At 37.4% G+C, this 272,881-nt stretch overlaps 4 protein-coding genes and 1 pseudogene across 6 annotated transcripts; 4 read left to right on the top strand and 1 right to left on the bottom strand.

Annotated features, from left to right (window-relative positions):
- Nucleotides 1–8,326: 8,326 nt before the first annotated feature.
- Nucleotides 8,327–10,746, top strand: LOC114312253 (uncharacterized). The gene is made up of 3 exons (XM_082897680.1): nt 8,327–9,189; nt 9,328–9,885; nt 10,250–10,746. Exons 1-3 carry the CDS (start codon nt 8,386–8,388, stop codon nt 10,346–10,348), a joined length of 1,461 nt encoding a protein of 486 aa, XP_082753806.1. The 5' UTR covers nt 8,327–8,385; the 3' UTR covers nt 10,349–10,746.
- A 53,534-nt stretch (nt 10,747–64,280) lies between these two features.
- On the top strand, nt 64,281–217,675 carry LOC114311362 (IQ domain-containing protein IQM3-like; annotated as a pseudogene). Its single transcript, XR_014345578.1, has 13 exons — nt 64,281–64,400; nt 64,486–64,577; nt 64,712–64,826; nt 65,272–65,337; nt 65,511–65,599; nt 66,975–67,062; nt 67,221–67,367; nt 67,474–67,496; nt 78,071–78,084; nt 88,684–88,711; nt 98,903–98,919; nt 123,328–123,338; nt 217,183–217,675. The product of XR_014345578.1 is annotated as an IQ domain-containing protein IQM3-like (transcript).
- Nucleotides 208,464–211,647, top strand: LOC114312254 (uncharacterized). Its single transcript, XM_028258463.2, has 3 exons — nt 208,464–209,499; nt 210,269–210,811; nt 211,437–211,647. Exons 1-3 carry the CDS (start codon nt 208,660–208,662, stop codon nt 211,533–211,535), a joined length of 1,482 nt encoding a protein of 493 aa, XP_028114264.2. The 5' UTR covers nt 208,464–208,659; the 3' UTR covers nt 211,536–211,647.
- Nucleotides 211,777–214,674, top strand: LOC114312255 (uncharacterized). The gene is made up of 3 exons (XM_082898038.1): nt 211,777–212,907; nt 213,476–214,003; nt 214,576–214,674. Exons 1-3 carry the CDS (start codon nt 212,098–212,100, stop codon nt 214,672–214,674), a joined length of 1,437 nt encoding a protein of 478 aa, XP_082754164.1. The 5' UTR covers nt 211,777–212,097.
- Nucleotides 217,676–221,237: 3,562 nt separating the features above from the next.
- On the bottom strand, nt 221,238–239,411 carry LOC114312256 (protein RETICULATA-RELATED 4, chloroplastic). 2 transcript variants are annotated; one of them, XM_028258465.2, is made up of 8 exons: nt 238,583–239,411; nt 228,827–228,895; nt 228,132–228,263; nt 227,968–228,021; nt 227,842–227,886; nt 225,630–225,769; nt 221,821–221,946; nt 221,238–221,724 (listed from the first exon to the last, which is right to left on the bottom strand). In XM_028258465.2, the coding sequence occupies exons 1-8, from the start codon at nt 239,135–239,137 to the stop codon at nt 221,667–221,669; spliced, it is 1,179 nt and encodes a 392-aa protein (XP_028114266.2). In that variant the 5' UTR covers nt 239,138–239,411; the 3' UTR covers nt 221,238–221,666. The 2 variants fall into 2 exon arrangements, with proteins under 2 accessions (XP_028114266.2, XP_028114267.2); XM_028258466.2 differs by lacking the exon at nt 228,827–228,895 and having other exon boundaries at nt 238,583–239,378.
- Nucleotides 239,412–272,881: the final 33,470 nt, after the last annotated feature.

Genomic DNA, 272,881 nt, shown 5'->3' with positions numbered 1-272,881 from the left:
ATCGACTGAAATACTGAACTGATCGATTGAATGTACTAGTTTAAATGCATATCTATCTGTTGATTGTTAAATTATCTGTTTATGTTTTATGCTTTAAACTGCAAAGTGAAGGCCTTATCGGCGGCCGAATCTGAAATTGATTGATGATTTATGATTATTAGAATTTATGTGATTTTATGGCATATCTAATTAAAATGTGATTTGGTATGTTTAAATTAGATTAATTATTGATAAATTACAAACTTAGACTTAATCACAACATTGCCATTCCTAGTGACCCACTAACTAAACACTTTGAGCCTCATACACACTTGACCAAAACATTTTCTTCAGCCATTTCCTTGTTCTAGCCGACTAGAGTAAAGGAGTGAGAGAAATTGAGTTGAACTTGGAGAATTGGCTAGAGAACTTGAAGAATTGAAGTATAGATTGCAAATTGGGCTTCCCTATCTTGCATTGGAGACCTAAGGTAGTATAATCACCCTCTTGTCTATGAATTGAGCTTGTTCTTGCATGATTCATGTCAAAATTAGAGAATTGAGTCTAGAATTGGCTTAATTTGTTGAATTGTAGCATAGATCATGCATGCATGCTTCCATTGTTGAAATTTAAGTTGATTTCATGGAAAATTGTTACTTGCATGTCCAAGTTCTAGTTAAGGTTCATGAATTCATCTTGTTTTCGGAACAATTGGCTCATTAGAGCAATTATTTAAAGCTTGAAAGTTGTTTAAAGTCTTGCATGTTCAATTAAAGTTATGTTCTTGAAATTTAGTTTGAAATTGAGTTGAATTGATCTTCCTTTGGGGCTTTAGTTTTACAATTGACCTTTGAAACATGTTGTTCTATGAGTTTACAAATGTTTTCCAGCAAATTAGCCCAAGAGGATCAAAATTCATGTTTTAAAACTTGATTTTGAGCTTGAGGTTCAAATCTGGAAATTCCAGAATTTGAACTCACGCTCGAGCGGGGTGACTGGCGCTCGAGCGTGAAATTCGTGCTCCCAGTACTTTGCACTGTTTTGAGGTCCGCTCGAGCGAGGTAATTTACGTTCGAGTGGGACCTTGTGTCTTACGCTCGAGTGGGTGTTGAGCGCCCAATCGAGCGTAAATCTCACTGATTTAGCACTTTTGACTGTTTTGCAGTACGCTCGAGCGGGTAACGTCTGCGTTCGAGCGAAAACCTTTGTCTGCATGTCTGTTCGAGCAGAGTAATCGACGCTCGAGCGGGACCCCTGTTTTCTAAAAATCCTAAAAATGCTTTTAAAGTACATCTTTGCATCCTCATCCCATCCTAGACATTCTTAGGTCTAGTTTAAGGCATCTTAATGAGGATATTGATGTAGAACCACACCGAGTCAAGATAGGGATTAAGTTATATTTTCCTAACTGTATAGCTTAGTGTGTGTTCACTCTGTAACTGTGTAGGGTTGGCATCCAGAGACGCGCTCTAGCTTATCTGTAGTCCAGAACTCTGTGAGTAACAACTGTGTAAAGATATGTTTAAATATGATTATCTTCTGAACAATTGAACTGTACTGTTTTCTGAAATGATACTGTTACTGAATGAATGATATCCTAATTGTGAACTGTATTATGGCATCCTTAGCAACCTACTGTTATTGTGTTGTACTGCTACTGTCACAGAGATCTCTGTCGGTTCCCATGTTAGAACCACTACTGTTTACTGATACGATAGCCATCAACTGACTGTTCGGCCTGATAAGACCTATTGTACTGTTTTGCTACTGGATGCACCACATATAACTGTAATGACTGAATAACTGATATACTGATTGAAATGATTGTTTTCAATACTGTAAGGACATTCATTCTTAACCTCTTTACGCATTATGTTATTCACTGGGCTTTAGCTCACTGTTTCTATATATATATGTAGGTGTTCAGGCACAAGACCGGAGCTAGGAGCGTGGGTTAGACTCCATTTTTTGTGAAGCCAACCACTGTGCCTCACTGCGAGGTTCCGAGCATGCCAAGCTATGGCTTAGGGGTGTTTTAATTTCCTCCGTCTGTCTCTGTATTTGTTTTGTAATGTTGTATAGACTGATAGCACTGTACCGTACTGTTTCAATATGGATTAAGTCCCTGTCCTAAATGATTGTAAATGTTGTACATACTGTTTTGCACTGATGGTATATATGTATGAAAAGTCTTTTTGCATACAGACTGTCACAACTCATTGGACATTGTTCATTTACTGTTTTGGCTTCCGTCATGCCCCTGTACTCTGTATTATTGTTTGACCGTTAAGCAGGCCTTCGATAATCACGGATTACTGGCCGGTTACGGTGCTAAACCCATAGGGGCGGGTTTGGGTCGTGACAAATCCCTCATATGGGGGATAAGGAGTCTGGTCGGACTCCATGTGTGACGGACTAAAAAAAAAACAAACGCCGAATTGGATACTTCCAATGGATTACAATCCGCACAGTAAATAGTCCCCTCCTTAGGGTATGTTTGATTGGACGGACTGGATAAGGGGGAATTAGAATCCATTAGATTTGAATATTGAGACTGTGAATCACCCGGACTATTTGGTTAGATTGGATATGTATCCCGTGTTTATTTTCTCATGAGATTAGATGTCTGTAAATAACTATTTTTAGTGAATTCATTATTTGGTTGGATGGACTGGATATGATAAATAAGCAAAAAACTATTTTATCATTTTTCAATTGTTTATTAAATAATAGAAATATTAAATATATCTTTAATATTTTAATTATTTTTAGCTAGATTAAATAAAAATTTAGTTTATTTTATTTTTTACACAATTAAATAAATTTATTTTTAACAAATTAAATAAATAAAATATCAATAAAAATATATGTTATTTTTTTAATTAAAATTTTAAATATATATTTTAAAAAATAATAATAATTAAATAATGAAATTAAATAAAACATCTCTTAAAATTTAAATAATGAAATTAAATAAAATACAAACAAAATTTTAAAATAAAACATTAATAAAACATCTATAAAAAAATTAAATAAATAAAACATCAATAAAAAGTTAAATAAAATTATTTAATTTTTAAATTGAGACATTTAAATTTTATTGAATTTTACTAAATATAAAATATAATTAAATAGTAGAGGGTCAAAATAGTCATTTCGCCACCTAATTGCAAAATATTCAAAATAATAGAGGGTCAAAATAGTCATTTCAAAATACTCAAAATTATCCCATGGAAATAATCCCGCCCCCCCAGGATATAATAGTCCCTCATATGAGGGATATGGAGTCCGGCTGGATTCCATGTCCGGCGAACTAAAAAAAAAACAAACGCCGGATAAAAGCTTCCATCGGATTACAATCCAAACAGTGTCCAGTCCCCTCCTAATCTGTGTTTGATTAGACGAACTGGATAAGGGGGGATTAGAATCCATCGGACTTGAATCCTGAGATTGTGAATCTCCCGGACTATTTGGTTGGATTGGATGTGTATTCCGTGTTTGTTTTCTCATGAGATTAGATGTTTGGAAAAGACTATTTTTAGTGAATTCAATATTTGGTTGGACGGACAAGATAAAGATAAATGTTCAAAAGACTATTTTACCCTTGTAATTTAATTTATAAGGCCATGATTTTTAATTTATTATTTTTAATCAAATTAAATTTATAATTTATAGTTTATATTTTTTATTTAATACATAATTTTAAATTAACAACACTACAAAAATTTAATTTATAAAGCCATAATTTATAATTTATTATTTTTAATTAAATTAAATTTATATTTTTTATTTTTTAGTTAATATATACTTTTAAATTATCAACACTAAAAAAATAATTTATAAATGTTCAAAAGACTTTTTTACCCCTTTTCAATTGTTTACTAAATAATAGTATGAGGGTAAAATGGACACTTCATATATTAATCCCATGAGATACCAATCCCATGGAAATAATCTCATCCCCTCTAGGATTGTTTAATCCCACATATGGGGGATAAGGAGTCTGACCGAACTTCACATTCAGCAGACTAAATAAAAAACAAACGTCAAATTATCCACTTCCAATAGATTATAATCCAATCTCACCCCCTAATCCCCCAATCAAACACATAGGGTACAAGCAAAAGGCAAAATATTTGTGGATCACAATACACATTTACTGAAATCAATATATATATTTTTAATCATTTTTACATATTTTAAAGAGATTTTTTTACACATTTCTCAACGTTAAAACAATGCCCATGGAATGCTTTTTAGCATTTTTATTTTAGTTATTCAAAATACCTGCCCCATTAGCGAGGGAAATTCAATTTGAATCCCAAAAATGTCTCAGTACACTCAATTCAAAGTTATAAATTTTAATTTATATTATATCTTAATGTGAATTTACTAATAAGGACAACATATATTAAATCTTAAAATAAAATATATTTTTTTCTTATGGTACGCCCTAACCAATTATTCCTATTCCAATTTTTGCATCTTCTTTCCCAAGAGATGAAAGTTATTTTCTTTTCTTTTCTTCTTCTTCTTCCTCACTCTAAAATTTTAATCCACTCTACAAAAACTCACTATTATCATCAACATCATTGTTTTTTTTAATTATTTTGAAACCCTAAACCTTAAAAAAAAGTTTGAACAAAATCAAACAATAAATGAGAGTGATAATCAAAATAATGTGTAACTTCTCCAAATTTGAAACAATTAACGTATTCAATTGAATATGAAATAATTTAAAGTTGAGCCATACAACCTCAATATATTTTTAAACTGTTTTTGAAAATTAATACTGTAACGCCCCAATACTTCACATGTCATCGATATTGTTCGTTTTGGGCCACGCCCGCACGGATTTATTTTTCCCAGTGGGTCACCCATTCCATAACTACTCCAACACAAGCATGCTTAACTGGGGAGTTTTACTAGAGATTTCACCACTCGGAAAAAGGCATCGATACTATATAAAGGTCTAGGTTTTTACTTTTATAGCCTAGGAATTTCCCCTTCATTCCCGATGTGGGACACCGGGACCTTACAATCCACCCCCCTTAAGGCTGCACGTCCCCGTGCAGTAGCTTGCCAGCTCACAAGCCCACCCATATGCACCGAGAGACGCTACGAGCCTACACTTGGTACTCCAAAGAGTCGGCTCTGATACCATTTGTAACGCCCAAACCCTTCACATGTCATCGATATTATCCGCTTTGGGCCACGTTCGCATAGATTTGTTCTTCCCAGTGAGTCACTCATCCCAGAACTACTCCAGCATAAGCACGCTTAACTGGGGAGTTTTGTTAGGGATTTCACCACTCAAGAAAAGGCCTCGATGCTATATAAAGGTCCAGGTTTTTACTTTTATAGCCTAGAAACTCTCCCTCCATTCCCGATGTGAGATACTGGGACCTTACAAATACACTCTAAGATGATCACATAATTTGGCTATTCTCAATTCAAACTCAGCTTCAAGCTCTGATGTAGAAGTTTTGATAGAATTAAACAACATAAAAAAAAAAAGATTCTATCACAAGTTAGTAACAACAATCCCCATATGTTGCCCACTAAATTGTGTTTGGATTTACGATTTGTTTTCACTTTTCTATTTGTATAAATCCAAAATCCAAACAATTGAATAAGCAACAATTTATAGACTGTTTTTCAATATTAAAACCTAGATGATCACCGTAGGGGCCCTAATAATCTATGTTCACTTTTTCTTCAAAATAATAATAATAATAAAAAGAAACAAATAATTAATTAATGAAAATAAAAAGATTGCCTAGTTAGATTGTCTTTGCAAACAGTAATCCCCTGGATTGATCACATTATTGTCTCCCCATTGAAGATATGCTTTGATGGCCAGTTTGACATTTTTTTTAATTTGTTTATTATTTATTATTTGGGTTTACTCAAGGGTAATTTGGGAAATATTATAAGGTGTACTGATAGTAATATAAAATTTTAAATAATTAAACAAAATGTATAGAAATTGAAAGTACTTAATCATTTTTTGAACGTAAATAGAAAGCCCACATTAGCAATTGCCAATCAACTAAATCATTTGGAATTTAATTCTAAAATGTATAATTTATGGGCCTGGGCACAATCCTATCATAAGCCCCATAGTTAGGTTTTAGTTCTCTAATAAAAGTTCAAGATAACTTATTACTTTTTTAGCTACCCTTATTCTAGCCTTGAAATGGGTCGGGCTTAGTTTTTTAAATAAGATCCAAGACTTCAAGAATGGCTCAATATTGGAATTAGTCCAACTTTTAGCCCAAGTCATTTTACCCAACCCAACCCACAAATTGTTCAGCAATCAATGGTTAAAGATTCAATACAACAAATGGGACCGTCAAATCCCTAAAATGGATGAGCATCACAACACAACTTCGGCCCTAAACAAGCCATGTTGAGGGAGAAGTTATTTGGTAGTCAGGCATGTGGTGTTTTAATTTCGTAGAAGTTACTGAAAAATCTTTTCGAAATCAGACTACATAACCGCAAAAAACAATTTTTTTTTTTTAAAAAAAAAAAAATCCATAATTTGAATTCAACAAATAAAATTTAGGCCTCGTTTGGGAACATGTTTTTTTAGTAACATTTTGACTTTTTAGCTAAAATGTGACGTAAAAAAAATTAGTATGTTTGTGATGACTTTTTGACTTTTTACGAAAAAATGTGTAAAAAGTAGAGAGAAAATGGAATCTTTGACTTTTTGGTATGAATTGTTAATTTTTTGATTTTTTTAGTGACTTTTTAACTTTTTGACTAAAAAAGTCACTTGCCAAACGAGGCCTAAAGTTGTGTTCAGTTGGGAGATTTTGAGAGAAATTTAAAAGGAGAAAGGAAAATAATATTTGAAGTTTGTTGAAATGTAGGTATATTTTATTCACATTCACATTCACATTGACTTCCCTTTTTTTTTTTTCCAAATTATTTTCTAAATTCTGCAATCAAACATAGCCTAAAGATTTGACCCACAACAAAATGTTTAACACAGACCAAACTTTTTTTTGACATTTTACACCTTGTAGGCTTAAATGCATTTACCTATGGCGAGCCAAGTTTTGGGTCTAGGCTAGATTCTCTCACAAAATTGAATTTATTATGGGTGCAATTTTCATTAATAGATTTCAAAATTTGTAAAAATTTTTTAGCCACCACATTCAATATTAAAATTAAGGGTAAATTACTAATAGATTCTAATAGTTGGATTTAATTCCCATTAAATCATATTGAAAATTAATTAGTCCTAGTAAAATTATCGTTAAAAATAATTTTTTGTGACAATTTTTTACATACGTCGTTAAAAATTGATAAATAATGACTTTTTTGTTATGATTTTTATAAATTGTCGCTAAAACTTACAATTAGTAATTTTTCTGTGACTTTTTTTAAACTGTCATTGAAAGTTAAAAATTAGTGACATTTTTTAATAGTTTAATGAAAAATGCCTTTAATTATCACAAAACCTATTAGACAATAAGTTTACCTATTAAGACCTATGCATAAATGCCCCTAAAATTAATCTTACCCCATCCTAGCTACCGCCTACCACCACAATCCTCTTTAAATTTAATACGTATATTATTTATCAATAAGTCCTCTTGCCCAGAAAATATGGTTCGATTCTTATCCAAAAAATAAATTTGTAGTAAAAATTGAATTAATGTGCTGTGGGGTCTATACTTGAATAAATTTGAACCACGTATTAATGTTTTGAATAAAATTTGGAGTAAAAATTTTGAGTGTTTAACATTATTGATTATTTACATACTCAAAATGTATGTAAACAAAATCAAACTCTTGCATTGATGCTTAGCCAGCTAGTTGAGTAAGATTTTTTCATGGGAGTATAGTTCATATTAGGGTAGGTGTTTAAAGAAAAAAAACAAAGAAAGAAAAAGGTGGGGGACTAAAAGTAAAAAATTAGGGAAGGGGAATGTATAGTGGTGGGGGGTGGAGTTCAAAAAAAAGAAAAGAGAAATAAAGAAAGATTTAGATGGATCGGGTTTAAAGAAAATGATTTTTTTTTGTTTAATTTCAGTGTAAATTTTAAAAAATAATTACAAATAAGTGATAAATTTCATAAATTTTAATAACTATAATTATAATCTTTTTTATGAATCTGTAATAACTTGACAAAAATACCATGGAATGTGGTAATTTTTCTAGAAAAAAAATGTGAAGTTATATATTTAGCAGCACTTTTTTCTATGCTAGACAGAAAGGTGGTAGGTTTGCATTAATGAATTTAAGTGAAACCTATTATTTTGTGTTTATTGAAAAGAAAATTATTTAAAAAACTCCCCCTAATTATTTATAAATATGTGTACAAAACAAAGTCAGGACATACAAATCACCCACCTTGTGCTTCAACATATTGTTTCCGCCATCCTAACAATGCAGTCTTCAACAACTTCCATAAAATTGAGCAGATTTTCATTAGATAATTTTGCTGTTAACCTATGCAAAATTCTTGGTATTTCAGGACTAGTCCTCTACTTAGCATACCTGTTCTTTTTCAGCCAATCCAGCTGCCCATCTTCCCAATTCTTCACCCCCTTCCAACACATACGGCCTCATACCAATCATTCCTCTCCCACCAACCTTAACCACCTTGTTTTTGGCATTGTAGGATCTGTCAATGCATGGAGACATCGAAAGGCCTACACCGAGTCATGGTGGCGCCCCAACGCAACACGTGGATACCTTTTCCTCGACACACACCCCACCGATGACCTCCTCCCCTGGCCGCCCTCTTCTCCGCCTCTTCGCGTGTCCAATGACATATCCAAAATTGTGGAAGAGTCAAAGCATGTCGCTCCAATCATGGTTCGCATGGTGCATGCGATTTTGGAGGTGTTTAGGGAGGGTGATGAGGGGGTGAGGTGGTATGTGATGGGGGATGACGATTCTCTCTTTTTTGTGGACAATTGGGTTGATGTTTTGGAAAAATATGATCACACTAAGTATGTTTACATTGGGGGACATTCAGAGTTTTTTATGTCAAATATTTGGTTCTCATTTGATCAAGGATTTGGTGGAGCTGGATTTGCTTTGAGTTATCCTCTTGTTGCAGCAATGGTGAAAGATTTAGAAGGGTGTCTAAGAAGATATCCGTATTTGAACTCAGCAGATTTGATTACTCAGTACTGTGTAGATGAGTTGGGCGTTCCTCTATCTGCTGAGAGAGGGATTCATCAGGTAAATCTTAATTTTTTACATTCACTAGCTAAGGTCTCATTTGAAAACATAATTTTAAAGTTAAAAATATAAAAACAAAATTAGAAAAAAAATTTTAGAAGTTAAAAAGTCACTAAGGTGCGGAGTAATACAATGCAGATTGATCTACACGGTGACATATCAGGTTTTTTGTCATCCCATCCACAATCTCCAATGCTCTCCCTCCACCATTTTGACCAGATAGAGCCTATCTTTCCCACCATGAACCGTTCCCAATCTGTTAACCACCTCATGAAAGCTGCGAAAACCGACCAGTCCCGTATGCTGCAACAAACCATCTGCTACCAAAAACAAACCAACTGGTCTTTTTCCATTTCATGGGGCTACTCTGCCCATATTTATGAGAAAGTGTTGCCAAGAAGTGTTTTGAAGAGACCACTTGAGACATTTTTGCCATGGTTAGATCTCAAACACCGACCATACTACATGTTCAACACACGGTGGCCACCTTTTGTTGATTCGTGTGAAGCTCCTCATGTATTCTTCTTCGAATCCATTGATAGTTCCATTGATAGTTTTGAAGGGCACAACCAAATTGTTTTGACTTATGTTCGATCCAAGCCACGGGGTTTACCAACTTGTTCATTGAGTGGGAGTCGTTCTGCTGATTCTATCTCCAAAGTTCGGGTCTTCTCGCTGGCGACAAAGCTCCCTAAGGTGAGTTTGAAACATGTTTCATATATATGCGGTTTGTTATACTTTAGTTCTCAATTTTTAATTTTTATTTATTTATTTTCATTATTGAAATATACGATCTATCACACTTTAGTTATTGACTTGAATGCCATTCAAAACCAATAGCAGAAGGGAGTATTTTTGGAATTTTAGAAATAATTATATTTGGGAAACAAATTAATTTACCCTCATTGAGTAATATTATTGAAAATAAAGATAGTATTTTTTTTTTTAAAATAAAACAATTTAATCTATCATATGAAAAAGACATTGTTACTTATCTATCCAATCTCTCTATCATGAATGGGTCATAATTATTTACTCTTTCTTTTTGTCTATCTTGTAGATTGGAAGAAGTGAATGTTGTGACGTTGTAAAAGTGGGTGAGAACAACATAACCGAGATCAAAATCAGAACTTGCAGGGATGATGAGATAATTGCTTAATTAGATGTTGTGATCTTAATTTCTCATTTTTTTTTTCCACGCAAAGATACATCCTGCAAATCTTATTAATGGTGTGTTTTGTTAGGAGATTTGGGAAAGGATTTGGAAAGAGAAAGGGAAAAAGTGTGTGAAACTATGTGAAATATAGGCATGATATATTCACATTTCACCTACCTTTTCCATTTCCCTTTCCAAATCCTTCTCCAAATCCCCCAACCAAACACAACATAAGAGTTAGCAAATTCTTTGCTTGGTTAGGATCAAGATCAGCTATATTTCTTTAATTTGTTAGACTAGGCCCAAATGCTATGTTTGGTTTATGAATTTGAATAGAAATTTAGAAAAGAAAATATAAATAATAGGTAAAATATGAATAAAATATAACTATCTTTCACACATTTTTTCCCTTCTTGTTTTTTTTTTTTTAAAATTTAAATTCTTATATGAATTTATGAACTAAACACAATTTAAATGTTTCGTTGAATGATATGTGTTGTGTAAATAAATTGAGATACAAAATCATAGAAGATGGGAAAGTTGGAAATCGTGATTAAACTCATGAGATCTTCGTCTTCAGATTTACCTCATATCTCTCTCAACCCCCTCTCGCCATCAACACCATCACCACTCTCCGATCACACTTGGTACTTCGAGATTTGTCAACGTAAAATCTAAGAAACACTGCACGAGGCCAGAGTAGAGGAGATGGAAGAACCATTACAGGGCAAGGGAAGGGTTTGAGAATGGAATTAGGGTTGATCTGTTAAAAATGATTTTTATTTTGAGCAGATTTGAAAATTGGTTACTTTAGTTGATTTTTGTAAATTAATTTTTTATAAAAAGACAGGTAAAAAAATAAAAATAGTGATATGATTGGCAGTTTCTACTTTTTAACAATTTTAGCTAAAAAGTCTCATTTCGGACGGGTCCCTTTATCAAGGACAGATCTAGGAGGTGTGGATGATAGCAATCGCAACTCCAAAAATTTTAAAAAATATTATATATTATATTAAAAAATTTAAAATAATCAAAAAAGTTTGAGAATTTGCATTCTCAAACCTATAGTGATAAGTGGATCTGTCTTTAGCTTTTATATAACAAATAAGATAATGATACATGTTAAAAAAAATTCAAAAGATATTTGGGAAGCAAATATTTTAATTTTAAAAAATAAAAATTATTAAATTATTATTTACTTATCTTTTACGGTTTATTTTTATTTTTATTTTTTTTAAATTATTTAAAAAAGTCAGTTTTCCAACAAATCTTCAACCTTTACTCTCTTTAGGTGGAGATGAGCTGAAACAATATTTAGAATGGCTGCATCTACATAATTTTGTTTCCCAAATTCTCTTTAAATTTGAAGGGATTTGGAAGTAAAAATTATGTGAATGAATCATTAATCTATTTAGAATTAGAATTATTATTGAGTTGAAAATTTGAAATTTAAATTAATAAAATTAAAATATCAAAAATTTAACTTGTTAGAGTAGGCCCAAGGCCCAAACCATATTGGACTAATTTTTAGCCCAAATCATTTGACCCAATCCATATTTGTGCGAGTGTAGACCCTAAGGCCATGCTTGTATTGGATATGATTTTTAATCTCTTTTCAAAATGCAATACCAATTTAAATATGTGATATGATACACAATTTAACGGGGTTTGGTAATTAATCTCATATAATTCAGTTTGTCCAAACAAATACGATCTAAATTGATTGACATCATGCCTTCACCCTAAATTAATTAAGCTTAACCAAGCAGGTTTAGGGCCATTTTGATGCCAACACTCGCAAAAATAATTTCCAACCCAATTTGATATGTAAAAATCAAAAGTTTTTTTATTAGTTGATCCCAATAATTGAATCTATTACCCATTAAGTCCTAAGTTTCTATTTCATGCACTAGGAAGTCTTGTTATATTTTTTTATCCCGATTTTGCCCTTGCTGTTATATTGCTAGAGTCGTTGATGAATTAGTGGTGTTAGTGAACATGAGAATTGCTAGAGCCATTGATATATTCGTTGGTTTTGGTGAACATGAGAACCGCCTTTGTGGCCCTTGGATTTAAGAGAGATGGTGTTAGATCTGAGAGAGATCAAGAAAATCGACATGAATGGAGATGAGGTGTGTTGACACTGATGAGTTCCAGAGCGATTGATGAATTCGTTGGTGTTGGAAAACATGAGAACTGTCTTTGTGGCCCTTGGATTTAAGAGAGATGATGTTAGATCTGAGAGAGATCAAGAAAATCGACATGAATGGAGATGGGTGTATTGTTTAAACCAGTGATAAATTTATCACTGATGAATTTGTTAAAAAAATTACAAATAGCTATACTTGATTTGAGAGAGAGAGAGAGGGGGTATCACAATAAATTTATCACTGAATTAAGTAACAAATTTATCATTCATAAATTAAGTAACAAATTTATCACTAAATTAATAACAAATTTATTAGATCAGTTACAGGTCTATAGAAAATCAACAACACCTTTCAATGCACTAATTGGACATTTGGCATCCCAAACTGGTGATGGAGGAAAATGGTGGCAACGATGATGTCGAAAATGGTAGATTGGTGATGGAGGAAGATGGTGGCAACGACGATGTCGAAGATGGTAGATTGGTAATGAAGAAGATGGTGGCAACAATGATGTCAGAGATGGTAGATCGATGATGAAAGATTACGGTGTTGAAGCTAGTAGATGAATGATGAGGGAGGAGCAACGGTGATGGCCACGAAGGAAAATGAGATGATGGTTGGTGATGGAGGAAAAGGAAATGGTGTGCTAGTGACAGAAATAGAAGGAGAAGAGAGAGAGAGAGAGAGAGAGAGAGAGAGAGAGAGAGAGAGAGAGAGAGAGAGAGAGAGAGAGAGATATGTATGTTTGGATTTAAGGTAAAATCACTCAACTGAATGTAAGGGGTAAAAATAGAAGATGTGTTTAATTATTTTGGGTTAGGACTTTGTAGGAATTAAGTTCGGTCCAAAGAACCGGCCCGTAACTCCCCCCAAAATCAATTGATATGTATGTATATTTTTTTCACCAATATATCAAGGTGTAGATGGTATATGCCAAACGATCAAATGTTGTTTCTATCTTACGCTCTTTTCGTCTCAAATTGTTTTTCTGACATGAAAAATGATATGTTAAAAATAATGTATTATAATATCAAAATTTATAATTTTTTTCACCAATTAAAAGATTTTATGATTTTTTTTTTAAAAATTTTGATACAAAAATACATAATTTTTAAATTATCTTTTTATGTGTTTCTTCTCATACAACATTATATAAAATAAGAAAATAAAATAGGGAATTCGCCGGAATGAGTTTCACAGTTTTTGGGGTTTGATAATGTGACGATGGAAAGAAGGATCTAGAAAAGGTGTGTTGTGGTGTAGGTGGATTTAGCATGCACCTAACTTTTTAGAATAATTTACACCAAACCTTTGACATTCTACTCTCATAGATGGTTTTCTAGACTCGAATGCATTTATCATGTATAGTACTAACTTTTATTTTCATAAAAGTATATCAATAGAAATTAAAATTGTATTTAGATTATGAATTTAGTTAAGAATTTAAAAAATAAAAATATAAGTGAAATATGAATAAATTGTGTTATATTTCATATATATCATTTTCATTTTTCTTAGTCTTAATTTTTTATTTTTTTATATTCGAGAATCAACTTATTGTTAGATAATGTCTCAATGGGACCACATAATTAAATGTGGTGTTATCATTTATAAGAAGCCTACAATTTAAGTGATTCAATTTAGTTAATAGGCTTAAGGGTATATGTGTTATGGACCTAATGTGTAGATACTAGTTGTATAATTTTTATTTCTATGAGGGACAGAAATAGAAATTAAAACATATTGGTTAAAGTTGGTTTTCATTCATTTTGAACTTCTACAACCTTTCAGTTTTGAAAACCAATTACAACCTTTAAAAGGTTATGGTCCCTATTCCTTCCCAAGTGGGAAAAATAAGAACACTGCCATTTTTCTTTTTAAATCCTCTCAAGGAGAGACATAAGGCACCAAAGGGGAAAGGATTAGAAGGCAATAACATAATCAATAACAAAGAGTTCATTGATAATCACGCTTTCGTTTAACCGTTCATCAATGGATTCAGGTATGTCATTTTGTCTTGATTTCGTGATAATACACATGGTAAATGATCCAAAGTGTAAGGTTTATGTTGACAATTGGTATCGGAGCATGCATATCATGTGTCTTATCAGAATTGATATGCTTTATTCATTCTATTTAGTTTCCTGGAATCAGATTCTGAATTTTCTTACGGATGTTAATTCTGTTTTTTCCTGTTTTGTTCTGTGAAAATGGCAATCTGTTTTCTGGAATTGTAAAATGATTCGGTGGGCAGTTTTTTTTTTTTTTTCTCTCAAATGGATGAACATCATGTATTTATATATATAGATATATCTTGCGATTTGATCGTTTAATTGTGAACATCGTAAAAAAAAAAAACTATTTGTTTTTGGACCCGTCAATTCTATTTATATATGTATATATATAATTAGAATTGTTGCAGATTATATAACATATACGGGGTCACAAATTTAGAAATCTTTAAATTTAATGTAATTTCATACAATGTCTACAGAAATTTAATTTTCTAACACTCTCAATATAAGTCAATTCAAACAAGATGTCACAAAAGTGATCTCTCTTGTCTAGATTGTTTTATATGGAATGTTTTGAAGTTCATGTCTGTGTATCTCAGGCGGGTATTTATCGGTCCAAAGACATGATTAAGACTTGGCAGAATTACACACACATTTTGTGGTGATAAACATGTGTCAATTGTCAAGAAAACCTAATGTGAATAATAAATCAATCAAAAGATAGATTTGTTATTTGACATAACTTATTGTCAATGTTTGATCATTACAACAAGAATACCACTTACAGTTAATATCACTACCCAAAGGCTTGGTATTAATGTTGTACTAGGTATCTTGAGATGTTGTCATTAAATTAATTTATTTAGAGATTATCTGTTTGGTAACTTAATGTGAACATATATGGTATATCTCCAGGAACATGAGGTAGAAAATGGAATGTCGAAAGATGATCCAATCAACTTTCGTCAGGCCATGGAAAGTTCCAACTCTCATAAGTGGCTAGAAGCCATGAATGAAGAATATAAGTCTATGCAAGACAATAAAGTTTGGGAACTTGTCTCATTACCAGTTGGTGCGAAGCCCGTAGGTTGTAAATGGATATTTAAAACCAAAAGGGATTCAAATGGTAATGTGGAGAGGTATAAGGCACGTCTTGTAGCCAAAGGCTTTACTCAAAAAGAAGGAATTGACTTTAAAGAAACTTTCTATCCAGTTTCTTCGAAAGATTCTTTTAGGACAATTATGGCGCTTGTTGCATATTTTGATCTTGAGTTGCATCAGATGGATGTCAAAACAGCTTTTCTTAATGGTGACATTAAAGAAACAATTTATATGGTGAAGCCAGAAAACTTTGTGTCAGGAGACCTAAAGAATATGATTTGCAAATTGACTAAATCCATCTATGGACTCAAATAAGCTTCTCGTCTGTGGTACTTCAAATTTCATCAAATTCTCACTTCGTATGGTTTTGAAACTAATGTTGTTGATGAATGTGTGTATCACAAGTTCAGTGGGAGTAAACACATATTTTTGGTTTTATATGTTGACGGCATATTGCTTGCCACAAACGATATAAACTTATTGCATGACACCAAGAGATTTCTATTTAAGAATTTTGAAATGAAAGATCTTGGTGATGCTTCCTTTGTATTAGGAATCGAAATACTCCGAGATCGTTCTCGGGGTATTCTGGGATTATCACAAAGGAGCTATATCGAAAAAGTACTCAATAGATTTGGCACTGTAAGACCACTTAAGTTATATTGTGACAATAAGTCTGCAGTTTTATATTCCAATAACAACAGGAGCTCGACAAAATCAAAGCATATTGATATCAAGTTCCTAGTTGTAAAAGAAAGAGTGCAGAGTGGACAGATTTCCATAGAGCACATTGGGACAAACTCCATGATAGCGGATCTACTTACGAAGGGACTACCACCCAAGGTCTTTCATGAGCACACTGCTCAGATGGGTGTTGTTCTATTTGAGAACATTCTGGTTTAGTGGGAGTTTGTATTTATATTACTGCTTTATGTCAGCCTTGAGTTTTATCTATGTAATTAGATTAATTTCTGCAGAAATGAAATATTCAGTTTATTACGCTCTGTTACGTATTGTGAAGTATTGATCTCAATAAAGTTAAGTAGGACCAGTTGGAAATAGGCATGTATGGATCACATCACATGTAATTTCCATGCTACACATCCATGATTGATCTATGTCATTTAGCTGTATTAGTATACGTGATCATTGGTGGGTCGAGTTACGATTGATGTAACGAAGACCGCTTTGATCCTATATTAATATAGTTAATGGACAAGATTGTTTGGATACCCTCAAGTTATGATAACAAATTTCTGAGCTCACTAAAGTTAAGCACATTTTTCAGGATACATATGTGGTCCAGTGGGAGATTGTTAGATAATGTCTCAATGGGACCACATAATTAAATGTGGTGTTATCATTTATAAGAAGTCTACAATTTAAGTGATTCAATTTAGTTAATAGGCTTAAGGGTATATGTGTTATGGACCTAATGTGTAGATACTAGTTGTATAATTTCTATTTCTATGAGGGGCAGAAATAGAAATTAAAACATATTGGTTAAAGTTGGTTTTCATTCCTTTTGAACTTCTACAACCTTTCAATTTTGAAAACCAATTACAACCTTTAAAAGGTTATGGTCCCTATTCCTTCCCAAGTGGAAAAAATAAGAACACTGCCATATTTCTTTTTAAATCCTCTCAAGGAGAAACATAAGACACCAAAGGGGAAAGGATTAGAAGGCAATAACATAATCAATAACAAAGAGTTCATTGATAATCACGCTTCCGTTTAACCGTTCATCAATGGATTCAGGTATGTCATTTTGTCTTGATTTCTTGATAATACACATGGTAAATGATCTAAAGTGTAAGGTTTATGTTAACACTGATATCCCTAATTACACATAATCTAGACAAACTGGAGAAGCCAACAAAAATCAAACTCTCACCAAACTCCTCTCCCTTAACAACACACATGGATATATGGAGTATCACTGCAACCAAACTTTAGAACATAACATAATATGAGTTATTTAATCCCTTAAACAACACACATGCATGAGTGTCTCTTTACAATCAAACCTAGGAAGAACATAACATAATATGACTTGGAAAGTAAATTTGCATGTACAACAAATATATATAGCTCCATAAAAGGTGTTTTTTCCAAGGTCTTTTTGCATGTTCTTTTTCCTTGTGATTTGATCCAGACTTTAACGTTGTATTTGACTGGAGAATTTGAAGAGGGATTTAGAAAGAAAAATAAAAAATATAGGTAAAATATGAATAAAATATACCTATATTTCATCTAATTTCACATATCTTTTTCTTTTTCCTTCCCAAATCACTTAACCAAACACCACGTAAGATGGTAATCTAGGCAGATAAAAGCCAAATATTGGGTACTCTCAAAATTTTGATTAAAATATGATAAATTAAGATTAAAAGAGTCAAAAAAATGTATAAAATTGAGTTTTAGATGGATTGCTGATGATTTTTGAAATTTCACAGCCGCGACGCCCAATACCCGATACGTACCGGTTGATACTACCGATACCGATACTCCGCGATCGATACCGTTACATTACCCGATACCGCGATTTAGAACTATGATCCCAACCCGCCCTTTTCCAGCCATACCAGAGTGTCAAACTTCATGCAATTGGTTGAATCCCTCAAAGTCATATTTGTTAGCATTCAATTCATAAATATTGAATGATGTGTGTTGTGTAAATAAATTGAGATACAAAATCATAGAAGAGGGGAAAGTTGGAAATCGTGATTAGACTCATGAGATCTTCGTCTTCAGATTTACCTCATATCTCTCTCAACCCCCTCTCGCCATCACCACCATCACCACTCTCCGATCACACTTGGTACTTCGAGATTTGTCAACGTAAAATCTAAGAAACACTGCACGAGGCCAGAGTAGAGGAGATGGAAGAACCATTACAGGGCAAGGGAAGGGTTTGAGAATGGAATTAGGGTTGATCTGTTAAAAATGATTTTTATTTTGAGCAGATTTGAAAATTGGTTACTTTAGATGATTTTTTAAAATTAATTTTTTATAAAAATACATGTAAAAAAATAAAAATAGTGATATGATTGGCAGTTTCTACTTTTTAACCATTTTAGCTAAAAAAATCTCATTTCGGACGGTCCCTTTATCAAGGACAGATCTAGGAGGTGCGGATGATAGCAATCGCAACTCCAAAAATTTTAAATAATATTATATATTATATTAAAAAAATTAAAATAATCAAAAAAGTTTGAGAATTTGCATTCTCAAACATTCGTATCCTATAGTGATAAGTCGATCTGTCTTTAGCTTTTATATAACAAATAAGATAATGATACATGTTAAAAAAAATTCAAAAGATATTTGGGAAGCAAATATTTTAATTTTAAAAAATAAAAATTATTAAATTATTATTTACTTATCTTTTACGGTTTTTTATTTTTTTTTATTTTTTTTATTTTTAAATTATTTAAAAAAGTCAGTTTTCCAACAAATCTTCAACCTTTACTCTCTTTAGGTGGAGATGAGCTGAAACGATATTTAGAACATAATTTTGTTTCCCAAATTCTCTTTAAATTTGAAGGGATTTGGAAGTAAAAATTATGTGAATGAATCATTAATCTATTTAGAATTAGAATTAGAATTATTATTGAGTTGAAAATTTGAAATTTAAATTAGTAAAATTAAAATATCAAAAATTTAACTTGTTAGAGTAGGCCCAAGGCCCAAACCATATTGGACTAATTTTTAGCCCAAACCATTCGACCCAATCCATATTTGTGCGAGTGTAGACCCTAAGGCCATGTTTGTATTGGATATGATTTTTAATCTCTTTTCAAAATGCAATACCAATTTAAATATGTGATATGGTACACAATTTAACGGGGTTTGGTAATTAATCTCATATAATTCAGTTTGTCCAAACAAATACGATCTAAATTGATTGACATCATACCTTCACCCTAAATTATTTAAGCTTAACCAAGCAGGTTTAGGGCCATTTTGATGCCAACGCTCGCAAAAATAATTTCCAACCCAATTTGATATGTAAAAATCAAAGGTTTTTTTTATTAGCTGATCTCAATAATTGAATCTATTACCCATTAAGTCCTAAGTTTCTATTTTATGCACCAGGAAGTCTTGTTATATTTTTTTATCTCGATTTTACCCTTGCTGTTATATTGCTAAAGTCGTTGATGAATTAGTGGTGTTAGTGAACATGAGAACTGCTAGAGCCATTGATAAATTCGTTGGTTTTGGTGAATATGAGAACCGCCTTTGTGGCCCTTGGATTTAAGAGAGATGGTGTTAGATCTGAGAGAGATCAAGAAAATCGACATGAATGGAGATGAGGTGTGTTGACATTGATGAGTTCCAGAGCGATTGATGAATTCGTTGGTGTTGGAAAACATGAGAACTGTCTTTGTGGCCCTTAGATTTGAGAGAGATGATGTTAGATCTGAGAGAGATCAAGAAAATCGACATGAATGAAGATGGGTGTATTGTTTAAACCAGTGATAAATTTATCACTGATGAATTTGTTAAAAAAATTACAAATAGTATACTTGATTTGAGAGAGAGAGAGGGGGTATCACAACAAATTTATCACTGAATTAAGTAACAAATTTATCACTAAATTAAGTAACAAGTTTATTAGATCAGTTACAGGTCTATAGAAGATCAACAACACCTTTCAATGCACTAATTGGACATTTGGCATCCCAAACTGGTGATGGAGGAAAATGGTGGCAACGACGATGTCGAAAATGGTAGATTGGTGATGGAGGAAGATGGTGGCAACGACAATGTCGAAGATGGTAGATTGGTAATGAAAGAAGATGGTGGCAACGATGATGTCAGAGATGGTAGATCGATGATGGAAGATTACGGTGTTGAAGCTAGTGGATGAATGATGAGGGAGGAGCAACGGTGATGGCCACGAAGGAAAATGAGATGATGGTTGGTGATGGAGGAGGAGGAAATGGTGTGCTAGTGACAGAAATAGAAGGAAGAGAGAGAGAGAGAGAGAGTGAGAGAGATGTATGTTTGGATTTAAGGTAAAATCACTCAACTGAATGCAAGGGGTAAAAATAGAAGATGTGTTTAATTATTTTGGGTTAGGACTTTGTAGGAATTAAGTTCGGTCCAAAGGATCGGCCCGTTACTCCCCCCAAAATGAATTAATATGTATGTATATTTTTTTCACCAATATATCAAGGTGTAGATGGTATATGTCAAACGATCAAATGTTGTTTCTATCTTACGCTCTTTTCGTCTCAAATTGTTTTTCTGACATGAAAAATGATATGTTAAAAATAATGTATTATAGTATCAAAATTTATAATTTTTTTCACCAATTAAAAGATTTTATGATTTTTTTAATAAAAATTTTGATACAAAAATACATAATTTTTAAATTATCTTTTTTTGTGTTTCTTCTCATACAACATTATATAAAATAAGAAAATAAAATAGGGAATTTGCCGGAATGAGTTTCACTGTTTCTGGGGTTTGATAATGTGACGATGGAAAGAAGGCTCTAGAAGAGGTGTGTTGTGGTGTAGGTGGATTTAGCATACACCGAACTTTTTAGAATAATTTACACCAAACCTTGGACATTATACTCTCATAGATGGTTTTCTAGACTTGAATGCATTTATCATGTATAGTACTAACTTTTATTTTCATAAAAGTATATAAATAGAAATTAAAATTGTATTTAGATTATGAATTTAGATAAGAATTTTAAAAATGAAAATATAAATGAAATATGAATAAATTGTGTTATATTTCATATATATCATTTTCATTTTTCTTTTCAAATTCTATCCAAATTTATAATCTAAATATAGTCTTAATTTTTTATTTTTTTATATTCGAGAATCAACTGATATCCCTAATTACACAAAATCTAGACAAACAGGAGAAGCCAACAAAAATCAAACTCTCACCAAACTCCTCTCCCTTAACAACACACATGGATATATGGAGTATCACTGCAACCAAACTTTAGAACATAACATAATATGAGTTATTTAATCCCTTAAACAACACACATGCACGAGTGTCTCTTTACAATCAAACCTAGGAAGAACATAACATAATATGACTTGGAAAGTAAATTTGCATGTACAACAAATATATATAGCTCCATAAAAGGTGTTTTTTCCAAGGTCTTTTTGCATGTTCTTTTTCCTTATGATTTGATCCAGACTTTAACGTTGTATTTGACTGGAGAATTTGAGGAGGGATTTGGAAAAGAAAATAAAAAATATAAGTAAAATATGAATAAAATATACCTATATTTCATCTAATTTCACACATCATTTTCTTTTTCTTTTCCAAATCACTTAACCAAACACAACGTAAGGGACATTGCATGTTCTTGTGATACTGCACAATGAGAGAGAGAGAGAGACATGTGCTTCTATGCAATGGAGTTGGTGTATTAATTAGTAGGAAATTGTACATAAAAATCACATGCATATTGGATTGGATTAGATTATGACATACAGACAAGGCAGCCCTGAGGTGAAGCGCCTTAAAATTGCTCCAAAAAATACAGCCTGTTATGCTAGTCCAAACAAAAAAACCCACCTATATGAAAGGGCCCAAATAGAAGGGAATAGTCATTAATGTCGCTTAAGAGGCCCAAATTTGAAGGCCCAATTTATATTTGAAAACATTTGGGGTTTGAATTAAAATTATACCAAATCTAATCTACAATTGGGTTTCTAAGCAGACCAGTTTTTTTTTTTTTTTGAATTTCTTTTTGGATTTAGCCTCATATGTATGTATAATTGTAAAAAAATAGATACATAATGTGGTTTTATTTAGGTTTGAAAAATAGAGACATAATGTGGTTTGAATTTCTTTTTTTTTAGGGCTTTGTTGTTTTATTTAAAAAAAAAAAATTTGGTTGTTGTGATGTTTTGAGTCACTTTGTTTGGTTTTGGACTTTTTAAACGATGTTTTTGAGTTTTCAACATGTATTTTTAAAATTTTAGTGACTTTTTTAATCAAATTTTTTTATTTTACTTAAAAAATATATAATTTGTAATTTTTTTTCTAAATACAAAAAATATAAAAATTCAATATATTTTCATATATATATTTTTTAATATTTATTGAATACTTTTTAGATTTCTTCACAAATATTTTATTTTTTAAATACATTTTAGAGTACAACATCTACAAAAAAAAAAAGACTAAAATATTAAAAACAAGTTTACTAAAAAAAATAAATAAAATTCAATTACTTAATTATCAATGGGTGCAAATGCAATACATTTATAATTGTAGATTAATTATTTTTTTGGGTGAATTTGAATAATTTAATAGATGGAATAGATGTGTTGAATTTAAGAGCAATTTTAAAACAGTTACTTAACGTGAAATTTGTAGTTAAAAATATCAGAACAATTGTTAAAAATAAAAAAACATGACAAAATTATTGTTTTTGAGTTGTGTGATTATAATAATACAATAAAAATGTCCAAATTTGATTTTTTTTAATAATGGTTAAGCTAGGCAATGGATTTCAAGGGGCATAATAGACCAATTGAAAGGTCTGACCGAAATGGTTGTTAATAGGGCTAATTAAAGAGAAAATCCGTAATTAACGATCAATTTTATTCTGAAATTGGCTTTTAATTATTTAAAGCAAATGCTAACAAGTGTTTCTTAAGTATTGTTTAATGTTGGAAAGTGTGTAAAAAATATCTTGAAAATATGTATAAATATTAAAAAGTATATTCATTTTAATAAAAATATATTGAATTTAATAAAAGTGTCTTATATTCATCAATTTTTTATCTTTTAATTATGCCACAAAGACACTTGTGAGAAAGACACTTATTCAAAATGAGTAATGCTAGAGACCCCAAATATTCTACCAAAAGTTTTATCAAATGTCTCATATGGGTGTGGGACCCACACAATGTGGGTCCCATGTGGGTCCCACACCCATGTGAGACATTTAGTAAAATTTTGGTAGAATTTTTGGGACCTCTAGCATTTTTGATTCAAAATACCTACCCATTAATTGCCCATTAATTTAAAGATGTATGGGGAAGATATATGTTAAGTGAGAAAAAGCACATCATGGATGATGTGGAAAGGCATACACAAGCATATATATGTCAACATTTTGTACCTATATTAAACCATATATTTAACGTATATGTATGTCAACATATATGTTAAATGTTAAAAGGCACATTAGGGTACCATTAATGGGTTATCTCAAATTGATTGAGCGTTAGAAGGATGGGTTCGAGTCAGGAATGCGTAGTGCCTGCAGGTTGGAAGCCGTGACAAGGCGAGTTTTAGATGCTTAGACTTTATCTATTGATCTCCATAAAGCATCTTCGGCCGACAAGTGCTCATTCCTTTTCAGTCATGGGAAGAAGAAATTGCATGCATAGGTGGGATCGAATTTGTATCTAGCCAAGAAAAACATTTTTGTTTCTTATTTCCAACCGAACTCGACCTAACTTCGGGGGATCGATAGAGATATGTTTCTATTGTAAGAATTTATTCTTAATTAGATTGTCATTGGCAATATTTTATTTGATTTGTAAAAAACGGATTGAAAGTGATTCAAACAGATTGATTAGTATGAGTCTAAAATTATTATTGTGATCCATAAAGTTTTGAGCCATGGTCCATCTTAGTGTATATATTATTTTATATGTGGGGATATGTGATATGGAGGTGTAAGGCCTGTTTAAGTTACTTGGATTCCTTAATGGAAGGGTTCAGTAATTATTTTATTTAGGCCTAGTCCTCTCTCTTATCCTTATTAGAGTTTACATATATCTATATATATGTAAATCAAAGGGTTGTCAGTCCCATTGAAAAGACAACATTATGATTAGGAGAAGGAGGGGAAGAGCTGGTGCTAAGGTTTTCCAATTGTGAATGCCATATTCTTTCAAGAAAGCAAAACTCAAGACAATAACGGAATTAAACAGTATGTATCTAAGTTTATATTTTAGTAGTTACTTATATTCGTAGTGTTTTGATTTCTAATACATAGATCCTATAATCTTACATGTGGTATCAGAGCAAGTTTATACTAGAATCAAAATCATGGTAAATTATTTCAGTAAAATTATTTTATATAATGATAAAAAATAAATTAATATTTTCTTTTACTACAACGATGTGCCTGGTGATCATAAATACTGTGCAAACCTTTTCAATGTACTTGGTGTCCAAACCTTTTTCAATGTTCCTCCATCATATACTGTTCATTGTTTGCTTCGGAATCATAATGTTTTTTTTTCCGTTAATATATTAATTTGAAACATACTGGTGCAAATGACTATTATATATTAAAATAATAAATAGTGATATTTTCAATGGGAGAATATTTATTTTAAAATTGTTCCAATTAGAGAACTCTTAAATCAATATGGGTAGTGCATATTTTGTCAGTGGTATATTGTTTATAAGTCTAAACAAATTGATGGGGTAATATTTATTTAATTGGACATATGTTTATTGCTTGATAGAATTAAACAGTTGTTTAAATGTGGGTAGTCATATTTTAATTTACATGATAATGTAATGCAATAATTCAATTTTATGTTAATTCTCATTTGTCATTATACGGCAATTAATGCCTAATTAAAGTCGTGATTTGCTAGTATGCAACAACAAAACTGGACAATCATATATAATCTTATATTTGTTAAATAAAGTTTTAAAGGTGGATAAATAATTATTTTTTGTAGTCCCAGTTGGAGAATTTTTTTTTTTGTTAATGTGGGTGATACTGCCGAAGTGGTTAACTCATTGAGATTTAAAGTGATTTTTCAATAAGGATTCTGGGAAGCTCTTCTAATATTATATCACTCAATTTCCTACCCAAAAGGGGTTGATTGAGTGTATTAATTTTAGAGATAGTGTGAGCCGCTATAATAAGGGAAATTTTATTGATTTCGAAAGAATTTATCTACCCAAAGGAGATAATGTCTTGATAAATCATTCATGCTAGTTGATTTGTTTATAGGTGTTAGAATGTGCTTTATATATTTAGCCCAAAGGTGTTTATATGATGATACATTCTGAAACAATATTATTAAAGTTTATTTGCAGCCCATTGTTGTGAGAATATAATTATTGCCCATATATAATTAATTAAGATTATATTGAAATTTAAAGATGTTGATTGTATTCTATATATTCAACCTAAAAGTGTTTATATAGTGATACATTTTGACACATCTGAGAATATTACTAAAGTTTATTCGCAGGATATTCTTATGAGATTATACTAATTACCTATGTATAATTGAAAGTTGGAGTTGTGAAAATGCTTTATGAGAGGGTAATTTGTGAACAAATCGGGCCGAGTTAGGACGAGTCTTCTTTAGAAGTTGGGCTGCGCAATGGGCCAAAGAGATATTTTGTATTTCGGCTTTGGACCGAGGTAGGTACCAGGACGGTTGGATGTATTGCTAGAATTAGGACCGATTTACCTTTCTGACCGAGATGATGGCAGGGCGATGGGCTGAGCTGGGTGTAGCTCGACAGGATGCCAACCTGTAGTAGGGTCATCACGGTTCACCCATGTTGAGCACGGAGCCGAAGTAACTTGGTTGACCGCAGTGTCAACCGAGGTATAGGTGGATGAGAACCGAGCTAGGCGTTGCCCGTGGAAGCACCGAGCTGGGTATGTTAGAAGGCCAGTGTTAGCTCGATTGTGCTGTTGTTCTACCATGGTTTAGCCATCTCACTTGGCTTGCAGTGATGAGGGTGTTTTAAGGATAAGCATTATCCTTGGGCTTGAGACTCCTAGGAGGACTTTGCTAAGGAGAGTAGAGTCCTACTAGGATTGTGCAAACTATCTCACTTGGTTGGTAGTGAATAGGGTATGTGATTCCTAGGAGGACTCTTATAAGGAGAGTTGGAATCCTACTAAGATTGTGCCAGGCAAAATCTATAAAAGCTCATAACCAGACCTATGTACAGGTATCATAATTCTTACTCTAGAATACACAGAGCTTTTGTGTCTATTGTCTAGTTGCTGACTTAGGTATCGGAGGGGTTTCCGGCACACACCCACCGGCTAGCTCACGTTTGTGTTTTCAGGAAGTAAAGCGACGACGTTTGGAGGAGTGCAAACTTGATCAACAGGATTATACGAGAAGATTATTTCATCCTCGTACAATTGGCGCCATCTGTGGGAAGTTACGAAGAACAAAACCTTTTGATTGAGTTTTTCTTTAACTGATTTCAATGGCGCACGATGAAGACTTGCCTCAATCTATTATCGATGGGCAAACTCCAGAAGGGGACATGAGGCGCGAGGATTTGCCTTTTGTCCCACCTATGGCAGACTGGGACCCTCAGCGACGAAACCCACGGAGGGGCACACGAGAGAAACGGGGCTCAGGTCCTCGTCGCTCTCACAGCCCAGATGGACAAAGATAGAGGATGAATCCTCAGGTTTTGGAGGATCGCGTGAAAGAGCGAGACGAGTTGATAAAAAGAATGGCGGCCGACATGGAGATGATGAAGCACCAGATTAAAGGCAAAGACGTGGTAGGGGAAGAGATCTGCGAAGGAAAAATGTGTTCTCGCCACTCAAGAGATCGCGACAGGTGAGTCACACCATTACAATCCGAAAGCAGAAGCCTTAGAATAGGCGACACTCAATCAAAAACTTCCAGGACTCGTTACTCCAAGTCTGAACGAATGAGGACACGTAGGAGGAAAGATGCCCAGGCCCATGACCCTCAAAGGATCTCGGCTCTATAACAAACGACACCTAGAACGCATAGGAGCGTCGAGGTTAGAAAGTTAGGACCTCGTCTTGCCTACGAGCCAACCGATAAGGCATTGGCAAGGTTACAAAGCTCACCGTTTGTTCCGACAATAAAGAATGCACCACTACCCTTGGGCTTCAACCAGCCTAAGTTCACTACTTATGAGGGGAAGTCAGACCCCTACATGCATTTTCGTCACTTTCGCCAGGTTATGGCCGTGTATTGACGAAACGAGGCCTTAATGTGTCTCCTATTTCCGTCTAGCCTTGACGACATGGGTTTAACATGGTTTGAAAGGTTACCAGAAGGTAGTATAGCTTCATGGGCGCAACTAGCGGAGGCATTTGTAACCAGATTCAGAACAAACACCAAGACGCCAGTGGAGATTGACTAGCATCTCTGCATCGACATGGGTGAGAAGGAAACGTTGAAGTCTTACAACAATAGGTATTGGGAGACCTTCAACCAAGTAACAGATTGCCCTACCAACCTAGCTATTGCACAGTACAAGCAAGGTCTGCTAGTGGGTCATAAGTTGAGAGATTCAATGACAATGACGCCGCTTCTTACTATGGAAGCCCTGATGGAGAGAGTGCGCCAACACATCTTGGTAGAGGAAGATGAGATGCACACCAAGGCAGAGTCTGATACAAACAACGATGTCGAACAGAACACCTTGAACAGAAGTTAGCACGGTCGACAAGGAGGATTGACCGTGCAAAAATCTTTGCCCAACTAGGGACAAAGTGGGTTGGTAGGTTTGACCAACTCTAAAAAAAAAAATAAAAAAATAAAAAAAGTCTTTGCCCGACTGGGGGGCAATAAAAAAGGTCGGCAGGATTGGCCATCAATTTTTTCATTCTTCAGCTGAGATAAGGATCTAGGCTGAAGAAGGTTGGCGGAAATAACCAACATTTAGCTCTCTTCAGCCGAGATAAGGATCTAGGCTGAAAAAGGTTGGCAGGAATAACCAACATTTAGCTCTCCTAAGCCGAGATAAGGATCTAGGCTGCAAGAAGTTGGCAGGAATAACCAATATTTAGCTCTCTTCAGCCGAGATAAGGATCTAGGCTGAAGAAGGTTGGCAGGTATGACCAACATTTTTCTTCCTCTAGCCGAGATAAGGATCTTGGCTCAGGAAGGTTGGCAGGTATGACCAATACTTTTTTTATTCTTCAGCCGAGATAAGGATCTAGGCTCAAGAAGGTTGGTAGGTATGACCAATATTTTTCTTCCTCTAGCCGAGATAAGGATCTTGGCTTAGGAAGGTTGGCAGGTATGACCAACACTTTTCTTCTTCTCGCCGAGATAAGGATCTTGGCTTAGGAAGGTTGACAGGTTCGACCAACACTTTTTTCATTCTTCAACCGAGATAAGGATCATGGCTTAAGAAGGTTGGTAGGTTTGACCAACAAAATTTTTGCACTCTTTGGCCGTGATGACAGTTAAATTGACCAAAGTAGGTTGGCAGGTTTGACTAACAAAATATTTTGAACTCTTGGACCGAGATGCTTATCTCGGCCAATGAAGGTTGGCAGGTTTAACTAACAAATTTTTGGCACTCTTTGACCGGGATGATAGTTACCTCGGCCAAAGCATGTTGGCAAGTTTGACCAACAAATTATTTGGATTCTTCAGCTGAGATACGTATCTTGGCCAAAGAAGGTTGGCAGGATTAGGTAAGGCCAAGCTTTGGCTAGGCATGTGGTCGGAATGATGCAAAAACATTGAAAAAGAAACACAGTAATCGAGCAAAGAGATCAAAATTTTTCATTAATTGGAAGATGATTACAAAAGGTGGGACATATAGCCTGGTTACACTGAAAGAACGCCTTCTCATATGATTGCGAACTCGAAGGATATAAATGTTGAAGGCAAAAAGGCGGGGTTGTTCAAATTTTTGAAGGTACATAACGGTTGTAACAAGAGAACGAGGATAATGGGGGAACGCCACGTATCTTGGGAATAACGTCGTGCTACATTAGTGGAAGAACATATTGAGCAACTGACAAGACTTATTGGGGTCGAACGAGTTGTGAAACCAAACAATTTTTCAAGCTTTGCAGAGTGGGGCGTTCTTAGCTCGACTGGAGGAAAATAATCCTAATCATTCTACGTAGATGGAATTAAGGGGCAATTGAGAGGGTAATTTGTGAACAAATCGGGCTGAGCTAAGATGAGTCTTCTTTGGAAGTTGGGCTGCGCAATGGGCCCAAGAGATATTTTGTATTTCAGCTTTGGACCGAGGTAGGTACCAGGACGGTTGGATGTGTTGCTAGAATTGAGACCGATCTACCTTTCTGACCGAGATGATGGCAGGGCGATGGGCCGAGCTGGATGTAGCTCGGCAGGATGCCAACCTGTAGTAGGGTCATCATGGCTCACCCATGTTGAGCATGGAGTCAAAGTAACTTGATTGACCGCAGTGTCAACCGAGGTATAGGTGGATGAGAACCGAGCTAGGTGTTGCTCGTGGGAGCACCGAGCTGGGTATGTCAGAAGGCCAGTGTTAGCTCGGTTGTGCTGTTATTCTACCGTGGTTTAGCTATTTCACTTGGCTTGCAGTGATGAGGGTGTTTTAAGGATAAGCATTATCCTTGGGCTTGAGACTCCTAGGAGGACTCTGCTAAGGAGAGTAGAGTCCTACTAGGATTGTGCAAACCATCTCACTTGGTTGGTAGTGAGTAGGGTGTGTGATTCCTAGGAGGACTCTTATAAGGAGAGTTGGAATCCTACTAAGATTGTGCCAGGTAAAATCTATAAAAGCTCATGACTAGACCTATGTACAGGTATCACAATTCTTACTCTAGAATACACAGAGCTTTTGTGTCTATTGTCTAGTTGCTGACTTAGACATCAGAGGGGTTTCTGGTACACACCCACCGGCTAGCTCACGTTTGTGTTTTCAGGAAGTAAAGCGACGATGTTTGGAGGAGTGCAAACTTGATCAACAGAATTGTACGAGAAGATTATTTCGTCCTTGTACACTTTCTATATATTCAGTTTAAGAGTGATACATTTTAAATATTTGAGAATATTAGCTGTGATTATGAGATTATTATTGTCCATATATAATTGAATGATATTATATTGAATTGAAAGTAATGAAGGGAGATCTTTTTATGAAAATCAAATTTACTCCATTAAAGTTTTGATTGTGAATCCATAAATGGATATTGACTTAGTTTTAAATCTAGCTAATTTAGATGTTCACATACTCGAAAATGCACTTTCTTAACCATTTATATTAACACCTCAATATAGTGTGAAAGATTGAAATTATATTCAATGTTAACTATTTAAGAAAGTATTAAAATATCCGCTAGGTGATTCTTATAAGAAAATCTAAATTATACTGTACAATGTTTTATATAATACCTTCGACTTTTATAAATCGTTATCTCTCTTCAGTGTTTTATGTTTTCCTTTTTAGAATATTCCGCAAATCTCTTTATATATTATTAACTCAAGTAAGAAAAATTCTTTTGAATTTTTTGTGAGCTATGATGCTCTTCCCACCTTTTGAATCTCCTTATTTATTTTTAAACTGCTTAAAAAAATGCTTGTGTTAATCAAAATTTTATTTTTTGGTCAAGTTATTTAAGTTATAATTTAGTACTGATTTTATTTTAAAGAATGTTATTTTTATATTATCCATGAGATAAAATTCAATTTTAATGTCAACAAAATAAGCATTGTTATTATTTTTAATTTTGGTAATAAATAAAATAAAAATAATAATAATTGAAATAGATTTTCATTTATTATAAGGTGTGTGAGAGAAATTATTTTATTAATTTCATAAATGAGTATTGATGTTATGCATTTGTCTAATCTTATTTATGTTGAAAAACACACTGATAAAGATTTTAAAATTATTAATTGAAGATGAATATTATAGTGAACATGATAATTTTGGTTAATGTGCATAACCTCTTATTAATTTTTTTATAAAATTGTGGAATCAATTTAATATATTATGCTTGTAACTTCGGAAGAAAGTTGAGTACTTGAGCGTCGTAATTGGACTCCAATAAAATGATGAGGTGTATGTTAACATTTTTAAATTTTTAGAAATGGTTTGAAAATTCTGGGTAAAAAGAGTTTTTTTCCTAACTTTGGTCTATTATTTAGGTGGGATCCGTACGCCAAAGTTGGCAAGTCGAAGTAGTAATGCGTTCTATGCCCCGTTGTGATTCATGTGGTATATTTGGTTATTCAAAACCATTATCGAGTGAATGGGAAATTGAAGCCAAAGTGTACTCCATGGAAATGGAGTTTTGGTGGAAAATCCTTAATGCTGTGTTTGGTTGGGGGACTTGGGGAGGGATTTGGAAAGGGAAATGGAAAATGTAGGTGAAATGTGAATAAAAAATTCCTATATTTCACCTAGTTTCACACACCTTTTCCCTTTCCCTTTCCGAATCCCTCCCCGAATCCCTCCCCGAATCCCTCAACCAAACACAGCATAAAGGTTTGAAAAATGGCTTGTCCCACATTGATTTGGTGGAAAGTTTTGAGTGAGTTTATATGGCATGGGATTGGAGCTTGGGGTGTGCCCCAAGGGGTACCTAAGTTTTGTAGAGAGGGAGGTTATGAGCTAGACCCATTGGACCCAAAAATCACCATACGCGCGCCGCCGTCCGTTCGGTCGGTCGGGCAGACTGGGCTTGGCTTAGGCGCAAGTACGTGGTGTGAGGTTGGGTTGGGCTTGTCCGGCCCAATACTAATCTTTTTGGGCAAAAAACATTTGGATTTAATTTTATTTTTTGAAATAAAATCTGTCCAATTGTCCAGAATTCAAATTAATTCTGAAAATATTCTGTTCCGATTTTTCCCTATACCCAAACAGGTCCCTACGGTTTTTTATCTGTTCAAATTTGAACCCAAATGATTTGTATCTGTTTATTCAAATTGAATAGGTATCATACCTGTTCAAACAAGTTTTGCACCTGTTTAATTCAAACCCAACAGCCATAAATTCTTCTATAAATAGACAAGTCCCTCATTTGGTTTTTTACAATAATTTTCGTACTTTTCCCCTGCTAAAATTCTCTACATTTTGTTGCATATAATTTCTGTGAGAAAGAGTGTAAACACTTAGTGTGTTCGTTGGGCAAACAATTAGTAGTGCTATTATTGTTTGCTGTCGATCATTTCATCATAGGAGATAGACGTCCACATTCTGAAAGCACCGTGGAGAGGACGAATCTGTCTTAAGGACATAGTGTCGAATACTGGACTTGATCAGAATATTATTCAACAAATTAATCAAGTAAGTTGGTTATTTATTTTCTGTTTTTATTTATTTATTTAAATCAGATTTTTGATTTTGTTTTGGTAACAAATAAAAATATGTTTTTATTTATTTTATTTTATGTTTCTGGTTTGATTTTTGTAATCAAACGAATTCTCTCATTTACTTTATTTCTTTTGTATTCTAGTTGTTGTTAAGTACACAACATAATTTAATTTATTCAAATACAGTAAAGTTTGTCCAACAATCTTAAGACAACATTTATTTTTTGTATCTTTATTGTATTTAATTTTTTGTATTTTCACAAAGTGATATTCTAGTTGGAAAATACAAATAGTATTTATAAACTGTTTGATATATAGTAGTAATATACTATCTATTTTGTTTGACAACTAGTACTAATATACTGGTGTCATTAACAATTGCAGAATATTATTTGGTGTTATAGAAAGCTATTGTGGTATTTTATTTTTCTGGTTTTAGTAACAAAGAAAATAAAATTATTTTTGTGTTATAATTTATTTTCTGGTTTTAGTAAGTAGAAAATTAATTTTTGGTTTGTTTTTCTGATTTTTGTATTCAGATAACTGCAACTGAAACTGCAACTGGAAGTGGTACTCCAATTGTTACACCAACACTGGTCCCTATCCAGAACCCTGTTCAAGTACCAATAAATCATGGAGAAAAATTGGAAAAATTTAACGGTACTGAGTTTAAGAGATGGCAGCAGAAGATGCTGTTCTATTTTACAACTCTAAATTTGGCCCGGTTTCTCCATGAAGAGTCTCCAGCACTTAAAGAGGGTGAAAGTGATCGGCAAGTTGTTGCCGCTGTAGATGCTTGGAAACATTTAGATTTCCTATGCAGAAATTACATCCTCAATGGCCTTGACAACATGCTGTATAATGTTTACAGCCCTCTGAAGTCAGCAAAAGAATTGTGAGATTCTTTGGAGAAAAAATACAAGGCAGAGGATGCCGGCACAAAGAAATTTGTTGTCGGTAGATTTCTGGACTTTGTTATGGTAGACTCCCAAACGGTAATTTCTCAAGTTCAAAATTTTCAAATAATTTTGCATGATATTCATTTAGAAGGTATGTCTCTTAGCGAGTCTTTCCAAGTTGTTGCTCTAGTGGAAAAGTTACCATCGGCTTGGAAAGATTTCAAAAATTATTTAAAACATAAACGTAAGGAGATGACCATGGATGAATTGATTGAAAAATTGAGAATTGAGGAAGATAATCGAAAGGCTGAAAAAAGGAATGGGAAAAATCCCATTGAGTCCAAGGCTAATGTGGTTGAATAAGTTCTCAAACCACATAACAAAAAGAGGAAGTTTACTGGAGATGGTCCTAAACAAGGCGACAACAATGGCAACAAGAAGTTCAAAGGAAAATGCTATAACAGTGGCAAGACTGAACATCGAGCTTCTGACTGCCGCCGTCCTAAGAAGGATCCCGGAAGTACAAGCAAGAAGACTACCAATCAGGCCAATGTAACTGAACTAGATTACATCTCTGACGGGGTGAATGACATCAAAGCACAAGCTTGCCACAAACCTCAAAGCACAAGCTAGGAATGGTTTAATAGGACTAGGGCCACAAAACCATAAGCACCCTAGAACTAGCTTGAATACAACTGGAACCACAAAGCTATAAGCATGCCAGAGGGAACTTAAATAAGACAAAAACCACAAAGTTCTAAGCATTTTGAATGTGGTTGAATAAACCACAAAGCAGAAATCAAGGTCTTACCCAGGCTAGGGAGGGTCCCTTCTATCCACACGCATGCAATGGCCTTTTTTTGCTGTATTGCAACAGCATAGTTTAACAAAAACAAGAAGCACTCACAAGTGTACATGGTTCAAGAAAATGAAAAACTAACTCCCAGCACCTAACAAAAGGCACCAGAGGTATGGCATAAAGTTGCCACTTCAGAATCCCCCAGGTAATAAAACCCAGCGTAGTTTATACCCTTCAGGCTACTGACCAAAAACAACAATTAACAAATACAACATTTTTTTTAATATATATCTATATTTACAAAATATTAAAGAAAAGAACATAAAAACCAAGTACAGCCCAAAGTATACTTAATCATTTCTACCTTCAATTGACATCCGAAATAAATATAGCACATAAGAAAATAACGGAATGCCCACTAAAGGTATAATCTTCACGCGAATACCACGGGTACTACTTTTCTCTCTAACTTTGTTTGTAACTTTTTCTATTCTTCAGCAGGGTGACAGACTAGGTTGATTCGGTATCCAGAATCGAGACGCATAAAGCTACCTCAACCTATGGGTCTGCCATACAGAGTTCAAGCCGAGGTAGTTTTGAAACAATCTCTACACCCCCTTGGGTATTTAAACCAGACTCTAGTCTCGGAAATCCTAAACCTTTGTGTTCTAGGCTTTGCCATTTGAACTCTAGTTTCTACCGTCTCAATTGGTCTCCTAGAAACTCACTACAAACACGGTTAAGTGGCTATACCAGATCGTCAGATGCCGTTTGCGCACGGCTAACACCAAAGGAATTACACCTTTAGAGGATTTAAAGTCTCCTAGACGCAAATAAAGCATAACGAGAACAAAGAAAGACAGAATAGCATTGAAGGGAAAGAAAAGAGAACAAGAAATCAATCTATCAATCATAGTAAAATGGGTCCATCAAAGCAATGGACTCAATCATATCCCCATTCCCAATCCCCTCTATATATGGTTTTAATCTTTGGCCATTCACTTTGAAAATGTGGCCAGTCTTTGGATCTCACACCTCAACGGTGCCATGAATAAATGCCTCAACAACCACAAATGGGCCATCCCATCTAGATCTTAGCTTACCCGAAAAGAGTCTCAATTTTGAATTAAAAAGCCACACTTTTTGGCCGGGTTCAATGGATTTTCTATTAATGTGCTTGTCATGGAATTCTTTAGTCCGAGCTTTAAAAACTCTCGAACTCTCATATGCATCATTTCGGATTTCCTCTAGCTCATTGAGTTGCAATTTTTGGTTGAGCCCAGCCGCGGCCATATCGAAGTTAAACTTCTTTATGGCCCACAATGCTCGGTGCTCAAGTTTAACCGGGAGATGATAAGCTTTGCCAAACACCGCTCTATATGGTGACATCCCAATGGGTGTCTTATAAGCAGTGCGGTAAGCCCATAAAGCATCAATTAACCGTTGTGACCAATCTTTCCTATCTGGCCTCACCGTTTTCTCTATTATGTGCTTTACCTCCCTATTTGAGACTTCTACTTGGCCACTAGTTTGAGGGTGGTATGGAGTGCCAACTTTATGAGTGATAGAGTATTTCTTGACTACCAACTCAAAGAACCGGTTACAAAAATGCGTACCCTGATCACTTATTATGGCTCTAGGAAACCCAAAACGACTAAAGATGTTTTCATGCAAGAATTTGATTACAACTCTATGATCGTTTGTTCGGGTAGCTATTGCCTCCACCCACTTAGACACATAATCTACTGCCAAGAGAATGTACTCAAACCCGAATGATGACGGGAAAGGGCCCACAAAATCAATCCCCCAACCATCAAATATTTCTACCACAAGAATAGGGGACATTGGCATCATGTCACGTCGAGACATCGTACTCATTTGCTGACAGCGCAAATAAGTTCTCCAAAATTGATGGGCATCTTTAAAAATTGTGGGCCAATAAAACCCACTCTGTAAAATCTTAGCGGCCATTTTATGCCCACTAAAATGACCACCACATGCAGAAGAATGACAAAATGTAAGAATGTTGTGCACTTCACTCTCCGGCACACACCGTCGAATCACTTGGTCGGAGCAATATTTAAACAACTTCGAATCCTCCAAAAAATAATACCTAACCTGCAAAAAGAATCGGTCTTTGTCTTGCTTAGACCAATTTTGCGCATTTGCCCAATGGCCAAATAATTCACAATATCTGCAAACCACGGGGGGCTCACTCGTGATAGCTCAAAAAGTTGTTCGTCCGAAAACGAATCATGCAAAATAAGAGGGTCACTAGTATACTCGACGAGGATTCGAGAGAGGTGATCCGCCACAACATTCTCAGATCCCTTCTTATCTCTGATCTCTAGGTCAAATTCCTGGAGCAACAAAATCTATCTAATTAACCTAGGTTTGGTCTCTTTCTTTGATAGTAAATACCGCAAAGCGGCATGATCAGTAAAGACTATAACCTTGGAACCTAGGAGATAAGACCGGAATTTGTCTAAGGCAAAGACCACAGTTAGCAACTCTTTCTTGGTAGTAGTATAGTTCAATTGAGCATCCGAGAGAGTGCGACTAGCATGGTATATAGCAAATGGTGCCTTATTGACCCTTTGGCCCAACACAGCCCCGACAGCATAAACGGAGGCATCACACATGATTTCAAAGGGAAGCGACCAATCTGGTGATTTCATGATTGGGGCGGTGGTCAGGGCCATTCTCAGTGTTTCAAATGCCTTCAAGCATGCCTCATCAAAGATAAAAGGCGCGTCCTTAACAAGTAAACTACACAAAGGACGTGATATTTTACTAAAGTCTTTGATGAACCTACGGTAAAAACCTGCATGCCCTATGTCACGACCCCATTCCGCCCCTAGTAGAATGGTGTCGTGATGGCTAGTAATCCGAGATTACCGAAGGCCAACTTTCAAAATTCACACACAATCAGAGTATTACATATGGGGCTAACATGTGCGGAAACAATATATACAAATCTAATTAGTCCATAAGAGTTGTGCATAAGTCAAATGAAATGGCATACATCTTTACATAGCTTTACAACTTGGATACAATAATAAGAAATACAAAATACATCTTGGCCAAAAGGCTTCTCAAGCCGACATACACAAACACAATGAAATATAAGCTAAGAAGCATGATCTTCAAGATGCTACAAAAATGCGAATCCAAGACACGTCGGCAAACACATCCAAAACATATCGGCAACACATCTAGGCCTCATTGCCTTCTTGGTCATCACCTAATATATATAGAGAGGGTGAGCTTGGATACTCAGTGAATGATATTAGAAATAAAGGTTTTGCATGATTGATATCAGAGATCTTTTCCAAAACAATACATATCATAATTTTACAAGTCAAGGGATGAATCAAGTTCATCTGTCAAACCTTTCAAGTTCCTTGGATGTTAATAACATCTACGTAATACCAAATGATGACATTCCGGACAAACAAACCCACGCGGAAAACCGTCGGTGGCAAAACAAGGGTGCAGTTGCATTATAGTTCCCTGGCACTAAGGACTTTCAAGACAAGGGTGTAGTTGCATTATAGTCCCCTAGCACTAAGGACTTTTCCAAGAATGTCATCAAAACAAGATAATACTTGATATACAAAATAGGGATAATCATTCATGCTTGATCAAATACTTTTCAAAACAAGGCAAAACAAAGCTTTATCAAAACTTTATAACATAGCTTTATTAAAAATACCACTCACATAGTTCTTCGGGTGTGGGGGTTTCAAGCGAGGATCCAAAGCCTACAAACACATGGCAAAGTCTACTGAATGCACTTCTCAAAACAAGTCCTACATGCATGCAGATGATCTCGGGAAAACATACTGGGTACTAACCAGGTCTTTGCCGAGGTCCCACACCTCATTGCCGAGGTGTGGTCCCGATGGCCACATACAGGGAAATAAAGTCGGAAAATCTGGGTTTCCCTCTTGAAGAACATGAAGAATGTGACCATGAAGAAGATGAATGTAAAAAAAATCATAACTTGTTATTACAAAATCTGAGATTTCATGCTATGAGTTTCAAAACATGGACCTGGGTACTCACATTCGGAGACTTCAAGGAAAACAAACACAAGGACATGAAACTTGTTATAAACTTTCAGATCAAAACATGGTTTTCTTCCAAGAACTCAAGAACACCATTTTCTCTTTCTAAAACCAAGCTTTAAATCAATGCATGGCTCATGAGTCATGCTAGATCATGCGATGCAGCTAGATGAACACAAGGAACAACAAGAGTAAGTCAAGAATCTAACCTCAATACACGAATCTAACGGTTTGATCTCTAGGAATCAAGCTCGAAGATCTACTCTCTCACTCTAAAACTTCTTCTTCCTCCTAGAGCTTCTCTCTCTAAAAGGCAAAGATATGATACAAAATGATAGGTTCTCTCATCTGGTTTTAGGCTTAACCTTCTACTGGGGCACGTGGCAACGACCGGTTGGGTTCCCTCAAAAGTGGTTGACAGACTAGACAAAAGCATGGCGAAAGGGTGTTCAACAAGTAAAGCGACATGGGCATTCTGGCAAGATAATGACATCGGTGACATCATCGGCTCTGACAGGTAAGGTATCAACGATCCCAGCTAGGAAGGACAACACTTGGCCTAGCTATGCCACACCTCGGCCTAGATGTGCCACACCTCGGTCTAGGTCGTACCAATCCAGGAACAAGATCATTTGGGTTCAAGGATAACATCTCGGCCTAGATGATACACATCTTAGCCTTGGTGATACACACCTCGGCCTAGATAATGACATCTCAGCCAATATGCCAGGACGAAGGTAGAGGTCAACCAAAGTGGTTCCAAGGTGGTTCTAGGCTCAAGGTGACCTCGGCTAGACTTACTAGGAAAGGAACAAGACTAACAGGAAAATTCACATAAGTACAAACCAAGACAAGAATCTCATTCTAGGTAAAACAAGTCAGAATTCACTGATGCAAGCTTAGCAAAACAAGATTATACAGATGCTCATGCACAAGGTTAAGGCGGGGAATGAGGGTCACTACAGTCTACCCTCCTTAGAGAAGTTTGGTCCCCAAACTTAAGTTACCTTGCGTTACAAATAACTCTGGATAACGGATTTTCATTTCCTCTTCCTTTTCCCATGTAGCCTCCTTGCCATAATGCTCCTCCCATTCAATCTTTACCATCGGTATCGACTTGTTTCTCAATTGTCTCATTTGTCTGTCAATTACTCTCATCGGCTTCTCATCGTAGCCTAGATCTCCATTAACTACAACCTCGGAATAATCAATTACGTGTAGTGGGTCTCGGATATACTTCTTCAACATCGAAACATGAAACATGTTGTGGACTTGGCTTAATTCTGGCGGCAAAACAAGTCTGTAGGCAACGGGGTTGACTCTCTCGAGAATTTCAAACGGCCCAATATATCGGGGTGCTAATTTACCCTTCTTACCAAATCTTGAAACTCCTGTCATCGGCGAGATCTTCAAAAATACATGGTCCCCAACTTCAAATTCTAAGTCCCTATCCTCTGGTCGGCATAACTCTTCTGTCGACTCTATGCGGTCTTAATCCTCTGCTGAATAAGCTTAATCTTTTCAGTTGTTATTTGAATTAACTCGGGGCCAATCCAAGCTTTGTCTCCTACCTCGGTCCAACATATCGGCGATCTGCACTCCCTTCCATAAAAGCTTCATACGGCGCCATGCCAATGCTGGCTTGGTAACTGTTGTTGTATGCGAATTCCACTAATGGCAAATGCAATTCCCAACTTCCCTTGAAATCCAATACACACAATTTGAGCATATCTTCGAGTGTCTGAATCGTTCTTTCTGTTTGCCCGTCAGTCTGGGGGTGAAAAGCTGTGCTAAACCTCAACTCGGTCCCTAAGGCTCTTTGCAGACTCTGCCAAAATCTAGAAACGAACTTCGGATCTCGGTCTGACACAATGGACATCGGCACACCATGAAGCCTAACGATCTTATTCATATACAATTCAGCAAGTCGGTCGGCATTGAATGTAGTCTTGACAGGCAAAAAGTGTGCTGACTTAGTTAATTTGTCAACTATTACCCAAATTGAGTTCATACTTTTTTGCGTCCTCGGCAAACCAACCACAAAATCCATAGAGATGTGTTCCCATTTCCACTCAGGAATTGACAAGGGTTGAAGTAGTCCTGCTGGTCTCTGGTGTTCTGCTTTCACTTGCTGACAACATAGACACTGGAATACAAACTCGGCTATTTCTCTTTTCATATTTGGCCACCAAAAGGTCCGCTTCACATCTTGATACATCTTGGTACTTCTTGGATGAACGGAAAATTTGAAGTTATGGGCTTCCTGCAAAATCTTCCTTTTTAACTCTGGGACGTCGGCTACGCACAATCTTCCTCCAAACTTAAGCACCTGATTTTCAATGGTGTATCCTGGCCTCGGCTTGGCGACGAACTCATCAATTACTTTCTTGAGGAATTTATCCTTCATCTGTCCGGTCTTCACTTCCTCAATAATGGTCGGCTCCACTGAAATCATTGCCAGGCATGCCAAACCTCCAACTAACTTCCTGCTCAACGCGTCGGCTACGGAATTTGCCTTACCTGGATGATACTGGATTTGCATGTCATAGTCCTTCAGTAGTTCAAGCCATCTTCTCTGCCTCATATTCAATTCCTTTTGAGTGAACAAGTACTTCAAACTCTTGTGGTCGGTGAAAACTTGGCAAGAAGTTCCATACAAGTAATGACGCCATATCTTTAAAGCAAAAACCACGGTTGCCAGTTCCAAATCATGGGTAGGATAATTCTTTTCGTTGGGCTTCAACTGACGAGATGCGTATGCTATGACTTTACCTCCTTGCATTAACAAACAGCCCAATCCCTTATGTGAAGCATCACTATAAATCTAAAATTCTTCCTTGTCTGACGGTAGAACAAGTATCGGTGCTGTAACCAACCTCGTCTTTAACTCTTGAAAAGCAGACTCCCTATCTTCGGTCTATTCATACGCCACTCCTTTCTACGTTAGTTGCGTCAACGACACGACAATTCTTGAGAAGTCCCTCACAAATTTCCTGTAATAGCCGGCTAAACCCAGAAAACTACGAATCTTGGACACGTTGGTTGGCGTCGGCCAATTCACAATAGCTTCAATTTTACTCAGATCAACAGAGATTCCTTCTTCGTTAATCACATGGCCCAAAAATGAGATGCTGGAAAGCCAAAACTCACACTTACTATACTTGGCGTACAACTTCCTGTCTCTTAAAACCTGTAAGGCTAGTCTCAAGTGCTTCTCATGCTCGTCACTATTCTTGGAATAGATCAGTATGTCGTCGATGAAGACAATCACAAACTCATCTAGATACGGCTGAAAGACTCTGTTCATCAAGTCCATGAATGCTGCAGGGGCGTTGGTCACCCCGAAAGGCATTACTAAAAATTCGTAGTGGCCATACCTTGTCCGAAAAGCAGTCTTCTCAACATCCTCGGCTTTAACCTTTAACTGATGGTAGCCCGACCTGAGGTCAATCTCAGAAAAGACTCATGCCCCTTGTAGTTGATCAAGCAAATCATCGATCCTCGACAATGGATACTTGTTCTTAATGGTTACCTTGTTCAGTTCCCGGTAGTTGATACAAAGACAAAGTGTACCATCCTTTTTCTTGACAAACAGAACTGGTGCTCCCCATGGTGAAGTACTCGGCCTAATAAATCCCTTATCCAACAATTCCTGTAATTGAAGTTTCAATTCTTTTAGTTCGGCTGGGGCCATTCTATAGGGTGTTTTAGAGATTGGCTGGGTTCCCGGCATAACGTCAACAGTAAACTCTATTCCTCTATCGACTAAGTGGCCAGGCAAGTCATTCGGAAAGACGTCGGGGAATTCCTTAACAACCGATATGTCGGCTAGCTCAACACTTCCATTCAATTCACTTAGTATACTACACAGATAACCTTGACACTCCTTTTGGATCAGTTTAAAGGCTTTCATGGATGAGATCAAGTAAGGTGGGGATATTACTCCCTTACCCTGAAACGTAATCTCAGCTTGGTTTGGGGGTTTCAATGTGACACTCTTGGAGACACAATTAATGGATGCACGATTTGCTACTAACCAATCTATTCCCAAAATGACATCAAAGTGAGTTATGCTCAACGGCATCAAATCAACTAATACTTCTACATCCTCAATCACAACAATACACGCCCTATAAATGGATGCAACAGTCATATTTCTCCCAGATGGAGTAGACACAGATAATACATAATCAAGGGGTTCTAGTTCCCTATTCAACTTCTCGGCGAATATAACAGATACAAATGAATGCGTAGAACCCGAATCAATCAATATGTATGCATCTTGAGAACAAATTGGAAGGGTACCTGATACTACTGCCTCGGCACTCTAGGTGTCTCCTAGCACTAATGCAAAAACTCTGCCCTGCCTCGTCTATATCCTTCCGACGTTGTTTTTCTGTACAGAGCCCGAGGTGCTTCCATTCCTCTTTTCATCGTCAGCCTTTGTCTTCGGGCAGTCCTTCACACGATGACCTATCTTGCCACACTCGTAGCAAGCCCTTGTTGCCCAATGACAGACCCCAAAATGTGGCTTTCCACAACTCACACACATCGGCTTAACATTACCTTCCTGATTTGAGTTGCTGGAACTGTCCACGTTTGCCTTCTTCCTGGTGTTGAACGGAACTCAGCGATTATCATAATTCTGCCTCTTCCTCTGACTCTCTCCTGGATTCTGGTATCGGTTTAAGTTAGCTTCCGCCAGGATGGCCTTGTCTAGTACTCCGGTGTATGTCGGTATATTAAGCATGTTAACCCAATCTTGTATCGGTCCACGCAACCCACTTTTGAACTTCCTCGCCTTTTGGTATTCGTCATCGACCATGTGAGGCGCATATCTCGCCAATTCGGTAAAGGCACGGTCGTATTTTGCCACTGTCTTGTTCCCTTGTGTCAGATTCTGGAACTCCGTGGTCTTTCGATCTCGAACACTAAGGGGGAAATGTTTGTTGTAGAACAACTCCAAAAATGTGGCCCAAGTCAAACCCGGATTACTTTCTCGGACCATCATCCACCATCTACGAGCGTCGTCGTCTAATGTGAACGCAGCCATAGATACCTTTTGAGCGTCTGTACTGGGAAAGATTTCAAACAACTTCTCCATTTCCAAAACCCATGCCTCGGCTTTCATCGGCTCTATACCTCCTTGGAATCTCGACGGTTTCATTTTCTTGAACTCTCTGATCAGGGTTATTGTGTCGTTCCCATATAAAGCTTGCTGTGGAGGTACTTGCGGCACTGGAGGAGGTGGAGGTGGAGGTGGAGCTATATTTCGGCCATTCGTCTGCTCGGCCTGGGTAAAAGTAGTACCAGTATCTTGTGGCCTGGGTTGTCTCAGCTCACGAACCAAACCTTTGACCAACCTTTCCAGTCTTTCCAATCTATCTTCGGAATGATCTCGGCCAACCGGAGGTCTACCTCTTCTCATGATGCTAGGAGGATGTAAAATGTGACTTTAAAACAAACTGAACAGGTAATATGTATGCAAGTAACAAATGGTCATACCGGGATGATGCACACATTGTCAAGTAGTAAGTAGTATGATGCAAACCTAAAATCATTCGAAAGGGAAATCATATGCTCTTCAGGACTCAAAGTTTGTGAACACGTACTACGAATAACTCGTGCTCTGATACCAATCTGTCACGACCCCATTCCGCCCCTAGTAGAATGGTGCCGTGATGGCTAGTAATCCAAGATTACCGAAGGCTAACTTTCAAAATTCACACACAATCAGAGTATTACATATGGGGCTAATATGTGCGGAAGCAATATATAGAAATCTAATTAGTCCATAAGAGTTGTGGATAAGTCAAATAAAATGGCATACATCTTTACATAGCTTTACAACTTGGATACAATAATAAGAAATACAAAATACATCTTGACCAAAAGGCTTCTCAAGCCGACACATACAAACACAATGAAATATAAGCTAAGAAGCATGATCTTCAAGATGCTACAAAAATACGAATCCAAGACACGTCGGCAAACACATCCAAAACATATCGGCAACACATCTAGGCCTCATCGCCTTCTTGTTCATCACCTACATATATATAGAGAGGGTGAGCTTGGATACTCAGTGAATGATATTAGAAATAAAGGTTTTGCATGATTGATATCCGAGATCTTTTCCAAAACAATACATATCATAACTTTACAAGTCAAGAGATGAATCAAGTTCATCCGTCAAACCTTTCAAGTTCCTTAGATGTTAATAACATCTACGTAATACCAAATGATGACATTCCGGACAAACAAACCCACGCGAAAAACCGTCGGTGGCAAAACAAGGGTGCAGTTGCATTATAGTCCCCTGGCACTAAGGACTTTCAAGACAAGGGTGTAGTTGCATTATAGTCCCCTGGCACTAAGGACTTTCAAGAGAAGGGTGCAGTTGCGTTATAGTCCCCTGGCACTAAGGACTTTTCCAAGAATGTCATCAAAACAAGATAATACTTAATATACAAAATAGGGATAACCATTCATGCTTGATCAAATACTTTTGAAAACAAGGCAAAGCAAAGCTTTATCAAAACTTTATAACATAGCTTTATTAAAAATACTACTCACATAGTTCTTCGGGTGTGGGGGTTTCAAGCGAGGATCCAAGGCCTACAAACACATGGCAAAGTCTACTGAATGCACTTCTCAAAACAAGTCCTACATGTATGCAGATGATCTCGGGAAAACATACTGGGTACTAACCAGGTCTTTGCCGAGGTCCCACACCTCATTGCCGAGGTGTGGTCCCGATAGCCACATACAGGGAAATGAAGTCGGGAAAATCTGGGTTTCCCTCTTGAAGAACATGAAGAATGTGATCATGAAGAAGATGAATGTAAAAAAAATCATAACTTGTTATTACAAAATCTAAGATTTCATGCTATGAGTTTCAAAACATGGACCTGGGTACTCACATTCGGAGACTTCAAGGAAAACAAATACAAGGACATGAAACTTGTTATAAACTTTCGGATCAGAACATGGTTTTCTTCCAAGAACTCAAGAACACCATTTTCTCTTTCTAAAACCAAGCTTTAAATCAATGCATGGCTTATGAGTCATGCTAGATCATGCGATGCAGCTAGATGAACACAAGGAACAACAAGAGTAAGTCAAGAATCTAACCTCAATACACGAATCTAACGGTTTGATCTTTAGGAATCAAGCTCGAAGATCTATTCTCTCACTCTTAGCCTTGTCTACCTCTATACCTCGAGGGGACACAATGTGTCCCAACACTATACTCTCACGAACCATAAAATGGCTCTTTTCCCAACTCAAGATTAGGTTTGCCTCAGTACATCGTTCTAACACTCTAGTCAAGTTCCTAAGGCATTCCTCAAAAGACGGTCCAAACACTGAAAAGTCATCCATAAAAACCTCTAAGAATTTCTCCACCATATTAGAAAAAATGGCCATCATACACCGTTGAAAAGTCGCCGGTGCATTACATAGCCTAAAGGGCATGCACCTGTAAGCAAAAGTGCCAAAAGGGCATGTGAATGTGGTCTTTTCCTGGTCAGCAGAGTATACCGGGACTTGATTATATCCCGAATAGCCATCAATAAAACAATACAAACCCTGCCCCGCTAACCGCTCTAGGATTTGGTCAATAAAAGGTAAGGGAAAATGATCCTTCCTAGTCGAGAAATTTAGTCTCCTATAATCAATGCACACTCGCCACCCAGTAGTGGTTTGTGTGGGGACTAACTCTTCTCTCTCATTCTCAACAATGGTGATGCCTGATTTCTTGGGCACCACTTGTGTAGGACTCACCCACTTGCTATCTGAGATAGGGTATATAATACTCGCATCCAACAATTTCAATACCTCATTTTTCACCACCTCTTTCATATTAGGATTAAGTCTCCGTTGCATTTTGCGAGAAGGTTTGGTGTCCTCCTCTAGGTGTATATAATGCATGCACACGGAGGGATCTATCTCTTTCAAATCAGCCACTGACTACCCTGTAGCACTCCGATGTGCCACGAGAACACTCATTAACTGACTCTCCTGCTCCACAGTCAAGTCAAATGCAATGATGACTGTTAAAGTATCTTGGGGCCCTAAAAATGCATACTTGAGTGTGGCCGGGAGTGGCTTCAACTCAAGTGTATGTGGTGTGACCAAAGATGGTATGGCAGGCTTTCTTGACAGAGAAGGAAATGACTCAAACTGGGCTTTCCAAGGAGGAAAATCCGGTGTAGAAGAAGCATTAAGCAAGACATTCACCTCCTCAACTGACCTATCAATATCAAAATTTTCAAACCCAAAATAAGCTAGACAAGCCTTTAAAGGGTCCTCTACAAGAATGGAGGGTAAAGCTTCCTTCACAATCTCATCCACAACATCCACTAATAAGCATTCCTCTCTCTCATGAGGTTGTTGGGATGCTTGGAAAACATTAAGTTTCACTTGCATGTTACCAAATGAAACTTCCATAACCCCGGTCCGACAATTAATGCAAGCATTGGCCGTAGCCAAGAAAGGTCGACCTAAGATCACCGGGATTTGTTTCCTAGAACTGGCTACCGGTTCCATATCTAAAATTAAAAAGTCAACAGGAAAGTAAAACCTATCGACCTTCACTAGCACATCTTCAATCATGCCACGTGGCACTTTGAGGGACCGGTCAGCCAATTGAAGAGTGACAGTAGTGGGTTTCAACTCACCAAGCCCAAATTCCTCGTACACAGAGTATGGCAACAAATTAACACTAGCTCCTAAATCTAACAAGGCCCTTCAATGAAATGGTCCCCTATAATGCATGCAATGGTTGGGGCACCCGGGTCCTTAAACTTAGGAGGTGTGTTATTCAACAAGATGGAGCTTACTTACTTCGTGAGTAGGACTTTTTGGGACACATGTGTCCTAGATTTACGCTTTTGCGTACAAAGGTCCTTCAGAAATTTGGCATAGGATGATACTTGCTTAATCGCCTCCAACAAGGGAAGGTTGATTTTTATCTATTTAAAGACCTCCATCATTGCCTCCATAGATGCCGCTTTCTTATTAAAAGGGGATGGTGTATCAAGGCATTGGGGAAAGGGTGCCTTAGGACCATAGGGTGCCTTAGGCACATATAGTGCCTTGGGCTCATGTGAAGTGCTAGGGACTAAGTCATCCCTCTTAAGAGTTTCCCCCTCACCCTTGCTCTCATTAGGTGAACCATCGTGGTCACCCTTCTTAGCTCTAGTTGCATCAGACGCAACTAACTGAGGCTCTAACTCCCTACCACTTCTCAAACTAATCACTGCTTGCACCTGCTCATGGTGCTTTCCATTCCCATCCAAACTCTCTGCCCCGTATTGTCCCTTAGGGTTGGCCACAGTTTGACTTGGTAATTTTCCCTCCTCTCTTCGATTTATTTTGTTAGCCATTTGACCTAATTGGGTCTCTAGCTTGGCAATAGAGTGAGTGTGGGAGTGAACTACTGGTGCTAACCCCTTAAGTTCTGAGAGAACTTCCAACACCTGAGTCTCAAAAGCAGAGTTGCCATGAAGAACAGGCGGGGGTTGTGGTTGCTTGTAAGGTTGTGGAGGTCGATAAGGTTGCGGTGGTCGGTAGGGTGATTGGTTGGCAAAATTAAAATTCTGCCTTGGTGGTGGAGGATTGTAAGAAGTGCCTTGTGAAGGGGATCTTCATGAAAAATTAGGGTGATTTCTCCATCCCGGATTGTATGTGTTGGAGTATGGATCATTACCCAGGTTGGAGAATCCTTGAGCCGCATTCACGTGCTCTTGGACTAACTCCGGAACTTGTGATGCCGAAGGGCACTTGCTCAAGTCATGAGCAGGGCTCGCACATATAACACATGCCTCACAGAATTAAGGCTGATCTTGCTGGGTAGGGCATGTCCCGCAGCTAATAATTGGTCCATTTTGTGGGACAGTGTCTCTACTTGTTGGGCTAACTTTAGGTTTTGCCCGACCTCATAAATGCTCCCTCTTTTCGGGGCTCCAACTACTGGTTGCCAGACTTGCCGGGCTGCGGAAGCATGGTGAAAGGAATTATCACTTAGGTTCTCAAACAATTGCCATGCCTCGGTGTCATTTTTAGATATGAATGTCCCACCACAGGACGAATCCACCATTTGGCAGTGCAGCTCAGTTAAGCCATAATAAAATGTTTGAACAAGTTGCCAATCAGGCACTTGGTGGTGGAGACATTGTTGGAGAAGGTCTCGAAATCTTTCCCACGTCTCATGGAATTGCTCGCCATCCATTTGAGCAAAGTTTGTGATGGCTCGCCTAAGTTGGTTGGTTTTACCTATGGGAAAGTACTTCTCCAAGAACTGTTGCTGTAATTGGTCCCTAGTTGTGATTGAATTAGCAGGGAAAGAATTTAGCCAGTGTTTGGCTTTATCCTTTAATGAGAATGGAAACAATCGCAACATTAAGGCCTCATTTGTGAAATTCTGGATCCTCACTGTCGAGCAAATTTTCAAAAATTCAGTCAAATGCTTATAAGGATCATCATGAGTTAGTCCATGGAATGATGGGAGCATTTGTATGGTGCTGGACTTAATCTCATAATGAGCAGCAGTGGTGTTGGGTAATTGGATGCATGATGGTGATGTATATGCAGTGGGTGTGAAATAATCCTTAAGGGTCTGGTTAGGCACATTCGGGACATCAGGATCTGCCATCTCTAATGGCTCAATGTATGAATATGGATACTCAAGCCTAGGAACACGGGCAGAGGCCCTAAGTCTCCTAAGAGTCCTTTCTAGTTCAAGGTCCAAACTCCACAATTCAGGGCGACAAGAACGGCGCCCATGCATACACTACCCACACACACACAAAAAGTTCGACTCTGTGCACTAAGTTACGAAAGCAGAATGCCAAAGGAGAAATACTCACAGCGGTTCAACGAAAACGCTTTACTCATCTTGCGGATGCTTGACGTGTAGACGTTGTCTCCAACCTCTATTTGAGCTTTGACTTTCGTTTTAGCACTTGGGTGTTTTGCTTGCGAGTGTTTGCTTCTGTTTATGCACTTTAGTGCTGCGTTTTTTTTTTTATTTTTATTTTTAATGCTCGGCTGCGCTCCGCTTGCACTTCGGTGATAGCTCCAATTTCAAATGCTCTGCACACTTAGCAACACAAAAGCATAAAATCCTAAACTAAAAATTAAAATAAGAATGTAACTTTAAATTAACTAATTTCTCCAGAAGTCCCCGGCAACGGCATCAAAATTTGATGGGTCGTTGAACACACCAAAAATAAATCACTAAACTATACCAAATTCTTTTAGAATAATGGTAAGTCCAGGTATCGATCCACAGGGACAAATGTGAAATTAGATTAATTCATTCGCAAAATTTCTAAATTAATTTTGATTAAAAAGATAAGATTGATTTTATAACTAAACAACAATTAAATAAAATTGAAGAATTATATTGACAATTAAAGTTAGGGTTGGAGATATTAATTTTTGAAAAAAATCATAGGGTAGAGAATTCACCACTAACCACATGAATGAGACTTAATATCAACCACCAATCGCAATTCGATTTGAACTACCCAATATTTCACAACTACAAGTTTGAAGTATTAATCAAGAGGGTTGCTGCATTTAATGTACAGGCACAAATCATCCCGAGTAGTACGAGTCGTTTGCTCTAAACTATGTTAGCAAAACGACCCGTCTCTCATAGCATGACTCGTCTCGTACTTTGAATACAAACACAAAGAATACTAATGTATGGAAAGTATTAAACAATCACAGAGAGTAAAATGCTTGAAGAGATGAACGAAACAATTATTAAAAACTTCTAAATCATCCATACATTCGTTCAAACCAATTTACAATTAAAGCTCATGAAAAATTCCATTACATGGCTAGGGTTTCATCAAACCCTAGAAAAGACGACTAGCTACTCATGGAGGAGTGGAAAGAGGACGAAGATGAGGAAGAAATCCCTATGGAAGTGTCCTTCAAGCTTAGGTAGAATATCACCTCTTCGGAACCCTAGCCTCCCTCTATTCTGAATTAAATTTTCGAACCCTAGGTTTGGCTATTTTTCTGTCTTTTATTCGCAGCAAAACAGACCAAAAATTCTGTGTATGCGTCCCTAGGTGGGCCGCTCGTGTGCCCAAGTTGGCAGCTCGAGCGGTGGTGGGCCGCACGTGCGGTAGTTTGACTGGCTCGGATTTTTCACTTCTCGCACGGAGGATCTACTTTCGCGCCACTTTTTGATTGAATTTTCATATTTTCTGCCAAATCTGTACAAGTGCACGAAACACATCATCTCCACCAAATAAACAAAATTAAAAGACTAAAAATATAACTTAAGTGGCCTCAATGTGGTACATTTCGGCCTACATCAATGACATCAACTTCTCTACTATGGTGTCTGAGGCTGATTTGGTTGGAAATCCCAAGGAGTGGTGGATTGACACTGGAGCAACTCGTCACATATGTGCGGACAAGAAGATGTTCACTACCTACAATGAGGCTACAAATGGTAAATAACTTTTCATGAGAAATTCTTCTACTTCTACTGTGGCTGGACAAGGAAAAGTGATCTTGAAGATGACATCAGGGAAAGAACTGACCCTCAACATCGTACTGCATGTACCTGACATCCGGAAGAATTTAGTTTCTGGCTCTTTGTTAAGTAAAAATGGTTTTAGGCTTGTTTTTGAGTCTCATAAATTTGTATTATCAAAGAGTGATATGTATGCTGGTAAGAGATACATGAGTGATGGTCTCTTCAAATTAAATGTAATAACAGTTGTACCAAAACTTGCTATGAATAAGAACAACACATCTTTTGCTTATATTCTTGAGTCAAATTTATGGCATGGTAGATTAGGACATGTAAATTTTGATGCTTTGCATAGATTAATTGGTTTGGATTATATACCAAAGTTTGAAATTGATCATAATCACAAAAGTGAAATTTGTGTAGAAGCAAAACTAACTAAGGCTCCATTTAAATCAGTTGAAAGAAAAACCGAACCTCTAGAATTAATTCATACTGATGTATGTGATCTTAAATTTGTTCAAACTAGAGAAGGCAAAAAGTATTTCATAACATTTATCGATGATTGCACAAGATATTGTTATGCTTATTTACTTAGAAGTAAATATGAAGCCTTAGAAATGTTTAAACTCTACAAAACAGAAGTTGAAAATCAACTTGGTAAAACCATTAAAATGATTAGAAGTGATAGGGGTGGTGAATATGATGCACCATTAAATGAATTTTGTGCACAACATGGCATTATTCACCAAACTACATCACCCTATTCTCCTGAGCAAAATGGAATTGCTGAAAGGAAGAATAGAACCCTAAAAGAAATGATGAGTGCCATGTTACTAAGTTCAGGCTTACCACAGAACTTGTGGGGGGAAGCAATATTGTCTGCTAATTATGTTCTTAATAGAATACCCCACAAGAAAACCAACAGCACTCCTTATGAATTGTAGAAAGGTCGACCACCTTCCTACAAATACTTAAAAGTGTGGGGGTGTTTGGCAAAAGTTGAAGTTCCTGTTCCTAAAAAGACTATGATTGGACCAAAAACAGTAGATTGTGTGTTTATTGGTTATGCTCAGAATAGTAGTGCATATCGGTTTCTGACTTATAAATCAGAAATACCTGATATAAATGTGAACATTATTATAGAGTCAAGGAATGCTGTGTTTTTTGAACATGTCTTTCCTTACAAGAAAGGACAGGAATTAAGTTCACAGAAAAGAACTTATGATTGTACACAAAGTCAAGAGACGAATGACAATCAAACACAAGAGACTAGTAATGGTCTCGACCAACAGGATTTAACTAATGATGAACCAAGACGAAGTAAGAGAGCGAGAACATCAAAATCCTTTGGTCTAGATTTTCTGACATACCTGTTAGAAAATGAACCTGAAAGCTTTAAGGAAACAATGACAGGTCCTGAAGCACCTTTTTGGAAAGAGGCTATTAATAATGAAATTGAATCCATTATGCAAAATCATACTTGGAAATTGGTAGATCTTCTACCTGGTTCTAAACCTCTTGGATATAAATGGATATTCAAGAGAAAAATGAAAGCAGATGGTTCAATAGACAAGTATAAAGCAAGACTTGTAGTAAAAGGTTACAGACAAAAGGAAGGTCTGGACTATTTTGACACATATTCCCCTGCGACAAGAATAACATCCATTCGCTTGCTTATTGCTATAGCAACGTTGTTTAATTTAGAAATACATCAAATGGATGTTAAGACAGCTTTCTTAAATGGTGATCTAAATGAAGAGATCTATATGGAGAAACCTGAAGGGTTTGTAGTGTCGGAACAAGAAAAGAAAGTTTGTCGGCTTGTAAAATCTTTTTATGGATTAAAACAAGCACCTAAGCAATGACATGAAAAATTTGATCATACAATGCTTACTAATGGGTTTAAGATAAATGAATGTGACAAATGCGTCTATGTTAAAAACACTGACCAAGGATATGTCATAGTTTGTCTTTATGTGGATGACATGCTTATCATTGGAAGCAGTCAAAATATTATCAAATCAACTAAGCAAATGTTTAACAAAAGATTTGATATGAAAGATATGAGGGTCACAGATGTTATATTAGGAATGAAAATTACTAAAACATCTGACGGATATGCATTATCTCAATCTCATTATATTGAGAAAATTCTTGATAAATTTATCAAGGATGTTTTGAATATAGCTAGAACACCTGTAAACATCAGTCCTTATTTATCGAAAAATAAAGGTGATGCAGTGTCTCAGTTAAAATACTCCCAAATCATTGGAAGCCTAATGTACCTAATGAATTGTATTCGTCTTGACATAGCTTATGCAGTCAGTAAATTGAGTAGGTACACTAGTAACCCCGGAGAAGACCACTGGAAGGCGATCATTCGAGTTCTTAGATATCTAAGATTTGCCCGTGATCATGGTTTGAACTTTACTCAATATCCAGCAGTACTCGAAGGTTATTGTGATGCAAATTGGATATCAGATACTAAAGATTTAAAATCCACTAGTGGATATGTCTTTACTCTGGGAGGCGCTGCTGTTTTTTGGAAATCCACGAAACAAACATGCATTGCATGATCCACAATGGAATTCGAGTTCATTGCTTTAGACAAAGCAAGAGAAGTAGCGGAATGACTTCGTCACTTCTTAGAAGACATTCCAATGTGACCTAAACCTGTGCCAACTATTCACATTCATCTGCAATAGGCAAGGCACATAATCATATGTATAATGGTAAGTCACGACACATTTGTCGTCGACATAATACCGTAAGGCAATTGCTCTCAAATGGAATAATCTCAATAGATTATATAAAATCTAAAGAGAATATTGCGGATCCGTTAACAAAAGGTTTGACAAAAGTGCAAGTGTATAGTTCATCGAAGGGGATGAGATTAAAGCCTATTACATAAGAGTCATCATAATGGTAACCCTACTTATATGATTGGAGATCCTAAGAACTAAGTTCAAACGGACAACTAAGTTATGTGTGGCTCGCCAGAAATCACCAAGGGATTAAAATTTCCCTACCCATTCCTATGGTGTGAGTGATATTTGCAACATGTGTTGTTTGCAGGGGTCTAAGGATAAGCTTAGCTTTTAATGATTACTTATATCTTGATTTAGGCAAAAAAATCAAGATGAGTATAAGGAGATACTCACAATAAGAATCATCTATATGAGTGTCGAACTGGGACCGATTCTATGAGAATGAAGAGGCTACATTCTCTAGAAGCATTCATGAAATCAGGAGCATTCAAGGCCAAAATGAATACAACACTGAGAACCACGATGTGTTAGAAGATATTTTGTGTGAAATATATTGTCTTGGCTTACACAAACGGCTGAACAATTCAAGGCATCGCGTCCATTGGTTAGCTAGTAAGTCTGATAGGTTATCACTAGGGAAGGTTCAAGGCTGAATATCCTGATGCAAGATATTTTTGATGTATGCTCTTTCGACAAATTCTGCATATTGTTGATTTCTGTTATCATCAAATTCCATTCATGTGGGGAATTGTTAGAAATGGTTGGAAAATTCTGGGTAAAAGCAGAGTTTTTTCCTAACTGTGGTCTATTATTTAGGTGAGACCCATACGCCAAAGTTGGCGGGTCGAAGTGGTACCCGTTCTATGCCACGTTGTGATATTCTGTGTTTATTGTATCTTTATTGTATTTAATTTTCTGTGTTTTCACAAAGTGATATTCTGGTTGGAAAATACAAATAGTAATTATGAACTATTTGACAGATAGTAGTAATATACTATCTATTTTCTTTGACAACTAGTAGTAATATACTGGTGTCATTAACAATTGCAGAATATTATTTGGTGTTACAGAAAATTATTGTGGTATTTTATTTTTTTGGTTTTAGTAACAAGAAAAATAAAATTATTTTGTGTTATAATTTATTTTTTGGTTTTAGTAACTAGAAAATTAATTTTGATTTTCAGAATAATTTTTGAGTTTCCTTTAATTAAAATTCTTGTCTCTTTTATTTTTACAAAATTAAATTCTGTATTTGTGGCTTATTTTTTTGTATAGTTATGTAATTTCGTGTCTCGATCACCATCTGTCTTAATATTGTTGGACAATTTTCATTGTATTTGAAAAATAAATTCTGTTGTGTACTTAACAACAAACAGAATATATAAGAGATAAAAGAAAAGGAGAGAATTGTTTGATTACAAAAATCAAACCAGAAAAATAAAATAAAATAAAATAAAATAGATTTTTATTTTGTTACAAAAACAAAATCAAAAATCTGATTTAAATAAATAAATAAAACAGAAAAATAAATAATCAACTTACTTGATTAATTTCTTAAATAATATTTTAATCAAGTCCAGTGTTCGACACTGTATCCTTAAGACAGATTCGTCATTTTCACGGTACTTTCAGAATGTGGACGTCTATCTCCCAAGATGAAATGATCAATAACGAATAAATGCAGAACTACAATTTATTCGTACAACGAATACACTAAGTGTTTACACTCTTTCTCACAAAAATTAAATGTAGCAAAATGCATAATATATTAGTAGAAAGGAAGTACGAATTTTCTGAATGAAAATATCAAATGAGGGCTGCCTATTTATAGATGCAGTGGTGGCTTGAATGAACAGATTTAAATCTGTTGGGTTCAAAATTCAAACAAATAAAAACTGTAGGGACCTGTTTGGGTGTAGAGAAAACCCGGAACAGATTAATTCTGGAATTAATTTCAACTCTGGACAGTTGGACAGATTTTATTTTAAAAAATAAAATAAAATCCGCCCAAAAAGATTAGTATTAGGCCGAACAAGCCCAACCCAACCACACACCACGCACCTGCGCCCAAGCCCAGGCCCAGCCTAGCTCGCCCGACCGTTGGAAAATTCTAGGTAAAAACAGATTTTTTTCCTAACTTTGGTCTATTATTTAGGTGAGACCCGTACGCCAAAGTTAGTGAGTCGATGTGGTAACGCGTTCTATGCCGCGTTGTCATTCATGTGATATATTTGGTTGTTCAAAATCGTTATCTAGTGAATGGGAAATTGACGCCAAAGTGTGCTCCATGGAAATGGAGTTTTGGTAGAAAATCTTTAAAGGTTTGAAAAATGGCTTGTCCCATATTGATTTGGTGGGAAGTTTTGAGTGGGTTTATAAGGCATGGGATTGGAATTTGGGGTGTGCCCCAAGGGGTACCCAAGTTTTGTAGAGAGGGAGGTTATGGGCAAAATGGGCTAGACCCATTGGACCCAAAAATCACCACGCCCCGCCGGCCGTCTGTCTGTCCGGTCAGTCGGGCAGGCTGGGCTGGGCTTGGGTGCGGGTGCATGGTGTGAGGTTGGGTTGGGTTTGTCCGGACCAATACTAATATTTTTGGGCAAAAAACATTTGGATTTAATTTTATTTTTTGAAATAAAATCTGCCCAACTGTCCAGAATTCAAATTAATTCCGAAAATATTATGTTCCGATTTTTCCTTACACCCAAACAGGTCCCTACGGTTTTTTATCTATTCAAATTTGAACCCAACAAATTTGTATATGTTTATTCAAACTGAACAGGTATCATACCTGTTCAAACAGGTTTTGCACTTATTTAATTTAAACCCAACAGCCATAAATTCTCCTATAAATAGACATGTCCCTTATTTGGTTTTTTACAATAATTTTCGTACTTCTCCTCTGCTAAGATTTTTGCATTTTGCTGCATATAATTTCTGTGAGAAAGAGTGTAAACACTTAGTGTGTTCGTTGGACAAACAATTTGTAGTGCTGCTATTGTTTGCTATAGATCATTTCATCCTGAGAGATAGACGTCCACATTCTGAAAGCACTGTGGAGAGGACGAATCTGCCTTAAGGACATAGTATCGAACACTAGACTTGATCAGAATATTATTCAACAAATTAATCAAGTAAGTTGGTTATTTATTTTCTGTTTTTATTTATTTATTTAAATTAGATTTTTGATTTTGTTTTGGTAACAAAATAAAAATCTGTTTTTATTTATTTTATTTTATGTTTCTGGTTTGATTTTTGTAATCAAACAAATTCTCTCATTTCCTTTATTTCTTTTGTATTCTAGTTATTGTTAAGTACACAACAGAATTTAATTTATTCAAATACAGTAAAGTTTGTCTAACATAAATTATACAAGTTTTTGTAATAAAATATTTTTAATTGCTATGTATACTTGTGTGTACTTTATATATGGTACTAAGTTAAAAATATTTTTAAAATACTTTTGAATTGTAAACTAATATAAAATTTAGTTAGAATAACTTTTGAGTTTGTGATTGTATAGAAGTAAAAAATTTGTTGTGCTTTTGAAATTAAAATGGAACTTATTGCTATTTGTTGTTACTTTTGTAAGTTGTCAATGGTTCTATTAATTATCTTGGTTCTGACATAAGAATCTTTTAAGTTTTTAAATGTGAAGTTATTAGATTGGTGAACAGTTTAAATATATAAATCTTCTTGTATACTTGTGCCTATTCTAATAAATTGGTCCGTTCATTCTCACATAGAGAAATTGAGAGTGCAAGTAGAATCTGAAGTGTCTATTAAATCTGTTAATATAACTTGAACATGCATAACACGTACAACTCTTAAACATTCTCATACAGTTCAAGATCCCTGTGATTATATTATTTTTTTAAATGAGCACTATCAAGAGATTGAATAGATGATTGTTATGTATGATGAAGATATTGACGATTTGTAATATGGTAAATGAATTGGTACAAATTATTAATTAAATATGAGATCATGTTATACTTTTTTAAAAGTTTGAAATCTAATGAGTATTTTTTTTAAGATAAATAAATAAATACAAAGCTATTGTAAGAGGTTGCAATTTGAAAAGAGTATTGTTTTTACCAATGTCATAATTATAGGTTTATAATTATTATAGTGGTATTGTGACTTTTTTTTATCTATTGCTTCGCCAAACAAAATAAATTTGATTTGTAAGATAAACAAATTTATCTATGGTTTTAAACGAATTTCTTAGTAATGATATTTAAAGGTTCACCAAATATTATTACTTGGCTTTATGGATAATATTGTTAATTTATGCATATATCTCAAGGTTAGTGGAGCAATTTATTTTTCTTGATCCTTTATACCGATGGAATTTTACTTATTAGTAATAATTTCGAATTAATACTTGATGTGAAGATATTGCTGTTAATAAATTTTTGATATAAAATATCTTGATAAAGTATTTTATGTGTTTGGCATCGAGATACTTGAAAAATAACTTGGAAGATTATTTGTCTCATCTCAAAGAGCATACCTAGATCACATTTTTATTGAATTTAATATGTAGAATTGAAAGCTTTACGTTGTTCTTCTTAATGATCGAGATTAATTAAGTAACATTCAGTATTCATAAAATGATTTGAGAAAAAGTTCATGAGGAATGTCTTGTATGCTAGTGTTGTGAGAGTTTAATGAATTATGAAGTTTGAATTAAACTTGGTGCATATGCAATTAGTTTGTTAGACAATCATTATTTTAATTGAAGCCTTGACCATTGGGTTGAAAGACATAAAGTGTCATGATATTTATAGAGAATTAAAGATTATACAATTGGTTATAGAAGAATTAATCATGTTAATATTATTGGTTGTATAATGTTGACTTTGGAAGTTGCTCAGATGATATATAGTGTCTATTACTGGTTATATTTTTTTATGTTTGCATGAGGTCTTGTTTCATGAAAGAGTTTCATAAAATCTCTTATAATTTTTCACTATACAAACATGTTTTAGAGTTCAACTTGAGTTATGTAATTAAAGAATTTTATTTCAGAGCTTGGAATTGTTAATTTCATCTCCAAACCTATAAAGATGTATTATGATATATGGTTTTAATTTTCTCTATGAAGAATAACAAAAACTCTGATGGTGTTACATACATAATTTTAAAGTACTTAAGAATTAGAGAGTTATTAAAGATGATATTCTTTATGAGCACATGTTATAGAATACATACTAGTTGATCCTCTAAATATAGGGTTTAGGCCAAATTTTAGTTTGCTAAATATATTGAGCATATGGGTACTTTACAGTTTTTTATGTGCTTGGTTAAAGAATTTTTTTACCCATGAATATTATCTATGGTGTATTTCAGTTAATAAAGTTTAATGTGTTTGTTCACATTTTGTTTATAGTTATGTGTGTACACATAAATGGTAACTATTATGTATGTATTCGTCTTATATGAACTCTTACAGTTATATTTAAATTTTGAGATATAAAGATTGAAATTTTAATTTAGAAGTGTATAATGCTCCGGTTTAGAAGTGTATATGGATCCATAAAGTATGATGCTTGGTTTAAAGCATGAAAGACCTCGGTTTAGAGGAATAAAGGCTTCTTTTGGAAGTATAAAATGGAATAAAATTCCTTGCAGGGTCTTGTCAAGACCATACAGAGGACTGAATGCGGAATTAGCATGTTATATAATTTTTGGATCAATTATGCTGAAATTCCACACTGCACTTTATCACATATAGGAATCCATGTCGGTGAGATATTAGTGTTTGTAATTGTGGAAGGTGTTATGTTGTTCAATAGCATAATTACCGCAACAATTCGATATTAATATTTCTCATTGAACGAGATTCTGTGCTGAGATGTTTCTATTCTGAATCATGTTTATGTGGCCACTAAAGTTGTTTAACCCGAGAGTCATTTTTTCTTAAATAAAATATTTTCTTAAAGTAGTAGTCAATGTTGCCTAAGTGGAAGAATATAAGAATTTATTCTTAATTAGGCTGTCATTGACTATATTTTGTTTGGTTTGTGAAAAATGGGTTGAAAGTGATTCAGACAGATTGATTGGTATGAGCCCAAAATTATTATTGTGATCCATAAAGTTTTGGGCCATGGTCCATCTTAGTGTATATATTATTTTATATGTGGATATGTGATATGGAGGTGTAAGGCCTGTTTAAGTTACTTGGGTTCCTTAATGGGAGGACCTAATAATTGTTTTATTTAGGCTCAGTCCCCTCTCCTATCTATATTAGGGTTTACATATATCTATATATATGTAGATCAAAGGGTTGTCAGCCCCATTGAAAAGACAACATAAAGATTAGGATGAGGGAAAGAGCTGGTGTTAAGGTTTTCCAATTGTGAATGTCATATTCTTTCAAAAAAACAAAGCTCAAGATAATAACAAAATTAAATGGTATGTATCTAAGTTTATATTTTAATAATTACTTATATTCATAGCGTTTTGATTTCTAATATATACATCCTATAATCTTACACCTATGTCGTCAAGTACCACGACGGGAACCTACTAAGTCCAATCTTGGACAGCACCTTTTTGCTTGCTCCCCTTAGGAGAAAAATCCAAATGACAAGTGTATGTAGACCTCTTCATGTAAGTCCCCATATAAATCCCCATCATCAGCAAATATTTAACATATACGTTGACATATATATCATGATAGGTGTCAAAAGACACATCATGGGTACCACTAATCTAATATTTATCATATATAGACATATATATTGATGTGAAAAAGCACATCATGGATGATTAATGTCCGTTTATATACATATTGACATCTAACTTACCATTACAAAAATGTGTACAATGATTCTTCACAAAAAAGTCAAGACATACACAAGTCCCTACGGATTGATTCTATTCCATTCTCACCTACTTCTTCAACATTTTGTTTTCATCATCCTCACCATGAACTCTTCAACAACTTTCATCAAGTTCAACAAATTTTCATAAGATAAATTTTCTGTGAACATCTGCAAAATTCTGTGTATTTCAGGACTAGTCCTCTGCTTAACATACATATTCATTTTCATCCAATCCAGCCGCTTATCTTTTCAATTCTTCACCTCCTTAAAAGACATATGGCAAGTGACACCACCTTCCCAACAACCTAATAACCTCACTTATACCAATCATTCCTCTCCCACCAACCTTACCCATCCTGTTTTTGGCCTTGTAGGTGTTTAGGGAGGGTGACGAGGGGGTGAGGTGGTATGTGATGGGAGATGATGATTCTATCTTTTTTGTGGACAATTGGGTTGATGTTTTGGGAAAATATAATCATATCGACTATGTTTACATTGGGGGACATTCTGAGTTTATTATGTCGAATTTTAGGTCCTCATTTGATCAAGGGTTTGGTGGAGCTGGATTTGCTTTGAGTTATCCTTTAGTTGCAGCAATGGTTAAAGATTTAGAAGGGTGTTTGAGGAGATATCCATATTTGAAATCAGCAGATTTGATTACTCAGTACTGTGTAGATGAGTTGGGGGTTCCACTTTCTGCTGAGAGAGGGATTCATCAGGTAATTAATTTCTATACAGTTCTATGTGCATAAAATTAGATCATAGACATAATTTTCTCGTATGGGGTGAGAGTCACACATTTGAGAAAAATGTTTATAATTTATCACCCTCTAATGATGTGTCTCACAAATGTTAAATTTTAATTTGTCAAACATTTTATCATATGGGGTCTAACTTCAATGTCACATTATTAGAGGTGGTTTAGGGGTGGTAAATTTGGGGATGTAGCATTGTTGTGCATTTAATAGGTCCCTCCTCATGTGAAAAGATTGTGTCTAATTTTGTAATATGATTTTATATATTTAAAATTTTTTTTAGGAATTAAGAACTCTGAGACGTAAAAAGATCAAAAAAAAAAAAAAAAAAAGTTTGGAGGTAGTGGTTTTCTCTATCAATTTTTTATGTATATATTCGCTATAGTTTGGAGATAGTGTTGTGGGCTGATGTGCCTTTAAGATCACATATCTATGTTAAAATAAAAAATGTTATGAATTATGAAAATTTATCTTGAATCTTATTTTAAAAGTGAGTGTGTGATATAGATTTAGAGTTAGTGAGATGTTGGTCACTCACAATAAATGTAGATTATTGATTCTTGTTTCTAAATAATGTTTTTCTAAGTATGTTCAATTGCTGTTGAAATTGTAAAAGGAAAAAAAAGTAAGTGGTAGCTGTGGGCTGGGATGGAGCGTCAAGTTCACACATCTATGTTAAAATTGAAAAGAAAACAAAGATTGAGTTAGCCATTTGGGGATTCAAGTTCATCAGCAAGGACACATTGACACAGACACATGATAAAGATACATGCTGACAAAAATTTATAACACCACAAAACACACTATCTTTTTAGAAGTGTAATTGGTTTCCATCATCAATAAATTTACTTTTGTTAAATAAATTCGCACAAAAACAAAAGTTTATATGGAAATTAAAATTTATTTGTGAATGGATATATACAATGCAGATTGATTTACACGGTGACATATCAGGTTTTTTATTATCTCACCTGCAATCTTCATTACTCTCCCTCCACCATTTTGACAAGGTAGAGACAATCTTCCCCTCCATGAACCGTTTCCAATCTGCAAACCACCTCATGAAAGGTGTAAAAAAATCGATCAGTCTCGTATGTTGCAACAAACTATTTGCTACCAAAAACAAACCAATTGGTCTTCTTCCATATCATGGGGCTACGCTGCCCATATTTATGAGAAAGTGTTGCCAAGAAGTGTTTTGAAGAGACCACTCAAGACATTTTTGCTGTGGGTATATCTCAAAAACCGACCATACTACATGTTCAACACGCGGTGGCTGCCTTTTGTTGATCCATGTGAAGCTCCTCATGTTTTCTTCTTCAAATCCATTGATAGTTTTGGAGGGCACAACCAAATTGTTATGACTTATGTTCGATCCAAGCCGTATGTTGCAACAAACTATTTGCTACCAAAAACAAACCAATTGGTCTTCTTCCATATCATGGGGCTACGCTGCCCATATTTATGAGAAAGTGTTGCCAAGAAGTGTTTTGAAGAGACCACTCAAGACATTTTTGCTGTGGGTATATCTCAAAAACCGACCATACTACATGTTCAACACGCGGTGGCTGCCTTTTGTTGATCCATGTGAAGCTCCTCATGTTTTCTTCTTCAAATCCATTGATAGTTTTGGAGGGCACAACCAAATTGTTAAGACTTATGTTCGATCCAAGCCGTATGTTGCAACAAACTATTTGCTACCAAAAACAAACCAATTGGTCTTCTTCCATATCATGGGGCTACGCTGCCCATATTTATGAGAAAGTGTTGCCAAGAAGTGTTTTGAAGAGACCACTCAAGACATTTTTGCTGTGGGTATATCTCAAAAACCGACCATACTACATGTTCAACACGCGGTGGCTGCCTTTTGTTGATCCATGTGAAGCTCCTCATGTTTTCTTCTTCAAATCCATTGATAGTTTTGGAGGGCACAACCAAATTGTTATGACTTATGTTCGATCCAAGCCGCGAGGCTTACCAACTTGTTCATTGATTGGGAGTCATTTTGCTGATTCTATCTCCCAACTTCGGGTCTTCTCGCCGGCGACAAAGCTCCCTAAGGTGAGTTTGAAACATGTTTCATATGTATGCGGTTTGTTATACTTCAGTTCACAATTTTTACTTTTTTTTATTTTGATTATTGAAATATACGATTTATTACATTTTAGTTCATGACTTGAATGTCATTTAAAATCAATAACAAAAGAAGGGAGTATAATTAGAATTTTACATAAAAGAGAACTAATCATATTTGGGAAACAAATTAATTTACCCCCACTGAGTAATATAATATTATTGAAAATCAAGATAGTATTCACTACAACAAAATGAACCTTTGGCGACAAAAAAAAATTTAGTTGCCAAAAGTTATGGAATTGGCGACTAATATTTTTTTTAGTCGCCAAAAGTAAAATATTTAGCTACTAATTTTTTTTCAGTCAGGTATATTCATTATTCGTGACTAAAAAAAAAATTTAGTTGCTAAAAATGTCAAAAATTCCAGAATTGGCGACAAAAAAAAACTTAGTTGCTGTATATTGACTTTTGGCTACTAAAATATTTAGTCGCCGAATGGGAAATAAAAAAATTATTTTTTCTCTTTGGCGACTAAAGTTTTAGTCGCCAAAATCTTACTTTCAGCGACAAAAAAAAAAAAATAGTCGCCGTATATTGACTTTTGGTTACTAAAATATTTAGTCGCCGAATGAAAAATAAAAAAATTATTTTTCCTCCTTGGCGACTAAAGCTTTAGTCGCCAAAAACTTACTTTCAGCGACAAAAACTATGTTAGTCGCCAAATAATTTTTTTTTTAATCTTTGGTAACCTATCTTCAACGACTAAAATTTAGTCGCGGAAGTGTTCAAAAATTTTCTGGGAAATATTTCATATTGGCGCCTAAATTTTTGCCTAAATCTATTACTTCTTCACACGGTTCTTTCTCTCTTGCTGTCCCTCTATCTCTCTCTGCCACATAGAGAATTTGTAGGGTTTGTTTGAGTAATGGAGATCATTGATACTCAAAGCCTTTCGAATTTGGATCTCAATTCCAAACCACCATTCTCTGACAACTCCATCAAGATCTGCTCCCACGCTGCTTCCCAACAACTATCTCTGGCGATCGTCCTAAGCAGAGGTTTCGACTCTCCGGCGGCGGCGGCTGAAATGACAAACAATGGTGATGTGAGTGGTGAATAATTCCGAGTAGAGTGCCGCCGCCATGTGGGTGCAGAAGGTTTATTAGACCTACCGCACCAGGCGTATGTTAGCCGATTCCGCTGTTGTAGCCGAAGAGCTCTGGTTGTTACACCTCCTCTTCAATTCAACCCTCTCTGTTTTTCTTCATTAGACACACTAATTACACCATTTTTATTACCATACATACATACATACATAAATGCGAACGCTTTAATTTAGCGATGGTTATTATGAAGGTGGCAAGCAATCGACTATGCGAGATTGAATCGAAGTACGATTTCCTTCTTCAATTTTTCGAAACCAGAGACAGTAGCTTCGCGGTGGAATCGAATCATATTGAATGCTTCTAAGGTTTCAACTTCTTGTCTTGTGCTAAAAAATTAAAACAACAGAAATTATAAAGCCATCTCTAGTCCAATTTGAGTAAAAATATCATTTCATTATACACTAGTAATCCAATGGCCAAACTCATATTTGAGTAAAAATTTGATAAGTGGCACAATTTTAAATTTAGAAGCTATTATCATATAACTCAAAATTGTCTTTAAAAATTTGAGTAAAAAAAGTGTCTCCTTTGATTTGGGTTAAAATTTGAGCAAAATTCATTTTGATATGCGTTTTGAGTGGAGAGAGATTTTGAGCATTTTTACTCGAATTTAAATTTGATATGGGTGAAGGGTAAGGATTGGAGATGCCCTAATAGTGGAGTGCTTTTTTTTTTTGACTCAGTACCTGTTATAGATTTCACTGCTTTTTTTTCCCACACAAGCGAGTGATAATGACTTGTTATGGGCAGGTGGGTAAAGGTTTGTCTAAGGATGCCAAAGCTCAAAAATTGGCTTTCCAGCACTGGATTGAAGCTGTAAGTTTTCCTAATCCTTTGCCTTGTGCCCTTCTTTTATGTTGTTGCCCTTTTCCATTACCTTATACTAATTTATAGTATTGTTTTTTCTGATTCATATATCTGCCTAGAGAATAGCATGCCATCTTACAAAGTAGGCATTTAAAATGTTTGTTTTACTCTGTGAATTGTAGATTGATCCAAGGCACCGTTATGGGCATTGCTTGCATATGTATTATGAAGAGTGGTGTAGAACAGATGCTGGTCAGCCGTTCTTCCACTGGTAGGAGAATTTTTCTTTTAGTGATCAGTTTTATTCTAATTTTGCTTTTGAAATGTTTTTGTTTTTTTTTTATAAATTCCTAATTTCTTCAAGATATAATGGCTTTTTATTTTTTATTTTAAAAGAAAATCATTCATGGTCTGATTCTGACCCTCATGTGAGGCCTCATCAAGGACTAATTGGTGCTTTTACCTTTTCTTATAATCATAGAATAATGCTAGAAACTCTATCCCTAAATTTACCCACGCTGATGTGGCAGGGGGTTGAGTCTTAGATGGCTAATTCCTAAACAAATCAACAACTCACATGCAACACTCCACATCATTAGGGTCTAGTTAGGGATCTTAATCATTTTTAATAATGATAATGGCAAATGAGGGGCATGTGCAATAGTTAATCGCCTTTGCAGGAGTGCGAGCTGCAGTTGGCACTGGACGGTTACTGCTTCCCCACCGTTTTTTCCATTTTTGCCTAAGCCTCTAGGCTTTGACCCCAACAAATATTTTAGAGTAAAGAGATACATCTATACCCAAACAAAAAGTGATGTTTTTTTAAGTGTAAGATGGTAAAAGCTGAAGTGTAAGAAAATTAGGATGGTCCAAGTGTCCTAATCTTGAGCAGGATTTGAGATTCTATCATTGCACTTGCTTCACGATTATAATTGACTGCTTAATTTGTAATCATCAACAAAACTAGTTTATGTACTGTAGTGATAGCAGGGATGCCTAAACAAAGTCACCTATTAATTTGTGAGGCGATGTTGATAATCGTATGCCTTTAATTTAAAAAACATAAATCCAACTTTCCAACGGCTAGATTGACCCTACTATGAAACAAAATCAGGCAAACAAATTTGGTATATCAAGCATTTTGCTTAAGTGCAGTAGTGAATATGCAGCACAAATGTCATTGTCTCTATGTTGTCTATAACGCGCCAATGTCACAAAACATATTTTCTTTCTTAGGTAACAAACTCTTTCATCATTTTATTTTGCAAGTAATTCCTATAAGATATGATGAATTTAACTAAATCAAATAATTTATCTACTTTTTCCAGTTGATGCCATAACAAGCTCATTGAAGTAAGGTAGGACAATACGAAACAAGTTTGCTTGTATAAGATCCTTATGCCACGTTCAGGAAACATGTAGTGATAATAACAAAGTAAATAACTCTGGGGTTAATAAGAATGAAATGCAAAATGGAATCTCAAATGCGGTGACAAAACTGAAAAATAAAATAAAATAATATTGTTCAGTTGTATTAGTTATGTTTTTCTCTCCTTTAAAGCTCTGACGCTGCATAGATTGTAAAGCAAAATTGTACTGTCAAATAAATCAGATGCTGAAAACCTTCTTATTTCTACTTATTGCAGGCTAGATATTGGAGATGGCAAAGAAGTTGAACTTAAAGATTGCCCAAGATCAATGCTTCGGCGACTATGCATCAAATATCTTGGACCTGTATGTGCTCTCATTTTTCAGTTATTGCTGGAGCTCCATACGAAAATTGTATTTCTGATTGCATTATTTGAAACTGTATGGCTGTTAGTTCCAACTTATTTGATACTAATGTACTACTGCTTTTCTTTTAATGTGGTTGATTTTTTCTGAAAAATCAGTTAGAGAGAGAACAATATGAATATATTGTTGTGGAGGGAAAAATAGTGCACAAACTAAGTGGACATTTTCTAGATACAATCAAGGGAATGCCACGGGCAAAATGGATATTTGTGGTGAGCACCTCCAAGAGACTTTATGCTGGTCAGGTGAGACCTAAAATAAACAACATAATAATTGGTTTGCCAGTTTTCTTCTATTTTCTATGCTTTCATTGTGGTTTGAAGCCTAATTTTTTTATTTTTATACTTTCAGAAAAAGAAAGGTCTGTTTCAATCGTTAGTGCAGCTTTCACTGATGCCATTTGTACTGCTGCTACTCCCTCAGCCAAATTCGTTACCGAGGCTTTGATTTCTCACTGGTGTCCTAACTTCTGTGCCAAAGCATGACTTCAGCTGCCACTGGTTTGCTAAAATCTTCAAGCAGTACTGTTGTTGGGAGGTTTGAAGGGGAAGCCCAGGACTTACAGTCGACCAATCGTAGCCGGAGGTCGCAAGCCTTTGTAGTTGGATTGGAGGTCGCAAGTGCGCCTCTCGCCGGAGAACTGATAGATGAGAAAAGGAGCTGAGAGAGACATTATAGATACAGACGAGAATGGTTGGTTTGGCATAACCGATATAATTCATCTTTTTATTTTTTTTCATTATATCACCTCTCTATTTTTTTACATATTTTTTTTTTTTTTTTTATAGAAAGACAAAAAAATATATTTTTTTAAGACATGTCACGCTAATTCAATTTTTCTTTTATCTCTGTAAGAGAAGTTTTCAAATCTGAGATAAAGATTGTAAATAGAGGGTATGTTTGGTTTGTGTTTGAGAGATGTGTTTTAGAGATAAAAAGTACGAAAACATGTTTGGTTTGGTTTTTTTTAAAAGATGTTTTGGAAAATTATTTTGAGATAGAGTTTTAGAAAAAGTGATTGATTTGATGTGTGTGAGAGAGAGATTTGTTTGGAAAACTTGTTTGGTTTACAAGTTTTGGGAAATTTTTTTGAGAAAATTTGTTTGGTTTGGTTATTTTTGAAAACTTATTTGTAGAGAAAATTTCCCAAATTTTTTTCAGAAAATCAAACCAAACGAGCCCTCTTGAGATATGGTCCTGCTTCACATGGCTCGAGATAGTTGAACTTGGACAATGTGTATAAATTACAATTATAATAAGACGGAATAGATATATATAATATATATATATATACATATATATATGGAAAATATTTGAGGGCCATAAAATTAGTGGCTTAAATGGTTTAAAATTATCAAAATGACGTCGTTTTACATTGTTTTGTGCCTAAAATGATATCGTTTTGACAGTTTTAAGCCATTTGAACCATTGATTTTGTAGTCCTTTAGCATTGCTATATATATATATATAGGCTTATATTGGCAATATAGTTTTTAGCCACTTTTTTTGGTTAGTAGCAAAAGCTAAAAGTTGGCTTTTTTGGCTTTTTTTTTTTCATTTGGAAAGTTGGTTTTTAGCCAACGGTGAAATTACAATTTTATCTCTCATGGGTCAAAATGTGTTACATAGGTGAAGTTGTAAATATTTTAAATAAATGGGGGTAGTTTGGTCATTTTATTATGATTTGACATCATAAATAAATATTAATTAAAAAAGTCAAAAGTCACTTTTTACCAACTTCCCAAATCATTTATCTAAAAAAGCCAAAAGCTTGGTTAAAAGTCAAAAAATCACTTTTTACCATCTTTCCGAAACAACCCATATATATATGTTGGAAAATGTCTCGTAGCTCAAATTTTGTGGCTCAAAAGTGGCTCAAATGGCCAAAACGACGTCGTTTTAACCATTTTTATGTTGTTTTGTACTCAAAACGACGTCGTTTTGGCCATTTGAGCCACTTTTGAGCCACAAAATTTGAGCTACGTAGCATTGTCGATATATGTTATAGTTATCAACCGTGCTAAAAGTCTCGAAAAGAGAGGCTCGAATTTACATCGAAAGGTTGTTTTGTTTTGTTTTTTTTTTATTTTTTATTTCTATGTTGGTTTGGTTTTGATTTTTTTTTTTGGGAAGGATTTTTATGTGTATCCTAAAACCTAAATTCTAATAAATAAATAAAAACTAAAATAACATCGTCCAACAAATAAAATAAAATAAAATAAAAAAATAACATAGCTCAACAAATAGAAAAAAAAAAAAAAAGAAGTTAGGTTAGGCTGATTGGGTGATAAAATTGACTGATCAGTAAAATTGTTGGTTAAAATTTGTTAATTCTATATAATTTTGTATGAATTTTTATTTCAAATAAAAAAGACTCGGAAAAAATAGAAACTTAAACCTTAAATCCTAAACTTTAAACCCACCACTACACATAACCATCCTAAAAAAAAAAAATTTACAACAGCCCAACAAATAAATAAATAAATAAAAACAACCAAACTAACACAACCTAACAAATAAATAAATAAAAAATAATAATAACAACCAAACCAACACAGTTTCAAAAAAAAAAAAAAAAAAAAAATACCAATTCGAGCCACATTCGAGGCCTCAAATTCGAGGCCTCAATCTTTTTCTTATAACTATTCATATTTAAAAATTAGATAGAGTTATGTTAGAAAATTTAAATAATTTATTAAATTTCTTATTAAAATTCTTACATGAATATAGGATTTACACACGTGAATTTGTGTGGGTCTCACACTTATCTATGTGAGAGTTTTGATAAAAAATTTAATAAATTATCTAGAGTTTATAACATTTTTCAATTATATATTATATATATATATATATATATTTAGAAGATGATTAGTTAATAATTAAATATTTAATGATTGGTTAATAATTAAATATTTTTTAATTATTAACTAATCATCTTCCTCACATATATATAGTTATTCATATTTAAAAATTAGATAGAGTTATGTTATAAATTTTAAATAATTTATTAAATTTTTTTATTAAAATTCTTACATGAATATAGGATCTACACACGTGAATTTGTGTGGGTCTCACACTTATCTATGTGAGAGTTTTGGTAGAAAATTTAGGGTTGGTTTGGGAAGTGGGTTGATTTTTTGGCTTTTTTGACTATTTTAGCCTGGGCTAAAAAGTTTGGTTTGGGAAGGATTTTTTGGCTTTTTAGCATTTAATTTTTTTTTGAGAGAAGAGTGTAATAATTATGGGTTGGATGTGATGTTTTGTTTGTTGTGGCTAAAATAGTCTATTTTGTCTTTATGGCTAAAATAACCAAAAAAGCCCACAGCCTATCTTTCCAAATGGAGCCTTAATAAATTATCTAGAGTTTATAACATTTTTCAATTATATATATATTTTTATACATATTTAAAAGATGATTAGTTAATAATTAAATATTTTTTTAATTATTAACCAATCATCTTCCTCACCTATCACTAGATTTAGAAAATAAATCAATTTTTTTATTTTTTTATTAAATCTTTTATTTTTTTATTTCTATGATATTTTTGACCTACAAAATAAGATAATGTGAATAAAAAATAAAATATTAATTAAAAAATTCTATTCATGCATAAAATTATATATAAAAATTTTGTGCTAATATCATTATTATAAATAAATGCATCTTCAATAGGTTTTTAGGTTTTTATTTTGAAGTGAATGGGACACTTGTTAAGGAATAATAAGGATAAAAAATATGTTAATTTTGAAGAAATTATTATTAAATTTAATATATATTTTTAATTTAATACACTTTTTATATTTTTGAAAGGAATAATAAGGATAAAAAATATGTTAATTTTGAAGAAATTATTATTAAATTTAATATATATTTTTAATTTAATACACTTTTTATATTTTTGAAACTATATTTTTTTTTTACACTTTCTCAATATTAACAAGTGCCATGGGAACATTAATATTTATCTAATAAAATTATGCATAAAATTTTTATTTATAGCACTAATCTATTAATTATTTTTTAATATATTTTATTTTTTAATTTTATATTGTGATTTTTTTAAAAGAAAAAAAGAAAGATTTTATTTAAAAAGAGTTATGGTAGGGATCTCAAATATTCTACAAAACTTCTTATATGAGTGTAGGATTCACACACATGTGAATTTGTGTGAATCATAACCCATATAAAAAATTTAGTAAAATATTTAATAAAATATTTGAGATACATAACATTTCTCGTTTAAAAATAATGGTCTTATGAGCTCTGCACATGACTCGAGATAATTGGGAAGTGTGTATAATGGTAAACAGGTAATGTATGCACATTTTATTTTTTTGATATTATCTTTATTTTGTATCTTCTATAATATAATTCAATGTAAAATTATTATATTTATATAGAACATAAATACAAGAATATTTTTTATTTAGGGTTGATTTGAGAATATCAAAAATCAGTCAAAAAGTTATAAATAAAATCAAAATATTAAACTATAAAATTAACTAGTATTTCTTTTTTTCCCTATTTTTTTACATATTTTTTGATAAAAAATTAAAAAATTATTTCAAACATACAAATTTTGTTACCTTATATTTTAAATAAAAAATTTAAAAATTATTAAAATAATTTATTCTCAAGCCAATATTACTTTTTGCTTGTTTTTGGGAAAAAAAAAATTTAATATTGTCACCATTTTTAATTTATTCTTTAAAAAACTATCAATATTAAACAATATCCCAAGAACACTTAATATGTAATTTTTTGACCATTTATAAATAAATAAGATTAACATATTTTATATATTATAAAAATATATTTAAAAAAGTTCAAAAAATTTATACCATCTATGAAGGTAAATACAACAAAAATATATCATATTCTCAAATTTACTGACATTTTAACATTACTTTGGTAATGATAGTAAATAAAAATAATATGCAAATAATAAATTTATTCATAATATATGACATTACCTATTAAGCATAAATGTATAATTAATTTTGGTCTCTTATTCTTATTCTTTATTTTTTCAAAATTGTAATTGGGTATAATTTTTTTAAGAAAGAGAAATTATTTTTATCATATTTTCTTATGCTTATCTTTAGTTTTTCTATCCTTTCTATATTTGGCATAAAATTTTGTCCTCCATATCTAATTTGTATTAATACAAATTTTACTAATTATTTTAATATTATCCTATTTATTACAATTTTGACTTAAAAAACTCATTATCGTTGAGGCAGATACTCTATTGCAGAGGTATTGTCTAGTTTATATTAAATAGCTTGGCAATTCAAATTGGAAAAACTAAATCAGTAACCATTATAATTAATGAGTAATGTTATATAAGCAAATATATATATATATATAATCTTTATATAAAATAATATAGTTCATTGTGGACGTTTGATTTTAAAATAAAACACCATTAAAAATGAATTTATTTACAATACTAATAGTATTGTTATATCATTCTTATGAATAAATTTGTTTATAATTTTTTTTAAGATGATAATTTTTTTTTATTATTTAATAAAGATTTAATCACACCCAACGATTTCGTAAAGATATTGTATGATAGAAATAGACACCATACCATGCATCCTAAATTATTTATTTGTAGTAATTATATTATTTACGACTCATTTGGAAATATGTTATTTTAATAAATTTTAAAATTTTTATACAAATATATACACCTTTTTAAATGTGTAGAATAATAAAATTGAGTAAACAAGTTGGAAAATTAAATAAATAAATAAATAGAATTGGTTCCTCTAAATTGGAGATAATCAATTGAACTAATATATATGTATTGGACTAGCCAAAAAAAAGAAAGAAAAAAGAATACATACGTAGTAGAAAATTATAATTATCTACTGTAATTCGATATGATATTCTCTTTATATTTGTAAATAATTTTCATAGGTTAATAAAAAATATTGAGTTAATTAGGTTTATAAATTTAATTTTATGTAAGATATTTTTATGTAATAATGTAATTAAAACTTGTGCTCCCTTCATTTTAAATTGTTGGGATAATTATAAAAAATATATATATAAAAAAATCCATAATTTATGCCTTTCAACAAAATAAATCCTCACTTTTGAATTTTGTCAATTTAAACTATATTTTTCTTGATTTATTTTCAATATAAACCATTAGACTACTCACGTTTAAGTAAAATCGATGAAAAAAATAATATTTTTTTCATTAAAGTCAATGTAGGTACACACAAAATATTTAAAATATATATAAATTTTCATGATTTAATAACTAAACTACCTATTTTTCTATCGATTTCACTTAACAAAAATATGCAACCCATTACAAAGAAAACAATTACAAAATAATTAGTATTGAAAATGAATAAATTATATAATATATAATTATCTATGTGATGAAGATTAATTATTATTTTATAATTATTTGCTAAATAGGAAGATGTGATTTACTTGGTAAAAAAATTACTATGCCAAATATTGTTCAAATTACCTAGAGAAATTGTTAAGTATGGAAATTAAAATTACAAAATGTATTGAAAATACATTTCAAAAAAAAAAAATTAAAAACAAAAAAGAAAGATTTGTGTTCCATGAAAACCATTATGAAGAAAACAATTAGTTAAACAAAATTTGTTAGTTTGTTGTTAATCTCGCTTAGTAGTTACTAGCACCGATTTGTGTCCTCTTTTATGTTAATTATACTTACAAGTCTAATTTCTCACACTAGTTACTAACACCGATTTGTGTCATCCTTTATGTTAATTGCACTTTTTCACACAAGTTATTAATACCGATTTGTGTTCTCCTTTATGTTAATTCCACATACAAGTCTAATTTCTCACACTAGTTACTAACATCGATCTATGTCCTCATTTATGTTTTTTTTTTGATCAGCAAAAAAAGAAAACTTTATTGATGGAAAAATATACATAGTATGAGAACGCACATCAATAAAGAGGAGGGTGCAAAAAGCATCACAGTGAAACATCCAGATCCCAATTAGGTTTCCACCTAAATGGACACCAATCACCTGCTAGCACAAACTCTAAGCTCTATGTTGGTGAGTAACCAACATACAGAGCGAAATAGAAATAAGCAAACAGAAGCGAAGCGACCACAAAAATCAACATAGCACACCCCTTGAAAACAATTCATCAGAAAACCTCTCTGCTGGGGCATTAGATCAGCATATTAACAGTTCAGCATATCCTCACAGCTAACAGATCAATCCACTAAGGGACAGAACAACAAAGCAAGGCAGAGGATACCCCAACATATCAACAGCAGCAGATCAGTGGCAGTTAACCCAATTTTACTCTCTTCTCTGAAGTCTAATATCTCTCACAAGTTATTGTTAACAAGAGCTTGTTTATTTTGAGAGATGAGCGAGCTTTTGGATAATATCCTCACTAACAATGCATTAACAATCATACTCAACTTAACTCTAAAAACAATCTATATGTATGCTCTTTTTGTTAATCACACTTATAACATAATAATCATATGTGTAGCCTACTTTCCAGAAACATGCCAAATTAACTACCTGAACTATTTATTTGAATATCATAGTCTGTTGGATTGGAAGTCTAATCTCTCTCATTGTCTACAGAATGGCAGTTGGAAGTCTAATCTCTCTTATTGACTATAGGATCCGTTTGTTTTTGTTGTAGGAGATGAGATTGGATTATGATGGATGTGAGATTCACTAATATTGTATTTGTTTGCAAAATAGGAAAGAAAATTCATAATACCTTAGGACTATAATAGGCCTCCATGGATGGGATTAGTAGTCTCCCATGAGAGATGATATTAGAAAAACAACCCCTAGGGATTCGAGGGGGATTTACTGTTTTACCCTCTATTATCCTACTTAATTTACTTACTCTACTTGATTGGTATGATCTTTTCTAAGAAAGATTTTTTTATTTTATTTGTTCCACATTTTTTTACTACACCATTCTTTCTTTCAAAATAATTCAATATTTTAATAATTTTAAATATAAAAATATAATAGTATAACAATATTTATACTAAAAAAAATTATATTAAAAAAATAAAATAGTACCAAAAATATATATATATATATATATATATATGTATGAAATATAATTTTTACTATTAAAATATAATTTTTTAGAAATTTGAATAGGAAAATAAAGTATAACATATAAACAAATTTGTTTTTATTTATAAAATTATAAAAATAATTTCCATTTTAATCATAATTTTTTTTTTCATTTTTAATAATTTTTTTTTAAAAAAATTTGATAGGCATTACCTTATTGATTTGGAAAATATTATAGGTCTCAAATTTTCTACCAAAAAAAATAATCAAATGTCTCACATAAATGTGGAGTCCATAAAATATGAACCCCATACCTATGTGAGATATCTAATCATTTATTTAGTAAAATAATTGATATTTCTAACATTACCCTATTAATTTAGTAATTTACAAATCAACATGACAAACAATGATAAGAAATTGTCATCTCTATTTAATGCTCTAACCTGCTACAAACAAACTTTGCGTGCTTATACCAAAAAAGATGTGAAATGGTCATCTCCACACCATACTTTGCCGCCAGTTCCTCTATCTTCTTTTGGAAGCTAGCCTTCTTCTTTAAAACAAGTTTTTGGAGCTTTTGGTCTCTTTGTGAACCATTTTTCTTCCTTTCTTTTATTCTACCTCTACCTTTCTAAACCATTTTTCTTCCTTTCTTTTATTACACCTCTACTTCCCATTTCAGAGGAGTTAAAGCTGCAAATTCCATTTCAAAGAGAAGGATTTTAAAGCTTCTGCAACTACCTGCAAAAATTAAAAGGTATATTAGAAAAATCAAGCAAAGACATGTTTTAATTCTTTCTCTTACTTATTTCTTTCCCCTCAAGGTTAATAACACCAAGGAAGTACTGTTTCTTTGATTTCACATAACTTTCATATAATAATCATAAAGGCTCTATTTGTTTGAATTTTTGAAAAATTGTTTTTATTTTTCAGTTAATATCACAAAAAATTTAACACAAAAAAATTAATGTCACCCTGAAAAAATTAATTTCATATCATAATCATAAGGCTCTGTTACTCTATTTTTTTTGTACATACATATGCTTCTACAGGTATAAATAATGTCATCCTCAAAGTCTACTGGCAAGGAAAAGCAGAAGGGAAAAGGAAAATCTGTAGTACTACGTCTAGCGAAACCTCAAGGAATTGAGTTTGCTAATAAACCATTGTGGAATCATGTTAAGGTTCTTAGCATACCAGTAGGTGGGAGTGGAAATAGATGTTGGTCCTGCAACTATTGCAATAAGAAAGTAACAGGTTCATATTCAAAAGTCAAGGCTCATTTGTTGAAGTTTCCTAACTGTGGAGTGGAAGCCTGCAAAGCTATAAAGGATGATGTTTTTGAAACACTCAAAAAGGAGCATGAAGTGGCAGAAAAAAGAAGAGCTCAACAACAATCAGATGCAAGAAAAAAAACAGATTATGTATCTCTGCCTGAAGGATCAGACTTGCTTCAAAACAAAAAAAGAAAGCGTTCAATTTCAGGACGTTCGGCAGCTGCATTTAATGTGGCAGAAAGAGACATTGCTGATAAACAAGCTGCTCGTATGTTCTATGCCTCTGCTCTGTCATTCAATTTAGCAAGGTGTCCTTATTTTAGAAAATATTCACAGACCTTGGCAAACAACAAACTATCTGGTTATTCTCCCTCAACATATGATAGGTTGCGGACAACATTGTTTGCACAAGAAAAGGCACATGTAAATAGAAAGCTTCAGCCCATAAAAGACTCATGGAAAAAGAAAAGAGTATCCATATGTTCTCATGGATGGTTAGATAGACAGAAGAGGCCGCTTATAAACATAATGGCAGCATCTGTTGGTGGAGCAATGTTTGTGAAAGCAATTGATGCAAGTGGAAATATAAAAGATGCAGATTATGTTGCAAACATATTTCTATCAGTGATTGAAGAAATTGGGAAGGAGAATATTGTTCAAATTGTTACAGATAATGGATCTAATTTTAAGGCTGCTGGGTTGACAATTGAAAATAAGTATCCTCACATTTTCTGGACACCATATGTAGTGCATAGTCTGAATTTGGCATTAAAGAGTATGTGTGAACCCCCTCAAAGTTCATCTCAACATTCTGCATGTAAATGGATAGCCTACTTGGTCACTGATCTTCATAATATAAGAAATTTCATAGTGAATCATAGCTTGCCAAATGCCATTTTCAAAAGTTACTCAAATTTGGAATTACTAAGGGTTGCAGAAACAAGGTTTGCATCACACATTGTCATGGCTAAACGTTTGAAGGAAGTAAAGCCAGCATTAGAGAAGATGGTGATGGATGTAGGATGAAAGATTTATAGAGGAGATGGAAAGAATCCAGTGGATGCTAAAGCTCATGAGGTGAAGCAACTCATAGTAAATGATGTTTGGTGGGATGACTTGGATTACCTTTTGAGTTTTACAGAGCCTATTGTTGACATGCTAAGGGCTGCAGACACTGATGCTCCCGTGTTACACTGTATATATGATATGTGGGACACTATGATAGAAAATGTGAAAGCAATTATATTTAAGCATGAAGACAAAGATCATATCACAGGACAATCAAATTTTTTTGACACAATTCATGAAATTTTAGAAGCTAGATGGACCAAAGGCAACACACCTCTACATTGCATAGCTCATTCCTTAGTCCCTAAGTATGATCATGAGTCTTGGGTTCAAGGTGGAAGTAATGGTATTCGGCGATTGGCCCCGCATGAAGATGAAGAAGTATCTACTAATAGGAGCAAATGTTTTGAGCGACTGTTTCAAAAAAATACAACTCATTTGCGAAATGTTTATGTTGAATATGGTGTTTTTTCAAGTGGATCAGGCTATTTCAATCAGTCACATGTTATTGAAGCAAGAATGTATGAGGAGCCAATTTCTTGGTGGGCTAATCATGGTGCTTCAACACCATTGTTGCAAGGGTTAGCATTTAAGTTGCTGTCACAACCAGCTTCTTCATCATGTTGTGAGAGAAATTTGAGCACCTATGGTCATATTCATAGCATCAAAAGAAATAGGTTGGCAAGTAGTAGAGCTGAAGATTTGGTCTTTGTGCATTGCAGCATAAGGATGTTATCAAGAAAGAAAAAAGAGTACAAGGAAGGGCCTTCAAAGTATTGGGATTTATGTAAGTTTTCTAATTCATTAATCTTGTTCTATTTCTTCTACTAATTAAACTTAAACATTGTTTTTTTTTAATTTTTTTTTTTGGATTAGTTATTGATTTTTGCATGATTGCAGGTGGAGATAGGTTTGACATTGATGGATCTCCAATTGAGTTTGCAGAACTTTCCATCAATGAACCTGAGTTGGAGCTTGTGACTTTTGATGATGCAATCGAGGATGTTCAGCCTGATGATGTTGTCATGGTTAAGACTTAGATGCTTAACTTTTGGACTAGCTTCATTTGATCTTTTGCATTTTCATATATTGATGTTTATGTAAAAGACTAAAATCTGTTTGTTTTTTTTTTTAAAATTTTTTTTGACATTTGTGGTGTGGTGGAGTGTCACGACCCAAAACCGCCCCTGTAGGTTTAGCATCGTAACCGACCAGTAATTCGTGGATTACCGAAGGCCTTTTAACAGATAAGCACAAAATAAGAGGTTGCAGAAGCAATTATACAAAATAGACAAGGTCCAATGAGCTGTGATAACGTACATGGGACAGAAGATTTCAAAACTTATATATATACATAAGCATGCCAGTCGAAGGACACCAATATTTACAAATATCTACAGAAGTGTATTTCCCAAGACCTGACTTTACAAACAGTCACAGAGACTAGCATAAGTACAAAAACAGCCATGCAACTATACTGTGATCGGAACCTCCTCGGGAGGCACAACGGTTGGTTGACAAAAACAGAACTGGAGGCCGTCAACTCTGGCCCTGGTCACATGCTGGCTCACCTATATACATAATATAAACTGTGAGTGAAGGCCCAGTGAACAATAACAGAGTAAAGGGGTTGCAATGAATAAGTCTGTACAGATTCAGAAATCATAATTCAATTTTGTATCAAATTCATAGTTTGCCCAGATCATATACAGAAATCATGAGTCATGCTCACATTTACGTGATACATCCATTAGCATTAACAGAGCAGATACAGAACAGATACAGACACGTGAGGGTTACGAATAACCAGTTCTATAAAGGAACCTCCGGATCCGGGTAACAGAGAACAGATACGCTGAGCCCCGTTGAGGGAGCCTCCGGTACGGGTAACAGAGTACAGACAGATTAAGTTCCATAAAGGAACCTCCGATACCGGGTAACAGCCAACAGATATCACATGATGCTAAGGATGTCACGAATACATATCAGAAATTGGACAATCATTCATTGTACATAACATATCATTTCGGAAAACAGATATTATTTTATCAGACAGAAAACAAATACAGTTGAACATAACTTTACTAAGTTATTACTCACAGTTGGCCTTGAGACAGACAGACGAAGCAGATTAGTCAAACAGTACGCGGCACGTGACCTACATAACACATAACAGGCACACACTTAAAACACACAATCTAATCGTACATAATTTACTTCATTGGCTCTTAATGTGTTTCTAACCCTTAATCCTCACTATGGAGTCTTAAACATGGCCTAGGAATGCCCAGGATGAAATGAGGATGCAAAAATGCCTTGGAAAACATTTTTCAAAACTTACTGAAAACAGGGGTCTCACTCGAGCATGGCTTTCTTCGCTCGAGTGAGCTTACCAAAACAGAGGGGTCGTTCGAGCGTAAAATTTTTCGCTCGAGCAGTCTGTAAAAACACAAAAATACTGGTTGTTGAAAATCCCCGCTTGATGCTCGCTCGAGCATGAGACACAACTCTTCGCTCGAGCGTCGGTCTCTTCGCTCGAGCATGCGTTTGCGTGCACCAAAAACCTGAGAGCTTACAATCTACGCTCGAGCCAGCACTCCTTCACTCGAGCGGAGCTCTGAACAAAAGGTGGTCGCTCGAGCGTGGAATCCTTCGCTCGAGCGAGGAAGCCAAAATCTGGAATTTCCAGATTTGCCTTCAAAGCTCAAACCAAGAATTCAACACACCAAAACTCAACCTTTTAGGCTAATTTTCTGGAAAACACTTGAAAACTAACAATATAATATGTTTTGAAGATCATTTGTAAAATCAAGCCCAAAGGTGAGACAATTGAACACCAAATCCAAAGAAGCTTCAAGAATAATGCAAGAACTTAACATGCAAGTGTTTATTAGAAATCTAATGCTCTAAAACATGACCAAATGTAAGATTTGAGCTCAAAACATGGTGAATTCATGGACTATAACCCAAATATGGACATGCATGTTGGGAATTCATGAAAACATCTTCAAAACTCGATAATGTGCACATGCATGCATGAATTACTACTCAATTCAACATTTAAACCAATTCTTGACTTTAATCTTCAATTTTACCATGGACCATGCAAGGTATAACTTAAATTCACAATCAAAAAGATGATTTTCCTACCTTGGGTCTTCAATTCCAAGTGTGGAGGCTCAATTATGCAATTCTTCTACAATTCCTCCAATTTCCAAGCAAAATCTTGTTGAAACTAAGTTTTCCCTATCTCCTACTCTCTCCCACGGTTTGGTCTCTCAATGGAGGATGAAAAGATGCAACAAGTGTATGAATCAATCTCAAGGTTGCCTTAGGTAATGGGCCACTCAATGGCAATTTGGTAATAAACTTAACTAATGTAATTTAATGTTATTTAATCTAATTTAATCAAACCAAATCAAATTTTAATTAAACCTACCATAAAATCACATATATTCTTACTAGTATAAAACACAAATCAATTTTTGAATCGGTCGCCGATAAGGCTTTCAATTTGCAGTTAAAGTCAAAGACATGAACATGTCATTTTATCGCAAACAGATAGAATTAAAAAAATAATGCAATACACATGTAAATTAATCCCAAATCCTTCCTAAATTACCATTAGACATAATTAAGTACGGATTAAAGTTAATCAGAGGTTGGGGTTGTTACAGTTTACCCCCCTTAAAAGAGTTTGGTCCTCCAAACTCGAATTACCTTTATTCGGACTCATCATTGGGTCCAGTGGAAACAGATCCGGATATCTCTTCATCATGTGTTCCTCGGTTTCCCAAGTTGCATAGGTTCATCCGTGGTTTTGCCAATTAACCTTTACCAACGCTATTTCTTTATTTCTCAACCTTTTGATCCGGTGATTCACAATCTGGATAGGTTTTTCCTCATAAGTGTAGTCACCTTTCAAAAACACATGTGTCGGTGTAGCACGTCCCTGCGAGGGCCTCACTACAGTTCAGACTCGATTTATGTCACGGTTCTTAATCTGAACCAAAGAGTTCAAATCTGGCAAATCGTTTTGAGAAAACAGATTTTTAGAAAAAAGAGTGCCAAACATGGACTGCTTTGCCAGATACAGAGTTGCCACCTAAATATTTTTATGGGGGAATTTAGGAAACCCTGACTCGGTGCCAAAGGCCACGTGTCCGTCATCACCAAAGTTGCCTCGGCTCGGGAGCTTGGGTACGATTGGGGAAGGTCAGCTATGAGCACCCCCTCTTGCCCGGTCCGAAGACCGGCCTCTACTAACCATGATATTTTGTTTTGAAAACGTTATGTGCTCTTAAACCGGTTATTAACTTAGAATTACTATGTTATGCGCACAGCAAACAAGTATAGACTAGATTGCCTAATTTGGAAATAAGCATTGCATATCCGTTTGTCTTAAAAAAAAACACTTTGGAATTTGCTACTCGTAAGTAGGCTAAAATATGGATTTCAACGAGTTTTTCCAACTCAGACAACCCAACCTTCACCCACAGGCATTCAAGCAATTTATCACATAAGCATCTATCCACATGGTAAGCATGCTGTCATGGCAACACTCACACGCATGCAAGGATGCTAAAGCATAAATACTTACATTGTACTCCATGCCAAACAATAAACTAGTTAGTAATCACATGCATGATCCTAGTTCATATTTGAAATGACTAATGCAACACATGCAAAGATGCAATTTAAACAGGCTCGGCCATCCTATGAATGACATGTGAAAATGCATAAGTAGCATGTATTCAAGTTAGATTTGAAATACCAATGCAGTTAGCATGATGCGCCGAGCCCGGTGCATGCAATACTGATGAATAATGCACGCATGCATAGCATAAGGTATGCTAAATTAAACATGACCTATTACTAACCATCAAAGCAGGTAAGTAAAAGGGAGAAAGAAGTGGGGGTTGGGAGACATGCACACACTCACCCACACTTATTACAAGTTCGCCCTCGCTCGGAGGGACCAAAAGAATAATACAACGACCAAAAGAATAATACGAATTAACTAACTTGCAAGCTAATTAATTATTACAAATCACCTAATTAATTAACAAATTAACTAAGTATAAGAAAAGTAATAAAAAGGGCCTCAGGAAGAAGGTTCGATGCACGTGTGCTCGGGTCTTGCTTGGAAGTGCACTGCCATGCATAGGCTGCCTCTGTTTTCTCTGCACTGCCTCTTGGAAGACTAAAGTCTCAGAATTGCTTCCCTGGACATTGGGAGACACCACCGGTTGAGTAGAATCATCACCGGTTGTGGTGTGTAATCATCGGCTGTTTATGAAGCTATCGGCCCAGGAAGGATTGCCGGTCGGCACTAAACACTGCCGGTCGGCAAAAAGTTCCTGCAGAACTTGTAATTGACAGCAACAGAGGGCAAGGCAGAGCATGGCAATGCAATTCAAGCAATGTATGCACCAATCACACCCCTTTATCATGTTTATGACTCAAAGGGCCATGATCCTTGGTTCTTGGACCATCAATCGCGCATTTCAATGCGTGATGGGCCAAGAGACCAAGTTATGCATTTTCATGTCAAATGAAATGCAATGTGCACAATCAAACCAAGGGGCTTCTACCTCCATCATGACTTGGTCAAGAGGTAGAGCATGCATGCCAATGCAATGCAATCCTAATCATGTGAGCTAGCATTTAACATGAACATACAAGCAAATGATGTACACTAGGTACACAAACTAAGCAAACAAGCAAACAAGCATGCCATAACTATGCAAACTATTAAAGTATGCAAGATGCAATCTAATCATGCAACATGCTAGTAACTTGACCAAGGGAATGCATGCCAAATGTGAGTGATTTCAAACATGCAACACATGCAACCAAAGCAAGCAAACATGGGATAATGTAACAACACTTGAATGGCATACAAGGGATGGACTTACACTGATTGGATGGCTCTAAGTTAGGTCCAAAACAGTGGCCAAAACTTAAGAAGATGGAACCAAACACACATACACACATGCACATGTTAAGGCCTAAACACTTAAGCATCAAAGGGCATCTTTTAAGCACACTTAAAAGGGAATAATCATGGACATGGGACATGCATTAAGCTCTGAAAATCATGCAAGAACATGGTGCCAAACCAAGCAAACAAGATAGGCTAAACATGTAACAAATGGCCCAAGCATCCAAGGCAAGCTAATGAAGTATTGAACTACACTTGGTATGACCACATATGGCAAGACTTAAATGACCAAAAACAGAGTTTTAGCACATAAAACAAAGCCCAAAAGACCACTTAGATGGCATCTAAATGGCTTGAATTCGAAAGCATGCACAACGACCAAAACATGGAGCATGCAACACAAGCTTTCAAAGCATTAAAAAGGTGTCCAAGGCAAGCGTACAAGCATGCTAAGGGGATTGAAATGATGCTATAAATGGTGCCAAACCATTAAAATAAAGCAAGTAACGCATGCTATACCCTTGCATACTTAAGGCCAAGCAACCAAAAATGCAAAGGGGCTATACTAAGCATGCCTTGGTCGACCCAAACAACTAAGGACAGACCTTAAACATGGAAAGATAAGCACAAAAGCTTCACAAAGCTAAGCCTAAAACATGCTTGAACAATGGCTTACAACCTAAGGCATGTTAAGGCCTAAACATGGCATTACAAGGTAGGTATGCTAAGCATGCATGGTGTACCAAAACCAACAAACAACAATGCTATTTCATGGTAAAATAAGCATAAACAACAGCCAAGATATGGTCAACATGAGGCTTAGCTAGGTGCTCATTCAAGAGGCAAAAATGGCCCTTTTCAAGGACAACAAGGAGAGGGGGTGGCCCTCTCCTTCTTGGGACCTCAAGGCACCATTCTCACCTCTGAAATCCCTCAAGATTTCAGTGGTGAGGAGGCCCAAACACCAAGGTCTCGGAGCTTACACAAAATAGCACAAAATGGAGCCTCTCAAGGCTTAGGAGGGGTCAAACACCTCCAAACCACAAAACACTCTAAACAAACTATTTAAAGGGCCTAAAAACAGAACTTTTTTATATTATACACTAAGCTCAAAAATAGTTCTAAGATAGGCAAAAATAGTATGCAAAAATGAGGAATAAAGGGACAAACTTCTTACCCTTGAAGACCTTCTTCACAAATGGTGGACCAGCTGCTTCCTTGAGCTTAAACCAGCCCCAAAACTCCAAGAACAGACCTCTGGTCCTTCAAGAACCAAGAAAAGGTGTAACACTATGTGTTTGTGTGCAATAGTAAGACACAAACACACTTATATACACACAAGAGAGAGATATAGAGATAGGATATGTATGAAACCCTAACCCTAGAACTCAAACCCTAAAATGGCTGTCTAAAATGTCTAACCCTTAAGCTAAGAGAGAAGGGCTCCTCTTATAGAGAAGCCAATCTTGTAAAGCTTACTCAACAAGCTAACAAGGAAGTCATCCCTCCATACACGTGTATGGAGGGGAACAAAATGCAAGCTAGCTGTATTAAAATATCTGCAAAAGAAGATGAACAGTAGTCGGCTACTCAAAATTGCCATTTTGACAAAATGTACTGCCGACCGGCAACAAAAAATACCGACCGGCAATATACATTGTCGATGGAAACAAAACACCAGCCGGTGGCCTCTAGCCATGGCCGGTGATGTGTGGGGATGCCTCACAAGGCATTCCCTGCCCCTCCAAGGCAAAACACAAGTGTTTGGTGCAAAACCAGACACTAAACAGTCGAGTTCGGAGATCCTGAGGCAAGGCGCGTAGCCGAGACCTCCGGGAACTCCAAACGAACACAAACATGGATGATCACCGGGTGTTCAAACGGTGACGTCCAAGTCTTGAGGATGGTCAAAAATGGGGTGTCTACAGTCGGTTCAATGACGTGGAGCGGATCCCTCAAGTATTCTCGAAGCATCGATATATGAAAGACGTTATGCATATGCTCCATTACTGGAGGTAAGGCTATCCGATACGATACCGGATCGATCTTTTCAAGGACTTCATAAGGTCCAACGTACCTTGGCACTAATTTGCCCTTAACACCAAACCGAGTTTGACCCTTCATCGGGGTCACTTTAATGAACACATGATCCCCAACTTCGTATTCCCCATCTCTTCTTCGGACATCAGCATAGCTCTTCTGCCGACTCTGTGCTGTTTTTAGACGTTGCTGGATTAGTTTCACTTTCTCAGTTGTTTCTTGCACAAGTTTCAGTCCCAACAAAGGTCTATCACCTACTTCAGCCCAACATATCGGAGAACGACATGTTCTTCCATACAAAGCTGCGTAAGGAGCCATTTCAATGCTTGAATGGTAACTGTTGTTGTACACAAATTCAGTTAACGGCAAGTAGGTTTCCCAATTCCCCTAGAAGTCTAACATACACATTCTGAGCATATCTTCCAAAGTTTGGTTAGTCTGTTCAGTTTGTCCATCCGTCTGTGGGTGATAGGCACTACTCAATCTCAGTTCAGTCCCCAAAGCCTGTTGCAAACTCTGCCAAAATCTTGACACAAACTTTGAGTCCCTGTCAGACACAATAGATACTGGCACTCCATGCAGCCTCACAATTTCAGTCATATAAATATTGGCCAATTTGTCAGCATTATAAATAGTTTTGACAGGTAGAAAATGGGCAGACTTAGTTAAACGGTCAACTATAACCCAGATAGAGTCCATACCTTAAGAAGAACGAGGCAATCCCACAATGAAGTCCATGGTAATATGCTCCCATTTCCATTCCGGTATTGGGAGTGGTTGTAGCAAACTAGCGGGTCGTTGATGTTCAACTTTAACTTGTTGACAATGGAGACATCTAGCCATAAAATCTGCAATACTCCTTTTCATTCCAGGCCACCAAAAATTTTGTTTCAAATTGCGATACATTTTTGTGTTCCCCGGATGCATAGCAAACTTACTGCTATGAGCTTCGGTCATAACATGTTTCCTCAAACCACCACAATCGGGTACACAAAGACGGTTCTGAAATTTCAGTATATCATTCTCAAACACAATTCCTGGCCTTGGCTTTGAATCAAATTCCTCTATGATCTTTTTCAAGTATTCATTTTCGCATTGTTTTTGTTTGATCTCCTCAAGAATTTCAGGTTAAGCAAAAATAGTAGTTAACAGCCCATCTTGTTCTAGGTCATTCAACAATTCTTTTCGATTGGGCAACAAACATGACAAACTTGCACCGGATTTTCGGCTCAAGGCATCTGCTACGGTATTAGCCTTTCCTAGATGATACAGGATTTGCAAGTCATAATACTTGATTAGTTCTAACCATCGCCTTTGTCTCATGTTCAATTCCTTTTGGGTGAAGAAATATTTCAAGCTTTTATGATCGGTGTACACCTCACAAGTTACCCCATACAAGTAGTGACGCCGGATTTTCAAAGCAAACACTACAGCTACTAATTCAAGATCATGTGTTGGGCAATTCCTTTCATGAGGTCGGAGTTGTCGAGAAGCATAGGCAATCACCCTTCCGTTTTGCATTAACACACACCCCAAGCCTTTGTAGGAAGCATCACTGTAAACTTGAAATCCATCAGTACCATTAGGCAAAGTTAAGATTGGTGCAGTTACTAACCTGGTTTTCAACTCTTGGAAAGTTGCCTCTCTCTGTTCACTCCAGTCAAATGGCATATTTTTCTGAGTTAACTGGGTCAATGGCATGGCAAGCTTGGAAAAGTCTTTCACAAATCTCCGGTAGTAACTTGCAAGTCCTAGAAAACTTCAAATCTCTATCACATTTGTCGGTTTAGGCCAATCCATGATAGCTTCGATTTTCTGAGGGTCAACAGAAATACCATCCTTGTTGATTACATGGCCCAAAAATGTCACACTGTCAAGCCAGAACTCACATTTGGACAATTTAGCATACAATTTCTTTTCCTTCAAAATCTGCAAGGTAGTTCTCAGATGCTTCTCATGTTCTTCCCTGTCTTTAGAATAGATCAGAATGTCATCGATAAACACAACAATAAATTCATCCAGAAATGATTTAAACACTCTGTTCATAAAATCCATAAAAACAGCAGGTGCATTGGTCATCCCAAATGACATTACTAAAAATTCATAATGTCCATATCTAGTTTGGAATGCAGTTTTCTCTATGTCATTGGCTCTAACCTTTAGTTGATGATACCCAGATCTGAGGTCAATTTTAGAGAACACTTTGGCTCCTTGGAGTTGATCAAACAAATCATCTATTCGAGGTAATGGATATTTGTTCTTAATGGTCACTTTGTTCAGTTCTCGATAATCTATGCACAATCTCAAAGATCCATCATTCTTTTTGACAAACAAGACTGGAGTACCCCAAGGTGAAGTGCCCGGACGGATAAATTTCTTATTTAACAGTTCCTGAAGTTGAGTTTTCAATTCTTTCAATTCTGAGATAGACATTCTATAGGGAGTCTTGGAAATAGGTTGTGTCCCCGGAAGCAACTCAATAGTGAATTCAATTTCTCTCTCAACTAAGTCCCCAGTAAGTCATTCGGAAACACATCAGGGAACTCACAAGCAACAGGGATAGTTTCTACATTAGTTCCATCAGATGACACAATCAGTAAACAACACAAGTAACCCCTACATCCCTTCCTAAGCAGTTTTCTAGCTTTCAGAGCTGAAATCAAATATGGGAGAGAAGCTACCCCACTCCTAGTAAAAGTAAATTTAGGCATACCCGGTGGTCTAAACACAATAGATTTACTTGCACAGTTAATAGTAGCATAGTATTTAGTCAACCAATCAATTCCCAAAATACAATCAAAATGGTCAATGTTCAGGGGTAATAAGTCAACATATAACATCATATCGCCAATCATAATATCACATGCTGGATAAACATGAGCACACATCATAGAATCCCCAGACGACGTAGATACAGATAACACATATGTCATACGTTCTAAGGGTCTAGTAAATTTTCGAGAAAAAGCATGCGATACAAAGGAATGTGTAGAACCAGAATCTATTAGTACACATGCATCTTGAGAACATACAGAGAGTGTACCTGACACCATAGTATAGGTGTTCGGTACGTCACCAAGCACTAAGGCAAATACTCGACCTTGTCTCAGATGTTCTTTCCTAGTATTGGCTTTGGCATTTGTTTTGGTTGTAGAAGCGGATCCAGCTGAACTTGCCGGAGGACGGTTAGCATTCTCAGACCTGAGTGGGCAATCCTTCACTACATGACCTGACTGTCCACATCGGAAACAAGCACCGGATACTCGGTAGTACACACCTCTATGCCTTTTACCACAATCAGAACAGACCGGGATAGACCCACTACTCTGACTCGAGCTGTTTGTAGACCCCGTGTTTTGCTTCTTATTGACAAAAGACAGGCCTCCTTTAAAACCAAACCCAGACCTTTTTTCTCTCCAATCATTTGTTGTAGTTGCTAGGGCTTTACCTTGTTTCATGGTGGCTATGGTGGCTTCTGCCATTAAGGATTTGTCTAAGACTTCCACATAAGTCGGCAATTTCAATACGCCTACCTAATCAAACACCTCTAAATCCAGTCCATCTTCAAATTTTTGTGCTTTCTTGTAATTGGTATCCACCATATGTGGAGCAAACCGTGCCAGTTCTGTAAATTTAGCTTCATACTCCGCCACAGACATTCTTCCGTGTTTGAGTTCCTGAAATTCAGACGCTTTCCGATCCCTGAAACATTGGGGAAAATACTTATCATAAAAGATGGCATTAAACTGTGCCCACGTCATATTCCCAGTGCCACTTCGAATCAGTAACCACCACCTTCGGGCTTTATCTTTCAGAGTATAGGTGGCTAGGAGGACTTTTTGAACTTCAGAACAAGGAAACATTTCATACAGTTTCTCCATTTCAAGTAGCCACGTCTCTGCTTTCAACGGTTCAATTCCACCATAGAATGTTGGCGGTTTCATTTTCATGAATTTCTGTGTCAAGTTAATGATGTCATTATTATCTGCTTCGATCTGTGCCGGTGGAGGTGGAGGGGGTAAAGGTTGCTGCTTTTGCAGTTGTGTCAAGGTTTCAGTTAATGTTGCAAGCATTTGTTCCATTTAGCCCATGCGAGCCTCTGAAGATTCACTTACATCGCTTCCCCTTGCATTCTCCATGCTACTATACAAACATCAAATGATAATAAACACATGCATAATCTTATTTATTTCCTTCAATCTATTTGTTCGAATTTACATTCAGTTTTCATATTCATTTGAATTACCACACACTCACACATGTAGATGGAATGCCCCTAACTCTTATTAGGACATCTTAAGCTCATACGGACCTGTGTGTGCGGTAGAACACGTGCTCTGATACCACTCTGTCATGACCCAAACCCGTCCCTATAGGTTTAGCATCGTAACCGGCCAGTAATCCGTGGATTACTGAAGGCCTCTTAACAGATAAACCCAAAATAAGGGGCTGCGGAAGCAATTATACAAAATAGACAAGGTCCAATGAGCTGTGATAACGTACATAGGACAGAAGATTTCAAAACTTATATATATACATAAGCATGCCAGTCAAAGGACACAAATATTTACAAATATCTACAGAAGTGTACTTCCCAAGACCTGACTTTACAAACAGTCACAGAGACTAACATAAGTACAAAAATAGCCATGCAACTATACTGTGATCGGAACCTCCTCGGGAGGCACAATAGTTGTCTGACAAAAACAGAACTGGAGACCGTCAACTCTGGCCCTGGTCACATGCCGGCTCACCTAAATACATAATATAAATTGTGAGCGAAGGCCCAGTGAACAATAACAGAGTAACGGGGTTGCAATGAATGAGTCTGTACAGATTCAGAAATCATAATTCAGTTTTGTATCAAATTCATAGTTTGCCCAGATCATATACAAAAATCATGAGTCATGCTTACATTTACGTGATACATCCATTAGCATTAACAGAGCAGATACAGAACAGATACAGACACGTGAGGATTACGAATAACCAGCTCCATAAAGGAATCTCCTGATCCGGGTAACAGAGAACAGATACGCTGAGCCTCGGTGAGGGAGCCTCCGGTACGGGTAACAGAGTGCAAACAGATAAAGTTCCATAAAGGAACCTCCGATACCGGGTAACAACCAACAGATATCACATGATGCTAAGGATGTCACGAATACATATAAGAACTTGGACAATCATTCATTGTACATAACATATCATTTCAGAAAACAAATCTTATTTTATCAGACAGAAAATAGATACAGTTGAACATAACTTTACTAAGTTATTACTCACAGTTGGCCTTGAGACAGACAGACGGAGCAGATTAGTCAAACAGTACGCGGCACGTGACCTACATAACACATAACAGGCACACACTTGAAACACACAATCTAATCGTACATAATTTACTTCGTTGGCTCTTAATGTGTTTCTAACCCTTAATCCTCACTATGGATTTTTAAACATGGCCTAGGAATGCCCAGGATGGAATGAGGATGCAAAAATACCTTGGAAAACATTTTTCAAAACTTGCTGAAACAGGGGTCTTGCTCGAGCGTGGCCTTCTTCACTCGAGCGAGCTTACCAAAACAGAGGGGTCGCTCGAGCGTAAACTCCTTTGCTCGAGCGATCTGTAAAAATGCAAAAGTACTAGTTGTTGAAAATTCCCGCTCGATGCTCGCTCGAACGCGAGACACTGCTCTTCGCTCGAGCGTAAGTCTCTTCGCTCGAGCGTGCATCTGCGTGCACCAAAAACTTGAGAGCTTACAACCTACGCTCGAGCCAGCACTTCTTTGCTCGAGCGGAGCTCTGAACAAAAGGAGGTCGCTCGAGCGTGGAATCCTTCGCTCGAGCGAGGAAACCAAAATCTGGAATTTCCAGATTTGCCTTCAAAGCTCAAACCAAGAATTCAACACACCAAAACTCAACCTTTTGGGCTAATTTTCTGGAAAACACTTGAAAACCAACAATATAATATGTTTTGAAGATCATTTGTAAAATCAAGCCCAAAGGTGAGACAATTGAACACCAAATCCAAAGAAGCTTCAAGAATAATGCAAGAACATAACATGCAAGTGTTTATTAGAAATCTAATGCTCTAAAACATGACCAAATGTAAGATTTGAGCTCAAAACATGGTGAATTCATGGACTATAACCCAAATATGGACATGCATGTTGGGAATTCATGAAAACATCTTCAAAACTCGATAATGTGCACATGCATGCATGAATTACTACTCAATTCAACATTTAAACCAATTCTTGACTTTAATCTTCAATTTTACCATGGACCATGCAAGGTATAACTTAAATTCACAATCAAAAAGATGATTTTCCTACCTTGGGTCTTCAATTCCAAGTATGGAGGCTCAATTATGCAATTCTTCTACAATTCCTCAAATTTCCAAGCAAAATCTTGTTGAAACTAAGTTTTCCCTATCTCCTACTCTCTCCCACGGTTTGGTCTCTCAATGGAGGATGAAAAGATGCAACAAGTGTATGAATCAATCTCAAGGTTGCCTTAGGTAATGGGCCACTCAATGGCAATTTGGTAATAAACTTAGCTAATGTAATTTAATGTTATTTAATCTAATTTAATCAAACCAAATCAAATTTTAATTAAACCTACCATAAAATCACATATATTCTTACTAGTATAAAACACAAATCAATTTTTGAATCGGTCGCCGATAAGGCTTTCAATTTGCAGTTAAAGTCAAAGACATGAACAGGTCATTTTATCGCAAACAGATAGAAACACAAAAATAATGCAATACACATGTAAATTAATCCCAAATCCTTCCTAAATTACCATTAGACATAATTAAGTACGGATTAACGTTAATCGGAGGTTGGGGTTGTTACATGGAGATGATCAGTCAACTAGGAATAGTTGACTTGACATACAAAACTTATTATTTTTGTAAATCTAAATTTGATCATCTCAATCAACTTGAAGGTAGTTTTTTTTGTCATAATGTTTATATTTGCATGCAGAGGAGGTTTTATTTATGGGACACAATCAGAGATATTTGTGGGAATTATGTTGTGAATCAATGTGTTGGTATAGTTGCTGACAAGTTTAAGGCTAAAGCATTGAAGAGCTTAGAAGCTGAATATCATTGGATGATCAATCTTCCTTGTCTGTTTCAAGGATTCAATATCAATAGTTTGATTAAGGATTTTACTAAGGAGCTTTGACATCATTCACAATTTGAATTTATAATATGCTATGCTGCAATTATAATGATATAGAATATTATAGGTGTGGTCAAAGTCATACACATTTTAAACTTGATCAAGTAAGCATCCATATCCTTTCCTTGTCTTTTTTTGCTTAATTTATATTTTATACACAATGACTTATTTATTTATTGCCTACAAACTGATGGTGATAATTATGCAGCTAAAATGGTGAAAGAACATGTGAATTGTGGGAGGTTGGAAACACTAATCAATCAGGTATGTGCCTAGGTCTTACATTCATTTCATAATAAATTACTTTTTTTTTTTCTTCTATGTATTTTTTTAGACTTTAACAATCTGGTTATTGATCATCATGATGCATAGATTACGTAGTTAGTTAGTACAATATAAAAATTCTATTAATATTTTATATGCCATGTCCCTGTATCCGTATATACTTTTTGGACACTTTTTAGCCGAGTCCCCGTATCCTTATTTTCACGAATAGGCGAATCTGACACCTAGACACATACTCGTATCCGACACCCTCACCCGAGTCCGTGTAACTTAGCCTTGCCCTGTTTATTCTACAGTCAAATCTATCTTAATTGCAATGTCTACATGTGCTTACTGATGAGAATAAGTGTTTATACACACATTAATGCAGAATTCTGGTTGACAACTCAGCTTTGGTTGGTTGGTCCAACCCTTGTAATCTGACCTCTCTCGTCCAAGTTAAAATTACTCTTTGATGGTTGACGTATTGTTTTCTATGTTGTACTTGCAGACTAAGCCAACTGGATAATTCTCAATCTCTTTTTTGGATCAAGCTATCTGTAGACTCACTTGAATTGTCTGTTTTTCTTTTTCTTTTTTTCTTTAAAGGTCTAGAATTGTATATTCTTTTTTTGCATCTTTCATATCCTGCTTGGGTGGAAAGTAATGCTGTGAACTACTCTATATATGTGTGGTTAATTTATTTATTTTCTTAAAGAAAAGCCAAAAATCTTGATTTGTTTTTTGTTTTCATTGATTAGTTTGACAAATCTTAGAAACATGTGTCTTGTTTGTAAATTTTAAGAAACATATGAACCTTAGAAAATTCCCTTGACAAATAGGATAAGAAACATATGAACCTTAGTAAATTTTAAGAAACATATGGCCTGCACGGACAGCTTCCCCTTGACAAATAGGATAAGTCATGGAAAATTCCCTGTAAGGATAAGTCATAGAAAATTCCCTTAAAAAGGGCGTTTCAGGGTGAAAATTGAAAACAGCCCTTGAACGACCGTGTGGCTGACACAGACAGCTTCCCCGTGTCAAATAGGACTTGTTATAATTGACGGAATGTAATTCGGACCCGTAGGTAGACAGTTAGAGCTGAATACGTCCAAAACTTAGTCGGAAAAGGGTGTTTCGGGGGCAAAAATTCAAAACAGCCCCCAACTGACCATGTGGCTCATACGCACAGTTTGCCGATGACAAATAGGACTTGTGACAACTGACGGAATATCATTCGGACCCGTAGGTAGATAGTTAGAGCTGAATATGCCTTAAACTTACTCGAAAAAGAGTTTTCTGGGGGCAAAAATTCATAACAGCCCCTGAAGTTATGAATTGTGTGTTTAAGATTTGTGTGTTCATTGTCCAATAGTTATGTCTACCTCTACAAACTTATAGAAGAAATTTGAAATTTACTTTAGTTGTTTGGAAGCCATGTGAATTTGAAATTGTTTCCTAGTATTTGATATTCTTTCATGTTGAATGATTCTCTTTTTCTCTCTTTCTCCCCCCAAATTCTCCCTCAATGAGCACTGAGACATTCATGAGTGTGGATAATTTTAAATTGACTGAAAAGGGTCATACAATTCACCTTTATGTAGATCTCTTGATGTCTCTCTCTAATAGGTCATAACTTTCCAAAGTTTAGAACCTTCTGCAGAGTGATAAGGTACAAGGGGTTCCAACAATATTGTGGTGTGGTGTGATGATGTTGCATGTTTTAGGGTAGCTTACAACACTTATGATCATGGAAGAAAATAGTTCAACAAGTTCTATGAAAACAAAATAACATTCATGCACATATGTTATTAAGTTGAACTATAACACCATCAACCATTACACTATCTGTACTTATGAATTACAGCAGTGATTTTAGAATTTATACCAAACAAAACCAGAATTTATACACCATAACTTAGTCTGGACTCGTAAGTTAGGAGTTAGAGTCGAATACGTCCAAAACTTAGTCGAAAAAGGACGTTTCGAGGGTGAAAAATCTAAATAGCCCCCAAACAAGTATGTGGTTCACACGGATAGTTTCTCCATGACAAATAGGACTTGTGAGAATTGACAGAACGTAATTTGGATCCGTAGGTTGAGTGTTAGAGCCGAATACCCCCTAAACTTAGTCGAAAAAGGGCATTTCGGGGCAAAAAATCAAAACAACACCTGAACCACCATGTGGCTTACACGAACAGTTCCCCCATGAAAAATAGGACTTGTGAGAATTGACGGAACGTAATTCGGACCCGTAGATTGGGAGTTAGAGCCGAATATGTCCAAAACTTAGTCGAAAAAGGGCATTTCGGGGGTGAAAATTCAAAATAGTCCCCGAACGACCATGTGGCTCACACGGATAACTTCACCATGAAAAATAGGACTTGTGAGAATTGACAGAACGTAATTCCGACACGTAGGTTGGGAGTTTGAGCTGAATACCCCCTAAACTTAGTCGAAAAAGGGCGTTTCGGGGGCGAAAAGTCAAAACATCCCCCGAACGACCATGTGTCTCACACAGATAGCTTAGTTTGGATAAATAGGACTTGTGAGAATTGACGAAATGTAATTCGGACCCATAGGTTGGGAGTTAGAGCCGAATACGCCCTAAACTTAGTCGAAAAAGGGCGTTTCGAGGGCGAAAAATCAAAACAGCACCCGAACCACTGTGTGACTCACACGGAAAGTTCCTCCATGACAAATAGGACTTGTGAGAATTGACGAAACGTAATTCGGACCCGTAGGTTGGGAGTTAGAGCCGAATATGCCCTAAACTTAGTCGAAAAAGGGCGTTTCAGGGGCGAAAAATCAAAACAGCCCCCGAACCACCGTGTAGCTCACACGGATAGTTCCCCCATGACAAATAGGACTTATGAGAATTGACGAAACGTAATTCGGACCCGTAGGTTGGAAGTTAGAGCCGAATATCCCCTAAACTTAATCGGAAAAGGGCGTTTCGGGTGCGAAAAATCAAAATAGCCCCCGAACGACCATGTGGATCACACAGATAGTTTCGCCATGACAAATAGGACTTTTGAGAATTGACGGAACGTAATTCCGACCCGTAGGGAGAGAGTTAGAGCCGAATATCCCCTAAACTTAGTTGGAAAAGGCGTTTCAGGGGCGAAAAATCAAAATAGCCCCCGAACGACCGTGTGGCTCACACGGGTAGCTTTTTCATGACAAATAGGACTTCTGAGAATTGACGGAACGTAATTCCGACCCGTAGGTAGAGAGTTAGAGTCAAATACGTCCAAACTTAGTCGAAAAAGGGCGTTTTGGGGGCGAAAATTCAAAACAGCCCCCGAACGACCGTGTGGCTTACACGGATAGCTTTGCCATGACAAATAGGGCTGGTGAGATCTGACGGAACGTAATTCGGACTCGTAGGTTGGGAGTTAGAGCCGAAAACGCCCTAAACTTACTCGAAAAAGGGCTTTCCAGGGGCAAAAATTTATAACAGTCCCCGAATACGCCTTGCACTTAGTCGAAAAACTTGCAACACTTAGTTGAAAAAGCAACAACTTTATTAAAATAACATCTGCATATTCTAATAATTGCCTTTATATATTTCTATGACGAAGAAATTACATATTACATTGTTTGTGCAGTTGGTTGGAATAAATATTGCATGATACATATATATATATATACTTTCTTTTATTTCTAAGAAGACATTTCTCGATTGTTCTACCTTAAATGCATGTTAGAACATGTTCCATATGGCTGACTGAATTGATATTTTGTAACCAATTCTAACGTTTCATTTTTTGTTTTTCTTTGTAGATGGTTTTGTTGTGTGGACTTGTAGATAATCCATATTGTTGTATGGAGAAGAATTTTCACTTTTGTGTAGAACTAATATAATACTTTTGTCGTCCTCAACTTTTGTGTAGTTCATTATTACTGATACATAAAACTTTTGGCAATCAACAGATAATGACTGTCTTTGTACATAGATCACCTTCTGTCGTGGTACATATATACCATTTGTCGGCGTACATATAGGACGTTTTGTCATCATCTATCGAAAACTTTTGTCGTGGCACATATATCATCTTTTGTTGTGGTACAGATTACGATGGTAATTTGTACCATGCCAAATAGTAATTTCGCTTGGTAGTAAATGTATTTTTTTGTATACGGAGGGCTTTGATTTTTGTATGACATATTTTGTATGGAATTATTATTCTAGTTTGGACAATAGTTGATTTGTATGAATTTTGATATTTAATGTTATTTATTTTTGGTATATGGATGCAGATTGTGGAATGATTGATAGTATGTATCATTTTGTTTTTATTCGTATTGCAGGTTGCATTGTATATAGACAGGTTGTGGAGAAATTATAATTTCACAATAAAACATAATATCATGTTTTTGGCGACTAAACAATTAGTAGCTAAAAAGAAATTAGGAAAAGACATTTGGTGACTAAAAGTTTTGTAGCAAAAAAAAAAAAAGACATTTGGCGATTAAAAGTTTTGTAGAAAAAAAAAAAGACATTTAGTGACTAAAAGTTTAATAGCCAAAAAAAAAAAAAAAAGGCATTTGGCTAGGAATGGCAACGGGGCGGAGCGGGGCCGGGGACCACCGTCCCCGTCCTCGATCCCCGATGGCCAAAACTTCCCCGTCCCCGGCCCCGATCCCCGACGGGGAACCTGTCACAGTCCCCATCCCGTCCCCAACGGGGATCGGGTTTCCCCGACCCCGAAAAGTCCCCGATCCAACTCTGTTTTCAACATTCAACACCATCAACAGATAAAAATAAAAAATAAAAAAATAATAGATCATAAAAAAAAACAGATCTGTTTCAACATTCAACACCATCAACTCTGTTTCAACATTCAATATCATCAACATAGATCAACAAAAAAAAAATAACAGATCAAAAAAAAAAAAATTACAGATCATCAATAGATAAAAAAAAAATTACAGATCATCAGATCAAAAAATCAATAACAAATAAAAAAAAGAAGAACAGATCTTACAGATCTGAGTTGATGAGGGCGGCGGAGGAGGATATCGACGGAGGAGGACGGCGGTGGAGATCGGCGAAGGAGATCGGTAGTGGAGATCGACGATGTGCTACACTCCATTAGATCTGCCGTGGCGACGGAGGAGGAGGCTGTAGTGGCCTGGAGGAGGGGGAGGAGGAGGTGGTGGCTTGGAGGAGGCTCCTGCGCTGCGTCTGTGTCCGTGTGAAGAGAAGAGAAGAGAGAGAGTGAGAGAAGAGAAGAGAGTGTGCGTGAGATAGAGCTAGTAGCTCTGAGCTACTGCTGAGTTATTCAGCAAGGGTTCAAATATATATAATATAATATATAAATATAATATAATATATAAATAAAATAGAGAGTGTGAGATAGAGCGTGTAACATATATATATAAATCGGGGGCTAACCGGGGCGGGGGGCGGGGCCGGGGCCGGGGCGGGGCCGGGGCCGGGGCGGGCCGGGGATGAAATATATATCACCGTCTCCGGCCCGAATGTCACCGGGGATTTATTTTTTCATACCATCCCCGGCCCGTCGGGGGTATTTTTCGGGGAAAAACCATTCTTATCGGGGACGGGGGGTCGGGTCCCCGTCGGGCCGGGTTCAAATTGCCATCCCTACATTTGGCGTCTAAAACTTTAGTAGCCAAAAGAAAATTAAACATTTGGCGACCAAAATATTTCGTAGCTAAAAACAAAAAACTAAATTATAAACACACTTTTGCCGACTAAAATTTTACTAGCAAAAAATGTAGAACTTTAGGCGACCAAATATTTAGTAGCCAAAAGAGGAACTTTTTGCTGACTAAACATTTAGTAGCCAAAGATGGAGACTTTCGGCAACTAAATTTGTAGTAGCTAAAAAAGAACTCTTTGCCGACTAAAATTTTAATAGCTAAAAAGGTGGAACTTTAGGCGACTAAAAGTTTGGTCGCCGAAAAGGGTCTAATTTAATTTAATGTCCAACCTTTTGGCGACTAAATATTTAGTGGGCAAATGAATACATTTGGTGACTAAAATAATTTTAGTCGCCAATTAACTTTCCTGATTACTCTTCGGCTACTAATTTTGCGACCAATAAATTTAGTCGTTGAAGCCCTTCAGTGACTAAAAATTGACTTTTGACGATTAAAAATTTAATCACCAAAAGTGAAAATTTTTATAGTGATTTTTTTTTAAATAAAACAATTTAATCTATCAAATGAAAAAGACATTGTTACTTATCCGTCCAATATCGTTATAATGAACGAGTTATAATTATTTACTCTCTCTTTTTGTCTCCCTTGTAAGTTGGAAGAAGTAAATGTTGTGATGTCGAAATAGGTGAAAAGATTATAACTAAGTTCAAAATCAGGACTTGTACGGATGATGAGATAATTGCTTAAATTAGATGTTGTGATCTTAATTTCTCATTTTTTTTTTTTTTTTTTTTTTCACGCAAAGATACACCAAATCTTATTAAGAGTAAGCAAATTCTTTGCTTGGTTATTTGTTGGGTGGTCAAATATAAATAAATATATATATTTCTTTCAAGTTGTATAAATTAATAAATCAACTAAGAATGTGTTTGGTTTAGTTAATTTATTAATTTGAATAGGGATTTAGAAAAGAAAATAGAAATGATGGATGAAATATAAATAAAATATAATTACATTTCACACATTTTTTTTCTTCTTATTTTTTTTAAAAAAAAATTCTTATATGAATTTATGAACTAAATACAACTTAAATGTTTCGTTGAAAGGAAGAAATTTTTTGTGAAATTTGTAATAGAATGGCCACAATTGCTATGATGATTTAAATTAATTCGACTTAGTTTGGTAAGTAATGTTTTTAATTAAAAAATAGAAAACATATATTATAAATTGTCAAATTATTTTTTCTATTTTTATATAGGGTAAATTATACTGATACCCCTTGAGATTTATATTTATTACAGTTTCTCCCTCACATTTAAGAAATTACACTGACCCCTTGTTAATTTAATTTTATGTATGATGATCATTACGGTGAGGGGGAGAAACTGTTATGAAACATTAAACCTCAGAAGACAATCTGTAATGAAACTTTAAACCTCAGGGAAAAGATGTAATTTTTAAAAAGTGAGGGAAAATTGTAATAAATATAAATCTCAAGAAGTGTCAATGTAATTTACCCTTTTATATATAAAAAAAAAATCGCAAAAAAGAAAAAAGAGTCAAATCCCAAATCTGCCCGCCCTTTTTCCAGCCATACCAGCGTGTCAAACCTCATGCAATTTGTTGAATCCCTCAAAGTCATCTTTGTTCAATTATATTGACTGATATGTATTGTGCAAACAAATAGAGATACAAAATCATAGAAGAGGGGGAAGATGGAAATCGTAATCAGACTCGTGAAATCTCAGTCCCCTTTCGCCATCGCCATCGCCATCGCCATCGCCATCGCCATCCGATTATACTTGATACCTCAAGGTCTGTCAGCGTAAAACCTAAGAAACACAGCTCTAGGCCAGGGTAGAGGAGATGGAAGAGCCAATACAGGGACAAGGGAAGGGTTTGGGAATGGAATGAGGGTTGATCTGTTAAAAATGATTTTTATTTTGAGCTGATTTGGAAATTGATTACTTTAATTGATTTTTTAATTTTTTGTGAAAGGGCATGTAAAAAAAATAAAGACAGTGATATAATTAGGTGTTTCTATTTTTTTTTTTTGTCATTTTAGCAAAAGAATTTCACTCGGACGGGTTTTTATATCAATTTAAAATAACAAATACGATAATGATATGTTTTTAAAAAAATTCAAAAGATATTTCGGAAGCAAATATTTTAATTAAAAAAAAATTAAGAGTTATTATAAATTATTAAATTATTGTTTTTTATTTTTTATATTTTTTTAAAAATTATTAAAAAAATCAATTCTCAAACAAATCTTCAACCGTTACTCCCTTTAGGCGGAAATGAATCGAAATGATGTTTAGAATGTCACAGGTACATCTACACAATTTTTCTCTCCCTAATTCAGCGGGTCAAAATTATGTGGACGAATCATTAATCTATTTAGAATTAAATTTTAAATTTTCAACTCAATAATAATTTTAATTAAGTAAATATACTTACTAATTTATACTTAAATATATAAATTTTAATCATTAATTTGTTTACACTTAATAATTTTAAATAATTTTAAATTTTAAAAAATTATGTGGACGAATCATTAATCTATTTAGATTAATGACCAAATAATAATTTTAATTCTAAACAGATTAAATTTAAAATTTAAAATTATTAGAGGTGCAACGACCAACTATACTTATTCTAGGGGGGATTCTATTTACACTTAAAAAAATCATTAAGTAATTTTAATTTTTCAGTATACTCTATTCAATTATTTAGGATTTTATATTACTCTCTGTACATTCTATAATTTTTTTCTAAATTACCCTTCAAGGTGCACCAAAATAATAACAAAGTCTTCATGTAAAGCCGAACAATATTATTTGGTTCGGACTCTCAGATTTTGAATGGAGTGAATTTGTTCAGATCTAAAAGTTCGAACAACAATGACATTAACCAAGTTAATTTCGTGATTCCGATGATGAATTCGATGATGGTGATGATGATGATGATTTGAGCGCAAAGAATATTAGATATGTTATGATTCCTACCGTGAATGATCCTGTCCTTAGTTGCACGAAGTGGGAGCGAGGAAGCGTGGCCTTGTAAAGGAGTCGTAGTTTAGGAGCACTTATATATTATTTTTATTGAAATATTTTTAATTTATCTATATAAACATTTTTTTAATTAAAATATATATGTTATAATTTTTTTTTATTTTTATGTAATATTTAATTAATTAAATACAACATAAAAAATATTTTTTTTAAATGAATAACAAATAAAAGTAGTGGAGTGATATTTTTTTAGAACACTAGTCATTATCTTTGAATAAAATTTATTATATTTTATGTAATAAAACAACATTTATGTTTTATTTAAATATGCTTATTATTTTTTATCTTATATATTATTTTTATTGATAATATTTTTAATTTATTTATATATATATTTTATTTTTAATTGACATATATATTATAAATAAATATGATTTATAAATAGTTATTTTTTATTGATATATGACGTATATATTAATTAAATATCTTTTGAGAGAGAGAAAGAGTATAGCGATCCCGGTTGTTCCCCGTCATTTATTGTATTCTGGACTCGGGTTCCGTGGTTGTATATTGTTGTCAATACCTTATTTCCATTCTTTATTCTTTGTATTTGAGTTATGGGATGTGTTGGGTAAGTTTGGAACAGGTTGGTTGTGAGTTGGAATAAAAGGTTGCTGCCTAGGATTTGGCTTCTTCGCTCGAGCGAGGATTTTTGCACTCGAGCGAGCCTTGGGTATTTGCTTCTTCGATCGAGCGAGCATTCTTGCGCTTGAGCGAGAACTCTTGCGCTTGAGCGTGCGTCTGCGTCTCTGTAAGACCTGAAGGTTGGTATTCTTCGCTCGAGCGAGCTTTCTTGCGCTCGAGCATGCTTCTGCGTTGCAGACCTGAAGCTTTGCATTGTTCGCTTGAGCGACGCTTCTTGCGCTCGAGCGAGGGTCTTTTGTGTTTGGTCACTCGAGCAACAACTACTTTGCTCGAGCGAGCCTCGCATATATCAGTTCACAGCAGTGTGATTTTTATCACTTTTTCATCTCCTTTTTACTCCAAACCCTAAATCCAGCTGTCTCTTTCTCTCTAAACTCTCTCTTTCTCTCTCTCTCTCTCTACAAATACACTTAGATTTTGGGTCTCTCTACCTTAGTCCCTTTGTTAAAAAGGTAGAGCATTGTGCGGGCTTCATTTTGATTTAAAGGAATTCAAGTTTGGAGCATCTTCAATTTTCACTCTTCATCTCCTTTGAGATTCTTCATTTGAGGTAGGGATAAACTACTCATTACTATGAGCTTTAACATAAATATTGGTCATTTTGTATAAATGGTTGGTTTGTGTGAAGTTAGGGTTTTGAGTTTGAAATAGTAAAAGAGGGGTTTTCTATTTTTGGGTTCTATATGTATGTGGGGTCTTGAAAATAGGTTATTTGTGTATAATGTGGAAAAATTTGGCCTTGAGTGCAATATTTGAGAAAGAGGGGAAAAATGCTCTAATTTGAATTAAATTAATTATTGGTTTGAATTATGAAATCAATGTGGGAGTATGAAATTGATTTGAGCATCATGAAATTGGTGGAAAATGTGATTAAATGGTGTAGTTGGATTGATAAATCACTCACCAATGGAAAAGTCGATAAATTATCTGTTTTGATAGATTTATTTATCTGTTTAGAAATAACTATTTTGGGCTATCGGTGGAGGATAACCATGATTGTTGTAGAAACTGCATGATGATTAGGTAAATTGAAACTAATCAAATGGAACATGTCATTGAATATGACGGTTAGATGTAAACATTGCATATGTGACTGAATTGGTCATTGTATATGACAACGTGTTTAAATACATTGTATATGTATCTTTGTTTGTGAGGAAATAGGGGATGTACTCCATTGTTTGGAAGGAGATAAGGGATGGACTCCATTAATAATTAAGTTGGCTAGAGTGTCTAGGGTGAAAGTCCCGAAATCTTAAATACATCTGAATGATGTTGATGATTGAAGTGTTGAAAATATGAGTTGCAGTCTCATTTTGAATTGTTTGGATACAAATAAACCATGTTAATGAATTGTTTTGGATAAATAAATGGAAATGGATTGAAATACGATTGTAAATGTTGATTGGTTATGGAAATGATGTACGTTAGTTTACATGTGTTAAACATTTATCGGATGCTAATGTTTTAGTTAATTCTCATATACTGTTTAACATATCTTTACTGGGCATTGGCTCACCCTACTTGGGACACCATTTTTCAGGTACAGGTGATATGCCGCCTTTAAGGTCTTAGCTTGGGTGGTTTAGGAGTTGAAGGCTCCGTTTTGTTGTTTTTATTTTGTGTCACATGTAAATTCAAGCCGAGGGCTTTATATGCAAAGGAGTTAGAATTCTTCTTTTGTTGTAACTAAGTGTTGACTTGGAAAACTGTAAGCCCGTAGGACATTTATTTTGTTGCTAACATGTAATATCTTTTGTAAAGCAGACTCTGATGAATCAAAATATAACCTTTCTATTATGATTAAGGATCTTATGAATGATTGTTTCGTGTTATTTTTTGGGGGACATGACAAAGAGAGAACAAATTGTAAATCAGAGAGAAGAGAAGAGAAAAGAAAACAGAGAGGTGAGAAGAGAAGAGAAGAGAAAACAGAGAGAGAGAGAGAGAGAGATGATAGATTGAAGATCATCAAAGACGAAGCCAGTGAAAATAGATCGAAGCTCATCTATGGTAATGCTCATTGAAGACGAAGTCAAAGTCGAAGTAACCACACCACGCTCTTCGAATTCGAAGGAAAAGTTAAAGGGCGTGAGATCGAAGTCGTCGAACAAAAGATCGAAGCCAGCGATCAGGTTCTTTCTTTACCCTCTCAAGAGTGCTTCATTCTCGCATCAGATTCGTGTTTCCCTCTTCTCAGATTCGCAATTCTGCTAGGATTCTTCCTCAGAAGTGTAAAATCGTGCTTCTTCCTTAGAGTCATCACCATATGAAACGATTCCTACTACTAAGATCCTGTCAAAGCTCCTCTGGTGGCCAAGGAGGTTGTCTGAGGAAGGGAGATATTGTTTTGGTTTTTCGGATGTAAAGGAATTTGTTCTTGTAAGTTGGTTTATTAAACAAGTATTACTTTGTCTTCATTTATTAACCTCCCCTAAACATGCAGAATATTATGTTAAAAAAAAAAATTACAAAAATCAACAATTGTATTTTGATATTTATATGAATACTTACCTCATTTTTTTTTGAATTGTTTTAAAAAACGATTTTCATTAATATTCTCATCCATTATTTAATTTTGTTCAAACTTTCTTCTATTTGCAAGAATAAAAAGCAATGATGTTGATGATAATAGTGAGTTTTGGTGGGGTGGTTTGGAGTTGTAGTGAGGAGAAAGAAAAAAAGAAAACAATTGAAACTTGGAGAAGAAGATGGAGAATAGTATGTGATTAGGGTGTACCATGAGAAAAAAAAAATATTTTAGAGTTCAATATGTATTATCTTTATTAGTAAATTTATGTTAGGGTATAACAAAAATTAAAATTTTAAAATTCTGGTTAGGAACACTTAATGATTTTTTAGGGGTAAATAGAATGCCCCTTATTCTAACCATGAAATGGGCTGGGCTTAGCTTTTTAAATAAGAGATCCAATACCCAAAGAATGGCTTAATATAAGTTTTGGCCCAAACCATTTGACCGAACCCATAGATGTTCAGCAATCAAAGGTTAAATTTAAGGACAAATTACAAATAGGCCCCTTGAAGAGTGCAGATTCTATTTTGGCTTTGGTCCTCTCTGTAGTGCCTCCTCGATGTGCTTTGTTGTAGTTTTTCTATTTGTTGTCTCTACGCTGTCTTTGTTCTACCATCTAAAAAAAAGTTTCTTTAAATTATGAATTGCTCTCTACTGTTTAAAAATTACAAATATTCTCTCGTCAAATTTTTTTATTTAATATAATTAATTAAAAAATAAAATTTATAATTATTTTTTTTATACAATGATAAAATTATCTAAATTATTAATTGAAATAAATTTTTGGTATTATCAAAAATTGTTAATTGACTTAATGATTTATTAATAAAAAGTGGATCATTTGTTATGAAATTAGAAATTTCAATAGGTGAGATACAATTTCTAGAATCACAGGGGGCAAACCGTATTTTAAGCAAATCTCATGAGGTGTATTTGATATTTTAATTTACACCAAACCTTTGACATTTTAAACCTTAAAGACTTAAATGCATTTATCAACGTGAATTTTTTTATAAGGATGAAGTATTCGACGAATTCTATACATTAGACAATTCAAATTATCAAGATGAACTCGAAATAAGTCTTAAATTGATCGAACTAGATAGTCTAATTGAAATGCCCAACTGAAGGCAATCTTATCAAAATTACATTAATCTTCTTTACCATTATGGTACCATTAATTCAATATTTAATATATATAGTGGGTGTTTAGGAAGTGAGTTTTTTTATAGGTTTTTTTAGTTGTAAGATATTATTGGAGAAATTTTTTTTTGTGTTTGGAAAGAAGTTGAGTTTTTTTGTGGTTGGATGTGATGTTTGTGAGAGAAAAAGTGAAATGATTATGGGATTTGATGTGATATTTTGTTTGAATTTTTGTTTTGTAACTAATTTGTCTTTTAGTGAAAAAAATTAAAAAAAAACCCAAAAAAATCGTTCACAAACACTGATGTGAAAGGCACATCATGAATGATTAATGTCTGTTTATATATATTGACATCTAAAAGCATCAACAATGGTTGTTGCTGTCATTGTTATTGCTATAATTTGACAATGAATAGTGTTATTTTATCAAATTCTAGCAATGGTACTTCAATGGTTATTTGCTATTTTGGCAAATCTCAATCAACTTTCCCTCTAAATTTGTAGATGTTTGGATATAGGTTTTTTTGGAATTTTATTTTTGTTTATTTTTTGTTTTTTGAGACATTTTTTTAACTGTTTGTGAAAAAAAATTATATATTTATATTATTCCCGATTAGACAAATATAAAAAATGAAAAAAATAAAAAATTGGAAAAAAAATATTAAATATAATTCATCCCACCAAAAAACATATCACTACATATTTAATAATTTTTTTTAACTACATATAAAAAATAAACAATCACCAATTACCCACCAATAATCATCCATCATTCACCCAACATTCATCTTTTTATTGCCTTCAAAAAATATATTTATTTTTCCATAGGAGAATCGGCGGCTGAATTAGGAGAAAACGATGTATATATCCTTGACTTCACTGTGTTTGTAGGAGTTACATCTTGCCACATGATATTATTTTGTAAGATTGGCCAACAATGTTCAAAAGTAAAATGTTTGTTTTCATCTTGGTGATATAATAGTTTTGCTTGAAGCATCCGTATCAATAAATTATTACATCAATTAATTAGTTCATTTTTAAATAAGACAAAATAAAAAAAACTAACATAAATAAATGAATATGAAATCTTACCATTTGAATGTAGATTTTCGACTTGTGCCAAACACCCACGAAATTTGTTGCAACATTTCATGATTACATCCCATCGAGATGATATTGACACTTGTATTCTTGAATGATCATTTTGTAGCGAGCAATAATTTTAAAAAATTCTTCCCAAAAAATGAGCATGAGATTGTGAATTCCCAACAATTGGGTCTTCAGTAATGTGACACCAAACTCTACAAATTGCCACATCATCTTCAGTAGTGAAAGATTTTCATCTCTTTGTTTTTGATGAACCTTGCATAGTGATTATGTGAAAAAACTAAAAAGAATATAATTTCAGAAGTTTATTATGAAATCAAATTGAGATGAAAAGAGGAGAAAAGAAAAATAAAATATGCAATGGTTGTTGTGAAATAAAATTGAGTTGAAGAGAATTTATTTATAAAAATTCAAAATATTATCATTTCAATATAATAGTTGTTTGAAGAGATGTCCGTTTGACACAAGCTAGTGTTTGTTTTTATTTTTTTTAGTCAAATAGAGCATAATGGCTTTGTTTGGTTTCATCACCACCGTCCACGTGTTGGTCATCGACAGTTGAGATGATTTGTGTAGAATCATCCAACCTTTTATTCGTCTCATTCTCACTGTCTCTCTCACCAGTTCGTCCTCCCTCTCCCTCTCAATCTCTGTCTCTCTGTCTCTATCTCTCTCTCTCTCTCTCTCTTCTCTCTCCATTACAGAGTAGCAAGTGTTACCTCTATCTCCCTCACTCTTACTTTCTTTATCTCATCTCCAACCCTTTTTTGATGAATCTTCATCAGCTCCAACCCTCTTTTTCTTTATCCCTTAAACCATCTATCTCTATATATCTCTTTATGTCTTTATCGATGAAGCCAAAGCTTGGTTCCAATCACCGATCTATATCTCTTTCCATCTCTCTCTGTCAGTCTCCATCGATTAAATCGTCTCTCTCTCTCTCTCTATATATATATATATATGTCCCTTTCAATCACCGATCACCAATCAACTCTCGGTTTCAGTCACCGATCAAGACTCTCGGTTTCAGTCACCGATCAAGGTGTGATATATTTATTTATTTTATTTATTTTATATCAATCTATTAGAGTAAAAATCAAATCTTTCAAATCTTAATGAAGATACAAAAGAATCAATTTTTTGATGTTATTTTGAGAAAAATTTTGATTTTGATTTTGTTGAATGTTGTTGTTGTTGTTGTTTGAAAATTTTTGCTTGAATGTTCTTGTTGTTTTAGTGAAATTCTATTTAAAAAAAAGTTGTTGTAAAAAAAAAATTGTGAATTTCGCAAAATGAAAAAATTAATATGTTTTTGTTTGAGTTTTTCTACAAACAGATGAGAAAAGGAATGAGGAAAGGAAGAAAATCAGTAGGTTTTGGGTGAGCAGGCAGATTTTCCATTTGCCAAAGTTGTTGTCAAACTTGGCAACAACTTTGGCATTTGCCATTTTTAACAGCTGTTATATCTCACCATTGGAGAACCATTTTTCCTCAAAGCTACTATATTATAGCGTTGGCAGCTCTAATGACAAACCATTGGAGATGCTCTTAACTTACCATTATAAAGATGTGTACAATAATTCTCCACAACAAAGTCAAGACATACACAAGTCCCTATGGATTGATTCCATCCTATTCCCACCTAGTTCTTCAACATATTGTTTTCATCATCCTCACCATGAACTCTTCAACAAATTCCATCAAGTTCAACAGATTTTCATTAGATAAATTTGCTATGAACATCTGCAAAATTCTGTGTATTTCAGGACTAGTCCTCTACTTAGCATACATATTCATTTTCATCCAATCCAACTGCCTATCTTTTCAATTCTTTACCCCCTTAGAAGACATATGGCTAGTGACACCACCTTCCCAACAACTTAATAACCTCACTTATACCAATCATTCCTCTCCCATCAACCTTACCCATCTTGCTTTTGGCCTTGTAGGCTCCCTCAATGCATGGAGATACCGAAAAGCATACATCGAGTCATGGTGGTGCCCCAACGGAACACGTGGATATCTCTTCTTCAACACACATCCCACTGATGACCTCCTCTCCTAGCCGTCCTCTTCTCATCCTCTTCGCGTGTCCAATGACATATCCAAAATCGTAGAAGAGTCAAAACATGTTGTGCCAATCATGGCTTGTATGGTGCATGCGATTTTGGAGGTGTTTAGGGAAGGCGACGATGGGGTGAGGTGGTATGTGATGGGGGATGATGATTCTATCTTTTTTGTGGACAATTGGGTTGATGTTTTGGGACAATATGGTCATACTAAGTATGTTTACATTGGGGGACATTCAGAGTTTATTATGGCGAATTTTTGGTTCTCATTTTGATCAAGGGTTTGGTGGAGCTAGATTTGCTTTGAGTTATCCTTTAGTTGCAGCAATGGTTAAAGATTTAGAAGGGTGTTTGAGGAGATATCCATATTTGAAATCAGCATATTTGATTATTAAGTATTGTGTAGATGAGTTAGGGGTTCCATTTTCTGCTAAGAGAGGGATTCATCAGGTAATTAATTCTATACAGTTCTACGTGCAAAAAATTTGATCATAGATAATTTTCTCGTATGAGGTGAGAATCACACATTTATGAAAAATGCTTGAGACACCTAATTTATCATCCCTAATGATGTGTTTGATAAATGTCAAATTTTGATTTGTCATACATTTTATCATGTGGGGTTTAACCTCAATACCACTTTATTAGAAATGGTTTAAGAGTGGTAAATTAGGAGATGTAGCACTGTTGTGCATTTACTAGGCCCCATCTCATGTGAAAAGATTGTGTCTTATTTTGTGATATAATTTTATATATTTTAAATTTTTTTTTAGGAATTAAGAACTCCAACACATAAAAAGATTAATAAAAAAAAAAGTTTAGAGGTAGTGGTTTTCTTTGTCAATTTTTTTTGTACATATTCACTATAGTTTGGAGGTAGTTAGTTGTGGGCTGGGATCTGCCTTCAAGATTACATATCTATGTTAAAATAAAAAATGTTATGAATTATGAAAGTTTATCTTAAATCTTATTTTAAATGTGAGTGTGCGATGTAAATTTAGAATTAGTGAGACGTTGGTCACTCACAATAAATGTAGATAATTGATTTTAGTTGCTAAATAATGTTTTTCTAAGTATGTTCAATTACTCATGTTGAAATTATAAAATGAATACAAAGTAAGTGGCAGTTATGTGTTGGGATGGAGCATCAAGTTCACATATCTATGTTAAAATTGAAAAGAAAACAAAGATTGAGTTAGCCATTTGGGGCTTCAAGTTCATTAGCAAGGACATATTGACAGAGACATATGACAAAGATATATGTTGCCACAAAAATTCATAACACCACAAAACACACTATCTTTTTAGAAGTGTAATTGGTTCCCATGATCAATAAACTTATTTTTGTTAAATAAATTTGCACAAAAACAAAAGTTTATATGGAAATTAAAATTTACTTGTGAACGGATGTATACAATGCAGATTGATTTACGCATTGACATATCAGATTTTTTACCATCTCACCCACGATCTTTATTACTCTCACTCCACCATTTCGACAAGGTAGAGCCAATTCTCCCCTCTATGAACCGTTTTCGATCCGCAAATCACCTTGTGAAAGCTACAAAAACCGACCAGTCTCGTATGTTGCAACAAACTATTTGCTACCAAAAAAAAACCAATTGGTCTTTTTCCATATCATGGGGCTACTCTGCCCATATTTATGAAAACGTGTTGCCAAGAAGTATTTTGAAAAGGCCACTTGAGACATTTAGACCATGGCTCAAGGAAATGCCAGCACTCTACATGTTTAACACGCAATGGCCGCCATATTTTTTTCTTCAAATCTGTTAATGTATATATTTAGATTAGATTTATCCTTATCTCTCTCTATCTCTATCTCCTTTTATACTTATCTAGGTTTGTAGACAGCCTATAAATACAAGGTCTCCTATTGTATTCTATTCATTCAATATAATACAGATACACAATTCTCATATTTCTTTCAACTATTTTAACATGGTATCAGAGCTCTAGGTTCTACACTTATAGCCTTTTTTTTTTGTGCTAAGTCTTGTACACAGTGGCACTATAGCATTCATTCCATCACCCATACACTTTGTTGTCTTTGTTCTAGTACTGCTTCATCGTTATTTTCAGACGATTCCAGTGGCCGTAATCACAATCCTGCCACACCATAATCTTCGTCTCTTCCAGAAAATTCTATAGCCACCAATCACGCTCTAAAACACGCTCAGACGCGCTCTCACGCGCCACTTATTTCTCGGCGTGCCATTCACGATGCCACCAGGATATATATGCGCTACCATGCGTCGTTTGCCCGACGATCACACGCCACGCTCCTGTCATGCGCGGGTGCCTCCTTTCCGTCGTCGCTGACGTCAGCCCTAAGCGCATCAGCACTACAGTACGCTGTATGCCTGCTACTATCGTGAGCCGCGCATCTGTTGGTGCCTCTGCTGCTATCGTGCGCCACGCATCTCCTGCTAACATGAGTCGCGCCTCTGCTGACGTCAGCCTTACACCTTGTTTGGCCAAAATTCAATTTTTGGCTTGATTCACCTGTCTTTTGCACATTTTTTGATCATTTTGTCCTTGTTTCCAACTATTTTCAACGTTCCGAGTTCACTGGGGCCCTCTGTTTTATCTAGTTCTACTCCGCCACCACTGGTTCTCTTTTGTGATTCATTATTTAATCACCTCATGGCTCGTTCAGACAGTTATCCTCAGCACAGTCGCTATTTTGGACCCTTCACAATATACAGCTGAGATCAGTTTTCAGCACATCTTGCATCTACTACAGTTGCCTCTGGTTTATCATCCGTTGTCACCCCGTCACCACCCTACACTCTTCCCGATATTGAAGCTATTGTCAAAAAGGTTATTTCTACCTCTAATACACCCTCTACTGTCCTCTTAGTTACTCCAGGCACCTCTTCTTGGTATTTTGATTCCGCTTGTTGCAACCATATGACCTTTGATCCTACACTTTTCTCCACTATTACATCTTCTTCTACGTTACCTGTTATTCACACTGCTGATGGCTCTCCAATGCATGTTAGTCATATAGGTCATATTTCATTTCCACCTTTATTGTTTCCCTACCCCACACTTATGTGATCCTCGATCTTACACTTAATCTTATTTCAATTGGTCAACTCTGTGATCTTGGCCTCACTGTTCTCTTTTCTTCAACTGATTGTGTTGTGCAGGATCCGAAGACGGGACAAACTCTTGGGATCGGTCGTAGATATGGCTGTCTGTATGAGCTCATCCACCTTCGCATTCCCTTCTCCAGTCCTTTCCTTGTCCAGACTGCTGCTCCTACTACTCCTAGTTCTCCTCTTGCCTTATGGCATTCTCAGTTAGGTCATGTTTTTGGTCGTTTACGATCTCTAGTTTCTAGTGGTCAGTTAGGTCCTGTTCTAAATGATAAAGTAGATTACCTATCTTGTCAACTAGCAAAACAATCTGTTTTACCATTTCCATCCAGTACCTCTATGTCTCATGCACCTTTTGATCTCATATACTCTGATGTTTGGGGACCAGCACCTAATACCACTATAGGGGGATCTAAATACTTTGTCATTTTTGTAGATGATTTCACTCGTTTTACCTAGTTATTTCTTATGAAGTCTCGCTCAGAGTTACCATAAATATACTATGATTTCTCCCAAATGGTTAAAACTCAGTTTTCTTCCACCATCAAAGTTTTTTGTGCTAATAATGCCCAAGAATACAAAGAAACAAACTTTTTGAGATTCCTTCATCAAAATGGCACACTTTCTCACTATTCTTGTCCTAGTACCTCCCAACAAAATGGTCGTGCTGAGCGTAAACATCGTCACCTTTTAGATACTATTCGTGCTCTTTTAATTTCCTCTTCTTGTCCTGAGCGTTTTTTAGGGGAAGCTGCTCTCACAACTGCCTATACTATTAACCGTGTTCCTTCTCCCACCATCAACAATCATACCTCATATGAGCGCTTATATGGCCAACCTCCTATCTGTTCTCGTCTCCGTGTGTTTGGATATGCTTGTTTTGTCCTCTTTCCACCACATGAACGTTCCAAATTAGAACCTCGAGCCCGCATATGTTGCTTCTTGGGGTATGGGATTGAACATAAAGGCTATCATTGTTGGGATCCTATTTCTCAACGTTTTCGTGTCTCTTTTCATGTGGTATTTTAGGAAGACAAGATGTTTTCTTCTATATCTAAGTTTCATCTATCCACTCTTCCCACTACATCATTCTTCACAGATCCCTCTCTATTGTTTGATGAGCTTGATATAGACACTACTTCTACCCTGTTGCCTCTGGTCCATCCTGAGGATCCTGTTCTGTCTCTTGGTCCTGCTGATGCTCCACTCCCTAATCCTGCTCCTAGTCCTATCATGTTGCCTCCGGCCCATCCTGAGGCTCCTGCTTCACCTCCTCCTCTTGGTTCTGCTTCTGAGGTACCTCTTCGTCATTCTACTCGAGTAACATAACCTTCTGTCCTTTTTCGTGATTTCATTGTTGGTTCTACTACATTTTCCTTTCATGAACCTACTTCCTATCGAGAGGCTTGTTCTAACCCTCTTTGGCAGCAAGCTATGACTGATGAACTACAGGCTTTTGATAAAACTCATACTTGGGATGTGGTTAATCTTTCTCTTGGCAAAAGTATTGTTAGTTGCAAATGGGTTTACAAGCTCAAGACTCATTCTGATGGTTTTATTGAGCGTTACAAAGCACGTCTTGTTACCCGGGGGTTTACTCAAGAATATGGGATTGACTATGAAGAAACCTTTGCTCCTATTGCCTGTCTGACTTCTGTTCGTAGCTTACATAGTGTTGCTGTTGCTGCTGTTCGCCACTGGAAACTTTGTCAAATGGATATGAAGAATGCATTTCTCAATGGTGATCTCACTGAGGAAGTTTATATGCAACCTCCACCTGGTTCCTCTGTACTCCCCTCCAAAGTCTGTAAACTTCATCGTATTTTGTATGGTTTAAAACAAGCTCCTCGTGCCTGGTTTGCCAAGTTTAGCTCCACCATTCATGATTTTGGATTCTCCTCCAGTGCCTATGATTCTGCCCTTTTTATTAGTAAGACAGAATGTGGTACTATTCTTCTTCTTCTCTATGTGGATGATATGATCATCACTGGCGATGACACAGTGGGTATCTCTAGTCTCAAACTGTTTCTCAGTCGCTAGTTTCAGATGAAGGATTTGGGTCTTCTCAGCTATTTTCTCGGCTTGGAAATCTCTCATGATCCATTTGGTTACTTTCTCTCCCAAGCCAAGTATACTTTTACCGATTGCAAGACTGCCTCTACTCTCGTTGATTCTCAGACTCCTCTCACACCTCTTGATGGTCACTTGTTGTCTAATGCTATTTTAAATCGTCAACTAGTTGGTAGTCTTGTCTATCTCACGGTTACTCGTCCAGACATTGCTAATGTTGTTCACATTATTAGTCAGTTCATGGCTGCTCCTCGCTCTCCGCATTATGATGCTTTAGTTCGTATTTTACGATATCTCAAAGGCACTATGTTTCATGGTCTTCATTACTCCGCTCACTCTTCTCTGTAGTTACATGCATTTTCTGATGCTGATTGGGCAGGGGACTCTACTAATCGCCGTTCTACTATAGGATTCTGCTTCTTCTTGGGTGACTCTCTCATTGCCTGGCGTTGCAAGAAGCAAACGCTTGTTGCGTGTTTTAGTACTAAGGCTGAGTATCGTGCTCTTGCTGACACTACTCAGGAGCTTGTGTGGCTTCGCTGGCTTCTTTCTGATAGGGAGGTTTCTCATTCTACTGCGATTAACCTCTATTGTGATAGTCAAAACGCAATTCAGGTTGCTTATAATGATGTCTTCCATGATCGCACAAAGCATATTGAGATTCATTGTCACTGCATACGACAACATGTTATTAGTAGCACTGTTCGTCTTATCTTTGTTATCTCTGCCAATTAGACAACCGACATCTTCACCAAGGCTCATCTTTTTGGTCGTTTCAGTGATCTAGTTTCCAAACTCAAGTTGGTTGATGCCTACCTACCTTGAGTTTTGATGAGTATTACATATTAATTCTCTATTACTCACATACCATTTACATATCCATTTAAAATAAGTTAATCTACCCCCACAGTGTAATTAATTTTTTAAAAATAAAACAATTTAATCTATCTTATGAAAATGTCATTGTTAATTATATTCACCCCTTCTCTCTATATCATGAACGAGTCATTGATATTTGCTATTTGCTATCTCTCTCTTTGTCTCTCTTACAGATTAAAAGTAATGAATGTTGCGACGTTGTAGACGTGAGTAAGAACATAATTGAGGTCAAATTCAAAACTTACAAAGATGATGAGATAATTGCTGAAGTTAAATTTTGTGAGATCTTAATTTTTCACTGTAAATATATATATATATATATATATAGAAAAATGCTTAGTGCTCCCACTAATTAGGTGGGGTCCTGCCATTAATGATGTGATGTTTTGGTCTTGGAGTTGTATTTTTTTTTTTTTTACTTTTTTAATGTATTAGTGCTATTAGTGGTGATGCTTTTAGTGGGATGAATCATTGTTGATATATATATTAGATGACATATTATTTGCTTGGTTAGGTGAACAAGATCAACTAATTATATTTATTGAGTGAACAATTTTGTTTTATTTTATTCTTGCACGTCTTTCTAAATCTTTACACAAAAGCTACAATTATCATGAGATGCACGAAATTGCATCACTAGTCATCAATATTTTAGTGGAAGTTTTTATTTTTATTTTTATTTTTTTTAAGGACAAGTCAAACATGACATATATTAAAAGAGAAACAAAATAGAGTCATATCAAGCCCTAACTTACCGAGAGAAGAAATACTTTTTAAGGCTTTCAATGTTAAATTCCTGCAATTAATTATAGGGTAAAATTTCACCTCCTCGTGTTTGAGACAAAAACACTTATCCCCTATTATTCAAAAATAATAAGAAAGTCTTCGTTTGGTTTTGAATCAAAGTGTGTAACTGTAAACACCGTTAATTACATATATAAAAAGATTGTAATACCTTTAAATCTTATATTTTTTTTTTTGTTATTTTTTTCTCTCTCCTCTCTTATAGACATAATTTATAATGTCTAACATTAATTTAATTAAATCACAATACTTATAAAATTTTAATTATTTATTGTAATTTTTAACTTTTTATTCTAATTCTAATTTAATTATATTTTAGATCACAATTAATCTTAAATATTTAATTATTTAATGTAATTCCTTATTTTTTAATCTAATTTTAAATTAATTATATTTTGTATCAGAATTAATTGTAAATTGTTAATTATTTACTATTTTTTTCATGTTAATTTAATTTTAATTAATCATATTTTATATCAATTTTTAATTATTATTTATTTTATAGTATTTTTATTTAATTATATTTAAATAAATTCTTAATTATATTTTATATTTTAGATTAATCCTTAATTATATTTTATTTTAATTAACATATTAATTTAATTTTAGGTTTAGAGAAAATTCGGATAAAATTATCTTTTTGTTGTATTAATTTCAATTTATTTTTTTAGAAAATTAAACCCACTTTCAAAATTGGTAATTGGTGCGTGTGATACACTTTCTGCTAGTTTGGATAGAAAATCTAACAGTGACACTTTAGTTCAAAATCACATAAGTAGTTTGTGATTATATTTGAATCAGAAGGCATAAAGTACTCCAATCCCAAAACACAAAGAATAAAATGAATTTAATCCGTAATTATATCAATGGTTTATAACAACTTTATTACAAGTAGTAACAACTTCATTTAAACTCATTGAGCTCCTCAAGTTTTCTTCTTCGAATCCATTGATAGTTTTGCAGGGAACAACCAAATTGTTACAACTTATATGTTTGGTTTATCAACTTGTTCATTGACTAGGTGTCATTCTGCTGATTCTATCTCCAATGTTCAGGTTTTCTCTCCGGTGACAAAGTTTCTTGCGGTGAGTCTGAAACATGCTCCATATACATGTAGTGTGTTATACTTTTGTTGGCTATATATTTTGTACAAGCCAATTGCAATTCGACGCGTGGCAGAATAAGGGTAATACAGGAAGGCTAGTCAAGTCTTCAATCTTGATCGTACACGTGGCAGTTAGTATTGGTTATTACAAGATCTGAGTAGCAGTGGATCAACAAAGATAGGCAAGGTGATGTGGCTTCAACGGTTACTCACATTTAAATTCAAATTTAGGAGGGAAGTCTAACTGCAAGTGATGGCATAGTGGGCTAATTACAAGGCAACATGATCAGCGATCATGGAGGAGTAGTTCGACGGTTGGAAACGCAGTTCGATGGTCATCCTTGAGAAGTATAAATAGCAAAGAAGGCCCCAGAAAAAGCCTCCAGACTCAGATCCAAAAAACCAGTCTTATTATACTTATTTTCCTTTCCAGTTTTATATTTTAAGTCTTACATTTCCTGTTCTTTACATTCCTGTACTTTCAATTCCTGCATTGCACTTCGTTCATAAGAATAGTTTCAAGTAGTAGATTATTGCTGTAAACCTCTACGAGGCTGAGTTTGGATCATTGTAAGTTTTTCATTTTCAATGAAATGCTTCAATAGTTCTTCATTCAATTGTTATCTTGTTTAATTCTCCTAAATCAAGTGACCAGTAAAAGTCCTCTTCATTGAGGCAGAAAGAACTAAAAGACAATCGTCTGATAATTGGTTGGCAATTAATTCTCTGTAAAGACTGATTGATCCTTGCTGGCACGCTCGTAATTACAAAATAACCTTCGAAAGCCAAAAAAGCTAACATATATTTTTGGCACGCCCAGTGGGACAAATTGAAATGGCTAGACGTAGGAGACAAGGAGAAAATGAACGCTTGGAAGAAGGCGTGGAAGGAGAGGTGGAGATACCTAATCCAGAGGATAATGTGACAACACATCCTGTGGAAACTCCCATTTTATCAGAACCTATGGTCGAACAGACCAGTATTTCAGAACAAGTACCACATGTTCGTAATATTGGACGAGACCAAGGAATTGGACCATCCACTGTTCCATCTACTCAGCCAATAAATCCATGGGGTGGCCTAGTAGATGCTATGGGACAACAGTTAATAAACACGATGGAAAGGTGGGCAACATCCTTTTTGGATCGAATGAATAACCACCAAATGATAAACGCAAGACACATGGAGGAAGTTTTAAATGTCCCTCAGCAAAGATTGGCTAGAGATAAACAGCATATGCAAGTTAATAGACATTCTAATGGTCAAACTAGTAATCAGAACTATGAAAGACCATCACTTTAGTCTTGGTGCGAACCTATTCCGAGGCCTATAGCAGGTCAAAATGCCTCAGTATTTAACAATGAAACCATGCAATTTGGTGAATCTGGCCCAGTACAAGAAAATAGCATAAGAATGGTTCCAAATCCCATGTTCGAAGCCATACCTGGCATAAGAGGGTTCATTAATCCCTTATTCGAAGTTATACCCTAGGGGTTGGAAGGTTTTCCTACAAATGGAAGAGACACAACACCAGTCCCAGCACCTTTCGCAGGTCTTTTCTCAGGACAAGCTCAAAGGGGTTACCCACACCCCCAACGGCTACCTGCACCACAGGGACAACCAGTCCCAAATATACCACCTTATGGACCAAAAGGACCACAAGCACAGGTTTGCCCACCAAATCCTGTGTTTGTCCCTCCAGTAGTGGTTCGACAGACACAAAATATGGTCCCTAGGGACCAAATTGCTGACATTGTTAGAGAGATGTGTGGATCAATGGCTCGAGGGGTCCAAACTCCAGTGTACAGGAAACCATACCCAGAATGGGTGGACAGGGTACATGAATACCTAAGAGGTTTCAGGATACCAGATTTTACCCTTTTTTATGGGAACAGAAACCAATCAACAGTGGAGCATATTGCTAGGTTTGCTGCTCAATGCGGTGAATTTACTAATAATGATTATATGAAGTTAAGGTTATTCCCAAATTCCCTAACTGGGGGAGCATTTGTATGGTATATTAACCTTACACCTGGCTCTATCCAAACTTGGCAACAAATGGAAGAGGCATTTCATGTCCCATTCTTCCAATCGGAGCCAGAGGTTTCCATGGAAGACTTGGCAAGATTGAGTCAAAAGCCTGACGAGAAGGCTACTCAGTTTATTGCCAGATTTAAAAGGGCTCGAAATAAATGTAGAGTCATCCTGCCAGAGCCAGAATTCGTGAGATTGCCTCAAAATGGCTTAGAGTTTAGGCTTCGAAAGAAGTTTGACTCGACTGAGTTCAGAGACTTAGTGGAACTCACTTATAAGGTGTCTAGATACGAAGCATTACTAGAGGAGGAACAAGATCGAAATAATGCATCGTACAAGACATATTATAGAGATCCTAATTATGAAATTGATGCAATAGATATTGTGGGGAAAGAACCTGTGATTTGTGAAGCATTGATTCATAAGGATACAACAATTGACCAGCAGTTTAAAAAGAAAGACCTTCACAGGAAATACTCTTTTGCTTGCGGCCAACTTCCTTAAGTTACCAAAAGGGGTTAAAATTCCATCTCTTGATGAACTTAAAGGAAAAGTATATTGTAAATGGCATAATTCTTGGTCTCACTCAACTAAGAATTGTATTGTTTTTCGAGACAGGATCCAAGAATAAATTCGGAAAGGAAGTTTGAAATTCCCAACCAAAGCTGAAAAGGCCATGGTGATCGACAGTAATCCATTTCCAGAAATTGGAGAGGTGGCAGCCAATGTCATTATGCCGGAGTTTCAGAACTTGTCTTTGAAAGAATTGAAAGAAGTCAATGTGCAGATACATGTGGCCAACCAGACAACTATCAAGAAAGACACTGGAAATCTACCAGCTATTGGACAAGGTTTCTCACACTAGAGGGAAGACTCTGATGAAGAAGCACTGGATGATGATTCCTTAGAGGCAGCTGTAATGCAAAGGATGTGTCCTAGGTGCAGACTAAGCTACAAGTGGTTGAAAAGACTTCCAATTGATGGGAAGCAATATTACAAGGCTGTGCAGAGACGTCCTAAACCAACCAATGCTTATAATAAAAGGCCATATCCATCTGGTGTTAGGCAGCAGCCATTGAGGGTTGAACCAACAGCTGATAGAATGCATTCCAAAGGCAAGAGGCCTTTACATGAGTCCAGGCCACCTAATTATTACAGAATGGAGAGCAGTCATTCTGAGAAGAGACTGGAGAGAGGTTCAGTTTATGGGATCAAAGCCAGAGATTGGCCCCCTAGACTAGCCTCACGCAGGATAGAAAGTGGACACCTTCATCAAAGGCCTGAGTTAGGCCCAAAGCATGAAGTTAGGGCCAAACAGTGGCCTTCACAGCCAGCTTCGAGGGTGACTTTGAAGGAATAAAGAAGTAGTTCAACAGCTGGGTCAGTAAGTTCGTGGGTACCTGGAGTCCCAGATTGGTTTGTGATGCAGAACAAACCTAGGGAAGTGTTTACCCAAAGAGATGTAATTGGAAACCAAGGCAGGATGGTCAAGCCTCCTTTGGTGGCTCCAAACAATTGGGTGTTGCTTAAGCACCAAGGAACCAGATATAGTTCCCGTAATTTCTAGATCACAAAAGAGGAAAATTCAGCGTAGGTACACTCAGTACCAGCAAGACCTGAAAGAAAGTGGAGAGAGTTCTTCATTGGTCCAGACTGAAGGAAAGAAGAACCTGAAGTCAGACCATACTCTAAAACCAACTCTACAAGGCAAGATGGATTACAGCAGAGAACAGTTGGCCAAAGTTCACTCTGAACTAAAAGCCAGAGAGAAGTCCAGTCTAGCAGGATTGGAGAAGGCATTGATGGAGAGTGATAGCGAGGTAGAGAAAGAAGTTGGCCTGAGCCAAAAGAAAGAAATGGTTGAGGAAGAAATGTTTGAAGCCTTCATGGCTGAACAAACGTTTTTGGCTGAAAAGCCAGCTGAAAAAGACCATTCGAAGGAATCCGTTAGTAATGTTATACCAGAATGCAGCATGGAGGATGCTTCCGAAGTAATTGAACAAGGTAGCCAAGAGGAGAAGCGAACATAGCCAGCCATCCAATTTGGCTCGTTTCCTCCAGTATCGGTGAATATGGTACACATACTACCGCATGAATTCCAAGCTGGAGATGAGAACCAAGAGGGGCAAGAAATTGACCCAATTCCAGTCTCTAGTGAAGACTCACAAGTGAGTATGGTGCAGGATGAATCCGTAATGGTTACCCCAATGGAAACTGAATATGAGAGTGAAGAAGAGGTAAGCATTAACCTCTCATATCCTTTTGAGTATCCCTCGAATTCTATGACACAGCATGTCAAGCCTTTGTATATCAAGGCCTTTTTTGATGGAATACAATTGAACCGAGCCTTGGTAGATAATGGGGCAGCGGTGAACTTACTACCTAAATCTTCTTTGAAGAAACTAGGGAAAAGGAATCCTAGGTTAATCCCAACCAGTACAACCATTGCTGGTTTCGTTGGAGACAGACAGATGGCTCAGGGAATTCTACTTATCAACCTGAGTGTGGGAACCAGGGGCTGCATGACGGCATTCTTCGTGATCGACAGTAATGCTAAAAATAATGCTTTACTTGGTAGAGATTGGATCCACACTAACAAATGTGTGCCTTCCTCTTTGCATCAGAAAATAATGATGGCCTTGGACAATGGAGAGACAGAGGAAATTGATGCAGATCCTCAACCTTTCATAGCCTGCGCAGATTTCACAGAGGCCAAGTTGTATATTGAGGGAGTAACACCACTCAGTATACTGAGGAAACCTGAAAGTTCGGCCGAAGTGACGGCTGATGAGGAAGTGACACACTTGAAGCACTTAGTCCAGGAAAGTGCTGATGAAGAGGTTGTCGTTAAAGATGACAATGATGCCTGGTTGTAGGCAAAGAGGTGAAGCACAAAGAGCCAAATCTTTGGCTCTAATTAAGTTCCCAATATTGGATGTAAAGTCAATAGTCCAGAAAGTACAAGAGCAAGAGAAAGAGGCCATGATAATTGGCTACAAGCAGGAGCAGCAACAGGCCAGAGTTTTGGCCCTTGATAAATACTGTGCGTTGGACATTGAAATAAAAGTCCAGGAAATACAGGAAGAAGAAGCCTTGTGGACAGACTTTGTTTATGAGGAGGAGGGTAAAGATGTTGAATCAAAGAACCTGGGAACAGAACACAGCAAGGAGATTGCTTCGAAGCCAGAAGGAATCAAAGAAGGATCTTCAGTAAGTTCTCAGATACAAGACCCCTTAGAAGAAATAAATTTAGGGAAATGTTCTGTACAACGGCCCATTTATATAAGTACTTGGTTGACTGCTCTTAACAGGAACCAGTTGTTGGTTATTCTGAGGAGATATACAGATTGTTTTGCATGGTCTTATAATGAACTACCAAGATTGGATAGGTCATTAGTGGAACATAGGCTCCCTATGAAGCATAACTTCAAGCCGTACAAGCAAAAACCAAGAAGAATGGGTCTAGAAGTGATTCAGAAAGTTAAGGAGAAAATTCTTAGACTACTCAAGGCAGGCTTTATTAGGACAGCCAGGTATGTTGAATGGTTATCTAATATTGTGCCTGTAGTTAAGAAAAATGGTAAAATGAGGGTATGCATTGATTTTAAAAACTTAAATTTAGCAACTCCAAAAGATGAGTATCCTATGCCTATAGTAGATTTGCTGGTAGACAGTTCAGCAGGGCATCAAATTTTATCAATGATGGATGGGCACTCTAGTTATAACCAAATCTGCATTACAGAGGAGGATGTTCACAAAACAACATTCAGATGTCCTGGGAATATTGGTACCTTCGAATGGGTTAAAATGCCATTTGGTCTGAAGAATGCTGTGGCTACATATCAGAGGGCTATGAACACTATCTTTCACGACCTCATTGGAGGGTATTTAGAGTGTTATATTGATGATATTTTAGTTAAATCCCAATCCATGGAGGAGCATCTTTTTTACTTAGAAGCAGCTTTCGAAAGAATGAGAAAGTTCAAGTTGAAACTCAATCCTCTTAAGTGTGCTTTTGATGTATCATTTGAAAATTTCTTAGGCTATGTAGTACACAAGAAAAGAATACAGATTGACCAGAATAAAGCCAAAGCCATCATTGAAGCCAGACCCCCATCAAATAAGAAGGAATTACAAAAGTTCCTTGGACAGGTTAATTTTCTTCGAAGATTCATTTCTAACACTGCAGGGAAAACTAAAGTATTTTCTTCCTTGTTAAGGTTAAGAGATGAAGAGGAATTTGTGTGGACAGCAGAGCATCAAATTGCTTTCGAAGGAATCAAAGCCTACTTGGCCAACCCTCCAGTGCTAATGCCACTAAAGGGTAATAAGCCCTTGAAGTTGTACATAACTGCAACAGAAGATTCATTGGGAGCTTTCTTAGCCCAAGACAATGAAGAAGGCAAGGAACAAGCTGTTTATTACCTTAGTGGGTTTTTAAATTCTTGTGAATGTAAATATTCAGCTCTAGAAAAGTTGTGCCTTGCATTGTATTTTGCTGCAATGAAATTAAGATACTATCTTTTGCTTGCAACTGTCTTGGTAATTGCAACCACAGATTTGGTTAAGATATGTTATCTAGACCGATGTTGAGGGGAAGAATTGACAAATGGGTATTAGCCTTATTAGAATTTCATTTAGAATATGTTCCCCAAAGGGCAGTGAAAGGACAAGTTTTAGCCAATTTTTTGGCAGACCATCCATCTCAAACAGAAAGCCAAGAGATTATGGAACTTGGTATAGTTAGTGTTGAGCCATGGAAAATGTGGTTCGATGGATCGAAAGCCAATGGCCTAGCTGGAATTGGTATAGTGATTAAGTCACCACAAAGAATAGAAACCACACATGGTTTTAGAGTGGATGAAATACTTGTTCTAATAATCAAACTGAGTATGAAGCCTTAATAGTGGGATTGGAAATTCTTATTGGATTACAAGTTCATGCAGTTGACATATTTGGAGATTCTCAATTGGTGGTTAACCAAGTGAAAGGGATTTTCAAATGTCAAAGTATAAGCATGTTGTCATACTATGTTGTTGCATTACATCTGCTTTCTCAATTTCAAATAGCAAATGTAACTCATGTCCCAAGATTCTTGAATAATAGAGCTAATGATGTGGCTCAGAAAGCTTCAAATTTCAAGAGGAGGGATAATACTTAAAGGGACATAAGCCAAACAACATATCAAAAATCTATACCACCCTTAAATAAAAGGAATGTGGTCTTGGAAGTCAATCATAATGACTTGCAGGAACAAGATTGGAGGCATCCAATAATGCAGTACTTGGCTGGCCCATCCTCGAAGGCCAGCAGAAAAATTAAATTGCAGTCTATGCAATACATCGTATATAGCAATGCTCTCTACAAAAGGGAGGGGGGAGATGGTCTATTGTTGGAATGTTTAGGCCCAAAAGAAGCATTAACAGCTATGGCTGAGGTTCATGAAGGCATCTGTGGTGCTCATCAGCATGGTGTGAAAATGAGATGGTTGCTTCGAAGGCATTCCTACTATTGGCCAACTATCCTGTAACAACCCTCATACTGCTCACCGATTAATGACTGATTGATTACCGATAACCATCGATTACCGTTAAATTGAATTGATTATGACTGATAATTGGACTGATTAAAGTACTGAACTGACTGACTGGAATTAATTGACTGAGTCTATCTGTTTAATTGTGCATCTATCTGTTTGGTAAGATTATTTGATCTATTCGTGTTTTAAAACTGCTAATTGAAGGCCTTATCGGCGGCCGAACCGGGAATTGATTGATGTTTTATGATCGTCATAATTTATGTGATTTTATGATATATTTATCTGAAACTGATTAGGTATGATTAAATTAGATTAAAATGAGTTAAATTGCACCAGTTGCCGTAATTACCATTTTGCCACACTTAGTGGCCACTATCTCACACACATGTGAGCCTTGTACACACTTGAACAACATTTCATTAGCCCCTTCTTCTTGTTCAACCGACCATGAGAGGGAGAGAGTGAGAGAATTTGGTTTTCATCTTGAATTGCTTGGAACTTGGAGAATTGCTTGCTAATTAAAGAGTAGATTGCTTAATTGAACCTCTAGACTTGCATTCAAGGAACCTAGGTAAGAATTTCATCCTTTTGGTTTGTCTTTAAGTTGATTCATGCATGGTCCATGTTAAATTGTAGAGCTAAGCCTTGTTTTAGTTCATACATGTTGATATAGAGCTCATTCCATGCTTGCATGTTTGAATTAATGAGTTTTTGAGTTGAATTCATGGTGAAATGGTGCATGCATGTTCATGATTTTGTAATGGTCCATGTTTTCAACTTGTTTTTGGATCAATTGGCTTCTTAGAGCATCAATTTGGAACTTCAAAGTGATTTGAATTCATGCATGTTTGCATGTTCATATTGGTCTTGAAAAATGGTTTGAAATTGGGTTTTGATTAAACACCCTTGGGCTTTGATTTCTCAAAATTGAGTTTTGAACTATGATATTCTATGTGTTTATAAATGTTTTCCAGAAAATGGGCCCAAGAGGATTGGTTTTGATGCATTTGAAGGTGAGTTTGAGCTTGGAGGTGCAATCTGGACTTCCCAGATTCTGCACTTCCGCTCGAGCGGGGGAAGTGCCGCTCGAGCGTGGAATCCGAGCATCCAGTATCTCTGCACTGTTTTACAGTACGCTCGAGCGGAGGATTGGGCGCTCGAGCGGAGTCATGTCTCAAGCTCGAGCGGGCGTCGAGCGGAGATTTCACCCATCCAGTACTTTTACTGTACGCTCGAGCGGGAAAGTTGACGCTCGAGCGTGTGCCTTTGTTGCATGACCGCTCGAGCGGGGAAACCTGCGCTCGAGCGAGATTCTGTTTTTCTGAAAATCCTGAAACAGTCTTCTGATTACATCTTTGCATCCTCATTCCATTCTAGGCATTCTTAGGCCTAGTTTAAGACATCTTGTTGAGGATAGATGTAGAACACACCGAGGCATTGGGGATTAAGTTATTATCTTTCCCAGCTGTGAAACTTAGAGTGTGTTCAATCTGTTAACTGTGTAGGGTTGGCGACTAGGGAGACGCGCTCTAGCATACTGTAACCCAAACTCTGTGAGTAACGATTGTGTAAAGATATGTTCACAAATGATTATTTTATGAACTGTACTGTTTTCTGAACTGATTACTGTTAACTGAATGAATGTATGTCCTATATTCTGAACTGTATTGTGGCATCATTAGCACCTACTGTTTACTGTTACTGTTACAGAGATCTCTGTCGGTTCCCTCGTTGGAACCACTACTGTTTACTGACTGATGGCCATCATTACTGTTCGGTCTTTTAAGACCTACTGTTTACTGTACTGTTATGCTAATGGGTGTACCACATATGACTGTACTGACTGAATGACTGAATACTGTTTAAATGAACTGTTTTCATACTGTAAGGACATTCATTCTTAACCTCTTTACGCATTATGTTATTCACTGGGCTTTAGCTCACTGCTCATATATATATGTAGGTGTGCAGGCACCAGACCGCGGCTAGAGGCGTCAGGGTAACTCCAGTTTTGTCAAGCCAGCCTATGTGCCTCACTGCGAGGTTCCGAGCCTATCGTGTTAAGGCTTAGGGGTGTTTTACAATTCCCCTTCTGCACCGTCTTACTGTTCTGTACAGACTGACTGTTTACTGTACTGCTTTATAGGGTTGAGTCCCTAGTCTGAATGATTGTAAATATTGTGCATACTGTTCTGTACCGTTTATGTATGAATGTATGAAAAGTCTTTTTCATATAGACTATCACAGCTCAGTGGACATTATTTATTTACTGTTTTGGCTTCCGCCAGGCCCTGTACTCTGTTTTACTGTATTACTGTTAAGCAGGCCTTTGGTAATCTCGGATTATTGGCCGGTTACGGTGCTAAACCCATAGGGCCAGGTTTGGGTCGTGACATATCCTTAAAGACTGCATAGAATATGCAAAGGGTTGTTAGGCATGCCAAAAGCATGGCACAATAAGGCATGTGCCCATAACTTACCTGCATGCAGTAGTAAAGCCTTGGCCATTCAGAGGATGAGCCATAGATATGATGGGGAAAATACACCCACCCTCTTCAAAGCATCATTGTTTCATTTTAGTGGCTACTGATTACTTCACTAAGTGGGTCGAAGCTAAGCTATACAAGGCTGTAGACCAGACTGAGGTCATTGGATTTATCAAGGATTTAATCCATAGGTTTGGCATCCCACAAACTATAACTATTGATAATGGGACTATGTTCGATGGGAAAATGGTGAAGTCTTTTGTAGCAGAGTTTGGAATTAGCCTTGTTAATTCCACCCCCTATTATGCATAAGCCAACGGTCAAGCTGAATCATCCAATAAGTCCTTGAAGAAAGGAATACAAAAGGTTGTGGAAGATAATCCTAGAGATTGGCATAACTTATTGTTGGATGTATTGTGGGCTTATAGAACTTCCCCAAGGTCAAGCACAGGAGTTACTCCTTATGCCTTGGTATATGGGCATGATGCAGTGTTGCTTGTGGAAATTAATGTTAAGTCTTTGAGGGTAAGATGCCAAGACCAGCTAGATCCTGAGCAATATCATCAGAGTATGTGCTTGGAATTAAAAGGCATAGATGAAGCCAGAATTCTGGTATTAAATAGCATTCTCTTTCAAAAGAAGAAAGCAGTCAAAAATTACAATAAGAAAGTCAAACACATTGGCTTCGATGAAGGTGATTTGGAATGGAAGACAATACTCCCAATAGGAATTAAAAGCCATAAGTTTGGTAAATGGTCACCTAATTGGGAAGGACCATATCAAATTCATAGAGTCGTGCCTTTTGGAGCATACCATTTGAGAAATTTGAATGGATACATGCATCCCAAAAAGATTAATAGCAGATATTTGAAACCTTATTTTCCAACTATTTGGGAAACACAAGGAATAGAATAAATGTCAAGCAAAAGAACACAAGAGTACTCAAATGATAAACTAGAATTTGTTATTTTTCATAAAGAGTTAAATACATTTTGCCATAAATTAGCCCAAAAATCATTACAATGCCTTAATTGTTCTTTTACAACAGACTTCTTATTCTTAAATGAAGAAAACAATTGGATGGCTATGGTCATTTCCTGCTTTCGATCGGCTAGTCCTTGGTTGGTGATCTGCAGTTTAGTGTCAGTTCGGATTAAGGCCTGGTTCACTACAGATAGCTCCTCCTCAAGTTGAGCTTTCCTCTCCAGCAGTTGGGTTCAAAAATGGGAGACAGAGGAATGTTGTTCCTTTAGCCCGGAGACTTCAGCATGTACTGTGGAAACAAAGCTCTGGTCTCTCACTAATTTCTCCTCTGCAGCCTTGGCAGCATGACAAATGTTGATGTAAAAGTCAATAGTTGCTGCTGCCTGAGATAGATAACTTGAAACAGTTATACTGGATTGCTCAACAACTTGGCAGCACTGAAGGAAGCCATTTCTTATTATATGTCTTTGTAAATCCTCGAAAAGAATCCTTGAAAAGGATATTAATAACTCCAGACAACTGTCTAAGTCCATCAGGGGTGCAGAAGGTTTATTACTGGAGGAAGAGGAGCTCTCAAGAATTGCTAACAAGGAATCAGCCAGAACTAATGGCTCAGCCTCATCATTAGTTATTGGAGAGGTAGAGGGCATGTCGAAGAGACTGGCTAGTTTTGCTTCGAAGATATCTACCTCATCCGAGGACATAAGGGGTGCAGAAAAAGCAGTGGTGGAAGGCACAAAGGACTGCATAGGGATAGGAGAAATGGATAGAGCATCTTCAGTAGTCTCTATGGTCCTAGCCACCAATAAGTCAAGGGAAGAAGGGCTGGAAGTAGGTAAAGGTAATAAACCACGGGTTGGAGAGCTGCCAGCACCTTTTGTAGGGGAATCAGCTACCATCAGAGATGGAGCAGCAGTTGAAATTTCCTTAGGTGGAAAGGGAAGAGTAAGGCTCAAAAGAGAACTGAATTGAGGTAGATCCAAAGATAAGTAAGGAAGATACGAATTGAATCCAAAGGAAAGAGATGCAGGAATGCTTGGCCTCAAGGAGGGTACATTGAATGTAGGCCTAGGAAGTGGGAGTATTATCTGAATAGTCCTCACATTTTGCATTTGATCAACTTCAACTGAAACTGAGGGAGTCCTTATTGGAAGAATAGGCTCAGTAGTTGTTGCTGCAAAAGAAGAGATGTAAAGTAATGTCAAGTTTTAATACCAAAATTTGATAAGGGAGAAACAGTAGAAGCATGAAAGAAATTACTTGTGTAAGAAGTGATAGCAGCAATAAGAGAACTTCGAAGGGAATAGTGCTCAGTGATATGTTGCCTTCTTACAGTTTCCCTTGGGATTGCATCAATAGCAGCTGCTTCATCTCTTAAGAATTGCTGCCGCCGTCTCTTCTCAGCTCTCTCAAAAATAATTATGGCCTTAGAATTCTCTTGTTCTACTGCCTTAGCAGCTGCTTCATGAATAGGATCTTCGATCAAATCAGAAGGGGAGATAGTCATCTTCCTTTTCTTTTTTCTTTGTACTAATATTGCCTGTTCCTTCTCAATTTCTTTCTCTCTAATTTGGGATTCGGATTCTTCAGAAGTGAGTTCCTCTTCCAATACCTTGGCAGTTGTATCATAAGTGGGATCTTGAACCAAGTCAGAAGAAGGGACGATCACTCTTTTCCTTCTTTTTAGGGGTGACTCTTGCTTTTGAGTTACCTCTTCTTCTTCTTCTTCTTCTGCTTGAATTTCAGGTACCTCTTTTTCAGGCTCAAGTAAAAGTCTCATTTTCTTTTGTTGCCGTTTGCTTTTGAGAAGATTTAGAGCTTGGGTCTTCTGAGGAGAATCTCCCTGTGAGGCATCCGCACCACCTTCACAAAACAAGAACTAAAGATTAGGCTAAAAGCATTATAAAGAAGGCAAAAGGAGAAGAGAAAAGGGTATATACCTTTCTTCGAGTGGCCCGAGTAACTCTAGGAGGAGTTGAGGCAGCAGGAGCAGACTGTGTGGTAACAGGCACATGAACTGAAGTGGTAAGGACAGTGAAAGAAGTAACAACTCCAGCTTCTTTGGGCTTGGGCACATCCAACACCATCAATAAGTCTTGAGGGGAAATGGCCAGATATACTTCCATATTGGTCACCCACCAGTTGTGGTACCTCTTTAATATGTTACCTTGAGGAAGAAAAGAGGTATACTCAAAATCGATCAAGTCCTGTATAAACTTAGAAGTTGCCTCTTCTAGTCTGGACCTTTGAACTTTCAAATCCTTGGTGGTAAGACTTAGATTGGTGTTATTGCAGAGAGGTATTGGGACCCCTTGTGTAAAGCCAAATTGTCTAGCAAATTGAGCAGGACAATAGGGCTCAGCAATGCATTTGTAAGCTCTGGGGTTCATGGTCCCAATGAATAATTCTCTTGGGATTAAAATAGAGGCCCATATATCTTTGTGAGCAGGTGAAGCACAAAGCCTATCACTTAGGAAATTCTCCAACCAAGATGGGCCAATGGTAATGGGTTTGAAGGGACGAAAGCAGTAGGAAGGAAGAGAAGCTGGAAGTTGGTGGAAGAAAGAGAAGTAAAAAGCAATGGTAGAAGGATAAAGTGAAGCATTGGCTAGCCTCATGCCATGAGTATGAGGGTTTGGCTCAAAAAATTTAAGGCATTTGGATTGTAACTCAGTGAAATAAGCAAAAAGTCAAAGCTGAAGAATCCAAAATGGCTTCCCTTGATTGGCATCTAAAGGTTTTTCACAGAAAAAAGAACAGGCTCTATAGACGTACCTAAAACGTATGGAGATAAAGCCACCCTCTTTTGTAAAATAAGGGCTTTGGCAAGAGGGGCAAATTCAGGCATGATTCTTTGAGAGGAGGCGCAGAAAAGGAACTTGCAAAGCCAATATAATAAGAAAGAAAAGAATTCCTATCGGTCACAGGACCCTCCCTTCTATTCTCAGCCTTGACAAAGTCACTTTAGGATGAGTTAAGAGAGGGGAGGAAAAAAGGGACTGCTAGGTCAGGATAATCTGGTCCAATGGGGGTTTCAGTGGGAGATAATCCTAATAGATGGCAAATGTAAAGAACAGTAGGGGCCATCATCCCACATCTGAATTGGAAGAAATTAAAAACAGAATTCCAAAAGCATAGGGTAGCAGGAATTAAGAAGGGGTCCTCTGAGATAGTTGACCTGGATAATCGGAGGGCATCGAGAAGACAGAGTTCTTGAAGGTTCAGAGTCCTATCAGGGATAACCCGATCATACCATTCTTGCCACTCCGGTCTCACTGTGGGCCAGCATCGGTGGTTGCGATTCATCTTCCAGTTCCTCCAGTCAAGGCCACCTTCGTAAAGGAGACAATGGTCTTCTAGACGAGGATATAGAGCTGGAAGCTTAGTAAGAATCTCTTTGAATATAGGTCCAAGCACATAGTCTTGTTGCTCATGACGATGAGGGATGAAGATGCATTCGTCGATGGCGCTTTTCTCCCCAGCCTTGTACTTTTCACATTCTACATCAATTATCCTTTTCAGGACTATAGATGGGCTTGCACATTCTACGACTGGTACTTTCAATGAAGAAGAAGCCATTGATCGAACGCTTTCTCAAAAGACAAGGCTGGGAAAGGGAGTAGAGAGAAGTGGAAGATCGGTAGAGATAAAGGGTTTGTGTTTTGAGCGAGCGAGTGATTTCAGAGCACGAAATAAAAAGGGTTTTAAAAACCTTTGTGTCTGAAAGATATATCGCGTGATTCGTTAAGTACTAAAAGTACAAATACGAAGAGTTTCCTTCAATATTGATACTTTTGGAGGGAAAAACACATCCCAAACGTTGAAGCTAGCTTCGAAGTATAATATTTGGCTTCGAAACCAGATTTTGGCGCCAAAAGTCAACTAATAAACGGCTTCGAAACTAAGAAGCCGGCTTCGAAGTACATTTCATACCTATGGATGTAAGAATGCTCAAGTATTCGTTTACTTCGAAGGGATTAAAGACCTGTTTTAGGTTTCTCAATGAAAGTAATGTCCTTCGAAGCAAAACTTAAGATCCTTTAAAGATAGGAATTGCTGTTCGAAACATCAAAACCATTAATTGTTTTATATATACTTAAGAAAGATTCTCTTTCTAGACTAAAAACAGCATAGACTGTTCTTCGAAGCAAAAAATGGTCAATTTAAAATGGTTGATCATACTAACCATGACCATATATTGGTTATGATTAAAACAAGCTTTAAGGGGTAAGTTTGTTAAATTCGAAGCACTAATTCTAAATGAAAATCAACAAAAATTGTTAATTATATTCCATAAATTGGAAAGGTTCATTGTTGGTTCTTTTAGTGTTTCATTTAAAACGATCGAATCCAAATTCGAAGGATAAGATTGTTCAGTTCGAAGCCCTGAATTTGCTTTAAAGACAAATGGGGACAAGATCAAACCATACCAAACAAAGAGAAAGTCTTGGTGGTATTAAAGCAAAAGCAATTACATCGAATGACCCTATTTGGGTACAAACTCAAGCTCATAAAAATAGGGAATAGAATAAATAACAAGATCAAGAAATTTAGTCCAACTATGATCAATGAATTTCTGTTCTTTCTTTATTCTATCCTCTATTTCTTCTAACATTGGCAGCATGAGTTGATGTGCTCTCACTTCGTAAAAGAGCTCTTCAGCCTTTATTTCGAATGTTGTTTCTCTCAATCCTTGTTTCAATTCGTCTATATCTAAGTCATCCTAGTACGCAGAATCTTTATTCTTGAAATCATCGAATTCTTCAATGAAGTTCTCGGCTTCGTACTGGGCATGAACTCGAAGGGACAAGAGTTGGTCTAAAGATTGTGTGGTGGCCATGGAGGTCCGATGCCCGTGGAGAAGTAATGGAAGTTGGTCCAAAAACATGTGAAGCTCTGCTTGGGCGAGGGGATTGAGGACATGATCCCGAGTCAGAATATCACAAGCCCATCGAAGGTTCTTGAGAGGGACTTCATCCTCAAGAACATTGAAGGGCAAGTGAGAGAAAGCCGCGAGCAGAAGTTGAGCTTGCTTTCGCTTAGCTGGGTTAGGGGAAGGTGGAGGCTTGTAAGGTGGAAAGATCTTATCTGCGGAGAGGGCAAGCCTCAGTCTCTCTGTCCAGCAAGGATTTGGCGAAGGGGAAGTTGTGGATGCTTCTATTTCAGGAGATGGAGTAAGGGTAGAAGGAACAAGGGCATTAATATAATCGAGCCAGTCAGAAAAACAAATCTTCGCTTTCTGGGCTAAGAATGATGGATTGTACCCTTGTGCCTCTTCTAGGCGTTGGGCGGCGTGCACTATCTTTATACGTATGGAGGATGTATACCATGCTATAAGCAAATTCTCCTCCAAACTGCGTCGATGGTCAATGGGCACGTAAGGATAGACCACCGAGCTTCGCGCATAGGAAGAGAACTCTAGAGGGTCAGTAAATTCGACAAAGTGATGGTTGATCCGCTCCCTTAAATCACAGGCCTCAGGTTTTGACCAGTGTGTCCAGTTAGAAGTCCCAGAGGGAGAAGAAGCTACAACCTTACCCCATGCAGAGGGTTGTGAAAAAGAACTTCCCATGTCCATATTTGCAACTTTCTGAATCAAAGGATTGAGAGCAGTTCGTTCGTAATCCAAGGGTGAGTCAGAAGAAGAATTTCCCGTGTCCATATTTGTAAATTTCTGAATCAAAGGATTAAGGATAATGTGTTCGTAGTCCAAGGGTTGATAATTTGCAAAGGCATCCATGACCTGAATATAGAAAGGTGGGTAAATATGGCTAATTAATGCATGGAGGTTCTTTCGAGGAGGGACAGCATCATCAGTTGACTCTTCGTGTGCTTGATCAATGGAGGAGGAAATTGATTCGGCCATAAAAATGTATCAGTCTGTTCGAATACTAAGGTGGTAGGGGTGTTCAAAAGATTGAAGGGGAGTTAATGCAGATGATGAATGATAGTTGCATTTCTAGAAGAATCCAAAGCCCATGCACGTTCCAAGACGTGGGTAAAAGACCTTGATCCACTAATATCACCAAGTATTGGGTATATTAATGCGGGGGGTAATGTTGGCTATATATTTTGTACAAGCCAATTGCAATTCGACGCGTAGCAGAATAAGGATAACATAGGAAGGCTAGTCAAGTCTTCGATCCTGATCGTACACGTGGCAGTTAGTATTGGTTATTACAAGATCTGAGTAGCAGTGGATCAACAAAGATAGGCAAGGTGATGTGGCTTCAACGGTTACTCACATTTAAATTCAAATTTAGGAGGGAAGTCTGACTGCAAGTGATGGCATAGTGGGCTAATTACAAGGCAACACGATCAGCGATCATGGAGGAGCAGTTCTACGGTTGGAAACGCAGTTTGATGTTCATCCTTGAGAAGTATAAATAGCAAAGAAGGCCCCAGAAAAAGCCCCCTGACTCAGATCCAAAAAATCAGTCTTATTATACTTATTTTCCTTTCCAATTTTATATTTCCAGTCTTACATTTCCTGTTCTTTACATTCCTGTACTTTCAATTCCTGCATTGCACTTCGTTCATAGGAGTAGTTTCAAGTAGTAGATTGTTGTTGTAAACCTCTACGAGGCTGAGTTTGGATCATTATAAGTTTTTCATTTTCAATGAAATGCTTCAATAGTTTTTCATTCAATTGCTATCTTGTTTAATTCTCCTAAATCAAGCGACCAGTAAAAGTCCTCTTCATTGAGGCTGAAAGAACTAAAACATAATCGTCTGATAATTGGTTGGCAATTAATTCTCTGTAAGGACTGATTGATCCTTGCTGGCACGCTCACAATTACAAAAATAACCTTCGAAAGCCAAAAAAGCCAACAACTTTAGTTCTCAATTCTCCCCCTCTCCCATTTTAATTCTTGAAATATACTATCTATTACAATTTAGTTCTTCACACGAATGGCATTCAAAATCAATAAAAGGAGTTTTTTTGTATAGAATTTTACTTAAAAGAGAAATAATTATATTTGGGAAAGAAATTAATTTGCCCCCACGGAGTAATATCATTGAAAATCAAGATAGTCATTCTTTTAAATTAAATAATTTAATCTATCATATGAAAATCATTGTTACTTATCCACTCCTTCTCTCTATATATACCTATCATTATATACTTATCATGCTCATGAACGAGTGCCTATTATTTACTCTCTCTTTCTCAATTTCTCTTATAGATTGGAAGAAGTGAATGTCGTCATGTTGTAGAGGCGCATGAGCAGAATATAATCGAGATGAAAATCAAGACTTGTAGGGATGATGAGATAATTGCTTAAATTATAGAAAAATGTTACGGTGTACATTTCTTTAGGGGTGTATATCATATTTATCCTATCACAAAATGTGTAACCTCACAATAAATTTTTGTGATTGATGTTACAAAAGTTTGTTTGTGATTTATACTACGAAATTGTGTAGTAAAGTTACACAATTTTTGTGGTAGGGTATATATGGTATGTACCCCCAAGGTTGCCAATGAACTGCACTGTTTATGAATAGCTTGAATTTGACTCGTTTACTAAATGAATGAGCTCAAGTAACCCTAAACTTAGCTCAATAAGGCTCGTGAATATAAAAAGAATAAATTAATATTTATTTTTAATAATATATCAAACAAATTTTTAATAATCTATTTTATTTTTCTATTTATTTTTAGTATTTGTGTAAATTTACATATTTGATTGGTGGAATTTATTATTAATATAAACATTAATAAGTAGATTAACTTAAGTTTAATTTTTTTTTTTCAAACTCGACCTTAAGTTCGAACTTGGCTCTTTATGTAATCGAAAGCTTGAGCCGAGCTTGAGTTTCATCAAATATTTAACAAATCGAGCTTGATTAGTGATTTTAATAAACAAGTTTAAACACTTAAAAGTTTGGCTCGATTTATATGCAACTCTATGTATCCCTAAATTATAGGTTAGTTATCTTAATTTCTGACTATGTTTTTTTTTTTTTTTCCATGGAAAGATACACTATGCAAATCTTATTAAGAGTTATCAAATTATTTGCTTGGTTAGGATGAAGATCAACTAATTACTTGGGTTGACAAATATATATATATATATATATGTATATTTATATTTTCTTTCACCCCTTTATAAATTAATAAATCCACTAAATGTTTTCCTTGAAAGAGAGAAATTCTACGTGAAATTTGCAATAGAGTGACTACGATCGCTATGATTATTAGAATTAATTCGGCCTAACTTGGTGTCACGACCCAAACCCATCCCTATGGGTTTAGCATCGTAACCGACCAGTAACCCTTGGATTACCGAAGGCCTCTGAACAGAATAATATATATAACAGGGGCTACGGAAGCAATTATACAAACCTACATAGTCCATAGAGCTGTGTAGACATACATGGAACAGGAATTTAAAACTTTTCATATATATATATACATACACACAAATGTGGCGTCGAAAATACAGTAGCCTTACATCACCCAAGCCAGTTGCACAAGATTTCTAACGTGTTCAGACCAGTCATAAACATTTAGAGAGTACAAGAGTCCCAAGGACTCAAACCTTGGGTAGATCTCAAAAGGGAACCTCCACGGGAGGCGTAATGGTTGGCTGACACCAAAACTCACCAGGCAGCATCTCAGGCCTGGTCATGTGCTTGCTCACCTACATACATACAAATAATACAGTGAGCTAGAGCTCAGTGAATAATAACAGAGTAAAGGGTTTAATGAATGATGTCCATCACAGAGTTAGAAATCAGATTCTTATCAGAAACAGAGTCTTATGCATATTCAAATTCCAAATCAAAAACAAATTCATATACATGTTCATGATCATTTTCATATTTAGATTTTGTATATAATCATACATGGTACACCCATTAGCTATCATATCAACTTGGTCTTGAGAATCACATGTATAGTCGGTACCGACGACCATATAGGTTCAAATCTTGCGCGCAAGTAGCCATGGTATTGCTACCCCCAGGCAAGGGCCACGTAAATATAGGCCTCGGTATTATTACTCCCGGACAAGGGCCACGTGAATATAAGCCGCAGTATTGTTACCCTTGGGTGAGGGCCACGTGTATATTGGCCATGGTATTGTTACCCCATGGTGAGGGCCATGTGAGTTAAGGATGCCACAAATACATTTCAGAAAAATGGACATTCATTCATAATTCATGAAATAGCATTTCAGAAAACAGATCGTGTCATACCAGTAAGAAAATACTTGTAATTAAACATAACTTTACAGAGTTATTACTCACGGTTAATAGATGACTCTAAGTAAACAAGTAGAGTAGGCAACTCACTTATCCTGAGACGTGTGACCTATATAACATGACAGTGACATACATTGAAACACACGCTCGAATTGCACATAACACCTGTTCTTGTCCTAAGTGTGTTTTTAGCCTTTATCCTCATTATAGAGTCTTAAATATGGCATAGGAATGCCTAGGATGGAATGAGGATATAAAAATGCACTTAAAAACATTTTCCAAAACTTGCTAAAAATAGGGTCCACGCTCGAGCGTAGATTCCCTCGCTCGAGCAGGCATACAGACAATGAGGCTTTGCTCGAGCGCGACTCGGACTGCAAACTTTGAAAAAGTATTGGTTGCTTGCATTTCATGCTTAACGGACGCTCGATCTTTGCTCGAGCGTGAGACTTAGTGCCTCGCTCGAGTGTGACTTCTGTCGCTCGAGCGTGCTGCAAGATATGCAAACTTCTAGGTATACGCATTTCATGCTTGAGCGAGAATTGCTCGAGCAGAAGTGCACACACTCAGAGTGCTCGTTCGAGCGTGGATGCAAATTCTGGAATTTTCAAATTTGATCTTCAAGCTCAAACTCAACCTTTAAAGCATCAAATTTGATTTTTCTGGGCCAAAACTTGAGAAAATACATGAAAACCCTTAAAACAACATGAATCAAAGATCATTTCAAGAAATCATGGCCCAATGACATGCCAATTGGTCACAAAGCCAACTTAAATTTCATGAATGCTCTAAACCATGACATGCATGCATTTCTTTAAACTCAATCACCCCTAAAACATGATTAATTTAGACAAATTGGTAGTAAACATGGTGAGTCCTCAAAATATGATTGAAATGAACACATGCATGAAAGAATTCTTTGAAACCATGCTCAATTTGTGAAGAAAAGAACATGCATGCATGGTATGACTCAATTCTACTCCAATCTAATGCAATTCCTTCATGAATTCACCAAATTCACTTGAGGTCTTGTAAAGTCTACATCAATTACACAATTAAGAGTTGATTCCTTACCTAGAGACTTGGATTCACAAAGGTTGAAGTTGGAACTCCCAAATTCTATTCAATCTCACAACATTCCTAGCAAATCCTTTGTGTTGAGCTCAATTACTCCCAATTCTCCCTCTCTTACATTTTCTACTAGGATAAGCTCAAAATGTATTGTGATGAAGGAAAAGAGATGAGTGAAAGCTCAAGTGGTGCCTTAAATAGGCTTGGATAAAAGTGTAATTAATTAAGGTTAAATAAGTGGACTTTAATTTAATCCAGTTTAATCGTTCCAATTCGAATTTTAATTAAACTTACCATAAAATCTTATTAATCCTAATTAACATATAAATCAAGTCAATTTCTGAATCGGATGCCGATAAGGCCTTCAACTCGCAAAATATAGCAGAAACTCAAATATATATTCCTACAATAAACAGATGGAAACATAAATAATGCACTATATATGCAATTAATTCAAAATCTGGCCTTAATATCTTATTAGGCACATTAAATCACGGATTATCGTTAATCTTGGGTCGGGATTGTTACATTCTTCCCCCTTAAAGAGTTTGGTCTTCCAAACTCGAATTACTTTCATTCTGGAAGAACGTCGGGTCCAAAGGAAACAGTTCGGGATATCTTTTCATCATATCTTCTTCTGTTTCCCATGTAGCATAAGTCCCTCCATGATTCTGCCAGTCAACTTTTACCAGTGGTATTTCTTTGTTTCTCAATCTCTTGATCCAGCGGTTCACAATCTGAATAGGTCTTTCTTCATAAGTATAATAATCTTTCAAGAGCACATGTGTTGGTTCAATGGCATGGAGTGGATCTCTCAGATATTCTTGAAGCATTGATACATGAAATACAATGTGCATATGCTCCATTACCGGAGGTAGGGCCACTCGATAGGTTACTAAATTGATCTTTTCAAGGATCTCATACGGCCCAACATACCTCGGTGCCAACTTGCCTTTTACTCCAAATCGCGTTTGACCCTTCATAGGAGTCACTTTTATGAACACGTGGTCCCCAACTTCGTATTCTCTATCACTTCTTTGGACATCAGCATAACTCTTTTGTCGGCTTTGTGCAGTTTTCAGACGCTGTTGGATCAGTTTCACTTTCTTTGTTGTTTCCTGCACAAGTTCCGGTCCCAACAAAGGTCTATCACTTACCTTAGCCCAACATATCAGGGATCGACATTTTCCTTCATACAAAGCTTCGTAAGGAGCCATTCCAATGCTTGAATGGTAGCTATTATTATACACAAACTCAGCCAATGGCAAATAGGTCTCCCAATTTCCTTGGAAATCTAACACACACATTTTGAGCATATCTTCCAAGGTTTGATTAGTTCGTTCAGTTTGACCATCTGTTTGTGGGTGATAGGAGCTACTCAACCTCAGTTTAGTTCCTAAAGCCTGTTGCAAACTTTTCCAGAATCTTGATACAAACTTTGAGTCCCTGTCAGATACAATAGATACTAGTACTCCATGCAACCTCACAATCTCATTTATATAAATATTGGCCAATTTGTCAGCATTGTAAATAGATTTAACATGTAGAAAATGAGCAGACTTAGTTAAACGATCCACAATGACCCAAATAGAATCCATATCTCGGGAGGAGCGAGGTAATCCCACAGTGAAATCCGTAGTGATGTGTTCCCATTTCCATTCCAGTATTGGAAGCGGCTGTAACAAACCAGCAAGTCATTGATGTTCGGCTTTAACTTGTTGGCAACGTAAACATCTAGCTACAAAATCTGTAATGCACTTTTTCATTCCAGGCCACCAGAAGTTCTGTTTCAAATCATGATACATCTTTGTATTCCCCGGATGCATGGCAAATTTGGTGCTGTGAGCCTCAGACGTAACGCGCTTTCTCAAATCAGAGGAATCTGGTACACAAAGTCTATTCTGAAATTTCAACACATTATTCTCAAACACAAACCCTGGCTTTAGTTTTGAATCAAATTCTTCCACAATCTTTTTCAAGTACTCATCTTCAAGTTGTTTTTGTTTGATTTCTTCAATGCTTGCAGGTTGAGCAGAAATGGCAGCTAAAATCCCACATTGCTCTCGCAGAACAATTTCAATCTTACTCTTTTCCAAGTCATCTAGCAATTCTTTTTGATTGGACAGCAAACATGAAAAATTCCCAATGGACTTTCGGCTCAAAGCGTCAGCTATAGTATTAGCTTTACTTGGATGATACAAAATTTGCAAATCATAGTCCTTGATCAGTTCCAACCATCTCCTTTGTCTCATATTCAGTTCTTTCTGAGTAAAGAAATACTTTAGGTTTTTGTGATTCGTGTGCACCTCATAAGTCGCTCCATACAGATAGTGTCGCCAAATCTTTGAGGCAAACACTACAGCTGCCAGTTCAAGATCATGTGTTGGGTAATTCTTTTCATGTGGACGGAGTTGCGGAGAGGCATAAGCAATTACTTTCCCATTCTGCATTAGTACACAACCCAACCCTTTATACGAAGCATCACAGTAAATCTGGAACCCATCAGTACCATTAGGTAGAGTTAAGATTGGTGCAGTCACTAATCTGGTTTTCAACTCTTAGAAGGCTGACTCTCTTTGTTCGTCCCAATTAAAGGGCACATTTTTCTAAGTTAACTAGGTCAATGGTATGACAAGTTTTGAAAAGTCTTTCACAAATCTTCTGTAGTAACCTGCAAGTCCCGAAAAACTCCTAACTTCCGTCACATTTGTCGGTTTAGGCCAGTCCACAATGTCTTCAATTTTCTGAGGGTCAACAGAAATACCATCTTTGTTGATCACATGCCCCAAAAATGCCACACTATCAAGCCAGAATTCACATTTGGACAATTTGGCATATAGTTTCTTTTCTCTCAGAATCTGCAAGGTAGTTCTCAGATGATTCTCATGTTCTTCCATGTCTTTAGAATAAATCAAAATGTCATCAATAAACACAACAATAAATTCATCAAGGTATTGTTTGAAAACTCTGTTCATTAGGTCCATAAAAGCTGTTGGTGCATTTGTTACCCCAAATGGCATAACTAAAAATTCATAGTGTCCGTATCTAGTTTTAAATGCAATTTTCTCCACATCTTTTACTTTAACTTTCAACTGGTGATACCCGGATCTAAGGTCAATCTTAAAAAACACTTGGGCTCTCTGAAGTTGATCGAACAAGTCATCTATTCGGGGCAAAGGATATTTGTTCTTGATAGTCACTTTGTTCAATTCCCAATAGTTTATATATAATCTGAAAGATCCATCTTTCTTTTTGACAAATAGGACTGGAGCACCCCAAGGTGAAGTACTTGGACGGATAAATTTCTTATCTAATAGATCTTGGAGTTGAGTTTTCAATTCTTTCAGTTCTGAGCTTGACATTCTGTAAGGGGTCTTAGAAATAGGTTGTGTTCCCAGAGTCACTTTAATAGTGAATTCAATTTCACTATCAATTAAGTCTCCAGGCAAGTCATTCGGAAACACATCAAAAAATTCACAAACAACAGGAATAGTTTTCACATTAGTATTATCAGATGATGTAGTCAGTTTACAACACAAGTAGCCTCTACATCCCTTCCTAAGCAATTTAACAGCTTTCATAGCCGAAACCAAGTATGGGGGAGGAACTACCCCATTTCTAGTAAAACTAAATTCAGGCATACCCGGTGGTCTAAACACAACAGATTTACTTGCACAGTTAATAGTAGCATAGTATTTAGTCAACCAGTCTATACCCAAGATGCAATCAAAGTGGTCAATACTCAAGGGCAGCAAATCAATGTATAACGTCATTTCACCAATCAAAACATCACATGCTGGATATACATATGCACATACCATAGAACCCCCAGATAGCGTAGATACAGACAATAAATAATTCATGGATTCTAAGGGTCTAGTTAGTTCTCTAGAAAAAGCATGCGATACAAATGAATGTGTGGAGCCAGAATCAATCAGTACGTAGGCATTCTGAGCACAGATAGAAATTATAGTTGGCACCACAGATTCGGTGTTCTGCACATCACCAGGCACAAGTGCGAACACTCTCCCTTGCCTCAACGTTTCGTTGTTAGTATCACCTCTAGTATTGGTTCTTGCATTTGATCTTGCTGCAGAAATAGACCCGGCTGAACTTGCCACAGGACAGAAAACCTCATTGGATCTCATCGGGTAATCCCTAACCATGTGGCTAGTCTTACCACATCGAAAACACGCACCTGATGTTCGGTAACAAGCACCTTTGTTCTTTCTTCCGCAGTCGAGGCAATTTGGAGTAGATCTGCTACTTTGACTAGAGCTACTGGAAGATCTTGTATTTTGCTTCTTCGAAAATGATTAGTCCTTCTTGAAATTAAATCCGGTCCTCTTTCCTTTCCAATTGGTTGTTGGAGTTATAGTTTGTTTCTTAGCTGCTATTATGGCTTTTGCCATCAATGTCCTATCGAGCACCTCTACATAAGTTGGCAATTTCAGGACACCTACTCGATCAAATATTTCTAGGTCCAGTCCTCCTTTAAACTTCCGTGCTTTCTTGTAATTAGTGTCTACCATGTACAGAGAAAAACGAGCTAGTTCAGTAAACTTAGCTTCATATTCAGCCACAGACATTCTGCCTTGTTTGAGTTCTTGGAATTCAGAAACTTTTCAGTCCCTGAAGCATTGGGGAAAGTACTTGTTGTAGAATATCTCATTGACTTGTGTCCATGTGTAGACACCCAATTTTTGACCGTCCTCAAGACTTAGATGTCATCGTTTGAACACTCGATCATTATCCATGCTCGTGTTTGTTTTGAGTTCCCGAAGGTCTCAGCTGTGCCCCTTGCCTTAAGATCTCTCAACTTGTCTGTTTTGTGCTTGGTTATGGACCAAGGACTTGTGGTTTTGCTTCTGAGGGAAGAGGGTGGCTTGTTGGCTATCCCTACAACCCATCGGCCAAGCCTTGTGCTGATCGGCCTTATTTTCTTGCCATCGGCCATTGGTGGTGGCCGATCGGCACTCTTTTTCGTCGATCGACACTCTTTTTGGACTATCGGCCATATTTTTTGGCCGAGACCTTTTTACCTGCTTTTACAGATATTTTTGTGCCAATTGTGACAGCTGGTGAGCACAGATTTCATCCTCCATACACGTGTATGGAGGGATTGAAACAAGCAGTCAGCTCATAGGCCGGCGTAAATTTCTAGTCAATGATGATCGGACGCATCCGGACTCCAAAAGAGATGTCTATCATAGAAGATAGAGTTGCTAGTGAATCTGCGAACCTGTTGTTCTCTCGTAACAGATGAGCAAAGTTCAGTTTCTCAAACCGAGGAATCAACAAGTCCAAGGTCTGGTGGTATATTCTCATCTTTTCTTCTTTGATTTTCCAATCTCCTTTAGCTTGAGATACAACAAGGTTCGAGTCCTCGATGACATCCAACCGTTTTGCCCCTAGTTCTAGGGCAGCCTCTAAACCAGCAATCCATGCCTCATATTCTGCTTCGTTGTTCGATACTTTGGATCGGAGTTTGAATACTAGAGGGATACGGGAATTGTCGGGCGCTATCAATAACACCCATATCCCATACCCGTATTGGTTTGACGTTCCGTCAAAGTACATCGTCCAAAACTCATCTTCGACATGCAAAATGGCCTCATCTGGGAATAGGTACTCAACTGCTTCATCCCCTTCAACTGGGTGATCGGCTAGGAATTCTGTTACTGCTCTCCCCTTCACTGACTTGCGCGTCACATACTTCAGATCGAATTCGGAAAGCAAAAGCAACCAACGAGCTAGCCTACGTAAGTGCCGGTTGCTCGAAGAGGTATTTGATGGGATCTAATCTTGAAACCAACATTACAGAGTGAGCTAACAGGTAGTGCCGCAGCTTCTTGGTAGCCCATACCAAGGCTAAGCAAGCCTTTTCCAGCGGAGTGTAACGGGTCTCTGTAGACACCCCATTTTTGACCGTCCTCAAGACTTGGACGTCATCGTTTGAACACTCGGTGATTATCCATGTTCGTGTTCATTTTGAGTTCTCGGAGGTCTCAGCTACGCGCCTTGCCTTAGGATCTCTCGACTTGCTTGTTTTGTGTTTGGTTTTGCACCAAACACTTGTTGTTTTGCTTCTAAGGGCAGGAAATGGCTTGTTGGCCATCCCCACACCTCACCGGCCATGGCTTGAGGCCACCGGCCCTGTTTTGTTGCTACCGGCCATTGGTGATGGCCGGTCGACACTCTTTATGGTCAGCCAACCCTTGTTTTGGTCAATTTGTCATTTTTGGCTGGCCGACCACTGTTCATCTGCTTTTGGCAGATATTTTATGCCAGCTGTGATAGCTCCCTCTTGCTTAGCTTGTTTTGTAAGCTTTGCAAGATTGGAATTCCTATAAAGGGAGGGCTTCTCATCCCTCCTCAAGGGTTCCAAAAAGTTCCAGAGGTTTGAAAATTAGGGTTAGGATATTTGTATCTATCTATCTCTATATCTCCCTCTTCTTGCATATTTGTGTGTGTTAAAGGTTGTTCTGTTCGTAGTTTTGCACTAAGACACCTAGTATTACACCATACCTTGGTTACTGAGGTGCCAAAGGGTTGTTCTTGGAGTTTTTGAGCTGGTTTTGACCTAAGGAGGCTACTGGAGTGGTCTTCTTGAAGAAGGTCTTCAAGGGTAAGAACCTTACCCCTTTATTCCTCATTTTTGCACAAGCTTTTGACCTATCTTGCATCTATTTTTGAGCTTAGTGAATAACTAATAAAAGTTCTGATTTTGTGTGTTTTAGAACTTTGTTTGAGGTTGCTTTGAGGTTTGGGGTTGTTTCCCCCCTCCAAGGCCTTGTTAGGCCTTGTTTAAGGCCATACCTTTTGGCCCTCGCTTTGAGCTTTGCATGACCTCTCTATCACTAAAATCCAGAGGATTTTCAGTGGTGGAAAGGTGGTTTTGAGGTCCTAAATGGGAGAGGGTCATCCCATCTCCATGTTACCTTTGATGCTTGCACAAATGGCTTGTGTTGTAGCTTGTATGCCTAGTTTGCTTTAGCTTCATTTCAGCTGGTATTTGTGCTTATTTTGTCATGATATAGCACTATTTTAAGTTCGTTTAGACATACCATGCATGCTTTGCATACTTGTCTTGTAATGCCATGAAATTGCCTTAACATGCATCATGATGTACCATGACTTTCTAGCATGATTTTGGCTTAGCTTTGTGAAGCTTTTATGCATGTTTTGGTATGCTTAAGGTCTGATTTTTGTTGTTTGGGTCATCCATGACTTGCTTTATATAGCTACCATGCAACCTAGCTTGTAGGCTTTGAGTATTGGATCCTCTAGCATGCTTTACTTGCATTATTTCAGTGACTTGGAGTCACTTACCATGTCATTTCAGTCCATATGGCATGCTTGTTTACTCACAATTGATTCTTCTTTAATGTCTTAAAGAGTTTGTGTTTCATGCTCCATGTTTGTGCCATTGTGTATGCCATCATGTGTAGGCATTTGGGATGCCATCTAAGTGTGTCTTTGGCCTTGTTTTGGTCTGCCTTGGGACTGTTTTGAGTCCCTCTGGCCCTCTGGCCCTTTGACGCTTGGTTGGCATGGTCATGGCTTGAGCCTTTTGGCTAGCCTTAAGCCTTGGAACTTGTTGCATGCTTTGCTTGATTTGTTTAGTTGGTTTGGCACCTTTTCTAACATGATTTTAGAGCTTACAATGTATGTCATTTGTCCATGTTTGTTCCTTTTAAGTGTGCTTAAAAGTTGCCTCTTTATGCTTAAGTATTGGACCATGTATGCATGCATGTTTGTATGTACATTTGCCTCCATTTCCTTGGCTTATTGGCCACTATTTTGGACCTAGTAAAGAGCTGTCCATCTTGGTGTAAGTTCATCCTTTGCATGTTGTTGCATGCTCGGCCTATCGCATGTTGTTGCACGCTTGAATCACTTTGCATTTGGCATGCATTTTCTTTGTTAAGTTGCTTTACATGTTTCCATACTAAGTCCCCTTCACATGTTGTTGCATGTTTGTCATTAGCATTGTTGTTACATGCCTCACATGCTTGTTTGCTTAGGTTGTGTGCCTAGTACACATTGCTTGTTTGCATGTTCATGTTGCATACTTAGCTTGCATGCTTAGGATGCATAACATTGTGCATATCATGCATGCCTTGCCTCTTGATCAAGCATGATAGAGGTTGGGTCCTTTATGTGTTCTGTGTGCATTCCATTTGACATTGAAATTTCACACTTTGGCCTCTTGGACTATCATGCATTGAAATGCATGATTGGTGGCCCAAGGGTCGAGGACCAAACTCCCTTGAGTCCATGACATGATAGGGAGGTTGGTTGTGCAAACATTTGATGTGAAATGCATTGCCATGTCTTGTCTGTCCTCTGCTGCTGTCAAAACAGGGTTCTGCAGGAAGATATGGTCGACCGACCATTTTTAGTGCCGATCAACCAATAATGGATGGCTGAGAGCATCATAGATGGTCGATGACAACTTTACCATGGCCGGTGACCATTCCTCTTAGTCGGTGACCTTCCACAGTGATTAGGGAGTGATTCTGAAGCATCCTTGGGACTTGTGCAGTCTTCAGAGATGCAGAGCAGTGTAAACAGAGGCAGCTTGTGCATAGTGGTGGATTTCCGAGCGAAGCCGAGCACGCATGCATTAGACCCTTTTCCCGAGGCTGTTTTACCGCTTTATTAGCTTAGTTAATTTGCTTAACTAGTTAAGTGGTCTGTAACTATTTAATTAGCTTGTTAGTTAGTTAAATTTGTATTATTCTTTTGGTCCCTCAGAGAGAGGGCGAATTGTGTAATAAGCGTGCGTGTGTGTGATGCATGTCTTTTAACCTCCACTTCTTTCTCCCTTTTACTTACCTGCTTTTGATAGCATACTTATGATAGCATGTTTGCATCCATTCATTTGTATTGCATGCACTGGGCTCGGCGCATCATATTAATTGCATAGTATTTCAAATCTAACTTGAATACATGCTATCTGTTGTATTTCACATGCCATCCATAGATTAGCCGAGCCTATTCTAGCTGCATTTTGCATGCGTTGCATTAGCCATCTTAACATGAACTAGGATTGTGCATGATTACTAACTAGTTTCTTGTTTTGGCTCGGAGTACACTGTAAGTGTTTATGCTTTAGCATCTCGCATGAGTGTGAATGTTAACATGACAGCCTGCTTTCTATGAGGCTAATTGCTTAGGTGATATAACTGCCTGAATACCTGTGGGTGAAGGTTGGATTGCTTGAATTGGGATAATTCATTGAAATCTGTGTTTTAGCCTACTTACGAGTAGCAAACTTCAAAGCATTTTTCCAAACAACGGATATGCGATGCTTTGTTCCAAATTAGGCGATCTAGTCTGTACTTGTTTTGCCGCGCACATCACATAGTAATTCTAGCTAATTAATCGGAATAAGAACGCATGTGTTTTCAAAAACGAGATATCATGTTTAGTAGTGGCCGATCTTTGATCGGGCGAGCAGGGGTGCTCATAGCTGACCTTCCCCAATCGTACGCAAGTTCCCGAGCCGAGACAACTTTGGTGATGACGGACACGTGGCCTTAGGCAACGAGTCAGGGTTTCCTAAATTTCTCAAAATAAAATATTTAGGTAGCGACTCTGTATTTGGCAAAGCAGTCCATGTTTGGCACTTCTTTAAAAAAAAATCTATTTTTCAAAATGATTTGCCGAATTTGGACTCTTTGGTGATTTATCAATCTCACATCGCACATTGTGAGACCAGATTAAAAACCGTGACAATTTGAGTCCTGAACTGTAGTGAGCCCCCAAATGAACAGAACGGGATTCCCTCCCGGGACGTTCTGGGATGTTTACAGTTTCTGGTGACTCCGTTGGGGAGTTAGAGAACTTGACTCGAACTCATGATATCTTGTTTTGACTACACTCATGTGTTTCTTTGCATTGCATGTGCATTAGTGTGCCTAGGACACGTGTTTGCCACCTGTTATTCCTGAACGGTTTGCCGGAGGCTCGCTTTGAGAAGTGTGCCATAAGGCTGACCGATTACGGGCTCTGCCACGATGGGAACACAAACCCCAATTTTTACCGGGGCACCCTTTTTGACCATTCGACCTAGTGCATATTCAGAATCCATAGTGACTATTCCAAACTAGGACAGGTTACTTACCCGATTCTAGGTTGTTTGAAACTGCTGTGTGCATAGTGAAACCCTAGCTCTTGGCAAAATAGGATAGGGAAACCCTACCCCAACATAGGGGTGTTTTGGCTCTTACTTGCTTGCTATGTGCTTTTAGAGTGTGTCTCTACAGGGAATGCATGTATCAGTTCGCAAGTCTGAGTATCAGGCCCGCGGGCATCAGTGTTTGGTGGAATCAGTTTTACCTGAGGGTATCAGTTTTACCTGAGGTGCTGTCTGTTTTTTCTCTTGCTAAGTAGTCTTGGAACCATAGCTCCAGAAGGGTCTGATATCCCTCGGGTACTCTGGATCTGTGTTGTTATGTGATCAGGGGATAAACCACTTGCTGTCGGTGCTCAGTTTACTCCAGATGTGATGGATGACACGCACTATTTTGAGCATTTGCGAATGCTGTTTATTCTACTTGCTGGCTTGGGTATTGAGTCTGTCTTGTTGTATCGAGTCAAACCTGTTGAGTCTGTCTTATTGTATCGAGTCAGTCTTGTTAAGTTTGTCTTGTTGTATCAAGTCAGTCTTGTCGAGTCAGTCTTGTTGTATCGAGTCAGTCCTGTTGAGTCTGTCTCGTTGTATCGAGTCAATCCTGTTGAGTCTGTCTTGTTGTATCGAGTCAATCATGTTTTGTTAGAGTCGGGTGATTCTGGGGGTGTTCCCTCGGGCATCACTGTTTTGTTTTGTATTTGTCTTTTTGCTTTCTTTTTGAGTCTATTTCTGCCTTGGAGTCAATTACACCAGAAGATCTAAATGAAACAGCAGTGATTTTCACACTCGTGTTTGCTTCTGCCTTGCGCTAGTTATGCCAGAAAACTTGAATGGAACGGCAATGCTCTTCACCTGCTCTTCTGTGCCTTGAAATTGTTGCATTGACCTAAGTTTTTCAAAACTTTTTTGAACACTGCGTTGAAAATGAAGAGGAAGGAACTCCTCGGGATTTGCAAAATTTGATCAAATTGAGAGAAAGAGAGGCATGCTAAGCCCTTAATGATCGAAATCATGTTTGTTAATGTGAATACTGAGAAGAACCTTGGCTTGATCCAAATTGGTTCTATACTGTCTTCCACGCGAGCGATTAATCGCTTTCTTAAAAGATTTCAAAAAATGTTTTGCGCCGTCCTACGAAGACCTGTGTGGAATCGCTCTTGAGATTGTGCAGCTTAGGATCGTTCTCAGCCTTGAGACTCGACCCCTGGCTTTCAAACCTTGAACCTATATTCAGAATGTTCAACGGTTAACCACAACGTAAAGCCCGTGTGGTCGGATCAGAAGTAACCTATGAACTAGGGGCGAGAATATCAGATATGATCAAAGGAAGCTTGCGAAGCTAGATCAAAAGCAGCCCTTGAACTAGGGGCAAAAATGTCAGATGCGCTCGAAGAGCCGAAGATGGATCATTCCATAAATCAATGAAGATCGACAAGAATGCCAAACCCCAGAAGGGAGGAAAGAAGAAGACATTGCTGAAGGATAACCGAGTTCCTATCCACAACACTAAGGGCAAATTCAGCCCCCCATTGGATGGACTCTTGCATCGTCAGTGAACAGCAGCCATTCTCCTGGATTCATATCACTTCAGGATCTCAAAACCATTTGACATGGACAAAGCTACACTTTTACCCTTGAGAGGCTCACTAGGCTGAAAACCCGGAAGGACAACCCAGGCAAAAGTTAGAGAAAGAAAAAGAAGAAAAAGAATAAAAAAAAAAAGAAAAATGCAAAGAATGAAAAAAAGAAAAGAAGAAAAATGAAGAAAATGAAAAGAAAAGATGAAAAAGAAAAAAGAAGAAAAGAAAAGAAGAACAAAGCTCGCAAGGTTGAAAACCCAGAAAGGGCGGCCTTGGCAAAAGTTAGAGCGCAAAAGGAGAGGTTAAATACCCGAGTGTCCCTTACCAGAACTACGTAAGGCTTGATTCCCATGTTTGGGATACGTAGGCAACTTCATTCTGAAGTCCAGCCACAAACACTTCCAAATCGACTGTGTCCATATAATGGTTTTGATCATCTTTGTCATTTCTGTATCCGAGAGTTCAGTTGTGACCATCGCTATGAGAACTGATTACAACGCACTGCGGTGCGCGTCCGAACAAGGGGCAACTTTCCGTTGTCAATGCGCCGCGACGCTATTCAAACAAGGGGTAACTTTCTGTTGCCATGCAGTGTCATTTGGACAAGGGGCAATTTTTCCATTGTTATGGATCCGAGGTTGCGCATTTTGAGAGTAGGTTCCATGCTCATTGAGCAGTGACCGTTTGCAAAAATAGTTTTTGAGAATTTTTACTGAGGTTAACTAGTTTTCTCGAAAATTATTCCATTTTTCCAAAACCGAACCATTTTCTTAGACCCAAAAAGGAAAATTTTCAGTGCTCATAGCCTGACTTGCATGATTTTAAATCAGAAAGTTGAATGAGCATGTTAATCAAACTTTTATATTGATCAAAATTGCTTTAGTAGAAAACAAAAACAAAAAAAGATCAAAATGATGAACTAGGGGCACAGTTGAATCAGGTTTCTCAAAATGAGCCTCCGGAAAACCGTTCAGGAATAACAAATGGCAAACACGGTGTCCTAGGTGCACCAATGCACATGCAATGCAAAGAAACACATGAGTGTAGTCAAAACAAGATATCATGAGTTCGAGTCAAGTTCTCTAACTCCCCAGCGGAGTCGCCAGAAACTGTAGACATCCCCGAACGTCCCGGGAGGGAATCCCAATCTGTTCATTTGAGGGCTCACTACAGTTCAGGACTCAAATTGTCACGGTTCTTAATCTGGTCTCACAATGTGCGATGTGAGATTGATAAATCACCAAAGAGTCCAAATCCAGCAAATCGTTTTGAAAAACAGATTTTTTTTGAAAAAAGTGCCAAACATAGACTGCTTTGCCAGATACAGAGTCGCCACCTAAATATTTTATTGGAATATTTAACTATGCCCCTAGTTCAACATGGGTGGGTTCTGTAAATATTGCTTGATCTGTTCAAAAACAGCTTGGCATCGACCATCCTATTGGAATTTCTTTCCTTTCTTCAGGAGGCCAAAGAGTGGTTCACAAGTCAAGGTTAATTTAGAAATAAACCGTCTTATGAATTGCACTTTACCCAGAAAGCCTCGCACCTCATTTTCAGTCCTTGGTGGTGGCATTTCTAAGATGGCCTTGATTTTGGAAGGGTCGACTTCGATACCTCTCTGTGTAATCAAGAACGCCAGCATTTTCCCTGCTGTAACACCAAACGTACATTTCTGAGGATTCAGCCGCAACCGGAATTCTCTTATCCTTTGGAAGAACTTTTGCAAGGCGGTGTAGTGGCCCTCTCTTTCCTTGGACTTGACAATCATGTCGTCCACGTATACCTCAACCTCTTTGTGGATCATGTTGTGCGATATTGTGGTCGCAGCCCGTTGATATGTAGCTCCAGCATTCTTTAGCCCAAACGGCATCACTCTATAACAGTAGGTCCCCCACAGGGTGGTAAAAGCAGTCTTCTCCCGGTCTTCGGGTGCCATTACAATCTGGTTATAGCCTGAAAAGCCATCCATAAATGAGAGCAATGCATGCCCTGCTGTGAAGTCCACTAACTCATCGATATGCGGCAGAGGAAAGTCGTCCTTCGGACTGGCTTTGTTCAAATCTCTGAAATCCACACATACCCGGATTCTGCCATCCTTCTTCGGCACTGGAATGATATTGGGCAACCAAGTTGGGTATTCAGATACCAGCAAGAACCCTGCGTCAATTTGCTTGGTGACCTCTTCTTTGATCTCGATAGCCCAATCCGGGCAAATCCTTCTGAGCTTCTGCTTAACAGGTTGGGCCTCTAGGTCAAGAGGGATCCGGTGTTGTACAATCTCAGGATCGATTCCAGGCATGTCTTCGTAGGACCACGCGAAAACATCTTTGAAATCTTTTAATAAAGCGACTAAGCGCTTATGCTCCTCCGAAGACAACGTGGACCCGATCTGGACCAGCCACGGGTCCTTCTCAATACCAACATTAATTTGGATGATTTCATCAACCAGCGGTTTTACAAACCTCTCCTACTCCTGATCTAGCAAATATTTCAGAACCGGAGAAATTTCTTCCTCGTCGTTTTCATCGAAGTTTTGAAAGTCTGAATTAATGCAATAAATCAAAGGCACAGAAAAATACTCAAAGGCCACAGTCATTCCATTCTCATTAATCACTTCCAAGTCGCCTGATTCCTCTGTTACAACAGACTCAAAGGAAAAAGAAAAAGACGACCTAGACAAGATTGTGGCATCCGGCTTGTCACCCCCAGGAATACCGGACTCAGACTCAGACAAGACGGAACCTGATTCCGATTCACAAGACTCGGTGGAATCAGATTCCGGTTCACTACCTGACCCGGTGCTGCTCGATAAGAATCCCTCCTAGACCAAAGGTATACGGGTTATGCGGCACTTCGGCCGATACTGCAATGCCTTTCCGGCCACTCTTTCCTAATCCCATCCCAGGGATATGCTGGAGCTTGTTCATGAGGTATACTAATTGTGCGCTGACATATAGCCCCTTATCAACAGCCAAGATATTTTGAACAACCCGAGCCTCGGCTAGGGTGAATCCTGATAGGAACACATCCTCCGTGCCATGCTCGATTTCCAAAGTCGGTGTAGACACCTCTGGTGGCGGATGGATTGACAAATTTCGAAAAACTATAGCCACCCCCTTCCCGTGGGGGTATTTCAACATATGATACAGGGTGGAAGAAACCGCCTTTACCTGGTGCAGCCACAGCCGCCCTAAGAGTAGATTAAAGGTTGCGGGAACGTCCAAGACATGAAAGTCAATCTCGTGATGTCCTGGACCAACCTTGGTCTGAATCTGCACAGTCCTCATCACTTCTCTGCTAGTATTGTCATAAGCCCTCATCACCTGGGCAGTTGGCACAAAGTCTGCGGGCTTCAACCCGATTGCATATGCCGTCCTTGACGGGCACACGTTAATGGCGGATCCCGTGTCGACAAGAACTACCAGTACCCACTTGTCTCTACACTCCACAGAGATGTAGAGTGGTTTGTTATGGTTTGCGCCCTCAGGTGGCAGTTCCTTGTCAGTGAAGGTCAATGTTGGAGAAGCTCCTCCCAGAAAGACCAGTCCTACCAGCTGCTCAGGCGTGGTATCTATTAAAAGTTTGGCCTTGTCCATAGCAGAAAGGACAGCTTGTCTATGGACTCGTGAAGCCATAAGCATTCTCCAGATAGAGATATCTGCTTGTATCTTCTTTAGCTGTTTCAGCAAAGCCTCCTCTTTGAGCAATTTATCCTTCTATTTGTCTGCCTCCCTATCCTTTTCGGATACTTCTGGTTGATCTAAGTGCGGGGGCTTGAAATACCGCCCGCTCCTAGTTATGTGATCAACTTCGTCAATGTACCAGGTATCATCCGGCTGGTTACTCCCCCAGTTCTCATCTGTGTGGACAAGACATAGATCATCATCTTCCCACCGCATGCCATCGGCAGCCGACAGACACCTGTCCGGCTCCGTTACAACTATTCTTATGCCCACAACACCTTCCGTTCCTATGCTCGCAGCACGCTCCGCTCCTGTGTACACAGCATGTTTTGTCCCCGCAAGGGCCTTGGCCTTTCTGGCCCTCTCAAAATCCTCGATCCTTTCTCGCTTAGACTGTTTCAGTGCAGCTTGCTGTCCAACACCTCCTATATTCAAATTGTCCGGATCTCGAGCGAAATTCTTAACACCGATGCTCTCCGATGATGCATCTAGATTCCCGGCCCTTCCGGCCACAGTTGATGTCCCCATCCCTGACAGACCCTGTTCTAGCTGAGGTTGTTCAACAACATCCGGCTGGTCGTCAAGCCACCCAGTAGACTCCGCTGCCCCATTCAAATCAAACCAGTTAACTGTCACGTCTCCCGGATCTTGCTCGTTGAAAAACTGAAGGTTAGCAATGTCTTCTTCTAGTTCTTCTAGGTCATCCAGCCCCTGATTAAGTCCATCCTCCCCGTACTACACAAATCTCTGCCTCCACTGGCAATTCCACATTTGGCCTAGCCTGGCCTGCTGATGTAATGTAACCGCTCTGGTTGTACATGAAGCTTGCAGACCTCTCAGACTCTGTATTTGCACTCTCATCTGTCTCCGCAGTCGACCCACTTCTATCTTTGATAGCCACCACCACCACCGTTTCAGGTTGGGTTCGGGAGATGTCCAACATGCACAAGTTAGTGCTGTAAGGAATGAACACCTCCAGCTTGGGTAAGTGAGAAGAGGTGATATATATGCTAGGGTCGTATGACACAACCCCTGTTTGGATCAAATTGATGCATTTGGGAGGTGGAGCTTGGTCATGTGGTGGGAGAGGGTTGGTTGTGACATTCGGTTTCTCCGGAGGCACGATCACCCTATTGTCGATGAGATCCTGAATCTCATAACGCAACCGAAAGCACTGATCAGTGTCGTGACCATGCTGCTGATGAAAAGTGCAGCACTTGGCTGGGTTATGGGAACAGGGAGTCTATCTGGTAGTGGCCGCGGCTCTAGGGGCTTCAAGTGCCTTTTCCTGATCAAAACCCCCAGAGCCTTGGACAAAGGCATGTATAGTGGGGTAAAGGTTCTTTGGCCTCTGGATGGAAACTTGGTTGTTTGTGAACTACTTCCGGATGCACCGGTAAATGGTGTAGCTGAAAGGGTTCTTGGGGTGGTGGTGGTGGTAACCATACTCACATCTGAAGCTTTAGCAGCTGCAGCACTGCTTAATTTGTGACATGTATATGAAATGGCATCATTTACCATGACATTTCAGAGCATATAGACTTGCCATGCTCTCACCTCTTTCACCTTTTGAGTGCCTCTAAGGGTTGTGTATTGTTGCCTAGCTTGTGGACCAATATGTGTGCATGCATGTCTTGCCTTTTGGTGCCTTAGTTTTGGTGTTATGGCCACTAATTTGGGCATGATTAAGATCTGTCAACTTTGGTTTAAGTTCATTGAGTATGTGGTTTGCATGTTGTTGCGTGCTTGGTACATTGCATGCTGTTGCATGCTAGTTGCATTGCATGACATTGTTGCATGTTGTTTGCAATGTTGTTGCATGCTTAAGTTACATTACATGTTTGCATGTTTAGGTTGCATTACATTTGGCATGCTTGAGTTACATCGCATTGTGTGTGCGTATATCGCATTGTGTTTAGAATCTTGGGCATGCATTGCATTGTGTTTGGTTTTGGTGTTAGTCCAAACACGAGGAATGAGAGACGTTTCATACTTGAAGTGATGAAACGTATCTCAATTCTCAGTCGCCGACTCTCTTGATCATGCATGATAGAGGTTAAGGCATTTATGTGTTTTTGTGCATTCATTTGGCATTGATTTGTGCAACTCGGCCTCTTTGGCCATCATGCATTGAAATACGTGATTGATGGCTCGAGAGTCGAACACTACACTCCTTTGAGCTTTGAACATGATAAGGGGTGTAGTTACACACACATTTTCTTGCAAATACATTGCCATGCCTCTATTAGTGCTCTGTTGCAACAAAATGAGAAGTTTGCAGGAAGAAGTGGTCGATCGGCTATATAGTGTGCCTGTAGACGCTCCCTCGGGCTTTGCTTTTGTAGTTCAGACTTAAATGTCACGATTCTGAATCTAATCCCGCAAAGTGCAATGCGAGACCGATAAATCACCAAAGAGTCCAAATCTGGCAAATCATTTTAGAAAACTGATTTTTAAGAAAGAAGTGTCAAACATAGACTGCTTTGCTAGATACAGAGTCGCCACCTAAATATTTTATTTTGGAGAATTTAGAAAACCCTGACTCGTGCCTAAGGCCACGTGTCCGTCATCACCAAAGTTGCCTCGGCTCGGGAACTTGGGTACGATTGTGGAAGGTCATGTATGAGCACCCCCGCTCGCCCGATCAAAGATCGGCCTTTACTAACATGATATCTTGTTTTTGAAAACACATGCGTTCTTATTCCAATTGTTAGCCTAGAATTACTATGTGATGCGCACAATACACAATTATAGACTAGATCGCCTAAGTTGGAACAAAACATCTCATGTTTGTTTGAAAATGGTTTGAAGGTACTACTCGCAAGTACGCTAAGACGTGGATTTGCCATCCTCAAGTGGGCTTAAGAAAACATGATTTTGCCACTCTCAAGTGGACTTAAAACTTGTATTTCGACGAATTGTTCCAATTTAAGTAACCCAACCTTCACCCACAGGTAGTTCAAGCAGTTTATATCACATAAGCAAATAGCCTCATGGCAAGCATGCTATCATAGTAACACTCACACTCATGCAAGGATGCTAAAGCATAAACACTTACCTAGTACTCCGAGCCAAAACAATAGCTAGTTAGAAATCAATGCATGATCCTAGTTCATGTTAAGATGGCTAATGCAACACATACAAAATGCAACTAGACGTAGGCTTGGCTATTCTAAAATGTCATGTGAAATGCAACAATTGATACATGTATTCAACTTGGTATTGAAATTTAACGCGGTTTGTATGATGCGCCGAGCCCGGTGCATGCAAGATAGATGAATAATGCAAACATGCATAGCATAAGGATGCTAATTGAAAATGATCTTCAACTAACCATCAAAAGCAGGTAAGTAAAACGGAGAAAGACGTAGGGTTGGAAGACATTTACACACTCACACACACTTATTACAAAATTCTCCCTCTCGACGGAGGGTCTGAAAGAATAATACAAATTGACTAATTAACTAACGAACTAGCTAATTAATTATTACACAACACTTAACTAATTAAACAAATTAATTAAGCTACTAAAGCGGTAAAGAGGCCTCGAAAACAGGGGCAAATGCATGCATGCTCGGCTCCGCTCGGAAATCTATCGCCATGCTCATGCTGCCTCTGTTTACACTACTCTGCACCTCTGAAAACTGTGCAAGTCTCAAGGATGCTTCTTAATCACCTTCTGGGTGCTGTGAGAGGCCATCGACCAAGTGGAAAGGCCATCGACCAGACATATTTAGCCGATCAGCACTTAATATGGTCGACCGACCATCTATTCCTACAGAATGCTCCTGCTGTAACAGAGGACAAACAGAGTATGGTAATGTATTTTTCAAGACAATGTTTGCACAACCACCCTCCCTATCACGTTATGAACTCAAGGGAGTGTAGTCCTCGACTCTCGGGCCATCAATCACGTATTTCAACGCATGATGGCCAAAGGAGCCAAGTGTGCAAATGAATATGGAATGAATGCACAAAACACATGAAGGCCTCACACTCTATCATGTTGGATCAAGAGCGTCGGCAACTAAGGATTGAGGCACGTTTCGTCACTTCAAGTACGAACGTTCCTCACTCCTCGTGTTTGGTTTGACACCCCAAACCAAACACAATGCAATGCATGCAAGTATGCCAAATACAATGTAATGCATGCAAACAATGTAATGCAATATGAGCATACCAACTCAACGCAATGCAATGCAACCTAAGCATGCAATCTAAGCTAATATAACATGAGCATGTCAAGTATGCAACAATGTTTTGTAAGACTAGCTAAACATCATGCAATATACCAAATATGCAAACATGATACAATACAAGCATGCAAATATCATGAAAGCAAACATGCTCAAATGGACTTAAACCAAAAGGGCAGGCCTTAGCCATGCTCAAATCAGTGGCCAAGATGATGAAGTGATAGAATGAAATGCACAATGAGCATGCACATGCAATGGTCCAAGAGTTAAGGCATAAGGTCACAACATCCAAACATGAGCGAGGAGTGACAATCATGGTAGTATGGTGACACCATAAGCTCTGAAATTATGTTAAGAGTGATGCCAAATCAAACACATAACACAAGCAAGGCATGCTAATGGACTTCAAGTTCAAAGCTAGCCAAGGTACTTGAACCATGGCCATGTCAACCAGGCCCCAAAGGACCAAGGTGACCCAAAACAGTCCCAAGGAAGTCCAAAACAAGGCTAGAACATGCATGGGATGAGACCAAAACATGCTAGAAAGATGAGCACAAAACAAAACGCATACAAGGCCAAAAGGGGCGATTGCACTACACCTATTACAGCCAAACATGGCATGACTTAGGCCAATAAAATCAGAGTTATGGCATGTTAGAATGAGCCCTAAAACCCACTTAGATGGCATCCCAGAGGCCTAAGTATGATGGCATGCACAATGACCTATTCTTAAGGCATGAAACACAAACTATCCAAAGCATGGAATAGGTGATAAATGCAAGTGTGTGACCATGAAACATGGACTGAAATTACATTTCACATGATGCCAAATCATGAAAATACTTCAAGTAACACATGCTAATGAACTCAAGGCACAAAGTTTACAAGCTAGAATGAACCAAGGCTATACAAAACAATGCATGCATGACCAAGACAACACCAAACAGAGTTTAATCATGGTAAAACATGAGGGAAAGCTCCTTGGAGTCGAGCCAAAACATGCAAGGATAGTGGTCCAAACACAAGATGCATGTTATGCAAACATGCAAGATTACTCTACAAGTATGTAAGGCATGCAAGATGCCATCAAACCAACATGGAATAGAGTTAAGACAGGTCCTAAAAGCCACTAAAAAGTGCTAAAATAGAACCAAGGCATGCTAAGTAAACATGCTACTCTTATAAGCCAACAACACAAGCATATGAGACATAAGGAGAGAGGGGTGTCCCCCTCCTATACAAGACTCCAAAATCACTTCTCCACCACTAAAAATGCTCTAGATTTCAGTGGTGGGAAGGTCAAAATAAGATGATCCCAAAGCTCAAAAGTAAAGGCACAAAGCAAGGCCAACCAAGACCTAAGAGGGGGTAGACAACCCCCAACCAAAAAGTGACCTTAAGCAACCATAACAAACATACAAAATCAGAACTTTTTGTAGTTTAGAGTTAAGCTTAAAACAATATAGAAGTATGTGTAAAAGCTTAAGCCAAAATGGGGTATCTAAAGTTTAGAATCTCACCTTTGAAGAACAACTTCAAGAACACAAGACCAACAACTCTCTCTGATCAAAACCAGCTCAAGAACCTTAAAATCAACCTCCTAGTACCTTAGCACACAAGGATGGTGTAACTCTAGGTGTTTGTGTGCAATAGTAAGAAAAAAACACACTTTTGAGCTCAAACACACACACAAATCTAGAGAGAGGGAGATATGAAGAGAGAGAGAGAGAGATATCTAACTTGTATATCAGATTTCTAGAACCCCTGGAAAGGGAGAGGAGGCTCCCCTTTTATAGAAAACCAATTTTGCAAAGCTTCTTGGAGAAGCTAAGCAAGGCTCAAATCCCTCCATACACGTGCATGGAGGGAGGAAATTGTGCGTGCCAGCTGTTCTAGCTGACACAAAATATCTGCCAAAAGCAAATGAAAAGGGGTCGGCCGGGAAATATGGCCGATTGACCAACAAGGGTGGCCGACCGACCAAAAAAAGTGCCGATCGGCCAATACCTTTGGCCGATGGCAAGAAAAAAGGGCCGATGGCTTCAAGCCTTGGCCGATAGGTTGAGGGGATGGCTAACAAGCCACCCTCTTCCCTCAAAAGCAAAAACACAAGTCTTTGGTCCATAACCAAGCACAAGACAGACAAGTTGAGAGATCTTGAGGCAAGGCGCACAGCCGAGACCTCTGGGAACTCAAAATGAACACGAGCATGGATGATCATCGAGTGTTCAGACGATGACGTCCAAGTCTTGAGGACGGTAAAAAATGGGGTGTCTACAGTGCCGATCGGCTATCAATGATTGGCCGATAGCATCAAAATTGGTCGATGACCATTATTCTTTGGCCGACTACCCCTCAGATGGTTTCTAAGGTAGATCAGAAGCATCACAGAAGTTGGCATAATTTTCAGAGGTGCAAAAGTGTGCAAACAGAGGCAACATGAGGCATGGTAACGGATTTCCGAGTGAGGCGATCGAGCATTCATCTTCGAACCCTTAGAACTGAGCTGAGGCTTTGTAATTTGTAGTTAGCTATACTTGTTAGTTAGCTTTTGAATTTGTAATTAACTAGCTAATTTGTTAATTAGTAAACGTGTTGTAATAATTAGCTTAGTGTTAGCTAGTTATTCAATTTGATTATGTAATAATTGGTCTAATTAGATTATTAGATTAGTTAGAATAGCTTAGCGTAGCTAGCTTAGCGTATTCATTCAGACCCTCCGTCGAGAGGGCACAACTGTTGTAATAAGCGTGCGTGTGTGTGATGCATGTCTTCCAACCCCTATTTCTTTCTCCCTTTTACTTATCAACTTTTGATGGTTAGTTTTAGGACATATTTCAATTAGCATCCTTATGCTTGCATGCATGCATCATTCTTCTGTCTTGCATGCACCAGGCTCGGCTCATCATTCAAACTGCATTGTATTTCAATACTTACTTGAATACGTGTTCAAACAGCATGTTATCAAGTTGCATTCACATGCCATTCTTAGAAAAGCCAAGCCTATCTTAGTTACATTTTGCATGTGTTGCATTAGGCATTCTTGACAAAAGCTAGGATCATACATTGATTACTAACTAGCTTCTTTTTTGGCTCGGAGTACACTGTGAGTGTTTATGTTTTAGCATCTTGTATGTGTGTAAATGCTTCCATGATAGCATGCTTACCATGAGGCTGACTGCTTAAGTGTTTAATTGCCTGAATGCCTGTGGGTGAAGGTTGAATTGCTTGAATTGGAACAATTCATCGAAATGCGAGTTTTAAGCCCACTTGAGAGTGGCAAAAATCATATTTTTCTAAGTCCACTTGAGGGTGGCAAAATCCACAATTTAGCCTACTTGCGAGTAGCACCTCTAAACCGTTTTTAAACAAACGAACATGAAATGTTTTGTTCCAACTTAGGCGATCTAGTCTATGCTTGTATGCTGTGCGCATCACATAGTAATTCTAGGTTAATAACTGGAACAAGAACGCATATGTTTTCGAAAACAAAATATCATGTTAGTAAAGGCCGATCTTTGATCGGGTGAGTGGGGGTGCTCATTGCATGACCTTCCCCTCTTGTACCCAAGTTCCTGAGCCGAGGCAACTTTGGTGATGACGAACACGTGGCCTTAGGTACGAGTCAGGGTTTCCTAAATTTTCCAAAATAAAACATTTAGGTGGCGACTCTGTATCTGGCAAAGCAGTCCATGTTTGGCACTTCTTTATTAAAATCAATTTTCTAAAACGATTTGCCAGATTTGGACTCTTTGGTGATTTGTCAGTCTTGCATTGCACTTTACGAGATTAGATTCAGAACCGTGACACGAGTCCGAACTGTAGTAGCTAAAGAAAAAAATGATTCGTGCCCTCGCGCGCGGAGCGGAGTTCTCGGGCGGTCTACAGTTTCTGACGACTCTGTTGGGGATTTAGAAAACTTGACCCGAACTCATGATATCTTGTTTTGACTACACTTACGTGTTTCTTTGCATTGCATGTGCATTTGTGCGCCTAAGACACTGTGTTCGCCGTCTGCTATTCGTGAACGGCTTGTCGAAGGCTGCGTGCCATAAGGCAGATCGGTTATGGGCTCTGCCATGATGAGAACACAAACTTCAGTTTTTACCGAGGCACCCTTTTGACTATTTGACTTAGTGCATATCGAAATCCGTAGTGACCATTCCAAGCTAGGGCAGGTTGCTTATCCGATCGTAGGTTGATTGAAGCCACTGTGTGCATAGTGAAACCCTAGCTCCTAACAAGATAGGACAGGGAAACCCTACCCCTCCATAGGGGTGTTTTTGGCTCTTACTTGCTTGATTATGTGCTTTTAGAGTGTGCCTCTACAGGAATGCATGTATCAGTTTGCAAGTCTGGGTATCAGGCCTGCGGGCATCAGTATTTGGGAAATCAGTTTTACCTGAGGGTATCAGATTCGGGGCAGTGATGTGAGACCCCTAATTTTTGTAAACCCTATTAGGTCCCTTACTTTTAAATTATTTCTTTGAAACCACTCAACTTCTTAATTAATTACAATTTTAACCCTAGGATCAAAATACATGCACCAACTGAAAACCCGCAAACCCTAATCAATTTTGAAAACTTGGAAATAATTTCAAATACTCTAATTGACTCCCTAAATATGAAATTACCACTTGAAAACCCTAGGTTTTTTCTGGTCTTTATCACGTTCGTCAATTGATCGCGTTTTTATTCAAGAAATTCAAACCGAATTAGATTCTCTAGCCCTAACTTAGTTAAATTCTATTCTAAAATAAATTTTCCAATTTATAAATTAAGGCCTTAGCCCTCATATTTTACTTAAATCACAAATTGACCCCAAGTTAGTACCATTGTATATATATATATATATATATTTGTACCTCTTATTCATCAAATCTTTTTGTACACAATATCTATGGAATTTGTACACAAAATAAATAGGAAAATCTCCCCAAATCTTGAGCACATGGCTAGCCATCATACCTCCTAAGCTATAATCATTGTACTTTAGTACAAACAAATCCCTTGAAATCTTTGAGCAATGATGACCTTGGTACCTATAAAGATTTGCTATGAGTGTACTTCTAACTAGAAGGTATTTAAATTAGCCATAAGCCTAACTAGATCATAATTAAATACACAAATAAGGTTCCAATACATGAGTTTAATTTCAAGCCCTCACTTCTTTTATTAATTTCAAGATTTGCCCCAAACTAGTACATGTACTTTTATACCATTGTACCATCAAATCAATTTGTGAATCTATCTATATACATTGGGAATATGTCCATAGTACTCAAAAATTGAATAAAATATTTCCCATTTCTCTTCCCCATGGCCGGCCAACCTAGGAGAGTGTGAGGGACCAATTTTCAAGACTTGTAATTATGACATTCTAGAAGCAAAGTACCAAGTACAAGGGTTATGTTCCTAACCTAGTTCCATTCCAACTAGAGGCCAACTAAATCTTGTCTAATCACATAATTAATTCCCCTAATCAATCCCTATTCCATTAGACTCCAAGTAAATCCAAACTTTTCAAACCAATTCCAACTAATGGGCATTTGCGTCTTTTCACACCAAATTTGCCTATATATACAACCACCCACTTAGCATAGCATACCCAAACAACACACACACACACCTACATTCGGCCTAGAGGAGAAAAAGGAGAGCAAGAGAAAAGTCTTGAGAGGGAGAGGAAGGAAGAGGAGAGCAATCTTGTTCAACTTGGCCTAGCCTAGTAAGTAAGCCACAACACAACTCTCTCTTTCGTTTTCCTTTTTCAAATACATGCTCTTAAGGGTTCTAAACATTGTTTTCAGATGTGTTTTAATGATTTCCTTGTGTTAAAAATGAAAAGAGTTGAGCCAAGATTCTACCCTTCTTGTAGTTTCCCTTAATTGGCACAAAACTATCTTTTTCATACCAAGCTCTCAAACTTTCCAAAGGCACGCCTTCAAGATAAATTTCTGAGTTTAATATATATTATTTATCATGTTTTCATTGCAAAAGAAATGAAAAATTTCCCTTAGTGGATCTCTTTCTCACAAATCTTCTTGTTTTGGGTATTGTGCCTTAAAAATCTATTTTCATAGCCAACTTTCAAAATTTCTACAAAAATGTAGAAAAATATTCTAGATATCCATTTTATGTCAAAATCTTCTTTAAGGAGCTATATTTCAACTAAAATTAGCTTCATTGAAAACGAGTGAGCGGTTTGTGAGAAAATCTAATTTTCGTAACTGTTGATGAATCTGTACAGCGCTGGAACATTTCTTAAATAACTAAAAATCTATAAAAGATATCACATTTCCAAAACATGTTCTGAAAACTAGATTAAATTCTCTACAAACCATAGGAAGGCCGAGTTCGGTAAAATTCTAAAATAGCCCTTTTGATTTTAATCTTTAAATGGTACTGAATCTGTAAATTTAGTTTTGCATGGGTGTTTTATGCTCTTGTATTCATGAATATGCTTATTAGTTGATGATCATGTCTTGGTATGGTATTTCATGTGTTATGGTTATGTTCCTTATCTTCTTCATTTTAATGATGCTCATGCTTATGTGGATATTACTATCTTGTTGAGTTTGTTCTAACTTGACTTAAAACATTGATCCAAATGGAAAACTTAATTGGGATGGTATTGGGTTTTCAATTACTTGAATAATGAAGAGACGATAATGTGTTATGTATGGATTGATGGGATATACTCCCTAATTGAAGTTTAAGTCTTGTGCAAGCGGTTGTCGCGTAAACCCTAGAATGGAACGGACGTATTCGGACTCTTTGCGATGGTTTGATTGGTGAGATAAGGTTGGGTCCGGATGGGACATTCAGGATGATAAAACTTTTTTTGGAAGGATAAGGTTGGATTCAGGAGATAAAACCTTTTTCTTTTCACTGTCCCTTTTGAGGCCTTGCGGTTGGCACTACGCGGTATATAACCGTTGGTAGGCATCCGAGGTTAGTTCTACAATAAAGCAGCAAAATGAGGAGTTCTGAATAGTCCGGTGTCCAATTCTTGTGGTTGGGAGGATGAAATCTCTTTGGGGGATTTCTAGAATACTAACCACTAACATTATAACCTTGTTATCTATTTGAATGACATGTTCCTTTCCTCTATTACTGAAATTGTTGTTATTGACTTGAATATCATTCTTCACTACTTGCTTGCTATAAATGTGATGATGTATTGGATTGGGAAAAAGGGACGGGGTGTGTGCGTTTACTGGGCATTCAAAGCTCATGGCATTTCATGCCAGGTATTGAAAACTATTAGACCGGTCGAAGGCAAAGCTAAAGCATTTGAGGACGTACGGCTACCCTAGGAGGATTAGAAAATAGTTTGTAAACGTGTTTTGAGATTGTAAGTGATAGATCTCATGTTGTATTTAAGACATGATTTTGTAACTTGTGTATATATAATATTTGTAACCTATCCTTACGTCAACTCATGTAGGCCTTGTGTTAATACCTTGTCAAGATCTGTCAAAAAGGTAGCTTTGCTATCTAAGGTGGTTGGACTTTGAAGGGAGGCTATTTTGACTCCTCCGGCCTTCCTGGGATCTTGCTTGGTTATTAGCCAAAGGACTCATTAGTAACATTTCTTACTCTTGTAACCTTAGATAAACCTTGTATTTAATGGTTAATATATTATCTGATGTTCCCGATTTTTGAGGTGTCACAAGTGATTTGGGAATAGTGATCAGTGGTTGAGAACAGTTCTTTCAGCTTGTGTTTGCCAACTGTGTGTTGTCTTTATTTAAGCTGTTATGCTGTCCATTTTTCTACTCATTGTTTCCTTATTATGCTTTATTTATCTTTTTGCAAGGTAGTTTAGCACAATTGCATCCGACCAAGCAGATATTCCCCAAGCACTCTAGGTTAAAGGTCGCAGACTTCATCGATCCGCAGATCTGATAGACGGACAAGCAGTGTTCCTTTCTTTACCCTCGGTTACTAGACGAAGGTCAGTAAGGCGCAGTGTATCGGTACAGCGGTCGCCATATCAATGGTCCACCCCACCAGTGAACAGTCAGGGTGAGGTCTCAGTTTCTACTACAGGGATAAATATACCGATTGTTCAGGTAGACCAACACCCTATGGCATCTATGGAAGAGATGATGCGTCAGCTCCAGGAGAGTATGCAAGCTATGCAGCAAGATGCTGCCCGCCAAGCAGAATTTGTCGAGCGCCAGGCCGAGGTTATGGCCCAACAAGCAGAGCTGATTGCTAGACTTCAGCAACAGTAGCAACCACAGCAAGCCAAAGCATCTGCTTCGCACCCACCTCCTCCCTCACTCAGAGTTCCAATACTCGGGGAGACAGCACACGTCTAGGAAAATACGGACGTCCCAACGAGGCCAGCCCCGCCCCCAAACCTACCCTAGCTATCTAAAGCGCCTACTAACCTGGTAGACACACCGTTTGAGTTCGAGGTGGATCTGACAGCGCTAAAAGTGAGCAAGCTAGAAAAGTTGTTCAAGAAGTCCCAAGGCGTGAAGTCCATCCCGGATATAGAGGATGGGTACACCGACTCGGCCGTGGCTCTGCCGGACCGGTTTAAAATGCCGCAGTAAAATCGCTTTGACAGTTCTAGAGATCCTATGGTGCATCTGCGGCTGTTTTCGGATATCCTAAGGCTAATGGGCCTCTCCAAATTGCAAAATCTTTCCCTGTTTGGCCGGACCCTGTCGGGTGTAACGGCTATTTGGTATGCAAAGTTGGAGGACGCTGTTAAGAGGAACTAGGAGGAGATGGCTGAGGCCTTTGTAGCTCAATACTCTTACAATACACAGATTGAGGTCACAACTCGTGATCTCGAGACAACTAGGCAGGAGCCAAAGGAGAGTTTCTCTGATATTGTGACCCGATAGAGGGCTAAAGCCTCGATGATGACCATCAGGCCGGTTGACAAGGACCAAATACGGATGGTTGTGCGCAACCTCCAGCCCAAGCTCATGCAAAAGATGATCGTCCTCCCCCTTCCTACCTTTGCAGATCAACATAAGATTGGGGTGTAAATTGAGGACACCATGAAACAGGGTCTGATTGACCATGAAAGAGAGCAGCCCAAGAGGGCATTCAACCACAGTACGAATGCAGGTACAAGCAGTGTTGCAGCTGCCAGATCTTCAAATGTAGGTATGGTCACCACCACCACCACCACCCCAAAAACCCTTGCAGCTACACCATTCACCGGTGCGTCCGGAAGTAGCTCGCAAACAGCCAAATTCCCACCCCGAGGCCAGAGAACCTTTACTCTACTGTATATGTCTCTATCCAAAGCTTTAGGGGTTTTGATCAGGAAAGGGCACTTGAAGGCCCTAGAGCTGCGACCTTTACCAAGTAATCTCCCACCAACCCATAACCCGGCGAAGTATTGTGCCTTTCACCAACAGCATGGTCATGACACCGACCAGTGCTATAGATTGCGTCACGAGATTCAGGATCTCGTTGACAACAGGGTGATCGTGCCTCCGGAGAAACCGAATGTCACCACCAACCCTCTCCCACCACACAACCAAGCTCCACCTCCCAAACGCATCAACTTGATCCAAACTGGGTTTGTGTCATACGACCCTAGCATATATATCACCCATTCTCACCTACCCAAGCCGGAGGTGTTCATTCCTGACAGCACTAACTTGTGCATGTTGGACATCTCCCAAACCCAACCAGAAACAGTGGTGGCGGCTATCGAAGATAGAATTGGGTCGACTGTGGGGGCAGATGGGAATGATCATTCAGAGCCTGAGGGGTCTGCGAGCTTCATGTACAACCCGAGCGGTTACATCACATTAGCAGGCCAGGCTAGACCGAAGGTAGAATTGCCAGTGGGGGCAGAGATCTCTGTAGTACGGGGGGATGGACCTAATCAGGGGCTAGATGACCTAGAGGATCTGGAAAAAGACATTGCTAACCTCCAGTTTTTCAATGAACAGGATCCGGGGGACGTGACTGTCAACTGGTTTGATCTAGAAGGGTCACCAGAAGCTACCGGGTGGCTCAGCGACGAGCCGGATGTTGTTGAGCAGCCTCAGCTAGAGCGGGGGCCATCAGGAGCTAGGATATCAACGGTGGCCGGAATGGCCGGAAATCAAAATTCACCGCTGGAGAGCACCAGTGTTAAGAATTTTGCTCAGAATACGGACAGTTTGAATACGATAGATACTGGACAGCAGGCTGCACTGAAGCAATTTGAGCAGGAAAAAATTGAAGATTTTGAGAGGGCCAGAAAGGCCAAAGCCCCTGCAGGGACGGAACGTGCTGTGAGCACAAGAACGGAACATGCTGTGAGCACAAGAACGGAATGTGTTGTGGGCACAGGAATAGTTATAACGGAACCGGACAGGTGTCTGTCAGTTGCCGATGGCATGTGGCGAGAAGATGACAACTTATGTCTTGCCCACACCGATGAAGATTGGGGGCAAAGCTAACTAGACAATACCTGGTATGTTGGCGAGGTTGACCACATGACTAGGAATGGGCAGTATTTCAAACCCCCACACTTTGATCAACCAGAGGCGTCCGAGAAGGACAAGGAGGCGGAAAGGCAGAAAGAAAAACTGCTCGATGAGGAGGCTGTGTTAAAACAGCTTAAGAAGATACAAGCAGACATCTCCATCTAGGGACTACTTATGGCTTCAAGAGTTCATAGACAAGCTGTCCTTTCTGCAATGGACAAGGCCAAACTTTCAATTGACACCATGCCTGAACAATTTGTAGAGTTTCTTTTTTCAGGAGGAGCTTTCCCGATGTTAACCTACACTGACAAGGAGCTGCCACCTGAGGGCACAAATCATAACAAACCGCTCTACATCTCTGTCGAGTGTAGAAGTAAATGGATACCGGTGGTTCTTGTCGACACAGGATCCGCTATCAACGTGTGCCCGTCGAGGACGGCATGTGCAATCGAGTTAAAGCCCGCAAATTTTGTGCCAACTACCTAGGTGATAAAGGCATATGACAATACTAGCAGAGAGGTGATGGGAACTGTGCAGATTCGGACTCAGGTTGGTCCAGGACAATAGGATATAGACTTTCATGTTTTGGACGTTCCCGCAACCTTCAATCTACTCCTAGGGCGACCGTGGCTGCACCTGGTGAAAGTAGTCTCTTCTACCCTGCATCAATTGTTGATTAATCCCCACGGAAAGGGGGTGGCCATAGTCTTTGGGAATTCGTCAATACATCTGCCGCCAAAGGTTTCTACACCAGTTCTGGATATCGAGCATGGCGCGGAGGATATATTCCTTTCAGGATTTACCCTAGCCGAGGCCCAGGTTGTATAGAAGATACTAGCTGTTGATGAGGGGCTATATGTCAGTGCGCAGTCTGTGCACCTCAAGAACAAGCTCCAGCACATCCCCAGGATGGGATTAAGGAAAAGTGGTAGGAAGGGAATTGCAGCATCGACCGAAGTGTCGCACAACCCACATACCTTTGGCTTAGGTTATCTGCCTACCAAAGAGGATTGGGTCAGGAAAGGCAAAGAGATAGTCGGAAGAGCCAGAGCAAAGCAGGTCGGGAAGCATTATGAGTTGATGCACCGACCTATCCAAGGTACTCTAAACGGACAATTCATCCGGGAGGGGAAAGACTTCCCGTTCTGCGACTTCCTAAAGCCATGGCTAAATACAGAAAGGCGGCGCTTGCCGGGGTTCGAGATTTTCTTTGACTTGCAATTGTCCGGGGATGATATTGCTGAAGAGTAGACAGACCCACCAGTTGTGGCTAAGCAGTGTAGGGAGAAGGATTCCAAGAGCACAGAGATTGAAATGGGGGTAGCATTGGCTTGTCTACTCTCAGATCCTCCGATCGTACAGAAGTGCTTGAGGGATAACTTCTCGATTTCTATGATTGGGAATGAAGCGGCTGTGCGCCCATCTTCAAACATTCCGGATGCATCCATCGCACCCTCCCTCGTCTGGCAATACGAGGAGGGATTCTTATCGAGCAGCATTGGGTCAGGTAGTGAGCCGAAATCTGATTCCACTGAGTCTGTGGAGTCGGAATCAGGTTCTAGCTCGTCTGAGTCTGAGTTTGAGTCCGGTATTCTTGGGGGTGACAACTCGGATGCCACAGTCCTGTCTAGGTCATTTTTTCCTTTTTCCTTTGAGTCTGTTGTAAAAGAGGAATCAGGTGATTTGAAAGTGATTAATGAGAATTGTGCGACTGTGGCCTTCGAGTACTTTTCTGTGCCCTTAATTTATTGCATTAATCGAGACTTTCAAAATTTCGATGAAAACGACGAGGAATAAATTCCTCAGGTTTTGAAATATTTGCTTGATCAAGAGCAGGAGAGGTTTGTAAAATCGTTGGTTGATAAAATCACCACAATTAATGTGGGTACTGAAAAGGACCCGCGGCTGGTCCAAATTGGGTCCACGTTGTCTTCGGAAGAACGCGAGCGTTTAGTCGCTTTATTAAAAGATTTCAAAGATGTTTTCGCGTAGTCCTATGAAAACATGCCTGGAATCTATCCTGAGATTGTACAGCACTGGATCCCTCTTGACCTAGAGGCCCGACCTGTTAAGCAGAAGCTCAGAAGGATCTGCCCGGACTGGGCTCTTAAGATCAAAGAAGAGGTCACCAAGCAAATTGACGCAGGGTTTCTGCTGGTATCTGAATACCAAACTTGGTTGGGCAATATAGTTTCGGTGCCGAAGAAGGACGGCAGAATTCGGGTATGTGTGGACTTCAGGGATTTGAATAAAGCTAGTCTGAATGACGACTTTTCTCTGCCGCATATCGACGAATTAGTGGATTTTACAGCTGGACATGCGTTGCTCTCATTCATGGATGGGTTTTCTGGCTACAATCAGATTCTGATGGCACCTGAAGACCGGGAGAAGACTGCTTTTACCACCTCGTGGGGGACCTATTGTTATAGGCTGATGCCGTTTGGGCTGAAGAACGCTGGGGCTACATATCAACGGGCTGCGACCACAATTTTGCACGACATGATCCATAAAGAGGTTGAGGTGTATGTGGATGATATGATTGTCAAGTCCAAGGAAAGAAAGGGCCACTACACCGCCTTGCAGAAATTCTTTCAACGGATCAGAGTATATCGGTTGCGGCTGAATCCTCAGAAATGTACGTTTGGTGTTACAGCAGGGAAAATTCTGGGATTCTTGACCACACAGAGAGGTATCGAGGTCGATCCTTCCAAAATCAAGGCCATCTTAGAAATGCCACCACCAAGGACTGAAAAGGAAATGCGAGGCTTTCTAGGTAAAGTGCAATTCATAAGACGGTTTATTGCAAAATTAACTTTGACTTGTGAACCACTCTTTGGTCTCCTGAAGAAAGGAAAGACGTTCCAATGGGATGGCCGATGCCAAGCTACTTTTGAACAGATCAAGCAATATTTACAGAACCCACCTGTGTTGTCACTGCCTGAGCCGGGGAAACCGTTGATTCTGTACCTTTCAGTGACTGAAACTACGATGGGCTGCATGCTTGCACAGGAGTCTGAGGACAAAGTGGAGAGAGCTATGAGCAAGAAAATGTTGGATTATGAGACCCGCTACACTCCGCTGGAGAAGGCTTGTTTGGCCTTGGTATGGGCTACTAGGAAGCTACGGCACTACCTGTTAGCTCACTCTGTAATACTGGCTTCAAGATTAGATCCCATCAAATATCTCTTCGAGAAACCGGCACTTATGGGTAGGCTAGCTCATTGGTTGCTTCTGCTTTCTGAATTCAATCTGAAGTATATGACGCGCAAGTCAGTGAAAGCGAGAGCGGTAGCGGAGTTCCTAGCCGATCACCTAGTTGAAGGGGATGAAGCAATTGAGTATCTGTTCCCAGACGAAGCCATTCTGCATGTCGAAGAAGAGACTTGGACGATGTACTTTGACGGAGCGTCAAACCAATACGGGTATGGGATAGGGGTGTTATTGATAGCACCCGACAATTCCCGCATACCCTTAGCATTCAAACTCCGGTTCAGAGTATCGAACAATGAGGTAGAATATGAGGCGTGTATTACCAGTTTGGAAGCTGCCCTAGAACTAGGGGCAAAACGGTTGGATGTCATCGGGGACTCGAACCTTGTTGTATCTCAAGCTAAAGGAGATTGGAAAGTTAAAGAAGAAAAGATAAGAATCTATCACCAGACCTTGGACGTTCTGATTCCTCGGTTTGAGAAGCTGAATTTCGCCCATTTGTTAAGAGAGAACAACAAGTTCGCTAGTTCATTAGCAACTCTATCTTCTATGATAGACATCCATTTCGGAGTCCGGATGCGTCCGATCATCATTGAACAAAGATTTGCGCCGGCCTACGAGCTGATTGCTATCATAGATGAAGTACAGGATGAGAATCCCTGGTACTACGATGTCTGGAACTTCTTGGAAAAATAGGCGTATCCACCGGGGCAAATGCCAAGGATAAGAGGGCAATTCAAAGAATGGCTGCTCAGTTCATCGTCTGCGGAGGTAAACTATACAAGAGGGATCATCTCGGGATGCATAAGCTATATGTTGATGCTGAAGAATCCAAGCGCCAGATGCAGGCCATCCATGGTGAATAGTGCGGAGCGCACATAAATAGGGTGATGTTAGCCCGAAAGATCCTTAGACAGGGTTATTACTGGTCCACCATGGAGGAGGATTGTATTGGCTTTATTCGATGATGCCACAAATGACAGATCCATGCAAACCGCATGAACATTCCGCCGTCGAAGCTATACAACATGACTTCGCCATGGTCGTTTTTAGTCTGGGGGATTGATGTATTTGGGGTCGTCACTCCGAAGGGGTCCAACGGGCATGAATACATCCTGGTAGCGATAGACTACTTTACGAAGTGGGTTGAGGCCCAATCTTACGTGGTGTTGAAGGCGTCGCACGTTGCTAAGTTCATCAGAAACAACATCATCTGTCGTTACAGGGTCCCGAATGAGATTATTTCGGATAATGGTTCCCACTTCAAGAATGAGGTGATCGACTTGTTGGAGAAGTACAACATGGCTTTTCATAAGTCATCTACATATCGGTCGCAAACCAACGAAGCAGTTGAGGCCGCCAACAAGAACATCAAGCACATTCTGCAGAAGATGGTGGAAACCTACCGGGACTGGCCAGATAAGCTGTCATTTGCTCTGTGGGGCTACCGGACTTCAATTCAAACTTCTACTGGGGCAACTCCGTATTCCTTGGTTTATGGGATTGGAGGCTGTCCTGCCTATCGAAGTTGAGGTTCCGTCATTACGGGTACTGGCTGAGTGTCAGATAGCTGAGGTAGATTAGAAGCAGAGCAGGTTCGAAGAACTCATGCTTTTTGACGAAAGAAGGCTGAAAGCACTATATCACGTCCAGGGTTATCAACGAAGAATTGCCAGGACTTTCAACAAGAAGGTTAAGTCTAGAAATTTGAAGGAAGGGGATCTAGTGCTCAAAGACAACCGAGCTCCCATCCACGACCCTAGGGGCAAGTTTAGACCTAATTGGACTGGCCCTTACATCATTAAGTCTATTTGGTCTGGTGAAGCTGTCGTTCTGATGGATCTAGATGGCCTAGAGTTCTCCTAACCAATCAACATGGACAAGTTAAAAAAATACTATCCTTGAGTGGCTCGCTAGGCCGAAAACCCGAAAGGGCGACCTAGGCAAAAGTTAAAGCATGAAAAATTTGAAATGATAGAAACTGAGCTCGTAAGGTTGAAAACCTAGAAAAGGCGGCCTTGGCAAAAGTTAGAGCGTAAAAGGAGAGTATTAATACACGAGTGAACCTGAGCCGAACTACGTAAAACTTGATTCCCATCTTTGGGATACGTAGGCAACTTTATTCTGAAGTTCAGCCATAAGCACTTCCCCAATCAACTTCCTCCATGCGATCATGTTGGTCATCTTTGTCTATTCTGCATTCAAGAGCTCAATTATGATCTCCGGTGCAGTGTTATTTATACTAGGGACAACTTTCCAGTTGTCGGGATCCGGAGTTGTACATCTCAATGATAGATCTCGAGTGTGTCCAATTGTGATCCATATCGAAAATGGTTTTGAAAAGTTTTAATAAAAGTTGATTTTGCTCAAATTAATCTTTTTACGACTTAGACCATTTTTGGACCAAATAGAAAATTTTCAGTACCCACAACCTTCAATTACATTGATTTCAGTACAAAGTTCTCCTACTGTTGAATACAAATTGAAGTTGCTTTTTATTACATTCATAAAGAAAACTTGAAAATACTGATAAAACAATAAATTTGGGGCATAGTCAGGTGTTCCTGCGTCCCTTCCCAGAGCTTGTGGAAGCCTCTAATACCAAAGTAGGCCCAACCTGCGCCTCTTCATCGAGCCGAGCTATGCACTCGTCAGAGAGGGTGCAACTGAAAGTGGGAGCAGGGGCCAGAAGCTCTCTCGTCCTCCATGTTGTGGCATACCGAGCTAGCTATGTGCCTCAAACTAGAAATGCAGCAGGGTACTCTATCCCCTCTGCTGGGCAAGTATGAGCATGTCCGAACTGGAGCCGGAATCGGAATGGGAAGTAAAATACACAGTGAGTCAGGCCGATCAACTGAATCCCGGGCTGGCGAGACATGCTGTAACTCATCGCCGGCAGATTGAGCCAAGGGCAGTGCCAAGCAATACTGGTAGCGGATAGACTACACATCCATTTACACCACCATCCCTCATCAAGGGCATCGACTAGACGTCGCCAGAAGAAATAGTCGCGAACTGAATATGCTGGGCATGAGTCAACAACCTTCAACTTATCCATCAACCATATCTGAGGAGGGATGAAAAATGCGAGATTAAAGAATAGAGAGATGTACGTTGAGAGAAAAGTAATAAAAGGGCTTTGAGAGAAAAACCGAGTCTGAGGGCCGAATGATGTGAGAAATATATGTGAGATGGGGTGGGAAACATTACCTGTAGCAATAGTGGACTCCCTACAAATCTAGTTATCTCTCGGCGATGGAAAGCATCCAAGCCCATCAATGTCTCAGCCAGTGTCATGGTAATGCAGCTCTTGCTCTCTTTTAAGCCTTGGGAACTTCGATCAAACGGACGCTAGACCCTCCGAAGCCTGAGGCAAGCAAGAAATGAGATAGCAGGCACAAACAAAGCGCATGTCGCCGAAAACCCTGCCAATGATGGTCGCCGCGGTCACCGACATCAAAAAACCGATGACCCAAGCTGGGGATGTCCAATTCCCCGTCATGGATCAAAGACCGAGAGTCGTGCATAGTGAGCCCACACATCCGTCCTAAGGCTTGGATGTGGCCAAAGCGAAATTGTGGCAAAATCTCCTCCTCGCGTTCGGACTCTATCAAAGCTTGGAAGTCTTCGAAAGTGGGGCACATCTCTTATCCGCCAAAGCTAAAAACGTGCGTAATCGGATTCTAATACCTTGTCGTGGCATGAAGGAACGGAAAACGCAGTGGGGTGCGACTCAGTGTGAATAGTGCATTTATTCCGAAGCCCCAGGAATTCAGCTTTTCTAAGCCATCCAAGTTGGCAATCCAATTTGTGAGATTTTGGACAAGAAATGCTTCCATTTGGTGCAAAAACTGAGCTGAAATGGAGAAACTACGAAGCTGAGGCTTTTTTAGAAGATAAGGTGTTGAGTGGAAGACAGGTGGCAGCATTCTAGAGGTTCTTGCCATTTCTGACCGATCGGCCAAAAATAATGCCGACCGACCATCTTTTTAGCCGATCGGCTAGTAATTATGGCCGATGGTCATTTCTTGTGGCCAATGGCCTCTCCTCTTGTTCTCTGAGCTGTCTATGTGTTGGAGGTGTTGAGAATTTGAGACTTGTTCCACTTCAAATGCCTTTCGGTGATGATTTTGCGAAGTCATGCATGTGTTACTTCAATTTGTTTATCGAGTTGTTGTACTTTTATTTATCAAGTTGTATTTTGTGTTCTTTAGTCCTTGTCTTGCTTATCGAGTTGTATTTATATTTGGTTAGCATGTCAAGTTCTTTGTTTTGCTTATCGAGTTGTTTTGTTGTCAGTCGGTTCACTACTTGATTAATGCAATTCGAGCGTTTAGTTTTCAAAACAAAGTTCAATCTCATTTACATTGTTATGTAATGTGATGCGATGCGATATGATGCTTAGAATGTACAAATGTAACACTTTTTCAACAAAAAGAGCTATTTCATTCCATTATGTTTTCTTTTGCAAAAATACATAGTTTTGAAGAAAATAAAATATGCCTTGCGCAGTACAATGTGCAAAAACTACTAGTAAAAAGAAAAATAAAGCAAAAAAGAGCAGCATCTGGATCGGCGCTGGTCGCCTCAAGTGCGGGAGTCTCTCCTCGTCCTCTTCCCGGACGAAGGTCCAAGATCGTCACCGTCGACTCCGCTGCCACAATCTGAGCCCGAGCCATCTCCACTCTCATCCTGAGATGAATCTGCCTCTGCATCAGACTCATCGTCATTTGGGGCAGGCGCCCGTGAGCTACTTCCAGAGTAAGTACGCCCAGCTTTGCTACGGCTGCGTGCTGAAATCCCTCGTCCTGCTCTCTCCGCTCCTCGAGCAGGTACTGAAGGTCCCGCTGAGGCACCCCCTGCGGCCGATATCTGGAATGGGGCCTGAAAAGAACAATAAGGAAATGCATTAGTTATGCTATGCGAAGTCGAGTATGGTATCGAATACAGTGTATGAGTACAATGTATGAATGCCGTGAGCAGTGTATGATTACAGGGTATGAATGCTGTGAGCAGTATATGAGTTACAGTGTATTAGTGTCGTGAGTGGCATGTGAGTGCAGTGTATCAAGTGCCGTATTGATAATATGATGCATCAGATCAGTATGGAACAGATTATGCAAGGTCTTGAGACTAAGGTTGAAAGAACTCACCGGGATACTGTAGATACTCAGCAGGTCCATGCTCCTCTGCAGCATCCCCATCACCGAAGCCGTCAGCTCCAAGGCCTGTCCAGTGTACTTGATAGAAGCCTGCAAAAGTGTTGAAGTAATTAGTATTCTACGAGATATCAACTGAAATGAAATGACTGTACAGAATGCAAAGTATAGCACATACCAGGGTTGAGCCGCGAACTCCAACGAGCTCATGATCAGCCAGAGGAGGAGCGATGGGTATCTGATAAGTCTCTCCACCCTGTCCTCGGCATGTCATGGTGGTGGGCAGCTCTGGCCACTCTACTCTCCGTCCCCTCCGGGAACCACTCCTGTCACGGGCCTGAGTCACCCTCGGTGCTCCCGTTCCTTCTACTGGCGCTACAGGCCTCTCCCTCTCGACTCGGCGAGCACTGGCCAGAGGTCGCATAAGATGAGTCTCGATGAAGACGGTGTAGTCGTCTTCATCTCGAAAAAAGTCAGCGTCCCAACCAATCGTGAAATCGATCATCTACTGCGGGGTGTACCTCTCTGTATGCCTCATATGGGTGGGAGGTGGCCTCGGGACTATCTGCTCAGGTAAACCAAGGGTCTGATGCAAGAAGCGCTCTCCCAAATACCATGCCCGACAGACCGAACCCTCCAGCAAGACTCGAAATCGAGCAGTCTCCCGAGCACCCATGTACTGGTCTCTGATTGCATCAGGCAACACGGCCCAGGGTTACCAGGTGATTTGCAAATGACAGGATCTAGAGTTTATTATCTATTATTGAGAATGCAATATAAAGCGAAGCTTAAATGAACTGTAAGGTTTGAAATACCTCTGCTGCGGCTCTGGTGTCAAAGAATCTGTGGAAGAACAGGAAAGACTCCCGCGGCCTCCGCTCGCACCTCACGTCGTATCGATGAGAATATCGAACAGCAAGGGACATCTCCACCTCCGGCTCTAAAGCAAGCCTTGAAAAGTAGGCATACACCCACAACTACAGGATGTAACAGGGTAAGAATGAGTATGTTTTATCAGTAAAAGCAGTATGCAGATAAAGTAGAAATCAGAGAATGATGTGCAATGTATTATGCAGTGTACAGCCAGTGTAAAGCAGATTGCGTGTATGCAGTGTGTGTGGTGTACGGATAGTGTAAAGTAGAACTGTAAAACAAAAAGAGAAGGTGTACCTCCCAGGCTCGCCAGTAGCCTCCTAGCAGATGTCCGCTGCGGTGGGATGAGGAACTCATGTACCCGTACAATGTGGCTAGGCCTGTGCCACCACAATCATAGCGTCGGATCCTGGTCACGTCCACTAGCGCGCTCTACAGATAGAGGCTAACTGTGTTTGCCCAGTCGGCGAAGAGGGTGGTGCCTAGCAAGAACATGAGGAACCCTCGGGCATACTGCTCGACCTCCTCGCGAGTCGTCGGTGTCTGTCCCCAAAACTGGTCCTCGAACCATGAATACCTCACGAACCCTGGCCAGGAGAGAGGTGGCCGAGCGCCGAGCAAGAACATCTGGGCAGCATCCTACTCGCCTATATCAGTGTCGAAGGGGATCGGATCACCCCCTACTCTGATGCCAGTGAGCATGGAAAAGTCGAAGGGAGTCATCATCATCTCCCCTACAGCGGAAAGGTGGAAGGAATCAGTGGTGTCCCACCACCTCTCCACTAGTGCGCCTAAAAGGGGCCTACTCGCAGTGAGGCGCGAGAGTCCCATGCAAAAAATGCCGAAGTCGGCCTCATCGACGATTTGACGGACCTCATCAGGCAACTCCATGTACCAACCCCGGGCGATGGTATTTCCATACCCCTGGAAGGCATGGGAATCTCTCTGTGTTCAAGACAAACAAATGCGAAGCAGTGTCAGAAATACAGTGTTTAAATGCGTTAAGAATTGATAAAAATGCAGTGTGTGTGCATGTGTTCAAGTTGGCGCAAATATCATGTATGAACGTGCTCAGGGTGAACTAAGTATGTGATCTACAAGTGTGTTTGTGATGATCAGTTAAAGAACAGTATCGGCTATCGAAGATATACGACCTACATTACAGAAAGTAAAAGAGGAAGAATATACCTCAGCGGCGCCGTAAGAAAGGTGCGACTTCGACTCGCGTAGCAGGAGCTCCAATGGTGCACCTCGTGCGTAGCTCCTGAACTGGTGAATATTGTCGGAAGGCAACACGCGTACCTCGGGCTCGTACGTCGCCGGGTCGAAAGGCCGAACACTGAGAGGTAAGAGCTCAACCTCGGGATCCATATCTATCTCTGGAGGAGCCCCATCCCATGGAATATCGTCCGCCATCTCGAAAACAGTGAGAAAATGGCCGAGGATATGGAAAATGGGCAAGAATGCCAAAAGTCAACCAAAAGTTAACCCCGAGGGGTGAAAAATGGAAGAAAAGGTCGAAGTGCGGGAGAAGGCACGGAAACCAAGGATAACTTAGGGGAAACAAACCCCAAGTGGTGGAAATTGAGAATGTGACGCCGAAATCACGTTTCAATCAGTTCAAAGTGTTTGGAACGAAGAGAGTTTCGCGAATCGAAAGTTGTGGAAGGCCTGAAAACGAGGAAAAAGCTCAGATTGAAGGGAGGAAAACAACCTAGAGAGAGAGAGCAAGGGTTTTCGGCTTGGAGGAAGTGAGGAAATAGGGTTTGGAACCCTATATTTAAAGACCCGAAGCAAATGGACAAAATTGCCCCGAATCTGCCATTTTTGGCCGATCGGCCAAATTGTTAGCCGATCGGCTAAATTGTTGGCCGATGAGTTCTTTTGATGGCCGATAAATGGCCGATGGCTGCCCCTTGTGGTCAATACACCTCCAATTCCCTTGTTTGGGGTAATTATGTTGATTGGTACCCTCATCTTTCAAGAAAGTGCAAGAAAATACACTTTTGAAGCTTAAGCGATCTCCGTGGTGACCTCGAACTGTGTCTTCCATGTGTAGCACTCGATACGCGCGAGTTGTATCCTTTTTCGTATCCTTTTGTATATTACAAGATTCAAAAATTGCTTTTGAATATATTGCATTACAGTGTTTTGTCATGTTTGCAAGGTGCGCATTTGTTTTACACCTTTTCACTCTTACATCGAGCATGCCTCATCTCATTTTGAAGTTGCATCTCAATATTGTGGATAACATGCCTTTACCATGCTTACATTGAATATGGCATCTCTATGTCGTTGCATGGAACATGCGTGTTGCGTTGTCGCTTAGAATATGCATCATCACGTCACCTAACATATGCATGTTGTGTCAAATATGTATCCATAATTACATTGCGTAGGGCATACATGTTGCATTGAACATACATCTTTGTTGTTGTTTTGTATAGAATATGCATTTCTCCCTCTTGCATAGAATATGCACCATAATATTGCATGGAGTATACATCACCACTCGTTGCTTTGTTATGCACTTTTTACGTGCATTGTTATGCACTTTTCACTTGCGTTGCTACGCATCTTTTCGCTTACATTGTGTATGCACGCATTTATTTCATATTAGAATTGTATCTTGACGTGACGTTGAACATGTGTTACTACTATATTGTACCTGTTGAGTTTCTTTCTTATGCAGGCACGATATTATATGTACGATTCATTTGAGGCTGGTGCAACCAGACGGTATTGTGTGTACGTTTCATTCAGAGGAAATCCAGGTAAGACCTTTCTTGTCCTTTGAGTTCGTTTTGTTTCGGTTAGGAACACCCGGGTGCGCTCGGTGTTTATGCTGTACCCTTGTTAGAAGCATTGGGACTCACTCCGATGTTTATGCAACTCCTCAGTGCTTGCACTGCTTTCTTTCCTCTCTTGCGTGTGATACGCTGAAAGATGTACCTTTCTCTCTCCCACGTGCGATACGCTGAAAGGTGTACCTTTCCTTCTCTTGCATGTGATACGCTGAGAAATGTTACCATTTTCCTCTCTTGCGTGTGATACGCTGAGAGATGTACCTTTCCCTCTCTCGCGTGTGATACGCTGAGAGGTGTACATTTCCTTCTCTTGCGTGTGATACACTGAGAAGTGTTGCCCTTTTCCTCTCTTGCGTGTGATACGCTGAGAGATGTACCTTTCCCTCTCTCACGTATGATACGCTGAGAGGTGTACCTTTTCTTCTCTCGTGTGTGATACGCTGAGAAGTGTTGCCATTTTCCTCTCTTGCGTGTGATACGCTGAGAGATGTATATTTCCCTCTCTCGCATGTGATACGTTGAGAGGTGTACCTTTCCTTCTCTTGCGTGTGATATGCTGAGAAGTGATGCTCCCTTTCCCTGATACGCTGAGAGGTGTACCTTTCCTTCTCTTGCGTGTGATACGCTAAGAAGTGATGTTTCATTTCCCTCTCTCGCATGTGATACGCTGAGAGGTGTGTCTTTCCTTCTCCCGCGTGTGATACGCTGAGGAGTGTTGCTTTTTCCTCTCTCGCGTGTGATACGCTGAGAGATGATGTGTTTGAGACTCTGAGTATTCTCGGTAGTCGCTTTTGGCCTTCTCCGCGTGAGACACAGTGAGAATTGTATAATTTTCTTACATCCTTTCTGTTGAAATGTGTGAGACTGTTGTCTCTTATTCGCTTAAAATGTTATATTTATTTTGCATATTTGCTTCATTACAGCTCTCTTTGCATGATCATAAGTTGTGTTCGGCATTACGCATGTCATTTGCATCTTGTCCCTACCTGCGGACGCATCTCTTTGTTATCTTGTATGTTTGTCTAACTCTTCGGCCTCGTCAAAAATGGGTCGTCTTTGGGCTTTGACATTCACTCCCGTCATCTTATGACTTTCGAGTTCTGTCAAAGAGGGGCAATTGTAGACACCCCATTTTTTACCATCCTCAAGACTTGGACGTCATCGTTTGAACACTCGATGATCATCCATGCTCGTGTTTGTTTTGAGTTCCCGAAGGTCTCGGCTGTGCGCCTTGCCTTAAGATCTCTCAACTTGTCTGTTTTGTGCTTGGTTGTGGACCAAGGACTTGTGATTTTGCTTCTGAGGGAAGAGGGTGGCTTGTTGGCCATCCCTACAACCCATAGGCCAAGCCTTGTGCTTATTGGCCTTGTTTTCTTGCCATCGACCATTGGTGATGGCCGATTGGCACACTTTTTGGTCGATCGGCACTCTTTTTGGACTATCGGCCATACCTTTTGGCTGAGACCTTTTTACCTATTTTTGCAGATATTTTTGTGCCAGCTGTGACAGCTGGTGAGCACAAATTTTATCCTCCATACATGTGTATGGAGGGATTGAAACAAGTCTCAAGCTTGCTCAACAAGCTTGAGATTTGATTTTCTATAAGAAGGGAGACCCCTCTCCCTTTCCAAAGGTTCTGAAAAATTGAGATACAAGTTATATATCTCTCTCTATATATTTCCTCTCTCTCTATATATTTGCACTTGTTTGTGCTCAAAAGTGTAATTTTTTTACACTTTTACACTAAAGCACCTACTCAAACACCATACTCTTATTGCTGAGGTTCTTAAGGATTTTGTTTGAACTCAAAGTTTGGTTTTTAGCTCAGAAAGTTGCTGGAGTTACCTCTTTGAAGTGGTTCTACAAGGGTGAGTCACTAACTCTCTTTTGAGCTTTGTGTTCATTGCTTACTTAGCCTTATTTGCATGCTTATTTTGGCTTAATTCTTAACTGTAAAAAGCTTCATTTTCATGTGTTTGAAATGATTGTTTAAGGTCTTGTTGGTGTTGGGGGTGGTCTACCCCCTCTAAGGCCTTGTTTGGCCTTGTTTTGAGCCATCACTTTAGGCTCTTGTTTTTATCTTTGCATGACCTTTCTACCACTGAATTCTAGAGGAATTTCAGTGGTGGAAATGGTGCTTTGAGGTCCCAAATAGAAGAGGGCCATCCCCTCTCCTTGTGTCTTGCATGCTTGCATAAATAGCTCATCAAAGTAGCATGTTTGTCTAGCATGTATTGGTTCCATTTCAGCAAGTTTTTGGTATTATTTGAGCATGCCTCAACTTTGTTTTAGGTTCGTTTGATAGCATCTTGCATGCTTTATATACTTGTAGTGTAATCTTGCATAATAGCCTAACATGCATCATGTCTTTGACCATCATTCTAGCATGATTTTGACTTAACTCCGAGGAGCTTTTGCTCATGTTTTAACATGCTCTAGCTCTGTTTTAAGTGTTTTGGGTCATGCATGCATTCCTTTGTATAGCCATAGTACATTCTAGCTTGTTAGCTTAGAGTTTCCAAGCCATTAGCATGCATTGCTTGGACTATTTTCTTGATTTGACATCATTTGTTATAAGATTTCAGTGCATGTAGTGTGGTCATGCACTCACATTTGTCACTCTTTCAATGCTTTGAGGAGTTGGTTCTTTATGCCTTAAGAATGAGCCATTGCGTATGCCATTTTGCCTAAGGTTGTAAGCTGCCATATCAGTGTGTATTTGGTCTCATTTTGCCATGATACAACTCTGATTTTTGTTGTTGAAGTCATCGCATGCTTGGTTTTGGTAGGTGTAGTGTAATCCTCCTTATTGGCTTTGTATGCGTCATGTTTTGTGCTCACCATGCTAACTTGTTTTGGCCACATTTCATGCATGTTTTAGACTCATTTTGACATGATCTAGGACTGTTTTGGGTTGCCTTGGTCTTATGCTTCATGCTTTGCATAGCCATGGTATAAGTCCCTTTGCTAGCTTTAAGCTTTGAGCCCACTAGCATGCTTAATTTGTGACATGCATATGATTTGGCATCATTTACCATGACATTTCAGAGCATATAGACTTGCCCTGCTCTCACCTCTTTCACCTTTTGAGTGCCTCTAAGGGTTGTGTATTGTTGTCTAGCTTGTGGACCAATATGTGTGCATGCATGTCTTGCCCTTTTGGTGCCTTAGTTTTGGTGTTATGGCCACTGATTTGGGCATGATTGAGATCTGTCAACTTTTGGTTTAAGTTCATTGAGTATGTGGTTTGTATATTGTTGCATGTTTGGTACATTGCATGTTGTTGCATGCTAGTTGCATTGCATGACATTGTTGCATGGTTGTTTGCAATGTTGTTGCATGCTTGAGTTACATTGCATGTTTGTATGTTTAGGTTGCATTGCATTTGGCATGCTTGAGTTACATCGCCTTGTGTGTGCGTGTGTCGCGTTGTGTTTAGAATCTTGGGTATGCATTGCATTGTGTTTGGTTTTGGTGTTAGTCCAAACACGAAGAATGAGGGACGTTTCATACTTGAAGTGATGAAACGTGCCTCAATTCTCGGTTGCCGACCCTCTTGATCATGCATGATAGAGGTTAAGGCATTTATGTGTTTTTGTGCATTCATTTGGCATTGATTTGTGCAACTCGGCCTCTTTGGCCATCATGCATTGAAATGCATGATTGATGGCTCGAGAGTTGAGCACTACACTCCTTTGAGCTTTGAACATGACAAGGGGTGTAGTTGCATACACATTTTCTTGCAAATACATTGCCATGCCTCTGTTAGTGCTCTGTTGCAGCAAAAGGAGAAGTTTGCAGGAAGAAGTGGTCGATCGGCTATACAGTGTGCCAATCGACTATCAATGATTGGCCAATAGCATCAAAATTGGTCGATGACCATTATTCTTTGGCCAATGGCCACACCTTTTAGCCAACTACCCCTCAGATGGTTTCTAAGGTAGGTCAGAAACATCACAGAAGTTAGCATAATTTTCAGAGGTGCAGAAGTGTGCAAATAGAGGCAACATGAGGCATGGTAACGGATTTCCGAGCGAGGCGGTCAAGCATGCATCTTCGAACTCTTAGAACTGAGCTGAGGCTTTGTAATTTGTAGTTAGCTATACTTGTTAGTTAGCTTTTGAATTTGTAATTAACTAGCTAATTTGTTAATTAAACGTGTTGTAATAATTAGCTTAGTGTTAGCTAGTTATTCAATTTGATTATGTAATAATTAGTCTAAGTAGATTATTAGATTAGTTAAAATAGCTTAGCGTAGCTAGCTTAGCGTATTCATTCGGACCCTCCGTCGAGAGGGCACAATTGTTGTAATAAGTGTGCGTGTGTGTGTGATGCATGTCTTCCAACCCCCATTTCTTTCTCCCTTTTACTTATTAGCTTTTGATGGTTAGTTTTAGGACATATTTCAATTAGTATCCTTATGCTTGCATGCGTGCATCATTCATCTGTCTTGCATGCACTGGGCTCGGCGCATCATTCAAACTGCATCATATTTCAATACTTACTTGAATACGTGTTCAAACAGCATGTTATCAAATTGCGTTCATATGCCATTCTTAGAAAAGTCGAACCTATCTTAGTTGCATTTTGCTTGTGTTACATTAGGCATTCTTGACAAAAGTTAGGATCATGCATTGATTACTAACTAGCTTCTTTTTTGGCTCGGAGTACACTATGAGTGTTTATGCTTTAGCATCTTGCATGTGTGTAAATGTTGCCATGATAGCATGCTTACCATGAAACTAACTGCTTAAGTGTTTAACTGCCTGAATGCCTGTGGGTGAAGGTTTGATTGCTTGAATTTGAATAATTCATCAAAATGCGAGTTTTAAGCCCACTTGAGGGTGGCAAAATCTACGACTTAGCCTACTTGCGAGTAGCACCTCTAAACCGTTTTCAAACAAATGAACATGAAATGATTTTTTCCAACTTAGGCGATCTAGTCTATACTTGTATGCTGTGCGCATCACATAGTAATTCTGGGTTAATAAACGGAACAAGAACGCATGTGTTTTCAAAAACAAAATATCATGTTAGTAAAGGCCGATCTTTGATCAGGCGAGCGGGGGTGCTCATTGCATGACCTTCCCCTCTCGTACCCAAGTTCTTAAGTCGAGGCAACTTTGGTGATGACGGACACGTGGCCTTAGGCACGAGTCAGGGTTTCCTAAATTTCTCAAAATAAAACATTTAGCTGGCGACTCTGTATCTGGTAAAGCAGTCCATGTTTGGCACTTCTTTATTAAAATCGATTTTCCAAAACGATTTGCCGGATTTGGACTCTTTGGTGATTTATCAGTCTTGCATTGCACTTTGCGAGATTAGATTCAGAACCGTGACATGAGTCCAAAATGTAGTAGCTAAAGAACAAAACGATTCGCACCCTCGCGCGCAAAGCAGAGTTCTCGGGCGGTCTACACCATGTCATGTCCCCATTGTTATTTCGAACCAACAGCCACCATCTCCGGGCTTCATCCTTTAAGGTGTAAGTAACCAAAAGGACCTTTTGAGTTGCAGAGCAAGGAAACACTTCAAATAATTTTTCCATTTCCAATAACCAGGTTTCTGCCTTCAATGGTTCAATACCACCCAAGAAGGTCGGCGGCTTCATTTTCATAAATTTCTGAGTCAGATTGATGATGTCATTATTGTTCGATTCGACTAATACTGGTGGAGTAGGAAGAGGTAAAGGTTATTGTCCTTGTTGTTGCATCATAACTTCAGTCAAAGCTGCAAGCATTTGTTCCATTCGGCTCATTCGAGCCTCAGATGATTCAGCCGTTCCATCACTTCTCGCACTGTCCATTGATATAGGTAAACAGGACATTATGAACATAGGCAAATAGTCCTTTTTACATTATTCAGATTGTTTGTTCCCATATCACATTATTATCGTTGGATTTACGCTTTTACTTTTAAACACACACACTTATGCATGCAGATGGAATGCCCCTACTTCTTACTAGGACATCTTAAGCTCATATGGACTTGTGCGTGCGGTATAACTCGTGCTCTAATACCACTTTTTCACGACCCAAACCCGCCCCTATGGGTTTAGCATCGTAACCGGCCAGTAATCCTTGGATTACCGAAGGCCTCTGACCAAAATAATATATATAATAGAGGCTGCGGAAGCAATTATACAAACCTACATAGCCCATAAAGCTATGCAGACATACATGGAAGAGGAATTTAAAACTTTTCATATACATATATACACATACACACAAATGTGGCGTCGAAAATACAGTAGCCTTACATCACCCAAGGCACTTGCACAGGATTTCTAACGTGTTCAGACCAGTCATAAACATTTAGAGAGTACAAGAGTCCCAAGGACTCAAAACTTGGGTAGATCTCAAAAGGGAACCTCCACGGGAGGTGTGATAGCTGGCTGACACCAAAACTCGCCAAGCAGCATCTCAGGCCTGGTCACGTGCTTGCTCATCTACATACATACAAATAATACAGTGAGCTAGAGCCCAGTGAATAATAACAGAGTAAAGGGTTTAATGAATGATGTCCATCATAGAGTTAGAAATCAGATTCTTATCAGAAACAGAGTCTTATGCATATTCAGATTCCAAATTAGAATACATGTTCGTGATCATTTTCATATTCAGATTTTGCATATAATCATACGTGGTACACCCATTAGCTATCATATCAACTTGGTCCTGAGAATCACATGTACAGTCGGTATCGACGACCATATAAGTCCAAATCTTACGCGCAAGTAGCCATGGTATTGTTACCCCTAGGCAAGGGCCACGTGAATATAGGCCTCGGTATTATTACCCCCAGACAAGAGCCACGTGAATATAAGCCGCAGTATTGTTACCCCTAGGCGAGGGCCACGTGCATATTGGCCACGGTATTGTTACCCCCGAGTGAGGGCCACATGAGCTAAGGATGCCACAAATACATTTCAGAAAAATGGACATTCATTCATAATTCATGAAATAGCATTTTAGAAAATAGATCGTATCATACCAGTCAGAAAATACTTGTAATTAAACATAGCTTTACAGAGTTATTACTCACAGTTAACAGATGGCTCTAAGTAAACAAGTAGAGTAGGCAACTCACTTATCCTGAGGCGCGTGACCTACATAACATGACAGTGACATACATTGAAACACACGCTCGAATTGCACATAACACATGTTCTTGTCCTAAGCGTGTTTCTAGCCTTTATCTTCATTATAGAGTCTTAAACATGGCCTAGGAATTCCTAGGATAGAATGAGGATGTAAAAATGCACTTAAAAATATTTTTCAAAACTTGCTGAAAATGAGGTCCACGCTCGAGCGTAGATTCCCTTGCTCACGCTCAAGCAGGCATGCAGACAATGAGGCTTTGCTTGAGCGCGACTTTCCTTGCTTGAGCGGACTGCAAACTTTGAAAAAGTATTGGTTGCTTGCATTTCACGCTTGACGGACGCTCAATCTCCGCTCGAGCATAAGACTTAGTCCCTCCCTCGAGCGTGACTTCTGTCGCTCGAGCGTGCTGCAAGATATGCAAACTTCTGGGTATAGGCATTTCATGCTCGAACGAGAATCAGGTCGCTCGAGCGGGAGTGCACACACTCAGAGTGCTTGCTCGAGCATGAAGTTCCACGCTCGAGCGTGGATACAAATTCTGCAATTTTCAAATTTGATCTTCAAGCTCAAACTTAACCTTTAAAGCATCAAACTTGATTTTTATGGACCAAAACTTGAGAAAATACATGAAAACCCTTAAAACAACATGAATCAAAGATCATTTCAAGAAATCATGGCCCAATGACATGCCAATTGGTCACAAAGCCAACTTAAACTTCATAATGCTCTAAAGCATGACATGCATGCATTTCCTTAAACTCAATCGCCCCCAAAACATGATCAATTTAGACAAATTGGTAGTAAACATGGTGAGTCCTCAAAATATGATTGAAATGAACACGTGCATGAAAGAATTCTTTGAAACCATGCTCAATTTGTGAAGAAAAGAACATGCATGCATGGTATGACTCAATTCTACTCCAATCTAATGCAATTCCTTCATGAATTCACCAAATTCACTTGAGGTCTTGTAAAGTCTACATCAATTACACAATTAAGAGTTAATTACTTACCTAGAGACTTGGATTCACAAAGGTTGAAGTTAGAACTCCCAAATTCTATTCAATCTCACAACATTCCTAGCAAATCCTTTATGTTGAGCTCAATTACTCCCAATTCTCCCTCTCTCACATTTTCTACTAGGATAAGCTCAAAATGTATTGTAACGAAGGAAAAGAGATGAGTGAAAGCTCAAGTGGTGCCTTAAATAGGCTTGGATAAAAGTGTAATTAATTAAGGTTAAATAAGTGGACATTAATTTAATCCAATTTAATCGTTCCAATTCAAATTTTAATTAAACTTACCATAAAATCCTATTAATCCTAATTAACATATAAACCAAGTCAATTTCTAAATCGGATGCCGATAAGGCCTTCAATTCGCAAAATATAACAGAAACACAAACAGATATTCCTACAATAAACAGATGGAAACATAAATAATGCACCATATATGCAATTACTTCAAAATCTGACCTTAATATCTTATTAGGCACATTAAATCACGGATTATCGTTATTCTTGGGTCGAGGTTGTTACACTTGGGAAGTAAAATTTTTAGTAAAAAAAATTACAAATTGTCAAATTATTCTTTCTATTTTTTCTTACACAATTTTTTATAAAAATAATTTAAAAATTCACAAAAAAGATAAATTACAAATATATTCCTGAAATTTAATTAAAATACAAATTGCCCCGTGTGATTTAGAAAATTACAAATATTTCCTTATCAGAATTTTTTATTTAACAGAATTAATTGAAAAAATGAAATCCATAACTGGCCTCCTATACAATAATAAAATTATATAGATTATTAATTGAAATATATTTTTAATATCATTAAAAATGTTAATTGAGTTGATAATTTATTAATAAAAGGGATCATTTGTTTGAAATTAGAAAGCTCAGAAGGTGGAATGTAATTTTTAGAACCACAAAGGTAATTCATTTTTTAAGCAAATCTCAAGGATATATTTGTAATTTACCAAGAAAAAAAAGGAAAGTGAATTCCCAATCCCCTTTTTTGAGCCATAACAGAATGAAGGAAAATTCTATTTCCACATACCTAATTAGCTCAAGGCACATCTTTTCTCAATCCACACATCTATTAATTTGATTATTAATTAATTTTCTCAATCCACACACTTAAAGTTACAATTACACCCTTCACTTAAAACTATTGTACACACCCCACTAACAAAGCAATATTCCTTAGGGCAGCCAGATTTCAGGACTAGCAAAGCCAGAAGAGATGTTACCAAGTATCCTGTCCCTGGATGTATGTACAGTAATTTAAATTCACATTCCTCATGATTCGACAACTCCAATCTTCCCATGTATTGAGATCTTCATCAGATGGCGCGTAATGAAAACTAAAAGTGTCTATTAGTCAGAATATGGTCTTGAAGTGCAACCATTGCAGGAGGTGGCAAAGAGATCAGCTTTGGAGATGAGCAGTCACTATAATTCACTTATGTTGCCACGGTCCAATCTACTTTTCCACTTGCTTATGTACAAATACACTACGAATAAATTTTTTTAGGATTATAACACCACAATTGATGATATAGCTACATTTTTTGATTCTTGAGATAAAAAAGAGAGGGTTGCCTTGAGAGAGGGGATAGGAATTTTTCAGATTTAAAAAAAAAAAATCAATCGATTCATTGTTTGTAATGTATCTATGTATGACTGATCAATAAATGTATATATAGAGAGAGATGTGTATTTCCACTGAGATTGTATTATATTAGGCTCTTTAATGGTTTTTGGTGAGGCATGAATTGTCTGTTATGTTCTATGATCTATTTTAAGCAATGGGTGTTGGAGTTTACAAGCAATGGTTGGAGTATTATTTCTAGATTGTAATGTCAAAGATATTTTGAGAGTATTGTTTTGCAAGCAAGCAAAGTGACAACAATGGAAAAGTTATGATTTATTTTTTTTAACTCAAAATGTGTACATTGAAACCTTTTTGTTCTTAAAAGATATGTAAAAAGAATTTTTGTATATATGGGTGTTACTATATTTTAATTTAGGATATAATTATCATTAAATTAAAATTCATTAAGTGTGTCTCCTGAATTAATTAGGTGTGTAGAAATAAAATTTCCCCATAATGAAACCCCATGCAATTGCTTGAATCGCTCAAAGTCATATGATATTTGTTATCAGCAAAGCAAGTTGAAGAATCATTTGGTCGTCATCAACACAGTGTGTTAAATTCATATGTTTTTGTGTTAAAGAAATCATCAATTCTTGAATATTGAATGATATGTAGTGTAAATTTAAATAAATAAATAGAGATACAATCATAGAGGAGGGGAAGATGAAATCGTGATCGGACTTGCGATAACAGGTTCATGAAGGGTTTGGGAATGAGGGTTGATCCTCTGTTACAGGTTCATGGTCAAAATAAAATTTATTTTTATATTAATCTAAAAAAATAATAAATAAGATAATGATAAAAATATGTGTTAAAAAAAATCAACCGTTACTCTCTTTGAAGGTGATGGATGGATACTGATAACCTACTTTTTGTGGTATTTGGCTAGGTTTAAATTTTGTTAAGATTTAAAAGTACCACAAAAAGTATGGGGCTACTCCCCAATTTGTGATGATGTTTAAATATTTGGGGAATTATTGTCTAATGGGATAAAAAATTATAGAAACATGTAGGGGTGCAATAAAATCACTTGCACCCATCCTGTGTTTATAATTTTTTTATACTCTTCACTGGACAGTAATTCTCCCTAAATTTTTTAACACATGTCATTACCTTAGAAAGTGCTTTTAATAAGATTTAACCTTGCCACAAAAAGTACTTTATAATTTTTTTTTTTTTTTTTCGTTTTGTATACATAAATCTTTTTTATAAAAAAAAAAAAAAAAAAGATTAAAAAAGTTAAAATAACCCCAAAAACTCGATTATTTTTTACTTATTTTATGTCTTTTCTGAATTTTTATTGAATTTTTATATTTTTTGGGTGGAGCTGAATCTAAAAGTCTAACTTTTTGAATTTTTTTTAAAAAGTACACTAAAAACGAAAATAAATAAATAAAAAATTACCAAATAAGCAAACCCAAACACCCACTAGAATCACTATGGAGTCGAAAATTTAAAAATTAAAATATTAAGATTTAAATTGAATTATTCTTTTGTATATTTTTCTAAATTTTTTTGACAAAATGGGAAGATAAACGATAAACCATAGAGTAATTCGAGATTAAAATTTGACTAATTTTTAGGCCAAACCATTCGACCCAATCCATATTTGTGCTAAATGTTCAGGCTCAATATAGCGATTCCGGTTTTCCTTTCCTTTGATTATTGCATTACGGACTTGGTTCCGTGGTTATGTTGTTGTCTTATTCTCATTTCCATCCTTTACTCTTTGTATTTGAGTCTTGCGTTGTATTGGGCAGGTTTTGAACAGGTTGGTTGTGTTAGAAATCAAAAGTTGATGCCCAGATTTTGGCCTTCACGCTCGAGCGGGGCTTTTGATGGTCGAGCGGGCCCTTTGTTGTTGCTTCTCCGCTCGAGCGGAAGTTTTGACGCTCGAGTGTGAATATTCATCTCCCAGTATTTTGTCTCTGCAGGTCGTCGTACGTTCGAGCGGGAGTTTTGATGCTCGAGCGGGACCTTTCATTTTTGTTCCTCCGCTCGAGCGAGTAATCTGACGCTCGAGCGGGGACCATGGTCTGCAAAACTTCTGGAAATGTGTATCCGGTGCTCGAACGGCGCTTTTAACGCTCGAGCGTGAGTCTGTGTCTGACGCTCGAGCGGGGAGTTCCACGCTCGAGCGGGGCGACTTGTATATCAATCCGAAATTTGACTTTTTGGATCACTTTTTCAACTCCTTTTCTCTCTCTTACTTTTCAAAACCTCCATTGGAGAGCACCTCACTCTAAAACTCCAACTTCTCTCTAGAGTTTGATCTAGTAGGAGTGTTCTTCTATCCTTGGGCCTTTGTAAAAAGTGTGGAGCTTGTTGAGGGCTACGTTTTAATCCGAAAATATTGGGGTTTGGAGCATTTCGAATTTCTTCACCTTCTTCCTTTGAGCTCAGAATTTGAGGTAGGGATAACTACTCATTTTTATGAGCTTTAACCTAAATGTTGAGCTTTTTGTATAAATGATTTGATTTGGGAAGTTAGGGTTTCAGATGTGTTATATTGGAAAGAAGGGTTTTGTTCTTTTGATTCAAACATATGTGTTTTAGGTCTAAGAAGGAGGTTATTGATGTTGTTGATGATATTTAGACCTTTGGGTCAACGTTGAGAAAATGGGAAAAATGCCATGCTTGGATATATTTGGGTCATTAGTGCAATTAATGACATTTATTATCGGAATATGAAAGTGAGTGGAAATAATGAAATTGGCTCATTATGAGGTAGAATGGTGGAGTTGGATTCATTAATCACTCACCTTTGAAAATGTTGATAATTTATCTGTTGGTGCATTTATTATCTGTTTAGAAATAACTGCTTTGGGCTATCGGTGGAGGATAGTCTTGATTATTGTAGACACTGCATGATGATTAGGTGAATTAAAACTAATCAATTTGAGTATGTTATTGAGTATGACGATTGGAATAATACAACGAATTTGTGTATTGATTAGTCATTGTATATGATGAGTATTTGAATACATGGGTGTCGAATCCCACGGATGAAATTACCGTAAAATGGCAATTCAAAAATAATTATACATGGTTGCCGAATCTCGCGGATGAAATTTTCGTAAAATGGCAATTCGAAAATAATTATACATGGGTGCCGAATCCCTCGGATGAAATTTCCGTAAAATGGCAATTCGAAAATATCTATACATAAGTGTCGAGTCCCGCGGATGAAATTTCCGTAAAATAGCCATATAATTACACATGGGTGCCGAATCCCGTGGACGCAATTTTCGTAAAATGGCAATTGGAAGTATTGTTAGCATGAGATGTAGTCTCACTTAAGTTGTTTGGCCAGGTTCTGAGCCGTGTTTATAAATTGAGTTTTTGTTAAGTGAAGGATTATGGAACTAGATTGTACTGTATGTTGGTTTATATGAGTTAAACGTTTATCAAGTGCTAATGTTTTAGTTATTGCTCATATTATGTTTAGCATATCTCTACTAAGTATTGGCTCACCCTATATGGGACATCATTTTCAGGTACAGGTGTTATGCCACCTCCAAGGACGTAGCTTGGGAGGCTTGAGGCTGTCAAACTCATTTTTGTTGTTTTTGTTGTATTACATGTATATCAAGCCAAAGGGCTTAGTTTGTGTAGAGTTAGTACTCTCCTTTTTGTAACCAAGTGTTGACTTGGGCCTCGTTTGGGAAGTGGCTATTTTAGAGGCTTTTTGGCTTTTTAGCTATTTTAGTAGGCTATTTTAGTTTTTATGTTTGGGAAGATGAGATAGATTTTTATTTGAGTTGGTGTATTGAAAAATGTGTTAAAATGATGTTTGTAATTAAAATGACAATTTTATCCCTATTTTCACATTTTTCAAAATAAACCAATAGGGGCAAAAGTGTAATTCTACCACCTGTCACTGTGACAGCCTACCACTGTCACAGTGACAGCCACAGCCGGCCACGTTTTTCTTTTCTTTTTTTTTTTTTTTTTTGAAAACCTTTTGATTAGAGGCTTTTAGGCATTTTTTTTTTTTTTTTTTTTTGAGGCTACATTAGCCTAAACTATCTCTTCCCAAACACCCCCTTGGAAAGTTGTAAGCCTATAGGGCATTTACTTTTGTTGTCAACATGTAATACCTTTTGTAAGAATACTCTGATGATTGTAATATGAAATCTCTTCTATTTATCGTGAATGTATGTTATGATGGGTTTATTTTTGAGGGCGTTACAACTTGGTATCAGAGCGTACCGGGTTCGAATACTTTGGGTACGTAGGAAGTGATTAGTATCACAATGGGTTCGTCTCGCTTGTTAGAAACCTATGTATGACATTATGTGTTTATTTGACAACATGTTTATGTGACTATTTGGGTATGGGATTTAGTTTTTAGGATGTTGATTGGAGCCTTGGGTTTCTGTGAGTCTTGTTGGAAAAGCACTTGATCAATGTTGTTTCTAACCGGAACTCTAGTAACGCCTCGGGACTATCATTATCCAGAAATGAAATTCGTAGGTGCTTATGTGATTATGTGCTTACATGGAGTAAATTACAGTTGTCCATTGCATTAGGATGCGAGTGTTATAGCTTCGGCACATTTGTGAATGTGCTAATGGTCTTCGTTACCTTTATTAGGATGTCAGGACGAGGACATGGTGGTAAGCGAGGTAGGCCTAGGAAGCAGGAGATGCCTATACTGGATAAGATTTCGACGCAGTAGGAGGGAGTTGGTCAGGCCAATGTGGCCGAGCCAGTGGGGCAACAGGCCATGGGTACCTTAGCCCGCGAGATAGCAGGAGCTATGAGGGAATCCTTGGGCATTCTTAGAGCTGAGAATCCAGTTCAGGCCCAGATTATTGATGCAGAGCCTTCCTTTCTGAAGAGGGAGTTCTTCCGGTCTAATCTGGATGAGTTTGTTGGGGATCCGAAAGAGCCACTTAAGGCTGATGAGTGGTTGGAACAGATGACTAAGACGTTTGAGATGATTGGCATCGAAGACGGGGCATTGAAGGTGACCTTGGCATCTTTCCAGCATAAGGGGGATGCGGGTCAGTGGTGGAAGTTCATGAGGGGTCGTATTGGTGGCACATGGGAGGCCTTTGTAGATGCTTTTCAGGAGAAGTTCTTAGCCCCAGCTGTTAGGGAGAAGCTGAGGGACCCGTTTTGTCAGCTCAAGCAGCTGAGTTTATCAGTGGTCGAGTTTGAGGCTGCATTTACTAGCTTATCCAGGTTCGCACCTAAGCTTGTGGCGTCTGAGGAACGTCGTTGTATCGAGTTTGAGAGGAAGTTGAGGCATGGCCTCAAGATGAGAGTTGGGGGATCCATGATTTGGGAGTATGGGCGTCTTGTAGATGCCGCGACCTATATAGAGACTATGATACAGGAGGAGGAGGAGAGGATGAGGGGCTCTAAGAGGAGTCAGGATGGCCAGGGGGATGGAATGAGGCAGAGGGGTTTTAACCCTCAGCAATCCCAGAGTGCTTTGGTGAGATTTACCTTTCCAGTACCGAGTTCGAGTTCTGGGAGAGGCAGCCAGGGAGACTTTACCTGTTTCAAGTGTGGTCAGCTGGGCCACAAGTCTCCAGCTTGGCCGCAGAGGGGAGTAGGACAGGGAGCAGCTTCATCTTCGGCTCGACCTCCGAGCCAGAGTCAGGGCAGAAGCCGGTCGTCCTCCTGTTACCAGTGTGGTCAGGCGGGGCACCTGAAAAGGTTCTGCCCACAGTTGGGTGGTACACCCGGTGCGTCTGGTTCGAGACAGACGCAGAGTTCGCAGCTAGCACAGTCTGTTCAGGCCTCGATAGCTAATCAGGGGGCTTCATCCTCTCAGTCCGTGCACCAGTCTTTTGCTCCGAGAGGTGAGCAGGTAGATCAGGGACCTACAGGGCGTATGTATACTGTTACCACGCAAGATCTAGTACCGGCTCCATCTGTTGTGAAAGGTACCTTTTTTGTTTTGCAACTCGGTTGACAACGTGTTGATTGATACGGGTGCATCTCATTCCTTTATATCTACTGCATTTGCATCTGTTTTGGGATTGGAGTTGGCGCAGTTAGCATCTCCTATTTGTGTTGTATCACCTGTCGGGAGTGAGTTAATTTTGAAACAAGGGTGTAGAGGTTGTGACATAGAGGTCGCCGACCGCCGACTTCCATTTTCATTTGTAGTTATGGCTATGTCGAGTTTTGATGTTATTTTGGGTATGGACTGGCTATCGTCACACCAGGCAGTTATTGATTGTTACCACCAGTGGGTCACAGTATGTACCTTGAACGGGGATTGTTTCCATTTCTTGGGAGATCGGGTTGGTAGTGTGTTGCCACCGGTGTATGATCCGCGAGGGCGGAGTGAGCTTAGTGGTCTTCTCGCTAGCTTTATGAGTGGTGAGTGTGATGAGACCCAGACTGTATTGCTGAGAGTGCTTTGTGAGTACTCGGATGTTTTTCCCGAGGATCTTGTGAGTTTGCCACCACATCGAGAGATCGAGTTCTCTATTGACTTAGCGCCCGACACAGCGTCGATTTCCATGGCACCTTACCGTTTTGCCCCTGCCGAGTTGAGTGAGTTGAAGATTCAACTCTAGGAGTTGCTGGATAAGGGCTTCATTCACCCTAGTGTTTCGCCGTGAGGAGCACCGGCCCTCTTTGCTAAAAAGAAAGATAGTTCCTTGAGACTTTGTATCAATTACCGAAAATTGAATCGGGCTACGGTTAAGAACAAATACCCTATGCCCCATATAGATGATCTGTTTGACTAGTTGAAGAGGTCCCGTTGTTTCTCTAAGATAGATCTGAGATCGGGTTACCACCAGTTGAGGGTTAGGGAAGAGGATATTCCGAAGACGGCATTCCGTACGCAGTATGGCCACTATGAGTTTCTGGTGATACCATTTGGGCTCACCAATGCACCGGCAGTGTTTATGGACTTGATGAACCGGATATTTCAGGAATTCTTAGATCATTTTGTAGTCGTCTTCGTGGACGACATCCTGATTTATTCGCCTTCGGAAGAGGAGCACGAGGAACACTTGAAAGTGGTGCTTGAGTTGCTTAGAGCCCATAGGCTGTATGCCAAGTTTGGAAAGTGTGAGTTCTGGCTAGGAGAGGTCAAGTTCTTAGGCCATGTGGTTTCCGGGGAAGGGGCGTCTATTGATACTTCCAAGATTGAGGCAGTGCAAAATTGGGCACAGCCTAAGAGTGTTTTTGAGATCCGCAGTTTTCTGAGATTAGTTAAGTATTACCGCCGGTTTGTGAAAGACTTCTCCAGGCTAGTCTCACCGTTGACTAGATTGACGCGGAAAGGGGTCAAATTTGTATAGAGTGAGACTTGTGAAAAGTCGTTCTAAGAGTTGAAAGTTAGATTGACCACCGCTTCGATTTTGATTATTCCAGAGAGAGGTTTGGGTTATGCGGTTTATTGTGATGCCTCACGAGAGGGTTTGGGTTGTGTGTTGATGCAAGAGGGGAAAGTGGTAGCCTATGGCTCACGTCAGTTAAAGATTCACGAGAGGAATTACCCTACTCACGACGTAGAACTAGCAGCAGTAATTTTTGCCTTGAAGATTTGGAGGCACTACCTTTATGGTGAGAGATTCGACGTATTCTAGGATCATAAGAGTTTGAAGTACCTGTTTACATAGAGAGACTTGAATTTGAGGCAGAGAAAGTGGATGGAGTTCATTGAGGACTATGACTTCGAGTTGCACTATCACCCGGGAAAGGCCAATATTGTGGCTGATGCCCTTAGTAGGAAATCCATTAGTGATGTAGCTTGTATAGCCATTTAGGAGTGGGAGATGTTAGGTGCACTTTGCGAGTTCGATTTGCTTCTGGGCGAATCCATTGAGGCTGCGGCCTTGTTTTCTGTAGTTGCGCAACCCACACTTGTGAATCGAGTGTTAGAGGCACAGGGAGGTGACCTTGAGGTAGAATCCCTCCGAGAGAAGATCTCCAACGGGAAGGCTGAGAAGGGTTTGACGGTGTATCCCGACCTGAGTGTGAGATACCGAGACCGTTTGTTTGTGCCGGAGTCTTGCCGAGAGAAAGTACTCCGAGATTTTCACCATTCACGCCTTGCGGTATATCCGGGAGTCACTAAGATGTATCATGATCTGGGTCGCCAGTTTTGGTGGCGGGATATGAAAAGAGATGTGGCTGTGTTTGTGTCTAAGTGCCTTACTTGTCAGCAAGTGAAGACCGAGCATCAGAGGCCAGCGGGTTTGTTGCAACCCTTGCCTATTACCGAGTGGAAGTGAGAGCATGTCACTATGGACTTCATTGTAGGTCTTCCGAGGACTCAGCGAGGTAGTGATGCTATTTGGGTGGTTGTAGACCGGTTGACTAAGTCAGCGCACTCCATCCCTATGCGCGTGAGAGATTCGGTAAATCATCTTGCCGACTTGTATATTCGGGACATAGTGAGGTTGCACGGGGTCCCAGTGTCGATCGTCTCAGATAGAGATCCACGTTTTACTGCTAGGTTGTGATAGAGTTTGCAGAGTGCCTTAGGCACTAGATTGACCTTTAGCACGACTTATCATCCTCAGACTAACGGGTAGTCCGAGCGTACTATTCAGATCCTTGAGGATATGTTTCGAGGTTGTGTCCTTGACTTTAGTGGGTCGTAGAAGAGGCACTTGCCCTTGGTGCAGTTTGCCTACAACAACAATTTTCAATCCAGTATCGGTATGGCACCGTTTGAGGCCTTGTATGGCCGACCGTGTAGGTCTCCAGTTTGTTGGGCCGAGGTGGGTAATGCACCTTTGTTGGGCCCGGAGTTGGTGAGGGAAACGATGAAGAAAGTTGAGCTTATCCGTAGGAGGCTTGTTACAGCCCAGAGTCGCCAAAAGAGTTATGCCGACCGTAGGAGGATGCCTTTGGCATTTGAGGCGAGTGATCATATTTTTCTAAAAATATCACCTAGGCGGGGATTGATGAGATTTGGGAAGAGTGAGAAGTTGTCTCCTCGGCTTATAGGCCCTTTTAAGATCCTTGAGAGGATTGGTGAAGTTGTCTACCGTTTAGCTTTGTCGCCGCAGTTGTCCGGGGTAAATGACGTGTTTCATGTCAGTATGCTTCGGAAGTACAAGCCGGATCCATCGCATATATTGAATTGGACCGACTTAGAGGTAGAGGATGTCTCATATGAAGAGAGACCGGTTCGGGTCCTAGATAAGCAGGAGCAAGTCCTGCGAGGCAAGACCATTCCCTTGATAAAGGTTTTGTAGAAACATCACGGAGTGGAAGAAGCCACTTGGGAACGTGAGTTGGAGGTCCGTGAAAAATATCCGGATATGTTTGTTGATGTGTAATCATGTATTGGGAATTTTGTAATATTGATGAACTTTGAGAGCATGAAAAATGTCTTAGGTTGTAAAACATTATATATGTTTTGATTTATGGAAGTATTATGGGACTTGCCTTGAAATGTAGTTTATTTTAACATTGCATATGTTAATTTTGTTTTAGAAATGCAAATATATTATTGGCATTGAATGTGAAAGTGAAGTGTGGATTATGTATTGAAATTTGTTGAATTTCAAGGAAAGCATGTTAAAAATACATATTGAGTTATATATTGTGATTTGCCTCTTAAAAAGAGATGGGATGACCGGTAATGGGTCAGGTTGTGGAATGTTGGTTGGTAATATTATTGAGAATTAAGGAAAACTTGTTTTTGAAAAATTGTACTTAATTTCGGGAACGAAATTCCTTAAGGGGGGAGGTTATAGCGATCCCGGTTTTCCTTTCCTTTGATTATTGCATTACGGACTTGGTTCTGTGGTTATGTTGTTGTTTTATTCTCATTTCTATCCTTTACTCTTTGTATTTGAGTCTTGGGTTGTGTTGGGCAGGTTTGGAACAGGTTGGTTGTGTTAGAAATCAAAAGTTAATGCCTAAATTTTGGCCTTCACGCTCGAGCGGGGCTTTTGATGCTCGAGCGGGAGTTTTGACGCTCGAGCGTGAATATTCTTCTCCCAGTATTTTGTCTCTACAGGTCGTCGCACACTCGAGCAGGAGTTTTAACGCTCGAGCGGGACCTTTCGTTTTTGTTCCTCCGCTTGAGCGGGGAGTCTGACGCTCGAGCAGGGACCATGGTCTGCAAAACTTCTAGAAGTGTGCATCCGGCACTCGAGTGGCGCTTTTGACGCTCGAGTGTGAGTCTGTGTCTGACGCTCAAGCGAGGAGTTCCACGCTTGAGCGGGGCGACTTGTATATCAGTCCGAAGTTCGACTTTTTGGATCACTTCAACTCCTTTTCTCTCTCTTACTTTTCAAAACCTCCATTGGAGAGCACCTCACTCTAAAACTCTAACTTCTCTCTAAGGTTTGATCTAGTAGGAGTGTTCTTCTATCCTTGGGCTTTTGTAAAAAGTGTGGAGCTTGTTGACGGCTATGTTTTGATCTGAAAATATTGGAGTTTGAAGCATTTCGAATTTCTTCACCTTCTTCCTTTAAGCTCCGAATTTGAGGTAGGGATAACTACTCATTTTTATGAGCTATAACCTAAATGTTAAGCTTTTTGTATAAATGGTTTGATTTGGGAAGTTAGGGTTTCAGATGTGTTATATTGGAAAGAAGGGTTTTGTTCTTTTGATTCAAACATATGTGTTTGGGTCTAAGAAGGAGGTTATTGATGTTGTTGATGATATTTAGACCTTTGGGTCAATGTTGAGGAAAGGGAAAAAATGTCATGTTTGGGCATATTTATGTCATTAGTGTAATTAATAACATTTATTATCGGAATATGAAATTGAGTGGAAATAATGAAATTGGCTCATTATGAGGTAGAATGGTGAAGTTGGATTCATTAATCACTCACCTTTGAAAATGTTGATAATTTATCTGTTGGTGCATTTATTATCTGTTTAGAAATAACTACTTTGGGCTATCGGTGGAGGATAGTCTTGATTGTTGTAGACACTACATGATGTTTAGGTGAATTAAAACTAATCAATTTGAGTATGTCATTGAGTATGACAGTTGGAATAATACAACGAATTTGTGTATTGATTGGTTATTGTATATGATGAGAACTTGAATACATGGGTGCCGAATCCCGCGGATGAAATTTTCGTAAAATGGCAAATCGAAAATAATTATACATGGGTGCCGAATCTCACAGATGAAATTTTCGTAAAATGGCAATTCGAAAATAATTATACATGGGTGCCGAATCCCTCGGATGAAATTTCTGTAAAATGGCAATTCGAAAATATCTATACATAGGTGTCGAGTCCCGCGGATGAAATTTTCGTAAAATGGCCATAAGAAAATAATTACACATGAGTGCTGAATCCCGCGGACGCAATTTTCGTAAAATGGCAGTTGAAAGTATTGGTGGCATGAGATGTAGTCTCACTTAAATTGTTTAGCCAGGTTCTGAGCCGTGTTTATAAATTGAGTTTTTGTTAAGTGAAGGATTATAGAACTGGATTGTACTGTATATTGGTTTATATGAGTTAAATATTTATCAAGTGCTAATATTTTAGTTATTGCTCATATTATGTTTAGCATATCTCTACTGGGTATTGGCTCACCCTATATGGGACATCATTTTCAGGTACAGGTGTTATGTCACCTCTAAGGACGTAGCTTGGGAGGCTTGAGGCTGTCAGACTCCTTTTTGTTGTTTTTGTTGTATTACATGTATATCAAGCCAATGGCTTATTCTGTGTAGAGTTAGTACTCTCCTTTTTGTAACCAAGTATTGACTTGGAAAGTTGTAAGCCTATAGGACATTTACTTTTGTTGTCAACATGTAATACATTTTATAAGAATACTCTGATGATTGTAATATAAAATCTCTTCTATTTATCGTAAATGTATATTATGATGAATTTGTTTTTGAGGGCTTTACACTCAATTCAATTAGCTTTGAATCTTAGAGTACGCCCAAGGCCCTAAGAACGTTTGTATTGGATAAGATTTTGTTACTCTGTTTTCATAATGCAATACCAATTCAAATATGTGATATGACATACAATTTAAAGGATTTAATAAATAATCTCACATAATCTGTCCAAATAAATATACGACCTAAATGGATTGATACCCTCAGTCTAAATTATTTAGGCTTGACCAAGCTGGTATTGGGCTATTTTGACACCGACACTCACAAAAAAATAATTTTTAATCCAATTTGATACGTAAATATCAATCGATATGTATGTAGTTTTTATTTTCACCAATATATTAGGGGCGTAGATGTCATATATCAAGTGATCAAATATTGTTTCTATTTTATATTCGGTTCATCTCAAATTTTTTATCTGAAAAGGAAAACAATAATTTCAAAATAATATATTATCGTACTGAAATTTATAATTTCTTTCACCAATTAAAAGATTTTATGAAAAAATAAATTAAATTTTGATACGAAAATACATAAATATTAAATTATCTTTTTTTACGTGTTCCTTTTCTTGTCACATTACGTGAAATAAGAAAATAAAATAGAGAAGTGGCCTGAATGAGTCTCCCTGATTTGGGGTTTGATAATGTGATCGAAAGAAAGATCCAGAAGAGGTGTGTTGTGGTGTAGGTGGATTTAACATACACCTAACTGTTTGGAATAATTTACACCATACTTTGACATTTGAAAAATCATGATGGCTTTCTAGACACAAATGCATTTATCATGTATGATAGTAACTTTTATTTTCAGAAAAGTATATAAAATAGAAATTTAAAATTGTGTTTGAATCATGAATTTATGTAAAAATTTAAAAAGAAAAAGAAAAATATACTTTTTTCTTTTTCTTTTTAATTCTTTTTCTTTTTAAATTTTTACTTAAATTCGTAATTCAAATATAATCGTAATTTTTCATTTTGTATATTCAAGGATTGACCAATACCCGGGGTAAATTACAAATACTCTCCCTAATAGGAATGGCAATGGGGGGCAATGGGGTGGATATTAATTCCCCATCCCTATTCCCCTATAATAAATTTTCTTCATTCCCCATGGGTACCACCCTCTCTATTTTTTAATGGGTATGGATTTTCTCCAACCCACTTTAATTTTCATTTTTATTTTTTATATTTAATGTTAATCCCCATTTTTGATCATTTTTTTTTTAAGGTTCACAACAAAAACTAAATATACCTTCAATCTTTTTTCTTTCTTTTTTAATATATTTAATGTTAACAAATTTTTTTTTTTTTAAGGTTCACAACAAAAGTTAAATATACCTTCAATCTTTTTTCTTTCTTTTTTAATATATTTAATGTTAACAACCTTCTTTTTTTTCTTTTTTCTTTTTATAAAGGTTTTACCTAAATATACCTTCAATCTTTTTTCTTTCTTTTTTAATATATTTAATGTTAACAACTTATTTTTTTATTTATTTTTTATTTTTTTAAGGTTCACAACAAAAGCTAAATATACATTCAATCTTATTTTATTTTATTTGGTTCAACAACAAAATCAAATACACATTAATTAATTAATTAAAAAAAATTTTTTATAATAATCAAATATATAATTTTGAGACAATCAAATAAGTTTTAGTAATTGAAAAAAAAAATGTGGAAGAACGTGGAAGATTAAAAAAAAAATACAACCATCTCTCTCACTCTCACTCTCACTCTCACTCTCACTCTCTCCCCTACATGTTATAAGAACCTGAGTACAATGTCATAAGAGCCTGTTTGAAGAAATAAAATATGAAAGAACCTATTTGAAGAAAGTGTTATAAGACTCATATTAAATTGCATCAGGGCATAAACAATGAATTGTTTGTTGACCTCTTAGCCACGGACATTTTAGACATTAAACCATCTTTCTCTTAGCAAATTTGAACCATTCATTTTAATTTATCCAAAATCTAATTATAGCTTTAACAAATCTGAACCACTCATTTTAAGATATCTATCCATTACCTCACCCAATCCATCCTCCATCTTCTTCCTTTAGTCCCCCACGAATTATGTTGTTTGTTGCTTTTAAAAAATAAAAAATGTTTTTTCAATTAAATTTTTACTAATTTCACAACACCATCACCACTATTCTCACTTTCACTGTCACGCTACCATCACCATAGCCACTACCATCATCACTGCCGCCATCACCCCACCACTATGTAACAATCTCTACTTTCACCTTCGTTCCATCACCACCACCACCAAATATAAAAAAATATATTTTTAATTTTTTTATAAAAAATATTTTTCATTAAAAAATATTTTCTATCTAAATAAATGAAGCATAACATTGGGAAACAAGCTGATTTCAGCTAAATCTGTTCATAACTAAGAAAAATTCTTTTAATTTAAAAAAAATTATTTAGTAAGACTTTGTATTCCCTTTTTGTTTTTCTAACAAATAAATCTTTGTACCCATCATTTCTAACCAATCACGACTCATGCTTGTTTTGATTCTCTACAATTTTCTTATTTTCAAATACATATATATATATATATATATATATATATACATATATATATATATATGTTGTATAAATTGTGTGATAACATAAAACAAATAAATTCATACTCGTTAATTGAAATTTCAGAACAAGCAAATCATTCTGAAAATTACAATACATAACAAAATAAAATAACATGGAAAAGCAAACCGAAACCTACACTAGACAGTGTCCTTAATTTTTTTAAATAAATTTAAAAAATTCTAAATATGCATAAAATTTGACAAGAATAATGTAACAATGTTAATTAATGTGTATTTGATTTTATTGTTGAGCCAAATAAAATAAAATAAGATTGAATGTATATTTAGCTTTGGTTGTGAATCTTAAAAAAAAAAAAAAAAAATTGGTTGTGAACCTTAAAAAAAAAAAATTTTAAAAAAAACAAAAGAAAAAACATTGAACGTATATTTAGTTTTGGTTGTGAATCTTAAAAATTAAAAAAAAAATGGTTGTGAACCTTAAAAATAAAATAAAAAAAGATTTGAGGTATATTTAGCTTTAGTTGTGGATCTTAAAAAAAAAAATATATATATATATATATATATATTTGGTTGTGAACCTTAAAAAAAAATTTAAAAAAAACAAAAGAAAAAAGATTGAATGTATATTTAGCTTTGGTTGTGAATCTTAAAAATTAAAAAAAAAATGGTTGTGATCCTTAAAAATAAAATAAAATAAAAATTGGAGGTATATTTAGCTTTGGTTGTGGATCTTTAAAAAAAAAAAGAAGTTGTGAACCTGAAAAAATAAATAAAAAAAAAAAAGAAAAAAAGATTGAATGTATATTTAGTTTTGGTTGTGAATCTTAAAAAAAAAATTAAAAAAAAAAAAACATATGGGGAAATTAGTGGGTACCCATCCCCAACCCATCCCCTGTGGATATTTAAAAAATATCACTTTCCCTACCCAATGGATAAGAAAAAGAGGGGAAAACCCATGTATTTGGATTGGTGGTTTGAAAAATTATAAATACCTCCATGTCAGAATTTTTTATTCAACAAAATTAATTGAAAAAGTAAAATTTCTAACTGTTCACCTATAAAATAATAAAATTATTTAAATTATTAATTTAAATAAAATTTTAACATTATTAAAAACTATTAATTAATTTGATAATTTATTAATAAAAGGACTTATTTATTATGAAATTAAAAATTTTAAAAATATAATATAATTTTTAAAATTACAAGAAATAATTTATAATTTAAATAAACTTAAAGGGTGTATTTATAATTTATCCACAACGCACATGGATATGTGGAGTATCTTTGCAACCAAACTTTAGAACATAACACAATATTAGTTATTTAATCCCTTAAACCACACACATGCACGAGCGTCTCTTTACAATCAAAGCTAGGAAGAACATAACATAATATGACTTGAAAAGTAAATATGACTTGAAAAGTAAATTTGCATGTACAATAAATACATCAAAAATAATTTATTCACTGAATTTAAATTTATTAGAATCATCTAAATTTGTGCATACTGATTGACTTCTTCGATGACCATCAGGACAATTAATACAAGTCTTGTCAATCGCGATTATCACTCTTATTATCAGATGACCGACCAAACAATCGGTATGTACAAATTCCAAATATTTGGACAAACCAAAATTCACCATTGCTCTAAATATATATAGCTCCTCAAAAGGTGTTTTTGCCTTGCAGTCCAAGAGTCAAAATTTTCTATTTAGCCTCTGTTTGGCAAGTGAGGTTGGAGGCTTTTTTGGCTATTTTAGCCACAAAAAACAAAATAGGCTATTTTAGCCATAACAAACAAAACATCACATCCAACCCATAATCATTACATTCTTCTCTCACAAAAAAACTCAAAAAAGCCAAAAAGCCAAAAAGCCCTTCCCAAACCAAGCTTTTAAGCCCAGGCTAAAATAGCCAAAAAAGCCAAAAAGCCAAAAAGCCAACCCACTTCCCAAACCAAGCCTTATTGTTTTTGCATGTCCTTTTTCCTTGTGATTTTTTTTTTTTTTTTTTTGATTTGATTTGATCCAAACTTTAATGCACAATGAGAGAGAGACAGAGAGATGTGCTTATATGCAATAGAGTTAAGGGTTGTTTGAGTATCCTTAATAAGTGTATTTTTTGTCTTTTTAAACTAAAAAATTGAGATTGAAAATATGGATGTTTGGATTAACTTTTTGACTTTTTATAAAAAAATGTATAATAAAAAATTATAAAAATTGATTTATAGGGAAAAATTCAAATTGGGAATTGTGCAGCCGTAATTGTTGATTTTTGATGAATAGTGTTAACTTTTTAACTTTTTGAGTAACTTTTTAACCTTTTTAACTTTTTTACAAGTTTCCAAACTTGGCCTTCGTATGTTAATTAGTAGGAAATTGTATATAATTTAGTGTTATTGTTTGGATAATAAGACAGTTAAAAGACCTTTTTGGCAAAATTTATTTACAACTTAAAAAATAAAGTTAAAACTTTTTATAAATTTTTTAGCTGAAAATATAAATAACCTGAAAATATAAAAAGTTTTGACATACATCTTAAATTTTCAAAATAAAACTGATTAAGTATGCAATTTCAAATTTTAAATTAAATAAGTGTTTCCAATTAGACAATTTGCATAACAATTTCACTATAGTTATGCATTAAAATTTTAAGTTATTAAAGAGGAATAATTTTTGAACACATGTTCTAATATAGTAATAATTTTATTATTTATATTTTTAATATGCTATGCAGAGAAAGGAAAATTATACCCTTTTATGCTGAGCAGTTCAAGTTCACATGGTCTTATTTTGTTATCATATTGTGTTTATCGTCTAATGTATTAATAACAAGTACAAATTGATGGACTCATTAAATCAATACAATATTAACACATAAGATAATAACTATATTATATTGAAAAATAATTATTGTCTTGACATTATTATAATTTTTTCAACCACAATTTCTTGTAAAGAAAATTCAACGAGTGTAAGTGAAGAAATTCCATGTGCTCAAGGAAAACTCTTACAAGCAAAGGGTGACATGAGCAGACTTTGTATGACTTTTTGCTTCATACTAATTTAGTAAAATTGAGTAGGATAGGGTTATCAGCTTCATTAATTTATTATATGATGCAATGATGCTTGTTGAGACAGATTTGTTCTTGTTTGACCTTATTACTAACTAATAGACAGCTATTATAAGAGTAACTAGCACTTCAACCACACACTTCATCTCGTAATTTGCGAACTCATATTAATGAATTTATTATAGTTAGTGCAATAATTTTCAAAAAATTACATTAATCTTCTTTACTATAAATTAATTAATCTTCTTTACAACTATGGTGATCTTAACAAAATTATATTAATTTTCTTTACAATCATGACAAATTTAACAGTGCTAATGAATCTGATGAAATTATTATAAAAAATGCTAAAGACTTTACATATATTATTAAATATTTTATAAAAATACTTATGAAGTTGTGGAACCTATGTGAGCTTCATGTCGTGTGAGTCATATGAAAAATGTTAGAGAGCCTGAAAGTTTTATCGAAATTTCTATCAAATGTTTATCACACATTCATATAAGATATTTGGTAAAAATTTTAATATAACTTTTGAATCTCTAGCATTACTCGAGTCATATTCATCATTTCTTTTTATCCGTTTGATGACTAACAGTATGAGCCAATACATAATACATATAGTATGAAATTTATATTTCAAGAGAGTGCTATATAATTATATAATTATGCAAAAATTATAGGGCTAGTTATAATTTATTCATTACTTTTAATTAACTTAGCTTTATAAAAATGTGTACAATGATTCTTCAGAACAAAGTCAAGATATACAAGTCCCTACGGATTGATTTCTATCCCATTCCCACCTAGTTCTTCATCAACATATTGTTTCCGTCATCCTCACCATGAACTCTTCAACAACTTCCATCAAGTTCAGCAGATTTTCATCAGATAATTTTTATGTGAACCTCTGCAAAACTCTTGGAATTTCAGGACTAGTCCTATACTTAGCTTACATATTCATTTTTACCCAATCCAACTGCCCATCTTCTCAATTCTTCACCCCCTTACAACACATATGGCCAGTGACACCACCTTCCCAGCAACCTAATAACCTCACTCATACCAATCATTCCTCTCCCACCAATCTTACCCACCTTGTTTTTGGCCTTGTAGGCTCTGTTAATGCATGGAGATACCGAAAAGCATATATCGAGTCATGGTGGCGCCCCAACGCAACACGTGGATATCTCTTCCTCGACACACACCCCACCGATGACCTCCTCCCCTGGCCGCCATCCTCTCCTCCTCTTCGCGTGTCCAATGACATATCCAAAATCGTAAAAGAGTCAAAACATGTAGCGCCAATCATGGCTCGCATGGTGCATGCGATTTTGGAGGTGTTTAGGGAGGGCGACGAGGGAGTGAGGTGGTATGTGATGGGGGATGATGATTCTATCTTTTTTGTGGACAATTGGGTTGATATTTTGGGGAAATATGATCATACCAAGTACGTTTACATTGGGGGACAATCGGAGTTTATTATGTCCAATTTTTGGTTCTCATTTGCTCAAGGGTTTGGTGGAGCTGGATTTGCTTTGAGTTATCCTTTGGTTGCAGCAATGGTTAAAGATTTAGAAGGGTGTTTGAGGAGATACCCATATTTGAATTCAGCAGATTTGATTACTAAGTACTGTGTAGATGAGTTGGGGGTTCCATTTTCTATTGAGAGGGGAATTCATCAGGTAATTATTTAGCATTGTTCCTTTTCTATACAGTTTTTCTACGTGCAATTTTCTCGTATAGAGTGTGACCTATATATTTAATAAGTCCCATAAGATTGTGTTCTATTTTGTGATATAATGTTATGCATTTAAAATTTTCTTTAGGGATTAACAATTCCATGACATGAAAATATCAACAACAAAAAAATATGGAGGTAGAGGTTTTCTTTGTGGTTTTCTAATTCAATTTTTTCTCTATGTATTCACTATAGTCTGGAGGTAGCGGTAGTTTTGGGCTGGGATGTGCCTTTCAAGTTCACATATCTATATTGAAATAAAAAAATGTTGTCAACTATAAAAATATATCTTGAATGTTACTCTAAAAGTGAGTGTGTAGTGTAGATTTAGAGTTAGTGGGATATGGGTTATTCATAATAAATGTAAACCATTGATTCTGTTTTTGAAGTATGTACAATTAATTGCTGATGTTGAAATTGTAAAAGGAAAACAAACAAGTGGCAGTTGTGGAGTGGGATAGAGTTTCAAGTTTACATATCTATGTTAAAATTGAAAAGAAAACAAAGTTAGACATTTGGGGCTTCAAGTTCACCAGCACGGACGCACAATAAAGATATATGTTGACACAAAATTATAACACAAACAAAACATGCTATTTTCTTAGAAGTGTATAATTGGCTTTCATAAAACTTTCTTTTGTTAAACAAATTCACACAAAAACAAAGTTCAAATGGAAATTAAAATTATTTGTGAATGGATATATACAATGCAGATTGATCTACGCGGCGACATATCAGGTTTTCTATCATCTCACCCACAATCTCCATTACTCTCCCTCCACCATTTCGACATGGTAGAACCAATCTTCCCCTCCATGGACCGTTTCCAATCCACAAACCACCTCATGAAAGCTGCAAAAATCGACCAGTCTCGTATGTTGCAACAAACTATTTGCTACCAAAAACAAACTAACTGGTCTTTTTCCATATCATGGGGCTACTCTGCCCATATTTATGAAAAAGTGTTGCCAAGAAGTGTTTTGAAAAGGCCACTTGAGACATTTAGGCCATGGTCTAAGGCAAAACCACCATTCTATATGTTCAACACACGGTGGCCACCTTTTGTTGATCCATGCGAAGCTCCTCACGTTTTTTTCTTCGAATCCATTGATAGTTCCAGAGGGAACAACCAAATTGTTACAACTTATGTTCGATCTTCGCCACGTGGGTTACCAGCTTGTTCATCAAGTGGAAATCACTCTGCTGATTATATCTCTAGAGTTCGGGTGTTCTCGCCGATGACAAAGCACCTTGAGGTGAGTCTAAATCATGTTTCATATTAACTCTTTTTAGAAAATATTAGGCACCTACAAATATTCAAGCAAAACTAGGTAATTACATTTGGGAAAGAAATTAATTTACCCCCCATAGAGTAATATTAATTTTTTTTCAAATAAACATACTACAACATATACGAGTTTTAGAAACCAAATTTTTGTCTCTAAAAGTGAAAATTTTGTTGCAAAAAACATTTAGGGATTAATTTCTATTGTCGTGCGAATAGTTGTTAAAAGATCGTTCCGAAAAGTCAAAAATAAAACTTTTACGACAAAATTTTGAAAATGTCACTAATAAATACACTTTTAGGGATAAAATAATTTGATCTCAAAATAGTTTATTTTTTGAGATAAAAAATTTGGTCCCAAAAAGATAATAGTTCATCACTAATGTCCAATTTTCGTTGCTAAAAATGTAATGACACTTTTCGTAACAAAAATATTTGATCCCTATAAAATAATTTTGTCCCTAAATTTTTAGTCTTTTAAACATTAATTTTTTGTAGTGACAATTTAATATGAAAAAGTCATTGTTAATTATTTGCCCCTTCTCTCCATATTATGAACGAGTCATTCATATTTACTATCTCTCTCTCTCTTACAGATTGAAAGAAGTGAATGTTGTGACGTTGTAAAAGTGAGTACGAAGAACATAACTGAGATCAAATTCAGGGCTTGCAAGGATGATGAGATAATTGCCTAAGTTAAATGTTGTGGATCTTAATTTCTCACTGTAATTTTTTTTTTTTTTTTTTTTTTTTTTTTTGAACAAGATCAACTAATTATATTTATTGAGTGGACAATTTTTTATTTTATTTTTTCTTGCACATCTTTACAGATATTTGCACAAAAGCTATAATTATGAGATGCATCAAATTGCATCACTAGTTATCAATTTTTTAGTTGAAGTTATGCCATTGGAAATTAAAGATATGACTTTAGTTTCACTGTTTTAAAGCTTTCAATGTTAAATCCCTGCAACTAATTATATCAATGGTTTATAACAACTTTATTGCAAGTAGTAACAACTTCATTTAAACTCATTGAATATTTGTTCTAAAATTTAATGAGTAGTTTAAATACTTTTTCCTTTTTCTTTTTTTTTTCCCTTCCTCTTTTCTTCTCTTTCCCTAGTAGAATTTTTATTATGTCAGTGTTTGTATCCAAAATGGCACCACCAATGAGAACGTAATTTTTTTTTCAATGAATTGAGATTATATACTATACTATAGTCTTCATTCAATATCATTTAGTTATTCTTTACAATGCCATCTCCAACTACCACCAAGTTCACTTCATCAAAACAAAAACATCAATTTTCATCCAATAATTTCACTTTGAGAATATGCAAAACACTTTTCCCTTCAGGGCTAGCCCTTTTATTGGTTTACCTTTTCCTTTTCAAGCATTCCAATTACCCATCCTCCAAGTTCACCTCACCCTTCCAAGCTTGCCATAGTGATAATTCTCCCACTAATATCACCCACCTTGTGTTTGGACTTGTAAGCTCTATCAACTCATGGAAAGCGAGGAGGCCTTATGTTGAATCATGGTGGCGACCAAACGTTACACGTGGATACCTCTTCCTCGACAAACCTCCCACCCAGGATCTCCTACCATGGCCTTTAACCTCTCCGCCTCTAAGGATCTCAGAGGATTACTCTAAATTAGAACAGGAGTCAAAACATCTAGCACCAAGAATGATTCGCATGGTGCTTGCACTCTCGGAGACATTGAGAGAGGGAGATGATGGGGTGAGATGGTATGTGATGGGGTTTGATGATTCCATTTTTTTTGTGGACAATTGGGTTAGTGTTCTAGCAAAGTATGATCATAGTAAGTACTTGTACATTGGGGGACAAGCAGAGACTATTTTGTCAAACTTTTTTTTCTCATTTGAACAAGGGTTTGGTGGGGCTGGAATAGCATTGAGCTACCCTTTGGCTGCAGCAATGGTGAAGGATTTGGAAGGGTGCATTAGGAGATACCCATATGCCAATTCAGCTGATCTGATTACTCAGTATTGTGTAGATGAATTTGGAGTTTCTTTTACTGCCGAGAAAGGTATTCATCAGGTAATTATGCCTTCTCAAACAAAAAATGGCAAATTATACTCATGCTTTCTGTAATTTTTTTCTTGTATCAATTTAGTCTCTGTAAAATTCTAATTGCATCAATTTTTTCTTTAATTTTTCATATTTTGTCAACCTAATCTAAATGATAACATTCATTATGAAATTGGACAGAAATCAAGAACAAAATGATCCATTCAAAAGGAATGGACCATTTTAAATTGGATGCAAATCTCTCAATCGTCTTGAAGAGAGTGAATGGAGTATTTTATTCTGTTGATTTCAATCCAATTTTTAAATGAACGTTATCAATTAAATTAAATTGACACGATATGAAAAGTTGAAGGATAAAATTAAAACAATTAATACTACAAGGATCGAATTGAGAACATTTACAGAGACTTAGAACACATCACGACTTGGAATATTTACACAAACACACTCAACGATGGAAAGAAAATGTCTTAACCATCTTACAACTTCATGGTGAATTACGTGAAATTTCACTCTGCAAGTAAGAGAAATATCACACTCAAACACAAGTCAATATTGCATTTGTTAATGGATGCAGATTGATCTAAGGGGGGATATATCAGGTTTCCTATCAGCCCATCCACAAGCTCCATTGTTGTCCCTCCACCACTTCGATTATGTAAACCCTATTTTCCCCTCCATGGACCGTATCCAATCCACAAACCACCTCATGAAGGCGGCGAAAATTGATCAATCACGATTGCTTCAACAAACCATTTGCTATGACAGGCCAAGAAACTGGTCTTTTTCTGTCTCATGGGGATATTCTGCCCACATTTATGAAAAAATTTACGCGCGAACCTTGTTAAAGAGACCGCTTGAGACGTTTAGGCCATGGTTAGAGGACGCAAAGCTACCAATGTTCATGTTCAATACAAGGTGGCCATGTGAAATACCTAACATCTTCTTCTTTGAATCCGGAGGGAAAACTTTAAGGAACCAAATTTTGACGACCTACCTTCGATCGACACCACTGCGCCACCCAAATTGTACATTGAGTGGCAATCATTTTGCAAATAAAATCTCCAAAATTCAAGTCTTCTCATCAGCAACTAAGCTCATTGATGTAAGTGTGTAACATGTATATGTTTCTTTTGGTAATTTCTATTGTAGAAAATGATATACTTCTAGAATTTTTATACTGAATTAATGAAACTAATGATGTGGTTGTTGTATTTTCAAAAATATAAATTATAAGTTTTAAACTTAAAGTAATAAAATCAAAATTTATTACATCATTTTATGTTAATTTTTTTTTATTTATGTAGCATTACTACTTCAGTGCTGCAAATTGAGTGTGGTGGTATTTTTACCTTAATTTTGTTTGAAGTAAGAATTGTTTTAGGAAAATGGCTGGTAGCTCGAAAGTGAAGGGTCGAATGGGTCGAAAATATTCTCTTACCGGTAAGAGAATACAAAAAAAACCTAAAACGACGTCGTTTTGAGATTTCGAGCCATTCGACCCACTGATATTTCGAACTACCAACTGGAGTTGATTGTTTTATTACAATTTTCTAAGCTACATAGGGTTTTTTATCTAACAAAAAGATGCTATATAAAAAGGGAAATATTATTTAGTGAAAGAAATTAATTTACTAGTCATTTATATTTGTCTAATTAACCTTTTCTCTCACACAGTTTGGAAGAAGTGAATGTTGTGACATCGTACACGTGGATGGCATGGACACTGCAGATGTCAGATTAAGAGATTGCAAGGATGATGAGATAATTGGTTAAATAAAATGCAGCATGAGCATAGCATATGGTTGCAAAAATGTTCTTATATTGCAACCCCAAATTTTTTTAATCTTTTTTATTTCCTTTGGTGGGAACTTGATGAACTCATAACTGATTCTTAAAAATAAAAAGAAAAAAGAAAAAACTATTCTTACCCTTTCAAAATTTTGGTGGAACACCTGAGTTGGTCCAATCTTATACCAAACTATACAAATGTTTTTGAGTGGAAACTCTAACAAATCAGTTTATAAGAGGCAAGTGTTTAAGAGGTTTATATTCACATTTTCAATAATCAGTTTAAATTAGGACCATAACAAAGGAAATGTTTTTTTTTTAGCCTTCATGATTCCACCTTCTGAAACAAATTAGAATGAAAATTGATTCCTAGAGCTTGTTTGGCAACTTGGTTATTTTAGTTGGGTTTTTCTTTTTTTTGGTGTGTGTATGTGTCTATTTTAGCCTAACTAAAAAGTTATCTTTAGAAAGATAATTAGTTTTTTTTATAGTTTATCTTGGGAAAGATAATTAGTTTTTTTTTTATATAGTTTATTTGATAGCTGTAAGAGAAAAAATAAAATAATTATAATTTGGATATGACTTTTTTTTATTTTATTAGTTATTTTAGCATATTTTATCTTTATTGACTATTTTTGTCAAAAAAAACTCCTTCCCAAATAGGGCCTAGTTAAATTTTTTGCTTTAAAAAAATTAGTCAAAAAAATCACTAAGCCATTTATCACTAGCTAAAAAAAAATTAAATGCCACCTCATTTTTTTTTTGAGAAAATTAGTCTAAGGTCCCTCTCCCATTTTTAGTAATGGAAGAGATTCACAATATTATTTTATAATGTCGAAAGTCCCTCAACTTCCACACCAATATATCACAAAGAAATTTGACCTTACCAAATTAAAACTCATCTCTGTCTCTCTCTAAACTTCTCTATTCTCAGACCTGTCCAGATCAACTCTTGTTCCTCACCCTTGACTTCATTCTCCAGCCGATTGAGCTCCACCTTCACCGGATCCAACCTGTGCAGCAAATTCAAGAACTTATCCGCGTCCAAACTTGGCGGCCTCTGCGGAGCTCGCCTCCTTGAACTCTTAAACGATCCCGACACCGTCAACGACGTCGCCGCCGCCACCGCATTTTCACTCTCCACAACACCACTCCCTTCGGATTCACCGTCTCCCGCCTCTCCTGGCTCCTCCACGTCCGATCGTGATCGCTGTCGCCGCCGTCGAAGAAAAAGACGATGACTAGTTTTATGTTCTTCATTAATTGTTTTCTCTTTGCACAAAAACACATTTTAATTTATATATATATATATATATAGGTTGCTATTGTTATTTATTCACTCAATGGAGTGAACTATTAATAACTTTTATCTTTGCTTTTGAATCTAACCTGACAATAATCCCAGTCATAAACAAAATTGACAAGCCAACTGATGATCTAGATCGTGTTAAAGCTCAGCTAAAATCAGAAAATTTTTCTGGACCAAACCAGAGAAATTTCAGTTCAAACCAGAGAATTTCTCTGGACCAACCCAGAGAAATTTCAGTTCTAACTTATGATGCAACTTTAATATTTGATTAAATTTACCTTCTTTTCTAACCATGCAGCTAGAGAAATTTTGAATTTCTCCGGAGAGAAGGAAGGCCAGAGAAATTTTGAATTTCTCTGGACCAGAAAACACAATAATTCAACTAATGTCAATTTCATGGAAAATCTTCACACCTGTCTGCTGACTGATTGTAACTGCTTTTAACGATTTTCTCTACTAGATGAAAACGAAGATCAATTATTGTATTTCAATCTTTTGGATTTGGGCATTGCCTTGTTGAACAAATTGTTTCATCATATATGATGAGTCACAACATGTGCATTTTAGAACTTCCAATTTTAGCATAACAAGAATCTACTGCCTTTGTTAGTTACTGTAATCAGTAAAGCTCTAATTCACGTCAAATGTGCATAGTCTGGCAAATGAATGAACTACTAGTCTACTACCCATTCACGTATGTGCATATCAATTCCTACTGGCAGCTGCTCAAGTATCTAACTGATTTTTTTTGCTGGTCAATAGTAGGGTCAATAGTAGCTTGAAACAACCCTTGAAAAAGAGGAGACTGGATGGAGTTTCCTTTTTTTCTTTTTTTTTTAATGTCTATAGAAACAAAATGTATCTCATTGTGATCTACAAATCATGCCAGGAAAAGCTGGTTTGTGTAAAATATTAGAATGGTATGGCCATGAACTTAGGTTTCTCTCTACAATCTTGGAAGTGCTCTTATTTTAAGACTTGTTTAACTAATATGTAAAACACATTAGATGATTCAACTTTCTGTAGAGGTTTTGATACCCTGTCTCTGGTGAACAGAATATTTTCTATTCAGCAAAACATATGTATACAGGCACATGTGCATACATCTAAATGAAGTATCACAGTTGACTGATAGATATTCCCTAGCATAGGATCTGTGACATTTTTTTAATTTATTTTTTCAGTCTATATCGCCATATAGTGGACATTACCGGCCAACTGATGACAGCCTTGACAACTTTTTGTCATTTCTTAATGAAAATGGAGTGAACCTTGATGAAATCGAAGTATGTGATATTCTTTTCTACTGTGTCATTTTACTCTCGTAGATCTGTTGATTAGTGTGTTAAACTTCCTGCAAGGGAGGTGGTTGTAAGGTGCAACTTCTTGCCTGTGAAGCACAAACTTGTTTTGAATCCTCAAAAAAAGTTTTGAGGTTAACATCAAGAGGCAAGCTGGTTACACACCAGATTTCATATGAGCCCTGAGTTGGTTATATGACACCTGGACATACCGTTGACTGTTGGTATACGTTCAGCTGTCATGTAGCTTCCTCATGCCTTTCATGGCAATTGGCATATTTAGTTTGTAGAGCTCCTTGATATCTATAAGTCTACATACACATAATTAAACTTCAAAGAAGTACCAAGAAATTACATGTCAGTGAACCATATCTGAAGACGATTGAATAAGGATAATTTTAGTATACCTACCGTGCTGACATGCACATTTTGGGTACTTTTCTAACTCAGATATATAGGTTGCTATTGTTGTTTATTCACTCAATGGAGTGAACTATTGATAACTTTTATCTTTGCTTTTGAATTTAACCTGACAATAATCCCAATCATAAACAAAATTGACCAGCCAACTGCTGATCCAGATCGTGTTAAAGCTCAGCTAAAATCAGATAATTTTTCTGGACCAACCCAGAGAAATTTCAGTTCAAACCAGAGAATTTCTCTGGACCAACCCAGAGAAATTTTAGTTCAAAGCAGAAAAAATTCAGTTCTAACTTGTGATACAACTTTAATATTGATTAAGTTTACCTTCTTTTCTAACCATGCAGCCAGAGAAATTTTGAATTTCTCTGGAGAAAAGGAAGGCCAGAGAAATTTTGAATTTCTCTGGACAAAAATTCTTTGGACAGAATTTCTCTAGACCAAAACTTCTCTGGACAGAATTTTTCTGGATCATATTGAGAGACCTTAGACATTATAAAAATATTAGATGTCCTTTATACTAGAAAGTCTTAATATCAGGGACCCTAAATTTTTTTTTACTCCCAAAATTATTTAAAAAAAATTCATTAAAACAACAAAATACAAAAGGGATTTTTATTGATAAATCTCATTTAGAAGTGTTTTAACCCAAGAAGTCCATGAAGGAATTTTTTAACCCATTTAGTCCCATGTATGTATAGTTTTATTCCATAAAGTCTTTTTTCTTAATTTACACTATTTTCTTGGACATTTATGCCCTTATATTTAATTTTGATACCCTTATAAATATTTTTTGAACGGTTAGCAATTTCATGATGTGAACATTTATATTTTAAAATTCACATTGGTAGGAATGTAAAATTGGCCCGTGGGCTGCCTGAAACCCGCCTGCGAGCCGGGGCAGGCCCGGCCCGTTGACAATGTGAATATTCACATTGACATGTTAACATTCACATTGATAAGAGTGTAAAATTGGCCCGCAGCCCGTGGGCAGCCCGAAACCCAACCGCAGCCCGAGGCGGGCTTGGCCCGACCCGTGACAATGTGAATATTCACATTAACATATTAACATTAACATTGATAGGAGTGTAAAATTTGCCCACTGTCCAAAGCTTGCCCGCGGCCCGCGGCCCGCGGTAAGCCCTGCCCGGCCCGTCGACAATGTGAAATTCACATTGACATGTTAACATGCACATTGATAGGAATGTAGAATTAGCCCGCGACCCGTGGGCTGCCCAAAGCCCGCCCACGGCCCGGAGCAGGCTCGTTTGGGTCCGGGCCCGAGCATGTCCGAGACCCTAGGTTAGGGCCTAGGCCATCATTTTGAAGTCCGGCCCGGCCCATCGGCCTGCTTAAGGCCCATTCAAGGCTTGGTCCGAGGCCCAACCCGCCCGAGGCGCAATGTATTTTTTTGTGGAAAATAATAAAATTTTGGTAGAAAAAATTAAAAAGAATTTTAAAAAAATGGCCAAGCCCGCCTCGGACCGCCCACTGGCCGTGGGCAGGTTTCGGGCAGCCACAAGGCGCGGGCTAATTTTACACTCCTATCAATGTGAATGTTAACATGTCAATGTGAATATTCACATTGTCAACGGGCTCGGCCCAGGCTGCGAGGGGGCTTTTGGCCGCCCATGGGCCGCGGGCTAATTTTATACTCTTATCAATATGAATGTTAACATATCAATGTGAATATTCACATTGTCAACGGGCCAGGTCGGGCCCGCCCTGAGTCGCTGTCCAATTTTATACTCTTATCAATGTGAATGTTAACATGTCAATGTGAATATTCACATTGTCAACAGGCCGGGCCCGCCCCGAGCCGCCCACGGGCTGTGGGCGGGTTTCGGGCAGCCACGAGGCGCGGGTTAATTTTACACTCCTATCAATGTGAATGTTAACATGTCAATGTGAATATTCACATTGTCAACGGGTCGGGCCAAGCCCGCCTCGAGCTGCGGACGGACTTTTGGCGGCCCATGGGCCGCGGGCCAATTTTATACTCTTATCAATGTAAATGTTAACATGTCAATGTGAATATTCACATTGTCAACGGGCCGAGTAGGGCCCGCCCTGGGCCGCTGGCCAATTTTATACTCTTATCAATGTGAATGTTAACATGTCAATGTGAATATTCACATTGTCAACAGGCCGGGCCGGGCCCGCCCCGTGCCGCCCATGAGCCGTGGGCGGGTTTCGGGCAACCACGAGACGCGGGTTAATTTTACACTCCTATCAATGTGAATGTTAATATGTCAATGTAAATATTCACATTGTCAACGGGCCGCGGGCGAGCTTTTGACCGCCCATGGGCCGCGGGCCAATTTTATACTCTTATCAATGTGAATGTTAACATGTCAATGTGAATATTCACATTATCAACGGGCCGAACCGAGCCCGCCCCGGCCCGTCCATGGGCCGCCAGCGGGTTTCGCGCCGCCACGGGACGCGGGTCAATTTTACACTCCTATTAATGTGAATATTAACATGTCAATGTGAATATTCACATTGTCAACGGGCCAGGCCCGCCCCGGCCCGACTTGAATTTTTCTGAGCACCCACAAGGATCGACATGGGCCGGGCCCCTACACATTGACGATATGAACATTCACATTGACAGTATGAACATTCACGTTAGGGGTATTTTGGTAGTTATGTCACCCATAGGACTTATTGAAACATAAGAAAATAATATGAATTAAATGGAACATAAGTAGATAAAAATGATATTTTGGTCTTCTTATCTCAAATAGGACCTAATGGAATAATCAAAAAGAATATAGGTTAGATGGAATAAAACTCTTAGAAAGTGAATTTATCAAAAAAACTCCCAATACAAAAATATATTAAATTTTCATAATTTTTTTTTTTTTTGTATTTCTTATATTTGGTGAATTATTTTTTTAAAAAAAATTATAAATATTATACTTTTTTAAGTATTTAGATAAGGTGTATCTAAAAAAAAAATTAAAAAATGCATAAAATATTTAAAAAAATCACGGAAAATAAAATTTTAAAAAACACAACAAAAATCAATTTTCAAAAAAAAAAAACAATGTTAAACCAAACAAGTTTAGGAAAAATTTGTGAAAAATCTAATTTAAAGAGGGTCAAGTAGTTTCCTAAAGCGACAAGTAGTAGTGAAGTAAAAAAATATATAATATTCAACAAATAAAGTGTTGAATGAGAAAAATATGCTTCGTGAATTTTAATAGATAGACAAATTAAGTGAATTTAAAAGAAAAAAATTTATTAATTTCAACAAATAGTTATCCTTTTGATCAAATTATATCTTTTTAGCCCAAAAAATAAAAAATTACCTGACGACCTAATTGTCCTAGTTTTTTTCTCTTCTAAAAAAGCCAAAAACACTATAATAAAAATAAAAAAGAAAAAAAAGTCAACCCTAAGTATACAATTTGAATCACTTTCCAAAATTAAACAAAAAATTGACAACTACAAACAAAACACAATTAAGAATCATACACTAGTTCAGAACTAGATCGTTCAAAACCTCACAATTCAATTGAAATTCATATTATTTTACCCATAGAAACTCAAATTCCAATATTTATATTTATAATACAAACAAATACGAAACTTTTTTTGGGTTTAAACCTAATAGGCCATTATGATTACCAACGCAGAACATTAACGTTTCTCAATGCTCAAAATTATGCTCAAAGTGATTCTAATCGAAATTTTAATAGCTATCCCTAGACATTATGAAAAGAAAATAAAACAAAAGTGAAAAGTAATTCAACAACAACAAATCAGATTGGCAATGAGCCATCCACACAAGCAGAGAAATATGACCTAAGTATACCAAGACCTATAAATCCCAAAATAATTCAATCAATATCCATTGACCTACTTTATGTGACGTCAACTAATGCTTCAAACCAACATTTCAAATTTCAAACTCGACATCAAGCAACAGAATGCACCCGTTATTCTTCCACTTCCTCAACCTTCTGAACGCCTATCCAACGTGCATAATCCACCCACCTGTTAAAATGTATTTTGAAATTTTAACAAGGCAGGACATTAAAAAAATGAATAGATTGTAAAATTTTCTAAAAGAAAAAAGGTAAAGAGTCTCACAATAATGAACCCAAGAACGTGTTTCCTGTTCTGACCGCGAAGCAAGTTGCACTTAACATTAATTTGTGTTGGTGCAACAAGGGTTCTAAAATTCGTTGTTCAATAACCCCAGCTAGTATTTGGTACCTGTTGAACAAAAACACATTCCTAGTAAAGTATTTTTTTTTTTTTTTTTAAAAAAAAAAAAAACCTTACAGAACACATCCTTGCAAAATATTCTGTTCAGAAAACTTTAATATTTTATGAGCATTTGAATATACTCTTCTAACGGTAACCTGTAATATATATCCTTGTCAGAGACATAGGACCTGGCAAGGTATAGTCACACCTAATTGGAGATGCATCTGACAACAATATTCAGAAATTCAAGTTTTTTTTTAACACATTCAGAAATTCAAGTTTAACTAAAAGCATAGAAGTGAAGTAAGAAGGGTGAAGTCCCCATGCTTACTGATCTATTCCACAAAAACTACCATTTTATTTTATCCAAAAAATACACAATGAAATACACAAGAGACACTCATCAATACAAAACACCAACAATACTTATCTCTAACAAACACACTATATGGGTTAGTGGGTTTCACCACACCACACCACACCACCCCCTCTTTGGTGGTTCTCTATCACACCATCTCAATTTATATGCCTCCCAAATCAGATTTCTCCTCCTCACATAGCCATTCATCTCCTCAATGGATGACTAAGATCAACTTGATCCAAAGGTTAGGTATCTAGAACACTCAAGGTTACCTTCCTCCATTTACTATATTCTAGAATTCTCTACTCGAGCTCAACTTGAGTCAACTTGCTTCAATCTCGAGCGCATCTAGTCGATGATTTGCAATCAAAGACATTCTTCAAGACTTGCTTAGACATGAGTAGTCCCAAACTTATTTATCCTATGGTTTATTGTCATAGTCCAACAAGTCTTGTGACTCAAATTTTGAGTCTAAACTCAAATCCAATGGATTGTTTGTGTAATTTGTTGTTCCTTTCACCCAAATTAGATTCACTTGCAGCACAAAAGAGTTCAAAGTTCCTTTCATGTTCATCTAGATTTGGGTCTCTTTGGTATTAGGTTTTCTGAGAACATGGCTTATGACTATTCAATGAGTGCAGCCATGGTAATTGGCAAGGGGAAAAAAAATTAACAGGGCCAAAGGTGAATGAGAAATTAAGCGATTAATGTATCATGCGATACATGTTGAATTGCGTGATACGATACAAATTTGTACTAGACAAACATATCTCATAATTGAAATTACCAATGATATGAGTCCGCGATAGTTATTTTCAAGACGAAGCTTTTATCATGCAAGACTAAAAAGCGAATAGTTATACCGAAAGTACAAAGCCCACAGAGAATCTTTCCATCTTTCCTTTCATCCTCTAGCAAGGGTTTGAAAAGGGGCTTGGTAGCTAGGAAAGTTCAGCCATGGAGGAAGGCGTAGTACTCTATGAAGCACGGACACGCATATGGACACGGACACGGACACAGGACACGGCAATTTTAAAAAAATGGAGACACAGATACAGCTGGGGACACGGCAAAAAATTTTTTATATAAATTTTTTTATTTTAATACAAGTTAATTATTTTATTTAATTATTATATTTTTAAATAAATATGATCCTATTAATTTTTTATTTTATTTTATCTACTTTTTTTTTTATTAATATATATATATATATAAAATATAAGATATAAGATATGTTTTTTTATTAATATTAAATAAATCCATATATATATTATACCTAATAGATACATTAATATTAAACCTAATAAATATATATATATATATTATATGAATCAGATCAGGTCAGAGCAGAGAGAGAGCGATCGACGCGATCGATGCGAGGGTGAGAGCGAGGGCGAGAGCGAGAGACGCGAGCGAGAAGGAAGGCGAGAGAGAGGGACGAGAGAGAGAGAGACTTACGGATCATAGATAGAGGTCGACTGGCGAGAGAGAGACTTACGGTGATCAACTGGATGGAGGTCGACAGGCGAGTCGACTGGATCGAAGACCAGGTTTGTCTCTTGACCTTTGCTCCTCCTTTACTCTTCTCTTTTGCTCTCTGTGTCCAGATTTGGTGGACACGCGTGTCCCCGCCGTGTCCCATACGTGTCCCCGGGGTGTCCTTGTGTCCACGGCGTGTCCCCGTGTCAGACACCGCCACGGCATGAAATCTGGCGTGTCCATGCTTCATAGGTAGTACTGTTAGGCAGAACTAGAACGCTGTAAACTCACTGTCACTCTCACTGGCACTAGCTGGGACTTGCCCGTTCCCTTTTTTCGTTGCTTCTTGCGAAGAATGGGCAAAAAAAGATTATGTGGTTCGAACACTTTCGATACTATCTTTTGTCTACAATGCGATATGAGTTACACAATATGCACCACATATTGTACGAATAATATTACACTGATCCCCCAACTATAAATATGCAAAACCCAACTTTTTGCACACCCTTAGCATATCTTCCTACCAAGTCAATCATGTACACCACTCTAAGTAGCTCAAACACTTACATAAAGGATCCATAATCCTCTCAACAATGTTAGGGATACTTACACATTTACTAACAATCTTACTAACATACTCACAAGTTTTAATAAGATCAACCATCACTTGGTATGGGACCCACATCAACTTGTGAATGTGTTAGTAAGATTGTTAGTATCCCTAGTATTTTTCTAATCCTCTTGGGTTATGTAGCATTCAGATGTTTTTTTTTTTGTTTTGGAGGGCTGAATATATACCAACATATTTTGGGACACTCAATGCAAGTTTACTTAATATTATAACAAAAGAGACAAAAATATAAAAGCGGTCTCAATAAAAACGAAAGGAAAAAAGAGAACGACTAACAAGGGGTGCTCAGCAGATATTTCAATCCGCCCAAATTGATCGAACCGAACCGAACCACCGCATTTTGGACGAATGCATGATGACAAGCGGACGGTTGCGGGTTGATTTTTTTCAATCCGCCTAGCTTTTTACGGATGGCGGATTTTAGATTCTTTTGGCCGTAACTAAACCACCAAACCACGAGTACCCTTAGTAATTTATAAGATTTTGTGTTTTCAATTTGTTTAGATATGCTGTTTGTGTTTTCAATTGAAAAAGAGTTTAGATATTTTGTTGTATTTTCAATTTGTTTTCAATTTAGAAATCTTTTTATCAAATGGCAAGTGTTGATATTTGGTATTTTTGTGTGAAAAATATAAGACTTAATTTCGTCATTTTTAAAAAAAAATCAAATTAAATAGTTTTTAAATAGAAAAAAAGTAATGAAATAGTTTTGATAATGCATGATTTTCTTATATTTATTTATTATTGGTATTTGACAATTTACTTGATAGTCTTTTGATTATGTTGAGGTGGATTGTTATCTAAAAAAAATATTGACAAGCTGTTGTATTATGTTCAAAATTTGTAAAAGTTTAAATCGTCAAACCGATTCACATCCATCAACCAATCCGCCAATCCGGTGGATAGATGCGGATTGATTTTTTCCAAACCGCCAATCTGGCAGACGGATGGCGGATTAGAGGTTTCCTGGCATCAACCGAACCACGAGCACCCCTAACAATTATGTCTGCTAGTACATATTTACATTTTCACAAGTGTGCCTATGAGTAAAATGTCATATCCTCGGTGACTATAAGCTACTTTTCACAAACTTTTGGTGTCTACTTGTCAATATTGTCTGATACCAAGAACACACTATTGTATGGTCAGATGATAAGAAATTATATGGTAGAGAGTAGAGACAATGAAGATAAGAAAGAGGGTGCAAGAACGTACCGAAGGTTGCTAGAAATTGCCATGTAGACACCATAGCCAACACTAGTAGCTAATACAGGTACATTCTCTACTTCATCTGCAGAGGACTTATCAACAGCCTTCTTTGCATTTATCAAGGCATTGGTAACAACTGTGCCAACCTGGACAAAAATTAAATTGATTTTATACCAAAATTTCAAAATTAAAAAGTTTGAATTGAGCAAATTCATATACTTCTATAACAATACAGCAGTAAGAAGAAAAAAAATTGAAACATAAGGGGGAAATTATCATCAAGAAACTAATATGCTCGGCCAACTAAACCTTTCGAACAAAAGAACAAACCCATGCATCTCTAACCATGGTCAACAGTGATTTCTAAAAGTGAAGAACTAGTAATAGAAGTTACTATGCCAAAAAGGTGCTAACAGTATTAATCACTTTGCTTGGTTCCCATTTTTTAAAAACAGTTTTCTGAATTTTTTAAATATTTTATGCAAATTTTTTACTTTTTAGACACACCTAACATAAATACACCTAAAAAGTAAAAAAATTGTAAAAAAAATCTTTTAAAAATTCACTAAATACCAAAAATACAAAAAAAAATACAAGAATTTAGTACATTTTTTGTATTTTTATGTATTTCTCAATTTTTTAAAATATTTTTTTCTCAATTTTTTTACTTTTTAGACACATCTAAGTAAGGTGCATCTAAAAAAGTAAAAAAAATGTTTAAAATTTTAAAAATATTCACTAAAAACAAAAAAATACGAAAATAAAAAAACTTAGTTTTCAAAAAACTTAATCCAGAAAACTCAAACCAAACACAGTGAATGATTCTCTAGCAAAGCAAACATTATGATAAAACTAGCAAAACAGACCATCCTTCAGACAACAATATAACCATGGGTAAATGTTAGGGAATGGAAACAGAAAGAGAAGCAATGTTCTGGTTGATTCACATTTCAAACATTCACTAGATAATTGGTTGCGACAGAAAGACCTTCACATTATCTAGAGTATACTAGTAATAGGCCCTCCAGGCATAAAGCTTCATTCTCCTTTATCCATATGACCAGTGCTAAGCTCCTACATGTTTAGGGAGGTAGCAGTCCCACAGTCCCACTATAAATGGACAAAATCGATCCTGCTGTCATTTATATTGAGGGAAATTGAGTAAAGGGTAAAAAATATCTGAAACATAAGGAAAGAAGTCATATGCTATTTGGTCCTCATTGTTCTGCTGGGGTGGGTGGCAGCCCCACAGTCCCACTAAAAATGGACAAAATTGATCCTTCTGTTATTTATATCAAGGGCAATTAAGTAAAAGGGAAAAAAATCTAAAACACAACTAAGGAAAGAAGTCCTATCTTCTTCGGTCCTCATTGTTCTGCTGGGATGTGTGGATGTGTAATAAATATAAAAAAAATATGGTGACTGGGAGAGGGCTTCTATACATTTGTTAAACATTTTGTTTGAGAATTCAATTAGCACAAAAATGTCTTTAAATAATAACGGTTGAAATCAAATTTATTGAGACTTTTGCTTCACAAAAGTTTAGATGGCACTCAGGGGGAACAACATTGGCATTTTGATACGACAACTCGCCCATAGGAGTTTCTCATGGGAAATACTAGCTCATAGAAGGTTGAAGATGGATGAATGTTTCACCTCAAATGGGTGGGATAACTAATACCACCTCCCCCTTGGGATTGTGCGGATTGGGTCTCTGGATCATTTTTGCTTTGCTCCTTCATCCAACAGTAACAAACAATTATATCTACTTATCCCATCCTTTAACAAAACATAGTGCAAATAACCTTATGATATATAATCTCATCATATTTGATCACTTATCTCATCCATTCATCCCATAGATTACTTGTCCTCCCTAATTCTCACTACAATCCCATTTCATCCAATCTCCCCTAAATAAATCTTGGAGCTCGAATAATTAACTCAATTTTTTACAATTCCATTACAATATGTGCTAGGAAAATAGATCACATTGCAACTGCATCTCAGTTGGTAGGCAAAAGACAATGCATGCTTTAAGAGACTGAAGAAGGATTCTCAAACAGAAGTCGAACAATTTGATCTCATTAATAATGACAACTGAGAGAAGCAGAACAAAAAGGGTAATGGAGGCAAAAGAAATCCATATGTTAAAGCAATGAACTGCAAGAGTACATCTTAATTAACAATCTATTGAAAAAGAGAAAGTTAAATTTACCAGAGATGAAGTGGTACCAACTGCAAAAAGCTTTGCCCCATTACGCTGTACAAAAAATTTAAAAACAATGAGGTACTTCTAAATAATTGTCTCATAAAACATGCGCAAATTAAGCTTTGCCCTTACCGCTATTGCACCAATTCTCTGTGCAAATGAATAGGAAGTTCCAGTCAGAGCTACCTACAGAGATATTTTGAGGACCAGATGATTAATTGTATGCAAAAGAACATTTATATAACCTACACAAAATTTTAACCCAATACATCAGTTAAAAGGGAAAGTAAGTAAACCTGAAATGCATTTTCAGGGCAGTTATAAAAGAATTTAGCAAGAGCTCCAGCATTGACATTAATTGGTGGTCGGAGAGAGACAGTAGGAGCAGGGAGGTAGACAAGCATGAAATCTGCAATAATGGCCATCACCTAGCAGAAAGGAATTGGAAAATTAATGCTAAAAGTTACACATATTCAAAATACAAAGCTATATACAAAGCTAAAGAGTAGATATTCCACAAACAATGAATTTCTCTATAATACATCCTGATTTTTTAGGAAAGTCCAGTTTTTTAGCTCCCCCGCCTTTAAAAAAAAAAAAAAAAAAAAAAAAGGAAAAGAACTCACTTTCAAATTAATTCTATATTCTGCATTACCAAATATCTTCATCATCCCTGGGGAAAACTCATTCCTTGCCAATTGAAAATGCATATTTGGACATAATGAATAATATAAAGTCCCTCAAAAAGTTTAAAATGGGGAGAATTTCAGGGGAAAACACTGCCTTTTTTAGTGATGTTCCCAAATAAACTCATGTTAGCTACACAAAACAAGAAGTTAGAAATATAAAAAAAACAATTGGAAGGCACTACAATTTTAGTGGAACTATTATCCTTAGATAAGGAGCTAAAAATCATGCATTGAGCTTAAGAGCCAAAAGGTAGCAAAACTTCTCAAATATATTATAAAATCAATATTAAAAGATGCCGTACCACATCCGCAAAAACAAATTCCAGCTCCTTAAAAAAGTTTTCTTTTCGCTTTTGATACTCTGCAGCAGTCTGGAGAAATAGATCAAACAAATGAAGATTATGTCCCATTGAGAGAAGCAATTTACAACCAGAATAAATTGGGGAGGGGATCGGAGGAAGTGGGTAGATAGGAGGAAGATGATCTCAGAGAATATATCACTGATGCACTATGTCACTGCTCCTTGTAGAGAGAGTCTGCCCTCTCGAACTTTGTACCTAATAGATTTTCTTATTATACAAGGTTGCCATTATGTCACTCAGCACACACAAAATTTGAATTATGTCATTTACATTTACAAATTTGCAATTTGTTTTAAAAGGAATAACCAAAACCGAGCAACAAATGGGCTCCAAAATTATCTTTATAATTTGATAAAGATTGCACATTACTCCAAGTGCACTCATGACCTACTATTCAAGTAACATCCTCTCCAATCACCCCCTCAATTATCAATCCATGATAAGAAAACGATCACATTAGGGAGCATCCTGCAAATTAATTTCACTTCTACTCCTTTTGTCAAGTTTTATACCACTCATGACCTGTTCATTCTAAATATTGCCCTAAAGGCTAAAAGTAGTTCAAAGTTATACAAAATGCTACTTGATTTGGGAACTCTCTTCTCACATTTGTACATCTAGTCATTGACTCATTATACGTGTCCTTAATTGCAGCGATATACCTGGCAGAGACATGTTTCTATTCTTAAAACCAGCCACATTATCTTTCTCATGATCCAATTACATTCAGGGATACCTTTCTTCCCTCTCCGAAGCAGTAAATAGGGACTATTATCAAACATCATACAATTTTACATTGTGACTACAGAGCATAACCCGGAAAGAAGATTGCAGCCAACTCATGAATGGATACACAAATAGAGAAATATTTCCTTCTCCAAATTACAAATTGTAAATTGGATAAGCATGATATTTGTTAGGACCTTTTGTTGTAATTTGTTAGGCAATACCTTCTTGATAAATACCTTTTTGGTGTAATAGTTTCGGTCTAGAATATTAGATAGTTTACATAGTTGTGAAAAACAGAGCACGAGAGTTAGAGAGATCCAACAATACTGAAGATCAAAACCCAATTATCTAAAATATATATCTGGTATATGTTGGCATATTATAATCACCGAAAGTCTTAGTTTTTTATTAGCCGAAAGGCACTTGGGTCTGTAATCATTGTGATGCCCTCAGGGATCATCTTGTAATTGTCTTGTTTGTAAACCCTAATCTTCATGTATAAATAAGGGGTGATATCTCATCATACCCTAAGCTGATTATTCAAAGCTTCATGGTATCAGAGCAGAACCTATAGGGTTTCGGCTCACCCTCGTTGGCAGACCTATTCACCAACAACACTCTAGGGTTCGAAGCTTACCTGGGTGGATCTGCCTTAGCCGTCTTCCTCAGTCGCTCTTCCTCAGTCGATCTGCCTCAACCGTCTTCCTCAGTCAGTCTCCTCATCTCCTCAGCTCTCTCTCTCTCTGTCGCCATCGTCGCCCCAATAGGGTTGAGGCACGTTCATAAAAAAACACATGCACCGAGCCATGTCAAGAAGATGCCGATTCTTGCGTTCGGCCACCCATTTTGTTGAGGGGTATTGGTGCAAGAGGTCTGATGGATAATGCCATGAGTAGAGAAATAGTTTCCTAACCCAGAATCTATGTATTCCCCGCCATTATCAGAACGAAATATTTTGATAGTGGCCCCAAACTGAGTACAAATCATCTTATGAAAAGTGCGAAACACAGAGAAAACTTCACTCTTATCTTTCATGAGATACACCTAGTACCACTGACTCAGGTTATGACCAATGGGAGATTACTAACTCTTTGATTATGAGTTGGCTTATCCATTCGATGGTTCCAGAACTTGGTGAGGGCTACTTATCTATGGAGACTGCCCAGGACATTTGGGAAGCTGTGGCTGTTACCTATTCCCGCAAAGGAAATTTTTCACAGGCCTTTGAGTTGCGTCGCTCTATTGAAAGCACACTTCAGGGGGAGCAGACTGTTCTTCAGTACTTCACTTTCCTCACCAACGGCTGGAAACGCCTTGACCACCTGGAAGACTATAAGCCCGTTTGCCCTACTGATTCTGTCGGGTACAAGAAGTTCATTGCTCGGGAACGGGTCTTTAAATTTTTGGCCGGCCTAAATATGGAGTATGATCCAGTTAGGGGTCGAGTTCTGAGTATGGACACCCTTCCTTCACTACAGGAGGCATTTGCCTATGTACAAAATGAGGAAAGTCGTCGGTCAGCTATGATGTCCCCTGTCTCTACTGACCGTTCCGCATTACTGTCTACTCCTCGAGATGGCCTCAGCCTGCCTCCTCCGTCTGCTGCTAAGGAGTCTGTATTCTGTGATTATTGCAAGAAGCCGCGGCATACTCGTGAGACATGTTGGAAGCTTCATGGGACTCCATCTGGGGGTCGAGGTGATCGGTCAGGTTCTCGAGGAGGTCGGTCAGGCCACTCTCGAGGACGTGGTTCCTATTCCCGGGCTCATCAGTCTAGTGCCGTGGATACCCTTGATTCTAATTCCACTTCTGTTACCCAAGCTTCTGATACTGAGTTGGAGGATGCTTTGCGCCAATTGTTGGACCGCCGATCTTCTACTGCTCTCAGTACCGCTTCCTCGTCCTTTGCCCGCTCAGGTAACTTAGCATCTGTTCCTTGTGCTTTCCTGTGTCATACATCTTTGCCTTGGATTATTGATTCTGGTGCCTCAGATCATATGTCTGGCTCCCCTGATCTTTTTTCTGCCTATAAGCCCTCTTCAGGTCAGGACAAAGTTAGGATTGCCGATGGAACTGTTTCTTCCATTTCTGGAAAAGGTTTAGTCCAAGTCACTCCCACCATGCATCTATCTTCTGTTCTCCATGTTCCCAAATTTTCTGTTAATCTGTTATCCTTAAGTCGTCTTACCCAGGATTTGAATTGTTGTGTGACGTTTTTCCCTGATCATTGTCTTTTTCAGGACCTTGTCACGGGGAGGACGTTGGCAGTGGTAGTGCAGAAAATGGTCTCTACTTCCTAGATCAACCGGACAAACTTGCTTATTCTTCCACCGCGTCTTCTACTACTCCCGCTGATGTATGGTTGTGGCATCGGCGTCTTGGGCATCCCTCATTTCATTTACTTAAGCATTTATTTCCTTCTAGTTTCGCAAATCATCATGTGTCTGACTTTCTTTGTGAGTCTTGTCAACTTGGAAAACAACATAGAGCTTCTTTTGCTCCCAGTTTGAATAAAAGCTTAGTTCCTTTTTCATTAATACATTCTGATGTTTGGGGTCCCTCTCGTGTTCTGTCTGTGAAAGGTCATCGCTGGTTTGTTACATTTATTGATGATTTTTCTCGTGCTACTTGGGTGTATCTCATGAAAGATAAGAGTGAAGTTTTCTCTGTGTTTCGCACTTTTCATAAGATGATTTGTACTCAGTTTGGGGCCACTATCAAAATATTTCGTTCTGATAATGGCGGGGAATACATAGATTCTGGGTTAGGAAACTATTTCTCTACTCATGGCATTATCCATCAGACCTCTTGCACCAATACCCCTCAACAAAATGGGGTGGCCGAACGCAAGAATCGGCATCTTCTTGACATGGCTCGGTGCATGTGTTTTTTTATGAACGTGCCTCAACCCTATTGGGGCGACGCTGTTCTCACCGCTGCCCATCTTATTAATCGTCTCCCTACCCAGGTCTTGGACAAACAGGCTCCGCTTCACGTCCTCCTCGGTTCTCAGTCCTTGTTTTCTATTCCTCCCAAAATATTTGGTTGTGTCTGTTTTGTCCATAATCACTCTCCCTCTCGTGGTAAGTTGGACCCTCGCTCCCTCAAATGTGTTTTCCTTGGTTATTCTCCTACTCAAAAGGGGTATAAATGTTACCACCCTTCCTCCCGTAAGTGGTTTGTGTCCATGGATGTCACTTTCTTTGAATCCCAGTCCTATTTCTTGTCCTCTCCGGTGTCACCGTCCTCATTTCCGGGGGAGCCTTGGTGTGAAGTGAGTCCTGTGTCTCCTATGGTAGAAGTGAGTCCTGTGCCTCCTATGGTAGAACCAGTTATTCTTGCACCCCCCTCTTCTACTGGAACTATAGAACCCACTGTCACCAAGAATAAGGATGGGCATGTTTATGTCCGGGACATCGACAGAAAACAAGTTAACTGGATACAAGGGACTGTTTCTGCTACTCCACTGCCATCTCCTGCTTCTGATGAGAGTCTAGGTAACTTTGAATCTCGTGAGTCCATTGATCTTGATGTTCCTATTGCCAAAAGGAAAGGTGTGAGATCTTGTACTCAACATCCTATCTCACAGTTTGTATCATACTCTCATTTGTCATCCTCATATAGAGCGTTTGTGTCCAATATTTCCTCTGTTAGCATTCCTAACCATTTTCAGGATGCTCTTGCTATCTCTGAGTGGAAACTCGCCATGATTGAGGAAATGAAAGCACTTAGAAAGAATGGCACTTGGGAATTGACTGAGTTACCTACGGGCAAACGACCTGTGGGCTGTAAATGGGTATATACTGTAAAACACAAAGCAGATGGGTCTATTGAGCGTTACAAGGCAAGACTTGTGGCAAAAGGGTTTACTCAGACATATGGCATTGATTATCAGGAGACCTTCGCACCCGTGGCTAAAATGAATTCAGTCAGAGTACTTCTCTCTCTCGCAGCTAATCTAGATTGGCCGCTTTATCAGTTTGATGTCAAGAATGCTTTTCTCCATGGTGACCTCGAAGAAGAAGTATATATGGACATTCCTCCGGGTTTTGAGGATCATCAAACAGAAGGGAAAGTATGCAAACTTCGGAAGTCATTATATGGTCTCAAACAATCTCCAAGGGCTTGGTTTGAAAGATTCACTCAGGCTATGTTTAAATATGGTTTCAAACAAAGTCAGGCAGATCACACATTGTTTGTGAAACATTCCTCATGCGGTAAGACTACAGCGCTTATTGTTTATGTAGATGACATAGTTCTTACAGGCAATGATAGTGAGGAAATACCTCTGTTGAAGAAATACTTAGCCAAAGAATTTGAAATCAAAGACTTGGGAAGCTTGAAGTATTTTCTGGGAATTGAAGTTGCTCGCTCTAAGGATGGGATATTTATCTCACAGAGAAAATATGTGCTTGACCTGTTGAAGGAAACTGGGATGCTTGGCTGCAAGGCATGTGCCACCCCACTGGAACCCAATCAAAAATTGGGAGATGATGCAGGAGGAGAAGTTGTGGATAGGGGGAGCTATCAACGATTAGTGGGTAAGCTCATTTACCTATCTCACTCCCGTCCTGATATTGCTGTTGCTGTCAGTGTAGTTAGTCAGTTTATGCATGCTCCTCATCAGATTCACTTTGAGGCTGTCATGAGAATCTTGAGGTATCTGAAGTCTGCTCCTGGTAAGGGTCTGTATTTTTCAAAGTATGACCATCTTCGTGTAGAAGCCTATACAGATGCTGACTGGGCCGGGTCAGTAACTGATAGGAGATCAACGTCAGGGTATTGCACATTTGTCGGCGGCAACCTAGTTACTTGGAGGAGTAAGAAACAAAATGTGGTTGCCAGGTCAAGTGCAGAAGCTGAGTTTAGAGCTATGGCACAAGGTGTGTGTGAACTTTTATGGATCAAATTATTGTTGAGTGATCTAGGTATTGCTCAGACGGACTCCATGCGGTTATATTGTGATAATAAGGCCGCCATCAACATTGCTCACAATCCAGTTCAACATGACAGGACAAAACATGTTGAGATTGATCGCCACTTCATTAAGGAAAAACTCACTAGTGGTACCATTTGTACTCCTTTTGTTCAGTCTGGTGAACAACTTGCTGACATTTTCACTAAGGGAATTGGGAATAAACCGTTTCATGACATATTAGGCAAGCTGGGCATGAGAGATATCTTCGCACCAGCTTGAGGGGGAGTGTTGGCATATTATAATCACCGAAAGTCTTAGTTTTTTATTAGCCGAAAGGCACTTGGGTCTGTAATCATTGTGATGCCCTCAGGGATCATCTTGTAATTGTCTTGTTTGTAAACCCTAATCTTCATGTATAAATAAGGGGTGATATCTCATCATACCCTAAGCTGATTATTCAAAGCTTCAGTATACACATATGTACAAATTTAAAGAACAAAACCATAATCGAGCGACAAAGAGAAACAATACCTTAGTGAAAACCAAACTCCATGAATACTTGGAACAAGAACAGATATTCCTTGAACCCGCCAAACTGAAGCAACCACCGCAAAAACGGCGATTTCTAGAGTTCAAAGTACTTAAGAACAATGGATCCAAGTATTCTATCGGACACGATCACTGCCACCAAGTCCTTGGGAAGACTGTCCAATGACGGCCCGATCTCCGCCAAAGCCAGAAAAGTCTCCTCCCTATTGCCTCCAAACCCCTTTCGCTTTCCATTTCCCTCTCCCTCTCTAGAGATGGCAATTTGAAACCGGCCCGACGGGGACCCGACCTCCCGACCCCGATGGGAACGGTTTTTTCCCGAAAAATACCTCCGACAAGCCGGGGATGGTATTAAAAATTAAATCCCCGATAATTTTCGGGCCGGAGACGGTGATAGCTCCTCCAGACCCGGCCCCGGCCCGGCCCCGCCCCGAACATCCCCGAACCATCTTTATATATATATACATATGCTAAGCCTTATTATATTATATATTATATATATGTGTTTAGGCTAGGCTAACTCTCCACTCTCAGATCTCAGCTTTATTATATTATATATTATAAATATGTTAAACTTTATCTCAGATCTATCTTTCACTTTGACTCTTCACTCTCTCTCTCTCTCTCTCTCAACTCTCTCACTGAACTCTCCACTCTTTTCTCTCTCACTGAACTTTATCAAGTCTTGAGTGAACGATCCACCGCACACAATCACTTCGCTGCTGCGTGAGAAAAATGGAATGAGAGGGAGCTGCGTGAGAAAAATGGAGTGAGAGGGAGAGAGGGAGAGAGAGAGAGAGCCGATCCTCCGCCGGAGCTGATCTCCTCCGCCGAGAGAAGAGACCCTCCTCCGCTGACTCCTTCGCCAATCTCCTCTTCACAGCGTCGATCTCTATCCCTCTCTCTTTCTCTGTGTTATACACACATATATATGTATATCATAGTTGTCAAATCGGGATTCGTATCGTGAATCGAAATGGTCTTGTACCGAATCGCAAATCGAATCGAATCGTGAATCGTAAAGATTCGGTCACTTTTTCTAAATTATTTAAAAACATATATCTATACATTTAGATGTTAAATATATCTTATGAATATAAAATATTTAGACTTAAATCAATAAAAATGTTATTTTGAATAATAATCACGTAGTTTAATAGGTAAGAAGTTAACAAAGGTTCCTATGTAAGATCACCATATTACCTTTTTTCTTTTTTAGATATTTCTTATCAACCATTTTTAATAAAGATGTAATATCACCATCTTGCCTTTTTTCTTTTTTAGATATTTCTTATCAGCCATTCTTAATAAAGATAGTAACCAAATAAACAAACTATCAATTTCCAAAGAAACAATAATTAACAACAATGTTGATATTTTGACAATAAGCATATATACTTTTCTAAGTAACAGTGAACAAATAATAAGAAGGAATTATTTAGAATCTTTTATTTTAAAGCCTAAAACATTTTAAAAAGTATAACTGACCTCACACATGTAATATTCAATTTAATAAAATAGTAATAGATAATTCATAGTATGACTTTAATCTTAAACATCTTTAGAAGATATATTATGATTTTTTAAAAAGAAAAAAAATGGGAAGAAAGGTTAAAAATATGTTGGATCTGATTGAATCTAACTGGATCTTATTAAAAACTCTATGATCACTAAAATAACAATAAATCATGTATATATGTTGGTTATTTTGGTATTAAACGCTATTAAAAGTTGTATTATGCCATTTTCACTAAAAAGATGGAGAAAAAAAGAGTCGAAAATATGTCGTATACAATAATTTCAAAAATTGCATGAATCGTAAAAAGTAAATCGAATCGTGAATCGATTATGAATCGTGCGATTCACTAGAGATTCACTTCCAAAATAGATTCACCCATAGATTCGTATCGATTTTTCAAAAATTGCGAATCGAATCGTGAATCGTAAGATTTTGATAACAGAGATGTATATATGTATATATATTATAGATTGAAGCTTAGATCTTGAGATCTATTCTATGATGATGATAATATGTTGTTGATCTCTTTTTTTTTTTTTTGGATCTGTTGGTGTTTTTTGATCTGTTCTGTTCTTTTCTTTTTTTTTTTTTTTATCTATTGTTGATGATGATACATGATGATCTGTTGGTGTTGATCTCTCTGTTTCTCCATGTTGATCTTCTTTTTTTTTATCCTTCAGCTTCAAAGCAGTTTTTCAAAAAGAAAAAAAAAAAAAAAAAAAGGGTCGGGGGTTGTTCGGGGTGGGGGAAACGCGATCCCCGTTGGGGGGCGGGGACGAGGGCGGATATAGGTTCCCCGTCGGGGATCGGGACCGGGGACGGGGGGATTTCCACCATCGGGGATCGGGGACGGGGAGTGTGATCCCCGGCCCCGCCCCGCCCCGTTGCCATTCCTATCCCTCTCCCTCTCCCTCTCCCTCATCATCATCACCACTTCCACTACTGCCACTGCCGCCGCCGCCGCCGCCGCCGCCGCCACCGCCTCTCCTGGAGCTCCAACTGTTTTTACCGCCAATCCCAATGCCAATGCCATTGCCTCCAAAAAACTAAAACCGGCTGCTGCCTGGGGCACCAAGTGATAGTAGTGGTGGCAACAGCGGTGGCGGAGGAGGAACATAAGCTAAAGTTGAAGGGCAAAGGTGGTTAAGCATGTGATGAACAATTGAGATTGATATTGGCGAAACCGAGAAAGTGATGTCATCGACATTTTTGGACGGAGAGTAATTTGAAACCTTGGTGTGTTCAACGTTGTGACCCCCCCTCTCTCTCTCTCTCTCTCTCTCTCACAGGAGCAAGTTTTCTCTCTCTGTATAGATGTAGGTGAGTTGGTTTCTTAATGTATACATACATGGGAGCCACATATCAGGCTAGTGTAAGGGGTAGAGATATGGAAATCGCACGCAGTCACTTGTACATCTAATCATTTCCCACTATGCGTGTCCTTAATTGCAGCTATATACCCGCCAGAGACATGTTTTTATTCTTAAACCGACCACACTATCTTTCTCATGATCCAATTACATTCAGTGATGCCTTTCTTCCCTCTCTAGAGCAATAATATTTCTTATGCATTTGAAACTTCATTAACACCCTTAAAGCAGTAAATAAGGACTATTGTCAAACATCATATAAATTTACATTGTGACTGCAGAGCATAACCCGGAATGAAATTGCAGCCAACCATATCCCATTTTTCACAAATCATCAATGAATACAGAAATAGAGAAATGCTTGCTTCTCCAAATAAGCATCCTTATACCAACAGAAACATAATAACAAATTGTAAATTCGATAAGCATAATAAAAACCTTTTTTATATCAGACTTTCGATCTAGTGTATTAGAGAGTTTACATAGTTGGGAAAAAACAGAGCACTAGAGAGATCCAACAATATTGAAGATCAAAACCCAATTATCTAAAATACATATCTGATACACACAAATATACAAATTTAAAGAACAAAACCAAAACCAAACGATACCTTGGTGAAGAGCCCAACACCACACTCCATGAATACTTTGAACAAGAACAGATCATCAGCCAACAACCGTTCCTTGAAGCCGCCAAACTGAAGCAGCCACCGCAAAAACGGTGATTTCTCGAGTTCAAAGTACTTGAGAACAATGGATCCAGGTATTCTACCGGACTCAATCGCAGCCGCCAAGTCCTTGGGAAGACTGTCCAACGACCGTCCGATCTCCGCCAAAGCCAGAAAAGCCTCCTCCCTATTCCCTCCAAATCCCTTTCCCTTTCCTTCTCTCTCTCCCTCACTGTCATCATCACCGCCGCCGCGTCCACCAGAGCTCCGCCCGTTTCCGCCGCCAATGCCGTCGCCTCCAGAAAAAACTAAAACCTCCCTCCTGCGGTTAGGGCGGCAGGTGATAGTAGTGGTGGCGACGGCAGCGGCGGAAGAGGAGGAGGAGCGGAAGCTGAAGGTGTAGGGCGTAGGTGATTGAGGCTGTGATGAACGGTTGAGATTGAGATTGGCGAAACGGAGATAGTTATTGTAGGGTTTCAAAGTGGAGGCTATCGACATTTTTGGGCGGGGAGTAATTTGGAAACCTCGCTGTGTTCAGCGTTGCGAACCCTCTCTCTCTCTCTCTCGAGATCGGGAGCGAGCTTTCTCTCTCTATATAGACGTAGGTGAGTTGGTTTCTGTATGTATGTATGTATACATACATGTTTTTCTCTCTCTAGAAAGTAAATGTTAGAGAGAGAGTCATCTCAGGTTGGTGTAACTGGTAGAGATATGGAAATCCCACGCGGGAGAATATAGGAGATCCGATGCACGCTCCTTCAGATTTTGCAATAAATGTGACCACTTTTAGGTAAGCTTGTTAAAATGCTTTATTTTTAAAAAAATGTTATAAATCTCAAATTTTTTATTAAATAAATAATCAAATGTCTCACATGAGTCCATATAAAATATTTAGTTATTCATTTGGTAGAAAATTTTGTATCCCTAACATTACCTTTATTTTTATGAATAAATTAAAAACACATTTCTTGCATTAAAATGCGATTTTTTCTTTATAATTTTAGAAATTATATTTTATTTTTTAAAATTTTTTATTTTATAATAAATAGTAATTTTTATTAATAAATTATAGAATCAAATAATAATTTTTAATGATATCAAAAAATTATTTCAACTAATAATTCAGATGATTTTATCATTATATATAAAAGTAATTAAAGATTTTATTTTTTCAATTAATTTTGTTAAATAAAAAATTTTGACAATAGAATATTTATAATTTTCTAAACCACAATAGCCATCTATGTTTTAAGCAAAATCTCAAATGTGTATTTGTAATTTTTTTTATTTTTTATTTTTTTATATTTTTTAATAACTGTTTAAAAAATATTACAAAAAAATTAATAAAACCAAAAAATCCTACGAATGTGTCAATTTCTTGTAAAAACTCATTTGTCCACCAAAAGGCCAATGAAAAATTCATTAGGAAAACAACAATGATTCATCCCACTAACACTAATGCATTAAAAAAGTAAAAAAAAATAAAAAAAAAATACAACTCCAAGACCAAAACATCACATCATTAATGACGGGACCCACTGCCACCTAATTAGTGGGAGCACTAATTAGTGCTCCTAAGCATTTTTCTTTGGAAAAAACAATGTATCAAATAGTGTATTTTTTTTATTTTAACTTTTCATTGAATTTAAATTAAATTTATAAATTAACTTAAAAGTCACTTCCAAAACAACTTATAGAGTATGAAACTATGAGTGAGAATTGAGCTAGGAGAAAAGGATTAAAATGATTTCCCATATTGCTTTTGCCTGTGGTCTATTGACTCAATTTGTGCTTGGTAATTTTCACCTAAATGCATTTCTTTTCTTTTCTTTTTCCTTTTCTGTTTTTTTTTTTTTTGTTTTTTTCTTCCTTCTTGGCAGGTGAAAGTTTGTTTTGGTAGGTATAAATAATTTAGGGCTTATTACACTAATTTAGGGCTTATTACACTTCCCTTCTTGAAGTTTTAGACAATTGTAGAAACTTTCCTTATAACTCATGGAATTATACTGACCTCCTTACTTTACTGACAATATACAAATTCTCCTTACAACTATTATGTATTAATTTGTCATGCGGGTTAGGGATGGAATAGGCTAAAATAATCACAAAAAGACAAATTAAGTTTTTTTAATCTCAAACTAAAAGTTATTACATGCAAATCATAATTATTATTTTTATTTTTTTTTACAAAAACCAAAAAAACCAACTCACATCCTAAACAAAACCTATGCTCTCTTAAGATGACGGAGTTCCCAATTAAATAATAAAATCAAATCCAAAAAATTATATCACGATTCTTGTGTCAGTCTATGATAATACACTTTTTACATATATATACCAACATTAATTATTGTTTATTAGAGGATAGTTAGCATTTCCCTACATGGAAAGATGGTGTCTAGATTCATTAAATTTATAAAAAAATAAATAGATAAATAGTAAAATAGGTGATTTAACGTAATTTGGAAAATAGTTATTACTTCAATTATTAAACCATCAATATTTGACATATTCATAAGACATTCATAAAAAGATTATTACACTCTACTAGTCCCCATCTTAAAATAAAAATTAAAAAAAAAAAAAACAGATCTTGACCTACTTTTCTTGGGTGTAAAGATGTGAATCTCACTTTTCAAAACTTCACATTAAAAGAAAAAAGAAAAAAAATCTTACTTTTCAAACTTGATAACCCAAAAAAAATCTTAATTTTCAAATTAATGGCCTCTATGCATAAATTCTTTTTGTCGAGAACATATTTCGATGCTTTTTTTGGGCGAACTGAATATATTGTGGCTAGAAAGGTGAACTTTTTTGTCTTTAAATTTTTTTTTTTTAATTTTGTTTGTTTCTGGTTTGTTATTTTTATTTTGGTCCTAGATTACAATGGGTAATATAAAGGGCAATATTTAAAAAATAATAATAATATCGATCATCAAATTTATTTCATTATTTTTTTATCATTTATATGAATTTACAAAATAAATATTATACGTATATATAAAACTGATCGCATTGAAAAGAATAATGGAAATGTTGAATGAAATAATCTAATCCAAAATATAATTGATATGTTACTATAATAAAAAGTAATTTATACTCCATTATTATACTGAAGTTCAATTCAGTTATAATCTAACTCAGCTCAATTAATCAAAGTTTAAAATTCTAGTTTTGGATTTGTTCATTTAACAAACAAGTAAAATTCAAACAATTTTTTTAAAAAAAATACATCTTAATTTTAGTGTTTTTTTTTTTTTTTAATTGGAGGTTTTTGCTTTTAACATAATGAAGGCCCACATGAATTTTCCAAATATGAAAGGAAACAAACACAAGAAACAAAAAGACCCACTAGGGATGGTCACCGGTTGGGTTGGATGGTGAGTTTATAAAAATTCAGTCTCGTCTTATATCATATCAGGAACAGGATAAATCAGGAGGTGGCGGAAGAAAAACGAGAGTCGAATTAATTTTGTAAGTTGAAAATTAAAAATATTAATAAAAATTATAAATAATTTAATATATTATGAATAATAATTTATATTTAATGAGGGTTCATATTAAATATAATATTTTAACTTTATTACAATAAAAATAAATAAATTATATATATATATAAATATATTTAATAAATATAATTGAAACAAGTTGAGATGAAACGATGCGGGAAAGCAAAACCTATCTCCCATTTCTGAATCGGAGGGGGGAAAATCCGTATGTATTGGAACTGAAAATGCGAGTGCGGAACAGGGTGACAAAAAAATGAGCATCCTAGTTGACGTTTTTAACTGGTTGAAGGCATTGTACCGACCGTGTCAAACTTTGATCCCACCGGAGAGAGTGATTAAAATAGAGGAAGTTAGTTACGTGAGATACACGCCATCATAGACGTGCGTGAGAATTTGGGTTTGGTGAGAGTATCGCAAGCTTAGTCGTGTTGCGGACAATCCACGAGCTAGCTGTTAGTTTGTTGTACATCGTTGCGAATTCCACACTCTCTAATGTCTCTCCTTGGTCCCTTTACATTTTTTTTTATTTTCAGCTATGCACTCTTCTCGTTAAATTGATTTTCAACTCGGCCACTGTAATAATCAATTGAAGTCTAAACAAGTTGATTATATAAAATAAAATAAAATAAAAAATATTACTTAGAGGCAAGTTAACCAAAAAATAACCAAGTGAGAGAGCAAAAAATATAGGTATGATATCTTCTGTCTCTAAAATTTATATTTATGAGTGTTAATATATTTTCAATTATAAAACTATGTTTCGCAATTTTTGGATTTTGAGATTTTTACCATATTATATTGTTGGCTTTTTTAGCTTGCGAAACTTAATAATGTAATTTGAAGCGTGTCAGTAAGGATTAATAAGTCTTTACAGAATTTTTATTGCTAACCAATTATCAGACGATTGTGTTGAAAATTTTCCAGTCTCAATGAAGAAGATTTTTAATGGTGGCTTGTTTTAAAAGCAATTTATAAGAAATAATAAATACAGAACAATTCATAAACTGAATTTCATTGAGTAAATAAGAACTTACACTGAAATGACCTAGCCTTGAAAAAGTTTATAGCAACGACTACTTAAGACTACTCCTAAGAAATGAAGTGCAGTACAGGAATTGAAATGCTGAAATGTAAAGAACTGAAAATGTAAAACTGGAAATAAATGTGAAGTAAATAAACTGGTTCTGGATCTGAGTCTGGGTCCTTCAATTTGGGGCGTTCCCTACTATTTATACTCTCCAAGGGCAACCGTCGAAGTGGGCTTCCAACTATTGAAATGTCCTCCTATGATTGCTGATCATGCTCTCTTACAGTCAGTCTCACTATACCATTCTTGCGGTTAGGCTTCCCTCTTGGATTTTGAATTTGAATTCGTGAGTAACCGTTAGACTATGTCATCTTACGCCTTTTCACTTTCTCAGTGCTGTGCAGATCCATTATAACCAATATGACCTGTCACGTGTCTGTCTTTGATTAGAGACTTGTATTAACTCCCCGAATTGCCCCTCAAGTACCACGTGTCAAGCTGCGATCATCTTTACAAAATATGTAGCCAACATTACCTCCCGCATTAATATGCCCAATACTTGGTGATATTAGTGGACTCAATGCACTTTGTCCATATCCTAGGACGTACATGAACTTTGCATCTTCTTAGACATGCAACCGTCTTCCATAAATGAAGCACCTAATCTGTATTAAATTCTTTCATGTGCTTGAACATTTTTCACTATCTGAGTATTCGAAAGGGCTGATACAGTTCCCATGGCCAAACAAACCTTTCTTTTCATCGATCGTACATACGAAGATGTAATAGACAATGATGTTCGTCCTCGAAAGAACCTTCATGCATTTATTGGCCACGCTTATCCGCATCCATTTATTCAAGTTATGAATGCTTTCACAAACTATCAACCTTTGGACCAAGAATCTACCAACTGCAAACCTTTTGACCAAGAATTTGCAAAAATGGATCTTGGAAGCTGCTCATTTGCCTCCTAACTTTATGCATGGGATGCAGCTGTCTTCTCTTCCTCTAACAACACTTCTAACAGCACTGGCTGGGGAACTTGGTCTACATCCACTCAACCTCAAACAAGGGAGTGAATCCACCATCGATTCCCTGAATTTGATGATCCTATTGCAATCTATCCCTCTATGCGCAACTCCGCAGTATATCCATACGTCCCTCTCGACCGTCTTCGCAACCTTGAGGAAAACTTACTTTCGACATGGTATATTTCCACCTTGCTATCCAGAATAGTGCGAAATACTTCACACCCTGTCGAATCCTTAAGACTCAATCCCTCACTCTTAGCCAAAAAAGTAAAACTTTGCTCCTCTAACTGGCTAGAATGTGTGAACAAGCCTGAATTCCCACATTCTTTTGGAGAGGACCCAACTGCTCCTTCTTTGCCTTCCAATCCTAACTGGATTGAAGAGCTGAAACTCACCCTCTTCAAGAGCCAGCATTTTACTCTCTACCAAATCCCAGTCCTTTATGCTACTTACCAACAGTATAGAGCCCAGACTCTGCTTGCCGCTTTCTCCTATTTATCCTTTGATGTCCTTCGAGATGATATTCCTCACAAGAACTTATTATGGTCTTGTAATATTATCTCTTGAAGCCACATCCTTAACCTTATAGCCCAGGCAGAGCTTTATACTTTCTTTGATCAACTTCCTCTTCTACTCAACTGGCACACAAATGCTTCCATTACCAGTGAGTTGCTGGAGGAAACCTCTGCTGTTTGTATTCAAATTCAGTATAAGGCAAATAATCTTCTTGAAGAATATGAGAACTTCAAGAACCAAGACATAGAGTTTGAAGGAGATACCCCAATGGATGAAATACATGGGACAGGAGAAATGGATGAAACCAATAAGGCTCTTAAACAGACAGAATTTGAATTGAAAACCCAGCATCTCTTTTTCCAACTAAGGGCTTATCAGTTGAATAAACCAAATTTAGATAGGACAGAAGATAGATTAGGAAAAAAGTATGTATTTATTGAATTTTGTTGGACAAAGTTCCATGATCTTGTGATTTTGTCCATTACTTACTTTTATGAAATTGAGAATGTAACTAAGTAGGTGTTCCCAATGTAAATATTGCATATCAATAAAAATAGGAGTTTTATTTCCCTCTTTTGTATGATCTGCTTTTATATTCCAATTACATGCCTGTGACCTTATTCCTCACTTTGTTCATACAAAAAATAATAGAATTAACCAATTTTGCTTCAGGGCTTGGTTTGAATATCTCCAAAGTATGGAATATAGATGACAATTTTCGTCCTATTTCAATCACATGGTCAACATAATATGTGTAACTAATAGCTTTGAATTAACCAATTTTGCATCAAAGTTACTTTTAATAGCTTCGAAGTATGGAACCACATTTAAAAGTAACAAGGTTTCGTTCCCAAAAAATGGGTTATTTTTGACAAAAAATCCAAGAATGAATTTTTCATGTTCAGGTAAGTCTCTTTGGGTCTTGATCATTTACTTGACTTAGTACTAGCTTGTATTTACTTACTTTGAAGTCTAAAACATCAAATAAGAATCACATTCCAGCTGCAAAATACTTCCAAGCTCCCTTCGAAGGATTTTATCTTTTATAGAAAACCTAAGAGTATGTTTCCAACCCTTCGAAGCAAATCAAATCAAATCCAAACATTCTTGAATTTTAAGGCATAAAGTGTGCTTCGAAGTCAATTTCCTACTCTCAGGGCCCAGTTGAGTGTTTGACAACTGGTTTCGAAGCCAAAATTATTTTAGAGACTTTGAGAAAAAACTGGCTTTGGAGCCAAAGACGTATTTTCGAAGCCAAACTAGGTATTTGAAATATGTTTCGCTCCCAAACAATCACTCTCGAAAAAAACATTTCATGTTGTGCTTTCAGGACTCTTTTGAATTTTAAGTCAAAGGCTTAAACCTATATGGGTACAAAAACGGTCAAGTAATTATCTCGGGTTTTTTTTACCCCTTTAACCTGACTGGACATCTTTTTGGATCGAAAGGTTTAAAAACCCTTTCTCTTCGCGCTTTTAACTTACTCGCTCATCCAAACACAAACCCTTTTATTTCTATTGCTCTCTTTTCCTCCTCACTCATTTTCTTAGCTTCTTCCTCCAAAAACTTCTGTTAATGGCTTCTTCCTTTTTGAAAGTACCAGTTATTGAGCGTGTGAGCCCATCCGTAGCTTTGAAGAGGGTTATTGCTGAAGAATGTGAAAAATACAAAGTTGGCGAAAAGAGTGCTATCGATGGGCGTATTTTCGTTCCTCGCCATCATAAGCAAAAGGAATAGGTGCTCGGGCCTATTTTTAAGGAGGCTCCTACCTTGCTTCATGCTTTATACCCATGTTTGGAGGATTATTGCCTCCTCTATGAAGGCAGCCTTGATTGGGGACGTTAGAGGATGAACCGACCCCATCGCTGCTAGCCCACAATAAGGCCAGAATAGGAGGAACGGTACGATCGAGTTGTTCTTGCCAAGACATTAGATCTCCAAGAACTTTGCCTCTTCGACGCCCTTCAACTATTCAGGTTCATTATTTCGGAGGATCCATTTTTAATACCTGCTACTCTTTGTTTTTGGAACTCTACTTTTAATTTCTTCTAATTTCGATGTGGTATGATGGCCCCTATTGTCTTTGACATCTGCTATCTTTTAGGGTTATCACCTATTGACACTCCCTTTGATCCGAACTATCTTGACCTTACTGTCCCTTTTCTTATTCTCCCTCTGAACTCTTCCTATAGTGACTTTGTCAAATCTGAGAATAAAATGGAAGGTCCTATGACTGATAGGGAATTCTTTTCTTTTTTGTTGTATTGGCTTTGCAAATTCCTTTTTTGTACCTCTTCTCAGAGGATTATGCCTAAGTTTGCCCCCTCGCCAAAACTCTTGTTTTGAATAAAATGGTAGCGTTGGATCCATATGTTTTAGGCCATGTTTACAGAGCATGCTTCCAATTCTGTGAAAAACCCATTGATGCTAATCAAGGAGGCTCATTCTGGGTACTCCAACTCTGGCTTTTTGTATACTTCACAAACTTACAGTCCAAATGTTTAAAATTCCTGTCGTCAGATCTTACTACTTATGGCATGAAGTTTGCCAGAGTCTCCCTTTACCCTTTCAATTTTACCTTTTACTTTTCTTTTTTTCATCAACTTCCGGCTTCCCCTCATTCTCGTCTCTTTTTCTACCTCTTTAAAGCAACTTCTTCATTTTGTTCTGCTCCCACCTTCTCTGGTTCAACATCTTTGCTCTCTTCTTCATAGACAAAATCTGTCCATAAGACTTCTTCTTCCTGGTATTTCTTGGACTTTTGTATCGATGTCCAATGCACAATACTTATCAAGGGCCAAAAGCCTGGCCTTTTGTTGCTCTTGATTACAGCCAGCCACCATGGCTTCCTTCTCTTGTTCTTGAACCTTCTGGACTATTTTTACGTCCAATGCTAAAAACTTGACTAAGGCCAAGGGTCTGGCTTCTTGGTTCTTATCTTTTTGCCTACAACCAGGCATCATTGTCATCTTGGGTGACAAACTCTTCATCAGCACTCTCATGCACTAAGTGCTTCATGTGTGCTACTTCCTCATCAGCCGTCACTTCGGCTGTTTCATCAGGCTTCCTTAGTACACTAAATGATGTCACTTATTCAGTGTATAACTTGGCCTCTGTAAAATCAACGCAAGCGATAAAGGGTTGAGGGTTTGCGTTGATTCCCACTGTCTCTCCATTACATAGTGCTATCATTATTTTTTGATGTAGAGAGGAAGACACACACTTGTTGGTGTAGATCCAATCCCTGCCAAGCAAAACATTATACTTGGCATTGCTGTCTATAACAAAGAATGCTGTCATCCAATCTCTGGTCCCCACACTCAGGTTAATGGGCAGAATGCCCTGAGCCATCTATTTATCCCAAGCAAAACCAGCAATGATTGTGCTGGTTGGGATTAATCTGGGGTATCTTTTTCTAATTTCTTCAAGGAGGACTTCGGAAACAAGTTCACTTCTGCTCCATTGTCCACTAACACCCTGTTCATTTGTATCCCATCGAAATAAATCTTGATATACAAGGGCTTAACGTGCTGAATCATAGATGTTGTAGGGTACTCAAAGAGATATGAGAGGTTAATACTCACCTCCTTACTTTCTTCTTCAGTTTCCATTGGTGTGGCCACTTCAAGCTCATCTTGAATTACGTTGGCCTGTAAATCTTCACTAGAAACCGGAATAGAGTCATCTTCCTGACCTTCCTGGTTTCTCTCTTCAGCCTGGAACTCCTGTGGCAATATACATGTTTACTGCTACTAGAAGAAATGAGCCAAACTGGACTGTTGGCTGTACTTGTTTCCCTTCCAAACTAGCTTGTTCTGTTATTTCAGAAGCATCTTCCATGTTGTACTCTGGTACCTCAGTGTTAGGAGGTTCCTTTGAAACAACCTGTTGGTGATCTACCTCCGTTGGCTTGTCAACCAAAAAGGTTTGCTCAGCCATAAGGGCCTTAAACATTTCATCTTCAGCCAATGTTCTCTTTTGGCCTAGCTCAGTCCCTTTATTCGTTGCATCATCACTTTACATTAAAGCCTTCTCGAGGCCTGCTAAACTGGATTTTTCTTTGGCTCTTAGTTCAGTATGAACTTTAGCCAACTATTCCATACTGGCACTCTTCTTGATCTTGGGAGTAGGCTTCGAACCTATCCCCTCATCTGTCTGGTCTTTTGCTTGTCCCATGGAAGTGCTCTCTCCACTTTCTTTCAAATCCCTCTGATACTGGGTGTATCTTCGTTGGATCTTCTTCCTTTGAGACCTAGAAATTATAGGAACCACATCTGGCTCCCTTGTTTTTGGATTCTTTAATAACACCCAGTTATTTAGAGCCACCAAGAGAGGTTTGATCATTCTTTCATAGTCTTCAAAAACCTTTCTTTGAGTAGGCATTTCCTTAGGTTTATTCTGCATGAAAAACCAATCTGAAACTCCTAGGACCCATGAGCCCACTGGTCTGGCTGCTGGATCTGCTGCCTCACTCTTTGAAGCAGTCTTCGAAGTAGTCCTCGGAGGCCAATTATCAGTCTTAATCCCATGTCTTGCACTGAATCCATGCTTCCTTTCAAGCTGGTTGTCTACTCTGTAATAATTAGGTGGCCTAGTTTCATAGAAAGGCCTCTTCCTTTTTGATTGCATCCTGGCATTGGGTTAGGTTACCAAGGATGAATGCTGTCTAGGGCCAGTTGGGTATTGCCTTTTGCTATAAGTGCTGGTTATTCGGTCCCTTTGCACCTCTTTGTAATGCTACCTCCCATTAACTGAAAGATCTTTTAGCCACTTGTAACACATCCTGCACCTGGGACACATCCTCTGCACTATAGCAGCTTCGAGAGAGTCATCATCCAATATATCTTCACTAGAGCCTTCTTTTAGGCCTGCAGTGCTTTGTCCATCAGCTGGCGAACTTCTTGTGTTCTTCTTGAAAGTAGCCTAACTGGTCACATGCATCTCTATAGTGACTTCTTCCAATTCTTTCAATGATAGGTTTTGGAAATTTGGCATGCCAACATTGGTTGCATCCTTCGCAATCTCTGGAAACAGGTTGGTGTTAATTCATATAACTTTCTCAAACTTGGCTAGAAACTTTAGCCTCCCCTTTCGAATCTGTTCTTGGATCTTGTCTTGGAAAACAATACAGTTTTCAATTGAATGAGACCAAGAATTGTGCCATTTACAAAACAATTTTCCTTTAAGTTTTTCAAGGGTAGGAGTCTTGACTCCCTTTGGTAATTTTAGGAAATTTGCCGCAAGCAAATGATCAAAAATGTCGTCTGTTTTTGTTAAGTCAAAAGAATACTTCATATGCAGGTCTTTCTTTTTAAACTGCTGGTCTATTGTACTGTCTTTCTGAATTAATGCCTTACAGGTCATAGGTTTTTTTCCTATTATCTCTAATGCATCAATTTCATAATTAGGGTCCTTATAGTAGGTCTTATATGATGCATTGCTTCGATCTTGTTCTTCCTTGAGTAAAGTTTCATATCTAGCCACCTTATATGTTAACTCTACTAAGTCTCGAAATTCAGTTGAGTAAACATCTTTCGAAGCCTAAACTTCAAACCATTTTGAGCCAATTTTACAAATTCAGGCTCTGGTAGCATGACCCTCCATTGTTTCGTGCCCTTTTAAATCTGGCTATAAACTGAATAGCCTTTTCATCAGGCCTTTAGCTCAATCTTGCCAAGTCTGCCATGGAAACTTCAAGTTCTGTTTGTTGCCAAGTTTGGATAGAGCCAGGTGTAAGGTTTATGTATCATACGAAGGCCGCTCTAGTTATAGAATTTGGAAAAAGTTTCAGTTTAATGAAATTATTATTAGCAAACTCAACACACTGGCTCATAAACCTAGGAATGTGTTCCACTGTTGACTAATTTCCATTACCATAAAAGAGGGCAAAGTCTAGTATTCTAAACCGTCTAGAATATTCATGTACCTTATCCACCCATTCTAGGTAAGGTTTTTCTGTACACTGGTGTTTGGACCCTTCGAGCCATAAGCCCACACATTTCTCTAACTATATCAACAATTTGGTCCCTAAGAACCATATTTTGTGCTGGCTGAACCACTACTGAAGGAACAAACACAGGGTTTGGAGGAACTCCATGTGCTTGTGGGCCTTTTGATCCATATATGGATACATTCAGGGCTGGTTGTCCCTGCTGTACTGGTTGCTATTGAAGGTATGGCTGGCCTCTTGGAGCTTGCCCTACGAAAGGTCCTGCGAGAGGTACCATATGAGGAAAAACAAGTGTTGCTTCTTTTCCAACTGCAGGAAATTTTTTTAACCCCCCGGGTGCAAACTCAAACATAGAGTTGGTGAAACCCCTTGTGCCAGACATGTTTTCAAACGTAGGATTTGGAAATGCCCTCATGCTATTACCTTGGGCTGGCCCATATCCACCAAATTGTATGGTTTCACTAGTAAAGAATGGTACATTCTAAGTGGCCATTGGTCTCGAAGGAGCTTCATACCATAACTGAGGCATAGGTGCTGGCCTCTCATGGTTGTGACTACTAGTCTGACCATTGACTTGTCCATTATTTTGCATAGGCTGTTTATCTCGAGTTAATCGTTGTTGAGGACTATTTACATTTTCTTCAGTTTGTCTTACAACAATTGGCTGATGAGAATTCATTCGAACCAAAAAGGATGTTGCCCATCTTTCCATTATATACATTAGTTGTTGTCCCATAGCATCTACTAAACCTCCTCACGGATTCAATGGCTGGGCAACAGTGTCATTCGAAGGTCCAGTCTCATGGCCCTGTCCATTGTGTTGGACATGTGTTGTATATTCTGAAGTGCATGCCCGTTCGACCATTTGTGGAGGATCTGATAGGATAGGTACATCTATCACAATGTCCTCTAAGTTAGGTATTTCTACCGTTCCTTCTACACCCTCTTCCAGGAGTTCATTTTTTCTTTTTGCTCTGCGTCTAGCCATTTTTAATTATCCTATTGGGCGTGCCAAAAATATATGTTGACTTTTTTAGCTTTCGAAGGTTAATAATGTAATTTGGAGCGTGCCAGTAAAGATCAATCAGTCCTTACAGAATTTTAATTTTTAACCAATTATCAGACGATTGTGTTGAAGTTCTTTCAGCCTCAATGAAGAGGTCTTTTACTGGTGGCTTGTTTTAGAAGCAATTTATAAGAAATAACAAGTATAGAACAATTCAAAAATTGAATTTCATTAAGTAAATAAGAACTTATAATAAAATGACCCAACCTTGAAAAGGTTTACAACAACGACTACTTGAGACTACTTCTAAGAAATAGAGGGCAGTACAGGAATTGAAATACTGAAATGTAAAGGACTGAAAATGTAAAACTGGAAAGAAATGTGAAGTAAATAAACTGGTTTCTAGATCTGAATCTGAGTCCGAGTTCTTTAATTTGGGGCATTCCCTGCTATTTATACTCTCCAAGGGTAACCGTTGAAGTGGGCTTCCAACCATGGAAATGTCCTCCCATGATTGCTGATCATGCTCTCTCACAGTTTGTCCCACTATGTCATTCTTGCAGTTAGGCTTTCCTTTTGGATTTTGAATTTGAATTTGTGAGTAACCGTTAGGCCACGTTATCTTGCGCCTTCTAGCTTTCCCAGTGCTGCGCAGATCCATTATAACCAGTATGACCTACCACGTGTCTGTCTTTGATTGGAGACTTGTATTAACTCCCCGAATTGCCCCTCAGGGACCACGTGTCAAGCTGCGATTAGCTTTTATAAAATATTTAGCCAACACTTACTGTTATGAATATATTGAGAATAATGAGATACAAATTGATGACAGTCCTTAATCCAAAATTATATCGAATAGTAGAATTTAATAGATGTAATATACCTAAATGTGCGGAGTGTTTATATACAAAATCTTTCATTTTTTTAGAGAATTACTTGACAATGGAAATGAAAAAAAAAAAAAATCATAAAATAGTGGGGGTGTGGGAAAAAAAATCACAAAAATAATATAGAATTTTTTTTTCTCTCTCTCTCCTATATGTGTGTGCATGGTTGGTTTTTTATTAGATTCCCAACAACCTAGGAAGTCTTTCACCATTTGGTCAAACTCCCTCTATTGCTTCTTTTCTCAGTTACAGTTCTCATTATTATATTATATTACGTTACATCACATTAGCCATTCTTACGGCCAAAGATTCACCTAGTTTGTATCACCACAATTCATTTGAAGGTTGTTCTCTATTTTTTTATTTTTTTATTTTGTCCTTTTGTTAATTGTTTCACACCTACCTCATGGATGTTGTTTATGTTGAGTTTTGGGAGTGGTTCTTTTGTTTTTGTGTTTTTTTTTTAAACAATTTTTTATTTTAAATTTACAAAAACAGAAGAAATAGAGTGTATCAAAGAAAATCTCGAATATATAAATACGTTTTACTCAAAATAGTCCACTTGTTTCAAAGGTAAATTTTTTATTAATTACGTAAATTATTTCAACTAATAAAAATGTCGAAGTAATATTTGACTAAAGTTCATTTGCTTATGGATAATTAGAATATGATCGTTAAATGGGGGAGGTTTTTCAACCAAACCCCAATTAGGCAATCCTCACCGTTTACTACATTGTGTAGACTTCGCTTTCTAAAAAGCACAGTCCGGCCATAAAGCTCTACCCTTTTCTATAGTGCAAAATCAATAATCTTTCAATCCGAATGCAGCGTCAATACAAATCTCTCGAGTCTTTTTTTCGGGAAAAGTGGATCATTGTTTGTTCCTTATAGGTGGATCTCGCAAGGATCCATTGACCATGTAATTAGACACCACCAAAAACACCTTATACTTGCTGTGGAATCCTATCAAAGAGACTCTAGGTAGAGCTGTGCAAAATACTGTCCAATTCGCTAAAACTACATTAATCTGCATCAATCCGTACCGCTCTAACCGCGGTTTAAACTTTAAAATTTATAATCCGCTTTTCAAACCGCTCTGCTCCATTATAATTAATACATATATATTTTTTTAACCTTCAATGAAATATCAAAGTAAAAATAAGTGTGAGAGAGAGATTTAAGATATAAAATTTATTACAAATTAGTAGTTATATATATGAAATATATTATGTAAAATTACTTTTTGTTATATATATATATATATATTATATTATATAAATTAGTGTTATATATTATGTAAATGTATGATAATTAGTTAGAATATTCTTCAATCCGCTAAAAACCTCCCAAACCACAAATTGTCAATCTGTTAATCTACCAATTCGCCAATCCACCATTCGATTTGTAATTTTACTCTCAAATCGTCCGAACCACACTGCGCACACCCCTAATGACAAATTCCGGATTGACTGCGGCATGATGCCTTTGTTTTTCTCCTTCTGTTATTTATTAACAAGTCCAGCCCATTAATGAAATTCTAGTTCGTGTTTACACGATGCTGGGCCGGCCCACATATTCGACAAACTTTTTTCTTTTTGTTCATTTCTGTTTTGGCCCATCATCACTTCAATTGCCATTTTTTCTTACAAAAACATAACTATATTATTAAAAACTCAATTAAGCATCAATTCAAGGGATTAATATAATAATATTGTATTTGGTTCATAAATTCGGAGACGGACTTGGAAAAAGAAAGATGAAATGTGAATCAAATATAATTATATTTTACCTACCTTTTTCTTTTCTCTTTCAAAATATATTCCCAAATTCATAAATTAAACACAACCTAAAAGTGTATTACTATCCAAATATAAAAGAATTATTATACACTCTTAGTCATTTATCACCAGCCCTTTAAACTATTTTTGTCTCATAAATTATAAGCAAAAACTGTAAACTTCCTTGCATTAAAAAAAAATGTCTAATAAGACATGATTCTCACCCGGAGAAGAAAAAAAAAAGTCAAGATCTTGAACTTTATTGATTATATATGAATACATGACTAAATATGCGTATGAATTGTTTAAAAATTATTTTAGATTTTTTTTCTTTGGTATACTTTGGGAAAAAAAAAGTTTAATAAAATAAAAAGGGTTAATCGGACTAATTTGTATCCAAACCCGTTTTTTAAATGAATGAATTTAGTTTGAATTATTTTAATACACAGCCCATGTTCATATTTTTGATCAGCAATGCACATCCCAACTCACCCAAACCCATCTATTTGCCACCTCTAATCCTACTACACTGTACGTAAGTCTCGTTTGTTTTCAGAGATAGAATGGAAGAGATTAATAGTAAGGGGATTAAGTAAAATTATATTTATTTTGATGGTACTTGTTAATGTGAGGATTGTTAAATTATTATCCTATAAAAGAAATATAAAATATTAAAACAAATAAAATTATGATTTTTACTTAATAAAAAATACAAAAATATTAAACATTAATGTTAAAAAAAATGCCCAATTGGTGTAATGGGTCTCATCACTAATATTTATGTCAAATAATATACTAACATATGAGATGAAAAATAGAATAATGTTATATGTACCAATTAGTGTACTAACTAGTGTAACATAAATAAGTGATAAGTGTATCATTACTCTGAAGTATTTTAGAAAGATGGTTAAAAGTTACTTTTTAACTTTTTTTTTGTTAGTTTTTGTGACTTTCACTATGTAAAAAGTTTTTGTGATTTTGTTTTCGATTTACGCTAAGTGTTGCTTATTATATAGCTTACTAAACAAGACCATGTTTAACTTGAAGATCCAATTGAATTACTAAATATTTTATTAAATATTCACTTGCATGTGACGTGAGTTCTATACTTAAATAAATATTATATACAATATTTGATAATTTATTTTAAGTCCCTTGCTCCTTTGCAATTTCACTAGTAAATAGTGAATGCCACTCTCTCTCATGTATTTGCCTATAAATAGCACACCTTTGTGAGTGTCCTCCATAGAAAAAGAAAAAATGACGAAAAGGAAAAAAAAGAAAAAAAAGAAAAAGTCTATCATAGATTCTTACAAAACATACAACAATGATTCATCCCACTAAAAACATCACCACTAATAGCACTAATGCATTAAAAAAGTAAAAAAAAAAAAAAAAAAACACAACTCCAAGACCAAAACATCACATCATTAATGGCGGGACCCACTGCCACCTAATTAGTGAGACCACTAATTTGTGCTCCCAAACATTTTTCCAAAACATATAGTGGCTTCTGGTTGTTGCACTCCTTTTTCTACGCATAGGTTTGTAATTTTTAATGTGTTATAGTTTCTTTTTTTACAAAAACAAATTACAAAATTGATCATACAAGGCACACTCATAATGGATATGTGTGACTCGTCTTTTTGTGAATGTTATGTGATTGATTAGGATTAAATAATTAGTTAAGTTTGGTTTAGAATATTTTAATATAAGAAACATTCATTTATTTTCGTGTTTTTAAGATTTTTCTTAGGTCTCCAATTTTGAGGAACCTAAAAATCAAAATAAAGAATTTTGACCAAATTTGAAAAAGTTCAAATAAAATGAAAATAAGCCAATTTGGGGATAAAAGTTAGCTTATATTTGGCATATTATGATTTTTAAAATTTGAACCAATTTTTTTTACATATTTTTTACGTTCGTCAGGACTAGTTACTAGAGGACCCTAAATAAATTGACCAAACACACACACATATACAAAATATATATTGACATGGATAGGCCCACAAGGCATACGGCCCACAGTAAACCACCCCAAACCCATCGTTTGAGACCAATAGCATAACCCGGTTGGCAAAGCCCAGGACAGCTGGAGGCCATCTAGACATGGAGGGCCCATGGCATTCGGGCACATGGCAGGTGGAACACAGGCCACATCAGCAGACAAAGATCTGCAGAGTTATTACCACAACACATCACCATTAATGCAGCCCATCACAGCATTTATTACGACAACACCTCCCCGTCGAAACAGAACCCCCTCACCCTGAACAAGGTAAGCTACGGCACAGGCTTTCGGCGGAAGGGGGCACGTCACAAGGGACGGTGAAATGATTACCAAAGGATATAAGCAAGAATGGAAGACAAAAGGAAGGTTAAGCTTTTTATCCCCCTCTCTCTCTCTCTCTCGCTCTCTACATTTCCTTCTTCCTCTACTGATTCTCTCGCCGGAGGGTTCACTGGGGGACTGTCCCGTTCCCCTTTGGACTTGCTTGCAGGTCATTTGGCGGAATCATCACCCTGAACCGGAACTTGAAGAGCTTGGAGCAGCTCGACCTATCCATCCGGGACGGACTGCATTATCAGTTGGCGCCGTCTGTGGGAACTTTGTGGTTTATTCGTGCGTTAGTTGTGTTCACTATCGCCGGAGCCCTCCTTTCTCACCGTTACCTTTTCCTCTCACCCGTCCAGGTGTATGGTCACGACTAGGTCCATGGCTTCTCACCACAATACCGCCGATCATCAAACAGACCCTTCCCATTCAAACAACCCACCACAATACATCATCGAACTCACTAACAGCATTAACCGCATGGCCGAGCAAAACCAGGCCCTGATCAGTGCTTTACTCTAAAGAAACCTCCCCGTTCCACCTCCAGATATTCCACCCAACCAAGAAAGAACCCCGGGCCACACTGCTCCACAACCCTCTCCGCTCAACCCAGAAGGTTTACAACCCCCTCCTCCTCCACATGTAAGCCTACTACCTCCACTTCCACGCCCGTCAGTCGTAGCACTGGCTCCTGAGGGGGAAGCTAGCAGTGTCCAGCCTCCATTGACCGACCATGGCGACAACATTCCCCTTTAGGACGCTGAACTCCGAGCTATGAAACTCCAACTACAAGGGGTCATGCAGAATATTCAGCACAAGCCCTCAGTCATCGCCAACTCGCCTTTTGTTGCCTCCATCCGCGACAAACCATTGCCCGCCAAGTTCAAGATGCCTACCATTGACTCCTTCGATGGCACGACGGACCCAATCGACCATCTGGAAACCTACCGCACCCTCATGATCCTCCATGCTTTCCCTGACGAGATCATGTACCGAGCTTTTCCAGTGACACTGAAGGGATCAGCTCGGTTGTGGTTTAGCCAGTTACCGGCGGACTCCGTCTCCACCTTTCAACACCTCAGTGACTTTTTCCTGAGCCATTTTCTCTTTCTAAAACTCAAATTTTTTCACTTAAATCTCTAGATCTACTCACCTAGAGTAATCTTTTCACCTTATTCCTTTGAGATTAAGTGTAGAACTTGTCAATGGCTTCGTTTTGATCGGAGCAAAACGTTGTTTTGTCACCACCGACTTTTGAGCTTTCTCTCTTCTCTCTCATCTAAGCTTGAGGTAGGGATGTTCTGCTCTTTAATATGGGTTTTAACCTAAATATGTGTCATTCTTGCATAAATGGTGGAGTTGGGAAGTTTGGGTGAAGTTAGGGTTTGGGTTTGAATTTTTGAAAGAGGGGTTTTTTATTTGGGGCTCCATAAGTGTATGTGAGGTCTTGAAAATGGGGTTATTTGTATATAAATGATGAAATTGAGTCTTGAGGGTTGATGTTTGAAAAACCCTAATATGAGTTAAATAAATTATTTGTATAAATAATGAAATTGTTATGAGAAATATAAAATTGGAAGAATGTACGAGTGAGTTGTGTAGTTGGATTTGATAAATCACTCATCTATGGAAAATATGATAAATTATCTGTTTGTTAGATTTATTTATCTGTTTAGAAACATCTGTTTTGGGCTATCGGTGGAGGATACCTATGATTGTTGTAGAAACAGCATAAAGGATTAGGTGAATTGAAACTAATAAATTGGATTATGTCATTGAATATGAGGGTTGGATTAAACCATTGAATATGTGATTTGATTGGTCATTGTATATGACAATATGTTTAAATACATTGTATATGTATCTTTGTTTGAGAGGAGATAGGGGATGTACTCCATTATTTGGGAGGAGATAGGGGATGGACTTCATTGATAATTAAGTTGGCCGGAGTGTCCAGGGTGAAAGTCCTGAAATCTTATATATTTATGGGTGTTGGTTCCCTCGGACGTGGTTCCGTAAAATGGCAAGAAATAAAAGTGTTGGATTTGATGAATATATTGAATTGTGAACCATTGAGTTGTAGTCTCATATTGGTTGCTTGATAATAATGAATTTGGCTAATTGATTTATCCGAAATGGTAGAATGGAAATGAATTGAGATATTGGTTATCTATATTGAATGACCTTAAAAAGAATATGTGTTGGTTAAGAATGTTGCACATTTATCCGATGCTTATATTTTAGTAATTCTCATATATGGTTTAGCATATCTCTACTAGGTTTTGGTTCACCTTACTTGGGAAACCATTTTCAGGTACAGGTGACATACCACCTCAAAGGACATAGCTTGGGAGGCTTAGGGGCTGAAGGCTCCACTTTTGTGATTTTGTTTTGAGTTAAATGTTTATTCAAGCCGAGGGCTTTACTTGTATAGAGACTAGACTCTTCTTTTGTTGTAACCAAGCGAAGTCTTGGAAAGATGTAAGCCCTAAGGGCATTTATTTTGTTGTTCTAAACTAGAGTTACATGCTATAGTTTCAAGTTGAACATTTATGAAAGTGTAATGCATGTGATATCTTTTGTGATATTAACTCTGATGAATAAAAATATAACATTTGTATTATGTCTCTAGATCTTATGAATGGTTGATTTGTATAATATTTTGAGGGCATTACAAAATAAGAACTTACAATGAAATGACCAGGCTTGAAAAGGTTCACAGCAACAACTACCTGAGACTACTCCTAAGAAATGAAGTGTAGTATAGGAATTGAAATGCTAAAATGTAAAGAACTGGAAATATAAAACTGGAAAGAAATATGAAGTAAATAAAGTGGTTTCTGGATCTGAGTCTAGGTCCTTCAATTTGGGGCCTTCTCTACTATTTATACTCTCCAAGGATAACCGTCGAAGTGGGCTTCCAACCATCGAAATGTCCTCTCATGATTGCTGATCATGCTCTCTTACAGTCAATCTCACTACGTCATTCTTGCAGTTAGACTTCCCTTTTGAATTTTGAATTTGAATTCGTGAGTTACTGTTAGACCACGTCATCTTGTGTCTTCTCGCTTTCTCAATGCTGCGTAGATCCATTATAACCAATATGACATGTCCCGTGTCTATCTTTGATTAGAGACTTGTATTAACTCTTCGAATTGCCCCTCAAGTACCACGTGTCAAGTTACGATTAGCTTTTACAAAATATGTAGCCAACATTACCCCCCACATTAATATGCCCAATACTTGGTGATATTAGTGGACTCAATGCACTTTGCCCATGTCCTAGGACGTGCATGGACTTCGCATTTTCTTAGAAATGCAACCGTCTTCCATAAATGAGGCACTTAATCTGCATTAAATTCTTTCTTGTGCTTAAACATTTTCCACTATCTGAGTATTCGAAAGGGCTGATACAGTTCCCATGGCCAAAACAAACCTTTCTTTTCATCGATCGCACATACGAAGATGTATTAGACAATGATGTTCGTCCTCGAAAGAACCTTTATGCATTTATTGGCCACGCTTATCCGCCTCCATTTATTCAAGTCATGGATGTTTTCACAAACTATCAACCTTTGGACCAAGAATCTGCCAACTGCAAACCTTTGGACCAAGAACTTACAAAAATGGATCTTGGAAGCTCCTCCTTTGCCTCATAACTTTCTGCATGGGATGAAGCTGTCTTCTCTTCCTCTAACAACACTTCTAACAGCACTGGCTGGGGAACTTGGCCTATATCCACTCAACCTCAAACAAGGGAGTGAATCCACTATCGATTCCCTGAATTTGATGACCCCATTGCAATCTATCTCTCCATGCGCAGCTCCACAATATATCTATACGTCCCCCTCGGCCGTTTTTGTAGCCTTGAGGAAAACTTGCTTTCGGCATGGTATATTTCCACCTTGTCGTCCAGAATAGTGCGAAATACTCCTTAACCTGTCGAATCCTTGGGACTCAGTCCCTCACTCTTAGCCAAAAAAGCAAAACTTTGCTCCTCTGACTGGCTAGAATGTGTGAACAGGTCTGAATTTCCACATTCTTTTGGAGAGGACCCAACTACTCTTTCTTTGCCTTCTAATCCTAACTGGATTGAAGAACTGAAACTGACACTCTTCGAGAGCCAAAATTTTACTCTTTACTAAGCCCCAGTCCTTTTTACTATTTATCAATAGTATAGAGCCCAGACTCTGTTTGCCGCTTTCTCCTATTTATCCTTTGATATCCTTCGAGATGATATTCCTCACAAGAACTTATTATGGTCTTGTGATATTATCTCTCGAAGCCACATCCTTAACCTTATAGCCCAGGCAGAGCTTTATACTTTCTTGGATCAACTTTCTCTTCTACTCAACTGGCACACAAATGCTTCCATTACTAGTGAGTTGCTGGAGGAAACCTATGCTGCTCGTATTCAAATTCAATCTAAGGCAGAGAATCTTCTTGAAGAATATGAGAACTTCAAGAACCAAGGCTTAGAGTTTGAAGGAGATACCCCAATGGATGAAATACATTGGGCAGGAGAAATAGATGAAACCAATACGACTCTTAAATAGATGGAATTTGAATTGAAAGCCTAACATCTCTTTTTCCAACTAAGGGCTCATCAGTTAAATAAACCAAATTTGGATAGGATAGAAGATAGGTTAGGAAAAGAGTATGTATTTATTGAATTTTACTCGACAAAGTTTCATGATCTTGTGACTTTGTCCATTCCTTCCATTTATGAAATTGAGAATGTAACTAAGTAAGTGTTCCCAATGTAAATATTGCATATCAATAAAACTAGGAGTTTTCTTTCCCTCTTTTGTATGATCTAGTTTTATATTCTAATTACATGCTTGTGACTTTATTTCTCACTTTGTTCATACAAAAATAATAGAATTAACCAATTTTGCTTTGGAGCCTGGTTTGAATATCTCTAAAGTATGGAACATAGATGACAATTTTTGTCCTATTTCAATCACATGGTCAACATAATCTGTGTAACTAATAGCTTTGAATTAACCAATTTTGCATCAAAGTTACTTTTAAGTGCTTCGAAGTATGGAACCACATTTAAAAGTAACAAGGTTTCTTTCCCAAAAAAGGGGTTATTTTTGAAAAAAAATCCAATAAGGAATTTTTCATGTTTAGGTAAGTCTCTTTGGGTCTTGATCCTTTACTTCACTTGGTACTGGCTTGTATTTACTTACTTTGAAGTCTAAAACATCAAATAAGAATCACATTCCAGCTGCAAAATACTTCCAAGCTCCTTTCAAAGGATTTTATCTTTTATAGAAAAACTAAGAGTATGTTTTCGAAGCAAATCAAATCCAAACATTCTTGAATTTTAAGGCATAAAGTGTGCTTCGAAGTCAATTACCTACTCTCAGGGCCCAGTTGGGTGTTTGACAACTGGTTTTGAAGCCAAAATTGTTTTAAAGACTTTGAGAAGAAACTGGCTTTAGAGCCAAAGATGTATTTTCGAAGCCAAACTAGGTATTTAAAATATGTTTCCTTCCCAAGCAATCACTCTTGAGCGAAAATTTTCATGTTGCGCTTTCAGGACTCTTTTGAATTTTAAGTCGAAGGCTTAAACCTATATGGGTAAAAAAACAGTCAAGTAATTATCTCGGGTTTTTTTTACTCCTTTAACCTGACTGGACATGTTTTTGGATAAAAAGGTTTAAAAACCCTTTCTCTTCGCGCTTTTAACTTACTCGCTCGCCCAAACACTTTTATTTCTATTGCTCTTTATTCCTCCCTTTATTCCTCCTCACTCTTTTTCTTAGTTTCTTCCTCCAAAAACTTCTACTAATGGCTTATTTCTCTTTGAAAGTAGTAGTTGTTGAGCGTGTGAGCCATCCGTAGCTTTGAAAAGGGTTACTACTAAAGAATGTGAAAATGACAAAGTTGGCGAAAAGAGTGCTATCGATGGGTGCATTTTCGTTCCCCGCCATCACGAGCAAAGGGAATACGTGCTCGGGCCTATTTTTAAGGAGGCTTCTGCCAAGCTTCTTGTTTTATACCCACGTTTGGAGGATCACTGCCTCGTCTATGAAGGCGGCCTTGATTGGGGGTGTTAGAGGATGAACCGACCTCATCGCTGCTAGCCCACAGTAAGGCCAGAATAGGAGGAATGGTACGATCAAGTTGTTCTTGCCAAGACATGGGATCTCCAAGAACTTTGCCTCTTCAACGCCCTTCAACTATTCAGGTTCACTATTTCAGAGGATCCATTTTTAATACATGCTGCTCTTTGTTTTTGGAACTCTGCTTTTAATTTCTTCCAATTTCGATGTGGTATGATGGCCCCTACTGTCTTTGACATCTGTCATCTTTTAGGGTTATCACCTATTAACACTCCATTTGGTCCGGACTATCTTGACCTTACTGTCTCTTTTCTTATTCTCCCTCTGAACTTTTTCTATAGTGACTTTGTTAAATCTGAGAATAAAAGGGAAGGTCCTGTAACTGATAGGGAATTTTTTTCTTTTTCGTTATATTGGTTTTGCAAATTTCTTTTCTATACCTCTTTTGAGAGGATTATGTCTGAGTTTGCCCTCTCGCCAAAACTCTTGTTTTAAATAAAATGGTAGCTTTGGATCCATATGTTTTAGGCCATCTTTACCGAGCATGCTCCCAATTCTATGAAAACCCATTGATGCTAATCAAGGAGTCTCATTCTGGGTACTCTAACTCTGGCTTTTTGCATACTTCACAACCTTGCAGTCCAAATATTTAAAATTCTTGTCGTCAGATCCTACCACTTATGGCATAAAGTTTGCTAGAGTCTCTCTTTACCTTTCCAATTTTGCCTTTTACTTTTCTTTTTTTCATCAACTTTTGGCTTCCCTCATTCTCGCCTCTTTTTCTACCCCTTTGAAGCAACTTCTTCATTTTATTCTGCTCCTACCTTCTCTGGATCAACATCTTTGCTCTCTTCTTCATAGACAAAATCTGTCCATAAGGCTTCTTCTTCTTGTATTTCCTGGACTTTTGTATCGATGTCCAATGTACAGTACTTATCAAGGGCCAAAGGCTTGGCCTTTTGTTGCTCCTGATTACAGCCAGCCACCATGGCTTCCTTCTCTTGTTCCTGAACCTTCTAGACTATTGACTTTACATCCAATGCTAAAAACTTGTCTAAGGCCAAGGGTCTGGTTTCTTGGTTCTTATCTTCTTGCCTAAAACCAAGCATCATTGTCATCTTGGGTGACAAACTCTTCGTCAACACTCTCATGCACTAAGTGCTTCATGTGTGCTACTTCCTCATCAGCCGCCACTTAGGCTGTTCTGTTCTATCAGGCTTTCTTAGTACACTGAATGATGTCACTTATTCAGTGTATAACTTGGCCTCTATAAAATCAACGCAATTGCTAAAGGGTTGAGGGTCTGCGTTGATCTCCTCTGTCTCTTCATTGCATAGTGCTATCATTATTTTTTGATGTAGAGAGGAAGACACACAATTGTTGGTGTGGATCCAAACCTTGCCAAGCAAAGCATTATACTTGGCATTACCGTCTATAACAAAGAATGCTGTCACATAATTTCTGGTCCCCACACTCAGGTTGATGGACAGAATGCCCTAAGCCATCTGTTTATCCCTAGCGAAACTAATGATGATTGTGCTGGTTGGGATTAATCTGGGGTTTCTTTTTTCCAATTTCTTCAAGGATGACTTCGGAAGCAAGTTCACTACTGCCTCATTGTCCACTAATACCCTGTTCATTTGTATCCCATCAAAATAAGTCTTGATATACAAGGGCTTAACGTGCTGAGTCATAGATGTTGTAGGGTACTCAAAGGGATATGAGAGGTTAATACTTACCTCCTCACTTTCTTCTTCAGTTTCCATAAGTGTGGCCACTTCAGACTCATCTTGAATCATGTTGGCCTGTGCATCTTCACTAGAAACCGAAATAGGGTTATCTTCCTGATCTTCTTGGTTTTCCTATTCAGCTTAGAACTCCTGTGGTAGTATATATGTTTGCTGATACTGGAAGAAATGAGTCAAACTGAACTACTGGCTATACTTTTTTTCCTTCCAAACTAGCTTGTTCTGTTATTTCGGAAGCATCTTCCATGTTGCACTCTGGTACCTCTGTGTTAGCAAGTTCTTTTGAAGCAACCTGTTAGGGATCTACCTCCGTTGGCTTGTCAACCAAAAAGGTTTACTCAGCCATAAAGGCCTTAAACATTCCATCTTTAGCCAATGTTTTCTTTTGGCCTAGCTCAGTCCCTTCATCCATTTCATCATAACTTTCCATTAAAGCCTTCTCGAGGCCTGCTAAACTGGATTTTTCTTTGGCTCTTAGTTCAGCATGAACTTTAGCCAACTGCTCTATACTGGCACTCATTTTGATCTTGGGAGTAGGCTTCGAACCTATCTCCCCATCTGTCTGGTCTTTTGCTTGTGCCATAGAAGTGCTCTCTCCACTTTCTTTCAGATCCTTCTGATACTGGTTGGATCTTTGTTGGATCTTCCTCCTTTGAGACCTAGAAATTATAGAAACCACATCTGTTTCCCTTGTTTTTTGATTCTTTAATAATACGCAGTTATTTAGAGCCACAAAGGGAGGTTTGATCATTTTTTCCTAGTCTTCAAAAACCTTTCTTTGAGTAGGCATTTCCTTAGGTTTATTCTGCATGACAAACCAATCTGGAACTCCTAAGACCCATGAGCCCACTGTTCTGGCTGTTGAATCTGCTGCCTCAGTCTTTGAAGCAGTCCTCAGGGGCTAATTACCAGTCCTAGTCCCATGTCTTGCACTGAATCCATGCTTCCTTTCAAGCTGGTTATTTACTCTGTAATAATTTGGTGGCCTAGTTTCATAGAGAGGCCTATTTCCTTTTGATTGCATCCTGGCATCTGATCAGGTTACTAAGGATGAATGTTGTCTAGGGCCAGTTGGGTATAGCCTTTTGTTATGAGTGTTGGTTATTCGGTCTCTTTGTACCTCTTTATAATGCTGCTTCCTATTAATTGGGAGACCTTTTAGTCACTTGTAACACATCCTGCACCTGGGACACATCCTCTACACTATAGCAGCTTCGAGAGAGTCGTCATCCAACATCTCCTCACTAGAGCCTTCTTTTACGCCTGCAGAGCTTTGTCCATCAGTTGGCGAACTTCTTGTGTTCTTCTTGAAAGTAGTCTAGCTAGCCACATGCATCTCCACAATGACTTCCTCAAATTCTTTCAATGATAGGTTTTGAAAATCTGGCATACCAACATTGGTTGTATCCTCCCCAATCTCTGAAAACGAGTTGGTGTCAATTCCCATAACTTTCTCAAACTTGGCTAGAAGCTTTAGCCTCCCCTTCCGAATCTGTTCTTGGATCCTGTCTCAGAAAATAATACAATTTTTAATTGAATGAGACCAAAAATTATGCCATTTACAATACAGTTTTCCTTTAAGTTCTTCAAGGGTAGGAATCTTGACTCCCTTTGGTAATTTTAAGAAATTTATTGCAAGCAAATGATCAAAAATGTCATCTATTTTTGTTAAGTCAAAAGAATACTTCCTATGTAGGTCTTTCTTTTTAAACTGCTGGTCTATTGTACTATCTTTCTGAATTAATGCCTTACAAGCCATAGGTTTTTTTCCTACTATTTCTGGTGCATCAATTTCATAATTAGGGTCCTTATGGTAGGTCTTATATGATGCATTACTTCGATCTTGTTCTTCCTCGAGTAAAGTTTCATATCTAGCCACCTTATATGTTAACTCTACTAAGTCTCGAAACTCAGTTGAGTAAACTTCTTTTGAAGCCTAAACTACAAACTATTTTGAACTAATCTTACAAATTCAGGCTCTGGTAGCATGGCCCTACATTTGTTTCGTGCCCTTTTGTAATAACCCTTACCACTGTTTATTGTTAAGCCATTGATTATTGTTAAACTAAGGCTAAATATGTTAATTGACTGACTGACTGAAAACTGAAGCCGAATTAATTTGGTATATTAGTTAAATTGCAACTCTATCTGTTTGCCTGCCAAATTATCTGTTCATGTCTTTGTGTTTAAACTGCTAATTGAAGGCCTTATCAGCGGCCGAATCTGAAATTGATTAGTGTCTTAAGATTAGTAGAATTAATGTGATTTTATGGTATATTGAATTGAACATTGTTTTGGTATGATTAAATTAGATTAAATTGTGTAATGTCATGAATTAGGCTAATTACCTTTTTGCCACAACTAGTGGGCCACTACCTAAGACTATACTTGAGCCTCATTACCTTCAAACAAAACATTTCCTCAGCCAATTTCGTTGTTGTTGCCGACTAGAGAGAGAGAGTATAGAGAGATAGCTTCATTTCATCTCAATTTGGTTTGAAGATTAAGGGAATTAAGGAGTGAATTGCAAAATTAAGCTTCCTTGCCTATAATTCAAGACTTAAGGTAGAAATTCATCTTCTCATTCTTGTGTTTAAATTGTTTCTTGCATGGTTTAGAGCAAAGTTGAAGACTAGAGCCAAGTTATGGCTCAAATTGTTATGTTGAAGCTTAATTGTTGCATGCATGTATATATATTGAAGTTATGAGGTTGTAGTTCATAATTCCTCACATGCATGTCCATGTTTTGAGAGTAGACCATGATTTCATCTTGATTTTGTAAGAATTGGCTCATTAGAGCAAGTGTTGGAAGCTTTGAATTGGTTAAATTCATGCATGTTTACATGTTCTTCATATTCATGAAATTTAGTTTCAATTTGGGCTCAATTGATCTTCCTTTGGGGCTTTGATTTTACATTTGAGTTTTGAATCATGTTAAACTTTGAGTTTTGGAATGTTTTCTGGAAAATTGGCCCAAAAAGTATGGTTTTGATGCATCTAAGTTTGATTTGAGCTTGGAAGTTCAAATCTGAAAATTCCAGATTTTGAACTCACGCTCGAGGGTGGTGATTGGCGCTCGAGCGTGGAAATCGTGCTCCCAGCATTTTGTTCTGTTTTTAAGTCAGCTCGAGCGGGGTAATTCACGCTCGAGCGGGACCTTATGTCTTACGCTCGAGCGGGTGTCGAGCGCCCAATCGAGCGTGAATTTCACATATCCAGCACTTTTGACTATTTTGAAGAACGCTAGAGCGGGTAAGTCTACGCCCGAGCGGAAACGTTTGTCTGCATGTCCGCTCGAGCGGAGTAACCTATGCTCGAGCGTGACCTCTATTTTCTGAAAATGATTTTAAAGTGCATCCTTGCATCCTCATTTCATCCTAAGCATTCCTAGGCCTAGTTTAAGGCATCTTAATGAGGATATAGATATAGACCACACTGAGTCTAAGTAGGGACTACGTCTTTGTTTCCCGTATGTGAACTTAGTGTGTGTTCATCCTGTAAACTGTGTAGGGTTGGCATCTGGAGACGCGCTCTAGCTTAACTGTAGCCCAGAACTCTGTGAGTAACAATTATGTAAAGATATGTTCAAAGATGAATATTTTCTGACTGTTAACTGAACTGCTTTCTGAACTGTTACTGTCAACTGAATGAATATATGTCCTACATTCTGAACTGTATTGTGGCATCCTTAGCAACTACTGTTTACTGTTACTGCTACTGTTATAGAGATCTCTGTCAGTTCCCATGTTTGGAACCATTACTGATGGCCATCATTGACTGCTCGGTCTTTTAAGACCTACTGTTTACTGTACTGCTATGCTAATGGATGTACCACATATGACTGTTACAACTGAACGATTGAAATACTGATTTAATGAACTATTTTCATTATTGTAAGGACATTCATTCTTAACCTCTTTACGCATTATGTTATTCACTGGGCTTTAGCTCACTGTTTATATATATATATATATATATATATATATATATATGTAGGTGTACAGGCACCAGATCGGAGCTAGGAGCATGGGTTAGACTCCTTTTTTGTCAAGCCAACCACTGTGCCTCACTGCGAGGTTCCGAGCCTGCCAAGCTATGGCTTAGGAGTGTTTTAATTTCCCCCGTCTGTCTCTGTATCTGTTTTGTAATAACTGTATAGACTGATAGCACTGTACTGTCTAACAGGGATTAGTTCCCTGTTCTGATCGACTGTAAATGTTGTACATACTGTTCTGTATTGTTCATGTATATACGTATGAAAAATCTTTTTGCATACAGACTCACAGCTCATTGGACATTGTTTATTTATTGTTTTGGCTTCTGCCATGCCCTTGTACTCTATATTATTGTCTGACTGTTAAGCAGGCCTTTGGTAATCTCGAATTACTGGCCGGTTACGGTGCTAAACCCATAGGGGCGGGTTTGGGTCGTGACAGAGTGGTATCAGAGCGATACTTAACCACGAGTTATACCGCACACACGTATCCAAATGAGCAATAGGGTGTCCTAGAAAAGTAATTAGGGCATCACATGAGCATGAAAAGTGTGTGTGGACATGACATGTATATGTGTTAATGTGTTGAAACATATAACTGCTTATGTTTAAATATTTAAAGTATGCAACTTCCTATGTTTATTATTATAATGTTGCATATAGTGGAATGGATAATGCAAGCACTGCTAATGAAACTGAATCCCTTGAGGCAAGAATGGCGAGGTTGGAGAGAATGGTGGAACTATTAACTGCAAGACTAGAACAACAACAGAACCAACAGCCCCCACCTCCTCCTCCGGCACAGTCGGAACCGAATGTTAATGATAGGGATATAATTGCTCTCACCCAGAAGTTTAGCAAAATAAAACTGCCATCCTTTCAGGGAGGCCTTGAACCCTTAAAGGCTGAAGCTTGGGTCCTTGAGACAGAAAAATTGTTCGAAATTTTTCCATGTTCTGAAGCACACAAAGTGCTATTGGCCACCTTTACACTACAAGAAAAGGCCAGAAGGTGGTAGATGTTAGTCCCCGACACCAACACTGTTATGACTTGGGCTCAATTCAAGGAGTCCTTCTTCGAAAAGTATTTCCTTCAGTGTGTCAGAGACAGAAAAGTGACTAAGTTTGAACAACTGAGACAGGGTACCATGTCCATTGCTGAATATGAAACAAAGTTCACCGAACTTGCTAGATATGCACCACATATAGTGGACACTGACTACAAGAAGGCTAGAAAGTTTGAGGGCAGCCTTAATGTTGCAATACTGGACAAAATAAATGTTTTAAAACTATCGAACTATGTGAATGTTCTTGACCGAGCATTAATGGCTGAGTCGAACATTGAAGCACTGAAACAAACTGAAACACCAGAGTCTGAATGACGTGGTAAAAGACAGGGTTTTAAATTCAAGAAAGGCAAGAATAACCCATTGAACAAGAAACAGAATACAGGGTCAACGACTACTTCTAGTCAAGGGAACTGGTCTATACCACCCTGTTCTGAATGTGGTAAGAACCATAAGAGAGTTTGTTATAAAATATCTAGAGCTTGTTACAGGTGTGGCAAGGTGGGCCACATGGTTAAAGACTGTCCCTCTGCTCTGCAGGCCAATAGTAAAGCTGCACCCAGTGCAGCAACATCGACTGCTACACCAAACCCTAACCCTAAAACTATCGAGAAAGAGCCCATGAGGCAAGGCCGAGTGTTCGCACTAGTATCGGGAGACGTGCAGAATACCAAGACCGTTGTGTTAGGTATTCTCTCTATTTGTACTCAAAATGCATATGTTCTGATTGATTCAGGGTCTACACATTCATATGTATCGCATGCTTTTTCGCGAAAACTGAATAGACCATTAGAACCCATGAATTATCTATTAGCTGTATCTTCACCTGTCGGGGGATCTGTAACTTATGCTTATATGTACCCTGCATGTGAAATTATTATTGGGGATATGCATCTGTATATTGACTTACTGCCTCTGAACATAGATCATTTTGATGTTATATTGGGGATGGACTGGTTAACGAAATATCATGCTACCATAGACTATGTGACGAAACAAGCAGTTTTTTGTCCACCGGGTTTACCTGAAATTGTGTTTAATGGGGTTGGAGTAGTACCTCCTCCATATCTGATTTCCTCTATAAAAGCCTTTAAACTGATTAAGAAGGGTTGTAAAGGGTATCTGTGTTCTGTATTGACTGTACCTATTGATGATAAAACTGATGTGAACTGTATTCCTATAGTCAGAGAATTCCCAGATGTTTTTCCAGATAGTCTACCAGGGGATTTGATTGACAGGGAGATTGAGTTCACCATTGATGTGATTTCGGGTACACAGCCAGTGTCTAAAGCTCCTTACAGAAAGGCTCCAACTGAACTGAAAGAATTGAAAGTGCAACTACAAGAACTGTTAGACAAAAAGTTCATCAGGCCTAGTACTTCACCGTGGGGCACACCTGTTTTGTTTGTGAAAAAGAAAGACAGCTCACTGAGACTCTGTATTGACTACCGTGAACTGAACAAGGTAACTGTGAAAAATAAATATCCATTACCGCGTATTGATGACTTATTTGATCAGTTATAGGGTGCTCAAGTCTTTTCTAAGATTGATCTCAGATCCGTATATCATCAGTTGAAAGTTAAACCAGAGGACATTGACAAAACTGCTTTTCGAACGAGGTATGGACATTATGAATTTTTAGTTATGCCTTTCGGAGTTACCAATGCACCTGCTGCATTTATGGACCTCATGAACAGAATCTTTAAACCATTCCTCGATGACTTTATTGTTGTATTCATAGATGACATTCTGATTTATTCCAAGAGTATAGAAGAACATGAACATCATCTGAGACTTGCCCTACAGACCCTAAGAGAACAGAAACTTTTTGCTAAACTGTCTAAATGCGAATTTTGGCTTGATCATGTTATGTTTTTGGGACATGTTATTAGTAAGGATGGAATTTCAGTTGATCCACAGAAAGTTGAAGCAGTGGTGAATTGGCCTAGACCAACGAATGTTACAGAAATCCGAAGTTTTTTGGGATTAGCTGGATATTACAGAAGATTTGTCAAAGATTTCTCCAAAATTGCCTTACCGTTGACTCAGTTAACTCAGAAGGGGATATCATTTGACTGGACTGATCAAAGGGAATCAGCTTTCCAAGAGTTAAAAACTCGACTTGTGACTGCACCGGTTCTTACCCTACCTTCAAGTACGGATAGTTTTATCATTTTTAGTGATGCTTCTCATAAGGGTTTGGGATGTGTTTTAACACAGAATAGGAGAGTAAGTGCCTATGCTTCCCGACAACTAAGACCGCATGAAAAGAACTACCCGACCCATGATCTAAAACTTACTGCAGTAGTGTTTGCACTGAAAATTTGGCACCATTACCTTTATGGGGCTACATGTGAAGTATATACCGACCACAAGAGTTTAAAGTATTTCTTTACACAGAAAGAACTGAACATGAGACAGCGGAGATGGCTAGAATTGATTAAAGACTATGACCTACAGATTTTGTACCATCCGGGAAAAGCTAACACCGTTGCCGATGCATTGAGTCGGAAATCGATTGGGAACTTAGCCTGTTTACTCACCGGATAGAAAGAGTTGCTTTGTGACCTTGAAAAGTCTGAAATTGAGATTATTTTGCGAGAACAAGGTGGAACAATAGCTGTTATATCTACTCAACCGGCACTGATCGAAGAGATTAAAGAGAAACAGGAACATGATGACTTCTTGAAGAAGATCATCGAAGAACAGAAATCTAAACCGAGACCGGGTTTCAAATTTGAAAATAATGTACTGAAATTTCAGGGAAGGCTGTGTACCGAATGATATTGAACTAAAAAGAAGAGTTCTACAAGAGGGCCACAATTCGAAACTGTTTATCCATCTAGGGAATACAAAAATGTATCAAGATTTGAAACTGAATTTCTAGTGGCCGGGAATGAAGAAAGAAATTGCTGATTTTGTATTGAAATGTCATCATTGCCAACAAGTCAAAGTGGAACACCAACGACCCACAAGCTTACTGCAACCCTTACCCATACCGGAGTGGAAATGAGAACATATCACCATGGATTTTATCGTTGGTTTACCTCGCTCCAGTAAAGGTATGGACTCAATTTGGGTTATTGTTGATAGACTGACTAAATCTGCTCACTTTTTACCTGTCAAAACAATTTATAATGCGGACAAACTGGCTATACTCTATATTGATGAGATTGTTAGATTGCATGGAGTGCCTGTGTCCATTGTTTCTGATAGGGACTCGAAGTTTATGTCAAGATTTTGGCAAAGCTTACAGACTGCATTGGGTACTGAACTGAGATTGAGTACTGAACTGAGATTGAGTAGTGCCTATCATCC

The sequence above is a fragment of the Camellia sinensis genome, chromosome 12, assembly GCF_055761805.1.
Source record: "Camellia sinensis isolate YWXY chromosome 12, ASM5576180v1, whole genome shotgun sequence".
NCBI lineage: Eukaryota > Viridiplantae > Streptophyta > Magnoliopsida > Ericales > Theaceae > Camellia > Camellia sinensis.
The sequence above is the reverse complement of the archived record's forward strand: the minus strand, read 5'-3'. Positions and strand labels throughout refer to the sequence as shown.

Bases quoted from the DNA above. Each gene is read 5' to 3' on its own strand.
- LOC114312253 (XM_082897680.1), top strand. From the start codon at position 8,386: ATGCAGTCTTCAACAACTTCCATAAAATTGAGCAGATTTTCATTAGAT. The intron at 9,190-9,327 runs GTAAATCTTAAT...AATACAATGCAG, and splicing joins CTGAGAGAGGGATTCATCAG to ATTGATCTACACGGTGACAT. The intron at 9,886-10,249 runs GTGAGTTTGAAA...TCTATCTTGTAG, and splicing joins TGGCGACAAAGCTCCCTAAG to ATTGGAAGAAGTGAATGTTG.
- LOC114312254 (XM_028258463.2), top strand. From the start codon at position 208,660: ATGAACTCTTCAACAACTTCCATCAAGTTCAGCAGATTTTCATCAGAT. The intron at 209,500-210,268 runs GTAATTATTTAG...TATACAATGCAG, and splicing joins TTGAGAGGGGAATTCATCAG to ATTGATCTACGCGGCGACAT. The intron at 210,812-211,436 runs GTGAGTCTAAAT...TCTCTCTTACAG, and splicing joins CGATGACAAAGCACCTTGAG to ATTGAAAGAAGTGAATGTTG.
- LOC114312255 (XM_082898038.1), top strand. From the start codon at position 212,098: ATGCCATCTCCAACTACCACCAAGTTCACTTCATCAAAACAAAAACAT. The intron at 212,908-213,475 runs GTAATTATGCCT...TAATGGATGCAG, and splicing joins CCGAGAAAGGTATTCATCAG to ATTGATCTAAGGGGGGATAT. The intron at 214,004-214,575 runs GTAAGTGTGTAA...TCTCTCACACAG, and splicing joins CAGCAACTAAGCTCATTGAT to TTTGGAAGAAGTGAATGTTG.
- LOC114312256 (XM_028258465.2), bottom strand. From the start codon at position 239,137: ATGTCGATAGCCTCCACTTTGAAACCCTACAATAACTATCTCCGTTTC. The intron at 228,896-238,582 runs GTATCGTTTGGT...CTATTTCTCCAG, and splicing joins GTGTTGGGCTCTTCACCAAG to ACTGCTGCAGAGTATCAAAA. The intron at 225,770-227,841 runs GTAAATTTAACT...ATTTTTGTCCAG, and splicing joins TTGGTACCACTTCATCTCTG to GTTGGCACAGTTGTTACCAA.